Raw genomic sequence first — 221683 nt, 5'->3', positions numbered from 1 at the left:
CACACAAAGGCTCATACAGACATGCACACATAGACAAGCAGTTATGTGGGCAGATGTTACAGAGTGATGGATCTGCGGTGGGAGCAGGTCTCCTGGAGGTGTAACCATGGAGGTTTGCCGCTTTGCTCAAGTATGTTAGCTAACTCCCCTTAGCGAGTAGATCCCACCTGTTTATTGTGATATATCTGTCCATCCCTGTTTGTCTCTATCCTTCTTCCTGCATCTCCTTCTATCCCATTTTTCAAGCCCAGCCCAGTTTCAGCATCATGAGTCTTTAGTAACTTGTACTAAATATTGCTTAGTGCTCATGATGGAGTCATGTTGGGTCTTTGTAATATAGCATAGACTAAGTTCTTTTAACTGCTCTTTTGTAAAGTGTCTTGAGATAACATTTGTCATGAATTGGCGCTATACCAATAAAGATTGATTGATTGATTGATTGATTGATTGATTGATTGATACAAGACGATATCTGAATATAGTTTCACTCACTTACCTGCACTGTGCTATCAACATAATAATCCGGTTAACATGATGACAATCGAGTCATCTGTGGCTCTGCAGAAAAAAAATCACCAATTCATTTGAACAATCTTGATTTCGTTGTCAAAATTAGAGCTTCAACAATCAAGTTTTTTCTTCTGTTACTTTCTTTGTGTTTTCTAACAATTACTAGTTGCACTTTATCTCCCTATCCCTTTCCAAGCCCGGCACAGTCTAGGCCTGTGAAGGCTGTGTCGTCATGAGCCGGGGATCTGGCCGAAGATTTCTGCCTTTTAATAAGGCAGTTTTTTCTTACCACTGTAACTTTTGCTGCTTTGCTAAAGTGCTCATGATGGATAGGCCGGGTCTTTGTAACATAGCAATAAGTAAGGTCTTTTACCTGCTTTTTGTAAAGTGTCTCGAGATAACACTTGTTATGAGTTGACGCTATACAAATAAAAATTGATTGATTGATTGATTGATTGACTTGTGAAAGAAAAATTGAAAATCCTGAAAATTTTGCAAACTTTTAAAGCTTCTACTGAAAACGTATCAACTAAATGCTTCTGAAATGACATTTAAAAGCATCACACCACTTGATTACTTAAACCAGTCACGGTTAAGCCATAGACTGTAAATATTAATGGACGAGGCCTGAGTGACGTCAGCCATCTGTTCCCTCAGGGGGCTGCGGAGGCTCATGTGCTGGAAATGCTGTCTCAGTCTAACTTTTAGTCGACCTAACGACAGGATGAGAGCTGAAGCTGAGGCGGGTTTTAAGCCTCCTGACAAACCGTTACATCGCGCCCACCTGTCAATCATGCTAGTGACACGCCTAACTATGGAAAAATCAAAACCGAGCCGTTTAAAAAAAAATCACCCCCCGTACAGTGTGAGATCATGATGACAATAACTATTTAGTTTTTTTTGTACCAGGCTGTAAACATATTAATTTATGATGTAAAAACACTATTCTTTTGAATGTGGTGTGTATGTGACTTCCGGGGTTCCTGGAGCCAGCCTCAAGCGGACACTCAAGGTTTTTTGCACTTCTGCATTGGCTTAAAGACCTGAGGTTTCCGCTCTGGTTAAACAGAATAACAAGGCAGTAGAGACGCAAGATTTAAAGGCGTGAATCAATCAAATATTATTGCACAGAATGAAAGGTCAATGTTTAGCACTGCAGCAAAGAAACCCCAAATCCAGCTCACAAAATATCAGCTGACATTTTCTGTAACTTTAAACCGCTATATTCCCACACACAAAATTCAACCACCCGTTACCACGTGATGACAACACAGCAAACTCCATCCACTGATGAAGACCACGAGAAGAAGAAGAAAAGAATATCATTTTGTCCAACTTTGTCTTAACTTATAAATAAATAAAGTGCTTCCACACATGATGAAGTTCTGCTTCTCTGTTTAGGCTTGATTTATGGTTAGCAACACACTCAGTCTCTTTGAGGATTTATTGAGGTAAATATTATGACAGGGAAGGTTGATGCACAAGGTGAAAAAGTCCTTTTTTCATTTCATGGGGACTTTAACTTGGAGCAAATTGTTACATAAGCCGCAGTCACATTTCAGACTTCAGTTTGAGTTTATTTCATATTTACCAGCTTGTGTGCCGTGGCTGATAGCGCATTAATTAATTCAGAGAGTCACAGTGGATCAGTAAACACGCAGAGGATGAGGATTCCTGTGCTTTTCCCTGCCAGGTTTTCTCCTGCAGTGCTGCAGGAGAGGGAGTGAAAAGAGCAGCACAGGTGTCAAATCACCCGTCTTTCTTCGGCACACACCTTAATCCTCTCAAATCCCTTCATCACTCCACTCCTGACATCATTTACATGTTAAGGTTGCATATGTATGAATATATATGAATGGACAGGACTTACTACTCAATCCAGAAGGAGAAGAAAGGGATTGAATGGAGTTTAATTTGCATGAATGTTTTCACGCAGAGAGAGACAGTGTACTGTCGGCAGCAGAGCTGAAGGGGATTTCTTTGCCTCCAAATGAAACGCTCTTGTTTGCTCTCAAACAGATCATTCTCCTCTATGTTGTTATGGCCTAATATCAGAGGGGATGGGGTAGGGAGGTGCATCAGCAAAGATTGATGTGTGATTGTTGGGCTGATTTGGATCAGAATTACAGGTTTGCTGCAAGGTAATGAAGGTGGGTGGCTAATAATGCCCTGCTGATTCTCTGATAAGAAACCTCATTTAAACTCGAGGCAGCATGCTAAGTCTTCTTCGGATGCCCTCAGATGGAGAGAGGTCAGTTTGACATTTGTCTGAAAATGTCTGGAACACATAGATCCTCCCAAAGTGACGCTGTATTACTACTCATGAGAATCTTACACAAAGACCTGAAACATTTTAAAGGTCCCATATTATACTTTTTCTGGTTTCATATGCTCTTTAGTGTGTTTTCCAAGTGTCCTGTGCATGTTTAGGCACATCTATGTGCAAAAATTCAAAGTCCGCGGAAACGCGGCTTCTCCTACGTCCTCCTGTTAGCTGTGGCATTAGCCGCATGTAACGCTCGGTTCTAGCCCCCCTCGATAAAAATTTGTCAGTCCGACGTCATTGTCAGTGTGAGATCACTGATCTAAGCCCATTGGCTCATTGTGTCAAGCCCTGCAGCTCATGTTGCACGCCCGTTAACTTCTGTAGCATGCCCACGATATGCCGTAGCCTGCGGTAGCACAGTAGTGCTAACGTGCTAATGTTTATGCTCCCCTCGGACGAAGCCAGTGGCTGCATTCCCAATATGGTAAAAGAGGCGGGACATTTCCGAGAAGCGTGCTGAGCGACTGACCAATTACGACAGAGCGGATCAGCAGACCAATCAGAGCAGACTTGGCCCATGTGGGGTCTAACAGTGGGGGCTCAGCAGAGCGTAGCTGACGGACTCAGAGCGTAGAGGGAGCAAGGAGGAGCAGTACATGAAAACAGACACTTTTTTCGGACTTTAGCTATTGTGAACGTACAAAAGTAGGTACATAGATTAAATATACAAACCCCAATAAGGGAATAATATGGGCTCTTTGAAGCTGCTAAAAGATCATTCACAGCAGTGGTACTAAACTAGAGGTACAATATCCATCCATTATCTAAACCGCTTATCCTGTTCAGGGTTTTGCGAGGGGCTGATCCTAGCTGTCATTGGGAGAGAGGCGGGGTACACCCTGGGGCTGACATATAGAGACAGACAAGTAGACACACTAACATTCACACCTTGGGACAATTCAGAGTCACCAATTAAGCTAACGAGCATGTTTTTGGACGGTGAGAGTTAGCCAGAGTACGCAGAGGGAACCTGTGCGTGCATGGGTAGAGCATGCTAATTCCACAAAACAAAAGGTATCCACCCGGCCTATAAGACCTCCATCGGTCTAGAGGAATAATGTGGGACTTTGTGATCCAGTAGATGTCGCCCTTGAACACCAGCATTGACCTAAAAAAAAAACACTGCTGTTTGGCGACACCGCCGCTATCCTGAAGCCTCCGCTCTCCTCCAGAGGCACACCTCCAACCCCTCACCACTTGCATTTGCATGAAGGAGCTATCAATGAGAAAGCACCTTAATTAAGCACCATTAAGCGCAAGCGGTGGACAAAATTGTCCTCTGCTCCAGCTGCAATCACCTGTGTCCTGCATTGTTGTGTTAGCAGGCTAACGTTAGCACACTTTGGTTAACTCATAACTTCATATTGAACATAAATTGAGACGGAATGACCAAGATCTAAAGTGACTTATGTGACATCCAAATAAGCAGTGAGTAGGCTGTGTTATTCTTCTTTTCTCTAGTCCTTGACTAAAACAACTTTATACGTAAACACGGCTCCGACAACAATACAGTTGGCAGACTCAAGCTTCTCACTCATTGTAGGCAGTCATGACTCAGAGACATTTACAGAGCATATACTGGATCTCTGCTGTATTTATGTGTAAAAATGTCACACATTCTGCTTTTAAAGGCTTGTATAAAACAGAAATATTTTTTAAAGTTCTTTAAAGGTCTTGTCATGCGTTCCACAAATGTCCCTCCTTCAATCATGGCCTATAGGCTATGTTGATTTTTTTTTTCTATTTCTTCTATTATAATAGTTTTGTTGCAGAACCAAAAGTTGACACTAGTCATCTTGACCAAACATGCATTTGCAACACGTCTCTCAGTCCCAACATATCTAATCATTTAGCTCTGTCAGCAGCCATACCCTTCAAAATATGATCATCCACCAATCGGGTGTGAGCTTTTCATACACAGGCTCTGCTGCTGTCATTGAGCAATCTGTACATGTGCAGGGTTTGTTAGACTTACTGCTTCTTGCCAGACTCTATTCAATAAGTGTGAGTCAGGTGAGGCTCTTAATTGAAGGACTGCTTTGTAATGTAGGCTTGTAAATGGAGTTATCTTTACTGAAAAGCATTAAACAACAGGCCAGTAAAGAAGTATCTAACAATAGAATAAGCATGTGAGAATTAAAGTTCACCCTGACTGCGGCCTCGGAGCCACGCTCACTTCAACACAAAGCAGTTTTATTGTTGCATGCAGGAGTCGACACATTCAGTGACGCTTTTAACTTTTAATGATTTCACTATTCAAAAGCTGGTACACACACACACACGCACGCTCCATTCTTAATCAAATAAATAAACAAACAGATAAACAAATTAATAAGCTTGGAGGGCATGACTTTGGATGTGTTTGCGTTGTATGCATATCTGATAAAAGCTGTTGATTCACTGATGTATTATTCACATATGTAAACGAACACATTTACGAGTGGGGAAAGCGGTTTGTGTGAACTTTAAATGTGACCTTCATGGGGATAAAATCTCTGGAGTCAGAAAAAGAATACTTCAAGCATCAAAATGTTTCCCCCTTTTCACAAATTATGGGTATTTTTAAGTAATACAGATGTTACATTCCCTGAAACCCATTCTTTAAACTCATAGCTGGTATGATTTTAATAGTCGGTCCATGTAAATAAAAACAAAGTTCTCTGTGAGCCATTCATTATAGCACAATTCTAGCTGGGAGGGACACAATCTGGTCTCTCTAACACTTGACTGCCACACGCTGAGTGTGTTTTGATTTACTGATAAACCTCCTTTCAAAGCCGCATGAAACCTTCAGGTCTCCCAACCCCCCCCCCCCGAGACGTTTTAGCCTTTCAACAAGGCTTATCTCCCTTCAGCGTCTCCTTCATCCAGTTCACACTCAGCCCACCAGAGAGAGGATCTCAAAGGTATCAGGCACAATGAGCACTATGTTGATGGATGCGGTGAGGTTGCTGTGCTGTCCCTTAGTTTACTGTCATATTATTTTATGTAAAGGTGTTTTAGCTGTCAATGGGCATCAGGTTGTTCATTCCTCCTTCCATGTTAGAAAATGTTTTTCCCTGCTAATCACGGTTTAAGGATTCTGGTCCTTTTAAATGTCAGATTCCAGTGTCCTAAAATGCTGATGTGGACGAGGTCGACGCAGTAGACAGAAAATGAAGCTGTAATGATTGATAGAAAAATGCAAAGAGTTGGAATAATGTCAAAATAAACACAGCAGATGTCATCCTTTTCATTTATTTACAACAATTAAATGTCACACAATATAAGAACCTTCTCTAAGACAGCCAGATTCACTAACTCAGTGTGTGGAGACAAAATGTCCATACAGCAGAAGATATAAATACATTAAACGTGTAAATAAATGGCTTTAAACTCAGGTTAATCATCATTTTCCAGTGTTAGTATGCAGCTCCTCTCTTTTTAAGGCTCTGTAATTATGTGATGGTTATTCTCTTGCAGTTGATATTTTGTCATTTTAAATGCAAGGTAACGAAATCATCGACTGACTAAATGATGCTATGATCCAAGATTTGCATTATCAGTGCAGGTTCAATAGTGTAACTCAATAGTGTAAATTCATGTGTTCAAATTAAAATAAAAGCACATTGCAAGGCTCTTTTCTTTCTCCGTGGGTGTGTCTCCTGATTGCAGTGATTGATAGGAAGTTTTGTCAATATATAAACATAAAAAGATGAATGACTTATAAGCCCATTTTCACAGATTTGTTTACTGGGCAGTCTGTTTTAAATCACTTTAAAGCTAACTATACTGACACAGCTGAATAATAAGCTAAACAGCAGGCAGACTGTACTCTAGTCGAACTCTGACTGATATAATAAACTCTCGTTTGTGATGTCATTTTCCCTCCAGTCCCTTATTTTCTTCATGTCTGTACATTTAAATGTTGTACATGTTTGCTTTGTCCGCCTCTATAAAGCTGCACGCTGCTTAGTTATAACAGATCACCTCAGTGTCCCTCATGGAAGATCTCACATCCTTCTTTCACTCAACCAAAAAGATGCTCTAACTTTTAAACACTGACCGTATATTTATATGGACGTCTATCTCTGTCTCCTTCAGTTCTGCAAACTAGAGGCCAAAATACCTCCATGAGAGCACTGATAAATGTTTGATTGTGCTGGTGGAACCAAGACATGCTCAGAAGGGAGCTGGCTGGTGGAACTGGTGAATTGATGCTAAGTTAAGCTAAGTTTCTAAGCTAAGCTAAGTTTCTAAGTTTCTAAGCTAAGTTTCCTTGGGTTAGCCTTCAGCTAACCCAAGGAAACTTAACTTACCGATAAGTTCCATGGGGTCCGTACAGTCCACAGATGAATAGATTCTTGTGTTGGTTTGAAGCAGACAATAACTATTGCGTTACATTTTGGCTCACCTTTTCTTATTTACTCTCTTTAACTGGTTAAGAACACTGAAAGCAGTGGCATTTGTCAACCGAGCTGTCGATCATGACGTTACATCCGCTCTTTGTTGCATCAAATAAGTAATGTAAAAAAAAATGCTCCGAAAAACAAAACAACCACTTGGATTTAAATCAGCATAATAACTGTCAAAACTGAATCTGGGATTGACAGGAAAATATCAGACGTGTATTTTAACTTTCTAGTTCGACTCGCATCTCATGATGACATAGAGGAGGAGGGGTTTATGACCTATACTGCAGCCAATCACCAGGGGGAGCTCTAAATATTTTGGCTTCACTTCCTGGCGGCTGATGCTTCTTCCATCTTGATATACAGTTTATGCTTTAAACAAATACTTATTTACACGTTTGTATTTACAGAGAGGTTTATCAAGAAAACTCTCCATCCTTCAATTAGAGCTAAGGCGACAGGGGCCAGGAAGCTCTCAGGCCCCGGCCTGAAGTGGAGTGTCCAGGGCTCGGATGTGGACGCTGGGAAGAGTGAACCAGGCAAGAGGAAGCTCCCGTCCAGCGCTGTCGTCCTGAAACTTGATATTAAGGTAGAAATCTCCAGTGTAGAGGAAGAGCAGGGCCCCCACACAAACGGTGTTTTCTTTGGGCTTTACCTGGTGATGGCAAAGACAGACAACATTAAGAATTATTAACAGCAGCAGGAATACGTCTGAGGCTGACTGTGGCTTTAATAAAGAGGTTACAAGAAATGATTCCCTTTGTCAGTTAAGAACGATTCCCCATATCAAGACGTTTTGCACATTCAAGAATTTAAAGGTATCTCTTACATCCAAATTCCACCAGATGCGTGTTGGGTCCCTTACGGCAGAGGAGCTGATAGCTTTTCACTTTATTCAGTGTGTGTGCTTCCACTGGCTCCACCGCGCTGCGTCTCAGCTCCGGCAGTCCGGTGCCCTCCGTAACCGATACGCAGGGCTTCTATTTTTGCCGGAAGCCGGAGCACGACACATCAATTTACCACAGAAAAGATCGAGCGGGACGGGAAGTCAGACACCCAAACAACATTAAACATCCGGTTCATTTTCAGAATAAAACACTCCGTTTTGACGGTTCAGGACATTGACCGTCTATGTGTTTGTTTATGTGTTTAAAAGGGTTTTACACAGCTTAATACATCTGTCGTGAGTGAATCTTAAAATTACCGCAGGAATAACTTTGTCTCAACACTCCAGCTGCACAGAGAACGCAGCCTGTGGGTGTTGACGGACGAGGGTGCATGGAGCCGTAATGGACCGGAGAGGACACGCAATGCAACACACTTCTGGTGGAAGTTGAGTTATGCTTTCATATGATTTTAAGATAATTGACTCTTTGTTCTGGCATCAAACAAGTCATTATTATCGCCTCCAGCTTCTTTTAGCATGCACAAGAAAGAAAAGATAAAGTTAAATTATCCCGTCTTGGATACTTTTAGGTACTTTTAAAATTCAAAGATATCAGCCATGACCTATGAGGACGACTGCTTTCTTTTCTTTTTCAAACACATTTATTTTGGCCTCCTGGATCGCCAATTGTTTCTTTATTTCACATTATCTACATCTTTTTGGAGTTAAATTAACTGAACTGAAATACCAATACTCGACCTGAAAAAGCATAACTTGGAAGAATTGAAGAGATGGCATTTTACTGTTATATTTTCAAACACAACAAGTGACTAAAAAACATATTAATGAATGACAACTGAACAAAGCACACTTGATAAAATATATACTGTATGTTTTCGTAAGAGAAGTTGTAATTTAATACTATTCAATGTGTTTTTATATAATTATTGTTTACAATGCATGAAGTGCTTATGTTCTGCTTTTAAAAGCTCAACAGAGTGACTTAAAGTAAATCAAGTAAATATTATAAAGGTATAATATACAACCTTCTAAAGATTAATTTAGCATATATTAAATATTAACTGACTAAATAAAGTCAAACTCCCTCTATGTTTGTTGGTCTGAGCTCTGTGTTCACACTGACAGGACGGCACTTCCCTCAGCTAGTTTCTGTTTCACTCAGAGGCTCAAACATGTTTCATGCATGTTTTTCTTTCACATTAACCCCTTCCTGTCCGACCCTTTACGCCATCCTGTGGGCCAAGAGAGACGGCTCAGGGACGATGTTTATAGAGGCATATTAGCAGAGTCTAACCCAGCAGAACAAACAGACTTTCTTTGGTCTGAAATGCTTCAAGTGGATAAGACATGGATACATTTTGGGCTGCATGTCAGAGTGGAGATCGGTCCTACAAATGGCTGCACTTGGTTGGGACACTAAAGGAGGGGATGTAAGTAGAGGGGAGGTGGTGCGCTGAGGGAGTTTTGTTTTGTTCTGAAAGACTAGTGCTGACAACAGTCATCTACAGGACTGAAAGTTGCATATTAAACCTTTGACAATATTGCTTCCACCATTCCAGGTCTAAGACTTCTCATCTCTCTTCTTCCACTAGTTCTACTTGTGTTTTCATGCTGAGCCGATGTGGTTTAGTCACAGTTTACATTCAAAGAATTTTTGCACAAACTAAATGTTGAACAAACAGTTATTGAATTCTTTAGCTGAAAAATGTGGCATGCATGAAACTAGCATAAACTGCTTTTCAGTGTCACTCCCCTTTAACAACCTAAACCCTTCTGGTTGCATAATGTGACATGACCATCAGTTTATATCAAAACAGTGCTCCTGTCCTTACTAACCGTTTCTATGTAGAAAGTGTTGGAGCCGATGAACGTGACCGCATCCTCCAGATCGTAGTTCTGGACTCCATTCTGGAAGTCCTGATATGGCACCACAGTCAGAGCCAGGGGGCCTACTGGGTTCTTGCTCAGGTTGGTCAGTTGCACCTCAAGGCTCACAGCGTCTCCCACTTTACAGTCGGCAATGACATCACAGTCACATGGCTTCCCATTCACCAACACATCTGGAAAGAAAAAGAAAAAGGAAGTGAGAGGATTAGCAGGACTGCAGGGGATTGCTCTTCCCCCCCACATTTTGTATAAAATTGGAGCTCTTGTCAGAAACAAGAATTAAGACCTTTCAAACCAACATTTAAAACCTGTCCACGGTTACTCACATGATTCCTATCCAATCACCACTCCATTTGTATTCATCAAAACCAGACCCAGCTGTTAATGGCCTATCATACGGTTTCTCGTGGAGGATCAATAGTCATTGTTTGTCCCGAAATACATTTTATTGACATCAGCAGAGAGTGCTGGAGCTGTGGGTATTAAACTGAATTCCCTTCGGTTAATCTCATGCATGAATAATTTCTATCAAGAAAGGACGAATGAGATTGCTGTAACAATACCAGAGTGACTCACACACACATACATTCCTAGAAAACTGAAACCAACGGTGGACCATCAGGCAACATCAACCAAGTTATGAACAGCTCTTTTGTCCTTAAAATTAATAAATAAATTATACTTCCAGGACCTTTCCACATCTAGTTTTTTCAAGAAGGGACTGGCGTCTTTAAGTTGTGTCAGCCACACATGGCGGTGGGTCTATCTTGTAACCAGTTCTTTCAACTAATTACTGTTTATACTGGGCCATTAGCACTGCTGTGCCTTTAAACAGACATCTGTACCAACACTTCCTTATGCATCCTTATGCAGTTTGAAAATAATAATTTCATTACATATTTACAGTACATCCTATATTTATATTTACACGGTTGTATTTATAATGTTGATATTGTATCTAGTATTTATATTAGGGCCTGACCGATATGAGGTTTTTTGGGCCAATACCGATATTGGGGAGAAAAAATTTGATACGATATATCAGCCATATCTTTCTTATATCTATGTTCCATCTGTTGGGATAGAAAGATATAGCTTTACAAATGTACTGCGTTGATCCCTCAAAAGAAGTTATCAAACACTTGTAGACAAGATGGTCTCAACTGAGAGTAACTGTGCATGTACGTGCATCACCGCTTGACACTGGAGAGTGATAATGGAGAGGATAATAAATCTATTATAGGTGCATATCTACAATAACATTTTTGATACCGATAGTCACTTGATATGCTGTCAGTCAGGCTCTAATTTATATTCAAATTGTTGTATTCATACCCATGCCATTGTATTCATAAGTCATATTTATGCTGCTGTATTCAGTTTCATAATCATGCCAATTAAAACGTATATTCATGCTGTTCATTACTGTTCACATTTTTTGCTGCATTTCATTTTCCTCCATATCTTTACATTGGTTTGCACACAGCAACTTAAACGTCATAGACATATGCTGCACACATTCCTTTGTTCATTGGCTGCTTATTGTTTTGTTGCGTGCACTTAGTGTCTTAGAATCTCGTGCGAAATAATAATTGTAATTATAATTTGTAAAGCAAATTGCCCCTCGGGGATAATAAAGTTTACCTTGACCTTGATAATATTTCATTTAGCAGTGTACCTTGTTTGTGGATCAGTGAAATAGAAGTTTATTTATATGAATAAATTCAATGTTTTCAATATTTAAGCAACTCTTTCATGAAGAATGTGAAATTAATCTCATCAATTCAATTGAGAATAAAAAATGTAAATGATAAATAACACAAACACCCCACCCTTGAATAGCGTACATTCCTCTCCTCTCATGTTTGTACCGCCTCCTCTCATTTCACAGGAGTGAGTTCAATTCAATTTGGCTAATGCGTGGCTAGTCACTGCGGATGTGGCCCCTATTTGGCTAAGGTGCAGAGGGAGACACAATCATTTGTTTTGAACAACGAGCTAAGTGAACTGAGCTCCTGAACGCTCCTGGCACATTGAGAAGACACACTCCAAACACAGGGGTTTAAGGGGCCCTCATACAGATCACCAGAGTAATGAGTCCTATGAGAATAACTACGCAATACACACACACAAAGACACACACATACACAAACTAGCTGTCATACGCTTTCTAGTGTCACGCCTGCGGCTGTGATAAACACTGTGAGTCAGGGCGACTCAGCCTGTGTGACAGCCTGATGCACGAGCTGAGCTGCGTTTGGTGCCGCTGGTGTGCTGATCTGTTGCGTGCAGCAAGGGCTGGGGGTCGGGCAGAAGGGGTTGGAAGATAGACAGACAATTCAGCAGGAGGGAGGTGGGTGGTGGGTTGGGGGGAGGGGGGGAGAGTGGGTGTGGGCGGCTGTGCTGTCACAGTCAGTGGGAGCACCCTGGGGAGGCTGGAGCTACAGGAGGGTGACATTCAGCTCTACATCTGTATTAAAAGCATACTTCACTCAACACAGACGTCTAGCAGCACTCACAGGGGCTAAGAAGAGCTCATGAGTTTCGTTGCAAAAATAAGACTAGACGCCTCTATAGATTTGGAGTGATGCGTCAAGCCTGCTGTTCCTGGCCTTCTTTAAAGGTTCTTCATTAGTCAGTAAACACAATTCTCCTCAGATAAAACCCTGACAACATTACTCATCATACTACTTGTAATCTTATTAATCTCGCTCCTGTGTTAATGTGATAGAGTAAGTAGTATTGCAGGTTTTTCGTATTATTTGTTTGTTACCCGGAGTTCCTCGTGATTTATTCACAATAAACAGGCTGGACTGAGTATTCAACATTGGTGTGTTGAATATTTCTTCAAGTAAAGCACAAGAAAAAAACATCTTCTGCTATGTGTATCGAAACTAAGGTTGACGGTAAATTTGGGCACGATGCACGCTAAGGTTGTGAGTAAGATACTTTTTGATACCACCTGTCTATTGCAATGATACACTCTTTGTTATTTTAATGACCAATAGTGTGGAAAAGTACCAAAATACAGATCTTCAGTCATATTAACCTGACGCTGCAATGATAGAGCGGTGGTCCATACAAATTCAAAAGTCAGTGTAACTGGATTGTGAGTGTTCATTGAGCTTTTAAACTGGGTGAGTACTAGTTTTTAAGATAATTGATGACATTGATGTCTAAAACGCACAAATATATTGGCAAGAACAACGCCAATGTAAATATGCAATTAAGACATTGTGCAGGAGTTTGCTTGCATATTTTTGTTCAGTTACTGTGTCATTGTATTTTTTTATTTAACTGATGTAAATATGTTTGATTTGATTTTTAACTTCTATTTTTATTTTTAATAATTATATTCCCGTCCCCTGTTTTCTGGAGCTGCTGTAATGCACAAATTTCCCCCACGGGGGATCAATAAAGTTTATCTTTATCTTTATTAAAAACAAGATATGCCCAAATATTGTGACCATGAGTTCTATTGTAGTTGCAATGGTGTCGAAACAGGTATTGATATTGTTTTTTTTTTTTGTTTTTTTAATAAATTGGTGATTCTTAGCAAGATTAGTGTGCAGAAGTTTTTCTTTTCAAGTACTCATATCAAACATTGAATTTGTGGTACCATGACAACCATACTTCAGTGATATTTTGAACCAAAAGCTGCGGTCAGTGAAAGAGACAAAGGATGGTCTAAATTTCTCCAACACATTGGAAACATATCTGTGCAACTTTCAAAGTGTGCATGAGCTTGTTTGCACTTTTTGATATTAAAAACAAGAGATTATCCAATAAGTGGATAGAAATTTGAAATTTTCTTGACTTGGTATCCAAACAGGTATTGATATTCTTACATCTATACTGGTACATAATAAAATAAAAAAAAACTGGAATCAAACGCATACAGATTAGCAAACATGGCCACTAGATGAAAGAACTAAAACCTTCATATGGTTTGCAAGAGGAGGTTGAGGGGGCATTGGTTGGTGAAATCCTCTGGAAAACAACAGTGGTCTAGTTTTCCCAGGCATATTAAATACACGAATAAAGATATTCATTTCATGGGAAAAATAAATAACCAAAACATCACTAATATAAGTTAATGAATCATCGACATAAATACAACACAGATATTTCAGTACAGTTGAGCATGCTTATTTAAAAAGGGACAGTTTTATCATAAGCCAACAAACAGTCAGAGCCAGAACTGCGGGGACATAGTGACACCTTAGCGAGTAGTTATATTTAGTTTGTTCAAAGTGTTGTTGCTAGGAGATGTGCGAATTAAATGTAGCCGACATTGTCTCTAAAACTGGAAATAAATTATTTCACATTAAGAGTGAACAAAAGAAGATGGTTGGTCTGCAACGAGCTGATGAACTCCCCCACACACAAGCCTCAGTCACACACACGCCCACAGCCTGAACATTTGCTCCAGAGTTGTTCCACTCTGCCATCTTGAATTGTGTCTCAGCACAGAAACAATCAACTGATTTGGATTCTTTTTTTTTTAAATGTGCGCAAAAAAATAAAGCAGTGCATAGAAATTTTGGCCGACTCTAAAGAGGACAACTGAAACAGGCTTTAAAAATCCTAACACTTATTTAAAGACAAACATATCCTTAATGAAGCTTTCATTAAAAAAGAAACCAACTGTGAATGGAGAGAGGAAGTTTCTCTTGGGACTCTCAGTAAATATCTTTGCATCCTCCCAGGGGAACAGGAAAGGTCATGACAAAATGCTGCCTTTTAGAGTATCTGCTGTGTGCGTCCTGCTGTGCACAGCTGAGTGTTGTAGAGCTTCCACTGTACAAATGCTCTCTAGTTTACCTCCACAGTGCCTCGCTTAAGAGGGTTTTTTTGAGGAATGTATAGTGTCCCAAGAGGCTGAGTAAGCAGCAGAGGCTTGCATTTTTTTTTTTTTAAACCAACAACTCGTGAGATAACACAACACGAGAAACAGTGACATGAAGAACAAAATGTGGAAAAGACAAACATTTTACAGGCATAGAAATAGTTCATTTTTAAAGTAATGGATAACCTGAGAATCTGTTAAGAGAAGACTGATGAAAGCAAAGGAAAAATAACATTGCAGGTCTCTATACGAACACAAAAGTATAGGCTATAGACATACAATAAGCAAACACACCAACACCCACATCTTTGCACATACACACACAAACACCCTCACACGCACACACACATATTGATTAGCACTTTAAATAGAGCTGTTATTTGATGTTATGTATAGGGTTCATATTTCCGTGTACATATTAGACATTAACATGATTATAAGGCAAAGGTATAGTTGCCACTTACAATGTAGGCCACAGAATTTAGCCATGCAAATAATGATGATTTTCGTTTTATTCTTACACCATATGGCCATAATAATAATAATAGTAAGTAAGGATGCGCAGGGATCATAAAATACAGGTGTAATAGTGACTAACTGCAATCAAAATGTTACAATGCAACATCAACCATTACAGAGCTTTCATAGTAACGAAGTGCGGGGCCAGAGAAGGCCATCAGAGGGGCCTGTTGGTAGTTCTGAAGGACTTATTTGAAATGAACTTATCCGGTTTTCTATACAAGGTGATTAGTGTGGTAGAGTTGGTGTTGGTAAAGTAAGGTTTGTGCTTCAATCTCGGGTTAAAGTGTCCTTTTGGCAAGACACTGAACCCCAAATTGCTCCCTAGTGGCGATGTGATTAGTTAATACTGATATGCACTTTACATAGCATCCTCTGCCATCAGTGTGTGGATGTGTGTGTAAATGAGTGAAGGTGACATGTACAGTATATAGTACAGTCCATTATCCATTTAAAAAACTAGCTGCACATTTCTTGAACAGTGTTTCAAAACAGCTTTAAAAACAATGACAAACCAGGAGTTTTTTTTCCCTGTCTCATGGTGATATAAGCAAGATGGAGAGAGAGAGAGAGGGAGAGCTGCACAGGAGAATAAAAAATGAAGAGGTCAGTGAGCTGTATAAGAGCAGTGTGGCCCGTCTGATTAATTGTGCTATTATAAGAGGTTATAAAACAGAAGATAGGTAAATGTCAGCAGGGTGCAGGGCGAGGATTTCGGGGGGGGGGGGAATATTACTGTGACAAAGCACTGCTCCAACAGGTGCTACACAAGCAACAGGTGAGTGTGTGAGGGAGAGTGTGTTAGGAATTGACTTTAGAGTCCTTTGTTGTGTTGTGACAGGCTCATTAATAAACAAGGGAATGAAAGGAATTGATTTATTTTATTACTTTCTTTCCCATGCTTACGAGCAGTTAAAGCACTTACAACACGTTATGTAACACGTGCAGCTTGGTTTGGCTTTCAAGTTAGCACGCTCACTGCTCAGCACAGATGCTGCCGCTGGAGTCTGCAGAGGCAAAGAGCTGCGGCAGGCGTCGCCACAGCAACCGGGAGGGAAACAGAGAGAGAGAGAGAGAGAGAGAGAGAGAGAGAGTGGTGACACCTCCCTTCTGTATCAGTATGAAATCCACAGATCAAACTACGACTCAGAGATTAAACAAGCCTCCCCGCCCCTCGCCATATCGCTGTCAAACACAAAGATAAAGATGACGACCATCACTCGGAGGTTTGCCAGTGTTTACAAGATTACCCCGTGCATCACACCGGGGGCGTCGATCCAGCTCATTAAGATTCACTCACAAATATGGTGCAGCATGAGGGAAAAAGCAGACAAATCGCAGCTAAACAAACATGCACGATGTTCATCACACCTCATATAAAATGACTGTTCTGAAGAGTACAGAGACCATTAAACGAAAGGGGGGTCTGCGGCACCAACAGCAATAAGGTGTTATTGACTGAGTCCCAAGTATATGGTGCATATGTGTGTTTGTGTGGAAAAAGAGCTTTGGTTTAAAGACGAGAGGTCCAGGTTTTTGTTTTGTTTGTTGCTGCAAGATTTGGAAAGGAGTGTTGTTTTGTATAAATGGATGTGTTCCAAAAAAGACGGTTGCATAACTTATTTTAGCACATCAGAAGGTGAATAAAAAGTGTTAAACAATGAAAATAGAAACACTGGTTAATTTGGGAAGATATTCAAAGAAAACACAGCATGCTTTCATAATGCAGTAATTCTTAAACGTGTCTAATATGAGATATGTACAGAAAATAAAACAGAAGAATCAAACAAATAAATTAAAAAAATATATATTTAACATGTCACTTATGAGGACAATTCCCTCAGAAAAAAAATGAAGGAAATGTCTTTAAACAGAAAAGGGGAAAAAAAAGGCACTAAAGAAAAAATGTAAATCTCAGTCAGGAAGAAACACTCCTACGTTTGAAAATAGAATCGAAAAGTTACACCCAAAAAAATTAAAAGGTAGTAAGGAGCTGAACCAATACAAACAATTCTGTCTACTAATAAAAGGCAAATAATGCCAATTATTTTACCTGTAGAAGGAAGCACAGGTATTTGTCACCTGAAAGGCATTTCTGCCCTGCTGCAACCACCCGACTATCTCCTGATGCTGTAGCTGTCGGATAGCCTGGTCAGCTGCTAGTTTAGTTTTCCATTTGTGCCCTTTTCATACCTTGGCTTGTTGTACAACCGGATCGGTTGACACTCTCAGCTCAAACAAAAAGCCTCACCTTTTCTAGCTTCCAGCCAAATTTGTGCAACTTCAGTTGGAGTTGGAGTGTGTTCTTTCCAAACAAGCATCATCATTTGAGAGGAAGCGAGGTAGACCAAGCCAATCACAGGTGTTAATTATTCTGGCTTTCAGATCCATCCTCTGTACTGTTGATGCACAACTTCAGCGGCCACATCAGGCCATGGTAAAGGTACAAGTACAATTGTACAATTATGACGGTTCATTAAAGAACAGTGAGTCATGTGCGGTCTTGTAGCTGCGTATATTTAGAAAGACTTAATAATACATCTGCAGTAAATACCTTTAATTTGTGAGTTCTCTTTTGCACTAGGCTGACACAGCAGCTGAAACAAGCGAGCAAAAGAATATATACATCCAGAGAACAAACACTGGCTTAAAGTAGGAAAAGAGATCCATTCCAAGTGACTGGAGCAGAAAACATGGAGGCTTTCTTTCCTACCTCTGTCTTCTGTATGGTATAATGTGCATTATGTCAGATATAGACAATGCAATAAAAGATTATTGTTTCCACAAAATAAACAAGCCCTGATGAGGTTAGATATCTGTGTCTACAGTACTACTGTGGTAGTGAGTTTTTTATCCAGCATGAACATTAACAAAGAGTTATGCTCAGACTTGGTTGACCAGGTCAGCAGGGTTTAATAGCTCATCCCGGCCAGCAGCCGATAGCCAGGCAGGGTCACTGATGAATGCTCTGTGGAGCCTGAGGATGTGCTTTAAAAGGTTGAGGTGTGCTGCAGTAAGTCTAAAAATAACCTGCCAGCGTCTGATATCCCCCTGAGCCATCTGCCCCTTTTATAATTATCCCCATAACAACCGCTCACTTGATATCTGTTGTCTTTTCCTTCAACAAACGTATAAAGATTCCATCTGCTCTGAAGAAAAGAAGCCAGGGTAATGCTTCTGCTGCGCACTTCAAGTGGACATGTAACATTTACTCTTCTAACACTCAGAAGCCCAATTCATCCTGAACTGCTTCTTTCTACTTGATATTGGACTGATCTGTAGCAACATATGCAGACTAATAAATAGTAAATTACTGAAAGTGATATAAACCAAGCATAAATTTGCAGATTACACAGTACCCACTGCACCATCTTTTTAAGCGCCTGAGTAAGCGCTGCCCATCTGTGTCTCTCTCTTTGAAATCCAACACTGACTGTGTTTGATTTTTTCAGAAGGACATATTTCAGAAGCTTCACCCCAAACAAGCAGACCTGCCTGGTTGCTCTGATTTCAATCAGCAGCCTGTGGCAGAAAGATTGGAGGTTATGTTGCACCAAGCGGTTATAAATTTAGTAAACTAATATTGGCTTGTCTCCTCACAGGACACCTATTCGAGCTGACCTGCTTAAAGCCTGTACATACACATGACTGCTCTGTTAGCGTTATGTTATTTAAATAAAGGTTCACTGTCCTTTTTTCTTCCCATCGCTGGTTTTGCGTGTCCTTTCAGGAACAGCATTGTATTCTGCTGGCTCACTGTTTCAAACAAAAGGCCCAAGGCTATCTAAGCTTAGCATCCTTGTCTTTTACTTCAAGCATCACCGAACAACGATCTTTGAAAGCAGGCGCTTAAACAATAGGAAAATAGGATTAAGATGCTCACACATACTTAAGTGTTCAACAATGCAACTTACATGCCAGACGACGACAAGAGGGGGTGAGAGTGCACTCTGCGGTACTCTAAAAGGGAAACACGATAGATCTGAAGAGACTCTTAAAAGAGTGAGAAGAGGCAAAATAATGAATTAATACAAATACAGGCTGATGCTATGTCCAAATGGTAAATGGACTTGAACCGCAGGTCACACCTACACATTCACACACTGATGGCAGAGGCTGATATGTAGTGAGCCCATCAGAAGTAACTAATCCCATTCATACACATTCAAAGCTTAGGTTAAGTGTCTTGCCCTAGGACACATTGGACATGTTGCTGCAGGATCGAACCCTCGACCTTCTGGTTGAGAGACGATCGACTCTACCAACTGAGCCAAAGCCGCCCCAATCTTTCAAATGGAGGTGAAAGATTGCTCTCACTGTCTAACTCGATATAATTTTTACACTGTAAACATAATTATGAAGACCACTGTCAAGGCAGTCTAACAATATTAAGGGGTGATTCTGAGATGAGATACCTGCTTCAAATAGCAGAATCTTTTTCTCCGACTTCAAACTAATAAATGCCTAGTTTGGTTAAGTAGCTCTTCACGAGGGGAAGTCTACACCAAAGGACTGCCATGAAAATTAGAACAGATGTTACACATTACAATGAATGTCAGAATAGCTTCAGTTTACTTCTGTCACTTTCTGAAACCAAGACTGTGACAAGCAATGCCTCTCCACAAAGTGATTTATAAGGAGTATGAAGGTTAAAAACATGCATGTTTGAACTCTCTTAAGACTTTTACCACACCAGACCCAAGCTCTAATTTTTGACAGCTTTCATTATTTTTGTCCTTTTTATAGCCTCAGCATGTGTCTTTGTTCATTACACTTTTAACTCTGTAAATGTAGGTGAAGCTGTTGCAGCTGAAACACTGATTTACACGCTTCAAAAATGCAACACACTTCAGTCAATGTCTAATCATCCTTACAACACCTGTTGTGTAAAATAGAGTTGTGGCCTGAGGAAGATCTTGTGGATCGAAAGGTTGCCCTGGATAAATAAAATTGCCCACTGGGAGCTGAACAGTGTGCAGACCTTTTTTTCTGCAGTTTATTTCTTGTCCTGCACCTGTATGCATTTTGCCTGGATGCGCACACAATAGATTTCTCTTGTGTAAAATAAAGTTACAATTCATTTAAATTTCCTACAGTGGTAAGTTGGGTTTGATTTGATCTTCATATAGACAAAACCTTTTTCACATCCGCCTCCCTTGAGGAGTGTAGAAAGATAGAAACTGCATAGAGACAAAGAGTACCATATATTGAACATCGCTGACACTTAGCCAACTGGACATTACCACAAGCAATTTCTTTTCACAAAACTCAGAGTGTGTTGATCAGCATAAAATAAAACTGTAAGTCTGAAATTTACTGCACAGCAACTTTCCACAATAGAGCCAATCAATAGTGTGGGGGAGTATCAGTGTGGTGGCTGGGTGCCATTCTACTTTAGTGGTCCCATCCTGAGGTGGCAGTCTTGGCTTTGGGGCTTCCTGTTGTGCTTTTTTTTTTTTTTTAAAGCTATAGCTACATTCTGTGTATTCTGTTATACAAACCCAAATCCTACAAAGTTCAGATGTAAAATGTTTGAATATGTAATATTATGCAACAACATCATCAAACACAACACAGCTCCCTTTGGACCTTTCATAACTTATATATATATAATAGATATTTATTTTATGACTCTCTAACTGCTGTACTTAGACTGAAGCGTTAAATCAGTGGACTCCCCCTCCCATAGCAAAATATGCTTCGATTAATATCTGACTCAATCTAAAATTAGTTTGATACAGATTAAATTCAGTTTGGCAGGTGAAGTTTTTTAACTACTTGCTTGAGCAGAGGTCGAATAAAAATTTTTGGAAATGATTCTGCCCTCCAATTGGCCTTTTCCTCATGAGTTAACTCTATTTTTTTTTTTGCACCTGAAGTTCCAGTCTTTGAGCAGTAACCTATCAACAAGCAAACCTTGACTCTACTCTATAAAGTCTGCCTGAGCTAAGGTAACCTGGCAGCATGCGACTGTAATATCAGGTACTAATTTAATTGGATACTTGAAGGAGCCAAAATAGTTTTTGATCTTCGACTTGTGGAGAAAAGAGAAAACCCAGACCTGAGTCTGGGTTTGGTAAATACCTTCAGTCGAAGTTCTTAAGATAAAGTCACCTGTTGATTTGTGCAATACCAGGACTTTGAATTTCATTATGACATTGATCTAAACTGTCAATGTATTTGAAAAAAACACAATCCTTTAATACTTGTCTGTTTCCTGAGTTCTATCAAGATCAAGATTTTTTTAAGATTTATTTTTGTGCTTTTTCTGTCTTTGAAGGAGAGATAGGACAGTGGATAGAGTCGGAAGAAATGGAAGTAAATTAAACGAAAACACAATACTCATCTAGAAGACATCCAGAATGAATTGATAACAATATTATGCCAAAAATGGTGATTGTATTTACTCAAGAAAATCCTATTTCGTAGAAGATTTATGCCTCAATAACACTGAAGATCATTTCCTCTGAACTCAGATCTTTTTACTCATGTGTGGAATTGGAAAACTTTGTTTATCTGAAATATGTGTAGCATCCTGTCAGTACAAGAGCATGATGTCATAGTTTATATAGTCATTTGATTTTTGTTGTTGTAAAGAGATAGAGGGAAAAAGAAAACATAAAAGAGCAAATTCCCACAACATCAGCGTTAAGTGTAAATATAAACTCATCATTATGATAGAAATGTGTTAATCTGCACATGAGGGACTAAGAAATTCATGTCAACAACGTTTAATTTCACATGTTCCCGTGGTGTAAATATGCAGAAATCAATCTTCATTCAATATATGTAACATTTGATGATTTCAGAGTTAAACTGAAATCACGAGGGAATAACTTCAGAACTGTCAGAGCCCTTATTTAGTCAGTGAAATGGATGCACATACAGTTTTGAGCCTTATTATTGAGTTCTGCCGTCTTTAGATTCTTTCACTCAGTGTGTTGCATTCACCATATTCCTAACCCCATAGGTTAGCCTTTTAGCATGCTAACATTTGCTATAAAAAACTGTATTTTTTTAAGCTTGAAATGTTTGCATATTTCGTCTAAAATCATTGCATTCTGCAGTTTAAAATTTTATTGTAAGGGATTTATTTGTACGTTTTGCATTCTTCCTTTATCTCTCCATAACTCAAAAGTAAACCCCTTGACTTCACACATCAGCAAAATATGAGGCATGCTTATTTTTTTGCAATCCTTCCTCTCTGCCTCCCTCCCAAACATGCCTGTTACCATAACCTGTTACCTGTAAACAAACAACATTTAAACTGTCATGACCTAATTTTACTATTTTTCAGATTTAATCTATTTCCACTTGGCCTCATTTGAAGAAAAAAAACAACAACACTTGATTGATGCCTGCAGTTTGGAATTGATGAAATTAATTAAGGCTAATCAACAACCCAGCTCTTAGACTCTCCATCCTACAAATGCATAACTAAAATACACGAGAGGAGAAGACGTAGTAGCTCTGCATAGCACAGAGAAAGCTCACTTTATTAATAGATACAATAGAGACTCCTGACTTCGCTGACCTTACAATACATTCCAAATTTCTGCTGAACCTCAAAAAAAGGAGAATGTGAAAAAATCACAGTAGCTAGGAAGAAAGTTACAACTGCTTAAAAGTTGGTAAAAGACTTTGTGTAATTACATCATCCCATATTCCCATGTAGGCTTGAAGCATAGTCAGTGCAGAGCTAATCGAGTGAGTCGGAAGCTACTGGTGCGTGTCTGTGCTAAGTTAGACAGGAGATGGGTGTTTAAAAGGCCTGCGTACTGAGCATTTAAAGGCAAATCTCTGTTAATCACATATGGATGGAAAATAGTTAGGGATATCTTCCCCCAGCAGACGTCGATTGCCCGTGTGTTGGTGCAGGAAGAAACAGCTGCTGCAATAAATCTGATCTGAAAATCCAGTACGCTGATTTGAACACCACCAGAACAGCTCTTCTCACGGTCAGTTACCACATCAAGACGGACTTATATTCTCACAGCTCCGAGATAAGTTATTAACAACACATGATCATCCTTTTTTCAAAACGGAACATTTCCACTCTTGCTGGTTACCTTATTTGACCAATGTCAATAAAGAAATACTCTATCCTAGGTGATAATCACACGAATAAGGCCTCGTTATCTGTTTAAAAAAAATCAAGATGACTGTGTTTAGTTCCACAAACAAATGTGTAATTACAAAGTTGTGTGTTTATGGACTCTGGCCACTGTCACAGTCCATAAAGTCACTCATCCGTAAACAGTCAATAGAGGGGCTCCAGAATTGTCCACTGATAAAGCAAAGACTTAATTGGTTTGTGTGTTTGGATTTAGGAAGATGGCAATCACTTTTAATATAAATTAATGGAAAAAGAAAAATCCCCTTATCCAATAGTTATAATATATATATATATATATATATATATATATATATATAATATATATATATATACATATGGCCATCTTGTAAATATGAGGCCAGAAACATGCATTCGGTTAGCATTAAGACTAATGGGTTAAACAGCTCAGTCTTGCTTGGTCCAAATACAATATGCTCTGCTTAAATTAATTCTGTAACTACTGCAACTTGTATTCTCATGAATAAATAATTGTTTTAGAATTTAGTCATTATCTTTGTGGATACATTTTGCTCACTTTTGGAATTATGGGGCAAGCTATTCCCCTCTGTTGCCAGTTTTTAGCCTTAGCGATAAGCTAAGAAGCTATATCGATGATGTCGATCTGAAAAAAATGAACTTTCAAAACCTCTGCTAATCGACTTCATCACAACTGAGTAACTTTGGTTTTATCTGGTGTTGTAGAACTCTAAATCGAGCTTGGTTCCATGTCCCATCTCAAGACCACTTTTTGAAGGTCTCAGTCTCAGCATTTTTACTCGGTCTTGTCTCAGTCTCAGACTTGGTCTTGTCTCGGTCTCAGAGCAGTCTGGTCTCGGGTATGTCTTGGTCTCGATAACCATTTTTCTGATTTTAATAAACACACAAATGTTCCAATGTGGGAAGAAAACCATTGATCCAGAAAGGATAGGGGTTGTATTAATCTTAGATGCATTATTTAAAAAATAATATTCAAGAATGAGAAAAATCAGGGTTAACATTCAACGGTAAAATAAAGTAAGGGCTGTATCAAGTTTGTCATCGTACTCTGGCCAAGTAAACGAAAAACATGTAATTAAAAATCAAAATATTGCTTTCATATGTAACTTCTATATGAATGCGACATATATTCAAGTCCTGTAAGGCTAATTACAACCTCCCCTGGGATAACCAATCCTCTCATTATGGTCATCTGATATCTTCTCCTACTCCACAGAGGGATACATGTCTTCAAAGTGGACTTTATTTCCGCGCACTCATTTTCCAAAGCCCTTCCTAAGATCAAACTCTTCGACATACAGTACATCGTTTCAGAATACTATCTCTGATTTCCACTTAGTGTACATCATATTGGTTACATTTGGATAACCTTTGTTTTTGACAGCAACTTCTTGGATGCAGGGTATGGTATGATTGTAACTAATTGGGTGCTATCTGGCACATTGCTTAGAGTAGACTGCAAAGACTAATTTCATTGAATGAATATTACAATACAACAACAAACCTGACAAGCAGTCCACAGGGAGCCCTCAGACTATAATTGTCTTGAAGCTAATTAAAGTAAGAAAACATGTCACGTTGCGTTAATGACTAAAACTTACACTATTTTTTATTAATGACTAAAACTAAAGTATTTTTTATTTTATTCATGCATTAAATACTTAATAAAGAAGGCATGATACAACCTCAGCATGTTTAACTATGTACACAATTGAAAAAGTATTAATAAATCTCCATTCCTATTTTCTTTGACCAAAGATGGTACAAGTCAGAATTTTTTCAGATTGCAATCCCGTAACTGCACCATAACAAATCCCTCCCGTCAATAATTTTAAAATAGTTTATACAACAGGGTATTATTTGTATTGTGTCCCCAATCTGTGATTCAAATTGCATTACGGCATTGAGGAAACATGATGTAGACCAACAACGGCGCTCCACATACACATATGTACAGTCAGACATGAACACACACAGTACTTTTCTCCCCCACTGCCTCCACCTAGCCTGTGACACACCTGTCATGCCTGTTACTGCCTTCAATTGCATCACATAGGTGGGGATCACTTCGTCCCACCGTGACATTTATGTTAAAGGCAATATATCACAGGGGTGTGAATACTGTGCCGTGAACCGTCTGAATAGGGCCAGAAAGCGGTGGTGGGATGTAAAACTTAACAGGTTGGCAAATACTAACTAAGGCCTCAAATATACTTGCTTTTGAACCACATGTTTGTGTAGACAACCTGCTGCGTGGTGAACGCAAATGTTCACATTCTTGCCAATGTACAATGTGTGTTACTGTTGGATTCCTCTAGAGGGAGCACCACATTAATCAGACGGCGTAAAACACAGAAGTAGAGCAGATCTGTCGGTGGCTATATATAGATACACCATTTTTGTTTCCTCACTATTTTGGCATGCATGGTTGTTGCTATGCAACCACAATGACACATCATAGTGTGGGTAGTTGTGGACTTGATCTATTAACTTTACTTCAAAACTTTTTGCTATTGCTGTAGCAGCTCTCTGGTGTCTCCAATGTTGTCATGTCTGGGCTCATCATCATATAACTCTACGCTGCTCCTAGCGGTTAAATGCATACAGCATCTTGCGGATGCGTAAAGCGTTAATTTCTGAGGACGTGCACAATCAACGCTCCAAACCACTGCAGGCTTATGCCATGTGATCGCGTATGGGTAGTTAAAAGCAAGTATACTCAGGGCTTAAAGCGTTGCTAAATTATTTTTTGAATTGTAGAAGTTTAGGTACCTTACAAACAGACAGAGAGTATAGGTGACACTGTGTAAATTGCACAAATACATTGGCAAACTGAAACGTTGCCAAAGTAGTTGTGCAATTTAGAAAGGGTGCAGGGGTTTGCTTGCTATTTCTTTGGAGCTAAAAAAACAAATTCTCCAATATTAGTAGCATAGGACTTGTACTTTTGCTGGTTGGTATTGAAACAGTTTTTTATAGGTTTAGATCAAAGTGTAATATTCTGGTATTGTGTCAACCCTACAATGGGGTGTGGAAACAATTAAACAAAGACAAACAGAAAAAGGTCTGAGAAGTGATGATGAGAAGTGCGTTGAATAAAAAAGACAGCAATGGAGAACAAATCCTCAAGCCAACGGGGGTTGGTATGGAACTGCACTACACTGACATATTCCCTGTTTGCTCCTCCAAGAAAGGAAAACAACAAAAAAAAAAGGCTCCTGAACAATAACCTGCTGGTCAATTCCTCGCTCCACACTGATCCAACAAACATCAATAGACAGCGGAGCTCTTGTTTGAGGAGGACAGATTCAGAGTATGGGGGAGCAAAAAGGACCTTTTTTGGACTAATTTCAAGGAAAATGGTTACTCGTAAGTCATTAGCAAGACTCCCACGAGAGATTCACTGAAGTGATGTCTAAACATGGCTGCTGTCACATGCACACTTACTTCCTTTTCCCTGCCTCATTACTATGCACTGCCTCCCTGCCTGCTCTTCCTCTAATTATGCAGATGAATCCATTTTACCTTCCAACATTAAAACTCTAATATGTGTGGATACCTTCAGGCATGCCGGCAGAGCTCCTGTCTAAGCCGTAATCTCACAGCCAATTGAAGACAAGGAAGAAAAGACGGTGCTGTTGTTGTTTTTCTGACACCCTCATTGATCCATGTTTAATGAAGCAAAACCTCCACTGACATGATTAGCTTTCAGGAGATTGATCTTGGGAAAGAGACATTCCTTGTGACTATGGAAGGTGCTCTTTCCATACACTAACAGGGTAAACTTTGATACGATTGCACAAGCAAGAAAAAAAAGACACAAATCAAAATAAATGCTCTTCAATGAGTCCTCCTGCATCTGTAGGAAACATTTACCTTGAGATATTTGGAGTAGAGCCAGACAACAAAGCTCAAGCCACAGAGGATTAAAGTCATTTCAGATTTTACAGCGAAAAAAACTAGCTGTTAACTTTAAAAGACACACGGGTTGTCTGGCTAACAGCCGTCTTGAAGAAGGCAGGGGAAGCACCTCAGGTTTCCTATCCGCCTTCTCTCTGTGTTTCAAGCTTGCTATCATGTGGGAAGTTAAATGCTTTGAAAAACTGCTCCTGATGACGCACAAGCAGCTTTGACTAGAAGAGGATTTCCCTGGAATGAACCAAAGAGGTGCTGCTAAAGGGAATGTCGTTTTCTTATGTAAAAAGAAGACCACAACAAAGCCTTGCCTGTTCACCCACACACAATCTGCCACTGCATGATGTTCCTGCTGCTGCTTTTTTGTTTCTTCAGTAGATAATACAACACAGGCACACTGTGCGGTACAGTACTTTAATCACGTCCATGACAGATGAACCCTATGGCACTCATAAGGTCCAAAACAATGTATTTATACTTTGGCTAATTGTCTGTGAAGGGAAATGTACAGCGAATGAAATGTAACTAACAAACCAATAGTTGTGTTTGGAGGGGGAAAAAAAGAAGGGGTCGAATGAGGGGTTGAATTCAAAATATACCGTGTCCATGGAAAATAGTTTCTGATTGGCTGTCAAGAGTCGGTTGGAGTTATATCAGGACACGTCAAATAAAGATGAAAAACATTTTCACCACCAATTTAAATCAGTGAGCAACAGAGCCCGGCTAATAAAGAATTTTTGAGGCCATATGAAAATCAGAATTTGAGAGACTGTGAACAACATAACGGCTGACATTCACACATCAACATTACAACATTGCTGCGTTAAATACTTGATGCTGATTGGCCATAGCAATGGTTTGCCAGCCCAAAATAGCAAAAAGATTGTCAAGAAGAACAAACCGTTACTATGCAAGGGACGCAGCTCTAATCGAACAGACTCTGGAGGACCAACGGTAATCATTTCAATTCCTTGGAAAGAAGTCAAGTTAATTTGACGTCTGTTTTTTTAAACTACAGGCTATGATGGAGAAATCTACAAAACTGAAGATACCAAATGAACCCCCTTCATGATGTGTCACTAACCATTATCCCATTCCCAATTAAACAATGCAGTATAAATAAAACAAACTATACTACTAAATTATGTTTCTTCTTTTCTTGTTTTAGGACAGACAAAATTCTAAAAGACGTTTTCTCTGCCTTTCCGCCTTTTTAAGATACAACATCCAAAGAGAGACAGGAAATGCCCAGAGGAGAAAGCGGGGGGGGGGGGGGGGGCGATATGCAGCAAAGGGCTGAGGACCGATCCAAACCCACAGCCCCCACGACAGGGATAATTTCCTCCGCACATAGGGCACACGATACACTGTCAATTTCCAACCTGAAAACACTAAACTGCCCCCTTCTGAACAGCTTCATATCCTCCTCAAACATATCTGCAACAACACAGTTTTGCATTAATCATATAAGCTGATACAGTCATGTTGTGATAAAGATATGGAAACCTTCTCTTACAATGAGAAAAATGTTGTATCACTGATGTTACATGTTGACATTGAAACAAGCTCTGTCTAATAAAAAACTATGACTCCAGCTTCTCTTTCTACCTCAGGTAAGAGATCATGCCATGTCCATGATGTTACACTCCAACATGTCCTGACATAAAGTCAATGGACCAACCATTTCCTATAGTGTCCAATTACTGCTTATGAAGTCGTCCCAATGTGCATGGCTTTCACATCCATCAACAGTATGTCATCATTCAAAACTGAGGCTTGAGGGCGAGAGCAATTTTTGTACATGGCCAGACCAGCGAGTGTGATTTTGAAAATAATTTATAAGGCCTGTCAAAAGAAGTGCCAGTTAGTGAAGAACTGAGCTAATCACCAACATCCTCGCAGTAATAAAACTAGCTGGCTTGCTACCTTGGCAACCAAACTGAAACTGATTAACATTAACACTCAAGTTGGCCAATCACTTCCCACAGCAAGGTGTCATGTTTATTTTTTAAAGATTTACTTTTGGGTGTTTTTTTGTCTTTATTGTAGAGATAGGACAGTGGATAGATTCAGAAATCAGGGAGAGAGAGTGGGGAATGACATGCGGGAAAGGAGCCACAGGTCGGATTTGAACCTGGGCCGCCCGCTTGGAGGATTACAGCCTCCATGAATGGGGTGCGCGCACTAATTGAATTTATTCATATGAAGCTAAACACTTAATATAATATGTTTTTTTGTTAACGATCAGCACTTGAAAAAAAAAGTTAAAAACAAACAATGTAAAAAAAAAAGATTGGTTTAAATCACTAAAGGAGATATATGAGAGAGCTTTGCGAATGATGACATCATCTCAGTGAGAAAATCGAATGGCAGTATTGATTGCCTTGGATGTTAATAATAATAATAATAATTTATACTTTATTGATCCCGCGAGGGGAAATTCGTTTTTACACTCTGTCTAGTTAACATGCTACACAAACATAGGCCGAAATACACACACATGCACAAACAGGATCCTATGGACATGCACTAATAGAGAGGTCTCAGAGTGAGGGGGTGCTCCTGAGCTGGTGGGGGGGGGGGGGGGGGGGGGGGGGGTTAGGTGCCTTGCTCAAGGGCACCTCGGCAGTGCTCAGGAAGTGGACTGGCACCTCTCCAGCTACCAGACCAATTTCCAGACTTGGTCCGTGCCGGGACTTGAACCGGCGACCCTCCCAACCCAAGTCCCTACAGACTGAGCTACTGCCGCCAAGTTGTTTATATAATTAAAATTGGTGTCTATAAAAAAAAGTTACAGTCTTAGTTGTGGATGAATTTGACTTGGCTTGAGATGTTTGTTAGGGAAAATTCCTCAATGTTTGTGCGTGTTTGAGAGGATATCATCCTAGCAGCTCTGTAAACGGTAAATGGACTTGAGTCTTCTGACAACTTAAAGTGTTTTTACACCGCAGGTCACTCTTCCGATTTACACCAATTCACACACTGATGGCAGAGGCTGCTATCAGTGTGTCCATCAGAAGTAACTAATCCCATTCATACACATTCACACTCCGCCGACAAAGCAGTTGGAGCAGCTTGGATTTGTGTGTCTTGCCCAAGGACACATCGGACATGTGGCTGCAGGAGCTGGGGATCGAACCCCTGACCTTCCGGTTGAGAGACGACCGACTCAACCAACTGAGCCACAGCTACCCCTGTACCATTCAAATTCGAGTTAATTCTTTCTTCTTTCTTAACTGTCAGCTTCATACATGCACAATTTCAAGAAAGAAAAAAAAAACAACAACTTTCTTTTTGAATTATCAGTGTGCTTCTGAAGCACTCGTGTAATGAGCTGCCAGTACTGCACTTGGGGGCAAATCACCACAGACAGCAGAGCTACCTGCAAGGTTATTATTTCGTCTGCAGAATTAATGGCAGTCAATTTCTTAGAAAGTTACCTCAGTTGTCTGCAGGGGGAAGCAACGATTCAACCAGGATGGCCCAATCACACAAACTCATATCCACTGAGATTCTTAATCTTGTTTTGTTGAAAAAGACCAAACAAAACACTCATTAGTGGGAAATAAAATACTCATTAAAAGGGTCGGTGCTGTTTGTGTTAGAATAAATAATAAACTTGAGCAGGCTTGACAATGCTGGACTTTTCATATTTGCATTGAGGCAATAGATCATTATTTGTTTGTGTTGTCCGTCAGCCAAAACACCGAGAGGTAAATTAGAGGGCCAGATTTAACCAGAGCTTTAGTCTCTGTTTGGATCTTTTAGTAACGCTTCACTGCAGCCCTTGCAATGGCTGCATTGTTGGATTTTAACACAATTTAATTACCACCCTTCTCACCACACTGGAGATGAATCAGCTTTATTTGAGATGAAAGACTGCGACAGCTTGGAAACAAAGCTGATCAGCATCATATGTGACCAAAGCTGAGGAGAATGATGATCAAAAAACCTGTTGTATTCTTATCACAGTGAGATGTCAAACTGTGTATATGAGTTGTTTGCTCTGGATCAGACCATACAGCTAGGCCATTTAGAGTTTTTTTGGGGCTGGGGTTAAACTGCTGGAAACACTGGCAGGTATCATTATCCACATTGTCTTCATCGCAGCATGTAATGAAACCTCTCCAATGAGAGAAGTCAACTCAGTCCAGCAGAGGAGAGTATATTCAACAAGATTAATGGAGACATAATGTGAAATCTCTCTAACAGCTAGAAGGTCAATCAGAATGAGCGTATGCTAAGCAACCCAACTTGGTAGGCTTTAAATTAAATCACCCTGATCACACTTACATCCATCAATCACCCGACTAAATCAGGTACGCAGACCAACTCCCTCTATCAGTCCGGGCTCCATCTACCTTTCTTCTCATCCTCCTCCCCTGGATCACTCAGTCAGCCAGCCAGTAAAACACTTTGCATCCTCCCTACCTGTCAACAGGCCACACTCCATCTCCATTTCTCACTCTGTCACTTCCCAGCTCCATCAGCCCCACTCATTAAGCATCGTGAGCCTTGCTTGTCCTATCAATCTTCTGAAGAAAAAGTTAGCTCTTCTCACTTTTTTCTTATTCATTTTTATCCTTTCTCTATCCCTCTCTCTGTCACCCTCCATCTCGGTGTCCTCCAGCTCAATCGTTAACATTTCATTTTACTTCTCATTAGTCACACATTGCTACAGTTAGTGATCACTTTTTTACAAGCTATTACAAAAAGGAAGAGAGTAAAATTAGCACTGATTTGAGGAACAGATGACTTGATTAGGACGACCACCCAGCTGAGATAATCTGATTTGATATGCAATGAGCAGTGGGCTTCAGAGTCGCTGACTGAGATGTATTTTGTTTTTGCCCGGCACTGCCCTGATTTCCTGTTCCTGTTCATCCCAAACAACATGCTTGACTTCCTTTAGAACAGATTTTATTAAGGCAGTTGAATTACAAGAGTTCAATGTTAATCGACAATGAAAGCTAATAAAACAGACTGTGTAATATCACTGCTATATACATTAAGTGGTTAATATGATTTGGGAATTTAAAAAGGATTTAATAATGACTCAAAAAGAAAGATTGCTTGGGGCTATCAATTACCTCTCAAAGAGATAAGTGACGTAAAATAGCTCTGCAGGTCATCAAGCAAGTCATCATGAGACAGCCAGGAGTGTAATGAAAGTCTCTGGGTTAATAAGAGTTTCAGACTAAGCCGGGCAGCGTAGTTCAGTCTCATGCATTACAGGACACTTCTAGATTCAAGATATCGCAGCTTTCTACAACTTGAAAGTTTTCTTTTTTGGTAAAAAAAAAAAAAAAAAAAAAAAAAATGGATTCTGTTCTTTAAAAACAGGATGAAAAAATATTATAGCCTCGTTTCCATCAAGCGGTCCGGTTCAGTTCTGTTTGGTACGGTACCCATTAATTAGCGTTTCCACTGTCAAAAGTTGGGAATGGTACCAAAATAAGGGATTGGTACCGTCCTTTTTTGGTACCTTTCTGTTGGGGTGCCAAGGGTACCGATCCCTAAAGGGTCTTTTGTTTGCTGTGTCCCTGTTCTTCTTCTTGAACGTTTAACTTAATTAGTAGCGGGCTACACTGTGTTGGGCTGCTATGATGTCACACTATTACATAGCTGACGCGGCTATCTCCATCTGGATTACACTCCGCTTACCAAATAAGGGCACGGTTGGCTGTTGAAACGCAAGCAAGTTCAAGGTTTACTGTACCGAACTGTACTGAACCAAACCGGACTGCTTGGTGGAAACGGGGCTTATGGAAAGTCCTAATGTTTATTCTGAGATGTTCATTTTTTTTGTATGAATTTTTCATTTTGAGAGTTTTTATGCTATGATGAAAAGGTTAAAAACAAGATTTCATTTGAGGTTAAAATACAATAAATACGGTAAGGATAAAAACAGATTTAATTCATCTGATCGTGTATATCAACATTGTGTTTATGTACATGTAAAAGACAGCCTAAGACTGATTATGTTTTTTTATGCATGTTTTTGTTTCAAACTCTTCTGCTACTTCAATAAACCTGAGGACAAGCAGGCAACGTCTTCAGAGTCTTGAAGTCAGGAAAGAGTTTAGCTGTCTGTCAAGATATATCCAGCACATATATTGAGGACAGAACACAATATATGGTCAGCATTTTCAGTATTAAACATGTAGTGTTTAATGCAGACTGATATAGTAGTTTTCACTGTTAGTGGTAGGGTCTGCTGTTGCTGAACTACATTCAAATTAGCCACCTACACTAACTTTTAACAGGAAACAATGAGTCTTATTAGCATTAAAGTTTACAACCACATCAGAGCTGCATCAGGTTATTGCTAGAGTGGAGAACAAACAGAACATTTCATGCAGGTTAAACAAAAAAAAAACCCTCCCTGTTTCCTCAGATGTGGACAAATCGACCTTAACGGAAATCTTTAGGAGTATTCATCTATCAGTCATAATATATGACCGCTGACAGCTGAAGTGAATAACATTGATTATCTCGTTACAAAAGGCATCTATTGAATGTGTGGGATATGTTTAGCAGCAGGTGAACATTTTGCCCTTGAAGATGATGTGCTGGAATCAGGACAAATGGGCACGGGGAAAAGATGTGGAAGACCTTGACAAGGACCACGTTGTGAAGGCCGGACCTCTGGGCCAGAGCATCTCCAACTCTGCAGCTCTTGAGGGGTGTTCCCAGGTTTACAGTGGTCAGTACCTACGTATATCAAAAGTGGCCCAATGAAGGAAAACTGGTTAACCAGTTATTTTCCCTTTCTGCTGTATATCCACTAATCGTATCGACATCAAATAAATTATTATTATTATAAAAGGTTTCATTTTCCTGTTCATACTTTTTATCTTCAAAAGGCTACACAACAAAGAGGCAACATTGACATCTTCTGGCCGTATTTCTTTGAGGACTTAAAGAGAAGATATATCTCCAAAACCACAATTTGAAGTTTGGATGAAAAGAAATGTGCTATAATGAACAACCAAGAAAACTACAAAGCAGCATTTCTATTTTAACATAAATTCCACCTCTGACCAGGAAAATAGCCAATCATAGTTTAGGGACTTGGTATGTCACCTGGGGTGGCCAATCAGATTTCAAGGGGGCCCAGGTCACCCATTTGGTCACGTCCCTGCATAACCCACAGTTTGAGAAGCACTAGTTTAGCCAAAGCAAGGTCACCTGTGGGGTTACACCTTGAGCGGAATGGTGAAAAACTAACAAAGTGGAGCTGAATCTGCTCAAATTCCTTGTGCTGCCCTCAGCTGGATGATGAAAGAATGATGATGAATGAATAAATCCAGAGGTTAATCTCAACATTTATTAAATATAAGTGCTGAGTCTGACAACTCTCATGTCCTTGATCTCTGATGATGTGGAGAGGAGTTTGTTAAAACTTCAATAAAATCATACATCATAGTTTCTTTTTTTTTTTTAAATGTGTCTTTTTGGAGATTTTTCCTCTTATCACATTGTGAAAAGTCTGATCTAGACCTTGGCGGCTGTAGAAAGAACTCAACTTTAAAAGGTATGTGCACGACCAGGTGAGCTATTACCAGTCAGAAGATCAGAGACACTAATAACACTGATGCATAAAATGCTACAAAGAGGTTTCGAGGGCTACAAGGTCTGCTACATGCACACAAACAGAAGCTGCATGAATCTTATTTCATCAAGTACCACTCAACATCTGGCCATTTATTCGCCATCTGTACGCGGAGTAAACAGTTGTTAGAGCAAATGGGATCTTGTTATGGCTATTGCTGAACACCTGTAAATTGTAATGCAATCCAATGCAATAGACAGACGGTAAATGAGACATTTGTAAAGCCCATTATGGTCGTTATGGCTGAAGTGCATGTTTGCATTGCAGACATTGCAGCATCATAAATTTAAAAAATACGTCATTATTTTCCCAATGACCGAAAAACCCAGCACTACAGGTTTTTTGTCAAATTAAACGCAAATGAGTTGCACATCAAGAGACCGGGTCAGGGTGAGCAGCTGCTCTCAAAAAGAACTGACACACAAAAATCAAACCCAAAGAAGGCTTTCATCTTCTCTTTCTCGTTTCTTCTTCCTTCAAACTATTCAAAAGAAGTCACAGAGAGGCGTATGAATGATATCACCACAATGTACGACAAGGTTCACATGGAAATCATCAAAGTCCTCCTTCATTCATTGATTCCCCACACTGATAAGACAGCTGCTGAATAAATGCAAGGAGGTTTTTTTAATTGTAGTTGAAGACAAGGTACAGGAGATACGAGAGGGCTGAGATTTCTACCGTCCAATCACAACTCTTAAGACTTTAAAGTCTAAATGTCAATAAAGGTTATAGCAAAATCTTGTAAGTGAGTGTATATAAGATGCAATTATACATGAGGCTTGAGAGAGACCTCTGTGCCTCTCAGCCGAGGTCTAATTACAGAGAGCGGGTCTGCCTGTGTTTAAAATAATTAAGACGAAGAGAGGCTCTGTCACTGATGGGGACCAAGATCAGAGCATCAGGCACAACCTGTTGATGAAGTACCTCATCCAAAACACTTGAGCATCTAGTTTTAATAATGTGATGCAGACAATGGTGTCTTTAAAGATAACAGTGTTTATGAAGGTGTTCTAAGGACAAATGAGTCGACACAGTGTCGTCTATGATGCATCACTGATACTTGTTTACTGTATTTTAACTAATGTTTAATTTCCTATGATAAAAAACACGTCAAATCAACTCTGATGAAAATGATAGTATCATTCACAAAAAAATTAAGCAGAAAAAGAGTCAAACTTAAAATAATCCACTCAGACTCTAAATGAGCTGAAAGACGGATGAAGCACGACACATCAATATCATGGAAAAAGAAGTGGTGCGTAAAAAGATAAGTTATTGCTTCCATCCATTTTTTTGTCCCTCTTCGCTCATCCCTCCCTGCCTTGAATTATTAAATTTTTAATAGAAGCTGTGTAAGTGCCGGCTCTGAAATAGCTCATACTTCTAAAAACAGCCAATGAGGGCACCAAGTTACCAAAACCCTCTGAAAGATTCATGGATTTCTGTAAAACGAAGGCTGATGTATTTCAGGAGACTGAATGGAGACAGAGGGACATGGCTGTTTAAGCAGTCTAGACAGAGGTTTTTTTGTTTTTTTTTTCACTGAAGATAGTCAAAGACAAAACATACTTAAGAGGAGTTAAAGCTATAAAGAAGTTCCACCATTGAATTTGACTTGGATACCTGCTGGGTAACAGATGTAAATATTGGCATGCAGTAGGCTACAAAAACAGACTTTCTTACATTACACACCCCCTTAATCTAAAGCTGTACCTATAAGCTTGCTAACAACTTACTAAGTAAACACCAAGGACAAATAGGCAGATTGGTTTTACCTCAAGCATCGGCTCTCTCTGAACAGAAGAGAAATGAAAAGGCTAAAGTATTGTGCTGCTTAGGCAAAAAGTAGGATTCATTCCAAACACTCTGAGGTTTCCTATGCACTGTTTTCTCAGGTGTATATTAATATCTTAGTCTGCACAAAAGGGGAGAAGCTGATAGTTTATCACTTAAATTGAGACAAAAGTCTAAGGAGTATCTAATGCTATAAAGTGTCAAAAGTCAAAGTGACTTCAGGCAACAATGAGGATCTTATTTTTGCTCTCTTTGTTATCATCTATGATAATACAAGTGAATTATCTGAACGTGCTTTCGATTTGAACCGGTTTTTTTTTGTTTTTTTTAGGTTTCATTTTCTGAAGTCATCAATCTTTCCTTTTACTTGCAGCTAAGCAGAGGCAGTAAACAGTTGCGTGGTTACTCCTGCCAGCATAGCATCAAACCAAAGCATTGCAGACATGCATGACAGACAAGGACAGGAAGTAGACACGACTCTCTGTGACAGCATGTCAGCTCAGTGTACTGAGGGCTGACTGCAGTGTCACATGTGTCAATGTTGCCTTTAGGATTACTCAAGATGTTTTGCGTCTCTTTATGGCCCTCGGCTTGGCTCGGCACGTAATCTTGAGTTTGTGTTCAGCAGAAAACAAGGGTGATTCCAGAACTGAGGCAACTGGTCTTTTTTTTTTTTAACAATTATGATAGAAGCATATTACTGTGCTGAATGATCATATTCCTGTGTTACAAAGTGCAGCAGTATTAAAAATGCACACAAGCAGGACAAATATACCAATGGCTGTGCATTGTACTGTAGCTGTTTGGATAAATCTTAAAGTAAACTCTATGAAACATGGCTCAATTTGAATTCTTTAGGAAATAAAACATTTTGAATTTGCCTTTCGGGTTGCTGTCTGGAAACGGGATCTTTGCTTGCCTCCTTTGTGGGTGCACTTATTTTCTGTTCACTCATTCGTTTTCACTCAGTCTACAACACAAATGTAAAAGGTGCACCTCCCACCTAAAAACAAAGACTGCATTAAAAAAAAAAAAAAAAAAACACAAGAGTTAGGCCCCTAGCAATTTTTCCGGGCTGTGAGCTTGGGAGTTCTGGCATGAAGTGGGGTGCAAAGCATTTGTGCGCTGAGAAGAAAAGCACTGCATGTCCGTCCTATCTCTATAAAACCAGGCTGCTGTGTGACCAACACTTCTCTGTTGCTTTATACTGTCATTTTTACCCCAGCAGATATGGAGCAAAGAGGCTATGGGTACAAGATGTGATCCGTAGGGGGCAAAAATACGATACATCTGGAAAAGGAGAGCCTGTGGCGCCAAACCCCCTTCCTGAAGCACTCTGAGTGGCCGCACAAAAAAGGCAGAGGCCTGGGGAAAAAGAAGTTGGGAGCTGCGCATTTTCCTCTGAACGGCCACCTGCTGCTGCAAACGCTATCTCCTCATTGAAAACTATAGAAACAGGACGCTGGCGCTCAAAAAAAAAAATGCTAGGTGGAGCATGAAGGTATAAATTAAATTAAACTAGGGTTGTTCTTTCAGGCAACTTGACTTTGTCCATGATCAAACCCAACGATCAATTAAAGGTAATGGTCAAAATGATGACCCTATATAGACCTAGTCTTCAGATGCTACTGAACTATAGCAACAGCTGGAAAAACCATGGTCTGTAGGTTCTTGCCATACTACATAATAATGTACTATTATACAGGATGCAAACACTAGATCACACTTGAAAAAAGCATTGAGGCACTTGAGCTTTTTATAGAAAAATATTTATTTCAAAAATGCTTCCAGAGATATCTTCCTCAGTTTGTACAGAACTATTTTGGCATTTTAGCATGTTCTAACTGACTTCCTCTCTCTGCCAAGATTCTGCTTTCAGAGCCTTCGAGTTAAACTGCTAACCTGGAGGTCAAAAGCCCAACTTCACCATTTTACAGAGAGGCGACCAAAATAAATACTGGAGGATGATGCTGCTGCTTCTGCTGTTGCTAAGGGTAAATGGATCCTAAATAAACATCTCGGGGAAAACGAGGCAGCATATTCTTTGCTTCCAACTGAAGTGTATCGAAAAAATAAACAGTCTCACAGTATTTGCCAAAACCTGCTTTTACTGCAGGCATGTGAGTCGTTCAGTAAAGAGACAGTTCCAGGCGGAGACAAGATACACAGATGTACCTCAAGACTATTTGCAGCTGCATGAGTTGCTCTTTTATTCATTAATGAAGACAGGTATCAGGGAATTCTGCTCAACCAGGGAGAGACATGGAGACACAAGGGGAGACTGAGGGAGGAAACATACCCGGTATGATTAATGGGTGAGAAAAGAATGAGATTAAAAGTAGTCCACCACATAAATGAACAAATCAATGAAGTGAGAATAAAGAATGGGGCGTTTTTGCACCGACAAAGCAGACTTATTCCTCTGATTCTAAATCCAAATTGCTGCTTCTAAAAATAGCCACACTCGCCTGCGGTCATGGGCTGTGAACGCCATCATCATTAGCACCATTGTGGCGTGATTCTCGACAGAGCACACGTTGCATTGTGACTGTGGGAGATGATGGCATGTTGCTAACTTGTCCTGTTTTGTTCACAAGTCTCTGGCATCCCTCTGGTGGTATTTTAAGTTGTAATCACTCCTGCTTCATTCAGTGCTTAGAACTACCTAACAGCTATAAAGTAAAGGTACCCTGTTTTGCATCTGACATTTAGATGATGTATGAATGATTAACATTCGCATACTTCAGCACACTTCCATATGACTTAAAGGTGAAGTCAGTAGCATTGTTCGGTGAAGCTTGTAAACACAACATTCATACTCGGCCCCTCCTCGTGGGGTCATCGCCACACTCACTGCAGGACGTAGGTTGTACGTTTACTGCTTGTACCAGCACTGCAAGCTACAGCATGTTAGCACAAGCTAACCACCCGTGTTGGGCACCTGCCCTTCCAACAGAAAGCAGGCCAACTCTGCGTCTGCAGGTAGAAGCCAACACAAGGTCCACCCTCGTTTTGGAACTGAACAGTATCCACTCAAAAACTCACCTGTGCGGTGTCATTGGCTGAGCGGAAATACACCAGCTTCCCACCCAGAAACATCCCATGTCAACCAAACCAAAGAAATCTAGGCAGAGGACAGGGTCTCTGCAGACACAGTCACCAAAACACATTCATGGAGACCAATAAGTGATGATGGAATGGCATTGCTTTTGTCTATACTTCATTTTTTTAGACAAACGTTACTGACTCTTTCTTTAAGGCTCATGGACAGCCACTGTAGCTTGGGAAATAGTTAATAATACAATTTCTGGTTTCTCTTCAGTCCCCAGGCTGCTCTGCCCAAACTCTTTGATTCACAGACTTTCTTGGTGGGAAATTGGCTTGTTAGAATAGTTTAGGCATTTAGCCATGGCCATATAGCCATTGACAAAGGTGACATCACCAATGTGGGATTATCTCAAAAAGCAGTCTTTAAAAGCCACTAGTTTCAATCATGGTCCCATTTCATGTAAAATAGAACATAAATCTGGGTATGCATTAAATGGGGCTGCCCTTGTGACAAGTTCGTACCACTGCAACCTAACAAAAACCCAAAAGTGTTAGCATCCCCAGAATATACTCCATTAATAACTGAAGCGCCATGTTTAAGATATTACTTAAACTAGCTGTTAGTTTAACGTTTTTCGAAACACATGTTCATCCCCAGCTTCACTGCATGATATACTCACTTCCTGCTCCAAATAAAACTAACATGGCAAAGCAAAAATGACGTACTTGTTGCTTCAAAGCAGTAGTCCACAAACCAAATGCTGATGTCACAGCGGCTTGGTACAATATCTTATTTACTGTAAGGATGCACTTACACGTTTAGTGCAAGAGTTTCACACCCCCGCATGTATTTTAATGATGAATTATCCTCCTGTGTGTAAAAAGAATTGATGATTCCCAGGGCAGTGCTTGACTTCTAACATCTGTTTTAGCCTTTCAAATAGGGTACATACCATATCAAAACATGTTTGATAGCCTCTGTGTGAAATTAAATTAATATTTATTTTTATTACTTTTGGTGGTTGTAATTATAGAGCAAATGTAAGTAATGTGGGAAAGGTAATTATCTTTTCTATCCTAAATGATAATCCACCCTTACTGAACTCCCCAAATGGACTTTATGACTACAGTGGCTGGAGTCTTAACAAAAGCTACTTGAAGTTGTCTCACAAGACTAATTTGTTTACTCCTCAGCAAGGTCCTTAGGGCGAGGCTGCCTATGCCAGGATGCCACTTTCTTCTAGGGGCACACACTGTGCCAGATAACTTTATATTTTCTCAACCCTGAAGAACCCGAGACAAATCCAGCTCTGAAACTTTTCTGAGAACTGTGTCCTCTGTACTTACTCTTTTTATTTTTACCATAGAGGTCTTTCAACAAGGTGTTTCCAGCATACATCATTTCAAGACAGTTCCCTTGCCCATAAATAATATGCTGTTTGTACAAAACACGACCATGTTGGCAATGATAACTTTGAGAGATCTGGACCTAAAACCCATTTTTGTTTCTTGGATTTTAGCAAAGTAATTCAAGTTGCCTATTTTTTTCCTTTGGATTTTCTGCTTTTATTACTGTATGGTCCTCCAGTCTTTTATTGGGTTAAATATTTGGCTTATATTTTATTGTACTTCACTTCGATCACCTGTTGTTAGATGTGCCTTTTGGTAAATGGTAAATGGACTTGGAGCTTGCATAGCACTTTTCTAGTCAGGCGCGCTATGAGTATGAAGCGCGTTAGATGTAGCTGCAGCTACTTTTCCCTGCTCCTCTCTCTGCTGTCATGACTGTGAGCGTCGCCGGGCACGCTGAGCTACACCAACATACAGTACATTGCTGCACAAACGCGCACACACACCACGCGCACCTTTTTACTTTTAGTGCAGCAGCACAAAGTTGATCCGTGATCCGTATGGACCGGTCAAACGGTCAGTTCGACTTTACTCCGTTCCCTCTCACCGCTTCTGCTGCTAACTTAACAATAGCAACGCCATCTCACAGCCTGCTAAAATAATGTAGAGGGAAAAAACATATTTGATATAAATACAAACGTAATATTAAAATATAGACTACCATGGGAACTGCCGCCATGAGCTCTCTCATGCATCAAATTACTGTACGTCACTATCTGTAAATCTTAGTTCCCAAACGCATCTATTTCTGGGAGCTCCTGAGCTGAGGCCTTTCTTGAATATTTTTGAAATTTCCTTTTTTTATGATCAACTTGGCCGTAATCTACATTTGACAAATAACAGGGGGCGAAGTGTAAATCTGATTATTGGGAAACAAAACCATCCCCCTTCTTATTTGAGAGATTTCGCACCAGGAATCAGTCCAGGAACTCAAACGGCAGAGCCAAAACTACCGTAGATTACGTAGAATAATACATTGACTCATTGGAAAGGCACAAAAAGGACTCAACATTTTCTCAAATACCACTACAATATATAAATGAAAAATTAATGAATGCATGAAGAAAAACCCAGCAGGATCATAGATAAGCTTAGGAAAAGGAAATGGAGTAAAGACCATCTGCCTTATTTTGCTGTGAGAAGAAAACCAGCCAAGGTCTATTTTGTCAGTTTCAAACACTCCAGTCAATAAAAACCTGGAACATTGATAGTGTGCCACCTGACATTTGTGTGTTGATGCTTGAGATGCCCCACGTTCCCAGTGCTATTAGCCCAGGGTGATAGTTTATAGAGAGGATTTTAATTACACCGAAACAAGAGGGAAAGCAAAGACTAAGGTATCAATAGAACAGAAAGTCTGCACATAACAGAGTCTGCAAAGTCTCTTATGTTATTTGACCTTCAATATATGTATCAGTATGCAGTAATGTAATGTAGGAATACTGAAGTTGACAACTACCGACCTATTTCTATGATGTGCTGAGAAATTTCAAAGCTGCAGGTTAGGGCCAGGTTAGTGAAACAGCGATTCAAAAAGCCTCCTTATTCATGGTGTTGACTGTTTGGTTTAATGTCATGCTTTATGTTTTCTGTGGATTTGCAATAGTTTTTTTTTAACTTTCAACTTGTATTATGATCGATCTCTTCTTGTTTATTTAATACATTGTTGCTGTGACTCATAACTCAAGGATGGGTAATAAACAGTACTGCAGGTACACCATCCTCTCTTATGGACAAACATCTGCTGGGGACATTTTGAGATGACGTTGAGTTTGTAAAGGTAAATGGATTTGAGCTTGTATAGCGCTTTTCTAGTCTTCTGACTGCTCAAAGCGCTCTTACACCGCATGTAACACCTACCCATTCACACACTGATGGCATCATGGATCCAGTTCATACAGATGCGTACTCCACGGAAGAAGCAGCGGGAGCACTTTGGGGTTAAGTGTCTTGCCCAAGGACACATCAGACATGTTGCTGCAGGAGCTGGGAATCAAACCCCCAACCTTCCAGTTGACTCTACTAACTGAGCCACAGCCAGAGCCGGTAAACTGCAAATACAAGGGATCAGCTGGCTATGAGCACAATCAGCAATATTTGGTAATGGTGGCATAAGGTTGTCTAAATGTTCAATAATTTGATCATTTTAAATTCAATACCACACGTTTAAAAACAATCTGTTGTTTTATTAATCAATAGTATTAAAAAAGTAAAAAAGTAAATTTTCCTCATGTGAAAGGTGCATAGCAGAGGAATGAGTCCATTGGGAAATCATAGGGACACCCCTGCACACTGTCTTAATTGCACAAAATGACACAAATGTTGCCAATGTTTTTGTGTAAATGAGACAGTGTACAGGAGTTCACCTTCATTTTTTGGTAATAAAAAAAAAGAAATGATCCAATATTGGATTCCTAAAACCTCTATTTTTGTTGCCTTGGTATATTCATATCGTTTGATTTTTACTTGAATTGTATCCAAGGTCAAAATTTGGGTATTGTGAAGAGTAGTGATTTAGCAGCCCTTCGTTTTTTTTACAGAAACATTACAGGTTATAATCTTAACCAAAAATACCTTCCACAAATACATGCAAATGAATAATAACTAACTCACAAGTGCAGCACCCAAAATTCATTAGAAATTCAAAGCTAATATAATATAATATATATAATAATAATCAAATAATATATATGACTTTTGACATTCACACTAGAGCTTGTTACATGAGCGCAAACTGTCCATTATATGAATTGGCACATAAAGTTCAACTTCTATTGTGCGACTGTAGAAATGTCTGGGTGGAACGTCAACTGACACTGTACTTGTATGTTGTTTATGAAACACAACTAAAGCTCACAAATAATGTGCTCACGCCGTTATTGTCAGGCACAACCTGAGTGCTCACCCTGCAGATCAAGACATACGGCTAACAATGGTCAACAAAGTTTCCTTTGAAAACTCCCACTGATGGAAGTCAGTCAGAAGTCAGATCTATGTGTATATCAGTTGTCTCACATGCACGGCTACTCGAATACAAACAACTTCAAAATCGCTCTTGCTTTGTTCTCTCACATGAACACACACTCAACATCACCAACAAACACAAGGTAACTAGAAAGCTAAATAATTACACAATATGGAAGAGGGAAGATATATTAAACAGGCATGCCTGTGGTTGCTATGGTGCTTTCAGATGCTGTATGCCAATCATCAAATAAAAGCCACTGAGTTGGAGAATCGTCCGGAAACTCTGCTTTTACTGTTCCGAGACTTTGCAGACATATAACCAAAATTCCTAACATGTCCTGGTTGGGAGCAACTGATCAAGCTGTGTCCAGGCCTCGTTTCCACCTGTACATTGCACAGCAAACAACGCATGATCAAGTTGTAAATTGACCAAACTTCAAAATCAGTCATGCAACTCAGAAATGAGGTCAGACCCAACCTGAAGACTGACATGTGTAAGCGGCCATGACTATCAGAGTAAACGTTTTAAGGCAGGTGTGATGATGGCCAAGCAGTATGGCTCTGTTGTGCTTATACCACCACTTGTATCCAACACATTTCAATGCTTTGATTTTACCATACAGAGGTACAGAAATATCTTTTTTTTTTCAATAGGGCTGATGTGAATGATACCATGGATCCTGCTGGGACGATAAGATAACTGGGTGAGTATTGGTGGTGGTAACTCATTAGCACTCTGCCTCTTTGCTGTCAGATGGAGGATGTTTTGCACCTTCTGCTGCCTGTCAGCTCTGAACTCGTCAAAAAGCAAACTGTCATACTGATCCAGTGTTATGTGCTTAACTGTCATACGTTATTTCTGGCTCCTTTTTTAATCAACAAATAATGTTTGAGGAAACATTAACTTCATTCCAATTAGGGTAATGATGAAAAACTATAAAATGATGTTTGACTTTTTACCTTTTACAATTTACAGTTTCTTTTAATCTTTCCCTAAACAGCCCTGCATATATTAAAGTCTTAGCTTTCAAGTGATTAGCTTTTTTTTTTTTTTTTTTTTAGAGCTGACAGATGCAGTTTCTATCTGCACCTTAATGTAAGTGACGGCGTTGTCGCCATGGGAACACGATCACCAGATGAATCTAGTTACCTTGATTAAATGATGCAACAAACCTGCAGCTATGGGGAGGAGTATGATGGCATTAAGTGGAAAAGTTGATTACATTTTATAGTGATGTCAACAAGAATCAGAGTATCAGCTGTCTCTTGGAAAGAGCTTCTCTGGACTTTCCAATCACTTACTAAACTGGATTTGATGCTGACTGAATTCTGTAACAATGCATTGTTTTGTGTTTTGAGTAGATGTAAGTTTACTCTACCATTTTTTTTTCATTCATGCCTTTTTATTTAGAGATAGGACAGTGGATATATTCATAAATTGGAGAAAGAGAGAGAGTGGGAAATGTCATGTGGGGAAAAGTGCCATAGGTTGGACTCAAGCCCAGGCTGCCCGCTTTGAGGACTACAGCCTCCTTACATGGGGCGTGCACACTAACCACTAGACTACCGGCGCCTCGACATTGCTTGCTTTTTGTTGTTGCTGACATTGAAAAGTTATACAAATTTCCCAAATAAATATTGTAACAAAACTTTGCACTTTTTCTCCACACCCTTGCGTCAGTGTAGTCTTGTGATCAGCCACAATCAGTCACAACAGGGTTTAGTTGAGCCTTCCCAATGATTTGCTTACTACTCTTTAGCCAGTGTACTTTCTTGCTGTTGAATGCAAAAAATAATTAGTAAGCAACAGTTTGGGAAAAAGGATGAAAACTGCTGTTCTTGCAGCTGTGAGCAAATTCCCAAGAGCAGCATGTTCCTGCAGCACCCGTTACTGCTTGTTACATCACTGCAGTGTTTTCCAGGTGAAAAGGTCTCCCCCCCCCCTTTACCCTATGGTATAGCTAGGGACAATGGTTTGTTGATAACAAACAAACCAGTAGCAGAGAGTGACAGGTTCATGGTCTGAAAACATACAGGGGGTAGCTCTAGATGCTTTGACTACAGTAAGTCCAAATGTAAAAAATCCTGTCAGTCGTCTCAGAAGAACGTCCAGTTATTGACTCATATATATTAAAATCACTCTTAACACACCTCACACCACATGAGAATCTTAAAATACATCAGATAGTCGACTTTGGTCGGAAGGAGGGAATCTTGCCATCAAAATCGGCCAGATTATCTTGTAGTTTGTACCCCGCTTTAAGTGATCAGTCCAGAAATATGGACATTTTGTATGACTTAACACCTTACATATAGTATTCTTGTCAAAGGGAATCACTGTCCAATTTCAAAAGCTGTTTTTTTGGGGACAATTGTAAACACAATGAACACAAGTTGAACTAACCTCAGCTAAATTCAGACCACACACGCACTGTAAATAAAATGCCAACACACTACAGTGCATTAATCAAACTTTCTTTGATGTAGTTTCAGGTATTAGTATAGGAAATGCTTTTATTAAGAGATTATAGATGATTCAATGATGACCCTGTGTTTGTTGCTAGAAGGGCTTGTTCAGTTGTTTCTCTATTGCCACAGCAGCCAAGGCTCATAGATATCATCACTCATGGATATTGTATTTTTCCTAAGCTATGTCAGACTCCTGTACTGATCTATCTGCTTGCATTTCAGTGTTGCAGGACATCAAGTACATCAGTTAAAGAAGAGCACCAGCAGCTATTCTCTTATTGTCTAGCAGTTATGTCATCACCTTTCCCAGGGCGGACATGTAAATCAGCATCACCGTTTATGTGTGTCTCCACAGACGCATTAGTAAAGCTCTGGTACAGTAGAGCTGTCAGTTTTTGAGACGACAGAAGTTAAGATACTACCATGGGGCCAATGCTTTATCCCCAGTTCCACGCTTATGTGGGCCCATCATTACATTTAGCTCCCCATCTTCCAGAGGAATTACAACTAAGACTTAAAGCACACCTGAAAAATAACCCCTCTGTCTTGCTCACCTTCACTCCTTCTTTCCATGACTCTCCTTTAGCCCAAGATGAGTCAGTAAGCACAATCTCCCCCGACCCCCCCCCCAAAAAAAAAAATCTCATTAGGCCAAACCACAGCCGGCCTGTGCTGTTGCATTATTCATGTGTTTTGTCCCAAGCACTCTCCAAAAATGGGTGAATAATTCCAACAGATGTTTAAAAATGCACAGCAAGAGAAGCAGGCCCATCACATCCAAGCATACCTTTATGTAAACTAACAATACTGTTTCCAGGCTCCCAAGAACTTGCGGTAACTCGCCCATGAGGAGTGACACTGTATTGTGCATGTTAAACAATGCAATCTCTTTTTCTTGTATCTCAGTGGCACCTTTCTTGCTTTAAAGGAAAGGATGAATCCAGTAAGTCAGAAGTCCCAAAAATACACAATAAATAAAAACATGTAATATGTTATCTCAATGAATTGCAGTATTCACCATATGAGGTTAAATTAAAGGTTAAAAGTCACAGGTGACTCATCTCAGACTGTAGATATTTCAGTGGGGCTCATTAGCTTGCAAACATTAGCATTTTATTTATGCATGGGATTCTAATCCATCTCACACTTTATGTGTTGTTAACACTCCCTGCAGAGCCATTCATTCTCCATCAGGACAGCTTAAAAGATCTGCATAATTCTTCAACTTCACCTATCAAATGTCAAACTGTACAGACGTGAAGAACTTGTCCTTGTGTACAGATAAAGATGTTGGGTATGGGTGACAGGTGTCAGTCAAGTAGTTTGTTTTTTTGGCTTTAAAATATGGATTTACTGAAGGTCTCACAGCTTCTGGCTTTGTTTTGGTTGTCTGACCAGGATGATATCGTGTGTGCTTAATCATTAACCTGACTTTGACCTGGCTGAGTTTCCTGAGTCTTACCACCCTCTACTTCAGTGTTTCTCAAATGGGGGTACGTGTACCGGGTAAGGGAGTGCTTGGCTGAAAAAAATTCTGAAAGGGGGTACACAAGCCCAAAAAGTTTGAGAACCCCTGCTCTACTTATTAACCGTCAACCTACCAACCTATGAATCATGTTGAAAGGCAAAAAGTTCACACTATTTAATCAGAATTATTTTTAATCCTTTTTTTTTTTCCAACCCAAATATGATTTTCTATGAGCAGAGAAGGTAATTATGATTAAATTCAATTGTGGAACACTGGTTACGAACCTCAGCTTCTTCTTTTAAGGACCTGCCCACTTTCTATTCCCCCGAAAATGTCAGGACAGAACGGAAAAATTGCTGTATTTGGAAGGCTGCAATTTGCACGTCATGTTCCTGTAAATCTTTGGCAAGACAGATTATAACAATCAAGAAAACGCGCACATTCAAACCAAATGGGGCAGTTAAGAGTTGAGCAACAAAACAAAGAAAAACATCACTGCAGGGCTCCAATATTCCAGAAATGTATTTCCCCATGTGACAGTTTGTGAGACATCTTTAAGGCTTTATTCTGCCTTTACAAGGCAATGCTATCTAAGGGTTAGCTATGTTTCTACAGTTTCATTTTTAAATCTTTCAGCTCTCTAGATGAAGTTGGGTTCCAGACCGTTACATTTGGTCCCGTCCTTCTGATGGGTCCATGACTCATACCAATCAAGTTGTACTCACTGACATCTAGCACCTTTGGACAATATATCAATCAATAGGAGCTTTGTAGGTAGGATTAACATTAGAGACAATTTTCCTATTGAATGTTACAAAATTCAACTGTAATCTTTGTCAAAATTTGTTTTGCTCCTTACATTTACGACTGAACTTTCCTGGACGACTGAAAATCATATAAGCAAAATGGGTTAGACACTTGCTGCTCACATATTACAAAATAAATCACCAAGTAATAAAGTGAGAGAAAAATGTGAGCATGTCTGATCAGGCTAATCCAGACACCAGAGCTGCTGAGACACATTTGTTTGGTAAACATATTTTTCTTTCCTAAAGTGATCAGTCCAGAGTTGGTTTTAAAGCATATGTCCTTAACTGCCAACCAACCTGCCAAGGGACTACGGATGGAAATTAGCCTGAGGCTACAATGTGGCATATTTACATGTTTATGTCCATGAATGTGCACTGTCCCTATTTTAAATAAATAAATAAAATACAAACCAAACTAACAGCCGGGTTGCTTTAGCCAAACGGTGGTATGGGTGTAAGTTGTAGAAATAAATCCAATGATCTCAGAGCTAAAACCTCTGATACAAAACTAATTTATTGAAATTGCTAATATTTCAAATGTTTTTCAGAGATATGGTATTTCCTGTTTTCACTCTATAGTCGTGACACAGCAAGGGAACAAACAAGGAATTACATACCTCTTGCCACTGCTACATTTCATGCCAAGGGACTGTTGTGTGAGTAACTAAAGATGCAATATCATCTCATGACTCCTATTTTACCTTCACATGAGACATATGCTGCAGGCAAGCCCAGAGGAAGGCAGGAGATTCCACAGCTGTTGCTGTTAAAATATGCAAATTGGTAAAAATATGGTTGCGACTAAATATAGCCAGTCATTAAAGTTTTAGTGTTGCATTAAGTTGGAGTATAACGCAATAATGGCCCCACTGAGTCACAACCTCCGGATGATTTAACCAACCGGTGAGTGTGATGGCTGAGGATGCAAAGAAAGAGAGGAATGCATGAAGAAATATGCGTGCATCAATCTTAAAATGATGTCACAGCGAGGTGTTGTATGGCTTTGTCTAAGTTTTATGGCTTTTGGCAGAGCAGAGGCTTCTTATTAACTCCAGTCACTTGATTAGTATCAAGCATCGCAGGATGTTGTATATACGCCAGTGAGCACGCTGTATCTAACTCGCAGACAGCTTGGACAGATTAAATGTGCGTTCAGCTTAATTTCATTGCTGTAATTTGCATGCAGTATGGAATTACCCACACTATTTAATTCAATGTTTCAGTCACTTGACATAGTGGAGAATGGCGAGGCACGTCTCCACAGCCTCTCTATCAAAAGTACAATGGAGATATTGGAGTCACTGGAGAGGCAAGATAAGCATACAGAAAACTATTAAACTAAACTATTATAGAAAAAGATAAGTAAATAAGATACTTGGATAAAAAATGAAATAATTACATCTCTGTAAAGATGTATTAATTTATATCTTCTATAAGGTCATCATTTCTTTATCCTTACATTAACCCTTCATCAGTTTCTTTTGCTTCTCTTTAAAGGTTTATGCAATCTTCAGAGCACATTTTTAGATCAAAACAACGCCCTCTTCAGACACTCTTCCTTCATCCCTCAGCTCCCCTCTCCCCTCCTGTATCAACACTTCCCCCTCCCTTTCTGTCCCGTTACACAAGCAGGGTTCTGTAATGCAGCGACAGCAGCAGGAAAGTGCTCATAAATAAACTTAAGATCCTGAAATCAAAGTTGACTTGGTTGTTATATGTTTTTCTTATGAGGTCAAAGAAAGCCTTTTCATCGGTGTGGAAAGTCTGATGGTTCTCCTTCAGTTTTATTTTTTGCATCATTGTGCCACTAGAAACGGCATTCCTGAGTGGGCGGGGCTGTCTCTCTTCCCCTACTTGGTGGAAGGGCTAACAGTTAGAAAGAGAGGGGTTCATGTAAAAACAAAAAACAAAGACGTATGAGAAAGTTTGAGTCTTTGAGCGAATCATAAACAAGCTGAAGAAAGCGTCGCCCCGTCCATTGTGAACACAGAGCTGATAACAACAAATACAGAGGGAGTTTGACTTCCTTCTCTTTTTATTTCATTACACGAAAAATTATTTACATATATATGGTATATTTGATTTTTGTTTTTTTAATATTTATTTTGGGGCTTTTTATGCCTTTATTCTAGAGACAGGACATTGGGTAAAGTCAGAAATGAGCGAGAGAGAGAGATAGAGAGAGAGAAGAATGCCATGCGGGAAAGGAGCCACAGGTCAGATTTGAACCCAGGCAGCCCGCTCTCGAGGTCTAAATCTCACCGTTAGACAACCGGCTTAACGATTTGTTTTTTGTTTGATATTACGATTCAGAATGTCACATTATACCTTTAAAGGTGCTACAGTCAATTTTCTTTCAATCGTGAGACCTCCTGTCCAAGCATTTAATGACATTAGATCATAAAAAAAGTTTATACAATGAATAGTTCTTAAACCCGAGATTTTAAAATTAAACTGGAACAAATGTATGGTTAATCTGCAAACGTTATTTGTCTTTCCTTTTTCACATTTGTTCATTCATTCCAGTCCATTAAGTGGAAGAGCTCTCCCTCCCTGAGTGTGCAGTGAGAGTGGAGACAAACTCAGACTGGCAGATGGGTAGAGGGCATCCAGTAAACAGACACACAGGTCAGAATGACATTAAAACGTCTTTCACTGGCCGGCTTATTAAAAGAAGGGAGCAGTCACACACAAGTGCAGTCAACATTCAAACACACACGCTCTCACACACAACCCTGACGACTTTCTGAAATACGTTTGGTTCTTTTGGTATGATTGCATATTAGAAAACAGATACTTGTCTAATTGTCAGGTTGAGTGGTGGGAGTAAGTGAGCAGAGTCTGACACATGCATACATTACTGTCAGTGCTCTGGTGGGCTCAGCTGGCAGCGGTAAAGATGCCCAGGAAACTGTCAGCGGCGTGTTCAAACTGACCTCGGACCAGTGACACACAGCAGACCAGGACATCCCGCAGTCTGCCGAGCACGAATCAGCCAACTGCCTGTGACGTTGGGACATGGTCTGTCTCTAAGCACAGCTCAACATTCACATCACACACAATACCAGGGGAGGGAGATCTCTGCCAATATTACTTTAAAAATACTTCAATTCAATTCAAAAAACTTTATTTGTCCCCGGGGGGCAATTCAAACGATGATAACGGTCATAATACTGAAACACCCAACGTTGGAAGCTGTTCCTTAGGTCTTTAATGGTCTCCTATCTAGTAAGCCCTCTGTTTGATTTCATACAGGATATTTCAAATGTCCTAACACACACAAAAAATAAATATAAGTAAAGAAAAAAAAGACAAGTAAAGACTGGTTGGGGACTTCAGACCTGGTTGAATTAAATTCCTATGCAATGTGACCTTTTAGTGGATGCCAAAGTGACCAAAAATGGAGGAAGCAATCATAGCATATTGGATGGGTTAAACCATTTACTTTGGCTTAACCTTCTTCTGTCAGGTAATGAGAACTGCTCAACAAAAGCTCTGTTTTCAGGCACTTGTGAGATGAAAGTTGATATGAACTTTAACTATTTTTTTTAAAGAAAGTAGTTTAGCCTTAATAAAAGAAGAGGAAAAAATGGTACTTTACTGTATTTGCTATGAGCGATTATTGGTGAAAGAAGATGAGTATGTTTTGTTCTTAAACACTTCATCATCAAATCATACCGTGCGACACGATCAAGGGGAACCCGATTAAAACCTGAGAAAAACATTGGCAATGGACAGACTGTGTGACTGTAACGGCTACTAAAATAGCAGACATGGGTAGATGCTCTATGGAAGTAGTTAAATTTAACTAAGAAATATCAGAGAGAATTCTGTCTGTCAATGAGACGACAGGATATGCTTGTTTTTCTCATGGTGGTTCAATCAAACATTCCTGATGCCTCTATTGAAGTCAGGGACATTTCTTACACTGACGCCGCTTCAAGTTTATATTAGCGGAGGACGAAGCATAATGCAGCAGTTTCAATAGGTGCACAGATATTGTACCGGTCGCAGGCAAACAGTCTGTCGTCATGCACCAATCACAGGGAATAATCGTCACCCATCCCTTTCTACTTGCTTGAGGTGAAATATTTCTCATTAGTTCCTGCTGGGTTCTCACGTCAGCTCACACAGACTTTCTGCAAAAAAAAAAAACACTAAGGGGGTGGGAGGAGAAACTCTGGATGAAGTCAGGGTGAAAAATGCGGCTGTTAGCACTCACATGCAGCTCACCCTGAAAATATCAGGACTCTGTCAGGAGTTTTGTGCAATTGTGAAAGAACTAATTGTGGCTATTAAAACACTTACCTTCTTTGCCAAACCTGGGTGACATTACCTCCATCTCCTGTAGGGAATATGATGACTAAGGCTTCTCTAACCCGGTACATTTTATCCAAACTATCCCTTTAAGTTTACCAGACAAAAGTTCTCGTTTCGTTTTAGAGGCTGACATTTTGGGGGAATTACTTCCAGTCGAACTGTAAAGAAGCCACAGATTCTAATGAGCTGCAATCTGTAGAACTCACAAATTGAGTGTGTGTTTGTGTGTGTGTGTTTGTGTGCCTCCACCTGTTATGCGGCCGTGTCCTGCTCACACCAGACTGTCTGAATCACGCTCGGGCAAGAAGGCAGAACTAAGGCCCTTCTGCTTTCATTTATAATTCAGAGCAGCGCCACATACCATTTGTCTCCTGCAGAATTACAATTTCATATCTCCTGGGGAATTGCTTCTTTTTTTTTTTCCCGCAACAGAAAATATGCAGGCGCACACTCTTCAAGGTTTCAGGTGTTCTAGTGTAAGAGCTCTTTAGGGAATAAAGCAGTATCATGTTATGAAATGTAAGATACCGTATGAAAGCTGTGAGAAATATTTTCCTCACATACTGTAAGGCTTGTGAGTGTCGAAGACATCCATCATTGAAGAAATCAATAAATCTTCCGTGCTTCTGCTGCATCTAATCTTCTCTCTCTTTGTTCAATGCACACTGATTCCTCAAGGCAGTAAATGAGGTTTCTCTATATACACGACATACTGTTAGGAATGTACTTGGCTTAATACAGTGAACACATAAAAGGCCTTAAGGCAGTCAGGCCCTTGGCTGCAAGTCTTTCTCTCTCCTTCCTCTCCTACCTTTCCTGTCTCTCCTCAAAATTTCCAACCAAACAAAGTTAAAACGTGTCCAAAGCATGTTGAAAGAAAGCTCAAAAGAACTTTTATCCACAGTACAATACACAAATAATAAAAAGACTTGAAATAAACCCCTCGAGGACTGAGAAAAATCTTAAAACATCATAATTATCTACCGAAGAAAGGTTATCGTTACCTTGGGGGAAAAAATAGTAAAACTGAATTTTTCTTTATTAAACAAATACTCTTAATTTGAAAGACAGAGTGTCCTTGTTGCAATGTTGATGGCTTCTCATAACTCTCTCTCCTGAAGTCTGAAATACACTTTTCAGACACTGTAAAACCGCCTTGGCTGGTCCTTAATTAACGATAACAAAGCAGCGCGCTGGTTCAGGCTGAGGAGGTTTCTCCTTCCAATCAGTTGCCTTACAAAGTTCCACTATTGTGACCGTTTCGAGTTCAGACTGAGACTCGGCTCCTGGATTCAAACATTACCACAATGGACCCTGTTTCACTCGGAGAAAAAAGGACCCCCAAAGCTCCCCGCAGGATGTCTCTATTGTGCGTCTGCATTTCTGAAAAGAATGTCACAGCGCTTTCCCATCAAATCCAAGAGTGAAACATTTTCCTACAAAAGGAATGCAAAGTCTGAGGAACTACAAGGTGCTCTTGAAAATGAAAGACGTATAAACGCAACAAAGATGTTCCTCCGACAGGCGAAATAGAAGAGTTTATTGAACATATATTGAAGGGGTTATGTTGGTTGTAAAGTATTCACGACTACATAGACAACTTAAAAAAAGTTAAGGCTAATCATCTGTGTGATGGAGACAATGTACAAGAGTTTACTTGTATTTATTGTAAAAAAAAAAAATCTTCATTTGGGGTGCCTAGGACTCGCTGTGGTATCAAGACAGGTATTTATATCTTTTCGGTTTCCACTTGTAACTAGGGCTGTCAAATAATAAAACTTTTTCAATGGCTATTAAAAGCTGAAATTCATTGTTAATTGTGATTAATCACATTTTCAATCACATGTTTGAAATTCCACTATTTTGCATTCCAAAAACGATTTTATGCTTTTATTTTGTATCTTTTACTCTCTTAAGCTAAGGGAAATGTACTTCGTGTTTGGATGCAAACCCGCTTTAATTTTGGGTTAAAACATTAACAAAGGACAAAAAATGTGTTAGGAATGTAAAAACTAAACAGCTAAAGAAGACGGTAGTAACATGAAATACTCATGTATACTCATGGATATTACTTTTGACCTGTCCACTGAGATGTCCCAGAGGAAAGTGAAATGAGACATTTAAAGAGATGTCGTTCATTTTTCATCCCTGTGTCTACATGGAGATGCTGCTGCAGTGGCTAAGCTATGGTGCACCTCCAGGGACAAATAGCATGTGATCAATGTGATCCATTTTAGACCTTAATAGCATCGCAAATAACATGCTTACGCTGACAGCCCTACTTGTTATTATGGCCAGACTGGCATCTGATTTTTGGGGCCGATACCGTTATCAGTGAGCAAAACAATCTGATACCAATATATCGGCCAATAACTTTTTTGGTTCCTTCATATTTTTTAGATTCACTGATTTGAGGATGTTAAGTAATTGTTTCAAAGTACAGTGCCCGTTTCAAAGTACCATTGAGTGGCAGTTTTAAGCTGTCCTTTAGAGTCTGTTTGAGGATCTATTTTTTCTATTAGGTTAAACTGGCATAAAAACACTTGAATGGAGCAATGCACGACCAGCACAGGCATGTGGACATTAACCTGCAAGTATGACCGCAGCCTGCTGGTTCTAGAAGAGATATTAGCCACACTCCACAAAGCCACTTTGACATTGTTAACCTGCAGACGCTGTGATCCCGTGTTTAGTCGTGTTTAATAAATTGTGCTGATTTTGTCCGTTTTCTGAATGTATTTTTACTTTAGACCAGTCCGCTTGTCTGAAATAAATTTGCATTTAATCGACAGGGGAACTAGTCTCCAGAAACGTCTGTAGACTAACAGACTTAAATTCAAAATGTCCAGTATATACACCAATGAGAACCACATTAGAAGGTGAAAAACACAATAAAATAAACAGCTAAATAACAGAGAAGTAAGCACATCATTAATTCCTCAAAGTCTATGTAACAGAGAAGGAGTAAACAGGAAAGATTGATCGTTTACAGAAACAGTGCACAATAATGTCCAGTGAGCTGCAAGAACACCACCATGTGTGTGTTCATGTATGTGTACGTATGTGTGTGTCTAAAGTTGTTTCATCTGCTGCACAGAGCTTTGTGGCAGCCTGGCCTGGACTCATTGGTCAACCTGTCATCACTGGTTCTGACTCACCGCTTAACCTTTATGAGCATACGCCGCTATTTAGTACAACACCGACCCCCGTGGGGAGACAGAAACGGATAAATGGATGGGGCTGCAGCATGCAAATGGTATTTTATTAAAGGAAGCTGCCTATAACATCTTGACTGCATTGTATGAAACATCATATCTCTCCTATACTGTAACAATGCAAAGTTGCAGTTTTAATAAAAGAAATATACTATATACTAAATTTAAATACATACTCCTTAATTTAGATTTAATGATCACACACACCAGAGAGAAAAACGATTCCAGTCGTTTGTTCTCAAAACTATTACAGCAAGGCTTGTGATACTCTAATGTAGAAATTGGAGTAAGTGGTAGTCTCATTGGTCAAATGGATTCACAGAAGACGTATAGTGTACTTAATGCCAAGAATCCAAATAAATCTAAAATGTTAACGGACTCTGGATTATTAAAAAAATTCTCCCAATCCATGTCAGCTGTGGTCGCTCCAAAGAACATGACACAGCTGAGGCATATATTTAAGAACTCAGATTTTTAAGAACTTTAGGTGTGAGTTACTTTGTTACTTTTTATTTCTATATAAGGAAAACAACCAAATTGTCCTGAGAATTTAGCACTTATACTGGCAGGGTTGGTATAAACTTTGCCTGAAATAAAAATACAAAAAAACAGTAAAAATGTTAGTGTGAGTCAGCAGAACAACAGAAGCCCTTCCCTGCTGTCTCATACTCACAAGATTTAAAAGAAGAGCCACCTGTTACAAGTAGCTGTTGCTTCCTCTTGTGATCGCTGCATTCGAGAAAAACACTGTGGTATTATGTTTGCAGACAAAACCAGCAGTGAAAATAGACCAGCATGTAGGATCCTCGGTGCTAATTACTGTGCTAGCCGCACCATGATTGTCTTTAAATACCAGGTGGGCAGAACAATGGCACGTCCAGACAAAGGAGGAGAACAAAAGGCCAGCCCCTGTTTGATAAAAGGAGGACATAAAGTGACTCGCCACCGAGAACAAGTTATGTGTGTGTCTGTGTTTGTGTATTTAGATTATCCTAAAAAGGTCACTAACAAGAGTTGTGACATATTGTCTTGTGCTCAAACTTTGGACAACAATGCAAAAGTCACTGCATCTCTTTGTGAGGCATTCATTTCATGATGCTTTATGACCAAAATTCATGCTATTTGTATTATAACTAGTAGATCACAGATTATTGATCAAGATACTCCATCATATTGGCGTATCAAATCAAGCAGCATCCTGGTTTGGCAACTATCTGTCAACCAGAACGCAATGCGGGCAAATAGCAGGATCCACCTCTTCCTTTTCAGAGATCTCAAAGGGGGTGCCCCAAGGTTCGATTTTAGGACCTATATTTATTTTCCATTTATATCAATCTGTGGGAAAATGTGTTGAATGCCATGTATCATGTTTTGTGTGATGACATCATCATCTATTGTTGTTCCATATCTGTTTCACAAGCTTTTGAGTTTCTGTAGTCAGCATTCAATGTTGTCCAGTCTCGTCTGAAGGACCTAAAATTGGTTCTAAGCACTGAAGTTGTTGTTTTCTCATATATGTGAAGTACCAGCTAATGTCCCATTGATTTTAACTTCCCAAGGAAATCAAATCGAGCTTGTCAAAAGGTACAAGTAGTTGGGTTTTCTTATTGACTGTGAGCTGTCTTTTAAAGCACATATTGCCAAGTTGGTCTTTAAACTCAAGGTGAAGTTAGGATTTTATTATAGAAATAAATCCTGCTTTTCCCTCAGAGCAAGGAAACTTCTTGTGTCATCAACCTTTATTCCTTTGTAGGATTATGGAGATGTACTGCATATGGGTGCCTCGGCCAAATGTGTACAATCAATGGACACCGTGTATCACTGTGCGTTGAGATTTGTTACTGGTTGACCCTCTGACCTGTATACACAATCTGAAGGTGCCCAGGTATATACACTGATATACACTGAGTCTTATTTATAAAGCTCTTCTTGGTTTAGTTCCTTCTTATTAATGTTTGTACCTCCAAAGAACCAGATGCCTTGCTTTCCGTTGACATTTTTTTAACTGTCTGTTCCTCGTGTCCACACTGAGCTCTGGAAAAGAACGTTTAGTTTTGCTGTCCCTTCTGCACGCAACTTTCTCCAAAATGGCTTGAAACTGGCAGATGTCATTTCACTTGAAGCCTTATTAAAAGACAAAAAATGCAAGATCATTGGACAGTGCCTGTGTTTTTGAATTGTAATCTGTCATCATGACTGCACTCTATCTGCACAACGGTTTAAACATTGTAATTGTCATGCCCACATCCTTAGTATAAATACTGCATCACTGCAAAAACTTTTTTTTTTGTATCTATGAAGGGGGCAAATATTGACTCCACATTTCTGATTTGGACATGACACCTAACCCAAAATTTCTCCTGCTGCTTACTCCGTATCCATTTTTGTACATGGATGGATAATCTAAAAGAAGTTTCTGCACCAACATGTCAATATGAAGCACCATTCTTTTAAACTGGGCCTACATTATTGGGTTAGAATTTTTCCATGTGTGACCTCAGCAAACGGCATGTATGAGACCTGCCGATCGATTCATCCAGGCCTACAGACCAATTATTTCTCCAAGTTCAGCAGGAGGTTCAGGAGACTTCATTTTAATTACACCTAGCAGTCAGTGTTCTGTCATATTCATGCGATGGATAAGTAGCTGCTGTTTTGAGTTATGTGTTCCAAACCATTGAGACAAGAAGAGATGTTTTCTTGTGAAGTGGAAACAAAATCTTTGGTTTGCTTCAAGCTGTTGACAGAAATCTAAATTTAGAGTCGGGTTAGGTGCTATCGACAGATGGTGTCCTCGTCTTTGATTATCAGTTGGAGAATAATAATCACCTGGGTACTGTATTAGGAATAGCAGTTTCATGGTATGTAAGAACATGCCACTGGCACGAAAAAACAATAAACTGTTTAAAAAGCTGTGTGCGCCAACAGTGTTAAGTTACCAGCAGAAGAAATGAACCGGTGGCAAAAATGCTACTACACCCACCAATGCTCATTGATTACAAAGCAAACCAGTTTCAAAGTTCCATCAGTTTAAAGAAAATAGCTGAGGTGAAATAGGACTAGTATGTTAGTGTTGCATACACACATTGATGCACTGCCCCAAAGTGGCAAACAATTCAAAATAGGTTGGATGTTAGCTCAAACTTTCAGTGTACAAATTGTCCCTTGGTAATCTTCTGTCACAGAGAGGACACCATGTTTCCTGTGCTGCCCCTGACCAATGATTCTCCAAATCAACATAACTTCGAGGCAATATTTAACCAGCTGTCGCAATTTTACAAACTCACGTTTTGGTTTCTGAGTTCCAGGGCTGAAAGACAATAAAGTGAGTGACATTGTTTAGCCTGTACTCTATCACAGGTAAATACAAACTGTTACTATGAGCCTTTTAAAATATTACGTTTATAGGCACAACATTGAAGCAGGATGCTTGTTTACAACAATGCTGATGACAAAAGTGTTAAAATTTCTGACTATATCCTGAAAATAAACACCAATCACACTGAAAATTTTTGCTCATTTTTCCTCAACATTAACATTCTCCCTTCTATTTGAATAACACTCTGACACTCTGGCCTTTATTTCCCAAGTGTTTTGCTAAATGTGTATTACCACTAAATATGTTTAAAAGCAAAAGCTTGTGACAAACTAACAGTCTCCTACTACAATTTTATTAAATGCCTATAATTTGATCATCTTATAATATGTGGCAGTCGGAATATTCTGTCCTAGTTAGTAAATGTTAAATGGGTTCAGTTCAATTAGAATCAAAACGTTAAGTTGTTTAGATTTTGAGTGCATCAATTTGTGTGCTTCCTACTGGGACATTTAGACTTTATTAATATTCTATGCAACCCTGCGTTGCGCCCTTGCTGACAGCTATGAAAGCTGCAAATGACTGACAATTAGGGCCAATAGCTAATGACGGCAGTCAGCGTTATGAGGAGAGACAACATTCATGATAATCGTTCAGATTGATTAATTAGGACGTCTACCAGCTCCATTTCAATTGATCTCTTGTGCTGCAATGCCGTTCCATGGCGAGCATACTCTATCTGACCCCAGTCATAACAAGCACCATCATGAGAGGCCATGATGGCAGTTTTAAGCTCAAATTACATGCGTGGGTGTGCATGAGCAAAAAAAGAGAGATAGAGAGGGAAAAATGAAGAGAAAGGAAAACGAGCGAAAAAGATAATGTGAGAATGTGGCAGTGTATTCTCGTCAAGTGTTTCCTAAAATACATCTCCTGTGCTTTTTAGGCACACTAGGAAGCAGCAATGATGTCCTCGAATATGCTGTCACCCAGTCACACATTGTTTTTACAGTTAGGATTGTGCGCACACTGCTCCAGCTCCAATTCCAGGGCACAAGAGGAATGACAGGGTAACAGTATCCCCTCAGTGTTTTCTGTAGGCGTTTGGGCCAGAAACCTGTCACTTGTGGGACCAGGATCAGTCTATTGAATGCTGAATAAGTGTCAGTTACCCGCAGGTTTGTCACAAAGCTGTCAGGGCGCTGCTGTTCCTGTGAATCTCTTGCTGGCCAACATCTGATGGACCACAGTCACACGTGATGGATGAACTGATGCATTGCCTTAACAGGCTCATGGAAAAAGATGGATTGAATGTCAGAGAGAGTACAGACAGGCAGCGATGGGACTAAAGGAGCCCTCAGCAATGAGAGACAAAGCACATCTCAGTAATAATGCAAAGATTTCATGTGAGAATATCTGATCAGGAGCAAGCACAATATTCAATATGGATGTCAACTTCCTTATCGGACAATCTTCAGCAACTTTGATCCTTCTGATTTGTAACAGCAGCACTCTTGGTAAAAACAAAGACATTTTTGAGATTTCTGGATATTCTTACAGGGATTTGGTTGTATTATTTGAGTAACCTCTTTCCACCCAGCATTTAAAAACTAATCAGCTATGTGTCATGTATTCAACACGATGAATGGCCTCACGAGGGGACAGTCAGAACTTTTTCATTTTGGGACGCAAAAACAGATTTGATGGCATAAGAAGCAGTCTAAGAAAAGACCAGGAGCTGCTCTACTCATGTGGGAAAATATCTGATTATGAGTCTGTGGAACCAGTGCATCATTGAGGACGATCAATAGAGACAGATGAGTGTTATGGAGTGACTTCTCCCTCTGAGGGCCTGTGTCATCTCTCACCAGCGTCAAAAAGATTGGCTTGCTCTGTAGAAGCTCATGCAAGCTAATGCTTGTGGACTGGCTCCCGCAGAAAGTGGCAAATCCAAGGTTCAACATGACAACCCTCTCACCAAGGTTAGGCAAAGGTGTCCTTGTGTCCTGACTGCTGATAAAGATTAATGTATAACAATAAAAAATAATCCTACTTTTATTCAATGCCTTTCGTGCAATGACTGTGAAGCTGCTGTATTCAACAACAACTGGCTAAGTTGGGACTTAAATGTAATGTCACTGTTGCCTACTTAACAGTTTGCAAGGCAAGGCCAGTTTGTAATCAAAACAGTTCTATGAATGGCATTGTCATTGGGTCTACTGTTTCGGACCAGAGGGAAACACATCATTTTCTATTGGATGTGTTATTCTGAACATGGTCATGCAAAAGCATGGTCCCCCAAAAATTTAAACCTTTCCAGCTCTGGTGATTTGCTGATTTCTTGAGCTCTAGGACCATCTTGACCAATACTGGACATCATGTTCCATTAGATTGTTGATAGTTGTAATGGAACAACATGTACCATATAATACCAAGTAATAGTTACGCATTCATGCAGATAAATGACGACAGGGCCAATGAAAATCAAAATTTACAAAATAAAAAGGGCAAATGGAAAGGCTTACCAAGCATGTTTCGGTTTGAAAGAGTTTTCAAATATGTCAATGGCCAATGTTGACTTTCAAAACTGGAAAGCTTGTCACCAACTATATGAAGACATTTATTAAACGTCTATGTATAGACCAAATTTAGCCTGGAAATGTGTTTCTGTCACCAGATTAATCGCACATTCACAGGCGACTCATGTTTACAGCTGCTAAAATGATTGTATAAATTAGAGAGCGTATCACCAGGAGTATAACCAGTTTGAAACTACCCGGAGTCCGGAGTGCCGCATAGCCTAGCGGTAATGTTGTGCATCCCATGTACAGTAGCTATATTCCTCTTGCAGAGGCCGTGAGTTTGAATCCCTCATTGGCCTTTTGCTGCATGTCATCTCCCACTCTCTCCTCCAAACATCTCATGTCTCTCTTCAGTTGTCTTATATAATAAAGGCAAAAAGGCCCAAAAGATAACTTAAAACACTTTACACTATCAGCCACCAACATTTCTGTAAAACCCTAGTCCTCTGAAGTGTCAAATAACTTTGTCAGCACCCCCCCTGGGGTCGTTCTGGATAGGTAATCAGAGTTGTACAGTCTGAGTACCTTTTTCCGTCTGTGGAGGGTGTTTAAAAAAGCTCCCTTTACGATGTCACCGAACCATCTTGTTTAAATCACACAGCCCATGAAGCACCATTTACTGTAAATAGTTTTTGTATGAAAAATAAAATTACGTCTTTGCGTGGGCAACAAAGATTTTGGACAAATGTTACCACAATCAGCATTTCCATCACACTTCCAAAGCCAAATTGAACAAATTAACTGAATTATAAAAAAAACGTGTTTCTGAGATGTTGATGTTGTTAAAAGTGTATGAAGATGAAGTTGAATTAAAATGGGGAAAACAAACTTGGGGATGAAGTATAACCAGGCACAGGGTAAACAATGACTACATAATAAAGCAGTCAGAGAGAATGAGGACTGTTGTATTGTATCATATACTCTTGAGTAGTAATCTAATCCAGACGTTTACAAATCTAACTTCATCGTCATACTCGATGCAACTGGGATTTATGACCAAAAAAAAGTCATAAAAAGGCTTCCACTGTTCTGCCAGATCCCTGCCCTAGCTAAAAAACATCAAGAACGCATCCTCTTCTGATCTGTTTGTGTTTCCCTCTGTGGGGATTGATGGTGCAGATCCACATGTAATCACACGGCAGTGCTCACTTCTCTGTACTTGAGCAGCTGAAACAGCTGTCACAATATTCCCTCTTTGAGTAGCACTGGAGTTAGTGTGGCAAAGGCTCAAGACAGTCTTGCAATGAAACTAGAGGAGAGCCTTGCTTGCATTTAGAAATGTCAGGTAATCTGTCTTTCGGGGATGAAAAGGCAGCCGTTGGGGATACTCTTGTTTCCTCTAAAGAAATCAATGAAGGAGGTGGTTTTATTTGATAGAAAGCTGTGCAGCAGAGAAAGAGGCTGAACCTGAAAAATACATTAAGAAAATGGAGAAAACATTGTCGGTGCTTAAGTGAACAAGGTAACCGGATGGGTGCTTAAGTAACAGTAAAAAAAACACCAGGAAGAAAACAGCACACAGATCAAGATGATTAGAAGTGGAAGAATAAAATACACTTAGAGTCAGCACACAGAAGTACTTCATAATAAGTCAAGTGCATAGACTGTATAGAACATGGCCGTAGACATAGTGATGTCACCCATTGGTTTCTAAAGAGACACAATGCAGGGCTACAATGGCAGTTCCCATATTGGAAATACTAGTTTTACTGTACCATCATTCTAGAAACAGGCAAAGAGGTAGAGCTGAGGTGGGTCTTATGGCTCCTGACATACTGCTAAAATCAGTCCCCCTTTCAGTCAACTAAATAACAACCTTAATTATGCAAAAGTGAATAACTATAAGACTTAATAACATCTAAATATGTTCTAAAACAAACCTCCTTTGAACAGAATGTACTGTATTAAAAAAAATAGCCTGGCCTTTGCAGCCAGCCTCTACTGGGCAAACAAGGAACTGCTTTCACATTTTCTTCAATTTTCAACACTTGGGATTGCTGCCTGGTCAAATGCTGTCTTTGCGTATCAATTATAGATAGGCGTGAAAAAAAAAGTCCTTCCTAAATGAATTTCCATAATTTAATGTGAATTTTCCATAACTGCATTAATCCCTCTTTACTCAAGTTTCTCTCCTGTTTTTCATCCTCGCTTTATTCTAAATGAATAGGAGAGAGTGTGGTGAGCTATCAGCGGCAGGCCGGAGGAGTTTTGATCTATTTCCGCAGCTCTCCCAAACTGACGCACCACCAGTCCAGATTGTTCTGTAGCCATGATAAATGCCCCATAAACGGTCGCTCCCAAGCCTGTAAAATGTGCTAACTGTATGTGCACACGGGGCCAGAGAGGGTAAGCAAGACGAGATGTGCAATCATAGAGCGAGCCGCTATCCTCATTTGGTAAAAGAGCATTAACATAAGTCTGCTAAAAAGGCCTGCGTTTTGATAATCCTGCATGGTGCAATGTCAAGAAATCATGACTCACAGTCAAAATGGGTTAATTAGCTGGTTGGCAAACAATGGACAATTCCTTTCAGCTCATCTCAGAAGAAAACCGGAGAAGAAGAATGTTTCTAAGACTCCCTCCGCTACCTCATCATTATCCCACTTTTGAGTATTTTCGTCTCCGTCCACACACCCATCTTAGCCATCTTAGTCAGCGCAGTCTCAATTAATCACACACAGTGGCCCCAAATAGAGAGTGAGCTTCACAAAAGGGTGTGTGTGGTCCTCCCGACTCGCTCCAGCTTTCTACCGCCTTCAATAGGAGACCTTTAGGATGGCTGACTGACAGAGCCTGGGCGACAGAGCTGAAAAATAAGCAGATAAATCAGCCTCTGCCAACCCAGTGCTCCTCCTAGAGCCCATCAGTCAGTTAAATGGGCAACACCTGCCACAAATTTAAGCAAATATGCCCTCCAAGAGTTGGGTGTTGAGGTTGGGATTATGTGTATGTTTGTGTACTTCGGGGCAATGGAAATATACAAGCTATTAAGTCTGATGTTTTATAGATAACTTTCCCACTATCAGGGGAGCACTGAACCAAGGCCTACACAAATCATTCAAAAACACATATCCCATGAGGAGGGGGTTCCAGATCAAGTTTGAAATCTTTTTTTTAAGAGTAGATAATGAGTTATTTCTAGAAAATATCAAACAATAACCGTCCATGCAGGAAGCAAGTTTTGTTTCTGATTTGGATCAAACCTTCAGTATGTTTTGGAGGATCGGAAACCCTTTTATGACCAACTTGTAAACAATGTGATAACTGTACAGTATATTTAGTACAAGGATATCAAAGGATTTGTGATTTGACGATGCAGATCATTCTTCATCCATCCATTATCTATACCCCTTTTACCCCTTTTTTTCATGGGGGATTCGTGGAGCCGACACCCCCACATTGGTCATTGGGCAAGAGACGGACTACACCCTGGACTGTTCACCATGCAGTCAGTCACAGGGCTGACAAATATAGAGACAAGCAGCCAAACTCACATTCACACCCACTGTGCTGGCAATTTAGAGTCATCAATTAACCTAGCGAGCATGTCTTTGGACTGTGGGAGTACACAGAAGAAGAACCCACGCAGGCAAGCTCTACACAGAGAGGCTCTGGTCCAATGGGGAACCAGGAACCTCCTCGCTGTGAAGCAACGGCACTAACCACTCCACCACCGAGCAGCCTTCAATATCCTTTCAGAAATGTGTCTCTGGTCTTGGTCAGGCGAAAAATTGTTTTAGGTAAAGATGCCAAATATGTTTCTTTGTTCTGTGGTCAGAATTTCATGTTTTGTAGTTCCAAAACCAGCTAACATAAAACTCCTGCCACCTCCTGACCAGTTTCAGCGGGTACAAATGGGCTATCAGGGCTAAGCCCGCCCTTTCTTATTTAATACAGATGAGAAAAGTTTTCTTCAAATAACCTACAACTGTTTTACATTTTTTGTGGAATCTAGGTTAGAAAACTAACATATTTGTACCAAGAAATACAAGACATATCTTTTTTAACAACCCAAAATACATATCATCCTCTTCCTTTCACTTCCTGTAACTGAGTGACTGGTGTCATGGCATGCCCCCTTGATTTTCTGATGATTTGGGCTACAATCATTCAGCCCACAGGCCACTGACTTCTGACAAATGTCACAATTGTTGCATTTCATATTGTCGAGACACTAAGAAACTAACTTAGCATCTCTTGACATAAGACACAATTTATTTTACTTCACTTTCCTAAGTGAAATAAGTCGCTTCTTAAGTCAAAATTAACACCAAACCAAAGGATTGACGAGTATGCTCCTCAAACTGAGCTGATGTCACCCTACAGGTCCTATCACTGCTGTGCAGATAACTGCAGAAGCAAGCCGAGCTGATGTATGCTCACAGATGTGGCGTATCACCAGTTCAGGTGCAGCCAAAACGCCTCTCCTTCATATGTGCCATGCATGTATTCATCCCCATCCTCCCTCTCTCCCAGGGAAGCAGCTCTCATCATCATCACCAAAACAGGACTTCAGCGTTTGGCGGGTCGGAGCTGTTTGGCAGCACCATTTGTCAAACCTGCAGCACTCAGGGCAAACGGGCGCCTGACAAAAGCTTAAAGGCATATTATTCCATGAGACGTCCCCTGCGCTGTAAAGCCAGTGCCTGTGACTGCTCCAAATGCTCATCGGTGTGTGCGTTCACCACGAGGGGGTAAAAAAAATAAAAATAAAAATAAAAAAAAGTGACAGTGTGCCAGTTCAGAAGCTCTGTCTTATTAAATTATCTCTCTGCCTTTTACAGCAAGGCCCCCACCCTTCTCTTTCCATCTCTCTCTAAGGCTAAACATTTGTCTTTCCATTCATGGGTGAATTTGTATTCCATTGAGATGGGCTCCTGGTGGCAGGCTGATGGTAGGAGGGGGGGGGGGGAGGAGGGGAGGGAATGGGTGCAAAGTCCGCATTCAGGCTGGCTGTTTTCCATCTCACTGCTTGGTTACAGCACTCAACAGGCAGACAATGCTGGAAATCCAAGCCTGTCCACAGTTGCTTAAATACGGCTTCAACTTAATACAGTTCAGCACAACTGCTTGTTATTGGCTCTCACTAAACCCCCCCTTAATTCTAAGAAAATATTCATTCTCCAATTTGCCAGTGAGGCTGAAAATTTGACAAAATATCCCTGACTTTTACTAAATTAATAGATTTCAAGATGTTCTAAATTTGTTTTAATTCATTCTACTGCTGGTGTGTACTTAATTCTTGATGTTCCAAAATCCTTATTTGTCTTTTGTAATCACTGCCAAATGTACTTACAGTAAAATGTAATATTCCCATTTGAACTCAATTCCCCCCGAGGTGCTCATTTAAAAATGTTATCATGTTTAATCTCATCTTACAAATGTCAGGGCACTTCCTGGCCGACTCAGACCTCTCCTTTAGCACGGCATCATAACCTGCAATGATGGTGTCAACTCCTGAGAGCTCTGTGTCATTGGCCAGCGGACTGTTTATTTAGCAACACTCCATTAAGTAGACACATGGACTGCAATCACGAGGTGCAACCCTTTGGCTTTAATCAAATTGACAACTGAGGAGCTGTAATCAATGGAGGTATTTACATGATGCCAGGCTGCAGAGAAACCAATGATACCACCTGTCATGGCAGTGGGTTTAAAAAGCAATAAAAAAAGATAAAGTTTATTTGGAAACACAGATTCTAATCACACCACATTCAAAACAAGAGGAAAGTCGTAGAGTTAGGCTTCCTTTTTCAGGACTCTTGCTTGATGATGATTTTTAACTCTACTGTACCTCTAAGTGAATGTACTTCCAGAACCATCCTGCTAATATAAAGTTCAGATACTGTAATAGCCTTTTAAATGAATAAAAACAATTCTACTGCATAGACTTCCACTGGCGGAGTAAAAATTGGGTGACAATGAAAGGTGCAGTAATCAGATATATTAAATAATATATGTACTCGCATTTCAAACTTTCACAAGACTTAGTCACAATCGCTCAAGGTTTTTTCCAGTTTGATAAAAACTCACTGTAAACAGAATAACAGCACGCAAAGCGAGCAAGCATCAGTGACAAAATCAGCCTGATTCGATTGTTTTCTATTGGAGTGTGCAAACTGCCCGCAAGCGACACAGTTTTTACCCCGTCGCCCCGTTTCTATTTTCTTCTCTGTCGCTCGTGTAGACGGACGAGGAACGAGGAAAGAGGTCGCTCTACAAGGGACTGACACTGTTTTTTTCTTCACTAAACCGAGCTCTTTAGTTTGTTGTACAAATGGGAGATAACGGTGGATTAATAGTATCCACATCCCTGACTGAGAAGTTGTGCTTTGACTTGTGTCAACAGCACCGGAGACAAACTTTTTTTCAGCTCACCGAGTGTTGTTTATTGACGAGCCTCTGTGTCTAATTACAAAGCAGCACACTTCAGTTTGTCCGCCGTCAATTCCAAACCTCTAGAAGTCATATATAAATCCACAGAGCAAAGAATCATATATTTAACCGATGTAGTGTGGACAGCCAGCATGCGATCATGCGCGATGCGACGTGACATATAACGCTAGCATGCTGTTAGGACACGGTGAAACATACAGCAGCCACAGCTGGGGATATTCATTTTAATTTCTTTTTTTTTTTTTCTTCTTCTTTTTGAAGAATTGTAGCGTCTGTGAAATCAAACAAACACAGGCAGAAAAGTTATCTTCAAGCTTTCCACATATTCATGGTGAAATCACTAGAAGAGATATGCTCTCCAGACAGCGTAAAAAAAAAGAACAGTCCTCTGATCTGTGTTTGTGTTCAGGGTGAAATATATGTCCAGTGGTTCTTTTGTTGTTGATGTATTTTTTTGTTTTTCAACCAAGCTTACAACATTAACATAATCGTAATCCGCTTTAAATTCTAGCCCCCTCAATGCATTACAGCCCTCCTCTGAAGACCAAAATTGAAATTCAGCAGAAACAAAAAGGACGTTTCACTAATTACAAATGTACTTGCATTATTCATTTGTAATTATGTAGTGAATTTCATCCTATATGATTGTACATTATTGCAGCTCTGCTAATGTGACTGTGGGGTGGAGTTTCTGCCCAGAGGTAGAATCGTTTACTAATGACCTCCGTTTGCTCCCCGATTCAATAATTATAATGAGCTTGTAAACAAACACAAAACCATAGAACAGATCCTGGCACTGTCTGTGTTCTCCATTTACAGGAACCTTTGTGATCAAATATTTATAGAGCTCTGCAGAAGACAATCACGAAAAAGGCATCAAGTTTCTCATGCTGCACGATTGTTTGAGCTCAGGCAAACGGGGATGACTCCTTTCAGCTTTTGTGAATGTAGTCGTGCTCTTACACAAAGTATGAGGAGTTTCTAACTGGCTACCAAACAGTGGGATCCATTGTGTGACCAACAGAAGCAAACCAGTCTATCATGTTTTAAGTCTTTCCTGCCTGTCAGTACGTCGTTGAGTTAGTAACAAAGCTAATCACTGTAAAAAAAATGGAATTAAAAAAAGACCTTTTCCAGCAACGTTAGTGAGTGGTACATTTGCAAGTTGAGTGCTGGACAAAAAAACATCAATGGCAGAGAAAGACTAAGAAAAGAAAGAAACCTTAACAAAAAATAAGAAAATCAAAACAGACCACCATGCGCTGGCGCAAGTAATTTCCATCTCCAGCATCTGTGTGAGTGTGAGGCTACAGACACACAATGGTATTAAAAGCATCCAATTGGACTAACGATTTCAGAGGCGGGGGGAATGCTTGAACTATACTCGTAATGGAGCCTGTGATAGTCTCCGCGAGCCTGATAAAGGCATCCTAATGGGCTGAGGCAAATTATCTTGCTCATAATCAGCAAGGCTTGCAAGAAATGCTTTTGCAGAAATGAAGACACGCTGAAACAACCACTGCCATTGCACTGAGAGTACACGAGCAGTGCGGAATATCAGCCCAAAGATTGTGTATCGCGATGTCTTCTCAACAGCTTCACTTTCGCAGGAGCAAGTTGCATGTCAGATGCCAAAATATCTGAAGAACAGTGAATCCAGTGAGTTATTTGCCTTGATCCCCTCTTATTTCTGTCTCAATAGATTCTTGCAATTCCCTGCTCAATCTGCTGCCGTGTCATTTTGCAGATTGCTTTCTCTTTGCAAATGCAGGACAGCCCCAGCTGACTAATCAAAATGCTGGCAGGGCCCAAAAGAGAAACCCGGTATCTCAGAAAACAAACATCCGCAGAAAATCAAAAGTGATTTCAGAGGATGATCACAGATGGTGCGACCAAAGAGCGCTCCTACAAATTATGTGTGTCCCAGCTGATCGCACATTCCCCAAGCTGCTGTCTCCACTTCACCAAAATAGATTGTAGTCCATTATGAATGCAAATAAAAAACATGACTTGGGCCCCTTTAACTGACAGGTAAAGGAACTACATAGAAAACTGTGAATGGCAGCAAATTATAATGGTGGATGGCCCAAACTTTAGATCATCATTAAATCATTTTCTCTCTCGTTTAACTTACATAAAAATTCACAAAAACATGATGTCATGTTCCCAGCATGTATCAAATAAGCATTTCATAATAACAGCACTTTGAAACTGTTGTCATGTAGTTCATATACTTTCAGCCATGATTGAGATCAAGTGTGTGATCACAAATCGTGATAATCACACACACACACACACACACACACACACACACACACTAGGGACTCACCCCACTGCAAAGGAGCAAGCTGCAGGTGCTCCAGGACCAGCTGGTTGAGGACTCCCTCCACACTGGCCTCTCCACGGCGTTGAAGAGAAGGGTGGGTTCAGTTAAGAAAAACTGTATGGAGAGTCTTGGTGCATTTCAAGGATTCATCCAAGTCAAACAATCTTAAGTAATACGTATCAAAAACTTAAGGAGTATGATCAACATGCATCACATTGTACATTGTGATTTAAAAAAAAGAGGACAAATGCAGAGATGGTTAAACAAAAGATCTGGTAATGAAAAAATAAACATTTTGTATATAAAAAAAAAAAACATAAGCTCCTAGTTAAATATCATATTGACTTTAAGATTCTGCCCCTCACCTTTAAGGCCATCCATAACCTCGCTCCTCTGTACCTCTCTGAATTCCTGCATATCAACACACCCTGCAACACTCTCAGGTCTTCTTCTTCCATTCAACTCACTGCACCTGCCCACCTGGTCCACCACGAGGTCCAGAGCCTTCATCCACTCTGCCCTCCACCTCTGGAACTCCCTCCCACCACACATCCATAATATCAACTCTCTCTCCATTATTAAATCTCATCTCAAAACACACAATCTTAAATTGGCATATTCAGTCTGACCATTATCCACCCTGTCTCATGAAACGTCTTCACAATGATTTCATACATACTGTCTTTTTAATGCCATTTTTTAAAAATGTATTGTTACTTTGTTGTTCATTTTTTTATCTCTGCTTGGTAAGGAGGTCTCGAGTGTTTCGAAAGGCACCTTGAAATGAAATGTATTATTATTATTTAGATGTTAAGGTGACAAAAGTGAAGCCAGCATTCAACTGATCGCAGTCATGCTATCGATGTTTCAATGCAGCATCAAAACAAATATGGTTGTCAGAGAGCAATTACCCAGATAATATGTGATGATAATCACACCGCTGATCATTTACACAGCTGACATTTGGAATAATGAGTGAGACAAGCAGGGCCTAGAGCACTAAACCTGTGTCTATTAACCTTTGAGCGGGAGTACAGTGCTCATGCAGTCACACAGAGAGAGAGAGAGAGAGAGGCACACAAAACACACTGTGCCGAGAAGTGCTTCTACTGTGCCTGCTCGCCGGTCTCCAAACTCACAGTCTGACTCATAAAGAATGACGTGTCCCAACATGCACCTGCATCACATTTGTATGAACTGCGGAAAACAACGGCAGTGTTGTGGCTTTGTTCGACTGTAGCATGGACAAGTAGAGTTTCTATTTTAAGGCTACATTTGAGCTGTTTGGTCACACAAGCATCTAGAAGCTACAACAGGACTTCATCTAAATGTATCGATAGCCTGAGCGTCTGACTTTCAGATGCAATCCTCTCTCGTACAGGTCTGCTTTAAAACAACATGTTACATGATATGGGCATGTTTATTATAACGCTGAACCACACTGCACATAGAAGAGCCCCACTTTAACTTTTAATGTACTATGTAATTTCACCTTTAAATGCACAATGTGCAACATTTTACACATAAATACAGCAGAAATCAAGTATGTTCTTTGTAAATGTCTCTCTGAGTCATGACTGTCTACAATGAGTGAGAAGCGTGAGTCCTTCCAGCTGTTACTGTTGTCGGGCCGTGTTTACATCATGTTTACACGGACGGGACGGCCTTGCATAAAAACCCCTGATATACCCACTTTCTTACAGGTTTGATGACAAACTACCTAATAAATAGTCTCACTTTATAAACACTGGAACAAACATTACAACTGTGTTATGAGTTGGGTGTAAGTACAGCTATACTGTGACCAAAGGTCAAAATGTCACATGATTAAAAGACTCCTTCTATCGATCGATACATCAATTTTCCTGGCTCTTGTTCAGGTATGGGCCGCAGTGGGAGCAGCTAAATCACAGCAGCCTTGATTTACTGAGATGTGGAATGGACACATAAAAAATTGGTAGGTAAAAGTATTATGTGACCAGAATAGTGAAAATCTGATGTACATTATTACTAAATAAAATGTTGGATTGGATAAATGTATCTGTGATTGTGCCTTTGAGTGTTGCAGAGCTGAGCGCATACATTAATTTGAGACATGGCTACCCCCAATCGCTGCATGCCTGCTTTGATATGAAACATTTCTTGGTTATTGTTTAGAAATTATTGCTTCATATTCTGTTCTGGCTTGTGCACTAGATAAGCAACCTGTGTGTCACATAACAAGGAAAACATAAAAAGCAGCAGGCAGTCAATGAGACTACAGGACCTAAGGTTTAACTGAGCAAAGACACAAATACATTAAAATGACAGCTTAGCATGATGCCTGGAATTTGATCGCTACAATTTGAAAATAGGTCTGGTGTCCACTGAAATCAATCTTTACCTGAGAAACAAGTTGCCACTGAAAATATCCTGCACAAGTAATGTGGATATTCTGTGCTAGAAATTAGGAAGCTTCAGAAAGAGTTACAATAACATTCACACAATATCATTCTATATTATTATTTTGACATAAGTGCTATGAAAGGGTTGAACGTGGCAAAGACCACTTCAAATCTTCTCAACATGGCGCCGGTAGCCTAGTGGTTAGTGCCCGTGCCCCATGTACGGAGGCTGTAGTCCTCCAATTGGTAGGCCCAGGTTGAATCAGACCTGTGGCTCCTTTGCCGCAGCATTGTCTAATCTCTCTCTCTCTCTCCCCAATGTCTAACTCTATCCACTGTCCTATCTAAAAAATAAAGGCACAAAAAACCCCAACTATATACCTAAAAAATATATATTTATTCAACATCTGTACAGCTCAAGGAGTAGAAATGAAAAAAAGTATTACACTGAATCACAACCTTTAATTCAAGTCACAGTCTGAAAACTTTGTTTCCAGGCTGAACTTAAATTAAGTTTCTTCTACAGGAATAAATTGTCTTTCTCTCTTCAGACAAGAGACCCTTATACTCTGACAACTTTTTCACCTTCATTTGAAAACTGCAATCTCTTTATAAATGCATGCAAGCAAATGCTATAATGCGGAATGGATTGTTCATGTGTAGCTCTTAAACTACATGTCACATTCACCCATTCAGTCAAACATTCATACACTAACGGCAAAGGATGCAATGTAAGGTACCCATCGGTATTGAAGGTCACAATGTATTATCCTCCTTTTCAACCAGTTTAAAGAAGTCTCAGAGCTCCCCAAAACATATCTGTGAAGTTTCTTGCTAAAGGACCACTCTGATCCTGTATTTCCTATGTATGTCCCTCTATTTCTATTTCAGACTGTTTCTGCGTCTGTAGCTTTAAATGCAAATGAGCTGTGTTTGACCACGCCCCTCTGGAAGAGGCTGTGGCTACTTTCTCGCACCGCTGAGGGTGTGAAGCCCAAATGTTGTGATGGACGCTTACTGTTATGTTCCAGGTTTAAGTCTTGTTATTGTGCAAATCTGAACTGTTTTCAAAGCTTCCTGATTGATGAGTAAGTACACACATGATGGATACTGAAAATCTGGATACACAACAGGCCATATTATGAGCTAAAATACATATTTGATGACCCGTTAGCTACCACTAACGTTAACATATAGCCACCTCCTAGTTAACATTTATGTTTGAGAATCATAAATACCACATAGACAAAGATAAACTGTATACAGTTCGGTACAAACCGACGCTGCACGTCTTACATTTTTTAAGATATTTTGTAAGCTGGAACAGATCCAGTAAGTTTTACCTGTAAGTTTTCCTGTCTAGTTTATCATATTTCCTAGTACATATGCCTCAGACATACATCTCTAAATCTTTTACAGTGAGTTCAAAATGCTGCTGCAAGACTATTAACCAGAACCAGCAATTGGTCCCATATCTTCCCTGTTCTTGCATCCCTAAATTGGCTTTCTTTAAAGTCAGAATAAACCATAAGATCCAGTTACAAGACACTGCATGACCTCAATCCCAGTTATATTTCTGACCTCCTTGTTCTATATTCCTCTTCCCGTCATAAATTCTCCACCTTCTATCCATACAATGCTCAAATTGCGAAACAAAAGGTGTCTGCACCTTTGCTCTTCAGCCCCTATACCTCCTGGAATCATCTTTTAAAATCCATCAGAGCTGCTGAAGCTTTACACGGCTACAGGAGGATTAAATCTGTATACACAATGCTTTTTGTAACTTTTGATCCCTGTCTGTGTTTTTATTCATTTTGGTCACTACTTATTTATTTTGCTTTCAATCATGTTTCTATGTTTGTCACTGTGAACAAGGCACTTTGTAACTGATTATAAATGAATACAGCTTTACTTCCTGTCTACTTACTCACTGTATAGCACCAGAATGCTTTACATTTTATTTATTTATTTTGCAAACTCATTCACTTCAGTGTTACTTAAGCTGCTGCTAAGTTACCATCTCTCTCACAGACTGAAATGTTAGCTAGTCTGTTGATGCTGAATTAATATTTTTTGATGTGGCTTCTTACATTCTGTTATTTAGAGACATGCTTCTCACACACAAAGGCCTGAATCACTCACACACACACACAAACAGGACCTGTGCACATGCATTAGTGGAGAGATGTCAGAGTGGGGCTGCTACACAGGGAGCTCACCAGAGCAGTTGGGGTTTCAGTGCCTTGCTCAAGGGCACCTCAGCTGTACTCGTAAAGTGCCTCTACAGATACCAGACCAACTTCCATATTATGGTCTGCATCGGGACTTGAACCGGTTACCCTCCGTTTCCCAAGTCCCTGCGGACTGAGCTACTTCCGCCCCAAATATGTGACTCATCATGAGTTGCGTATGGATATTTCATCCAAACTACTTGTGTTTGAAGAATGGGCTTCGTGATGTGAATAAAATTATAGAATTTTAATAAAAGATGAAGACTGAAATGTCACTCTTTTCATTTTTGGCTATTAGAGAATGTGGCCACTCGCTTTCAAATAACCTCAGCTTTATGTGTAGGCCTGGATATTTTCTAAATGCATCCTTTTTTTCCCTGTACCCAGAAAAGTCACAGTGGCACAGGATGTGCAGGAGCATGTCCATTAGCTGTTGATGTTAAAAAAAAAAAAAAAAAGCTTGTGTAAACTCACAAATTCATCCCTACACATGTATTCTGAAGTTGATAAATGATGAAACAGGCACTATGCGACATGCTACTGTACCGGAATACATTTTCATGCATTGTCTTTTTCTTCCTTCTTCCCTGCCTACATGCTGCCAAGTTGCTTGCGGATAAAACAATACACATAATGATGGGAGTGTTTACGCCTTCGTAAGAGGAGAAATATAATGGAAACTTTAGGAGCTCTGAGATTGGATTCATTATTAACTGCTCACCAGAAATCTGACAGGCAGTTCTTGAATCCCTTAACCATCAAATGACAAGAAACGTGTTGATACATGGCATTGTATGCATAACACCTTAGTAGTTCTTTTCAAAACCATGTTATTAAACTGGTGAGTTTTACAGGGATTTTTGACAGCAGGAAACTGTCTAGTTTTGGCTTTTCTTGCCAATCAAATAGTCCGTGCTTTAAAGTTAGTAAAGTAGTGTGCCTTGATTTTGTTAATATGTGAGTCAAATGTTGGGGCACCAATTGTTTTCTCATTAAGAGAACATTACAACAGCCTCATGAAATACTTAAATATTATTTTGTAGAAATAAGCATTTTTGTTTTCTGAAATGGAAAATTAAGTTGCATATGCTTAAAGTTAAGTAGCCTTATCAACAAATCTAAAAAGACTTCCCATTCTGCCAGTAGTTTAATAAGCCTTACATCCATACATCCATGTGAATAAACTGGAAACACCAGCATAAATGTGCGACTATTAGGAGCACTTATTTTAGGAATCGGTTTATGGAACAATCTCAACAGAGAAACTAAAGAATCAAAATCAAACATGATATTTAAAAGAAAAATTAAAGCCAGTTTGTTGAATAAATATGTGGAAATATGTCAGTGAGATACTGTTGTTTTTTTTTTCTCTGTGATGCTGTAAAAAAAATGTATTGTGATATACTTTCCGCATAATGAATTGGTAAGGTGGACTCACAATGGGGCTGCCAGTGGCTGTGTTTGCATGCAGCCAATTTAATTTAATTTAAATTGTTTTTGAATTAAGTGTTCTGTTTTTTTTTTATTAATGTTTTGTGAAAGAGGGGCAGATATTATAAGATTAATCTTTTTTCTGCTCCTTTTCATTCGAAATTTGAGATTTTATGTTTCTTTTGTTTTTTTTGAATGAAATAAAATTTACAAATAAATAAACAAATAAAAATATTTTTACAATTTAGTGTATCGGACCATTTGGTTGATAACCTTTTTAAAATATTTGGAAGGTAAATTGTGTATAGGCAAACAATAGAAAGTTGGCTGCGTCCCTATAACATTAGACAAATAGACCAGAATGAAGTGCTGAGTAAGTCACCGACATGTGCCTTCATGACTGCAAGTGCAGCCACCGACATCACAAACATTTACACCAATTTCTTAACATCACCATGCATGCAAGAAAACGGTGGTAACAGGTCTCAGCTAGCAAGATTGCAAACTCGACATGGTGAAAACAGAGGGCATTAATAAGAGCTACAGTAAGAGCTACAAATGTCACACAGGAAGACAGTTTTACCTTTTTTTCTCTGAGAGACCCCAAAAACTTGCTGAGTCTTGTATATCAGTTCCACTTCAATTCCAGTTGTTACGATACACATAAAAAAAAAGTACATTAAGTTTTATGGCTGCTGTGGTTTTAAGAAACATTATCCTGGACACACAATCGTGTCTCCTTTAACAGCTCCAATGAACACACATACTAGCATAGACAGCACCTATGAAAAAAACCTACAGCTATACATTTTTTGATTCCTAACAAGCATTCTGCTGAGTGCTGAAGACAACGTCCATAAGGGAATAGATGATAAGACTCATCCGCCTGAGGGCAGCATGCTGGCAATGATGATGTCAAAGATTTACCTTGGATGGAACTCAACGCTTACCCACAAACTGGGACATATGGGAATATGTTGTATGATAATGCTCAGAGTACATGGCACAATTAAACACCCACACATACACACAGTAAGACATCACTTCACAGTGCCATAACCGCAAGTACTCTGCCATACGCGTTCCCATCTGTTAGTGCAAACGAACAAGCTCCCCAATGGCCAAAGGGTGTCCAGATGTTGGATCCAGATGTTCAGGATCATAGATTCTAGTAATGTCAACCAAAAACATTCAGTAGATGCAATACTGACTTAATCTGTTTGACCAAATGAATTGATTGGACATGATTTTAGCTAATTGATCATGCCAACATACATACTTACCTTCTCAATTAACTGTTGAGCTCACAATGATTAGCCCAGGCAGATCCCTCTAGCATAACTCTACCATATATGTAGTATTTGAAAGGATATGATGCTCCAACAGATGCCCAGCTTGCTATTGATCTGGCAGCCCTGGGCATGTTGGCGCTCCTCCTCCAGCTGTTTGGGGTTTGTGAAGCGTGCAGTCTCCTGGTCCGGCTGTGGCAAACTCTCAAAGTCAAACTTGTCCACCTGGATGGCCATCCTGCATCAAGAGATGGAGAACGCACTTTGAACAAGTTCTTGCTTGGATAGGTATGGATATTGGTTGATTTTAACTTTATTCACATCTCAGCTTAAAAGTGTCAACCCTATAAGTGAACAAGATATTTAACACCTCCTTATTTGGGCATAGACATGTTTGTACATTAACACTCAAAGTACACATAATATAGCCTTTCAAGCGACCCACGGATGCTTTACATAGTGGAGGGACCAAACAAAGAACAAAATCAAGACTTAGACAAGTAACAAAGGATGTGAGTCTGATGGGGAGGCAGAGCAATGGGAGTTTGTATGGCTGTGGAGAACAGATGGTGTTTGAGGAGCTGTTTGAATGTGTCCAAAGATGGGGCATTGTGGATGTCTGAAGGGAGGTTGTTCCAGAAGATGGGGGCTGTGACACTGTCTCCAAGACCTATATGCTCATCTTAAACTACAGAATATTTTTCAGGGAAAATCTTGTTTAAAATCTTTGCCTGATGGCAACAAATGTGGCCTCCATATTGTGGTTTGTCATGAAGTACATTATTTACTTACTCTGGACAAACACCCAGAGGTCCAAGCCTCACACTCTACACTGTGGGTCTGTAATTTATTAACACCGGCCAAGGTCTGCTTTATCTGAGGTTATGTCAAGTATCACATCCAGGATTCAAAGTTTTGGTTCAACAAACCAAAATGAGAGCACACATCCTGTAATTAAAATGAACCCGGAGACGACCTCTAATTAACCATACTGCATTCAGGCACCAAGTGAAAAAATACCAACTGGATACATTCTTTATCCTACTTAGACAATCTGTTTCAGAGCTGAAACTGGGGAGTTCAGTACAAAGACAGTGGATGAAGATGTCCTGAGGGGAAATAGGAGATAGGAGAAGAGGAATACTGCACGCGGCGAACAGCTGTCAAAGACCCATGCATGAATCAGTGTGTGATGCAACCAACAACCCAACAACTGCCCTGCCTCCAAAGGCGGAAAAAAACAGGATATACAAAAGCGGCATTCATTTGTTTTGTCCGCTGGTAAGCTAGCTGCATGATTAAAAAAACATAACTGACATATTATTACCAGATATGAAGCTACAGTATTTTTGCATTCAGGTTCAATCTTGTTTGTAGCCACTCTAGATTTTATATAAGAAGTAAAAGAGACGATGAGATATACACACATTGGTCGGCATATTTTTGCTCTCCCCAGCTTGGTCCAATCAAACCCAAAATTATCACATTTAGATTGATACCAATGACTATGTCCTGATGAAGATGCTGTTGTGGTGACTTTTCCAAGAACACGCAGCCATGTCATAAATTTCCATCTAAATGGGACCATGAATATCACAATTAACCAAGAATGGTGTTTTGGAGAATGTTTGCAATTAGCCAAAGAGTCCATAAACTGTTTCTAAAGGTAACAGACAGGTGAAACGTATAGGTGCTTTTTCTGGTAGACTTAGATACCATTCTGACTTCTTAGCCTCATGAGTGTGCTATCGCAGCATTATGCCAACTTCTTCTGCCAATTATTTTTATAGAGTGGAAACAGTACAATGTGAGAGACTAATGTGTTTTAGGTGATAACTCAAAAATAAGCAAAGTTGCTGTGCACAGTGAAGCAAGGACACCGAACAGAAGCAACGTTTTACTGTTGTAATGATGAGTAATAGTGTGTAACTGAGAAACAGACATAATAACACAAGTGTAACCCAGGGTCTTTTGTCCTTTAGAAATCATTCCTTATTTCTATAGTTTGGCCACAGTAGTTCTGTCTCAGTGAGAGCACTACTATGCACATGTTGATAATATTTACTCAATTGAACTAGAAGAGTTTATCTTAACTACAGTAACTAGATATGTTGTTTATTTGGGGCTGCAGTAGCTCAGTAGGAACTTGAGTTGGGAGCAACTTTAACATTTCTCCATAACTGCATGTCTATATGTCATCTCTGACCTATGTGTGTTTTACATGTTTCATAATAGCTCAGTAAAAACGTTATAATTGTCCTTCGTGAATTAATAAAGTATATCTTAAATATACTTCCTTTGTCCTTTAAAGAGTTGGTCCAAATTTCCTCAGTTTGGAAAAGCATATGTAGGGGCGGATGTGGCTCCGTGACAGTTGTCTCTCAACCAGAAAGGGTTCAATCCCCAGCTCCTGCAGCCACATGTGTAAGTGTCCTCGGGCAAGTCACTGAACCCCGGATTTCTCCCGATTGGCATAGCCAGTGGTGTGTGAAAGGGTGTGAATGGGTGAATGTTACATGTAGTGTAAAAACAGATTTGAGTCGCATAGAAGTGCTATTCAAGTCCATGTGCATTTACCATGTTGAAAAGACTTGGCAAACATTAAACCGACTTTATACAGGGCCAGTGGTGGCAAATATATATAAAAAATAATAATATCTGAATAATCTGAATTTGTGCTATAAAAAAAAAGATCCTGAGGACCTCTCTTTGGATGGTAAAGTAATTATTTTGGTTTCATGTTGGAAACCTCCACTTGTTCTGCATTGGCTTTACAGGCAATTTCTGACAATATAAAGAGGAGCTGGGCTTGCTCAAGATGATGGGGGGCTCAATATGGAGTTATATTTCAAAAAGTACAGACTAATCCTAAATGATATTGAAAATGTCATGAGATAACTTCTGTTATGATTTGGTACAACACAAATAAAAAACTGAATAGATATGTATTTCTTTTTCTCTGCACATGTTGATGAATTTGCTTCTATTATATACAACATTTGAACTTTCTGCCTAAAATAAATATAAATACAACTACTTCGACTTTGTGACGGGGAGAGGACTGCAGATAACCTAGACCTAAACTCCAGAGAAAGCAGTTAGAGGATTAGAGGTATAGTCTCACTCATTCTGTCAGTCCCTGTTTTAAAACATTGATATATCACACCATGACAGACATCTCGCTGACAGTTTCTCTGTAAAGAAAAACACAAAAAAACACAAAAAAAAAAAACACATGTTCAAAGGTCTCATATGCCGTGAAATTTTCATTCTGTATAAATAAACACAGTGGATCCATGTATTGATCAGCATGTTGATCTCTGGATTCAAGTTCAGAAGCCATGTCGGCGCCCTTTGGAGTTATTTTCTGATGCACTGAGAGGAAAAGAGGCAGACTGACGAAACTGGGTTCTGCTTTGTTATGTTTCCTGACCTGCTATCAACACTGAGCAATCAAACCAAGTATTAAAATATGAAGAGGGATTATCTGAGAACAATTTGGATCTAGCAGATCAGAAATGATCTTAAAATGATAGTTGACTGGGGAAGAAAGTCAAATTTAAATCCATGTTATTTTACTCTGAATTTCCCATTATCCAGCTCCTGACTATCTTAACAGGTGATCTGTTGCCTCATCTGTCTGCCACATTGACTTGAAATAATTAATGAAATTACACTGCAAGAAAATAATGTCTTGATGAGTCCAGAGACACACTTACATCAAAGCAAGGTGGAAAAGAAAAGGCAATGCAATTATCATTTCACAGCTATTACAACAAAGCAGAACACAAATTAAATAACAAATTAAGACTTCAAAACAAAGACACAAGGAAAGCTCCTGCGACACACTCAAAATCATCTGCCTTTGAAGCTTAGTGGCAGTAGGCATATGTCACTGACTGAAGTCCGGTCTTCAGATGGGCGCTGCTTTTCATTCAGTCATCTTCAAAAGCACACATTACACACTAAGTCTAAAAATACCAGGTCGTAACAATGTAAATGGACCCTAAATGGGAAGACATTGCCTCCCAAAGCCGGAGTCTGGTCTCCTTTAGACAGGTAATCACTAAGAACCAGATGGCCACATTAACACTGACAAGACAAATGGGAACCAATATGGACTGTTGGTCCATGGACTATGGTCTGTTTTCAAAGAATGAAAGCACATATTGCAATTACTACAGCAACTAAAATAATAGTATTTCTTAGAATCCATGTAAAATTAACATACATTTGAGTACATATAGAATTAAAAAATAACCCTTACATACAAAAATGTAATAGGTGTAATGAAAGCCTTTTGTGTGCTTACTCCTTGTGGATTTTCAGACTTTAAACAGACTTTCGATTTAGTCTGAAGAGGAAGTAGTGTATTTATTAACGAGAGGCTTAAAAATCATATATCAGTAAACATTGATACGAAGTGGCCAACTGTGACAGAGGTTATCTTTCCAATGGAATTTATAATGTGGTCACTGCACGGTACAGGCTACACAAAACTATTGGCTAGAGTATAACAGTTCACTGTGAGTGATTACGGGTGTTTAGGTGTTTGTATTCTGTTCAGATGTCATGGTTAGGCTATCTGTAAATCTCATTAGCCACATCTTTTCCTGGGAGCTCCTGAGCTCTCTTAGGTTCCTCTGGATCGTTGGTGGACGGTCTGCCTGAACCACCGCCCCTCCCCCTTGTTCCCTATCCCTCTTCCTGCATCTTATTCCATCTCCCATGTTCAAACCCGGCGCAGTTTCGGTAGATGGCTGTTTTGTCATGAGCCTGGATTTGCCCAAGATTTCTGCCTGTTGAAAGGACGTTTTTTCTTGCCACTGTAACTTTTGCTAAATGTTGCTAAAGTGCTACGCTCGTGATGGATTAAGCTAGGTCTTTTACCTGCTTTTTGTAACATAACAATGAGTATGGTCTTTTGTAATATTAAATAACAAAGAGTAAAGTCTTTTACCTGTAGTAAAGTGTCTTGAAATGACACTTGTTATGAATTGATGCTATACAAATAAAGATTGGTTGATTGATACAACAAATAAGTCTGAGTGGAAAAAAAGGCAGTCACCGATGGCACTCCCCAATCCAGGTGGCATAACTGTTTGCTAATTGCCATTAAACAACAAACGATCAAGAGAAAACAGATCCAACAAAACATAAGTAGAAGGAGAATGATGTAGCAAGGTGAGACAAAGGAGCTAGAAGACCTGCCTGCTTCTTTATATCAGTTGTGTGGGGAAACTTTGGGTTTGCAGTGTGCAATGTCAAACACGCTAATGAATACTATGATGCCATTTACTGAAGCTAGGCAAAAGAAAATAGGTGTCATACAACATATCCCAACTCATTTTAAGTATCTGGAATTGAAGGCAGAGAGTGCATATAGTAGCCTCAATTGCACTGTGACGTCTTTATACTGATACATTCCTGCGAGTAATCAAAAGAAAGTTCCGTTCCACAAATCTCATGACAGCATTATAGTGACAGTGTCTCGACTTTACAGTAACTATACAATTCATGAGCATGAAGAAAGTTTGATAGCTTTAACAATAGAGGAACTTCAATGAATACAATTTTAAAACAGCACAGGCTTTTTTAGAAAGAGAGCTCGACCTATTGCACCAGTAAAGCCTTGTCAATAAAGAAGATGCAATGTGAAGTAAATCGAGTCCATAGAACAGTCACGGTTAGTGTAGAAAAAAAAAAAAACATCAAACCCCCAAGCCTAAAAGACCTCTTTCGTTAAGGCAGGAGAGCTTTAACAGACCAGACCCCTCCACCACCGCCCCTGCCCCCATCTTCTTTTCTATTGATTTCATTGTGGACTCTTTCAAAGATTAGGTCATATCTTTAGACTAATCTGGTCTATTACAAGGCTTTTAATAACAAACTGTTTGCTGAGCTTGAGCCACCGTGGAACATCTCTAGCCCTGATTTCAAATACGTTGCTCCTCCCGGCCTCCCCTCAAGCCCCTCACTGATAACAGCCTGCATGACATTCATTTCAGTGGCTGAGAAAGGCCACACAGGTAGATGTGAGACTAGATGGATAGATGAACGGTTCTCACACAAATTTCCATCTGCGCAAAGGGATAAGCTTGGAATCAGTCAGCGCTCAGAAAACCCTAAAAGACTTTCATGGATGAAAACTAGATCTGCAGTAAAAAAAAAAAAAAAAGTAATTCTATTTGCGTCGATGCATAAAGAACAAAAAAAGAGAGGTTTATTTTCTTGCCAGTATTTGTCGGTGGACTTTTTCTGAGCATGTAGGCGTTTAGCCAGGTGTAGACACTCTCTATTTTGTTTTGCAGCCGGGATCCATTTTGGTATTTTGATGATTCACAATAAGCTTGACTCTGTGTTGTGAGAGTAGCAACAAAGCAGAGGTGTGCTTGCCCTGAGCAAGTTGAAAGCACAAAGCATCAGGCACGGTGTTATTCTGCACTATTTTCATGGCTCTGCTGAACAGATCCTACCTCTGTTCTATTGCCCGGTGAATAATGTGTTGAGAAAGTTTTATGGAAAACTGTTAAGTTTAAAGTTCAAACTCTGTGTTAACCTGCTGCTCTAGCTGAAATGACCGAGTATAAAAAAAGTACTGTGACATGATAAAGGGTATGACTCAATTTAAACATTCTGTCTCATGCCTCAAATCTAAAAATAGAAAAAAAAAAAATAATTCACTAACAGCTGTGGCTCAGCTAGTAGAGTCTGTCGTCTCTCAACCGGAAGGTCGTAGGTTTGATCTCCAGCTCCTTCAACCAAATGTCCGATGTGTCATTGGGCAAGACACTTAACCCCAAGTTGATCCCGCTGCTTTGGCAGTCGTGTACAGTATGAATGTGTATAAATGGGTTGGACACTCCTGATGGTCACTTTACATAGCAGCCTCTACCATCAGTGTGTGAATGTGTAGGTGTGACCTGCAGTGTAAAAGTGCTTTGAGTAGTCAGAAGACTAAAAAAGTGATATATAAACTCAAGTCCATGAGCTGTTCCAACAAGGACTACCAGTGTAATGAATACAAAATAAATGAACATAATTGATTTTCTTCCTGACAGAACCAGTATGAACGTGTCGGTAAAGGTTCAAAGTCACCCAATTCGATTCTGCCAACTTCTTCAATTCTCAGAACAGAAGCCTTTTGCAAAAAAATCTTCCAGGTCCAGTTGTCTTTTGGATTTAAGTTTGACTTACCAGTATGAACATATTGTGTTGTCAGTGAACAGTTTCTATATATATTATAGATATTACATAAACATTTACTCATAAGGTACAATCTTGGCATTGTTACGTTTCCAAAAATATAGTGCATATATATTTGCTTTCACAGATTAATAACACAACACAAGTATATTGAGAGAAAAGTTAAGTCAGGCTTCTCAAAGTAGGGGCTGGGAATTCTTTCTTGTAGCTGCCAGTTAAGTGGCTCGTTAATTTTAAAAACACCTTTATTATCTTCACACACAAGTTCTTCCCAAAAGATGACTCCTGTCTCGTGTATTCATCAGAAACAAATCTATACTGTAACTTGTGAAAATATAAAGTAATTTCAACTGTGGATGTCTACACTGTTTACAATGCCCAGTCAGCCAAAATGTTAGTCCTTTCATTCTGCATTTACCTCCTATGTTGGGGACATTGCTAGCATATCAGCACTACGGTGGCTTCTCAGAGAAACTAGTGGAATAAGAGAAAATGTTACTTTCTGATTTTTTTTTTTATGGTGGTCATTTTCTAAAGTATAACCAAAAAATGCTTTAGGGTTTATTTGATCTTTTTTTTCTAGTGAAATCTGTTGATTTTAAAAACATTTAGTGCATTATTTAAATTAACCCACAAAGTGTGACTTATTGTCTCATAAGGACAGAGTAGAAAGTACAGTTTACATTATATTGCTTGTCTTTGAACCAAGTGGCAAGCAAGTGTTGAAAAATTAACGAGTGCAAATAAATTGCAGTGCCTTGATTGTCCACTTGAGGGTGATTTCAAAACCAATGAATCCCAATTAGGTCCCATATTAAAAAGCCAATTTTTAAAGCAGAAATAAGTATGTTTACAGCCTGGTTTAAAATCTATTTTTGTTTCAAAGGCTCATTTCTTTATTGGTACACATTGTATGGGGATCACGTTTTTTTAAACTTATCCGTTTTGATTTTATTAAGCCTAAGACTTATTCTGACATTTGCATAATTAGGGGCATGGCTGAGTTTAATGACATGCTGTTGCTGTCTGCCAGAAGACTTAAATCCCGCCTCTACTCTACCGCTTTGCCTGTTTCTAGATGGACAGAATGTAGGCTGAGACACTTTCCAATATGTCAACCACCATCATGGGGCTTCATCTCGCCTCTTCAGAAACCATTTGGTGGAGTCACTGGGACTATGGCAATGATTAATGATTGGGACAGCAAAACAAACAACACTTGGAGACAGCGATGTCAACTGTAATGTTTATGATTTGATGGATTTTAACCAATGACCTTTACAACATTAGATAAAGCTGATCAAAAAAGAAAGGATATGGTTCAACATTTTTTGTAGCTCTTGTATTGTATTGGAACAGGTCAGTGTGATTTAGCAGTCATGGAAGTTATTGCATAAAAACAGCATGGACTCAAAGATAGCAACAATAAAACCAATAGACAGGTGTAATTTTCCATGGGCAGTAATGTTTTTTCAAAGTACAGCTGTTCTAATATTTTGTCACAAAATACTCATACCAGTAAATATCATCCTGTTCACCGGCTGGGACTTTTGACACCATCCTGCAGATAGCTGCTAATTATCACCATCCTGCAGATAGCTGTGGCAGTGAAGCCTTTATTAACGGCAGTAATAACACCAGCTTAGGACGAGCCGGTCACAGAGGAATGACCCCTTCCTAATTAAATGCTGTGCTGCCTCAGACCCAAAGTACATGAAAATCACATTAAAGCGTAAGGGATGGCTTTTATCTGACAACTGCAAAGCCATGAATCATTTCAAACACGAGGTCCATAAACTCCTACGTGTACACAAAATAACAATTCTGACACCTCAGTGCTGTGCACATGCTTGCTCCAACAAGTCTTGGGGGTGTTCTGCAATCGCAGCTATGCTGCAGTTGAGTGTTTAAGTATTTAAGGTATATTTAGCTTGTTTATCTTCAACATGTGCATGTTCTCGCTTGTGTGTAACTGTGTGCATGCTGTGAGCAATATGTACAATGCTCTAAACAGCAAAACAGAACAGCAAATGTTTCCAAAGAAACGTTTTATCAGAGCCTTTTTGCATCTTTTTTTTTCATGGCTAGTGATTGTGTTATGTCACAGGGGAGAAGCTGAGCACAGAGAATGTACTGTGTGTGTGTGTGTGTGTGTGTGAATGTTTTCACAGAGAGGGTTATTTTTACCTCACGTGCAAGAGCTTAAGGGCGTAGATCCATAGAGGCCCGTGCAGAGGCAGGCGAGAGCAACAGACTATTTTTAGACTGCGGCTGACTCTGTGTAACCCTTTGTATGCAGTGGCTGCAGAGGCAGAGGCGCTTTATCCATCCGCTTCTCGCTCTATTTGAGTAACCGGGATAAAAAAAAGGATCTTTACTGCCAATTACTGTTTACATATAGGTAATGAAGAATGCTTATACTCAGAAAATCCTATAATGTGCTGGCTGTCGTTCAAAATGAAGCTTTGCAGAATCTTTGCTAGCCGAGTGAGCTATTTTTATCTCTGCTGCTGAAATCCTGAGTCTCTTTTTGGGGGCATGTTGCCATTATTAGCTCAGTGAAGAGAGGTAGGGAATGTGAAAGATAGAAGGGAATGACATGCAACAAAAGTCCCAAGATAGATTTGATGCTGGGATGTTAAAGCTGGTAAATAATACCCGTGTAAGTGAATCGGATAATCCAATGACAGCACAGGGCTTCACATTACTGTAAGGTCGATAAAGTTACAGGCGACTGGAGAAGGAAATGGCTGAGGGACAGATAAATCTGCCATTTCTTTCCCTATGAATAAATAGAATTGGTCGTTATTCGGCAACATCCAGAATACCAACAATATTAAAAACATGATTGTGTCAAAGAGGACTGATGCAGGATGGGGCACAGTCTGCCAACACAGTAGAGTATAGAAGGACATGAGATTAGAGGAAGGTCTTGATGTTCTAGCACCATAACTAACGCATCCCAAGACAGCCTGCAGGGCTAAAACACCCCCTAGGGAACATATTATTTCAAGAAACTTTGAGGAGGGGGAAAAAGAAAAAAAAAAACTCCTGCAGATGCTGTGAAAAAAAAAAAAAAGAACCTCACTCCCAGGAAGAGGTCGTGCAGCAGCAGATGTACATCTCAGCAGTTGGCGCTCATCTTTGTTGATAACCATGTGACTAAGTCCTATCTCCAACAGATACTGTTTTTTTTTTTTTTCAAGAGATGATATTGTTTGTTCCTATTTCTGGGGCCTAAGGAAAAGGGTGTTTTGAAATGCAAAGAGTAGGAAAGTCAATGGTTATATTTCTACATGGCTTGGACTGCTGAGGACGGGATAACGGACTGCAGATGCATTATGTGCTCTGCTGCCATAAAAGTAGCAGGAGAAGGGGAAAGGTGGTCACCATGGAAACAAGCTTTGTTTGAAAAGCTCATGCAATGAGGCGTGTCGGCCCTTGTGTGCAACGATCTGGCAAAGGTAAAAGGAATGGCGAATGGAGAGGGGGCATGGCTCAAAATGAGAAAATGCTGCTGTGAGCACTTACTGAGCTGGCTCTGCAACGACAATTGTGGAAGCAACTAGTGAGGGCTTGGGGGTTGATGTTGTGATGAGATGAGATGTAAACCCCCCAGAGGCAGGTTTATATCTCCTGGGAGCCACATGTGGTGTGGATGCAGAAAGGGGATTGGAAACATTAAGGTCTTAAAGCAACCTTCAGCTGGCAAGGAAATAGATAGAGCAAAATAATAAGAGCATCCATAAGACTGAATATTATGTTTAGTATTATGGTAAATAATGAGCTTTAAACGCACAGTATGTACTGTAAATCTTGCTGCCGTGTTGCTCTCAATCAAAACAATGACAAAAGATGACATCAAGGCTGAGGGAATCATGTTAGTGATTCTCTCTGCTACTTCCCCCCCACCCCTGGTGAAAACTAATTCCAAATTGACCTTAGCTAAGATGAATGGGTGAAATCGACCTGAGGAAGAGAATACGTTTACCGTCAAGCTAATGTGTCTGAGTATAATTTACATGACGTTTTTATCACAGCAGCACATTCAGCAACAGTACGGCAGCTTTCAGTAGCAGCTCCCGCTTCTTAATGTAGCAGTCTTCAACTTAACATCCGTTGTTTCCACGGCAACGATAAACATGCCGAGTCTGTAGCAGCCACAGCGACACATCCCGTTACAACTACAAAATGACAAATTTATCTGGCCTTGGTAACTGTTGGAAATGTTTGAGGTAAGGGAAGTATTCAACAACCAAAGATTCAACAATGTAGGTTAAGCAGATTTTTATTAATTAGGATATTTTAGTAAAAGTACATATTGTATCTTTAACAGGTAAGAACGCTTATTTTATAAAATAAAAAAATACCCATACCTAGTTATCAGAATCAGAAATACTTTATTAATCCCAGAGGGAAATTTGGTCGTTGCAGTTGCTCTAAACACAATATAGTAGTATTACTTTTCCCCATAAAAAATTCTCAAAATTGTTCCATAAACACCTGATGTAAACAGATTTTCCTTTAAATTTCATATCAGCAGCAAAGAGGTGAATCTCATGAATAAAGGTCTGGACGGATAACACAGCATAGAAAAAAAGGAGGATCACTATGAAACTCGAAAACAAGAGTCCATTGAAGAAGCTGGAGATGAGCTGAGAGGGCTCATATCACAAGATGCAGATCGACGACGTCCACCCACTAGTTGTATTTATTCAGATGACAGCTAGAGACAAAAGCCTCGGGGCCTCAGCTCTTCAATTCTGATAATTAGATACTGTTCAAATGCTTTAATCAAACCCATCTGTACGACAGAATTACCCACTAAAGGACTTGACTGTCAAACCCACGTAATTACAACGCTAATGGAAATGACTCCAAACTGACATCTTGGACAATATTTCTTATTATCCATTTGTATTAAAAACTGACACTCTAATTTGTTCCATCTCATAATAATTTGCTCATTAGATCAAAGGTCCAATGGCAGAAAAGGTCGGGGCAGTCTGACAGTCCACAGGGGAGCTCCTTTTTCCTCTAACCAGGGAACATAAAGTGAGCGAGCAGAGTGCTGCTGATTTACATTCTGTGTGTGCAGAGCAGTGACCATTAGAGCCTGGTGATTTTCTCAGCTCAAGGTGGTTAAGAAAACAGCCTCAGAGTAATATTTGGGGGGTAAATAGGTCCTTTGGCAAAAATCTTCAGACTTCATGTTGCTGGTGCAGCATAATGAACTTTTGAGGTCATAAATCCATTGGAGATGTCTTCAATGTCTTCAATGTCTAAAGGCCTGTTATAAAACATCACTGTCAGGTGTTTTTACTAAGAATGTCAATCATGAATCAATGGTTCATTAATCACTCTTACATAATGTCTGGGTTAATACTAGATTCTGATTGGCTTGAAGACGTCTGATAATCCCTAACAACTGACAGAAAAATTCCTTTAGTTTGTTGTTGCCACATCATTTTTATGATCAGTTCTACTCAGTGTTTTGCATCGACATCATCATATTCTCGGGGTCACATTTGGATTGAAAATTGGTTTTAGATTTAAACCGATTCCCCATTCACCCCACCCTCCCTTTTTGTTACAAAGCAGCGCTAATTACAGGATCTACTCCGGTCTGTTGTCCCGCTTCATTGTGGACAACACCATGGGAGTGAAGGTCTTTGAAATTAAACAAACGTTGGTCCTTGTTATTTTTATTGTATGTTCAGAATTGGCAGAAATTCAGTAAAATGATGCTGTGTGTGTGTCAGTCAGCTGTTGTTGGCCGATGTGCCACTTATTTTAAAACCGGTTGGTGGCATATGATATGATCTCAGGCATTTCATCAGGTCAAGCTGCTTCCCACTCCGGTGACTGTAATCCAAGAGACAGGACGGGCTTACTGCTCCATAGACAGTACGTTAGTATGTCAGACACAGCTATACGTTACTGACGCTGGGAGCTAGCTAATGTTAGCAGCATGACTGACGAGACAGGACTGACACACCTCCTGCTGCGTCGGCATACCAAGGTGCCCTGAAGAAGATGCCAGCAGTAAAAGACTTTGTATAACATTTACGAAGAATGACATGATTTTTGGTCATTTGGAATCAATACAGAATATTGAAACTTCATAATTGTAATTCTGTCGTGACTGATTTTTCTTCCCATAACCCAATGGGATGGTAATGCTTTCTTCAAGTATTAAACAAACCCTCAATTCTTGAAGGTAAGGCTTGATAAGCTTACTTAGATTTAGATGAGTCTTAATGCATCCACATAGACCAAAGAAACCCAGATATTTAACACCTTTCTGCACATTACTTATGAATAGTTTTTAATTAAAATGAGCAGTAGTAAAAGAAAAAAAATACAATTCCAATAAAAAGTACTGGAATTGAACAAATGTACAATTTATATATTTCACAAGAGTAGACCTGTATTATTGTCAGTCTAAATTCCTTCACTGTGAATCATGTTTAATTAAACTAACCACAAAAAAAAGACATCATACAAATCCTCGACATGTCCCCTTCTCTCTGTTCTGCTCTGTTCAAAGCGAACATGAAAAGACAAAAAAGAAAAGCCTGGGCTTCACTGCGTGGTGTCACAGCATTTTTTGGGAACCTTGTCGGGCTCAAAGACTTCAAAGCGTCCATTCACAGACGGAGGTGCATTACTTCTTCTACTTTTTTATTGGCCATTACAGAACACCATCAAGGGGATAAAGACCTTGTAAAAGACTGTCTGTGAATGATATGAGAAGATGAAAGCAGCACTCTGTTACTCGCCATGTCCCCCCCCACCCCAGTGTGTATCCTTCAAGGAGAGGAAACACACTCAGCAAACTAAACTTATTGCTCAAACACATCAATTCTGAACTTTGCTTTTCAGGCGTGGCATTCAATAAATATTACCTGCCACAAGGTGTCTGTTCCAGAAGATGGAAACATCTACCTGTTGCTTCTTTCACGTTCTGCTCAAACGCACACAACTATAAAAACTATTAGCCGTTCAAAGAGCTATATGTCACACCATGCTTTAAAAGCCCTTTCTCTTTTCTCTGTTTCTAAAAAACAACTATACAGAAACAATTAGAAACCATTTGTTGTTGGAGGAATATGCTGATGATTGACAGATTTATCTTTGAGACAGTGGGATTCAAGCTTCGTCTCCACCAGTGGTGGATGAAACCTCAAGAAAACATCTTGCTCCTGACACCTCATTCATCATGGAACAGGAAAGAAATAGGAAATGACGGGGCCATCTGATGTCAAGAGAGGACGACTTGAAGAGACAAGCGCAATATGGTTCCAGCAGACGGAGATCTGTGAGAATGTGGCTCTGATCCTGTCTGTATGCAAAAATCCTACCTCGCTCTGAATAATCAGCGAGTGCGCTGGGTGCATGTCATAGGAAATTATCTGCATGTTGCCAAAACTGAGCCAAGCCTCGCTGAGAGGGGCTGCATCCTCTGTTCTCTGCCTACAGACGTATTGAAAAGAATCAATATGCTGGATCTATGTCATAATCTTCTGATAATGAATTTATGTCTGTCAGACTTCCAGTGGAAACTCTACAGGATGAAAGCACTCGCTGGTGGAGTAAAAGACAACGACTGTGTCTGCAGGGAATGTCAGTCAAAGGGGGGAAAAGACATAGTCTATATATATACATCTGCAGTTATTACCAGACGTGACATTTTGTGCCTCTGAGGCACATTCTGTCGTATTGTATCAGATTCTAGAGAAGTAGAATTCAATTGTAGAACTGGCCATTAATGCAACCTCTACGTATGTACAACCATATCAAATCGACTTTATCAGGAGACAAGGATGACAAAAGGGAAAGTGAATGATGGTGTATCGGAAAATTATATATAACACTGAATAGTGGGCCTCATTCACCAACCGTTCTTAAGGACAAATCTAACTTACAAACGTTTTAAGAAGATTCTGGGATTCATCAATGTTTTCTTATTTGGGTTTGTTCTTAGGTAAGAAGAGAATTTACAAACCCTCGAGAGCACTCTTACGCACGTTTGAGTGCTAACCAGCTCGAGCATCAAGCTTACATTTGATTGAATATTATAGGGTTTACATTTTTTTCACATTTTTTTCATAATTAATCAAATGTTTTATACATATTTGTATGATCATAAAAATCAGAGTGGTGTTTTAAAATAAATAACCTAGGGCCTTAACATGACACTTCAGTTCACATACATTAATTATGTTTATTGCATCCCATGCGTCTCTGTAACCACTACTTACACTGCTGAATTAAACAGTTTGTTTGGTGCTGAAGTCCCCGCAGTGGGACCTCCACTTCAGAACTGTTGAAGTTACTTCGACACTTTGAGTCTGGTGATCAGCTGGCGCCATCTTCAGCACTCCGTTTAAGCCCCAGAACCTTGTTTCCTTTGCTACCAGCATGTGTTTCTGTGTGTCTGCAGGACCCTGCCATCATGCCCTTTTATGGGCATCAGTGGGCGGTTACCTATGCTAATTGGGAACAACAGGCCGTGCTTTCAACTTACAAACACAAGGAGATTTAAGAACACGTTGGTGAATCTGATGAAGAGTCTTCTTAGAAATCTTCTTAAGAACAACCTTTAAAAAAATCGTATGAAAATTCTTAAGGAGATATTGGCGAATGAGGCCCAATGACATTCTTTCATTACTTCAAAACAAAACATACTGTAAAGCACATATCCATCTTAACGCCCCTTTCAAAATCTTGAGCTTAGCACTTTAGCCACCACCTTCTTTGTTTTTATTAACCATATGTTGTTATATTTGGGGGAAAAGAAAGGTGGATGAGCATCCCTCTGTATATATTATTCTGGCTGATATGTGACCATGGTTGCAGCTTTTCACAGGTTACCATGCTCTACTCATTGATAGTTCATTGTTGATTTCACCCTAAATGAGAATGAGACCATATCTTACAAAATGAACATCATGCTGCTCGAAAAACACTTTGAACTAGTGATTAAGACCATATAGTCTTAAATAGGAAAATGTTGACTAAAATTAAAATCAAGCAAGGCTTCAGGCTGGATTCCAGGATCAAGTCGTAGTGATGATAAACTGGTCAAATAATAAAACATTTTTCACTGATCTTAATCATTTAGACTATTGAGCAGTCCAATGTTACTAGTGACAAAGTCGTCAAGTTGACTTTAGTGTTGAAAAGATTTCCCTATAAAAAAGCTGTGAATATCAAAGATAAAATATTGAATTTAAAGCAACTAAGACAAACTTGATTTTGTGTGGATTGTGTGCCCCATGTGGACAAAATAAACATTATCAAGTCTCATTCAGAGCAATGGTTGGCTTGATTTGGTTTATCCTCAAATCTCCCTGTATCACTTTGATGCAATCTAGTTTTTATTTGTAAAAACCAAGCTGGTTTTCATGATCTTTAAAACTTAAAATATAAATGAATTCATTTGAACAACTGAGCCCCGACCCTATGGTGCTGCTTCAGAAGGCTCCAAAGAGCAAAGTTGAGAAAAAAAACGATGTTCTGCAGCATCAATCTGTACCGTATCAGAACATTTCTTTCACCATGGTTATTACACAAAACTTTTTTGACACATATTGACCAATTGTGTAACAGTTGACAAAAATCAACTACATATTTTTGAAAGACCACTCATCTAAAAGCCATTTTGTGAGAGATCAAAGCACCCCCCCCCCCCCCCCCCCCCAAAAGAAAAAAGAAAATTCACCCTATATGTCTTTAATGTGCATCATGTAGTTTCAAGGTGAAAAAGTTGAGCCAAAAAGTAGCTAATGTAGTCTGCCAAAGAATACCAGTCTAGGAAAAGCTAAATAAATCCTTCACATCTACCACTAAATGTATCACATGTTCATACTCATGCAACTTTTGATAGCACTTATATTCTGGGAAAGTTTAGCACAGTGCTAGAGTTGTACAGGCAGAGCAGTGGGTGGTAAATGGATAACCAGCATGGGAGCCGGAGATCAGAATCAAATGGAAAGTGAAGTCTTAAAACACTGCTGCACTTTTCTTTGGCCAACACACATGTATTCTCTGCTATGCCTTTTTGTACTTATTATGATTTAAGACCTGTGTGAAAAAGTTATAGATGTATAATTAAAACAGTGAAGCAGCACAACATAAAAATAGAAACGCAAAGAAGGAGGTGTGATATTCCTAAAAAGGAATCATTCAGAAGTATTTCTTATCAACGGATGTCCTTTCTATACAAAAAGAGGCTTTACTGACTTTAAAGAGGACATATTTTACCCCTTTTCCACCTTTTCAAACAGTCCCCTGTGGTCTAAATGAAACATCTGTGCTGTGCTTTGGTCAAAATATAACATGAATCAATCACCAGAGGAGGTTTGTGACCCTGTATAAATCAGCTCTCTCAGAACGCTCCGGTTTGGTGTGTGTGTCTCTTTAAATGCAATGACCCCCCCTGAGTTTTCCTGGTAGACATCACTCCGTCCCTAGCTAGAATAAAAATGGCGGACCTGCGCATATGTTTCGCTATACGCTGGAGGTGGAGTCCATGGGTGGAGATACCAGGGGAGGGGAGGGTATTTAGAATCCCACTGTGATGTCACAAGGAGAACAAACTTGAAACGGAGCATTTTTCTCCGTGTTGTAAGACTTATGCAGACCTCATACAAAGGACTGGATGGGTTTATTTTTCCTTTTTGGGGATCGGTAGACAATTAGGCAACATTAAATAAATAAATGTTCAAGAACACTGTAAAAGTGGATTTTTCATAATATGTCCCCTTTAAAAGACTACATGAAGTTATCTCACAGGAAGTGCAGTGTAAGTGGGAATCTGAAGCTGAAACTAATCTTGTTTTGAGGTTCTTTATGAGCAGCGAAACCAAACTTTAATCTAAAGTATGAAGTGATACTGTCACTCATTTAATGAAGCTCTAGCTCAAGATGCTTCTCCAAGCAGATAATCATCATGTCATTTTAACACTGAACACATTCAGCTCCAGATACTGCAGTCTACACTTCAGTTATAATGATTAAATGGATAAATTACCACACTTGAATTAAGGCAATAACCAAATAAAGTGAAGTGCGAGCTTGAATATTTATCTTTTACCCATCTCTAAGGACAATGGCAAATGCTATAACAAGGCAACAATGGCAAAAGTAAATAACACATGTCACTCTAATCCTGCTTCAGCTGCTTACTTTTGGCCCTTCCATAACCTCGGAGAAAACCCCCAGGGGTAGAACGATCTCTATCTTTTCTCTATCTTCACATGGATTGTCATTTTAAGCAAAAGATAATGTTTCAGCAACAACTTGGGCAGCGATTTGTACAAAGTATTGATTTAAACTATCAGGAACCATCAGGACTTTCTTGGTGTTTCACGTCTTTTTTAACATCACTTGAAGCCGTTGGGACATATTTTTCCCACCTGAATTAGAATACAAGCCTTCAACATGTTTGGCATTGCTTTCAAATGATTTCGAAGCGAAAAAAAAAGGATTTAACATTGGAATTCCAGAGTGAAGAAGTGTTTCCCCATAAGGGCCTGTGTCCACTTCGGATGATTTTTGCACTGGCAGCGCCCATTTGTAATATAAAACCAATGCAGTTTAGCGTTTTTAACACTGCGTCCAAATGCTCCAGAGTCAGTTACTTTTCATCTCTGTTGTCACAGTGCTCTCAGTTGAAAATAGTTCCACTTTTGGAACACTGCTGCGCTCATTAATGTAACTTTTCGCTCACCCACCAATCAAAATCAAGAAGGGGCGGGATTTCTGACATCAACTTTTTGAACAACCACGGTGGAGGAGAAACTAATCTGACTCGTATTTTCAAGTGAACAATTTTCATGTCTAGAGCTGCTGCTATTTCAAGGACAAGATTCCTTTACATTGTTTACCTGTTGTCATGGCCATGCTTCCTTACATAAAGGAAATTATTAATTAACATGGAGCTATTTAAACTGAGGGAAGCAGAAGTCAACTTGCAATCTGCAACAATGAGCGCCGCACCCCTAATTCCCCTGAAATGTTAGCCCTTTTCAGACAGCATTTCTGCAAAATTGGTGTAACTAAGCGCAGTCGTCATTACGTGTTTGTACATTCAAATTGATTCTGCGACGGCGTAATATTTTTGTTCCACTCTGTGAATTCACATTGCGTTCCAGCGTTGCAGAAGTACGGCACAGTGGGAACTCCACATACACACGCAGTCAGACATGCACAAAAACACAGCGCCGCGCTCCCCCGCTGGCTCAGCTGATACCGTCTCGCCTCTGTAACACCTCTGTTACTACCTCTGAAGGCGGTACAGAGAGGGGATCACTGCGTCCCCCCACATAACGCCTCTGCAACATTCAGATTGAACGAGAAACATCAGAGGAACGTAAATGTACCCTCCTTAAAAAAGGCAGTCTGAATAGGGCTAACAACATCAACCCCTGTAGGTCTATGAGTCACCAACAGAGCACCTCTGCTTGTGGCGAGGGATGCACCAAAGAGGTAGTGCTGACAGGAATCACAATTTGCTACTTTCCGGTGCAACACCAAGTAAAGCAAGAGAGAGAGGCTGAGGTCATCTAAAGAATCTGCAAGACAGTGTGATGATGAAGTGTGTAGGTTTTCCTCTGCGTCACCAAGGTATATAAAAATAATGTTGTATAATGCACCAAGAATAGAGGATTTCCCCAATTCTTCCTTAACAAAAAAAACCCTGAGAAAAGATTTGACTCTCACAGGTTGATATTGAAACACAGTCTACAAAATACAATTATTATAGGTGAATAAGCAGCTGAATGTGGAAAAGTAAAGAAAGCCTGAAGCTGAAAATTAAGCTGAAATAAAAGATGTTAGAAGCCATAACTGTCCAATATGCAACTTGTCAGAAGTAGCAAACATATCTTGCTCTGTGAGAGCATCCCATGTGTAGGATCTAAATAAATTTGGCTTTTAATCACTGATGAACTATAGTGCTTATATTTGGGAAATGCTTAGTGCTCGATACAAACCATGATCAGAATCTTTAAGTCTCAAATAGCATATTATGATCTCTACATTGGGCTATTTAGGTGTTCTTACATGACACAGCATCACACAGCATGCTTTGCCTGAGGTAAATCAGCAATCCAGTGTTGTAAAATGTGGTGCAAAAAAAACTGCAGTCCACGTCAGGCTAGTTGCAATAGCCTGTGAGTGTCATTAACACCCATGTTAAAATGCCCTTTTTTATAGTACAAATACAACTGTGTAGAGCCTGTTTAAAAAAACACGTTGACCTGAGAAGCTCGTTGTTGGTACACTGTACATACTGTATGTATCAGTGGATTCACACAGCTTCTATAATGTAACTGCACAATTAAAACTTTCATCACTGTTTTGCACATTTACCCATCTGCCCTCCACAAATGTCAAAAAGTCATAACCTCTAAGAATCTATGTTTTTCTTTATTGAGACTTAGAAGTAATGTAAAGTTAAATTCTGGATGTATTTATTCTTAATTGTATTTTTGATATTGTTAGGGCTTATTTACTTTGTATTTATTCTAGGACTGTTTAACTTTTCTTTGATAACCTGCTGCTGTAACACCACAATTTCCCAGTTTGGTTTCAATTAAGTAGATATATCCATCCATCCATCTACATGTGATGATCTTTGTTTAACTCATCCGTTTGGATGATTTTAAGGGGCATGGCACGGCTGATCTGACTGACATGTGACTAAATGCATTCCTCAGCTACATGTCTTTGACTGTTATTAGAATGACCAGACGTAAGGTTGAGGCAGCATTTCAAATATGGCATCCATCACCACTTGGCTTCAAAAGTCCGCTTCAGAGAACAAAAAGATCAGATCAAAATGAGACATTTTGTAATTATAGTAGCCAATAATATCACCTCTTAGTTCTAGTCCTTTCTTATAATATTTTGTATGTCTGTGTAGAGAAGTCAAACTTATAAAGGAATTCCAACTTTGTGTACCTCATGTTGTTAAGTATGCAACTATATGAACATGTTTAAGAGGGAGAGTGATGCTTGATCATTATCACCATTACGGTAGTTGTAACTTTTGAGAAATAATGCCGGTAAAAATAGATGAATATCTTGAGGATGTTTTTGAGTTATCTCTGTAGGGAGGTTATGATGAGACTATATCTAATTATTTTTAGACAGAGAAACCTTCAGCTCACCTCTGGCACTCGCTGGCATGGAGGACCAGGTCCTGGTTGTTCTTGGCACTGACGGTGAGTTCGTGCTCTGTTGGGTTGAAAATGTCGAGCAGCAGATGACACTGGCGGGTGCTATGGAAAGACACAGACACAAAACCACAGATTCTAAAATGATGTTTGTGATTGCACTGGCTCATCCGGGGCAGACAGCCCTCGAGTATCATCAGAGGCAAAGATTTCTTTAGACATTAAACACAAATACATAAAAGAAAGCTCTCACACACATTTATGTTCTATAGGGAGACTCTGGTGGCCATGGAGTATGCTTAATTAGTTGCAAGAGTTTATACATGAGGTGACAATGACTTTCTAAAAATAAACAACCAGACACACGTACACTGGAAATGTATGAGATCAAGAGAAGACAGGGTGTGAAGTGCTCATCAGTCCTTGTCATAACATCAAAGGTGGCGGCGCTTTCATCAGACCCGCAGGCCTAGCATGAGCAGGCCATCTCCACATCATCCCACGCCTGCTTTTCTCATGCAGATCATAAGAGGGCCAATTTGTGATTTAGATCAAGACAGGAGATGATGCTGGTTTTTCAAAGAGTTAATTTTAACCCCCCAAGTAGCTGATTTATTTTTCTTCTTCTTCTTCCTCCCAGTAATGACGGATGAAAGGGACGGGTATCTGGAAGACAGACTGTCCAATGCAGCCAGCCATATGACTAAACTCTGCATGAGGCAGTACTGTCATTTTACACATAGCATTGACCCTTTTATACAGTCTAGCTTAAAGAGTTTGGCCAAATGAGTTACCCTACTTCAAATGATTTCAGCTGAATCATAAATTTGCGCTTATTAGTAGGGCGATTGGGTCCTTTGTTTCTAGTTCAGCAAAACCAAAACCAAACATATTGGCCATATTGTTATCAAGTTGTATGTTTTCCCTGCACAGGTCACCATCATCAGAGTATTCCATTGACCATTTGGGAAGGCTAATATTACCCTGTTAACAGATTGTATTCAGCTAGTGAGCTAAAGTTAGCTGCAGGGTGGCTTGAAGCCAGAGAAGCTCTTTCAAACAGAATTGGATTGATTATTTACCATGAATCTGCCAAATGTTCTGTATCATGGGGTTTATTTGCTTTGAAGAGGAGACCACCTTGAATAACTTGGCTCTCATTTAAAGTCTTGTAAACAATGAAAACACTGAAGGAAACCTCAACCAATCAAATCAAGTTGGAAGCAGCTCAATCACAGCCAGATTCTTCTGTCGGAGATCACTAATTTGTCCGTGTTTCTACCTGTTGATATCAATTAGATGTGGTGGAACATGAACATTTCAATCAAATTTTTAATTTTGATGAACTTTTAAGTAAAGTTAGAAGCATGCTATGCTGCTCTTGCATGTATTGGTGTACAGTTACACAGTTAAAAAACATTAGTGTAGTCATTTGAGTCAAGACCAAGACCAAGGCAGGGCGAGATTGAGACAAGACCAAGACCATAAATATCAAGATTTAAACTTATCACGAGGATCAGTTGTTTTCTCCACTTATACTTTCTAGTTTCATATAGTATATTAAACCTGAGTGCTCATACTGTTAAAAAAACAATGAAAACAGAAGTAAACACGAAGTTGAAGGTATTTGACCCTATTGCCACACAAATGGTTGAACTTTTCTCTCTCTCTCTCGCTCTCTCGGGCTGGAAACATAACTGCCAGATTTCTAAAGCAGGAATATATAGCATGCTGAAAAGCAATTACAATAAGTGGAATCAAACAGCGAGAACAGATGTAAAATTGTGTCCTTTGTACAAATTAAATGCTGCCCATCAGCCCATCATCTTCCCTCCGGGTCACGCTAAGCCCCCCTCCCAGCCACCGTCTTGCCTCTTAAATCTCGGGGTTAATGGAGGCTTATGTTGAGCTCGCCCAAGTCCCTAATAAACTGCTTTGGCAATTAAAGGAGCACATTTTTTTAAAGCCTTCCCATGTTTCTTTAATTGTCTTGTTGTCTTTGTTGGCGGATTTGATTAACGGGCTGAATGGGGCGAGGTACTGATTTATAGGTCGTGCCGTTTAGCTGAGGTGATCAATCAGGCCACCTAGTTAAGAAACACCGGCTCATTGTTCATGCTCTAAGTACCCGAGATAAACTGAGGGAAAAGAGTCAGAGATAAGAGGCACAGACGATCTGGATTTGCACCTTTTGATAAGCATGAGCCGAAAATGACACTGAACAAATGGACAAGCTTTTTTTTTTTTTTTTAAGAACTGATGCTAAGACTGCTACAGAAGAAAAGCTGAAGATTATGTTGTTTTTTTTCAAATAGCGGGAACTGGATCACAACACTGAATCATTTTGATAAGTATTCTGCTGAGCTACTACGCAGGGCCCCAAGATCTAAGCTGAATAAATAATTCAAAAGTGCCAATGGGGTTTCAAACTACTTGTCTCTCTTTCAGCCTGTGAATTTTTAAATCCTATTTAAGAACCAAGTGAGGCAGCGAGGGAACAAAGTTATCCCTGTCTCTTCAAAATGAACACGTATCAAACCTGCTCTTCTTTGCTCACAGTGTGCATAACAAATCATCGATCAATGACATATCAATACTCTCGCTTTGTGTGCATTAAATAAAGCAAAAAACAACTTTTGCTACACATCCTGCATGTGCTTAAACATTTAGAACTATCCTGAAAGAGTTGGAGGCAGGGATTATTGTTGTGCTACCACCACCCTGTGTACCTGGGTGCATATTATGAAGTCAAACCTAATTTCAAGGAGTAAGTCCTGATCCCAGAAGACGACTTTTACTACGGATCATTTCAGGTGCAGCTGGAGGTGTGCCAAAAGGGAGGAAAAAAAGAGGCGAACTACTAAGTGGTCTATTTCTGAGAACACGACCACCCTAACAAATGCACCATGAGGTCAGCATTTTGCCATTATTGATCTGAAGAGGACCTTGTTGCAGGACAGTGAACGTCTCAACCTGGCGCCACACATTTATAAGCCAAGACCTCAGAAAGACATCAATACAAAACAGACAAACACCAGGGCGACAGCCTGATTATTTTAGTCCCCACATCAACCATACAGATAAATAGAGCTGCTGACGCCGGATGGGCATTAGTTGGACTCGATGCCCTGTCATTGTGAGGCAGTGGGTGGTAAAGATGGAGCACACTGTGGGAGGAGGCAGAAATGCTGATCAATGACGCTGGGCCCGCACCTCTGTCGATTCTGCAAATCTGCAATCAATAAGTGCTGATTTTGCTGCCTTACTCTGGCACACAAACATGATATATACCCTGCTAACAAATGTAGTGGCCTTAATTAGCCCGGTTGGATTTAGAGAACTGCCAATAATGGGCTATTTTTAGGGCTGTTTGTAGTTACAGAATCCTATAAGGGTATAGTAAAGGAACTGCATGGCGCCTATAACACATAGTAAAGGCCTGTGATATCTGGATTTTAACATTTCAAATCAAGTGGAAATTTGCATAAATCTCTCTTAGCTGTAGGCAAATACAGGGGCGAGTAATGAATACAAATCAAATGATAAAAAATGTGTAAATAGAAACAAGCATGGCATTTCAACAATACATGGCCATTAGCTAGATTTGGTTTTATTTGGTCCAGTACTGATACCGGTATCTGAAAATACCTTAAACAAATTCAAAATGGATCATTGTGTTCTGGTGAGTACATGTCGTGCAACATTTCTGTACCATTATTTATTTTCAGACTGGATAAAAACATTTTTAAAAAACCACATCATCTTCTTCTGCACTCCATAACATTAGCCTACACACAAAGCAGCCACCATGGAAGTATCACAACCAGCACCATTAACTATTGTCTAAGAGAAGCTAAGAAGAACTGGTTTATGTCATTTATTCTGTTAGAAAGCTTACAACATCAGTGCTGGAGGATGTCATGTTGGATGAAGTGTGTTAATTTAGTGCGCCTCCCTTGCATTAGCGAACACAACACATCATGGGCTACAAGCCTAGCTCTTTGCTAATGTTAGCTCAGCTTGTGTGCCGGTATTGCATTTCTCAAGTGTCCCACTGGTATTAGTACTTTGTATCAATAGAGCATTTCTAGATACTGTAATTCAATATGTCTTCTCTTGGAATAATGTATACGCTATACTTAGATGTGGCTTTCATGCTAGTTTTTTTTGTCACTGTGCGTATGGCATGAAAAGGCTTGTGCGTGAGTCTGTGACCGGCTCCAGATTTGGTTTTAATTGTGAGGACCGACTGCTCACTGGTCATGGATGAGAACGCTAAAAATCGTCAGATTCTGGTCACATGCTGATCTATTGACGCACCTTAACCTGTCTCTTTGCCGGTTAGTTGATTAATTATTTGATGGATTGATTGATTGATTGATTGATTGATTGATTGATTGATTGATTGATTGACTGACTATGATTTGAACACACTTGCATGCTTAAAAGAGCAATTGAAAAAACTGTAGACTTAAATCTTGACAAAGAAAAAAGAAAGAAAGATTGAAACATAACATTCACATCCAGTGACTCTGTTTTTCTATCTCCAGACAAACAATAGGATGTGATGTCAAGGAGGAAATCATTCTCAGGAAAGCTGTGATGCATGTAAGTTGAAGGCAGCAGAACAGAGGAGGGTTTCCTTCTTTTAAGGGCTGTAAGTTATTACTCACAACCCAAGAGATGCTAAACGAGGTGCACTTGAAGGATCCATTCATTTCCCCCTGCAGACCAATGCATATTTCAGGGGTAACACAATATTGAGCAAATGGGATTATAACATGTCCCTGTAAAGTATGGATCACTGAGTATTTCACACCTCCTGGCTCTCAGTCACTTTCTTTAACAGATCTGTCACCTTAGATATGACCAAAGGTGAGAAAGCAGAAAGAGAGACAGCAAGGTCTGCCATTAATATGGAAGGTGCCGGGGAATACAAATGTATAGAAATGTATAGTGAGGCGAAGAGAGCACCAGAGTAAGGTAGGGCGGGGAGGGGGCAAAGGAAGATGTAGAGTGAAGTAATGAAAGAAGTCCTGAGAGACAGAACAGAAGATAGGGACAGAAAGGGAAAAAAAAAATTGAAATTGGAAAAAAAAGGATAAAGAAACTGTCTCAGCAGTGAGCCAGAGAGGAGAGAGCATTTGAAGACTGTAGTCTATCTAGAAAGTCAGGAAGAGCAAAACAAAGGTAGAGAGAGAGGTAAATGAGATACAGAGGTTACGGTGAAATGCATTCTCAGAAGCCCTATGGCATAATATTTCCTTTCTAAGCTTTGAGTATTTCTTTAAGACTGTTTCAGAGAGCACTGACCAAGGTTCATCTTAACCTGTAGATTCCACAGGAACTGTGTGTGCCGAGCTCCTTCTCCCTAGTGGTGTGTGAGCTATACCCTGTTGGATCCTTTTCTGAAGCATGGAGCAGAGTGGAGCGCAGCCATGAGTAGCTGGAATTAGGAGTTCACAAGATCCCGAGGGAATAAAGAGTAACAACATGCAAACAACAGGTTACCTCACCTCTCTGAGGTTGATTTTTTTGTTTGTTCATTTGGCGCCTGTTTTGATGTGATGTTGATATAGGGATGGGCAGTCTGTACATGGTGTTTTATTTTGAAATTGACCAGATGCTCTATTTCTACCCGTGCCTGACTTCTTGTCCAGGTTGAGCCGCTCTGTTCCGTTTGATGCGTGCTGGCTGTGGGCTCAGTACAAAATAGACTTGTGTGTATTTCAAGCAGAGTGGGGCTTCTGGCACGCACCAGTAACGGACCACGGTGCATCCTGTGGAAACATGGTCACAGAGATGCCACATTCAGCTCCAAGTGCACTGCGCTGACGTACACAGCTGGATCCTGTGGAAACTGCCCGTAATACATTTTTATCTTCGGGGTTCCAGGGAATTATTCTCCCAAGGCTGGGAAATATGGCCGAAACAATCATCTCATTCTTGTTAGAGCTTTTAGATGACTCCAGATTTATTTTGGCAAAAAAGGCAAACATAAGCAAGAGCTGTACCATACCAATGTATTTTTCTTTAATTTCTTTAGGTGGTTCAAGTGACAATATGCAAGCCATCTCTTGGTCTTCTTGGCTCATGATCTGTATTGTAAACATCTAAAAGGCAGCCCTGATTTAATCTTTGCATTTTCAGCATTTGAAAAATCAAGACACTTGAGTGATTCAGTTTTAGATGAAGTGAAAAAAAAAAAGTCTGCACTCTAATGCAATTTTTGTCTTCAGGGAAGCCAGTGTTAACTACCCAGTGGGGTTAGATTAAATAGAATGAGCACACTGTTTCTGTGATTCAGGTGTTTCTGTTAGGAAATTGTAATAGCTTGTTAAATTGTTAGACATTCTACAAGCTGTACATGTCTATAAATATGAATCCTCCTTGTAGGTTCTTTAATTTACAGCAAGAGTTCACTTTCAACCCAGGGCAACCAGAAGTCGCTTCAGTGTTTCAAGACAGCTAATGATAACCTCCAATTATTTCAGTTCTGTGTTGACTTGAAAAAGACTCCACATGCTTATTGTAGTTATGAGGAAGCCAAAGGGCCAGCTGAGGAAGTTGTCTTTGGGTAGATAAATTAAATAGAATAGTTGGGAGAGCTGGAAACTGAAAAAAAAAAAAAAAGAGAGAAATAGAAGGAGAAAAAAAACTGAAGTGCAAGAAAAGGTGAAAGATAAAAGAAAAGTAGGTGACCTGGAGATCAAATTGGAGAGACAGGTAGAGAGAGAGTGAGCATATTAGTGATGCTAACAAACTACAAATCGTCTCGACAGTGCTGACTCTTGCACCTTTTTCTTTTCTCTGTTTTCCAATTGTACCAAATCTAATGTTTTATAGTTATAGGTAGCTGGTGGCCTTGGTTTCAGGAAAATGTTCATATTAGGATTTTCTGAAATGTCAATGGAGGACTTGAATTGGGAAAACTTCTGGAACCAGAGCTGCCGAAAAAGTGGGCAGTCACTGTTGAGCTCTATTTTTGTGGAAAGATGGACCACTTTTCCTGCCAGCTGCTGCTGAGAGCTGGTCCACAGCACACTAAGGGCAACACGCTGTGCTATTTTAGTTTTAAAAAGCCCTCATTCATGCCTTTCTTGAGTGCTTCAATGTCAACTTAGAATGCACAAATAGTACACATGTCTTATTGTACTGCAAATAATATTTTGTTCTTAATATGGCAGGGATGCCAGGACGGCAGAATGAAGTTGAATTACTGATTCTACGAGCGTCTGTCTTCTACACCAGGCGGCGTGTATGAAGGCCATCCTTCAGGTGGTTTAATCCCGACACAGCCATCTGAAGTTGGCAGGTATGTATTCCTTACACATGTCAATAGGAGGGTCGTTCACTATCAGGGCTCTATTAAACATATCTCAAATCGGCTGGCTACCTGAGTTTACTCTTACTAGTGTGGTAGTACTCTGATTCGTTCTTGGTCTCAAGAACACTTTTTGAAGGTTTCAGTCTCGTCTCGGAATCAAAAGTATTTTTACTCGATCTTGTCTCCATCTCGGACTGGGCTGACCCTGGATTTTAAATCAAGACGGGTCAAGATTAACACTGATAGGCGATTTTTCCACCTCATTACTTTGATTCGAAGGAAAGGCCCCTATCTAAAAGAACAAATACATTTTATTTTTATCCCTCGGTAACGGACACAACCTTCCCGGTGTTACGGTGAGTGACATGTCTGCTGCACACGAGGTGAGGATTTGTCAGATATGTTTGGTCTTTGTCTTGGTCTCACCTTGCCTTGGCCTCGATATCGACTTGGTCTCGACCCCTAAATGTCTCTTTCTTGTCTCGGCCTTGGAGCACTCTGGTCTTAGTCACGTCACAGCCTCAGAGCACTCCGTTCTCATCTTACAACCATAACAAGGCTGTCACTGAAAAACCTAACAAACGTTTGTGGTGTGAACAACTTTAATCTATTAAAACCTCCTCTTCCCATCTTTATCAATATCCTTGATCACAAACAGTTATAGGATCAATAATTCCTCCTGCAGCATATGTCAACCTGCAACATGATGAACCACACAGTGTGGTACAGTTAAGTAGCTGCTGTTTGTATAACTGTATTGGGTCAATACAATAGCGATGTAATTGTAGTAAAATGCATGATTTGAATCATAAACAGGGTTATGATGGGAAATATGATGTTATGAAAGCAGTAAAGGCTGAATAAAAAAGAGACCATCTGCACTGTGTGTTTTTAGCTTGTGACTCTACACCTCCGAAAGAATATGAGCTTCTCCCTAGAAGTCGCTTTTCAGTACATCACCACTCCATTAGGAAACTAGCAGGCTGTCATGGTTGAGAGAGCAGTGGTTTTAAAGGGGGGTGAGAGGAGGCTGTTAGATGAGTGGGACTGACAATGAAGCAGCAGGTAAAGAAAATGCCCCATTAAATGTATTTTTCTTTAGATTTACCGACAACAAAATGTATGGTACAACCATATTTGACTTACAGAATCATCTTGACGCATTACAAAATGTTTTGACATTTCAACATTGTTACTAGTGCACTGCATTCTCATATTGCTGTACTGCTGGTGTGGGGATTTTGGCTCTGGTTCAGGGTGTTCATTACATTTTAAGTAAATACAAATTTTAATATTTTCAACTTCCTCGGAGCTCGCTTTTCTAAAGTACCCTGTTCAAAGTGATTATCTATATTAGTTATGAATAGGGGTACTGCAAAATATAGCAGTAAAATAAAAGAAGGAAAAGTTAGAGAGAGGGACAGGAGAAATGCAAAGATGGTAAAATGGTAAAAGGATTTCAGCTTGTATAGTGCTTTTCTAGTCTTCTGACTACTCAAAGCGCTTTTACACTTCATGTCACACCTACACATTCACACACTGATGTCAGAGGCTGCTATGTATTGTGACCTTTAGAAGTAACTAATCACATTCATGCACCGCCGCCGAAGCAGTGGGAGCAATTCGGGGTTAAGTGTCTTGTCCACGGACACATCGGATGTGGCTGCAGGAGGTGGGAATCGAACCCCCGACCTTCCGGTTAACCTTCTAAACCGGAAAGGCGATTGAGCCACAGCAGCCCCAAAGAAGATCATAAGGAAAGACAACAGACATAGAAGTGGAGGGCAAAAATTAACAAAAAAAGATGATGAAGTTGAGAGAGTAAGAGAGTAAGAGAATAAGCATAACGAGAACAGAGACAGAGAACTAGAAAAAGGGAGAGGACGACTGAAATAAAATTTGGAGGGAGATAATGCGTCAAGGAAAAGAGAAAGTTAAGCAAGAGAGTAAGGGAGAAGAAAGTGGGACCATTGTTGTGCTATTGCACAGTTTAATTTGCTCATAGAATCGCTGGATAGAAAATCCACTGACACATACATAAAAGTTTTCCCACTCAACCACTAAATCAATGTTTGAGAGAGAGAGAGAGAGAGAGAGAGAGAGAGAGAGGGAAAATGTTTGACTGTTTTGCTTTGTTTTAGAGCAGATGTGTCTGTAGGATGAGGAATGGATGTTGCAGAGGTAAAGAGGAGAGGGATCATGCAATGACTTTATGTGTATTGTAGTCAGTAAAGGTTCATTGCATATTCATACGTATCCGCAAAGAGCCGAGATGGATGGCTTCAACTACAGATATTATTTAAGCTAATGATACACTTCAAGGGGCCATTTCACAGCCACGATCAGTCTCCATCCCTTTGATTTTTTTTCTTTTCCTGAGGAGTACTAGAGCTGAAAAGTGGAGTGAAGTATGGCACCGGGAATGTGTGTGTGTGTGTGTGTGTGTGTGGTATTGTAAGTGCGTGTGTAGTAACGTATGTGCATGAGAAAGAGAATGTGAAAGCATGAAAAAAATGACTGAATATCCATTTAACTACCTCTGCCACTATCTGACCTCCTGAGTCTTCTGGTTTAGATAGCAATAATGTCATAGCCAGAGTGTCACTGCAGTGGTGAAAGAGAGAGTGGGCATCTATTCCCCCACTCAAGAGAAAACTGTGCTGCAGTATATTGTATATGTGAGATGAAATGAGGCTTTAGAATCGAGGTTTATCACTCATGACTGGGACAAGAGGGGGCGTGAGGTAAACTTCTCAGTACTCTACTGATAGTTATCTGATCGCTGCTCGTTTAAATGAAACATTCTCTAGTTGCAGGACTTCATCATCATCATATGAACACATGCTTTGAAGAATGAATGCTGGAGGGGAGGGGGCGACAGAGACATGATGTCAATTCTCCCTGCATGTTCAGTAGAAGTTACAATTGAATGAAAATGTGAACGGCAGAACATTTTTCCTGTCCAAGATTAGAATTGATGTTAAGCTTTCATTTATTCTGTAAATCACTGCTGACTGTTCAACGTAGCACATTTCATATAATTATATTTTGGTCCTTCCTGTGTAGTATGCTGATTGCTGGCTGTATGTATTTTACTGCTGACTGCAAAACAAACTGCACTCTCACAGGCATAATAAAGACAACCTTGGATGGTAAATGGACTAGAGCTTGTATAGTTCAAAGGGCTTTACACTGCATGTCACACCTACACATTTACACCCATTCACACACTGATGGAAGCGGTTGAAGAGGTTTCTATGTAAAAAGTCCATCAGAAGTAACAAGTCCCATTCATACACATGCAACCAGGAATTAAGTGTCTTGCCCAAGGAGTCAAGGACACATCGGACACGTTGCTCCAGGAGCTTGGGATCGAACCCCCAACCTTCCACTACCCACTCTACCAACTGAGCCACAGCCACCCCCTATTCCACTTACCTGTGATTTGTACATGGCTTATTATTCTTCAATACTCTCCCTTGGTACTTATTGCTTATTTTATATGTTTATGTCTATGTCTATTTTATTTGTATATTATATATATTTCTATATGTCCTACTACTATATTGTGTTTAAGAGCCACTGTAACAACCAACTTTTCCCCTGGGATTAATAAAGTATTTCTGATTCTGATAATAAAAAGGGGTGCCTGATGAGCTGCCCCAAGTTTGTTTGAAAATGTCAAGTTGTTATCCCCTAAAAGATAAAGGTGAGTCTGTTACCTGGTCGCAGGGAGGGTGCTGACTCTGGTGAAGAAAACAGATGGCTCTATGTCCACATGGACTCCCAAAGACAGCTCCCTGTAGTAGCCCTCCACTTTTCCTGCTCCACCCGAGTACTTGAAGTTCAGGACTGCTTCCAAAGTCTGCAAAGAGATCAAGGGAATGATATACATTTAGATCAAGCTGGCTTTACTTTGCACAAAAATCGAAAGTCCCATCATCAGCTGCACAGATACATACGGTAAGTGTGATTAGCCATTCTGTCACCAAAACTGTGTTTTTTTTTCGGGCTGATGCATCAACAAAGCATTGTGGCAGTAAATAATTGCACAAAAGAACAACTATTGTGCTATTTAATGAAATGGAATTCAAATCATGAGAAAGCCTGAGAAGGAAAGTATGATTAGTCGCTGTGGGTGGGGCAACAGTTGGCGTGACTTGTTGGCCGTGTTCCACATGATGAGAGGAAAGTGGACACAAAAAATTACTCAGAGATATTCTTTGGAGGGGGGGTGGGGGTGGTGGGCAGGACAAGCAGCCAAGTGGGCGAAAGATGGGGAAATTAAAAGTGGCAGTTTATTGTGAAGGAGCACTAGCTGACTCAGGCAATGGGCTGAAACGGGTGGAGGGATCACCCAAGGTCTCGCTTTCCTTCCTATGCAGTCTATATCATCTCTCCACATATTGCTGATGGAGGCACTGGCTGTGCCTTTCAAGAACAAATTTCACTGTTTCCTTGATTATTTTCAGTCTTTATACCCTCTTGTGGGCGTGCAGAGCGCCAACTGAAATGATTTGGAGCCTGCTGGCTCGACGTCTGGCCTATTACTACCTAATGACAGAAGCACAGTGCACTGAATAAAGAGAGATGAAAACATTAGAGGGGATTATTATTATTTTAGACCAAGTACCCAAATTCAGAAATTTCACTCATCGAGAACAGCATGGGTTTCATTTCAATTCCTTGGTATAATTTCAAGTCAATCGTATTATTTTCCTCTCACTTAGAGTATTATTATGTCATTTATTCCAAGCCAAGCTAGTAGCAGGCACTATGAATGGCAATGTTGGTGAGTCCTCCACTTTGGTCCAGGCAAGTTGATTGTAGCTGTGGAAACCTGCACGTTTGTACACTTTAAGGTGAAGCATTTATTATTCTGTAGTTCAATTGTATAATGACAATAAAGGCTTTCTGTCTTCAAGACTGAAATACAATTACAATATATCAACAATGATCAGACAGAGTGCCATGGACAATGCTGATACAAAGAGGATTACTTAATAAATACAGAAACCCCTATTATTTCATGAAGTGCAAAGTGAAGGTCAAATCTTTCACATTTCCAATGAGATATCTCAACATTTACTAGATGTGTAGGAAAAAAAAATATTGTACACACATTCAAGGTAACTGGAGGATGAATCCAGAAAACTCGGTAATCGATAGTCCACCATGGGGTTCACATTTGTGGTTTTGACTGAAATGTCTTCACAAAATGGATTTTCCTTGAAATGTTGCACAGACGTTTATGTCTGCCCAGGACATGGGGATCTCCTTGGTTTTCATGTTGCTAAGACATGAAAAAAATGACCTAAAAATGAGGTACATCTAAGGCATTTTGCTCCATGCATCACAAAAGGATTGCACGCCTTTCGCGTTTAATCAACCTTTGCGTAGTGGTCAGAGAAACACCTTTTAGTTACAAAACACAAGCAAAGAGTTGAATGCACCCTCAACTGCACTGCAGAGCAAACACTCGCTGGTGCTGTTTGTTCAGATTTAAACAAACCATTATTTATTACACTGCGCAGAAACTGGACGCAGTATTTTTTATGCATATCAGCCTCATTGCATTACAAATGTCTAATGTAAAAATGATGGTGCTTATAGCCACACAGAGTGGAAAACAATTATGTCTGCTGAGAGTTGGTGGTGAATGTGCAACATTATTTATAAGACGAGTCACACCCAACTTGCCAGTGATCAGGACAGTGTTTCCCTCTCTGTGACTTATAAATAAATAATCTGTAAGTATGGTCTGTAAATATTACTTTGACATCACTATTATAAATATAAACCAAGAATGAAATCAGCTCGGGTCTCTCAGCGACATTTACATGTGTGGTGAAGGTTTTGAGCTGGTACGCATTAGGAGGATGCAAGTGTTGTATTTTTCTTGGAGTTGCCCTGGCTTGCTCCTTTCAGGGAGGAAGCTTTGTTTAAACATGGAAATGTCATGCAATGACATTGATTTGGATATTGGTCTCATTTTAATCGATTCAGAGAAATCATTCCTTGAGCACACGGGTAGGGCCTTTTCCATTAAAAGTTTTGTTTTTGTAATAATGTTTTCTTGACTTATTATTTTCCTCCTGCATGTTGACAGATGAGGCAAATGTAGTTTCACCTTTTAATAATCACGAATAAATCCATTGAAAAACCAAAAACAAACAATGACTGTACCACACTAACACTATCGTCTGTGTTACTACAGTCTGGTATTGCAACAGAATAAGATTCCAGTAGTTGTGTGTAAGGTAGCTGTGTAATCCTGGTGCTGCCTGTGTGGTACTAATGGCCTCAACATGATCCTCTTGAGGAACAGTGATTGTTTCAGTGACCCTAGCAAAAAGCAGCGGTGCACCCACGATTCCCTTTTCAAACTGGGCCTGACCCTGAGTTCCTCATCTGTTCAATCCTCCCCCTCCTTCTGCTCTCAGCCCCTTGAGGACCCTATTTCAATCACACTGTGGTTAAAAATAGATCCTGCTGTAATGAGCTGACTGTGTTAGGAGTAAGCCAGGCGCAAGCCACTGCCTGAGCGCACACGGGTCTTATTTTCACATTAATACAAACAACGTGATAAGTGAGAATGACCAGATTGAGGTAACAATTTAATTTGAGTGCCAAACATAACTGATGAGTACACTGCATGAGCTGTTGTGCTCAAGTTAATGTCCGGTAGCTTTTAACCAACAAGCAAACATGATAAAGAAAGACAAGAGAAAATGGAGAGACATAGCACCACCATTTTGACCGATGATGAATAACTTGTAATATTTGATGAAATAACTTTCTGACTCAAATAGGCAGATATGCTTCTCTGCCATGTTGCTGCAACTCTACTGTACAGTTACAAACTGGGAAAGATGGAATCGTGCACAGTCATAGTTAGCCAACTGATTCACTGTCACCGTACACAGAAACACTTCATTCACATTCATTAACATTTGACATTACATGCAGATTTTACCAGCAGATAATAAGGTTGTCTCAGCAAAGATTAGTTATGAAGTGAACTGGAAAATAAGGCTTTTTAACGCTTATATATTGACCTTTACATTTGTAAGTTAATAATGGGGTATTTCTTCTGTTCAAAGTTGCATGTTCGTCTTCCTTTGAGTTGAGTTTTCCAACTATTTGCAGACTTGCTTCTTTTTTAACAAAAAATAAATTAAAAGATAACAATCAGATCAAAAGATTAAATTGTATACGCAAAGTTGAAAAGTTTCCTCTCGTAGTTGTTTTTTTTTTTTTTTGGTGCATAAAAACCCATTCATTGATTGATTGGGTTAAATACGATAATTTATATAATTTATGCAGATCCAAATCACAAATCTGTCTCAGAGTCTTTACAATCCATAAAAAAATTAAATATTTTTAGTCCACATTCATTTAACAAACAGGTGAACATTGGACTTTGGAACCAGAGGCACTGTAGCGTTCCCTTTCCACTGAGTAAACTATCACTTGGTGGTGCGTCTTCTATGCAGGACACATGGGAATGGACAATCCTTTAATACTGCCTGACCTCCATCTATTACGGGTCAAAGGCTTAAACGAAAAGTGGTCTTAAAGGATGATTTTCCTGCTAATAGTGTCCTTGAGAAAACTAGCTGTTTTCACATGAAGTCATTAAACCAAAAAGGTGAAATGCACGTTTTCTGAAGCCATGATGCGTTACCCTTTAAAACTATTGATGGATTATTGATTGATTATTCGTCAATCATTTGGTGTTGTGTTGTTGTGCTAGTTACCATCTTTCTTATTCATTTTTACTGAGCATGTAACCCAAAGTAAATCCTTCACGATTGTCCTGCATAATTTCCTAAACTGCCACTGGCTGCGTGTTGTTTTATCCTTAGAAATACTTCTGTAATCTACTTTAGCTGCTGAGCATTAGAGGCATGAGATGGATGATGGACTGGCTTTTACCTTAAATGCCATCACCCCACTTTTGTGTCATAACAAAGAAGCTCTAACAGACTATCTATCATATCCATCTTTATCCAAAGCAGCATTTTCTGGAGAATAGAGGTGAATTCAAAAAACACAATATTCCTTGTCTTGCACTTGAAGCTTGAACAAAAAAGAGAAAGAGGGATGCTGAAGGCTTTTTGAATGTCTTGGCCCTGAGATAAAGATCCTGACAAGTCTTTCTGAAGAGATTATAGCATGGCCACTTGTGTCCTGACAGGAATACTAAGATAAAACATCCCAGTGAAAGGTTAGCTGTTCAGAGGCTAGAGACTCAAAGTTGCTTAGTTTTGTGTCTGCCCTTTCTTGGCACGGGAAATATGACTACCTAAGGTGTTTCTTTTTAAGAATACACTTAATAGGAAATTCACTTAAAGGCTATCATATTAGAAATAAAATGACAGGATCAATAGCCATTTAATCAAAGTACAATCAATTCAAAAGCAGCTGCTAAACAGCTTAGCATAGCACAATTACCTTAAGGATCCAAGAAATGTCTACTTAACGGAGACAGGCATGTGCTTTTTGGATGATTTTTAGAAACTTGTCATTTGTGAACCGTCAGGGCTTTTAAATCAGGGTCTTCATGTGTCACTATTTTTTACTCTGTAGCATTATACCATCAGATTTGATGATGGTTGTATCAACCTCCCCACCAGGGTCAGCCACAGAAATCCCAACTAGTGTCAGTCAGTTGATGTTTAGGGCTTTAAAATGATTTCCTTAGATCTTAGAGGCCTTTCGTATATTCAAAGTATTGGAGACAATAATCAATGGAGCAGGAGACAACTGGTGCTCATTTACCTCATAAACAACACACATTAATCCATTTTACCCCAAATAATAAAGACCCAACCCATGGCAAGTCCAAAACAAGAGAGACCCAAAACCAGAGACAGGTCTGGTACATAAACTGAACAGAAAACCTGGGTAATTATGATTGCAACGGAGTATGCTGTTCTACTGGAAAAAGTACTTATCATGCAATATACAACATTATGTTGATACCCCACTTACTGTATTTGAAGTGCATTACAGTGTAAAATGCTTTACTGTATGCAAAGTGTCCATAAGTACCAACCAGTCCCACTCAAAACATTCACAATGTGAAGGCTATGCCACTCCAAACAATTAGGGGTTCAGAGTCTTGCCCAAGGACACTGACATGTGGACTGCAGGATCAAAATACCAACCTTCTGATTGCGAGACAATTCTACCAGTGAGACAATTCCCTTGTCGATGTGAGCTGCTGCAATGTACACTGCACTGAACAGTGCCAACTCTCTCATCTGCTTGTCCACAACTTGCATGAAGGCCCAGACAGAAGAGGTGCCTCCAGTTTTGACCTCTATCTTTTCATTTTTTCTTTTAGCTTATTTCTCACATCAATGAGCAAGTTATCCATCTTTGCTTGCTCTGCTGCTTCCAACTTGCTGGTGCTGCTGCTCATTGGTTTTCGTTTAACCTTACTTTCAGTCTTGTAAAGCGATCCTAATTTAACCTAATCATTATCATAATCATTAACTGATCACTGCTGAACTCTGATCCACTCGAGTTCTACATAGTGATAAACATAAACCAGATGCAAACGTTTCTTTTTTAAACCTCAAAAGAGTTTACGTTGACAAATAGTCAAATTAAAAAATAAAATTGGTTTAACAAGCGGTTAGATTTTGCTCCCCATGCACAGAGGCTTTAGTCCTCCAACTCTGCTCCGACCCTCAGCCCCTTTCTGCATGTCATTCCCCACTCTCTCCTGCGATATTCCTGCTCTCCTGTCTTTTTAAATAAAGGCATAAAAAGCCCCAAATGAAATTAAACATAAAGTTTATCGAATGATCCCTTTTTTAAAGGACAGGTTGCACTTCCACAATCTTTTCCAAATATTGCACTTCCTGTTTGACAATATAGAGGGAGGAATGCCACCATGTGATCTCCACGGTCGAAGCAAAAGCCAGTAAAAGGTACTGGTGTGAAACATCATCATCTTCAGGCAGAGGGCCAAATTGGAAATTGTACAAAGCCCTTCTTTATGGGAGACACACTTGCAAGATAAATTCTGCACTGTTTCAGAAGTACTTAGTTTCCAAACTGAATATTGAAAAAGAAGAAAAAAGGGAAAGACATGGTGAATAACTAGTTCTTCTAGATCACAGAGGATTTTCCATGATTGTGGGACAGGGTGTTTAATGGTGGTTAGGCAGACAGGTCAGAGTGCACTTTGACAATGAAACTATTTGCAGAAAACCTGAGAAATGACTTGAGGGCATTAAGATATGATAGGTCCATTTGGAGTGCTGCTTGGACTATTTTTCAAATGTTCACCAAGCTGTCAATCACTGAGCCAATCATTTGAGCTGCCCAAGGCTCAAAGTAAGAAAGGAATGGTGAGACGCTAAACGCCATCCCGAAGTCCATTTCATATCAAGTTCAGGAAATGAATGAATTAAAACTCAGACACGAAGAAGAACTAAGTTGTCTGTGTCGTACATAAGTGGGTGATACAGTAGTACAGCATTGTCGCTATGCCCCTGTAGGCTTGGACTGGCAATCTGTCAATCCTGGAAAATTCAAGTTGGGCGACCTAAAGGGGAAGAATTGTGCGGGGGAAAAACAACCTGCAGACCTTGGCCCACTTGATATTGGAGGTTACCCATCCTGGACAGATGAGCAGCAGAATACGTATTCTGAATAAGTCCAGGGTCAAGGCCGCATGTAAATTACTGAGAATAATAGAGAACATATAATCTCAGACAGGTTCTGTAATGGCGTCTAAAGGGTCTAAAATTGATTCCATATGCTCAAACAAAAGAGATCATTATTGCTTCCATTAAAACGAAGCTTGTGGATATATAAGATCAAACTCTTATTGAGTCCATTATTTCTGCATTATAGCTTCTAAGAGGCACTTAAACTACATCTATGGCATTGCAACTCCTTGACTTTATCATGTTTCTACTGTGCTTGTTGGCGATAGATGATTCATGAGAGAAGAGGGCAGCTGATAAGAGCCAATATGTTCTCTATTGGTCCCACGGTGTAATGACTTAGCAATAATCGCTGGATGACGAGGAGCGAGGGCGCCATGAGCTTGTCTGTGTTGATATGACAGCTGATGGGGGTTAGAGGATCTTAAACTGCTCAGGCTGCATACAGCCCATAGAGTGAAGTAAATCAGTGTGAAAAGCATTGTGCAGTAACCACCCCCAAACCATAGGCACACCTTGAAGAGCCCCAAGCAGGTCCACTTAATGAAAGTCGTGACATTTCTGCACACAACGTTTATAATGTCACACTCTGCAACCCCTCACAGTTAGGATTTACCTCTGATGTGGCATTTAGAACTGGATACATTTGAAGTAGTGGGTGAGTGGCTTTTACAACTCAAAGGAACATGCAACAAAGAGGTTATTGGATGTCATTGCTCCAAATGTTAAGAGCAATTGAGGATGGAATAAAAAAAACTGCAAGATAATGTGAAGAGCTCATCTACGTCAAACATGTATCATGATCTCTACTGTAAGCTGTACAGTAAAGAAGACAACATGTGAGCAGCAGAATTCATCTTTCCAAAAAACAAAACTATGCTTTTCAGCCGATAAAAAGCTCTATTCCAAACACAAAAACATAAGAATGAAAATAAAATATCTGCAGGTCATACATTAACCTCTGCACCACGCAGGTGCACTGTGCTGACCTCAGGTATCTGTTGGGAACAGGAAAAAGTTCATGTTTTTTTGAGTGTTTGTCCAGACCAGACCTCACTTCTTCCTGTTAAAACAGACCACTCTATAGTTCTTATAAAAACTGCCTTAAGAAACAACTTCATTTTTTTACTATATTTTACTTCTTATATAGACATGTAAATTAAGTGATTTTATAAATAGATATGACTTGTTTTTTTATTCTCTGGTAACAAAAGGATGAAATATCCCTTATACATATGTATGTTATTTGTCTAGTTCATAAGTTTCTTGCCTGTTTTCTGCTCACCTCTCGAATAGACTCCTGCTTTCAAACATAATGGACCTCAAAATCTTCACTTGCTGCTGCTATGTCTGTACTTCCTTCTTCTTCAGCTACTGACATCAAACAAGAGAAGCCAAAAGCAGATAGTGCCCTCTGCAAGTAAAACACAGTATAGCACAATATTTTTTCTTTCGTTAAATCAATTTGTATAAAGTTTAAATAGTATTGTGAGGTATTGTTACATCCCTAGTCGTAGTCGGGAGTGTGCCATTACGAGCGCAAACCCAGCACCATGATGTTCTAGCACGAAAAGACGCGGAACTTTTACACCAGGAAAGAGTTATTCTTCACCACCCCAAAATAGCAGCCAGAGCAAGAAGACGAAGGAACTGCACCCAGCAGCCTGTAAAAGGCCGAATAAAATACCATCTGATTAACAGCTCCAGCCAGGATACTGCCAAGTAGTCCTTTAGGTGCCTGTAAGCAAAACCTGGCTGGGAATCCACCAATTGGCTGCAGAAATCCTCCGACTCAAATGATGCTTGGGTTACCTTAGACTAGAAATGCAATCTGGTTTCCAAAGCAATGGATTACATCCAACTATCAACAGCAGCCCATTTCTCTGTTTGCTTGGGTTGAAGTTTACAGCCAGAATCTATCATATGCACCAAACCGTGACAAATGCTAATAGTGTTTGGTCGATGAGGCGGGTGAAGACACATAAAGTAGAAACCCAGGTGTGTCTGCTTCATGTGTTTCAGTGCTTCCTGTGAATTTTCCCAATAAAAGAACCGTTTCATCCAGAGTAATTTGATTTATTTTCTGAGTGTTGACTAATTCACTTACATTTGGTTCAATTTGATTATACGTTGTGAGTCATGAAGGGGAAGGATAGTGGATGAACAGCAGCACTAAATTTTGTCAGGGGAGAGCGTGTGTCCCAGTTGATGACTGGCTGGAGTGCAACAACACAGACACACACCTGGTTTTCTCTGTCGCTGTGTGATCAGAGGTAAACAGAGGACCCACGGGTGCCTATGACATGAAACGGCTGCTCTTTTATGTAACCTCGTGGTCCTGTGCAGGTGTCACACCATTTACCAGCTGGAGCGACCACAGGCAGAGGCCTCACATCACCCCTGGCCCTCGCTGCTGTTCTTAGATAGCATATCAACAGCCAGTGAACCGTGCAGACGTGAAGTCAGCTTCAAAGATGGGACAAGCTGAAAGCTAGATGATCCAAAGCCTGAAAAAAAAAAAAAGTGATAAATTGTACTGTGATGCATGAGCAGGCATGTAGTTCTACACTTGGACACACACACACATCAACAACAATGACCTGTCAAAAAAAAAAAAAAAAGCAGGTGTGCTGGACTGTGAAGCATGCTGGTTTATAAACATCCTGTTCAGGGTGACTGTGATGCAGCTGAAGGTGATCTGATCAATGAGGTTTTAGTCATCCAGCACTGCAGCATATGGAGCCACACTTGGTCTGGCTCTCTGCATTTCACACATGAATTCAAGTCCAGCAAGCATGATGAAACGCTGGATTCTCTAATTATACCTGCTGTGTTTGCATACAGCAGTTCCAAGCGAACATAAAAAGACAACAAACAGAACTTCACCAAAACCTTCTTGGGATTGGACTAAATGTAACACTGAGGCTAATCTAATCACTGTGGATCTTAATGCTGCTGGCTACCAACTTTATTTTTTCCTGCTCGAGTTAAACAACAAGAATGCAGAAGTGAGTTATAGTCGATGAGCAGGAAGGAAAAACTTCTTTCACAAGAACACAAAGCTTAACAACAACAAGCTTCTACTAAAGTAGCTGTCAGAGAGCCCGGTGATGCAGATAACCGAGACCCAGGTGCAGCTCACGTTAGCTCAGCAGAAAAAGGAGGAGACACTCCATCCACACAGCCGGCTTGGTTTAAAACACCGCCTGCTCCAGGATCTGTAAGCTGGACCCGTGGACTGACAGGGATGTTGTCGGCAACGTGCTTCACATCAAGTGTTGAGTCTGTTGCATTTACAGATCTTATCCCATTCATACACAATCATACCCCGCCGACGAAGCAGCGGGAGCTACTTGGGGTTAAGAGTCTTGCGCAAGGACACATCGGGCATGTTGCTGAAGGAGCTGGGGATCGAACCCCCCCACCTTCCGGTTAAGAGACGACCGACTCCACCAACTGAACCACAGCCGCCCTTTTAAGGACATAACTACTATCTGTAATTTACCCAACACTGCCAGTCACAGCACTTGGTAATCTATCAAACAACCAAGAATGAAACAAGAGCTCCAGCCACAATACTTAGACCCTCATTAATATCAGCCTCATCAGAGAAGAATAACTTACCTTCTTGAATAATTCAGTCTCGAGTTAAATGTTAGTATTATGTGATAAAATATTTACAACCACTGCATTTTAAATAGTTTTAAGAAATTATTTAAAAGCCAAATAATCTTTGAACAAGGGACAGCCCTCTTCAGTGATCTCACTAAATATTACAAAAAGGCAAACAACTGTTGCTGCCCCCACTGGCTTGTCTCGCCGCAGCTCATAAAAGCAACCCCTAGAAGCCCAGACAGACTGCTGTATATTTTACGGGAACAAAGATGAGGAAGGCACGTTTAAAACTATATTATCCCTCGGGTCATGTTCCAGAAGGGACGGATCACTTGGTCATCAGTGGGAGACAGAAGGCCTGCAGTGACACATCACACTGTTAGCATTTCCAGACCAGCTTCATGTCATTGATTACGTTGAAGACATGCTGCGGTGATTTGTCTGTTCTCTCTTGACCTCCGACAAATGCTGTGCTTTTTTTCTAGAAATAAGTCATTCTCACAATGCAGTGTCATAAGTGTTGAGACAAAGCTTTTCGAAACAGAATGAAGTGCGTAATTATAGTTATGGCTAATCGTGCAAATCTCTGTTGCAGAGCGATGGCGAGGAGATACAGACGCAGCATTCCAGTGTGACAGCAGACGAGACCAGTATTTGCATGTGATTGACAATCCTTGGAATCAGCTCATCATCACCCTTTTTTTTTTTTTCTAATCCCTCTTTCCTCCCTGTACGTATCATGACCAAGGCACTAAGGATGTTGCTTACTCTGTTGTAAACATGAAGACATTATGCACTAATGTACAGAAAACAATGCAAAGCGGGCATCATCCAGATGTTGTTTGCAGCTGCAGCTTTAAACTACAATCAGTGAGGATCGTGTGTTGCAGACAGGTAAAATAAGCACTCAGAGATTTAACTGCTTGTCGTGATATAATATGTTGGCAAACAGCTGGCGGGTACTTTGATGATGGGAAGCTTCGGTTTTCTGTGTGTTTATAATGATGATTATGGCTTTTGATTGCTCTCAATCATTGCTCGTTCCCCCCATCTCTTCTCTTCACAACGTGCTCGACGCAGAGCCCGGACTCTCAGAGCTAGAAAACTTTCAGAGACTTCTGAAAAATCTAAAAATAGACGCGTACAGATTGACAGACAGTGATACGCCACACCAAGCTCACCCTCCAGAGGGGATGGATGGGATAAATAGACCATCTGACATCGATGTATTATTGTGCGGAATGCATTTACAATCTCAGATGAGGTTAGTGAAGCTCATTCCTTTAGGTGGCGAAAAAAGACTCATCATGTATCATGTGATATTTCAGACCTTAGGATATTAATTAATGAGTGTTCAGAAATTCATCAATTCAATTACATTTTATTTTAATAAAGATTCATCGTCCCTGTGAAATGTTAACAGTGTAGTGAAGATTTTCTTTTGGACTAGATCTGGACACTTTGGAGAGAGTGGCTGAGAGGAGGATTAGGGACAAACTCTCTTAGGGAGAACTCCTCTCACCCGCTCCATGACGAACTACAGCAGATGGGCAGCTCTGTCAGCCAGCGCCTCGTTCCTCCCAGGTGCAAAACGGAGCACTTCAGGCGCTCCTTCGTGCCCACCGCCATCAAACTGTACGACAGCGGTTGGACCTAAAATCTGTCCTGACACAAACAACCCCCCCACCATGCCAGAATACATTATCAAAATTGATATTATATTATTTACCAATGCAGTGATATATAGATTTTTATTATATTATTCTATATCATATCAGATTATATTATATTGCACTATTGATATGATATAACTGCACTCTTCTTTACTGTCATACCATGCTGCTTTTTCACTGCTGTTTACATGATTTGCTGCTGTTAATCATACCAGGTCACATTAAATTTACCACTTGTCACTTTATCTTGCCATTACTGCACATAATGTCTTTATTTTCCTGTATAGTTCACGTCACCATTTCTATTCTACTTGTATGTACCTCCTATTTCATTTGTATTTATCTTATCTGTTCTGTTTAGATTTTTATTTTCTATGACCTTCTTCTATTTGTCTTTGTGATGCTGCAAAGCCCACATGTTCCCTCTGGGGATCAATAAAGTATGATCTGATCTTATCTTAAGATTACTCATACTAAGTGGTTACACCATGAACTACTCTCATTACCTAGACTGTAAAGATGTGACTGGGATGGCACGGAGACAGCAGGCATGCAGAAAGGAGGCAGACACTTTCAATCAGAGAACTGAGTTATGATGTAATTGAGCATAGGAGGATATGAATAATCGAGTTACTCCAGCAATTATCACTGCACTAATGTGCATGTAAGCATTCTTGGGAAAGACGATCAATTTAGACAGGAAAAAGTCTTATTAGCTTGAAGGAGAATTAAGCTTAACAAGGGGGTGGGGGGTTGGGGGGGAACACTTAGTATAATGTATCAGCAGTTAATCTAAAATGATCATCTTTCACAAAACCAAAACTCATTCAATATGACAAACATAATGATGGTGTTGAAGAAGGCAAACGAGGGAGAAAAGGAGGACAGTTTAATCCTGAGCCTAGGGAGAAAAAAAAAAATCCTTTGGTAGTTCAGCTGTAGTTTCACACTTGAGCAGACAGCTGTGGCAGTTATAAATATCTGTATCACGAGCTGGGATCTGTATCTGTGAAGAGAGCTGAGCTGCCATCAGCGGGGCTCGGCTTCTAAAAATAGCAGGCAGGCTGGCTGGCTGGCAGGCAGCCGGCCGACTCTGCCTCTGTCTCCGCTGGATTTGATTAGCCTGGAAGAAGCTATGGCCTCTCTGCCGCTGTGTGTGTGTGTGTGTGTGTGTGTGTGTGTGTGTGTGTGTGTGTGTGTGTGTGTGTGTGTGTGTGTGTGTGTGTGTGTGTGTGTGTGTGTGTGTGTGTGTGTGTGTGTGTGTGTGTGTGTGTGTGTGGTCAGCATTTGTTGTCGGGAGGCCATATTTCTGGTTCACTGCACACAACCATGGACACACTCTTCATTGTAAAGAAAATGCTTACATTGACTTTTGTAGTATGGTTCAGTTTTCCTTCCCGTCTGAATGTTTGAGGTTAACTTAACTTTATTGGCATACAGTTTACAGTTGTTATTATTATTTACTGACAATGTAAAAACAAATGGAGGGGAATATAGGCACACTTTAGCTAAGCCCCCGCACTTACAGCAGAGTCTCCCTGTAGGCTCAGTGATTGAAACGAACGACAGCTCTGCGCCTTTCAATGTCTCATTCCAACTAAAAAACTCCTGGACAGCTCATTTGAAAAATCAGAAGTAATATCCAGCATGTGAGAAGTGTGATATCATACATTGCACTTTTTTACCGTCTTCTTTAGCTGTTTTCATTTACTTTCCGATCTGTAACCATAGACTGTAAACATTACAGTCTTACAATCATTACTTACTGTAACAAGTTCCTTCTTCTCTGAGGTTAAGTTGATTCTGCAACCTTTAGTCTACCACAAGACTTTCCTTTCAAAATAAAAGCAGGTTTATATCCAAACGGGAAGTAAATTACCCTTAGCTTAATACAGTAAAAAATACAAAATAAAAGCATGACTAAAACTTAATATTGAACTGATAATTAAATATGATGGTTTAAAATATATGATTATTTGTGATTTGCTATTGAATTCCAGTGTTTAATCCCAATTAAAAGATTTAATGGTTCGACAGGCCTCCGTATTGTACATGATATCAGCCTAGTCTTTCATCTTTTCAAACAGAAGTTATTGTGGAACCCATAATATATATTTTGTTCTGTACCATCATTTTGGAGTAGTTTAAGTTAGTTCATAAATTATGGTAACCTCACTGACTGCAAACTTGCAGATACTTGATGCCACATTTCATCGTGCGTTCCATATTTACCTCAGAACGTGGATCTCCGAGCTCGGTCCCACCGGAGTGATCCGCGTTGCAGTTGCAAGACGATTAAGCAACACGGTCAGGTACCTTTATTTTGCTAGCTAATAGCTGACAATAACAACAGACTATGTGATAGTTTGCATGGGACAATAACATGACAACATGTATACAGTCTATACTTTCGGTATGATTATTAAACTAAAAGAGGACTAAAAGCTAATGAACACAATAGTTACAGCTTTAACTTTACTGTTAATGTACGTAGCAGCCATGTTGGATTTTAAATTGGACTACTGAAGTTGCTCTGAGTTTCCATGTTGGAATTCTGACTTGAGGGGGGCATTCCTGATGACGTATCAGACCAGGAACTCAGATTTTCTGACTTCCGAGATCGAATGCACCATAAGGCTGTTTCAGAGGAATGTCAGAATCACAACAACTCTAAGCAATGTGCAAGGCACAGAAGAAGAAAATTGCCAGAATTACACTATCAGGATATCTGCAAAAACAGAAAGCCTCCAGAGGCTGAGGGACTCAATCAAATCAAGTTTATCCACACAGTGGGCGTGGTTTTCAACACCTTGTAGTGCACTCATTATCAGGCTCCATGTCAGTCACTTTCAAGCTGTTTCTCTTTCACCCAGGAGTCTACCTTGTCCCCCCCTGAAAAGCCAACAACACGGTTGACGTATTACTTAAGTCAAAACCTTCATCTCTCCCATATCCAATCAAGTAGTACTTCTGTCGGAACCTAACAAGACTGGGTCATTTCAAAACAAGACTTCTCTAAAGTTACCATGGATTCGAGAATGATTGACATTTAATATCCCTGACTTTAAGAACCACTGTCAGAGTAATGCAATGTCCAAATGACCACTTGAAAAGAGAATCTTTTATTTCATAATTGGCTGTGTTCAAAGGTGCAAGTCATGAGGACAATGGAGCGCTCTATCCCTGATGACAGGAGGAAGCAGTAACAGCATACTCTGACAGTTTGCTGTCCAGCCTCAGGGAATTGCATACATGTACAATCTAGAAGTGCTACCTATATTTTCCTATAACGTGGTATTTTCAGCAGGAGAGACAAACTGCACTGGATGCATTTCAGGAAAAGATTTGGCGTTTTGAAAATGCTCTGAGTGGCCTACATATTGTAGTATCAACTAACTTCACTTGAAATGCGGTCAATGAAATTCATGTCCAGTGGAATTAGGTTAACAGGAAGGCTAGGAGAATGAGCAGGACAGCACACTTGCCAGCATTACAGTGACTTTTGGGTAATCATCACAAGGATGGGATTGCTGTATCCCTACTCTTTCTCTCAGCCTGTCACACGAGTCACCTCTCACATAAATCAATGAGTCTGGGGTCCAAATCCCCATAAAACTCACTGCATCTGCTGCAGTTTCAGTCACTAGATGGACACTTAAACGGTGACAATCAAAGTGGAACTTTGTTGATGTTACAAAGACATGGTACTCTTTATTGACAAGAGCATCACAACAGAGCTTGAAGAGGTGATGGCCCCTGGTTGACAGAGGCAGGTCTATTATGACATTAAGCTGAGAGAAAAAGCAGACGGAGCGACACAAAATGTGACGGAGTCGAAGTTCTGGAAGCCCCCTCGCACATCATATGAATGAGTCATTGAAAACGTGTAATTAACTGACAAAACCAACAAAACCGCCTTCACCTGAGGTGGCACCCTGACAGCACACAGTTTTCAAGCCTGCAGGCATTCGCAATTCAGTAGGAGGGCTGAAAAACGAGTGCTAAGATTGAACGTGGAAAGGTCAGTGAGACAAACATGTTGACTCCTCCTGCGCTGATTACAGATCAGACATGATTGATCACACTTACTCATAGTCTGCAAGAACACATCCCGAGGCACGCCTGGGCCACAACAGAGATTCAGCACTCCCAGATCACATAAGAAAACTTGTGTGCAACCAAGCAATGGCAATTTGATTTTGGTGGTCAAAATATTGGCCAAATTCAAACTTAATTGGCTCACATTAGATTTAAATATCCAGGAAACACCCGGCTTTAACTGCCAGCATATTTGGCTAGAAGGTTTTCAATTTCCTGAGCATCTGTGCATCCGTCCATCCCAGCCAAAAACAGTTATTAACAGCTAATATAAATTCTACCTCCTTCTACCATGCACATACTGTACACTGACCAATCAAGATTCACAACACACTAACAATATGCCCATTCAAAAAGTGCGGTAACATATGCAGAGACAAAGCTTAAAAAAGACAGCGACGAGAGAGTCTTCAAACTTCACATCAACATATCGTGTTTTAAACTGAATCAGGACGACCGCTTTCTGAGAAAACTGTGAAAGGACGAATGCAGTTTTTAAAGGTTTTATATATTGTGAAAATCCTTTTCTTTGTTGGCTTACTGTGAAGTAGGAATCAGAGTTGTGTCAACCAAATGGAAATAAAAAAAAGGTCCACAGTCCCTGGGAGTGTAAGGAGACGCCAAAGCCCCAGTGCCTTAAACCTGACAGTTTTGTGATGGCAAGTAGAGGACAACCATGCTGATCAAACCAGCCCTTGCATTTTTTTTGATAACTTGCTAACCTGTCGCTCCTCTCCAGCTCCAACCTCATCAAATATGGGAACTTCTGCTCCAAAAGAAAATGCTGTGAGACGACGAAGGAGAGGGAAAAGGGCCGGCGCGCTCGTACGTCTCCGCCAGCGCGGACTACGCTCAGCTCTACCAGGCATCTTTCTCTCCAACGTGCGCTCACCGTGCAACAAACTGGACGAACTTCAGCTACTGATGGGAAGAAACAGAGACTTTTATACATCCTGTGTTTTGTGTTTCACGGAGACGTGGCTGTGTGGACTGAAACCGGACTCTGCGCTGCGGCTGGCAGGATTCCAACTCTTCAGAGCGGATCGAGACACACAACTTTCCGGAAAAAAAAAAAAGGGGTGGAGGAATCTGTTTCTACGTCAATAGTAGCTGGTGTACGGATGTAAACGTGATCCAAAGGCATTGTTAATTGTTTAGCACCAATACACCAAGTCAAATTCCTTGTGTGTGTAAATGTCCTTGGCAATAAAACCCGATTCTGATTCTGATTCTGATCTAGTTCCTGTCGGCCCCTCAGACACCAGCATGCATCAAGAGCTCAGGACGTTTGAGCCAAAGTGCTGAAAACAATTCAGTTCATGTAGATGAGTCATGGAGCTGAATATCCAGAATACATTCACTATAGTTTAAAAGCAAATCTGTAAACAGGTTTTCTGTGGTGGATAGAGAAAGTAATAATCCTAGCAGGGTTTTCCCACTAGCTCCGTTGTAAGCAGGTCATGTTACTTTGGCAAGCAGCAGGACAGAGGGTTCTGCTGATGGGAGAGAGGGGGGGCCAACAAGTGAAGGACAGGGAATCACCTTCTAGCCAAGTAAAAGTCAGACAACAAAGGCATTGTTGTCCTGAATCTTTTTTTCATTCATTGTAAACCTTTTTATTCCCCCCAGCGAGTTCGCTTCATTCATTCTGGCCGGTGTTTACATTTCACCGCAAGCCAACGTGCAGGAGGCACAGCGCGCTCTCGCCGACCAGATACTGCGTGTGGAGCGGATCAACCCGGACTCCTTAATTATTGTCCTCGGTGACTTTTGCTGCGGATCAAAGTGAAGTTACTGTTTTACTGCAGTGGAGTCAAGGTGTTACGCCTTTGTTGTAATATCTGTCATCAAGCACTTCTGACACACACAGTAGCTTGACTCAAGTGTAGCAAAGAAATAGTGTTGGTTGTGTTATTTTAACCATGCAACCAAGTGAAATACAGTAACAAATGGAAGCTACTGCCTTTTGCCTTGGCATGACCCCGTTATTATTATTGTACAGGCAATGCAAAGGCAGAGTTCCTTAACTTCCAAATAAGGGTCAAAGGTCATGTTTGAGCTAAAGATTTTTTTTGAACATTAATAACCTCAATAAAAAGTAAAAGAATTGCCACATTTCCAATATTCTGCCTGCAACTCATTTGGCTGGACAACAAAAATACTTTAAAGTCATTTTTCTCAGTTCTACACTCTGGAGAGTTAAGGTCTTTTGCCTTTGTAGGGCACTACACAGCTCCTACATTGCAACTTTTGTACATTTTGTGTTTTTTATTTTTTACTTTTTATATTTTATATTTTACATTTTTAAATTCTATTTTATATATTGTAATAGCTTCTTATACTGTATTATTTAAGTTCTTGCTAGTTCTGTAGTTTAGCACCAATACACCAAGTCAAATTCCTTGTATGTACTTGGCAATAAAACCCGATTCTGATTCTGATTCTGATCTAGTTCCTGTCGGCCCCTCAGACACCAGCATGCGTCAAGAGCTCAGGACGTTTGAGCCAAAGTGCTGAAAACAATTCAGTTCATGTAGATGAGTCATGGAGCTGAATATCCAGAATACATTCACTATAGTTTAAAAGCAAATCTGTAAACAGGTTTTCTGTGGTGGATAGAGAAAGTAATAATCCTAGCAGGGTTTTCCCACTAGCTCCGTTGCAAACAGGTCATGTTACTTCGGCAAACAGCAGGACAGAGGGTTCTGCTGATGGGAGAGAGGGGGGGCCAACAAGTGAAGGACAGGGAATCACCTTCTAGCCAAGTAAAAGTCAGACAACTTCTCAAAGATGTATGACCATCTTTCCTTCATCCATCTCATCCACAGTGACTGACAGTGCATCTGCCCGGAGAGTCGTGTCTGATTTCAAGCTCTAAAGCCTTTCCTACTGAGACGGACAAATCCTAGAAACAAACATAGAAGAGGCAGGAGGTACTGCTGAAAGCTCCTGCCTTTCTGATCATTTCTGTTCTGTCTTAGAAAGCATTAACAGGGCGTTTCTGTTGAAACAAGCGCATCAAAGAGCAGAGCACATCTGCAGCCAAGGCGAGACACCAGCCGTTTCAATTCAATCTTGCTCTTTTGCACACCTGACACAAAGTGAGTTATTCCTATTTCGCAGGTGTTGTTCCTGTTTTCCACCTGATGCAGCGACACGGATTGGTACAATGCAAATTAGCTAGTGCACAGATTAGTGCCCTATAGGTGTGTTGGTCTTAAAATGAAGTGTGGCGCATACTGTAGGTGGTGCGTTCCTACCTTGAGGGCGCAGAAAGCGGCAGCACCATTAAAGCAACTGAGACATGGTCTGAAGTCTGTGAAGCAGTATGGTTCTATTATTTAGAAGGTGCATTAGATCAGCATATAAATTAGTTTCATATGGGATTTCATTCTGCCCCTCACAGTCACAAGAAAGCACTGTATATGTTTGTATTTGCTTATGCGTTTCAATCGAGCACAGAGGGTCATCTCGTGTTATCTTTCTTTTCCTTTCAGCATGAGGACGGTCTGGTGATGTCAGAATACAAAAAAAAATGCTCACTGCTACCTTTTACAGCAGATGCCTGCAAATCTCAGGGAGAATTCTGCTCTGCGCTGCACATAACCAAAAACTTCACCTGATACCAACACCAAGCTCTCCGTCGTGTGCTTTCGCTATTTTGTGCAGATCTGTCTAATATACGCAAAAACACATGCAGAATCATACACATCGACACTGTCATGCAACTGTGTTGGTGCCACCTATGGTAAATGGTAAATGGACTTGAGCTTGTATAACGCTTTTCTAGTCTTCTGACTACTCAAAGCACTTTTACATTGCATGTCACACTTACTCATCACACACTGATGGTAGAGGTTTCTATTTAAAGTGACCATCACAAGTAACTAATCCCATTCATACACATGCATACGCCGCAGACGAAGCAGGGGGAGCAAATCAGGATTAGGTGTCTTGCCCAAGGACACCATCGGACATGTGGCTGCAGGAGCTGGGGATCGAACCCCCAACCTTCCTGTCGAGAGACAACAGAACTGAGCCACAGCTGCCCCTACAATTGAGGCTACAGTTATCAATTCAGTGACTGTCCAGGGTCCATTACGCACACATTAGATATTATAGCAAAGGAGAGAGCAGAGAAAATAAGTAAATAAATGTTTACAGCCTCCCACACAGAGAACTTTAGATCACCTGACGGCATATCGAGTTTAATAAATAATGTAGTTGTGCTTTTGGGCCTCGTGCAGAAATGATCACCACTTCAATCTTAATTTGAAAATGTTGCGGAAATGCTTCTGCAAATATAACTGAACCGCCATCAGTATATTTCATCTTCACTTTCCTAGTATCCTAGTATTTGCATTGTGCGCTTAATTTAGCCCCCAGATTGTGATCCACGTTACTAGCAATAAGTAGTCACATATTCCCCACATCACTTTGCCCCACAAGCTTTTGGCAGAGTAGAATATACTGTCAAAACAAGGCCTTCAGTGACCCTGCACACGTCTACCAAAAGCTATAGATTTGAGGTAAAAATGCAAAACCCTTTGAAAACTGAAGCACACAATGTAAACACTGCGCTTATTATGAAAAGAGAGTATGATAGAGGGAGTTAAGAGTCCAAACCCGAGCTCTTCATTATATATTCAAAGAAAGGTGCAGTGAGACTGCAGCAGGGGGAGAAAGCATATTCATCAAACTAAACACAGACTAAAAGAAAACAACTACTTGCGTCTTGATCCAGAACTGAAAAAAAATGTAGCTTGTTTTTTTTTATGCACTTTGCAAAGGCTTTTGTTATTTACCTTAATGTGGCTGTACTCTGCTTTGCCCGACTCACTGTTGACAGACTTGTTCTCAGCCCTGGGTTTCAGGACTTGGCGCAGTGGACTGGAGATTGGCAGGCCTGTCACACTGATCCCATCTGAAAAGACAACACGGCAAAAAATAAATGAATGAGCTGAGACCCAATGCTATCAATAAACTGCAGCTACAAGACTAAAACAGCCTCACACTATAAGATACTAACAATCTGTGATGTATGACATTGTTTTACATGAGCTGTTTGGTGATGAATTGTTTTAATTACTTTTTTTAATAAACTTACTTTCACTCATCCATCTCTTGTTTTGTAAATGATTCCCTACATTTCCCAGGAGCACCATGTTTCTCACCATTACTTTATGATTCCCAGAAAACACACGCAGACTTGTTACTTCTTAGTGTATGCACATTAATTGAACTATAGTGTAGCAGAAGGATGCCGTTGATTAGAAGTGATAGCTGAGCAAGTTTAATAGCTTTAAAGCTAATTAGAGCCTGACAGATAAATCAGCAGGCCATAATGTCGGCCGATATCAGCATATCAAGTGACTATCGGTATCGGCTACTATTTTTTATTTTATTTAAAGATTTATTTTTGGGGCTTTTTGTGCCTTTAATGGATAGATAGGGCAGTGGATAGAGTCGGAAATCAGGGAGAGAGAGTGGGGAATGACATGCAGGAAAGAAGCCAAAGGTGGGATGTGAACCCAGGCCGCCCGCTTGAGACGACAGCCTCCATACATGGGGCGCGAGCACTAACCACTGCGCCACCAGCGTCCCAGGTATCGGCTGCTATTATCGCAGATATGTGCAAATAGTACTAGATTAATTCACCAGTCAAAAAGCATTTCATTTGGTTTCATTGTATTACACTAGCAGTTCTCTTTCACCAGCAGAGGGCGCTATATGGATTACAACAAGCATTATCACTCTCCAGAGTGTCAAACAGTGATGCAGGTATATGCACAGTTATTTTCCAGTTGTGTGACCATCTTGTCTTCCTTATATATCTTTTCCACAAGTGTTTGATTACTGCCTTTGAGGGATTAAAACAACAAATGTCAATATCTTTCTTTATATTCATCTCTACAGATCGAAGATAGATATAAGAAAAATATCGGCCGATAAATCGGTATCTGATTTTTTTTCTCTCCCTAATATGGATATTGGTATCGGACCCAAAAATCCCACAACAGTTGGGCACTAAAGCTAATAGCAATTTAAAGTATGTTCCTAAAGCAAGGCCGTATGCTTAATTGTCCATTATGGGGGTTATCAGTTTTGTAAATAACTTCTCGATTACTGCAACACCAAACCACTAAACCACCTCCGGTCTGAGTTAGGTTCCATTTGATATTCCTTTCATTCAGTCAAAGTAAACTATGAAAACATTCATCTAACCACTGCAGAAAAGTCGTCCTCCTTTATCTTTACATGTGATCCCAAATAAGTTATTGGTTGTTCCCTTGTCCCCAGTTTTCATATGTAGCCATTAAGTGCACATTAAGGAACCTTTCAACAGCTGCTTTAACAAAGTCAGCCAGCTTATAAGTAGCAAGCTAAAGCTGATCAAATCTGCTAGCTATGGGCTTCATTTTCATCCACATAAATGGGAAGCCATATTTTATTAACCTTCAGCGACAGAGAAACCATTCTGTCAGGAGTTTCTGCAAATTTAGGGGGATAAATCTGCCACATTATGTTCTCTGCAAGGAGGAAAACCTGGTAGGCATTGCAATAGTAACAGGGGGCTTTAAAGAAGAGGTAATTCCAAGAAAAATGATGCTGAACGAGCTGAAATTATAGCCCTGCAATTTATCCTACACTCAGTGATCTATAATAGGCTGTTTGTGGTTTTCTTTCATCCTGACGATGCATTGCAATGTAGGGTATTGATTATGTTTGTGGGACAGTTTCTGATACAGAAACTCAGATATATATTCATCTTATATGAATTTGTATTAATGTCAGTTTTGAATACAGTGTTGTAATTATTAGGGCTCGACCGTTATGGGATTTTTTTGGGGACGATACCGATATCGATATTGGGGTGGGACCTGCATCACCGCTTGACACTCTATAGGGTGATACCGCTTTTTGTAATCCATATAGCGCCCTCTGCTGGTGAAAAAGAACGGCTAGTGTAATACAATGAAACTCAAAGAAATTGTGATTACAATTAGCCAATACAGATAGTCACTGGATATGCTGATATCGACCAAAATTATCGGCTGGCCGATCAATCGGTCGGGCTCTAGTAATTATATCAGTGCACTTTGTCTAACTATACTGTGGTCTTTTTGGCTTGTTGAAAAGCAAATAACATTTTGTTTATTATTAATTCCCCCTAAAAAAAGAACATCTGAGATCACACAGAGCTACTTTATGCATGTATCTGTAATCAAAGGCTGCTAATAAGTATGTGAAGAATACATATAAAAGTTTTCTTTTATATTCACGACCTTGTGAGAAGCAGTGTGGACACAGGAGCAGCTGCACTATCAGCATCTGTGTAAGCCACAACCACAGGGGTTGCTGCTTTCAACCCACACAGACGATACTCAAAAATGACGCCCAGAGCCCACCCTCTGACGTCAAAGGGATCATATCGCTATCTGACGTCAGCCGAATGCAAAGCCCTGCAATTTTTTTTCCCCCTAAGAGAGGGGAAATTACAAGCCTCTGCAGCGGCTCGGCAATTGGGTTCACATCAGACAGAGAGACATATTGGCACACAGACGATCACACTGTGTAACAACCACATGCAAGATTGGGAAAATCGAACGACAGTGGGAGAGGAATTTATTTTTGAAAAAGAAAAGGTGTGCCAGCAAAGTAGTACGTTTAGAATTAATTGCAGTGATTAAATTATGCTCTCTAAATGTGGATAATGTTGATTTTACCATGACATCAGGTAAACAAGGAGGAATAATTGAGGTGGTATTAAAAGCAAAGAGCAGAAACAACAAATGAATACAAAATAAATGATGAAATGAAGTCAAGCGTCCAGTCCAGGGTGTACCCTGTCTCTCGCCCAATGACAGCTGGGATCGGCTCAAGCCCCCCCGCGACCCCGAACGGGACAAGCGGTTTAAGATAATGGATGGATGGATGGATGGAGTAAAGCTAAGGCTCTATAGCCTTTCCCTTCACTTCTGTTTAAATTCCTAAAATTCTAGAATTATGCAAACCAAGAACAAAGCATAAACTTGAAGATGTTTTCAGACAATTCGTTTCAGAGTAGTTTCTGAGAGGAGTGCTAACTGGGTACCCTCCAATGATTAAAAAAACAAACTAAAATGTTTTTTAGTGGCTTAGCCCAGCTCTGACACTATAGCAACCTCTTTAAATCAACAATAACAAGATGGAGGAAGCTGTGGTTGGAGCTGTGAGTATGTTCTTAGACTAACATTCATTATGAAAATACAAATGAGTGGAATGATTCAAGACTCCACTCTTGATCTGTTTTAAACGCTGTGATTATGACCTTGAAGGTTGTCCAATATAATTTAAAATTTTAAAAATGTATAAAGAAATACGATCAGTCCATTTGAATGCACAGAGGCCTTGGGCTGAATGGGTTTTACTTTCTAAATAATTTTCTAACTGCTACACATTTTACACAGTAGACTGTGATGATTAACCACTTAATATCCAAAGTCTTTGAGACTTTGGAAATGCTCACTTGATGTTGAGTTACAAAAGGTTTTGCTGCAATTTAAAATTCAGCAATTAGCGTGCACATGCAACATTAGCTAAGATGTCTCTTTTGGTTTTCAAAGCAATGAGAGCACTGCTTAATGGCGGCTCTTTATCGTTACCTTGAGCAGTTTCCTGAAAGAAACATAACCGTCCCTGCTCAGTGCCATGGAAAATAGCTAATAGATGGGCCACACTTCACTCCCACGGCAAAAAATTGACAACTGCAGCCAACCCTGAACACAAAACACCATCAAGGAGTTTTTAACAATGCTTATGTTGTTGTAAAAAGCTGCGTGACAATTATTTTGATATCTTTGAAGAATCCATCAATGTCCGGATGCACGATCCACTTTTTTTCAGTTTTGATCCGATCCAAAAACATATGTACAGATATCGATCCTGATTCCAATATTTATTTTGCTATTAATTAATAGTGTTATCGTTGTTGTTGGTATGAAGTGTAAGCCAACGTAAAGCTGTAGTAAACAGTAAATTGTATTTCTTATATAGAGATAAATGTAAAACTGTTTTCAAATGAAATATTTTAAACTGAAGTGCAAGAATCTTACTTTTTAAAATCAGAATCACCATCTCGTCTGAACGTCGTCATGGAGACGATTTGTGGACACTTCTTGTAGTTCAGTCTGAATTTCTTCAAAGCAAGACTGTGTGAGCTGAGAATGTTTAAAACACCCAACGATCTTTCTTGATCTGTGATTTGGATCCGCGCTGTAAGCCCGATATCACAGATGTAAATGATGTCAATATCGGACCTGATACCGATGTTTGGTCGGATCTGTCCCATCTCTAGAAACAACCACTGCCTTTTACAACATTTGTTTAGTTTAAAAAAATGAAACAACATTTGATTGAAACTCCTTAAAATTCTGAGGTGCTTATATTTATGCAAACTAGACTCTTACTCCACAGCCATGAGAGCTATTGATGATTCGAAAAATCTCATGGCTTTTATCATATTCTGCTCAGTACTCTTAATATTCACCTCAGATCCACTCCAGGGAAACTTTTTCACGTCGATTGAGAGGCCAGACTCAACGAATGTAATGTGAGTTTCACCGTTTAAAACAAAGCTTCCTCCCTGAATGGAGCAAGAAAGGACAACTCGAAAAGAAACAGCACTGGCGTCTGTGTCATGGGAAACTCCAGCGCGCACGTGGATGAAGTAATGAGCTGCGGAAAGCTTGGCTGGTGATGTTAATAATATTAATGTTAAAATGATGTTAACAGTCTTTATTTACAGATCATTTATTTTTAAGTCGTACGTACGTGGAAACGTCATGATCACAAGGAACGTTTGTGCATGACATGTCTTATAAATACCGCGGCACAGTTATCACCCAAAGTCTCAACAGACGGTGATCTTTCCATGCTAACAGCACGTGGCTGGTGGCGCTGCTGTGTGTGAATTAGATGCTTTTAGCAATGAGGCGGATTTGCATAGAAAGGGGCCAATTTCACTCAAAATGAATGCATAATGGCTCATTTAAATATGCACAGACAGCAATGGCACACAGAGACACAGTTTGCTCTTCAACAGGGTTGCATTTAACCCTTTGTGTGTGTATTGTAAATTACACATTGCCTTTTTAGACATCTGCATACAGGTTTAGCGGGTGCAAAAGCTGTGCGATCCATTTTTTTTCGGATCAGTCTCTCAGTTTAGAGGTGCCGTAATTGCCTGACAACTGCTCTCGCAATCATGCTGTCAAACAGGTCGGAAATGCATCTGGTCAGGGACTAGGGCTGCCAGAGTGGTCAAGAACAAAACTACAGAAAATGCTAAAGACTTTTGTAAGTGGCATCCTTCGTTATGGATACACTGTATGTCCCTGGAGATACAAATGAGTCGTCGTGTCCCGTGGAATAGAGACTGTGTGAGTAATGGGTGGTGTGATTGACGATGGCAGTGCTCACAATCATCCCCTCCTTTGCCTCCTCCTTCCAATCAGTTTCCGTCTAGTTTTCTGTCTAACGGCTTCTGGGAGAGCCAGATGAATTCAGCGTCTGAATTTGTGTCCAGCTTGTTGCCTCAGTTAAGAGAACAGAGAACAGCGATCAGCGAACGTTAGGAGCATCATATCTGGAATAACTTCATCATAATTAGCTCAGAACTCGTATTTTTAACGGCACTGTTGATGTCTTGTGCGTCAATTCAGCACAAATCTACAAGCCTTTAACCTGGAAGATAAATTTATCTAATAAATATGGAAATAAGGTTTGTATACAGGGTAAACACTAAAAACGCCATTCAATATCCGGCTAAAGGAAGAGATCGTGTTGATGGAAATTACAGATCAAACACCAAAGCCTGCTTGACCTGAGCCTCCAGGAGCCTTATCAACTAAATATGGACAATCTAATTTAATGTACTCTACCTTTGTGTTATATCTGGACATCATTACACCATTAATCCAGTTCAAACAACGACAAAAAAAAATTAAATGACAGTGCAAACATGCAGTGTAAAACCATACTGTTATCCCACGCTGACACGAGGCACTAAAACTGTACAGTGTGACCATCGCCATGCCTCTGCCAGTTTTACAGAGAGGGGGAGTGGAAACATGAAAAACAGAGATCTGAAAAAAATGCAAAGATCTCTGAACAAATCATTACCTTCATTACAGAAAGACATTCCAGTTGGTTTGGACGCTCCATTTAAGTCAGAGGGAAATCATCTATGAATAACTGCTATGTTTAAACAGCAGTAAAACATCTCCGACATGCAGAGACTAACAGTGGGCGACTGTGATATGAGGCAGCTCTACAACAGCTGTTTAAACAAATGTACTTTTTTACTTTGACTTTAATTTGAATAGATATTTTAGAGCTTCTTGTCTAAGACCATTTCCAGCACCTATAGTGTGTGATAAGCCATCACTGATATTCTGTTTGTGACTTTTCTTGCCAATAAGATCACTTAAACAGCGCGTCCATTTCTGTGGTGTTTTCTTTGATTTTCTGTACATTAGGTTTATGTTTCGGTGGGTTTCCCTCTTATCTCGGTCTGCTCAGCCCTTGAAGCAATTACTGCTAACAAAACAACTCAGATGTCCCTCTACAGATTTACGATAAAGTGGTACAAACCTGAACAGGAAGACTGTTTCGTTCACTGATAAAGACAATCTCTGTTGTGATACCTCACGCTAACAAATGCAAGTGTGAACAGATGAACTCCAGACGGGGTTTCGTGCAACTTTGTTAACACTTATTCTCTTACACTATATGTGTTTATTTGATTTTGATTTTTTAGCTGTTAGCTGCAAACCTGGGTTGCTATTACTTTAGGTTAGGGAATGCATCCGAAGAAAAATACAAATTACTTCTGTTCTTAAGTTACTGCGGTAACAGGTAGCCGGCAAAAACAAGTTTCAAAACATTATTTTGACAAATGGGAGACTTTCACGGGTTTAACAATGAAGTGTGACTGATATGTTGGTCAGCCATATGAGCAGCCGATAATGGACTTTTACAGACATAACTTTACTGTATAGAGGGTCATAAATAAGCCTACATTAACCCAGAACTTCCATCAGATACTTGTGCATTGTGTGTCTTCTCTGGTCCGTCACGGCTCCGTGCACCCTCGTCCATCCACACCCACAGTGCACCGATTTTTCTTTTCAGTGCTAAATTGATGCGCCGGGCTCCAAGAATAGAAGCCTTGTGTATCTGCTACGGAGGGCTCCGTTGAATAAAGTGAAAACCAGAAATCAGATCCGCTGCTGGATCGGAGCGGAGATGGACCGAACACACATCTGGTGGAAGTTGGCCGTTAGCTATGTACAGCACTACCAACTCAACAAACACATGTTGTGATTAAATGGCAATTAAAGGGTTGAAATAAACAAGCATCAAACAACTTTTTTATGGAGTAAGGCTTGACTATTTGTGATAAAATTAGAGTCTGTCAGGGGTATGTTAACACTGATAGGAAGATTCAATAGAGCTAAATGCTTTTCCTCCCTCTTTAATTCAGATCTTGATGTGAAGGGCTGCTCCATAAAACTTGATCATTTGATATGGTTGAAAAGACCATGAGTCAATTTGCCTTTGCCAGTCAAATATCAGAGATTTGTTTGTGAGATGCATCATTATACACAGAGCAATGCAGGAGCAATAGCATGACAGGCTGCATATAATTAAATTCCTTTAAATAACCGATTCAATCATTTCCAGAGACATCCTCCTTCCCACAACCATCTGACCAGGATAGTTAAAAGTACAAACACCAGTTTAAAATTAAAGCCAGGTTTATCCAATACAACATACAGGAAAAGGCCACAAGCTTTGATACCGCTTACATTGATCTGTTTTTTAGTTTGGATGGAGACAAGTTACCTACAGTGGTCCCACCCCATGAAAAAGATAATAACTGAATAAAATAGTTTTACCTTAAAATCAGTGTTTCTCTGACACTCTTTGGTGGCACTTCAGGGAGTGTGAGCTGAGCTGTAACTAAGTCAGTAAATGAAATCTTGCATCATGATATGGATCCGAAAAAAACAAAAGGGTGATGAGACACTAAAGACTAAAAAGTTGAGAGCCTTACATAGTTGAATGTCTGGCCAGCATGTAGCATTAATGAAACACACTGATGGGGCGCAGGAGGGCTGGCAGTTAGGTCGCGACGCATTTTGGAGGCTATAGTCGTACACGAGGGAGGCCCGTGTTCCAGTCGTGTCAGTCCCACTCCCTCCTGATTTCCTACACTATCCAAATAAAGTTAAAAGCCCAAAAATGAATCTTAAAAAAAATTAATCAAATGAAACACACTAATAAATGCTTGTCTTTTAGGTATAATATGGTTATTATATAGGTAAGTAAATAACCAAATCAGATTCAACTGAACACGTCATGACTCAGGGAGAGCCTAACTAAAGGGTTTCTTATGGGTTAGGGTTATGCGTCCCACTACTTTAAAGACAAACACTAACTTAATGTTGTGGGAAGCACTATCATTAGGTAGAATACCATTGAACATGATAAAGTCTGTTGTATATCGAGGCCCATTAATCCAGATTGATGATATCACAGCCATTTAAAATATGGTGTAGGCTCTGTGACATCACCATTGGTTTCTGAAGAGGCGTAATGAAGCCCAACGATGGCGGTCGCCATATTCAAAATGTTATCTCAACATAACTTTTGATAAATCTGGAAGCAGTCCAAGCCTCCTGGCTAAAAGTAAAAATGCACCCAGTAATCAGTCAACCCAGCCAACCACATGGTTATGCATATCTATAAATAACTCTTGAATGACTATTAAAAAAAATCACCGCCCGTACAGTGTGTAACCATAAAGAAATCAGCTATCAATACCAATTTAGATTTTTTTGAACCAGGTTGTAAACATATTTATTTCTGCTGTGAAAATGGTCATATGGGACATAATGGGGATTCCTTGGCTTTTGCGGCCAGCCTCAAGTTCACACTCAAGGGAATGCAGTTTTTTTGAACACCAGAGGATGCCGCTTGACCCAAAGTCAAGTTCATTTGTCGTGGTATGAATCAGACTATAAATAAGGGACACACTCTTCCAGGGACAAATCAATGAGACTCTGTTTTGAATGTCCCCCCTTCACTGTTCTCTGTGGCCTTGTCTGTTTTGCCTCTTCTGCCTGAGCTGAAACACAAAGGACATTGAGTACAGCACCTCCAGGCATCACCACAGTTGATGCTGATGGATTGACCTTCTCCACAGTGTGCTTGTAAGTGCAGCCTGTACAATAAATAGCACATAATTACAGAAAAATTCCACTAATAATCCATTAATGTCAACAATATGTCAGGAGTGAATCAGGTACAGACTAATTTCCACCTTCAGTACAGCTTGACAGACAGTAAAAGCTAAACTTCATTCATGCGAAGGCTGCCAGACATCTGAGATTATAGTTAGATTTAATATGGAGAAGTGCTGATGTTAACACAATGTACCAGCAGCACACATCTGAAAGAATCTGACACACACTCCTCGGACTGTGAGCTATCATCTATCCGCAGGCTATGGAGCTAGAAGAAAAAATAAGGTGTGAAATAGACACAGAGGGACAGAATAGAGTGTGCATGTGAACCTTTTCACCTCCGCAAAGTGGAGAAATTAATTTCCACGCATTCACATTCATATTTATCCACATCTTCACAACCAATTTCAGATTTTCCATGTAAGAGTGTGAGCTACTGATATTCTATTTTCATTCAGTACTGATTATGTTGACCTACCCAGGGCAACCAAGGACAAAGAATATTTAGAACGCCAACAGATTCAATTAAAAAAGTTAGAAACAATGGGAACAAATCATCCAAACCCAGAGTAAAACTATTTACTTAAAGTTATATTTGTTGTTATAAATGATGTAATCAAATAGGATGGCAGCAACAAGTGGCCATTCCACTTCAGTATGTAATGCTGTTGTATGATGGCTTAGCATACAAATAGACAAAGAGGAATCCTGTAGCCTGGCTTTGTCCATCGTTTAACAAAATTGCCAATTGCTGGTTTTGCAAGACCAACAGCCATCTCTTATCGTTAACTTCCAAAACTGGACCAAGGTGTGACTATTGTGCATATATACATCCTTTAAGCTGGCAGCCCAGACAGAAAGATGGCTAATTCAAGGTCTGTGTAATTGATGTAGACAGCAGAACCTGACTGGGGGGAAAGAGGAAGAAGATAGCCACTGACAAACAGTGACCATAGATGACTGTGAGATAGAAGGACAACAAGGTCTGAGAGGTCATTACGCTGTGCCACATCACAGTGAGGGTAAAGGACCGTAACCTTTTTCATTTTTTAAAGAAATGTAGCTGCTTAATGCACATGCTATAATACAAACCTGACAACGTTGCTTCTGTGGTAAACATCTCACCTACATCTCTTTTACTTCTAAACACAAGAATACTGTCTTTACAAATCACACCCTTGGGCAGCGATACACCAGTATTGTGTGTTTCAGGGTTTGTTTTAGCACATTATCCAGCCTCCTTTAAGGTTTCAATGCGTGAACAGTGAACCACTCGTCCATTAAAAGCAAGATTGGTGGTTTCTAATCTCCAGGTATCAAACTGTCTTTGAGCAACACCAAAAGCCTTTCATTGTAGCTCAGAGCAGTTGGCACTTTTGTGTTCATGAATCTTTGAGCGATAGGTTGTAAACCACCTTGGATGAAAGTGTCCATTTCCCCGTGACATTGTGGCGCTGTGGAGAAATTCACCAATTGTAAGTCAGTGGCAAAAAAAAGGAACTAAAATTTAAAGGAAGAAAGTGCGATATTTTACACATTAACACAGCAGAAATCAAGTAAATCCTCTGTAAATGTCTCTCTGAGTCATGACCGTCTACAATGAGTGAGAAGCGTGAGCCCCTACAGCTGTACTGTGTTTACATCATGTTGACATGGACAGGACGGCCTTGTGTATGAAGCTGTTTTAGCCAAGGACAAGAGAAAAGAAGAATAACATACTCCCTGCTTATTTGGATGTCATGTTTTTTACCTACTGCAATTGCACTTTATAACGACTCTCCTTTAAGTAAGGACAGAAGACATTTAGCCTGAGTTGCATATATCATATATCAAACTGTATTGTGGGCTCATCTTTTTTTGTATGGGTGGGATATGTATGTATATATGTGTTGTGTTGTGTGTTTGTATGTATGCTGGCTGCTGGAACACCTACATTTCCCTGCTGGGATGAATAAAGTATATCTTATCTTATCTTAGTGTCTTTATATAGCGGTCATTCCGTGTCAATTAATGTTCAATATGAAGCTATGAGTGAACCAAAGTGCGCTAACATCAGCCTGCTAACACAACAATGCAGGACACAGGCAACCGCAGCTCGAGCAAAGGACGGTATGTCCGCCGCTTGCGCTTAAAAGTGTTTAATTATGGTGCGTTCTAATTGATAACTCCATTGTGTGATCGCGAGTGGAGAGGGGTTGGAGGTGTGCCGCTGGTGGAGAGCGGAGGCTTCAGTACAGCAGGGGTTTGGCCAAACAGCAGTTTGTTTTGGTTTAATGCTGGTGCTCAAGGGTGACATCTACTGGATCAAAGAAAATGCACATTCTTCCTTCAACATTTTCATTTCTCCACTTAACTGTGACAGAAGCAATGACTTGTCATAAAAATATATTGTCTGCATTGATAAAAGGTAATGATTAATGTTTTTTTTAGGGTATTGAATGCTGTGAAGAAACTGTCAAAGCAAACAATGACGTGCGTCATTCTTCAGCATTTGTTTGTGGGTTTAAGATTTGTGCTTTTTGCATTATGCTTTGCTTTGTATTAAGACAACTCATTAGTGTCATTTTAGGGAATACAACAGAGCAGCATTATTGAAGGCAGACCTGTGTCAATCACTACTCCATGGTGAAATCGGTTTAATTAAATTTAAGAATTTGTTTTATTTAACTATCTTCGATTAATAATTTGTTTGAACCCATACTGAAAATACATCCCTGAAGTGTCTTTTTTCTGTTTACTATTGAGGTCTCAAATATGTGAACTCTCTAAACTGTTGCATTTACTCGTGAAATTGTAAAAGAAAAAAACATTTCTGATTGTATTGTTCAAACAAATGAGCAAACGTTTCTATATTTTTCAGCTGCAAGATTCACCTGTCTTAAACTTTGGCGGAGCCTGTTGAACAGTTGACATACCTTCCAAAAAAATAAATCCAAGTTTCAAAAGTCGCAGTTCCTCAAAAGGTCAAATATAATTATTATGCAAAATGATGTGTTTGGCCGCTCAAGTGATCAGTACTGCTAGCTTTCTCAGAGGGTTCACATCAGACATTGAACCTTACAATCAGCTGTGTTTGTACAGTGTAAAACTTGTTCAGTGCTTTTCAAATGTTGATTTATTCCTGTCCCCCTTACCCTGGAGGCGTATCTGTTGTTTGAGCGTCCCTACAAAGAAGACGGCTGGCTTCAGTGATGAAAATAATAGTTATTGTAAGAAACCAGGTTTGCCTTTTGCCACTTGTACTCCAACTCGAGATGTGTGAGAGAATGGCGAGTTTATTTATACAACCATTTAGAGCTTTTTGATGTCTGATAAAAAAAGTCAATACTGCGGAGCGGCTGTGGCTCAGTAGGTAGAGTCGGTCATCTCTCAACTGGAAGGTTGGGGGTTCGATCCTCAGCTCCTGCAGCCACATGTCCGATGTGTCCTTGGGTAAGACACTTAACCCTGAATTGCTCCCTCTGCTTCGTCAGCGGCATTTGAATGTATATAAATGGATTAGTTACTTCTGATGGACACTTTACAGAGCAACGTCTAAGGTAAGTGTGTGAATGGATGTGAATGTGTAGGTGAATTTTGAATAGTCAGAAGACTAGAAAAGCGCTATACAAGTCCATTTACCATTTACTAATAATGAATTATTTGAAAGCATCAGGTAGGACTAGATTAGTCAAGAATTCAGTTTAATTAGCAGCATTGGCAGAACTTTGTAATCTTCCAGCACACAGAGCTGCATTCTGAAAAAGCAACGCAATTCTCTTTATACAAAAACCTCACCCCGATACTCACACGTTACTTAAATGATATCATTCATGAATTTCAGTGTGAGATAGAATCAAATGTGTTTTGCATAAACCTTGTCCCTAAATGTCACCATAATAACTCAATTCTAAGCCGCTGTTTAGACAAACCGGGCCTTATCTCCTTAATTCAGGGACCCAATTATTGCTCAGCTAATTAAAACATTGAAAAAGTATCGCTTTAATGACCTCATGAGGAGAGTGTCACTGGGGATGAGATAAACATGCAGCGTTGTATGTGTTTACTTTCTCAGCCATCTGAATCCACATGCATATACACACAAAAACATAGAAAGAGTATTCTCTGTGGTGCAGTAGAAGGTACATATTGATCACTCATTAATATTTATCAGCACATAGAGGCTGAGCAGAAGAGGTTCAACTGTCTGAAATAGGAGGCAGAGAGGTCGGGAGCGAGACAGAAAAGAAAGGGGGCTGAGTATTAGCAGTGAAAAAGACCGGGGAAGAAACACAATGAATAAGCTTGGAGGTAAAGGAGAAGGTCAGACTGTTTTTAAAAAAAATAAAAAAACAGGAATAGGAATTAGAAGGAAGGAAACCTGACAGCCGAAATGAGGAAGCCAGAAGCTAGGTGAGAAATGGAGGTGTAGAGACCTTGAGACCTCTATCCTATTAGTGTTGAATCTTGAATAAGGAAGCCAGAATGCCAGTGAGGAAGAGAGCTCCATGTACAGCAGGGCATTAACACTCATGTCTGCACCCAATATGGACATAACTAGCCCTCGGTTAGGAGCTGTTGTGACAGTTTCACGACAATTTATCTCAAGAGAAATGAAGGACAAACATTTGCTTCTATATGAATGATGCATTAAAGTACACTGAAGTGGGTTTGTATGAGGGATTTGTCAATTTTGTCGATTTGTCTATTATTACGTTGGTTTGTTTGTTTTTTTCGTCTTGGAAAAAAAAGTACTTGTTCGAAATGAAGACTTCAATCAATTAATGGTAAGTGTATTAGCCACTGGAGATCACAGTCAGCTCCGACCCTTTATAGAGAATATATCTATAGCTACACAGACATGCAGATGGTACCAATTGTACCACATTATATTGGCAAATTTTTCAGAAAAATTAAAAACTATTGACGAAAAATGTGCTAAGGGCCTTTCAGATAGGACGCTGTGGGCGCTGCATGCCGCTGTCAAGCCCATTCATTCATTTTTTAACTCCTAAAGGTTCACACTTTCTGATTTGTTTCCACTCACCATCATTGAGATCCTGCAGCAGGCTCTCCTGACCAGAGAAGTCCAGCTTGACTTTGATGTTGATGGTCAGCGTCACAGCATGACCAGGCTTCAGAGGCAGGTGAGACAAAGCCTCGTCAAGGTCCCAGCTCAGAAACTCTCCAAACACTTTCTCTGCACACAGAAAGAGAGACATGGCAATTAAAAACAAATAGTAAGACAGAAAATAAATATGCTTTTTTATTCAGCTAGATGACACCGGCTGTGGAGGAAAAACAAAGGGACAAGACTAATGTTTGTGTTAGCATATACTTTGGACAAAGGATAGAAATGTCATTGTTGTGCTTGACTGAGTCCAAAGGTAAATTGTACACGAGAGCATTTAAAATTCACTTTAAGGTGCTGGAAACTGCATTCATAGTCTGTGCAATATGCCATGGAAAAACAGGAGACAGACATCTCATTGTAAGTGCTGCAGGAAACCAGTTCTATTATCATGAATTTCTTTCACCAATAAGCTTCCAGGGCAACAAAGCTGCTGATTGGCTCCCTATCTACGAGTCCTTTCACTGCTCGTCACTTGACCTGACTGTCTAATTTATGCCTCCAACCCCTTTTACCTGAGACGAATGACTCAGCTGCATCCACTTCAGCCCGGAGCATGAAATGAATGAAACATCACCTGAATAAAGCATGTGTTCCGTCTATGCAGGTGAGCCGTTTTTGCTCTTAGGGATCGCATGAACAGCGAGCAGGCTGATTTTCACAGCGGCGGAGCAGAAAGGGGAAAATGCAAGCTCACTGTTAGAACAACAGTTTACACGTCCCTGCTTGATTCATACCCAAAGCCTTCAAAATCCTCTAAGAGGCTGTGAATGTAGGGCGCATAAAATAAAGATTTTGTAAATAACGCTCCGCTTTAAATATTCATCAACTCAGAGCTCCTTGCAGTGAATTAAATTTGAAGAAAAAAAAAAGAAGAGGGGGATTGAGGCAATGGGGAAATGGTGTAAAAAGAAAAGGTGGAGAAAAAGCAACGTGAATATGCAACGGCAGGCCCTGGGATTGAATAGGTAGACAGCCAAGATTGAGAATTACATTTTTATCATCACACTATTACATATTATGGTATGATAAATGAGTGTCAAGAATTATTTCATGCCTTGTTTAAAATATTCACAAGAGACATTTCTCATCTTGAAAATACAATATAGAGAGCACATCAGCACTACTTCAGAGCACATGTGAAACAAACTGTTTCAATCGTTGTCCAGAACACTCCTCTGCTTTCGGAGATTCCTCCTCTATCTGTAACTCCCCGGTTTTTCTTACTTTTTCTTCTTTCTTTATCTACCTGATAGAAAAAATGAAGTGAACAGGTACTGCAATGGAGCTGTTAGGTTTGAATAACAGGAAACAGTCCTGATAAATTAGGACCAATCATAGGAATTAAACAAGGTTTTGTTAAACTGGTAATTGCCACATTTTAACAAATAAATACTCATTAAAGATTTAGGAGCCATCAATCATCCAATTTCTCTACAAGTCAAAAAGTAATTAGGGAACAAAGAGCTCTGACTTTTAACCAATGAGGGAATCAATGTAGTGTCAACAGTAGGTATGGATTAGCATGAATACCAAACGTAAATATCTGACCTCTACACTTCAATGCCCTCAGAAGGGAAAATAATCAATCAACCAATCCAAAGCAGGCCATGGCATGAGGAGAACAACAAGTATGGGAAGTGATAGAAGAGTCAAAATGTAGGGGTTTTGCAGTATATATGAAAAAAACAATATGGCTGATTCCTGGTTCTTAATGGCCAAAGCTATGGTTTCATCGAGCAGTAACATCCAGAGTTAACAAATGAAGCCAATGCAAAAGTCCAAAAATCTGTTTATAGCTCGGTACAAACAGATTTTACAAACAGTTTTAGTCTCTACAGCTCAATCAATCAATCAATCTTTATTTGTATAGCACCAATTCACAACAAATGTTATTTTAAGACACCATTTGTTATAATAGAATAGAATTACTTTATTGATCCCAAACTGGGAAATTGTGGCGTTACAGCAGCAGGTTAACCAACACACAATATGAGTAAAAAACACAATGTTAGCAAATCTAAACATAATATAATATTAAATACGAAGTAAATAAGTACTAAAAATATACTAAAACTAAGAATGTGAATATATACAACCAGGATTTAACTAAGCATTACTAGTCTTAAATAGGAAGATTAAATATGGAAGATTAAATGTAAATGTGCAAAAAACAGAGTCGTAAATGGACAGCATTGACAATACACAATATACAGTATAACCTACAAAGACCCAACATTAATCCATCATGAGCACTAAGTAGCATTTGGCAAAGTTACAGTGGCAAACAAAAACAATTCTTTAGAGGCAGAACCCTCAAGCAAAACCAGACTCATGATGAACATCCATCTGTATAGCGGGAGATGCAGGAAGAAGGATAAGTACAGACAGATCATCAAGGACTACGACAATGAAAACGATAGATAAGATACATAGCTGCAATATCAGTTATAATGGTAAAAGTATGTGTAGTACTTTCAGTAACAACTAAGAATAATAACAGACTGATCGGTCTAATATTAGCGTTAGCAATGATGATCAAACAGGGAGGAATGATTGTGTTAATTATAGAGATAATTATAGAGCCATTTTCAACACACTGTACAAAGGTGATCTTTCTTGTCACTCATCCATTTTGATTACATTAAGGCAGGGAGTTGTACATTTATCTGCATAGTTGGGGACGTGCCTTGGCTGAATAACAAGCAGGCCCGTTGCTGCTGTTTGCCAGGAGGTCAAAGGCTCCTCCTCCAGCTCTACAGCCTTTAACTAGATTGTTTAAAAGTTAGATGCTGATTCTTATGGCGCCCACCATCATTTGGCTTCAAAACGCCCAATGGATGGCGCAACTGAGACTCCATCCATGTCTGTTTTTTGTTTTTTATGGAATTGTTAAAAGAGAGATATTAAGACCCATACGATTAATCTATATTATCTGATGATATCAGTCAACTGATTCTTGTCTTACTCTGAGTTGCAAATATTCCTTTACAGAGTTGCTGATCCCCTTATGGGCCTGAAATGAGGGCTGTTGTTATATTATTAAAAAAATGCATTCACTTTTCAGGGAAATAAGAGCCCTACATTGCAACAAAATCCATTCATTTAGGGAGTTCAATTCAGCTCAGGATTTAAGTGGTAAATGAATGAATGTGCTGCAATGATTCAGAGATCATTCCCGAGTTAGTTCTGTCTGCAAGAAAATGTGGCAAAAGTTACATTTGTTTTGTAATTCATTGCCTGTCAGAAAACTACTGAGGGGGTTTCAAGCAACAGAGCAAGGGCCTTGGCTTACAGTAGCACGGGGAAATAGGGATGTTTGTTGAACTGTAACCTTAATATTGCTTCTTCCAACACTCACAGAATTGGGATAAACTTAATGCCCACATAGAGTCACCTCTTTGTTATATTTGTTGGCTGCAGAGTTGCTTTTTCTGTTTGCTTGTTCTCCTTTTTTTTAAATATTATGTTTTGGCCCGAGCTGCATGGTGGTGCAGTGGTTACTGCGCTCACCCTCATCAAGAATACCCCTGTTTGGAAAGACAAGGAGCCTTTTTGTGTGGAGTTTGCATGTTCTCCCCATGCATGTGTTAGCTCTCTAGAGGTATTCAGTAGGTTAACTGGTGCCTCTAAATTTCAAGTGAACGAGAGTGTAAATGCTTGTTTGCCTTTATTTGTCATCCCTGTGATTGACTACCGGTCCAGGGTGTGCCCTGCCTCTTGCCCAATGACAGCTGGGATTGGCCCCAGCCACTCTGACTCTGAATAGAATAAACAGTATAGATAATGCATGGACGGATGGATGTTTTGGTCTTTGTCTTTACTTACTGATAGGAGACAGAACTCATGGGAAAGAAAGTGAGAATGACGTGCATGATGGCAGAGAGGTGTAGCAAGCATTCATATTTTTATTATGGGATACCAGCTCCACTGAATAAGCCAAACGGGTACTCAGTTTAGTAACTTTCTATGTTGACAGGCCATCAGAAATTGTTCATGTTAAACTGTGAATTTTTTTGTAGTTGTTGAAGCTTATTTATTTGGCTTTTGCTTTTATTAGCAGGTCACCGTAGGTTACACCTACCCATTCACACACCGATGGCAGAGGTTGCTATGTAAAGTAACCAGCAGAAGTAACTCATCCCAAATTATATATATGTGCCGTCGATGAAGCAGCCGGAGCAAAACAGGGTTAAGTGTTTTGCCCATGGACACATCGGACATGTTGCTAAAGGAGCTGGGGATCTAACCCCAAACCTTCCAGTTGAGAGACAACCGACTCTACCAACTGAGCCACAGCCGCCCAGATGGAGATGGGGTGCACCAAATGCTCAAAGTTAGTTGCAGAATCTCTGCAAAGTTGGTTGCAGAGATTAAGTTAAACCAATGCCCAATTAAATGTTTTAAATATTGCATCAATGGTTAAAGATTCCTCTTTCCCTCACACAATACAAAATATGCATAGATGCAGTTCTATAAAAAATACAGTTGAATGATTTTTGCCTGACCCTCCTCACACATTATCTGACTCCGTTATAATTGGATGCAGCAAAGACAAAGATATAATCTTGTTTTTTTTTTTCATGCATCCACAAAACAGATGTCGTAATAGGAGTTGATAAGCTTTTGAAACTTATTTGAGTTTGTGCTCATCATCATGAGAAGGAGAGTTTTATGATGGCCAAAATTTATACCCTTATCATGAAACTAATTGTTAGTTTCAAAAATAGATAAACAGACGTCAGGTGAGAAATTAGTCAATAGGACACAAAATCACTGCAGCAATATCAATCCATTCTTATCCTTGTGTTATAGATTGCATGGTGGAAAGTGTTTGTCCTTATGAAAGAGTTGATAGGATTATATATAATAAGTGTTGCGGAGGAAAGCTGAGGTGAGAATAGATGTTTCTATCCACAGAAAGACACTAAGAGTATACCAAAAGGTCTGATAAGAGACAACTCAGTTACTATTATTTATTTTGCAATACAAAAAATTATTGTGTTAAGACTGTGTATTTGTTAACTATAAAGTTTCATCAATAAATATTTAGTTTCGAAAAACCCAAGCTCCTTTCTCACACGTCAAGACGGCTGTGGGTGTGCTGTGGAGGAAAGAGTAATGTGTTTGTTTTTGCCACAGATGTCTTCCTGTTGTGACTCTTTATCTTTTATTCATTGAGATCCCACAGAAAAGGTGGCCAGCTTTCAAAAAAGGCCCTCTCAGCTGTGGCCTGCCTGTCTCTAGTCAATAGCAGGGCATAATGAAGGATGCTCAGGCTCACGTGCTTAGGAGACAGGGGACATGATGACTAGTAATGGTAAGACGTGTCAACATGGTGCTGCAGGGCGACAAAACAGCTACTGTCAGTGCTGCTTAGTGGACAAAGCTTTGCATCACGTGTTACAGTACACTCATGACAGAGGTACCCTCAGTATGAATGTTATTATGTTGCTTTTTTTTTTAATTGATTACATTGTTAAAGTTGGTTTCTTAGAGATTCTTAATTTACAGATTCATCGAAAAATGGCAGAAAAGGGTTGTGTAGCCCAGAAGGCTGTTCTTCCTCTGAGGCTTATCTTTCACTGGAGTTTCATTTTCTCACACCTGAACAACAAGCGTGTCGAGGACTTTGTCTGTCTCTGACACCTGAAACCTTTTACAAAAGACTCCATTAGGAAACAGGAGTCCTTTTTCAGGATGACATTCTGCAACAGCGCTGTAACAAAGCTCCACCGTCTTTAAGTCTGTCTACACTCATTATTCCGCAAACGGCGTAATATTGGTGTTCCAGTCTGTGAATTCACAGTGTGGGTAGGCAGAAGCACAGCGCATTGAGAAACAGCGGGAGCTCCACATACACAACTCTGCTCTCTCCCCCACCGGCTCCAACAATCTTGCCCCTTCAACTTCAACTTTCAACTTTATTTTCCCCGAGGTGAAATTGGTTTCACAGCCAGGTGAAAACAATATGAAAAAAAAAACATATAGAAACACAGGCACATAGACTCAGACAATAGAAACAACAAACACCATGAATTACATTAAATACATAAATACAAGAGTTCATCAGGTAACAACAGGAAACTGAGAATGTAACGCATCTGTAACACCTCTGTTACTGCCTCTAATGGAGGTACAGAGGTGGGATCACTTTCTTCCCCCATTACGCCTCAGTGACACCCATACTGTACTGAAGGTGAGGTACAGGCAGTCTGAATGGAGCTATTGTGTCCGGGAAAAACATGTTTCATGCCACTGTTACAAACACGGTGAAAGTGAAATCTCTTGAAATCCTGGGAGTTCATTCAAAAAAAATTGCACTAATGTCCACTTGGAACTCAAGGATAAGCTGATATCAAATTTTGAGGTCACTTTTGTAGTTTTTTTAAACCTGCCAGACAAAATTAAGCCATTTGTAGTCACTTAGTGTTTTTTTATTATGGCTGAGGAAAAAGCTTGAATCACATATTCTGGAGGTCTTACTCTGGCAGTCTGAATCGAGCTAGGGAGAATCTTAAAGAGCTTGTTATTCAATATGATGAAGACTGTGAAACCTTTTGCACTACAGAGAAGAAAAATATAAGCTATAATATGTCTGAGATGCAGAAAAATAAAGTACACTTCCAGGATTTCTAATTATCAGCCTCAAGAACAAACTGGAAACAATACTTTGCACATATTGCAATATTAGTTAAATCAAAAGGAACTTCCAATGGAGTCACACAGGTCAGCATAAAACACACTGCTGTAAAAACTGCTTCGATGCTGAATAAACAAAATACCTTCACTTTTTCTAAACATAAAAGCTTTACAGCTCTATATTCCACCTGAAGCCAAGAAACCCAGATAAAAACGGCTCTACCAAAAAAGGCTTTTCACATCAATAACATTTACTTAAAGGCTTTAATATAACTTTAAACAAGAAAGTAAGAGTCAGTGCAAGATAACAAGAGCTTCTCCTTCCACTTCCTCCACCCTAATTCAAATCCCCTCCAAACAAACACACACAACACATTGTCATCATGACCTTGAGCTAGTACATTATAGACTGTTTACCAGACATTTATCAAACTTGACAAAACAAACTCTTTTTCCATCAAGAGGCATTATTTTTGAAGAGGTACTGTAGTGGGCACTATAAATATTGTATTAGCTGTATAGCTGTTAGCGTGATGAAACATGTCAATGAATACTGGTGTTGGGGCGCTGGTTGGTGCACGCGCCCCATGTATGGAGGCTGTGGTCTTCCGGGCGGGCGGCTCCTTTCCCGCATGTCATTCCCCACTCTCTCTCTCTGATTTCCAACTCTATCCACTGTCCTATCTCGCCATTAAAGGCACAAAAAATATACCCTAAGATAAGACATAAAAATGTGTCGATTAAACACTGTTAATCTTGCTGCTTTAGCTTAGCAGCTAAATATCCAACCAGCCTGCTAACTGACAATAGCAGTGCACGTCTCCCCTGTGAATGTTTGTTTGGTGGCTGTACATGGAGTGAACTTTCCAGACAAGACGTGTTCATGTCTGCAGGGATAATAAAAGCCTTTTAAAGAAAGGTAATGTGTTTGTTGTTCACAGTCTTTCACTCTTTTGTTGTGTAGCATCCTCTTTTCTTTTCTGCTGCGCCTCTGCTATAGCAGCGAGATTCCTGCTCTAACAAGAATGTCTTTGTTTGGCTGCACCCAATAGCGGACAAGAAACTAGGGGCAACCCTCTTGAACCCTTCAAAAAACTTTAAATATGTATTTCTCCCTATGCTCTCCTTTTATACTCAAAGGACAAAGCGAGACAGATAATTGACAGTGCCAACAGGAATACTATAGCAGACAGAAGTCATGCATCCTAATTTCATCTAGTATTTCAAACCTCCCAAATAAGTAGTGGTGCTCACAAATCTGTTGTTATCAGGATATGAACATGGCAGATCCAAAAAACTGATCAAAAGTGGTCTGAAAATTGAGCCGTGTGGATTATTTCCTCACCTTACCTTTCAAGGCCACTGCAGCCGTAAACAAAAGATGTCTACACAATATAAACTACAAAAGCCTTCAAAAATGAGAGGATTTTCTGAACACAACAAAGATACTTGGCAGTTAATGCCTGGTTTATCCCAGTCTGCTTTAAATATAAAAAATATATATAGGCTGGAAAGTTGCCAATAAATCTGCAGCAACCACATAAAAGTGGAGAAAAACTTTGGATAAAGTCCAAAAAACAGTCATACTCGATTCTGAGTTGAGAAGTTTGACATAATGGCTGTTTGTGAGCTCTTAAAGTGTACACCAAAAGATCTTCAAGCAATGTATGGCATGTTCATTTCTACCTTAAAAATTATTTAATGAGATCTCAACTCCAATTATTCATAGGAAACATCATTCTTTACGCCCAAAAAAACGGGTAAGGTCGACGGGTAAGTCATCAATAGTCTTTGAGGTACAAGCACATCGCTGATATTCATATTCTCGATTCAATTTTAACAGCTTTAACATCTAACACTATCATAGATATACTTTAGGAACACAGAGAAACCCAGAACGACAACGGTGGTACACTCCAGACGGGAACTGATCTGACATTAAAATGGCCTTCAAAGGTCGCCCAGATCAGATGTGGTATACTTAATTGCTTTCAGGGTTTTTTTTTCCTTCTCTGGACTATAATGAAACCTGGAGCAAAAGCGCATCAAAGGAAATGGCAGTGTGTCTAAAAGGAGGCAATATTGACTGTGGTCCACACTGTGAAGTGGATATCTTCAGTGTCTGAAAAGTGAAGGTAATGCAGGATTGCACTAACCTGCATACCATCGCAAAACCAAATGAAGCGTGACTGAATTGGTTGTAAACATACTCTATAATTACACGCAGCCGACTGAACAGAAGCAGATAAGAGAACGACTGTACTTCTCAGTAAACATTTTTCCTAAGCGCTTTATGGTCTCTATTGTTAACTTTAAATCTGCTTAAATACAGTATGGTGTTCATTTTTTTTAAATCATGGTCCAATAGACCATATTATCACGGTGACCATGTTGCCATGACGTCACGTTCAGGGTGGGAAGCCCAAATGTTTTATCGTGGCTTAGTGTTAAGCTCTACGTTTAAGTCATGTGCCAAGCAACCGTTTTCATGTTGAAGCTTCCTGATTGATGATGGAGAACACAGACAATGGATGGTGAAAATCCAGTGCCACAACGTGCCATATTTAGCTAAAAAAAAAAACACATTCCCTTCTTAGTTAATATTCACGTTTGACAATCACGATTAAGATATGAAAGGCATTTATTAACTCTAGATACGAGTAGAATTATTTGAGCCTGAGGTAAAACATGCTGGATTTTTTTTCCAGTTAAAACGTAACATTATAAATGTAAGATCGCCACCATCTGTCTGTACCATACTGTAAACGATGTATTTTTGGCACACAAAAGAACACATGAAGTGAATAATAAAGAAAGAGTCAGCAGCTTTTTCCTAAAAAAAATCAAATAGAGAACTATGCAAAAGTTATTCCCGCTCAAACATCACTTATGGACCTCCATAAATGTGTGGTGGTGATTTGTCTATAGAAACCCTGTCCTCTGCCTGGATTTTCATGTTTTGTGTTGTTTTGGTTGACTCTGGATGTTTCTGGGCAGGGAGCTGGTGTATTACCCCCAGCCAATGACAGCAAGCGGGAGAGTTTATGTGTGGTTTTTGGAGTAAACTAAATGATAATGTAGGCTGTGTGGCGACCTCACAAGTCACTGCCACAGCCTTGTTTGGTGTTCTGTTTGAAAGACAATTCAAGGAATCGACTGGTAGTTTTTCCTGTTATATTTTTGTTGCTGTCTGATTTTCATTGCTTAAAGGCAGGTTTGGTTATTTTTGAAAAGTAGCATGATTTTGAAAGTAGCATTCCCTCAGTGCTCCGTCTACACCCACCCCTTCCACCCTGTGCTCCCTCAAAAGCCACGCCCCTCACTTGCACAAGCGCCATTGGTACAGAAGTGGACCTCAGCTCGGAGACAGGTAGGCCTGATTGGTTCATCAGATTGGTATCTCGTGGCAGACATTGGTCAAAGTTTTTACAGGCTTACAACTGCTACAGATGACGGATTTCCTTTGTTCCTTTTTCAGAGCACATGAATTATTAATGTCTGTCAGGACCTAAAGACAATTTCAACCAAAATCTTAAAAAGTGTATCTGGAGAAAATTACCAACCCTGCCTTTAATGTTTGCATACCCTTCATACATTTTCTACTTTAACATCTTGTCTAAGTATGTTCGACCTTGCCTCCCAAATAACAACTTGTTTATCAGTCAATATGCCAAAAACCTTAACGACTCGATGGGAGACATCAGGGTGGAAATATCACTCGTTCTGGACATTATATGTTGTGGTCAGTGTCAAGATGAAATAACATATTGCTTAGGGAGCAGTATGTGCTTGAATAAAGCTTAAACATCAGAGTGTACAAAACAAACACACATTAAGCATTGTTGTCATGCCCTTGGGGTAGTACATTTTCGACTGTTTACCAGCTGTTTATCAAACTAATTTAAATAATATTACAAAAGAACTCATTGAACAAGTTGTGACAACTTGGGACCTTGATAATTATTGTTTTACAGGTTTATTTCTTCCAGCAGAGATAAGGCAGGAAAGATAATGGAGCAGGGGGGACAAAAAGTACAATAACATAAAAACAAAGACAAACAATACAACCAGTGAAGCTGTGATCTAAAATATGTTGATGCAAAGTAAGATGATCTATTGTTTTGACTTTAAGAAGCTGAGTTCTAGTATCTGCTCTTATTTGCACATGTGTTAAATAGTAACAATAAAGCTACATGCACACTTTAACAAACTGTATTTGACATGCCTCTGTATCAGAGGCATAGGCAAGTTTATGTAATCTAAAATAAACACAACTATACTGACTGCAAAAGTAGAGATAGCCAGGATTCTGATAACAAGATGATCACTGCTTCTAGATACTGCTGCTAAGTTTCCATGAGGAAATCCTTGTGTGATGCTTCAAAGTTTAGTCTTCATATTACTCTGGTCCAGGGAGTTCAAAGCTTTAGTTTTCAAGAGAGCTTTAATCATTTGATATCAAAAGAATGTATTATTGTTAGGGATGGTACGATTCAGACTAGTCTACTAGTCTAAAAGGTAAGAAAACTCTAAGGCTCAAACTTGAGCACGACTTATTTATTGGGCAGCTGTGGCTCAGTTGGTAGAGTCGTCAACCAGAAGGTTGAGGATTCGATCCCCAGCAGGGCAACATGTCCAATGTGTCCTTGGGCAAGACACTTGACCTCGAATTGCTCCTGTGCTTCGATGGCGGTGTATGAATGGGATTAATTACTTCTGATGGATGATACTAAAGTGTGTGAGTAGGTGTGACATGCAGTGTAAAAGCACTTTGAGTAGTCAGAAGACTAGAAAACCATTACCATTTACCATCCATTATTTGACATGGATCAAAAACTGGATCACAGCCTTGGCAGGTAAACAATGTCAAATTAATTTGTTGAGTTTAGCTAGCATCGCCAGCCTTCGTTCCCCCTTGCATGTTAACGTCCACATGCCTGTTCTGGTTATGCATGGCTACTGTTTAGTGCATATATGCCAGTTTGACCTGACATAGCCTACATACAACTATCAACTGCATTACAAGATGCCATCCGTCCACTGTGCTGGTTTACATCCAGGTAGTAGAGCATTATGGCAGAATGGAAGTAGCTATTAACCAGAGCTACAGCCCCGGCTAGCGGCAGGTGGCATCGCAGGGCTGAATTAATTTTTATTTTTATAGTCACGTTTAACAACTGTTCTTGAGTCACAAATGGGAAAAATAAAATAGAAAGAAAGAAAGAAAAAGCAAAATAGAAGAAGAAAAAAGAAAAGGGGAATATTATAATAATACTTGCAGGCAGGCTTGGGAACATATAACCTCTGAATAATTTATGTTTAGAGTTTTTCCTTGTATTTTTTTTTCTGTTTCTGTTCATCAAAACATTCAATAAAATCAGTCATGTTATTGTTGTGTCGACTAACGAGGGTGTTAACATTAAATCGTTCAGTTGACTATCACGCATATCCGCAATTAATATACATGTGATAATGAAGATTGTAAATGTGAAATATTTATGTAATTTCATTGCACTACTTTTTCTCTTTAAAGATTTTATGTCACCTACTTAAAAAAGAAAGAGAAAATGAATGAATATAAACTATGTCGACCATCTCTGTACTTCCTAATCTTTGTCTCTTACCATGGAGACTACATATAGTCATGTTATGTGCTAGAGGGGCTATATAGGAATATAAAGATTATATCTTTTTGTTTTTTCTGCTTATAGAACAAGTGCTCCTGGTCACTCTGTTGCCCTGCAGAGAATCCATGCTCTGAAAACAGAATGACAGGAGAAGAACAAGAAAACAAGGAGAATCAGAGCAATATAAGAAACTGAGGAAAGAGATCTTATTCCCTGAGACTTCACAAAAATACAGATTTGAAGAAGAGGAGCGGACAGCTTGGAAGGACTTAAAATAGATAAGGCAGAAAACAAAGAGAAGAAACTTGAAAACCTGATGATTCAGAAGAAGAAGTTTCGACAAAATGCCAGAAGAAAAGCTTTGCTGGTGGTTTCTCTTTTGACAAGTTTTTGTCTGCTACCACTGAACATTAAAATATAATTAATTTTTTAGGAATCTGACTGTTAAAACCTTTGGCCTTCAATATATAAGCCCTTCAGCTTTAAGAAAATATTATTCAAATGAAAATGTCTTCTTTTAGCTGTGAGTGTCGATTACATTTTACCTGAATTTTAAAACGGAGTTGGTTGCAATTCTCCAATATTTACATGTTTTTTCACTGTTTGAATGTTGCTAAGTAACTGAAAAGAGTATTCACTGCATTTATTGTTTTTGAAATCAAATAGTTTTCCCACTAAAAGCAATTTGGTGCACGAGAGACAACCCCCCCTTTCATTGTGTAGAGCATTCTGGCATGAAGCGGTGCGCACAAGGCTGGAGGTGCCACTTTTTAACAGCTTTTCTCCCTCGTGTCATGAACATCTTTCTTAAAAGCTTGGATAAACGATTTAGTAAATAAGCCTCGTGGGGTACTGGTTTGATTGAAATTACTTCTGAATTCAATCAATCAATCTCAAGTTGAATAGCGCCAATTCAAAACAAATGAAATCTCAAAAGATGTTACAAAAGAGCAGGTGAAAGACCTTACTTGTTGTTATATTATCTCCAAAGACCCAACATCTGTCAATCATGAGCACTAAGTAACATTTCACAAAGTTACACTGGCAAGGAAAAACCTCCTTTTAAGAGGCAGAAACCTTGGGGGGAAAAAAACTGACTCATGATGAACAGCCATGTTGGGCTTGGAAAGTTGGATGGAGGAAGATGAAGGAAGAGGTCAACAATTGACCAGCGAGGCTGGAAGGAAGAAACCAAGCCACGGTAAGCCTGTGAGACTGATCTTAAGGCAAACAGACATTTGCCACACACATTTGTGGATTGCCACACAGGTTTGTGGATCTTGCACGGAAGAATTGTAGCAAATGAAGAATAACACAGCGACCTACCTCAGTTGTAACTGGTCATTTATGGGATTTCAGCTCTTAGCAAAAAAACATTTATACTTCTGCATTTTGAAACTGGTTTCCATATTTGAAGATCTGGGTATGCATCTGTGGATCTATTCACATATTAACAATTAGTTGTGCACCAATAATATCGCCACATAATGGCATCTTGTCTATGTGTTAATCGTTTGCCTGGAAACTGAGGCAGTACTGTAGATCAGAAAAGAAGGTGGTTGGTCCAGGAGCCTCAATCAACTCTGGTCGCCCTATGAACAATTGTTTTTATAAAGCTACCTGTACAAGATCTTTTTTAAACTGATAGTAAAGAAATGGTCTGGTTCTATTCTGCAGAGAGAAATGGTTGAAGTTCCTTTATGCTATTGTAACTCAGCCCTGGAGAAGGACTATCAAAATAAAATAATTTGAAAGGCTAATCTATATTAGCAGCATAAATCATTTAAAAGAACCAGAACAGCAGGTCCATCTCAAAGACAACTTCTGAGGTAGAGACTTCAAAGCCAGCAGGAAGCAGGAGACTCTAAGAGGTGAAGAGTTAGTTACTGAATGGAAGTTTCCAGACCACAGACTGTTTTATTACTAGCTACCACTGACAGGCAAATTCGTATCCAGCTAGAAGTGAGGGCTCTCTTGGGCTTCTACAGAGAAATTCTAAGACAACACATAACTGTGTTCTTTTATATTATCTCTACATCTGTATATATATAACACTCCAGGGTATAGTAAGGGTTGTGATAATCAAAAGGAGTGAATAAAGAATGACTGGTTTCAAGGGCCCACATTAACAGCGTATGTGATACCAAGTGTCTAAGCGTAATATTTCCTCATTCTATGCTTCTCCAGAAACCTCCTGGGTCCGCTCTTTTCAGGTGAAGGGGATTGGTGGTTAGGATGTTCAGAGTGACTAGTTCTGTTTTTAATGAAATGGAAACGTAAATTAAGACTAGTGCACCAGTCTAAAGGTAAGAAAACACTTACAAAACAGTACGGTTATAAATTGTCCAAGAGTGTATTGCGTGTAGCCTATTTAATTGTTGTTTGAAACAGTTCATCAGATTCTCAAATAATTAAATTGAAGGCTATTTAAAAGGCCTCTGCTACTTGGATGTGCATTACCCCCGGCTAAACGATGTCAAATTGGTTTGCTGAGTGTGGCTACAATTAGAAGTACTGGCAACACCAGCCTTCCAGCCTCCTTGCAGGTTAACGCCCACATGCCTCTGCTGAATGTAGTTACACATTGCGCTGGTTGAGTGGTGCCAGTTTACCAGAATTGCCCTTTGTGACTGCCATCTGCCGATTGTGTAGGGTTACATCCGGGCAGTAAAGCAGGGAGCTCAGGCCCATTAACCAAAGCGAAGCCTCAACATTACAGCTTAGTCAAAACATTTTACTGACATTTTGCACCATCCCTAATTGGTTGAACCAATTTCCACATCCCTGCAGGAGACACCATGAAAGTTTGCATAAGTGTAATAAAAGAGCACTACATTTTTCTCACCTCAATGTTGGGCCATTATATCAATCTGGTCTCTTTTTAATCTATCTGTGCACAATATAGAGAGTTTCTGACATACTTATGAAAAGAACTGTGATAAAAGCTAGAACAATGTACGACTGTGTACGGCAAGAGAGACAGAAGCTGAATGGTGAGAGAAGATCTTTGAGAGTTAACCCTTTGACTGGGAATGTGTTAGTGTAGCCTGTCCTCAATTAAACATGGAACCCTTGGGCCATTTTGGAAATGTCAGATCAATTCCAATAACCGGCTTCCAGCATCTTCTCCTTCACTCGTCGTTCTGAGAGTAAGCTCCTGCTGAGAGTACATGTATAAGACTTGGTTACAAAAAGCAAATTTTCCTTGGTTTATTCTGAATTTGCAGTAATGCATTACCAGTGGTTAAACCACAGGATATACAGGAATTTTTTCTCAGTTTGGTCCCTTCTGGTTGTAATGTGTGCCGTGCTGTACGGAACCAAACTGAACCGATTGGTGGAAACAGGGCTAATGCAAGTAGTCATAAATGTTGAAGGACCAAAGTAAGGGTGAGGTGGTACACAGACCAAGCCCTACAATAATATGTCATGACATTATATGTATTGTAGTTCTCTGAAAGAGAGGTTAAAAAAGTATTTTCATTTATTTTTTTTGTGTTATCTCTTAGCTGAACTACTGATCCCAGGTAGCACTGTGGAGGAATAACAGGAGGGCTAAAGTTCTAAAATTTTGCTGACTACTTTTATAATGTGGCTGCTTTCTTCTCACAGTTAGACAAAGACAAAAAAAAACAAAGGGACACACAGAGACTGACAGTCAGAGTGAGGAGTGCTGCTGAGATCTGAAGACCTGTGCAGGTGTTGAACAAAGAGATGGAATACAGACGGAAAAGCCACAGGGGCATGAAAGATGTAGAGCCAGAGACAATGGGTAGTGACCTCTGTGGTACAGCCGACAGAGAGACTGCAAAAGGCTGGAAGAGAAACTCAGTGGATGGTGAAGTGCATCACGAGCTGTCCTGAATAAAACAGCATTGATAAATAACACATGTCAGCACACCGATCTCTATGCATTATTGTTTGAATCTGCATGTTTGAGCTACATGACTTGTTTCACACCTACACCTTGTTAATCCATCAAATTCTCATATTTTCTTCTTTACTATAATGTACTGATCATGGTTGCCACAATACCAGAATTTTAAACTTCAATACAATAAGTAAAAATGATAGGGTATCATTACCTGTTTTGATACCATGGATATAAATTAAAGTCTTAGGCTACTAATATTGGGTAATGTATTGTTATTTTAATTACCAAAAACTGTAAGCAAACTCCTGCAAACTGTCAAATACAATGGCTTATTTGTGCAATTTAGACAACCACACTTCCTCTGCTCTCTCTCTGTTTGAAAGACAAACAAAGTAACTTTTATGTCTTTATGGGATGTCAAATTGACTTGGAAACCACCCTTCTTTCTCTCTTGTTAGTGGCAGTGGGCTCAGTGGGGGACTAAGTAGTCAACTTCATGACTTGGGTCAAAGTATAGATACTCCTGCTTAGATATGACTCCAGTACAAGTGAAAGTTGCTCAGTCAAATTATGACTTGAGTTAAAGTACTGGAATACTTGCTTTTAAAAAATACTGAAGTATTCAAACCACTCTTTGAAAAAATCTAAAAATGTTGTATTTTCACAATGCATGAGTGCAGCAAAGAATACATGGGTGTACATTCTGCTACGTTATAGAAAACATGATTTACATTGCATGCTACAGATGTCATGATTTGCAGCTCTAAAATACTATAATAGGAAAATAATAGAAATAACCAAAAATACCTGACGACCAGGGAAATGTCAGTCAGTGAGAAAACATTCAGATTTGAAACATGGGCTTAAGATATGGTCAAGGGTGCTCCGGTCGAAAATCTGCATTCTTCTCTACCGTAGCCATCATCACCACCACTAAAAAAAACACTTGATGTCAGTGGAGTTTCGTCCAGGTATGGCAACAACACTTAGACAAACCACTTGCAGAACTACATGAGCACTCAGTTTATTGTCTGGATCTGATTTTAGAAAAATTTAATTAAATTCATCAGCTGACTTCAGAGCAAAAGTAGCGAGTAACAAGAACATTTATAAAACTGTAGCTGAATAAAAAGTACAATATTTGTCTTTCAAAGGTTTTGGAGAAAAATTGGTAAGTTTCCCCCCCAAAAAATACTCAAGAACAGATACTCAAGCAAATCTACTTTGTTACTTTCGACCACTGGTTAAAATATGACTGATGATCTATAGGTTTTTTTGCACTTTGGTACACGGATCATTAAAAGATCTGAGATTGTATTGTTTAAACAACCTGATACTGATACAACTTCCTGTTTATTAAGCCGTTAACATCTTGGATCAGAGCCAATCAAACCAGACTACAAATATTGGTTCCCAGTTATGTGTCTCAGCCAACCAGTTGAGTTGCATCATTTGTCAGTGTTACTTTAAGAATGATACTGTAGGGGTGCTGGTGGCGCAGTGGTTCATCAGATGCACGTGCCCTATGTACGCAAGCGGACTGCCTGGGTTCAAATCCCCACTGTGGCTCCTCTCCCGCATGTTATTCCCCACACTCTCTCTCCCTGGTTTTTGACTCTATCCACTGTCCTATCTCTACATTAAAGGCACAAAAAGCCCCAAAAATAAATCTAAAAAAAGAAAAGAATGTTACTGTAAGCCTGTAGCCCTGATGTGGGAAATATTTGTGTATTGAAAATATTTGAAAGAATGCATAATCATAAGAAAAAGGCCGTCACAGTCAAACATTAAAAAAATACAAGAATATAATATCTAAGAACCTCATTCTCTGTCCTGACCCGGGCAGAGTTGGCAGGACCCTGACCCAGAGCAAAGGGGTCTTGCTCACTTGACATGACCCGGCTTATTAAAAGGTTATTTACTACAAAAATCCATAGTTTCGCTGATTAACCTGTCGTTGCCTACAGCTTTATTTTTCGTAAGCTTAAGCCATGTTGATCGAGGTTTTTTTTACCTTTGGTGGTGACAATCTTAGAGGTGAGCTCTAGAGTCTCGATGTCCTCAGATCCAATGTTCTCCAGGGTGATGGTCAGCTGCTGGGTCTCTCCGTTGAACAGCTGGACGGACACAGTGCTGGACAGCTCCTCTTTGACCATCGGCTGGGCTGTGTGGGCCGACCTGTTCAAGTTTATGGAGGAGAAAGAACGATTTAGTCATTTAAAGTCAATAGAAAAGTACATTTATCAAAAAAGAATAACTTGATAGATCCCAGGCCTGTGTGTTGATATGTTAAAAATAGCACCGTAATTGTGAAAGTTTAAGGAACAATTCTTCAGGCATTAATCAACTACAGATGTTTGAAAACTGGCAGAGTTTTAAATGCACTCCCTCATGCTTTGCAGGCAGTTGATTAATGCTTTATGAATCTCATTAGTTGTCATATGTTGAGAGCTTCCCCCCCCCCCATGGCAGAGAGTCCTGTTGAGAGTTTAGCACCAATTTCAATGACTTTGGGGTGTTTGCCATCAAATCTCAATTGGATTTTATTTAAAGTGCTTAAAATGTGAAAGCTGAGGTCCATTTAAAATATGGATGACAAAAATCATCGCTGAAATAATGGCCAGGTCAATCAAAACTTTCAAAGTGGAGCCTACATCAACGCTGTACGTATGTATGAACTGTCAGCATATTGTGCAAAGGGCTGAGAAAGATCCTCTCTCTGCATGTACTGACTATAGGATGAAATGTCTTAATGTCATTTGACAATTGAGGAATTATAGAACATTAAAAGTAGAACTTATGGACTAGTTGATTTTGAGAGTCTTTTACTGGACTTAGGCACATAAAACAAACATTCTCCCTTGCCATTTAAACCATGTGTCGTTTTGGATTTCTGGTCACATCTCAGTCAGTTTCATCAAAGCAAACAGGAATATTTCATCACCTGTCAAAAGCAAACCGTCACAGCGGACACATTAAGTATAAGAGAGCCTCTGGTATCTGTTTTTACAAAGTATTGCAAACACTGGAGCTAAATATATGAAATATACAAGATTCAGAAAGAGTGTGGGTGTTGGAAACAACTTCATCATACCTCATTGCACATGCACATGTTGAGTATCATGATTTTACAATGCCACAAACGTTCAGCCTGAAGCTAGAATTACATTGACAGGCTTGTTTATTCTGAGACTTTGAGAGCAGGTCAACAGAAAAATATCTTGTTTTTGAAACTCATGTGAAGGTTTAAGCAGAGCAATGATGGGAAATGTTTTAATATAAACGAAGTGATAATCAAAAAGGTTTTTTGCTCTAATGCCAGCAGCTCAGTTTTAAACAGATATTGCATCTCCGGTTTTTATAAAATGTGGTTGAAAGACGACTGTGGATCTTCATTCTGAGCCTTGAGGAAGGCTAAAAATAATGAAGCAAATATTAAACACAGGAGGATAAGGTTTAAGAGCTGCAGCTTGGTGCTGGAGGCAATAAGACATCTGAGGAGTCAATGAGGCACCACATCGACCAAAGTCAAAGCTGAAGGTCTACCTGTAGACCGGGTGGAGCACCCTAGAGGTGACATTTATCATTTATATTCTACTTGCTTCATGCGTCTGCCATGGTACTCGTCCAACACGGGAGAATAAAAGCATTTCTGCAACTCAAAAGCTGCTGAAGTGCTGTACTTACAGACGTGACCTTAATAGTAGATTTTGCAGCAGCTCTCCTGTCAGAATGATTTACAACACTTCAACAAGGGCATTACCTGATATTATTTTAGTAGTAATTTAAGCTATGAATTCTCTTCTTGTTTCCCATTTTTACTTCAAAAACATGGATCATACCAAACAGGAAGGACTTGACAAAACATAAACGTTATACACTCAGGTTACTTCAGTGTTTCCCCTAGGTTTAAAGCATTGGCGACACAGCGACACGGCGACACGGCGACACAAACACTTGAAGGAAGTGTCCTTTTCTATCAGAAAGGTATCCTTAAATGACTTCTTTCATTGTTGGGGGGGCGGGCCAATTAGAACACACCATAATTAAGCAGTGCAAGTTGCTTGAGCTGCAATTGCCTGCATTGTTGTGTTAGCAGGCTCCGGACTCACACTTAAGAAATCAAGTCTATCCTATACTGTAAATCTCTCTCTGAGTCATGACTGACTACAATGAGTGAGAAGCATGAGTCCCTACAGCTGTATTGTTGTCTAAACCATGTCTATATCATGTTGACATGGACTGGATGGCCTTGTGTATAAAGCTGTTTTAGTGAAGACTAGAGAAAAGAAGAATAAAATAGTCTATTTACTGCTGATTTGGATGTCAAGTAAGTGCATTAAGATCACAGTCAGTCTGTGTAATTTATGTACAATATGTAGCTTTCAGTTAACCAAAGCATGCTAACATCAGCCTGCTAACACAACAATGCAGGCCACAGGCAGTGCAGCTCGAGCAAAGGACAATATGTCCGCTGCTTAATGGTGTTTAACCATGCTGCGTTCTAATTGATAACTCCTACATGCTATCGCGAGTGGAGAGGGGAATTGGAGGTGTGTCGCTGTAGGACAGCAGAGGCTTCAGAATAGCGGAGGTGTCCCCAAACAGCAGTTTGTTTTGGTTTCATGCTGGTGCTCAAGGGCGACATCTACTGGATCAGAGAGTCACACATTCTTCTTTTAAATATTAATTTGATAGGATTTGTGTGCGACACATCAGTGAAATTCTGCTCAGTGACATTTACTTTGTCACTTGTTAGGAAATTGAGTATCAACACTCCAAGCAGAGTGAAGTCTGTGTGTATAGAAGTGGCACATTTTTGAATGTTTTGACTTTGTATTCCAGCACAAAGGATGTGAAATTCAACAATGACTGTGAGGTTAAAGTGCTCACTTTTTGCTTTAAGGGGGTTTGAGGGTGCCCATATCAGTCATGGGTAAGTGAAGCACCCGATGTCCCTTTATACATTTATGGCCAAACTGTTGCTTGTGCTTGTATTGTCTGTAGTCAGTCGTGTGACCTCATTTTGTCTGGGACAAAACTGAATAAAGAACAGAAATCAGCCAAAAGATCACAATGTAGCTGGTTGTTGAAACACTGTGAGCATCCCGAAACAACACACATCATTAGCTCTGTCTATTTGAATGTTGTCTATTTTAATAAGGTGAACTCATAGCATTGATGTAAACTCATAACCACGAATAAAAACAAGAATAGGAATAGAGGTATTTTCTGACCGTGGCAGTGATGTGCTGAGCTGGAGACGAGGCAGGGAAGGAATGACCTCCACCAAACAGCCGCTTGTCTTCACACCAGACAGGCCCTCCAGCAGGCAGTCGCTGGTTACACCAAACACTGCAGTGTGGTAACCTGTGTTCAAAGTGAGATTGCAACAAATGTTCAGCCTTTGAGGAGCATGTTTTGTAGAACAATAGTTGATCTTAGGTAATATCAAGGGTTTTTTTTTATTTCTTATAAAAACAGTGAATGCAGCAGAAATGTAACAATTTCATTACAACATCTGAGTAGGGGTGTGCAGTACTGTTGAAGATACAATCTTAATTGTTATTTTAACAATGTGCATTGTATGTCGCTCATTTTGCGAGGGAGTCCACACACATTCACGTCAGACTGACGTCGCAAGATCTTATTGCTAGACGTGGCTCATCCTCACTCGCATGGAGGTGGTTTGGCTTCAAAAAAGACGGATGATTCCCAAATAACGCCAATCTGCAGACTATGTCAGAAAGCACCTGCCATTAAAGACAGCTCGACAACTAACTTGTTTCACCGTCTACAAATGAACCACCGCACAGGATGGGAAGCATATGAAAAGCTCCAGGAGTGAGCGGTCGTCCACGACAAAACCAGCTGTGGAACTGGAAAAAACAAAAAACACATTCAGCAAACTTTGGCATTCAGTAAGAGTGCCTTATGACTAGAAGGGCAACAGATGGCAAGAAATAATCCTGTCACCAATCACACTGCAAAGGATGTGTTGCCAATTCAAGCAATCGAGAGAGATGGTTTCATACAACTTTTGACTACTTTGGATCCAAGATTCACCCAGCCAAGCCTAGTTTAAAATGCTCTCGTAATAGTTTTTGTTGGACTGTACAATATTTGGACTGTACAATATTTTACAAGGTAAATCTCGTAGATCACTTTGAAATGGTTCACTCATACCTGCACCGTTTGATCTGAAGACTTGCTCTGGTGAATTCAGATAACTAACAAGACTTGTTTTTCTTAAATATCAGAATCAGAAATACTTAATTAATCCCAGGGGGAAATTGCGGTAAGTTGTTATTATAATCATAAACAACATCTAATATACTATTAACAAGAGAGAGCTAGTACAACACAAGACTTTTACAAACCTATGTTTTGAGTGTTTTTTGACACTTTTTTGAGGGATGCGAAAATATCGTCAATTATGGCAAACTCCCAAAAATATGGAGATATGACTTTTTGTCAATATTTCACACCCCTACCTCCGAGAAATGCAATCATTCATTAAATTAGAACACCAGATGTGATGCTGAGTCATAACTCCTTTGATCAGTTCACCATCATACCTAATTATCAACTATCATAGTAGCATGAAATGGCTTTAATAAAAGGACCAAAAACACTTTGGCATCACATTAGGTAGAGGACACAGATAGATTTCTGTTTGATGTAGTAAAACTATCAATGGGAAGTTAGCTACATCACTTTACTTTTCAGCAACCAAGTAACAGACCAGCTGATCCTGAGTGTGCTGACTGCTGACAGACGACAGCATCTGTAAGCTAAACCAATCAGATTTTACCAATAAACACTGATAGTAAGGTTACATTATGTTTCTAAGTTATTAACATTTAAGTGCTAGTTAAACTATTTGTTCACTGCCAGTCAGGTGTGAACATATTTATTAAGGGCTAGGAGAAGAGCTCATTACTCATTTTTCATATCTCAGGGCATATTCAGCAAACCAGCTATGTTTCTACATACAAATCAACAACACTATGTTAGCCACTTCATTGAAGGCAATAAGTAACACAAACTCAGCCAATATGATGTCATTTTTGGTTTAGAAGTTAAACCTAATGTTACAAGTTAACTACATCTTGCTGATCAGAATGTTTTGAATCCCTTCAGCATGCATGATAGAGTTTTTTTTTCAATCAAGAATTATCCATGTTTTGATCAGGCTGTGTAACCCAGCTAGTGGAGAAGAGATTGGTACTCCAGCAGTTCAGTTTTTGAATGGAACAGCTCTCCAGCTGCACTCACCGTTGACAGTGATGTTGCCAGCTGTACGCGGGACACCAACCAGAGTCACAGGGTACAGGCCGGACTCTGCAGGCAGGGAGAGAGCAGCAGGCAGCGATTCAAACTCCACTCCAGAGGTCAGTAAACCCTAAAAAACAGAAAAAGACAAAATGGCACATTGTAGTAAGTAAGTATATCAAAGTAAAAGAGATGAATCAACTTTTGCATATAAAAGTTGTTTAAGTCAAGGACTAGAAAAAAGAAGACGAATATAAGCCTGCTGCTAATTTGAATTAGAGCTAACTAAAGTGTGCTAACATTAGCCTGCTAACACAACAATGCAAGTCAGAGGCAATTACAGCTCAAGCTAATGACAATTTTGCCTTCCGCTTGCACTAAGTCCTTCGTGGGAACCTGAGTGGAGGAGGGTTGGAGGTGTGTCGCTGTAGGAGAGCGCGGAGGCTTCAGTATGGTGGAGTTGTCGCCAAACAGAAGTTTGTTTTGATTTCATGCTGGTGCTCTAGGGGGACATCTACTGGATCAAAAAAGTTGCACATTCTACCTTTAATCATAATGTCTTATACAGATATATTTTTGTTGTTGTTTTTTTATTATCGTAAAGGTAATTGTTTGAAAACCGCTTAATACTGACTGACACTCTAAAACAGCCACTCTTTTGAAATAGTGCATAGTTAGTCACCACACTAACATGGCATAAATCTGCTTTTCTCTGAGAAAAAGCAAAGTGACGTGCAGCTGTCTGATTCTCTGGTAACACTTCAGTGTGAAGTGTCCCTCCAACTGTTTAATGTGATTCATCATCTTAATCCGCCCATGAGGTCCCGAAGTTTAAATCTCTGCCAGCACGAGGCGGCCATTTCCATTGGAGAAAAATGCTCTCCGTGGGAAATGGCCACTTGAGCCATGTGTGCCAAAGACGTGATTCAAAGCCAATCCTACTGATCACAACACAAAGGGAAGCGGGATCAGAACAGTTCTAAAATATTGAGTCCAGATTCCTGCTGGGGTGATGTGGAGAGCAGAAAATCTAAAGCCAGCCTCTTTTGGGCAATGGAAAATGTTCACCTGAGTGTCAGAACAGAAATAATGACAGTTTTAGTGAACTTTAACCATCTTGGATTTATCTAATTATTAAAAAAATGTTTGTTTTAGCTCTCACATAACTGGCCTTGTTATTGCAGTGATTGCTATTATTTTTATTGGTTATGATAACATACTAATCCTAAGGAACGTAAGTGTTAGGATCTGGGAAGAAAGCTAACATCCAAAAGATCATTTCTTCACCTCTTTGACTTCTTCTTGGCCACATAACAGCGTTCCCAGATCTCAGAGTTTTAATTGGTGAATACAGTATTGTTATCGCTGATAGCTACAACAGTGAGTGCTACTAAAATACTGGAAATAAAATCCCAATTGTGATAAAAAATAAAGGATAATTATCAGTGAGAAGAATGACATATCCCTTCTAAAAATACGTAAGAAGCCCCAAAAGCAAAGGCAGTGATTAGGATTTCTTGGGGGGCTTTTCATGTTTTTACTGTAGAGATAGGACATTGGATAGAGCCAGAAATCATGGACAGAGAGCGTGGGGAATGATATGCAGGAAAGGAGCCAAAGGTCGGATTTGAACCTGGGCCACTCGCTTCGAGGACTACAGTCCCTGTACAAGGTGCGTGCGCCCTAACCCCTCGGCCACCAGCGCCCCAGTGTTTTATATCTCACTTGGATTCTATTTAACTACTGTTCAGAACAATATCAAAAGGGCACAGGCAATATACCAGGATCACAAACAGCAGTGAGTGAATAATCCAATTGGGCTAGTTTTAACTCCACTACCCCTAACCCTGGGAGTCTAAACTCAAACTCAGACCCACCAGTTGTTACTCTATTATCAAGCAGCAAAATCTGATGTTGAGAAAAATAAGCCAATAATGAAGTCCAAAAGAGAAAAATCTGTACAGGAGGGACATTTATTAAAACTCATCTGTTCTGATATTTAACCGAAGATTTATTGATAAATATTGCATAATTAGCAGCATGTTGAGTTGACTGAAAGGAGGATGCACTGTAGCTGTTTGCCAGGAGGATTATGTCCCAACTCAGCTCTTCTGTCATTCTTTGGCTGTGTTGTTTAGATTGATCCAAAGTTAGTTGGAATTAGCCTTTCCAATATGACAACCGCCATCGTTGGGCTTCAAAATGCTTCTTCAGAAACAAGTTGGTGACATCACTGGGACTACATCCATGTTTTATAGAGTCTATGGTCATAATCTGACAAGCCTATAATGCCAATTCCAATATTTTGGGGGGCTTCTGCTGTAGCCTATATCCTGCCCTACAAGCCATTCGGGACTTGAGAATGGAGTCTGAGCTGAGAAACAGTATCTATAACTGGATTGTAATCTGCACTCATCTGAAGATAAGCATCAATAGAAATCTACCCAAAGCCTAACTGTGGACTAACGTAGTTTTCACATTTGCACTCCTGAAAATATCTTGATCATTTCAGGATATTCTCCTGACCTGGCTGTTCACATACGTTATGCTCCTCACAGCGGGAGACTATCCCTGTCATACAGGAGGGGGGTCTCCTGAGGTAAGAAACGTTTGCAAATGTAGCGGACGAAGCAACAGAATCCTCTACATGATGCTCTATTGAGAATATGTGCCTTTATATCAATGCTACATGTAGTTCGGAGGAATCAAAATACTAGGGGTCTGGCAGGAGGAACTCCATTTGAAGTCCAAACGGCTGTTTTGCGTTCACACATACAGTTCCTCCAGCAAATATCAGTAGATTTTCAGGAGTTTTCTGCAAGTGTGGAAGCCCTATAATACACAATGGGTTCTGAGATTGCATTTTGACAGATGCAGTAGGCCTCTTTTGCTCCCCACATGGACAGTTGTCCTGCAAAAACCTCTTCAAACATGATGAGTCAACAAACAGACATTCATTTATTGCAATTTGTTATACAAAATAGGACATGCCATTCACGTACCGCCTTATCAATTCCGGGCTCCAAGTTCATTTTTTAATAAGGTCTATAAACTTTCTTTAAAAAGATGATCTCATTTGACACTAGCTTCCTCTCTAGAGCAAGAACAGTGTGGTCTCTTCCCTTAAGGACAGCTCTTGTTAAAGGCTGCCTGTGACATCACTTTCAGGTTGTCAATGGTAATGATAAAGAATGTTTCATTATGATTAATTGATGAGGAGGTTATAAAACATTTAAAACAGACACGTACACAGAAGCCTTATTTGTAGACAGACTGAATGTGGCTCTGATGTTCTCTTTGAAACTGCACTCATGTTCCCTCAGATTGACTGTATTTACATTCCTTGAACACACCGCCTGGTTGCACGAGGCAGACTGAGGTGACGTAATGACTGCATCAATCCCTAACAGCAGACGCTACCTCACTGGAGGGAAGGCTGCCGGAGAGCTGAACCTCCGCGCAACCACGGCTGTGATTTCAGTCTCCTTCCTTTCACTTCAGGACATTACTATACTCCTTTATTTGAAAGCAGAAGTATCGGTGTTAACCTATTGGAAATGGTTAATTTGCATTCTGCCTTGAAAAGGTTAATTAGCCTGTCACACTAACAACAACGATTAGTGCATATACAAAGTTAATTGTATTGTAGGGGAACATGTGCATTGACTTCATTGCAGAAAACCTGAAAAAAGCATGACGCTTTACTTTGATTATACTTAAACAGTATGATAATGAGGATTGATTGGGATTAATTAAAACTGCCAATTTGATGCCAAACATGGAGGCTTAGAGTAGAAAGACAAACATAATGAAAAACACAGATTCAAAAGACAGATTTTTCTCAAAACATTAAAATGTCTAACCTTTTGGGATTAACAAGCAGGTACCTATCTTTTATTATCTCACTTACTTATTTACTGCAGTGATTTCAAAAATACAAAATCCTTTTTTGTATAAGCATGGCAAAGACAAATGTTTTTTTTCAGTCCACTAGATTGTTCAGTTTGACTCTAGTGAGGTCAGCAGAAGTTCAGTGTCAGTGGTAAAGTTGATTTAAAAAAAAAAAAAGGTAAGTAAGGCACTGTGTCCACCTAGGATTTTCTTCTGAGCACCACTGTCTTTTTTCAATAGTTTTTAACGAGCAGAGAGCGTTCGCCGCAGTCTTTTTTTTTACAAGCACTATGCCGTTTTCATGCGGCCGCTTCGAGCGCTCAAGTTGAAAATCTTTCAACTTTTCACCGTCGCTCTTTTCCAAATGTTTGATATTCCTCGTAGTTTCGCCGCCTAAGGATCGTTTCATGTTCCAAAATCGTCTTGGCTCCGTGTCTGATCGGGAAATAAACTTAAAACGGCAAGTGGACACGGGGCCTAAGTAAGTAAAGTGTATTTGTATAGCACCTTTGACTGATATACATCCCAAAGTGCTTATCATTAAAACGAGTACACAATAAAACAAAATAAAATAGCAGAGAACAATAAAAAGCACAGGGGAGACGGTTAGAAATCATAACAATAAAACAAATAAGTACAGTGATGCATTAAAAGCAAATGCCACTGAGAAATAAAAGCAAAATAAATAAGACAATTGATGCAGTAACTACAGTGGTGCAAAAATACAAAGAAGTTCTCCAAATAAGATAAGAGATAAGACAAGATAATCCTTTATTTATCCCACAATGGGGAAATTCACAGACAAATGCTTGTCTGAAACATTTTCAGCTGCTTCATGAAAGTGTTAGGAGTCTAAGGACAGCAGAGACAAGAGGAGGGCATTCCATAGATTCAGAGCAACAGCTTGGAAAGCACGTTCACCCCGTGTTTTAAAACAGCAATGGGGAACGGCCAATAAACGTTGGAGAGAAGACCTGAGAGGCTTATAGGGAGTGTATGGGAGGTGGAGAAAGATAAGATAGTTAAGTATATGATAATGCTATTTCAATGTAATAACTTCAATAACTCAAGGGGCTTCATAAATGTTTCTACAAGTTGCTTGTTTTAAAATAATGCATGTTATAGTGAATTAGTTTGGGCATTTGCACTGAGCTTAGTCTGCCTGTGTAGACTATAATACAATCCCACTGTAGGGAAAATAACGGAAATATTTCATGTTGACTCCTCTGAAAATGAATCGGTGAGGGTGGGAGTAAAAAAGTAATGCGTCAATAGAAAATCAATGAAGCCCACGGCTGGGTATTTGTTCTCAAGTTGTGTGATGACTGAGAAGGAGGACCTGTCCTGCCAAACTGCAGGGTCACCTTGGTGATGGAAGATGAAAAAGTGACCTTAAGTGTGTGTGTGTGTGTGTGTGTGTGTGTGTGTGTGTGTGTGTGTGTGTTTTCTGGTGTGTTTCAGGAAGTCATGTAAAGTGAATGGATGGTTGCTCCGGTCTAGCAGAAGTCACTTTGTCTGAGTAACAGAGGAGCTCTGGGCAGCGTGCGTCACCCTCTCGGCCTCTACCTGTGTGACTTTACTGCACCACCTGAGGTTCCCAGCTGCCATTGAGCTGTGAAATGCTTCAGCTTCCATCTGTGACCTGATCAATTCACCCGTGAGGGGGGCAAGTAAATAACAGCATTATCACTAGTTGACCTTGCAGATTTCATGGTTCCCCCTCAGAGAAACTCTGCAAACAGGCAGCTTATTGGGATCCAACTCCCTGAGCTTCAGATGATGAATCAAGTGCATTTCTTTTCTTGATGTTATCTTTTTTTTTTTACTTTTCTTGAAAGAAAAAAAGAACAGACCAGAAAACAGTACACAGGGTTTTTGCTGACCAAGAAAACTGATTTATATAAATAAAAGATCAAGGAAATGAAAGCTTGGTTGCTGCATTTTAATTTAGCAAAAGCACTTATTTATATCTGTAGTTTCTATAAATCTGTAATTCATTATCTGTAATACCCATGATGTAAGCGTATCCATAAGAGTGAGTAAAAACTTGACATGGGTAGCAAAAAAAAAAAATCAGAGCATGAAATCAGCTATTTCTGTTTGGGTAAGAATTAAACCTAATTATAGGGCTTTCACACTTGCAGAAAACTCCTGAAAAACGACTTATATTTGCTTAACAGCTTAATTTTTTCGTTCAGACTTCATCCGGATTTTTTCTGCAGCAAGTCTGAGGGAGCCGATGTGAGAACGCAGCAGGATATTCTCCGGAGAATTCACCTCGAGCCAATAGGAGGGGGAGTGATGTTTGTAAACTGTGACTGCTGCACGGCGGAGTTCTCCGCTCTTTTGTTGATGTTGTCATTCTGCTGAACTACACGTAGCATTGATATGAAGACAAATATTCTCATTAAAGCATCGCATAGCGGACTCTGTTGCTTTGTCAGCTGCTTCCGTGACTCTGTTTTTAAGTCACTTCTTAACTTTTTTAATTCTGACATGCTGAGTAACATTTGGTCAGAAAAAAATAAGTAGAGAATCTTTGATCCAACTGTTTTTTTTTTTATGATAAACTGAAAGCAGAGTTGAATTAATACTAAATTTAGAATAAGGTCATTACACCCCTTAAACGGCAGTGTCCAAGGTGACTTTTTTGAAAGCCCAAAAGATGGCCAAAGGTCCAAACCCCAAGAATATTCAGTAAAAAAATACATTTAACAACACAAACAAATTTGTGAGGCTGGAAATAGCAAATGCTGAAGTTTCGCTTGGTTAATCCCTCAAATTATTAATTTACTGTAGTATCAAATTTAAAACAGAAAAGTTCTAATTATTTTACAAAAATTATTTTCATGATATTACTTCGGTCCATTTCACCAACACTTTGTGATCTAGTGATTTTAATATTTATTAGAGATAACATTTCCTCCCTGGTGTTTTAAAACACACAAATACTCTCAGAGAAAAACTGTCTGGTGATTACTCATCCATTTTAAACACTTCCCAGATGTTTCAAACTGGAGGTTGTCTGCATTTCCTGTGTCTGTCGCAGCGTGTGCTGTTATCAGACGATGCAGGGCAGCTAAATCAACCAGCAGGAGCTGTCCAAGTCTATTTGGCATCAGCTCGGAGACAGCCACCACAATTAAGAGGCCGCTGTCTCCGTTCACAGTCTGCCACCAAACTTTCACGGCAATTTGTCTTTGACTCTCCCAAACAATTAAAGGCAACATCACTTTTGACAGGTAGTACATTTCATGAGGTGCTGTGTTTGCAGCTGCTATCTGGCAGCTGATAGGAGGCCTCTCCCTGCTGGTCTTTTATTGAGCCCGATGATTACTTTGCATCTCAAGGTTGCTGCGCATCACTGTATTCATATACAGACACAGCAGTGAGCAGGTGGAAGAGCAGTTTTTATCTGGTAAGTTTTTGCTCCCTTGGTTAAGAAGTTAAAAAGCACATAGTAAAAAAGGATCTGTCAGAATTGTGACTTATGCAACAGTTAAGAACCTTTAACAAGAAATCTTCTAAAGCTTAGAAGCTGCAGTAACCAAGCATCTGTTGAACATCATAATCAAATTGGATTCCCTGGTGTCTTTTTCCAAACTTTATTAGGCATAGGATAGAGGCACAAATGGACTTAAGCTTACCTCAATATGAACCTACCGGGTGTGATAAGTTGGTGTGTGAAACCATAAAAGTAATGGCACTACAGGGGGTGTGGCGCTCCCTTGTAATGTTTTTACTGTCAGGAGTTAGAAGGGTTTGTTCTCACCATCTCATCTAAGCACTACTGTATTAAAGTGTCAAAAATCTTTCAAGGTACCTTAATGAGGCTATCAAAGAAGAGAGGAAGGCCATTTTTGCTGTTCTTATGTGGGTGTACGGGGACAGCTTATGTTACTACTGGGGGAAAGCATTTCAGCAGGTTGTTATTTTTTACAAAGCTGGCGGTGGGATATGTAGATTAATCAAAAATGTAAACCATATAGCATGTTAGCAGAGTACATTCTCTGTTTTTAGTAGAATGAATTTCACTGACCATGTTCTCAACACGAAGTTCATAAGGCATGGGGTTGTAGACCATGAGCTGCACTTCACAAACATCTCCTTGAACCCACTGGAAGTCTAGGAAATGCAAAAAGAGAAACATGAATACATTAGAACAAGATGCCAGCTGTATTAAAACCAATTTTGAATTAATGAGCTGATGGAAATCCTCCATTAGGCTGCGCTGCCATTAAACATCTAAAAGGCAACTGCCAGTAATGGATAACATACATTTAAAAGAAATATGTGTAATAACGTCACCAACTGGCTTTCAGTTATGCTTCGTTTAAACTGCAACCAGCTTCTTCAGATCAGTAGCTTGACATTAAGGAAATACACCCATGCGGTTTCATTTCAGACATGAGTAAGATATGAAGATCTTATTCTACTTATATCAGTTTATCTTGTCGAATCCTGTTATATAATGACACTAAAGGCTTCCAATTAAATCTAATCCTTTACTATGAATCTACACCAGTGGCTAGTTAGCTTAGCTTAGCTTAGACTAAAGACAAAAACACAGCAGTAAAGGTTCACTGACACATCCAACATTCCCAAAGTTTTAAGATAAGATAAGATATACTTTATTCATCCCAGCGGGGAAATTTAGGTGTTCCAGCAGCCAGCATACATACAAACACACAACACAACACATATATACATACATATCCCACCCATACAAAAAAACATGAGCCCACAATACAGTTTGATATATGTAAAAGCATTAAATACATGTCCCCTTAAGGAAGAATGGCTATTGTAAATGGACTTGGTAAATGGTAAATGTTTAATGGACTTGAGTTTGTATAGTTATTTTCTAGTCTTCTGACTGCTCAAAGCGCTTTTACTCCGCATGTCACACCTACACATTGACACACTGATGGCAGAGGCTGCTATGTACAAGTGACCATCAGACTCAACCAATCCACATTCATACAACGCCGACGAAGCAGCGGGAGCAGCTTATGGTTGAGTGTCTTGCCCAAAGACACATCGGACGTGTTGCTGCAGGAGCTGGAGATTGAACCCCGGACTTTCGGTTTTAGAGACGACCGACTCTTCCAACTGAGCCACAGCCGCCCCTAAGACCCGCTATGATGGGCACATTGGTTCAAGTAGCTTTAAAATAATATGTTAAGAGTTTGCATATGTGCAACATGCAGTTTCCATAGTATTATCTATAGACATGCTGCAGCTTCAACTCTAAAGCCTGTGGACGCTCTATCACTCTGCCCTCACATTTATAACTGGTTATAGATTTGGCGCTCATCATCGTTTCCTGAATGAGACAGTCGGTTGGCCTTCTCTTGAAGATAGGCGCAACAAACATTGAAAACTTCCACCTTATATGAGAGACCTGTTGCCGTGGAATTCGGGTACCTACAGTACATGACCCGTTCTACTGAGAGGCGTGTTCTCGAAGTCCCTCGAGCTCGAAATGATCTCCCTAAAACTGCATTCTCTCTAGATGCCGCAAATTCATGGAACGTTCTCCAGCAAACTCTATAGATTGGAGTTCTTCCCTATGTTGCAGAGTTTATGATTTTGATTTCTTGCCACTGTGTTTCAAATTGTAAGTTTTTGAATTGACCTCAATTGTTTTTGTAATTGAGTGTTTGTTGTTGTTGTTTTGTGCTTGTTTTTAATATGCTTGTAATCCCAATGGCAGTTGAAATGAGGGAAACCTCAATGTCCTTTTCGAGAATAAATAAACGGTGTGAATTGAATTGAATTGAATACACTTTAGACAAATAAGTTTAATATATTGCAAAAAAAAAACACATTGTCTGTGAATTGTGAGCAGTGCAACAGGTGTCTGCTTTTGTTAGTCCATAAAATGAAATGTGAGCTGTTGTGACGAGCCAACAGCACAGATAACTACATCACATTATGTTAGGACTTAATTAAAGCAACTCCAGAGATACAAGAGAAGGTAGGTAAGCATTGAATAATGGGTGCTGTTCTGCAGATTTATAACAATTCTAATAATAAGGGCGGAATATGCAGAGGAGAGCTGCAGTCTTGATTTCCGGAGAGAATAACTTGTGGTTCAGCAACAGCTTAGTTTTACTCGAGAAAAGAAATATTGCAGCTCTGCACTGCAATATCCATCATTCCTGAGATAGTTGTTGAAGGGTTTGTTTGAATGTGAAGCTGCTGTAGTCCCACTGTAGTTTTACCCATCTCCATTGTAACATTTTCCAGTCCATTTTCCAGTCCATTGTGGCAAATAGACTTGCAAAATAGGACCTGACAACCTGAGCTCAGACCCCTGGTCGGAAAAGGGATTTGTTTTAAGGCAAACCTCAGCCATGTACCTTGGGAAATTAAGTCAGTCAAAAGAAAGATATATATGATGTGGAATCTGGTAGAAAAGGTAGAAAAAAACTAGAAAGGTAGAAAGACAAAGTGGATTGCTGTCTGCTTGTTTGCATTGCCTCAGTACAGACGCCTCAAGTGGCCATTGAGATTCTGAATAGATCTCCAAAGGCTTCAGCTCTTTGAGACCTCATTGTTCAAAGCAATAATGAATGTTTTGAGTGAATGCATGGCTGCACAGTTTGTTAAACATTGCCTGTGTTTGCTTCCTTAAAGGGCATTTATTTTGTCTTGCATGTGCATTGAAAACCATCTTTTTATTGACCTAAGACAGAACCAAAGAGGTTTGGTGGTGTTATTGCATCCTACAGAAAAATCTATCTGCATCATTAATCTTTCATACTGCATAATACATTTCCCACAATGGCTGAGCACCGGAGCAAAAATCATCCATGGGAAATGAAGCGACCCCCGAGCCGGAGGGAATGCATTCAAACATAGCTAAAGCAGAGCTCTGGAGCTTGCTTGAAATTACTCAAAACTAACGACTCAGAAGAGATACATTTCTTTCGGACATTTGGTTAAAAACTGAAGATGCAAGAATTAAAACAACCAATATAAAAAGATTGCACAAAAACAAGGTCCATTATTCCTTTCCATTTGACAGAAAAATGTTGGGAAGGTTAAAGAACACATTGGTTGTGAAGATCAATGGCGATGTTTGAAATAGAAGTTAGATAACGACAACACCTCAACTTAAAATGTTGTCATGATGTGATTTGTCGTAATGATGTTATATTGAAAGTTGAGCAAACTTTTCCACCGCAGCAGAAACAATACTTAACACATTTTGTCCTAATGAATATGGTGTCTCCTCAACTTGGAAGGTCCAGGAGAAGACCATTGTTGTTTTCACACATACACAAAACTCCTAAAAATGTCCAGAAATTCATTTTTTTCTGCCATAGCCCCCTAGTTGGGGCTAGCCAATGTTTGAACGCAGCAAGAAAAATTCAGGAAAAAAAGTGAGAAAAGGTAATAACTTTTACTGTGTATCATCCGACCCGTTAGCAACCATTGTGCATGTAGTGAAGCTGCTTCATACTCTTTTTTTTGCTTGCAAGTATGTTCTTTACTGTACCACTCATTTATTGATACTATGGATATTTCAAGTTACATGTAGCATTGATACAAAGACAAAAACCGTCATTATAGCTGGTTTGGGCAATATATTTTATATAATAGTTTTTCTTTGTTGAATTATCCCCCTATTTTGCCTCCTTGTGTTACACATTGCAGAGAAGGACTAAAAGGGGCATAAACATGCCGCCTTGAACAATATATCTAAAGGTCTATAGTTTCAGTACAGATGTATTCCCAACGCCAATTTCCTCTTGAGGGTTATGAATCATATATTTTCTTATCTGCTAAACTAACAATATTATTTCTGAATAATTCTGCAGAGAGCGGGCAAACGCAAGAACCACCCAAACAAAAACAAAAAAGAAATCTTTAAAAAGGAGGTGCAGGAACAGATGCAATACACAGCTTGTCAAGACTTAGCAGGAATAAAGTGCATCACGGTGAACCAGAGGTTTGGGTCAGGTTTGTATTTTTCCATGTGCCCAGAGTCTGACCCATTTGACCCCTCTCTATCCCCTCACTACTGTCTCCTGTCAAAATGAAAGCATCCCCACCAAGAGGAAGACAGTGATTTATCTTTTTCCTTCAGTCTAGCTTTCATCATGTGTAGCACAGTTTATTGGACTGAGGTAAGGTGACTTCAATCAAACCACGTTGGTTCTCGAGACTCTGTATGTCAAGAATCACACTTCATAATTTCCAGAAAAAGTGCTGGAGCTGAGGTGGGCCTTAGGCCTCCTGACAAACAGCTACAAAGCACCCAGCTGTCAGTCAGCTCAGCCCCACACCCTTATCATGAATAACTTTTTGGGTGGGGCTGGTGGGGCCAGCCTCTAGTTGAACTGCAGTCTTTTGCACTTCTGCGTTGGCTTCATTTTTTAAAACAGGAAGTTGCTTGTTGAGTAAAATTCCCCTTCCTGTATGTCTCTATTCCACTGTAGTAAATAAACAACCAACACTGAAGCAAATGGAAAGCTCTGGACACTGTTATAGATCCTCAAAGTATCACAGCAATTATTGTGAAATGCCCAATCCCTTGTTATTGGACCTTTTGTTTATGGCTGAATAGTGACCTGTTCCACAGAATATGACTTAAAGTTGTTGGAAATGAAGCTTTGAATGGGGTAAAAAAAAGAATCTTAACTGCAAAACCCCTGGTTAAATAAACATCTAATTTTGCTGTTTAGAACATCTAAAAAGATTTGGGGGGCATGGATCTCTTTTGGATTGACATTTTCCTTGTTGTAACTTGAATCTTATTGACTCCAGGTAGAACAACAGCGCATGTGACGATCAGTGTCGTGTAGCCTTTTTTTTTTTTATTTGACTTTGTCAATTTAGAGAAGGAAGCAGAAGCCCTGCCATCTTAAAATTGGTCACACACAGATGAAATATACTTTGCTATCCAAATGATGATTGGCAGTAAGCAAACACTGTTGGCTGAGAATCTCCTTTTTCTTCTTAAAGCTGAGCTTATGCAATGCTAAATAACTTAAGTTGGAGGTGATGGTCTACTCAAGTTTTTTTCAGTTACTGTGCCACATGTCAAAGCCCCAAAACATCCCCAAGAATATCCCTATATAGTGTTTATTTCAGTAAAGCATATGATGGACCACATGCAAGTCCAAACATATCTTTATCAGGTTGGAAATGTTCAAAGATGTATTTGGACATTAGTGAAAGCAGAAATAATGTGTTTTGTATGGGAGAACATGCTTTTGTGGTCTAGGCGCATGCATGTTCAGAGGGAAACCTTGCTTGAAAGACTTGATTTCTACTGTTACTGCGTATTGGGAGTTGCCTTGAAGGAGTGAAGAGAAAATCTCTTGGAATTAATCTCCAAAGCTTCATAACATTAGACTGTAGCAGAGGAATATCTAACTTCCAACATGTAAATCCAGATCAAAGAAAAGAGCAGCTCGAGGGTCCAGACATTTATTAAAAATCTCTCAGGGTTCCCGCCGTCTCCGTTTCTTATGTGAATGGTTTTGTACACTGTAATTGGCTATATATATATATTTAACATTTAATTACCTAATATTCAAAATGTATTTGATTTGAATTTAGCATTTGAACTCTAGTAATCCAGAATATTCAGGCTTTTGATACACAGCTTCCAAAGGTCTGACTTGTTGTTTCAGTAGCTTTTCTACAGGAAAACATCAAGGGAACACTTGACAACAATGCTTGATCAATGTGAGGCTATGATGACAGTAAACTGTCTTTTAAAAGCAGGTATTCATATCATGACTGGGTGCCAAGTAAAAGTCAGAAGCCTGGCCAATAATAAAGACTGTAAAAAAGGGTACATTTATTAAAAATTGCATATTTTCTTCAATACAAGTACAGATTAATACAGCCTCTGATTGATGTTCTTTTGAGATTTTCTTTTACTACTCACACACATTCAACCACAGAAATGGTAACTTAACAAACGGTGTATCCCAGTGGTTCAAAGTGCCAGGGATGGATCTTGATGAGATTTGAAAGTGATGTCAGATAAAGTGGGCTTTGCATAATGTCCCCGACTCAGCATTGGCAACATGTTGATTCGATTGGTGTCTGCAAGTGCTGCACCGACACAATCCCAAACTGACTTGCACTGCAACTCCAGATCAGAGTAAAGCTAAACCTGACTTTGATTGATGGCTCAGCACCTGGGACAGCATAAAACACTTAAATGGATTCTCTGGAGACACAATGCAAACAATAGGGTTTTTTTTTTCAGTTCCCAGTCAGTAACACACCAGGTCCCTCAAGTATATCCTTGGGCCCGTTGCTGCTGCCTAAATATCAAGTGGATAAATACATCAGGTCCAAGTTCAGGTGACTTTACATGTATTCCGTAAGTGGATTTGATGAATCTCAGGCTGTAAATGGCATTTATGAGGTGGAGATGTCAATTCGAAAATTGGAATGGAATTTTAAAAAGAGGTCATTTCAAAAAGTTATCTTGGCTTGCTTGACTGTGGACAAGTAAATGATAGAAACTAGAAAGTCAATGAATCCCTAGACCAACAAAACATTTGATGAAACAAAAAAAGGAGATATTGACCTAATTTTGCATGAGTTCAATTACGGCATGTGTAATATTTAAAGAATAAAACGTGAAAGGTTCATTGGTAATTGGATCGTATTAATGACATACAATTTGTCATATTTTATTTACATTAAAAATGTGGCTTATCTCCATGCCAATGTATTATCCAATCTATGACTGACCTAACAAAGGCAGCTCCTTTGACATTTTTATCCCTTGATCTATGTTATAAGCAGCCAATGTGGCCACTGGGGCGGCTATGGCTCAGTGGTAGAGTTGGTTGTTCTCAACTGGAAGGTTGGGGGTTTGATCCCCAGTAGCCACAAGACACTTAACCCCAAAATGCTCCTGTTGCTTCGTCGCGGCCTATAAATGTTTATGAATGGGATAAGCTAATACTGATGGGATTGTAAACCCATTCCCAAACTGATGGGTGTGAATGTGTAGGTGTGACCTGCGGTGTAAAAGCGCTTTAAGTAGTCAGAAGACTATAAAAGCATTACACAAGTTCCATTTACCATTTACAGGCCTCTAGCTTGAAGCAGAGTGGATGAGAACCCTAAATGCTTTCCAACAGTTCCACAACCACTTTACATTTCTTAAGTCCCCAGCTTCAATATGTAGACTCAAGAGTCTATCTTCTGTTTCTAATTATCTTTTGTCAAACGAATCAGAGCCAGATGACACCTGATGTAGATTCAGAGAACTGTATATTCAGACTGAAAGACAGCTTTTAATCCTCAAGTCATTTCACATTCAAGTGCTAGAGTGTGAGTGTCCAAACCCAAATGCTAAATGTTAATGTGAGCATGTGCAGCAGGTTGTGATAAGCAAATTATGCATACATGGGCGCAACAGAAACGGTGATGGGCTTACCAATCTTCTTACAGCGCTCCTCTCCTCTGTTGTGCATAATGATCGGAGAGTAGATGAAGGGGCTGGCGGTGGACATATTCTGTCCCAGCAGGCCTTTCACTTTGTGAGGACGCAGACTGACAGGCAGATTGAGGAGCTTCACCGATCTAGTTTTGGCATCACAGAAAAAAGAACAACAGTGACATTAGTAAGGCTCATTTCCCACATGTTTTTAAGGCACATTTAACACCAAATATGATCATTTCACACTGTGATAAAAGTCTTGAACAATCAAAGGGCTGAAGGCAGAATAAGAATTCAAAAGAAAGTTTGAACATCTTAATTGGCCTTGCCTGGTTACTGTTGATTTGCCTCCAGCTCTGCAGCAATTCATTTTCCTACAGTAGCTTACTCACTGCAATGTGAAAGCCTGTATTTACCTAATTATTTTTACATTCAAAAAGCTCTGAAAACTCAGAGGATATCTGCTGGAACAATTCCAAGGAAACTTTATTCACAAATGACGAAAAAAAAATTCACTGTGGAAATATTGTAATGCCTGTGAATTAATGTGAACAAACGGATAGCTGTCATCTCCTGGGTCTTGTTTTTTCCTTGCCTTGAGGCAGATCTGTCTTGCTTTGAGAAGGACTTTGCTGAAAGATAAATTATTTAAGTAATATGAATGCAAGACGCTGGTACCTCACTTTTCCAACAATGTTTTTTATGTTTTGTCAAATGACATTTTTCACCCATTTACTTCACAGAGCATCACACTTGAAACTGTTAATGCCACTCAATATCGTCTATGTATCCATTTTTGTTTCCTTGTCATTAGCTGTGCTTTCACTCTGGAAACTTTACTATGTGTTTGGGAATCCTTTGAAGGAAATCAGCAATTCCACTGCAGGAAACAGGGTCTAAATAAGGGTCATGTTTTATTGACCCCAAACAGTACAACAGGTACAACAGGTAGTCATTTCATACTGTGAGGGAATTTCTGAGGAGGAGTCTTTCAACAGCACTAAAAAAAAAATCTGATTCATTCTGATCATTGGCATCATGGTTGCTCCACAGTCATACACAAAAGCCAGTGCTTATCCAGCTAGTATTCAAGGGTCTTCCAAAAAATAGCACAGATGACAAATGTCTGAGGGCACCTTTTGTTTCCTTACAAGAAGTTCCTAGAACCAAAAGCTCTGGCTACTTCGACTGGAAGGAAGTAATACTACCTACCTGCCAATCAGAGTCCTGGCTCCAGATGAGGATGTCATGTTATTGACCCCAAACAGTCATTAGAGGCGCTCTAATTTGTATTCAGTAATTTACTGCTTACATAATTTGGGGTTAAAAATCAACAGTCACAAAAAGTTTGGAAATGCATCAGATGCAATGCTTCATCTTGCAGTTGCAAATCAGGCTGTTATGGCTGCAAGGCAGTCCACCAATCCACTATCTATACTGCTTATATTGTTCAGGGTCACAGGGGGACTGGAGGTGATCCCAACGATTATTGGGCGACAGAAGGGGTATACTCTAGACAGGTTGCAAGTCAATCACAGGTCTCAGACAAAGATAAAGACAACTATTCAAACTCACACTCACACCTACTGGCAATTCAGAGTCACATTGACAGCGCTAACCAACGCACCACCCTGCAGCGCTGCAACATCCTCTTTTCCTGGTAAATGCAAGCGATCAGAGCTACAATTGTCTAATTTTGCCAATGTCAGGCTCAGAATTTTTTTTTTTTTTCCCCAAAAGCCTCTGAGCGGACTGAGAAAAAAGAAGCACTGATCGTTTTTTTGCCTTTATTTATACATGACTGTGGATAGAGTAGAAAATCGGGGGATAGAGCTTTGGGAATGATATGTGGGAAAGAAGCCGCAGGTTGGACTTGAACCCAGGCCACCCGCTTGGAGGACTTTGGCTTCTGTACATGCCGCTATGTCTTCAGCGCCCCTGACCTACTTTTAAAGTTGAAATTTTTGTTTCACTATAGAGACACTACATCTCTTTCAACAAAGCCACCAGACGTCATTGTCAGAAACTTGAAATAACAATCTGAGCCTGTCAGATGGCAAAAAAAACTTGACTCTCTTTGATTCGGGTCATGTGATTGCAGTGATTATGTTGCAGCTATTACAGGTGAACCCAACCCTACCAATTAGTCATATAGACAACACAATGTGCATGTAAATTACGTTTAAAATAACTGAATTGCCCTTTAGCTCCTGTTAATTAGCTGTGTTTTTCCGCCATTTGTTATGACCCTTTTACATCATATTCTTTGTGGTTTTTTTTAAGTATTTTTACACAATGTAACCAGACCAAATTTGTAATTTGGATGAATTTTGCGCAAACTGCGCAAAATTGAGCCAACACAGAACAAGTTGCAAGAAAGCCACAATCATAGAAAAGTCTGACTTACCGGACGATGGGAAGCTTTGTAAAAGGCACAGGAGGGAGCTTGAGTCCATCAGGAAGGGTGATGACCTCCATTCCACCTGGACACTTGGAGGTGTAGTTCTCCAGACTCTGGGTGACTTCTTTCTTCTCTAAACGTGTAGGAGCATAATAGTAGCAGAAATTAGAACATTGGAGAGTAGATAGAGTACATTACATACAGGTACAGAAACAAGTACCTGAAGATAAGGTAGCAACAATTAAGATACTATTACGTTCCCTTTCTCTACAACCTGACAATCCACACTCCATTGTAGACGTTTCATCTTTTTTATGAGATATAAATTAGCTCAACATTAATGACCTGTGAGATTTCTCTCTCTGCAATAACAGCCTCAGCCTTCAAGTACAATTGCAAGTTTTATTGTACCATCAATACCTTTTGGGGGAACATTGCTGCTCAGCCAGCCATACAATTTTCTTTGGCTCTGCAAGTTTTGAGGGTGTACATCAAACAGAAACGGACATTTACTTGCAGAGAAAGCCTTCAGGTTTATATCTCGCTACAGGGCTACCTTTTTGAAATCTTATGATGTCAACGTATTAATGGGATTTCTTTTTCTTTATTTGTTAATTTAAAAATGACATAAAGATGTATTCACTTTCATAAACCAGAGAGGGAGGTGCTCAGTTGTCATTATTGTCATACAGTAGGGACTGTAGGTTGGGAGTTCGATCCCCAGCTACTGCAGCAACATGTCCAATGTGTCCTTGGGCAAGACACATATATGCATATGTATGAATGGAATAAGTTACTTCTGATGGTCACTTTACACAGCAGCCTCTACCATCAGTGTGTGAATGTGTAGGTGTGACATGCGGTGTAAAAGCACTTTGAGTAGTTAGAGACTAGAAAAGCGCTATACAAGCTCAAGTCCATTTACCATTATTTTTCTTGAACAAACAAAGGCAAGATAATCCTTTCAACATTAGTAAGGTCAGAAATGTAGCTTCTACATATAGTAACCTTGTGCACAAGTTGTTGGGAACAATTAAATGCATATTCATTTTGATGGCACTACTTAATGGACTAAAACTAAAGCACCCTTTTAGGCCCCGTGTCCACCTAACTTTTTTTTTTCTGAGCACCAGCATCTTTTTTCCCCGAGCGCTATGACTTTTTTGTGCGGCCGCTCCCATAGTTCAAGAAAATCTTTCAACTTTTCAGAAAGGCGCTGTTGATGTCCCTGGCGCTCATTTCCAAATGTATGATATTCCCTGTAGTTTTGTTGCCTACAGATCATGTCTTGAACCCACATCCTCTTTGCTCCTTGTCTGATCTCAAATTTAAATCGGGCAGTAAAAAGTAACGGTGCAGTGACGGTCATACAGCAGCCGTTGTCAACAGACTGTTGTCATAGATACAGGACGGACGTGCAGCACTTTTCTTCTCAGCGCCCAAACGCTTCATGCAAGCGCTCTGAAGCGCACAGCCAGAGCTTTTCTGCCCGGAAAAAAAAAACACTAGGTGGACACGGGGCTTTAGCCAACTTTTCCAGTTCCTGCTCATCACTTCTTGTACTTGTTACATGCATCATTTCTTACACATAAATTTCCAGGTTCACTTGAAGCAACGAAACAAGAATAAGGAGATAAAAAGGATTACAAACATAAACTTTACAAGGCCTCTAACCTCTGCATTGGGTCATTTTTCATAGTATTCTGCTCACTGCAGAACTTTAGTTTGCTATACTTTGGGACTTGCTGATACCAGCTTAAACCAAGACGTAACCTCTGGTGTTGAAAAATGAAGCCAATGCAGGAGTGTGAAAAAAAAAACCTGCAGTTCCTCCAGTAGCTGTCTGAAGTAGCTGTTTTTTTCAGGAGACTTCAGGCCCGCCTCAGCTCCACCTCTTCGTCTGTTACTAGATTGAGCCAAAGTAAGGTAGAGTCAGCTCTTCTAAGATGGTGACTGCCATCTTTAGGCTTCAAAACACCTCAACAGAATCCAATGAGTGGCATCACTGACACTACACTGAATGTTTTATTCAGTGTATGGCTAAAACACGGTAAGGTGTGACTTAGAGATCAAGCAGCACTTCATTTTTTTCCACCTCAAGCACTGCTCCAAGCGCAAGAAAAAAACATTCTTAGAAAACTGACTACATACATACATTGTGTACAAAGGAAGGCACAAACCTTCAGACTTGTTGCAAACAGTAAACAAAAAGAAAACGAAGCAGCACAGTTAGAGTGCCAGAAAGGAGTGGAAAGAAGAAATAAAGAAGATAATTAAGTGAGATTGAGATGGATGGACTGTGGCAGGGAGGAAAGATCCAGAGGAAGAAGCCTGGTAGAAAGTACCCCAAGATGAATGGATGATAGCTGAGGTGTCCTGCTGGCTCAAAGCTTTCCAGATTGATGACATGTTTGTCATTTTTTCCCCCCCCGTTAGCCATTTCTGAGTTTTCACAGCAGCCGAACTCTTCAGGGGCCACTCCAGCACTGAGAGCTAAACTGTGGTTGTGCAATGAAACAGTCATTTCTGTGTAAATGTTGATTCTGTTCCCATAGATTGCTTTGTGAGAGATGAAGCAATAATGAGCAGGTAGTTCTATTATGATTAATAAAGCATGGATCATTTAAATTGAAACCTCAGATCAGATTTGTATTATTTATTTTAAATAGCATCAAATTTCAGAAAACACCAGAAAAAAACAGCATTATATTCATTTGTAAATAACTGATATGAATGGCACTTTACCGGGTTATTGATGGATTAATTTTGGGGGAAAAGAATTTCATCAGATTGTTCTTATCATGACGTAAACAACATCAATGCAAGCGCACAATTGAGGAAGATTCACAACAGCTAGACAAATATTTGGATGGTCTTTTTGAATGGCCCGACTGATATGGAATTTTTGCCGATACCGATAATAGGGAAGGAAAAAATCAGATACCGGTAAATTTGGCAATCTCTCTTTGGTATCTTTCTTAGATCTATTTCGATCCTTAGAGATAGATATAGATACTCACACATACATTACATTGATCCCTCAAATACAGTTATCAAACACTTGAGGAAAAGATATATAGTGAGGACAAGATGGTCACTCAACTGGAAAGTAACTGCACATGTACATGCATCACCGCTCGACACTCTGGAGAGTGATCACGCTTGTTGTAATCCATATAGCACCCCCTGCTGGTGAAAGAGAACTGCAATCATAATACAGTGAAACTCAAATGAAATGCTGTTTGACTGGAGAATAAATCTAGTAGGCGCAAATCTGAGATACCGACAGTCACTGGATATGTTAATATCAGCCAAAATTATGGGCTGGCCGCTTAATCGGTCAGGCTCTATTTTTTTGGTCTTCAGGCAGTCCTTTTTTAGTTACTTGTGTTACTTCAAATTCCCTTTGTAGAAAACATTTAAATCTTTCAACATCTGGGCATTAGCTTAAGTGTTTTGTCAGATGCCAATTGTGATTTTCACAATAGGCAGAACATTTGTCAAGCTGTTCTTTGTCAGGACTCGTTCATTGGCGTCATCTTGATATGTCAGTGAGTCAGTGAGTAGAAGACAACTTTGCCAGTGTAGCAAACTTTAAACGGAAATATTTCCAAGCGTTTGACTTCCAAAAAGAGTGCACAGATACCAGGTGCTAAACACCTACAGGAGAAAAACATTCAATAAGTATTCAAAAATACACATTCCTCCAGGGCGGTTAGATAATAAATGCAAGGGGTTAAACTAGGAGGACAACTATTTTTGATTTGCATCTATCCTGCTTTTTTTTAAAGAAGTCCTTACCCGGGCAATACAGCAAAGCACATCGGTTAGAGCAGCACATGAAACAAGACGCATGGATCAGCAAAGAAAGATTTATTTTTTTACTGAACAAAGAGAGGGGAGGAAATACGGATGTCTTTATACAGTTCCCAAACACAAGGATGTTCTATTCAAGTGTCAACCATCAAGAGGAACAGCAGTTGAAGGCAGGATGAAAGGCAGCATGGGTAAAGGTTTGCTCTGATCGTCTGCTCTAAAAACTGAGCTAACATCACATTGTTTTAAAACAGGAACTTTAACGAGACATTCAATATTTGCACCTGTTCAACCTGCCTTCTTCCAACAACTTTGTTTGAAGTCCTTTTTTTTCCCCCAGACATCAGCTGTATTTATGCTGCACTTGACTGAACATTTGTTTCTGAATAAAAAAAGTTATTTTATTGCCAGTGCCAAACAAATCAGTCTGACAGTAACGAGTGGGCTTAAATACTCTGACAGCTTCTGAATCGCTTTGCCACTTTAAATCTCCCAATTTGTCCGGATAGATCTAATATAATTTGTAAAGCAGCAGGTGTCATTTGGAGACTGTTTGCAGGTTTAAGCTGCCTGAAAAGTAATATAATATGAGATGTGTGTGCGTGAAGGACAATCTGTGAAGAGTAAAAATTGTATGAAATCATTTTTGGATGATGCACCAAAACAATCTTTCAAGTGTGTAGTGTGCAAAATGTTCTGTTTACCTCCATCCCTAACGTATTTCACTCTCACTGCTGCTACCATAAAACGAGGCATTATAGCTCAAGTTTGACTGTTCAAGAGAACAATTCCCTCTCAGGATTCAGTCGGGTTCACAGTTTTAAAGCTCTGAGTGTGTGTGAGTTCCACTTGTTCTTTCAATTTGGTCGTGGCTTATTTCCATCTGTTCACACCCCTGCCAACTTGTGGACTCCATTATATATGGAGTCACTACCTCGTTGTTTTCACTATAGGGCCAGACTGATATGGGATTTTTTTGGTCCAATACTGATGTCGATATTGGGGAGAGAAAATAATCTGATACCGATAGAATTTTATCAGCTGGCCAATTAATCGGTCTGACTCTCGTGTTAACCAAACACTGGCTGCACTTACATGGATTGTTTTTTCATCCTCACTGAATTCATTACAATTTAAGATTCCAGGTCAATTTGTTTGCATCAAATGTGAACACATTAAACTGGAACAGCAGTGTGACGCGAGGAGGACTGAAGAAACATAAAAACTAAACCGTCAGTTTTTCTCGTTTCCATGAATAATCTACAATACAAGAGGTCAAAAAGCTCCAGCGAAAATAGTAATAACAAGATCACTTGGAATACCTTTACTAGACCAACACATTTTGGCTTTTAACCCTCCATATGCTATCCATTTTTAGGCTGCGTAAACAATCTTGAATGAAAATGACAGCTACAGTATGACAAAGGAGACACCAGACTACGAGTCTTGGAGCGTCAAGAGGAACTTTTAGCAGGTCAATAATGTGCGACTGTTGAAACGTTTTTCTTTAACGCATGCAATGAAAGTAGCAGGACCACAGGCCGAAACGCGTCAGTCTAATAAAGTAAACAAAGATCTTCGTACTACAAGTGTTGCTGGAGCTTTTTGACTTCTTCAAGCCTTTCACTATCCATGCACCTTGGTATAGTCAGTGGGTACAGTTGTGCCAGAAGACCCTCACCTACAGTACAAGCCTGCTGAATCACCATCAGTGTTCAGAGATCTGACCACAGTGCATGCAGAGTCTGAGTGTCCACTGCATGTCAAACGTACCGGCAACAAAAAATGCTGCTGCCATTACAGATACAACGCCATGGCAACCGAGTCGACACCACAATCACTTAACATTCACTTGTTAAGTAAAGAAGATTGTTTAATGATCATCTTCTTTACATTGTGAAGTGAAATTAAAGAGATGCTTACTTTGTTTATTAGCATCTCTGCTGTCTATATGTTTTCTTCTTCTCTTATTTAATGGTTGTTAGCAAACAGCTTTCAGGTGCACTACCGCTACCATCTGGTGGCAGTACCTTATTACAACCAGGTGCTGGTAAAAATAATGGAAAAAATATATTTGTCAAGATGAGATCAAAGTTGCTTAAACATTTTGACTTTTCATAAGTTAATGAATATTCAAAACAGTCAAAAATCAATCCGTCATAGTCTCTCAACTCCAAGACCAGTCACTTCTTAAACAGCAGTTATAAAGTAAATAATGAACAGGGAAATGAAGAGTAGGCTCTGGTAAACATATTCATTATTTGGATAAAGTTCTTTCTATACCAGAAGCTAAAAGATATTGACAGTTGCCCCCAGATACCTAATCATAATAACATAGGTGATAGGTGGAGATCAGGTGTTTTTTAAGGGAAATCTCAAAATAACTCTCAAAATAATCACAAATTCATTATTTTTGCATTATTTTGCTGCCATAAGTGGCTAGGTTTGTGAAGTAACCCTTCAAGAAGCTGAGGGACTTGGAGTGCACTTCAACACAAAAGCAAATGGTCAGTAGGCCATCTTGTTTAAATTGATGCGACAAAGAGGAGGCTACACATGAAGCCGAAAGATAAATCAGGCTTTATGCTCGGCCATTTTCTGTGAGGAAGAAAATACAAAACAAAAAGCTTATATCAGACTAACTACTGAAGTTGTACTTAAATGGTAAATCAGGTGACAAATAACAGAAATTTGCAACACGTTCATGGTCTCCATTTTGTCCTGAAATGACACCAATGTCTTCCCCCGATTCTCTTCATGAAGTTGTCGTACAGAAAGAGACCCCTCCCTGTGATTCTAAGTTCACTATGCCTGCAGACATATCATTTTTAGACACTATACTGGAAGAGCCTCGAACGTCTTTGCTGACAAAGCAGACAACGGGAGCATTTTCAAAGGGGGATTTATAAATCTATATTGTGAAGTTCTGAACTACTGACAGAAGAACACGGATACATCAACAGTTTTATGAATAATTTAGACTTTTATAGCTGGTATTTCAAGCTAAGTGCCAGTGGCAAAAAAAAAAATCTTGAAGTGGAAATTAAATCATGAATACAATAAAACTAGACATAAAATAAGGACATAAAATTCACTGTTTAAAAGTAAGACATCATATAGCCAAGTTAAGTGATTTATAAAAACTGTTCCACGCTCTCTTACTACATGTTGACTGATTCCTGACCCAGGGACATTATTTGCCAACAAAGAGACATTTGTACATGATATTCTATTAATGCGGACATTTTCAGATCCCATAACGCTATGGATCACAGTAGCACAGGCTCTGCAGTGTTTTTACACCCAATATCCACAGTACAGTGTTAAAGAACCCCCTTAAAAAAGTATTTAGAAATACTTGTTACCTTGTTAAGCATTCTTTGATTTATCAGGTTAGTTCCCTATGAGTTAGACTTGTTTTTGTTTATTATGTTTGGCACTGATTCACCCTGAAGTTTATTCTCATTATTTCTCATTTCACTCATATGAAAACTATTTCATGTATGTGAATAAATGATAGTTGGGTATAATGTTGAAAAATGTCTCTGTGGCTGCTTGGGACTTGTTGGATTTGGGCTTTTTTTTCCCCCTTAGACGGGGCTTTATAACACTTGAACACTACGGGGCTATGTTCAAGGAGGGAGAGGAAGAGACTTTTGGAGTCCATGAAACGATTCCTGATTCCTGGTTCATCATGTCTCTATCATGTAATCAATTTTAGGAAAACAAAAAGACTTCAGGCTTGACTTGTAGCACAGTGAAATATTTAATAAAATGTGCTGCTGACCTTGTTGTCTACGACAGCTGTTGTTTTGCAGCAAAATCCAGCATGCTGTAATCAGATACTGGGTTCTGTAATGATATTATCCCAGGATTTCTTTGGGCATCGTGCCTTACTTTGATATCAGTTTGTTGAACTAGTAAAAGGGGGTTGGTCAATGAAGCTAAATGAACTTGCACCATCCTTGCAGTACGTAGGCCACAGCATGTTTCTAAATGCAGCCACATTTCATCAGAAAGCTACGTCAACAACTATTTGGTGAGGCTCAGTAGTCGACACATCTTCAGTTATCAGTCATCAGTAATGCATTCTTAATTTGTCATAAATCCATATTAAAGTATAACAAGACAATCATTCCCAATAAACAACAGTAGAATAATCATTGTCTGGCTAATCCTCACTGTGGTGAGTCAAAAAAATGGAGTTGTCTTTGTTGCACACATTTTTTATACATCACTACTGATGTTGGTGTAAACAGGATAATAATTTTAAAGCTTATTCAACTAGTAAACAGCTTCAAAAAACGATCACGCCTTTTGCATCTTTGGCATAAAGGCGTTAATTAAGCATGTGAACAACTCTAATTGAATGAATCTAATTAAACAAACTTTTGACAAACAGGAACTTTATAGGATAGGTTTTTGTTTTTTTTGGGTTTGTTTTGGTTTTCAAATTAATTGGAGCTGCTGAAGAACATTTGGTCCTCGTAATAATAGCCTTGAACATTAAAACTGCCACATAGCCACAGGTGGCACAGGCCATCTAAATCTCAAGCTGGTACACACAAAGCATGATCATGAAAAAAAGTACGAGTTTGTAGCATATTTCTTACAATGTTATTTGTATTGGGGGAAAAAAACCTATTGACAGAGACTTCTTGAGCAGTCCACTCCACCTCTCAATCTATATAAAGATAACAAATCGAAAGCATGGTGCATCCTCTGAGTCAGTGTTGGTGTTGTGCTAGATAAGGCTGGTATTTTTACAGCAGACGACTGTAAGAAGGAGTTTTTCCATAGACATTATATAAGAAGTAGACAAATCTGCATTCTTTCTAATGGGCTAAAGGGGCAACGCAACTGCCTGGAAGAAAAATAACCATTGTTTGAGACGAGATGAGGATGAGTTCACTTCATTAACTACTTCACCAATATGAAACATTTCATCTGATGAGAACTTGATCTCAGTCATTTAGTTCAAGACTTCTCTTTTTTACTACAGCATTGGTTTTTTTTTCAAATTGTGCTCCAATTTAGAGTAAAATCTACGGTAAAGTAGAAGATGCTTTGGGGTGTGGCTTATTCTACAATTCTACAATTCACTTAGCGACGTACATCAGAGAGTAAGTACAACACAAGCAAAGATCTAGAAAAGAGGGAACAATGTCAGTAAGAGCAAACGATCAGCTTTGAGTCCGATTGGACACACAGGTGCTGACAGGCATTGTACAGAGGCAAAGCACAACATTGACGGCAGTTCTTGAGAGCTCTAATCAGTATAGAAACCATCTTATAAGTCATCGTTATCAAACAAAAACAATCGTGACAACCATCATCATCATCAATGATATCGAAACCATCATCATTAAGTTAGTAGGTATTCATGAAAGAGCTGGGTCTTTAGCTTTTTCTTAAAGGTGCAGAGGGACTCTGCAGATCGAATGGAGTTTGGAAGTTCATTCCACCACCGGGGGGCGACAGAGGAGAAGAGTCTAGTCAGAGACTTAGGACCCTGTTGTGAAGGTTGGATCAGTCGCCTTTCATTGGCAGAGCGTAGTGGGCGGGAGGGAGCTTATTGTAAACAATGAGTCATGACAGTGGCAACCTGTGAGCCCAAAAGCACACACAGTAATGCGTATTCAATCTCCAAATACGGTTACTTAAGGATCCAAAATATCAAAATGTTGACAGCCAGAAGCAGACAGACACTTGTAATATGATGAAAATACCAATCCCTACCATTGTTCTTTATGTAAATGGTCTTGATCGTGTATAGCGCTTTTCTAGTCTCCTGACTACTCAAAGCACTTTTAAACCACATGTCACACCTACACATTCACACACTGATGGCAGAGGTTGATATGTAAAGATCAGAAGTATCTAGCCCCATTCATACACATACCGACGACAAAGCAGCGGGAGCAACTTGGGGTTAAGTGTCTTGCCAAGGACACATCTTACATGTTTCAATTGAAACCCTAATATAAAGCAGTTGACACAACTTATTCAGAAATCACCCAAGAAAAGGTGAGTAGACCGTTGCAGTCGCCACAACTCCATGTTTGCGTTGTTTTCATGCAAACACTTTGCTAAAATCTCAAGAATCTCTCTTCCACCACCTTACTTCTTCACACTTTCTGATGTTATTGCAATAAACAAAATCAGAAGCCTGCTACCAATGTAATGCATAGTGTGCAAATCTTCTCAATAATGCTTTAATAAGCTCTTAAAATAGGAAAAGTAAAGAATACTGTATGGTTGACCAAATGATCAATTCGGTCCTTGCACACAGGTCTTTTAAAATCAGTATTTCTGGCTATGGTAATGTATTAAAAGCATAACATTGTATTCCATTACCCTTAAAAAACTAGGATTTGGTCTTCATTTTGCAGAAGGTGTGAGTTAATACTACAATATTATAAATATGTGGAAATCGTCAGCACTTGGCGTTACCATTGTGAGTCTGTATTCCCCGTACATCTATATCAAATTAAAGGTAGGAGAAGGGAAGTGAGAAGTTTTTGCCAAATGATGCAACAATTTCACTGGTCAATGCAACTTCACGCTGAACATTCTCAGAATCTAAGTGAGATCTGATTTGAGTTGAATTTTTCAGCTCCAGGGATCGCTAATGGCTGGTTTGGGATAGGGTTAACATGTTTTTTTTTTTTCGCCTGCCAGAAAAATGAGGGGAAACATGAAATGGGGCTGATGATATCTCCAGTTCCTTCACACCATATAAAACCCTTCATGTTTCACAAATGTTGAGAGCTACAGATTTAAGAAGCAGCACGAAGAGCAGTCATCTGAGATACACAAAAATTAAATGAATCATGCTGCTAATGTGTTTGGTAACATTTATTTGATGCGACTAAATACAAAGGTCCTTGTGATAAATTACTTTTAAGAGGATAAGGTTTGTCAAGGCCCACAGATTAATTCATTTTATAACTCTTGAGTTGATTACGTTTATATTAAATTGTATACCATTCTTTGACTCCATTTAGTTTGAAACAGCCCTACATGATATGTGCCTGAAGATTTTTTTTATCATGTTTTCAGGCTGCATTTATCATTTATATTTCTGTCTAATCTAGGGCTGGGAATCTTCGGGTGTCTCACGATTCGATTTCCATTTTAATTCTTGGGGTCACGATTCCACTCAGATTCTGGAGTCATGGATCCATTCGAGTCAAAGTCTATTTTTGAATGAGTACATACTTCAGGATCTACTCCAGGATCTGTCAGTCAGGATCTGACTGAATTTCTTGTTGCTCCATTTGGCATTCTACTGAGGTAAAGAGCTAGCCTTAGCACTTAGCTGGGATGGATTGATTAGCCAAAAAAAATGTGGAAGTTATGAATCAATTTAAAATCTCAGAAAATAAGAATCTCGATTTCTTTTCCCCACTTCTAGTCTCATCTTTATTTCTCATGTTGTAAGCTATTGCGAGTAAATACTAGCCACAATTTTTCTATCATTCAGGACATCATGAAAGAAGGAGATTCTCTAACAGAGGTTGAAATCGGAGCGCAGTCCATAAATGCCACATGGTTCTAATTGGTTGGAATTTCGTTGTGTTGCATTTTTTCCAATGTTTTGTTCCAAACTAGCACGCCATGAGGAGGTATTTGCTAGTTTTGACAAACATGTATTGGATTGAAATATGAGGTGGTGCAATTAACATTTACCCAAATCAAAAGACTATTGCAAGTAACAGTTTAACGAGAGGCTATGGATAACTTACTATACGGCGCTCTTCTAATCATCCTTTTCTATGTTTAGCACCCTGTCAATTAAAATTCCAGTTTGAGTAGCTCCAACAAAACACTATTAAAAAGAAGAAAAATGTAATTCACTTTAATGTTTAACAGGGTCATTCAAATCCTCATGAGTAAACAGTTTCTTGTCTGTCAAATTTGATGAAATCTGTCACTGTTTAACTGTTTTTCCCCCAGAAATGAATTAGATATAATAAGCTTTTTACAGCACAATGTGTGTTCAAAGATTACTCTTTTACCGTCTTTTTAGTCGTTATAGTAACATGATTGTTGTTGGGAAAAGGTCAACAAGGCCTACAGATGGTGACTATGAAAGGGGGAAATATATCAATATTAAGAGTTAATGTCCAGGAGGCTTCAATGAAGACAGATTCATTGTTTTGTCATTATTTTTTGCATTTCTCTCCTCATCTGAATTTTTTAGGCAATGCTAGACATGTTTATTTGTTGACCATAAAAAGCAACTAAAGCTGCTTTTCACAGTTAAAAAAAACTGAGCATTAAAAACATAATCAATTAAAACGTAAGTAATAATGAAAAATTAAGTAAAAGAAGAAATTAATTGTGGTGAAAAGGAGAATTTTTGTTTGGTCAGAGTCGGGGGTTGGTCACACACACATCATGGGGAATATTATTCCAGGTTCATGATACATGACAACAAAATTCTGTGTGTTTTGTTCCAACTCTGGGAATGGCCAGAATGCCAGCCTCAGATGTCCTCAGGGACCTCCTTGGTTCACATGTCACAAGCATGTCAGAGATGTATTTCTGAGTCACAGATAGACCTATACACAGTGAAACAGTGAAATGTAGAAACGAATGCTCTGGCTTACAGGTAGCCAATGTCAGCATTTTAGAACTGGAGTAATGAGATCATGATTTTTAGTTTTCATAAGGACTCTTGCAGCTGCATTCTTGAATATGCTGAAGTTGCAAAGCAGCTTGTTTTGAAAGCCCTTTGAACAGACCACTTCAGCAACCTAACCTGCTGGAAATAAAGACACGCATAAGCTGTTCTAGGTCTTGCTTCAACATTATTCGGTTAGGTTGGAGAAAAGTTTGCTGCATACAGTCAGTCATTCATTCATTCGCTTGATACAATCACAAAGTTTAATTTTAAATGTATAAGAAAGACAAATTACAATTACCAAAAATGGTCTCCTCCATTTACATCATTAGACGCTTTCCTTGCTTATTTACTAGTAAATTATAAGTTGGCCTGAAATCACAGGACTTACCAAAATCAGCTGGGAGAGAATACCCGATAGGTTGATATATATGTGAGTGAGTGGTGCTAATAACTTAAATTGTTTCTTCATCTTTCTAACCTGTATCTATATTTAAACAATATCAGGGACTTTGTAATAGATAGGACTTTCCATATGGGACCTTTAAATCCTGAAAATGAATTTCAATTATAATTTCATTACTACAAGATGTGTTATCAGTCATGAGTCACAACAGCTGACAGTTTCCTTTATAATGTCTATGACTTTCCAAACAACAAGAGCAAATAAGCTGCAAGGTTAAAATGATTCCACTAGAAACAGGCTACAAATTCAGAGTCAATCTAAATAACATACAAAACATACTACAAATTCAAATCAACAACCTGTCAGGAGTTAAACTGTCCTCAGTGTCTATGACTCTTTTTCTATTTTTTTCCTCAGTAATGTTGTGGTTAGCGCCTATTTTTGAACTTGATTAAAAATGTTTAGAGCCTGACTGTTGTGATGTTGGTCCGGCAATACTTTGTATAAAACAGTACTACCTCATGGTATATATGTCTGTCCACTACTTTAAAGTCTAAACTGCTCCAAAAGTGAATCATCTGCTCAAAGAGCATAGGCCAACCAATGACTTTATGTTTCAGCCTACGATAAAAAGATCATCGCCCCTGACCCTAACCACGCTCAGTCAGAACACAGAATATGAACTATTACCATCAAACCGGAGATACAGGGTCTCACGTTTTATAAGGTCAGACTGAAACACTCTTTTGTTCACCAGTTAATACTCAAATTGAATGCGAAGCAGATTCCCAGATCTAAGCACGACTAAAGCCTCTGAATATTTGTTTGGTGTTTGAGTGTTGTGTCAAACCTTTGTATCTTGTCTTAGTTTTTTTGTTGCAAATGGAGCCAAGACAAATCTCAGACCATATCTGACAATAAAGTTCTAACAAATCAAATCAAAATAACGCAGCTGAAAACACACAATCCAATCAAATGCCTAGTTCACCTGTATGGACTGAAGACAGTGTATCACAAACTTTAAAGACCTTCCATGTCAATCTCTTTTCTTTGCTTGACAATACACACACAAACCCTTAGACACATCAGTGGCAAGTGGGAACTTATTCCACTAGACTAGAGCAACCTACAATAACCTTTCTGACATTTTTTAATATCACACTGCAGATGGAAGGAGAGTCAATGAAAGGACACCCAAACTGCAGCAGGCAGCGCCCCAAGCCCAAAAAGTTACACTAAGTACATTTGAGGTAGGTATCTATTGAAGCAAAGAAACACAGCTGAAGAGCTCTGCTTACAAGGTCAGTGTTTAAAGTGAGTGTACGTACTTTTGTGAGAAAACACTCAGCGGTTGCAGCAGTAATTACCGGTACATCATTCGGCCGCACTTTTTCTAGCCCTTGATGTATGTTAAGCTGTAGTAGAGTGTAATATTATTCAAGCAAGCCAGGTTCTAAGAATGCTTGAATGAGCAGCTTCCTTAACACAGCAGTAGTCCCTTTGCTAAAATTTAATATTTCACACTCTAAGCTTACTTCATCTTGTTCATACCTCATCTCGCCCTCCCCCTCCACCCCTCAATTCTCATGCTCTGTAGCCGACCGAGGATTACACCGGCCTCTATTGTGTGGCCAGCGGACCGTCTGGCTCACACTGCTTCAGTGGAAAAACCATATCTCCTGGCTGCACAGGATTTCTGGTCAGTGGACAATGTTGCTCACATGCCAAGAAAATACTGGCTTTGTTGTGCACGGTATACTATTAAGTATAAGGTATAATGCTGCAATCACCAAAGTACAGGGTGGCTCTTTCTCACATTTTCTGAAAGCTAGTCATGAAGCTGGGAGCACCTCACGAGGTTTGAGTTCTACAATGAAAAAGCAAGTGTAATACCGCTACTTTTCAACACTCGTCATCTGTGAGTTTAAAAAAGGGCTGACCTTGATCAGACAGGAAGTCCAGCATGGTCTGCAGCAGGAAGGACAGGTGACGGACGGACAGGCCAGGGTTGCCCATGCGACGGGAGGCGTACACCAGTTCATGCAGGAGGCGCATCTGAACCGCAGCCCAGCCTCTGTGGGTACCTGAGAGAGAGGTGACAAAAGAGAAACTCACATTGACAAAGCTAAAAAAGGCTCATCGCTGACATCTAATGTTAGACAGCTGTCATTTAAGATCAGCACAGATACATCGTTTCACAGTTAAACACCTTTGTCATTTAAATCAGAGTCATCATTTTTATTTGTAGGAAAGAAAAAAAATTACTGAGTGACGTGCTTCTCACATCCATTGGTCCGAAATACACACACGCACAAAAAAGGATCCTATGGACATGCATTAATGGAGAGATGTCAGAGTGAAGGGCTGCAAATGAAAGAGCGCCCGAGCTGTTGGATGTTTGGCGCCTTGCTCAAGGGCACCTGAGCAGCACTCGGGAATTGACCTGGCACCTTTCCAGCAACCAGACCAACTTCCATACGTTGGTCTGCACCAGGCTTTGAATCAGCGACCCTTTGGTTCCCAACCCAAGTCCCTACAGACTGAGGTTCTGCCGCCCTATTGCTGATTACTTGACAGAATTAGCACATTTTTAAAAGTTTGGCTGTAATCAAACTGTTTTCTTTTGTTTCTGAATAATGCTGGAATGTTATTTAAGGTCATATCTACAAGTACACCTGAATAATAACTACTCACATATGTATTCAGAGACAAACGTGCTTTCGAAGGTGCAACAACAGTGTGACAAACCTTTCTAAGTCTGCATCTGTCATGCTCCACTCACAACAGGCCACACATAATTAAATCCATCTCAAGACTTTTGATTTGATCCCGTCTCTTAAAACTGAAGTATCCCCACTGCGGACTATCAGATGAGCCCCAGCACGATGCTAACTTAGCCACATGATTTTCTCTGCAGATCTCCACAAGACATCTTCATAGCATTCTAGCCTGACACCAACTGTTACATAAGACCCTCAGCCCCCCTACCAGATCCCATACTCCGCTCCCAGCTGTCGACTCACTAAGTGGGAAAGAAAAACCACAGGAAAGATGTGCAGGGGAGGCCTGAGGGGCAAGAGGGAGGGAAAGAGGATATTTGGTAAACACTTTGATGCTTCCTCAATTAAAATTGCCTATGATGCTTTTCAGTAATCAGCACAGCATTTCTTTTTTTTTTTTTATCCTGACTTCATCTGTCATCCGAGCAAACTGTAAATGCAATTCCTTCATAAACAATTTTTCTGTGGTTAAACTGCACCCACTTTGCAGGCTAAAAATAGCTGAAATCCACCTGACTGCTAAAACCAAGCGCTTATCTGGATCCAAAAAAAACAGTAATCCAAAAAAACACTTTGGATTTTCTCACAATGCCGCTCTCACTCAACCCAAAAGTGACTTAATTTGCGGTATTTTCAGACTTGAATTGAAGGTGTCTGGAAATCCATTTAACACACCACCAAGATAACAAGCGTGGTGTCGCGGCCGAGAAGCTGCACTGTCATGCAAAACCTGACTGTAAAAGGCATTTTTAACTCCGGGACAACTCTGATGAAAGTAGTGAAATTTTCTCCTGTGCAGACAATATCACCATTACTCTCCCTCATAAACATGCAAGTTATTACAAGGTAAAGAGCTCCAAATGTCTTGGATGGCAGGACAACGGTAGAGGAAAGGACAGTCACACTACTTCAGGCTGAATAAAAAGGAGTACTGAGTGAATAGTGGCCTTATTGGAATTCATTATTGATCCTCATTTTCTCCCACTTGAACTTGCCTCTCCAGTGTATTGCTTTATTAACTCCCACCTGATCCCTTCTGACAAAAGACTTGGAATCGTCATTTCCTGCTTTCTCACACTTTGGGCACTCAGAGTGGATACCCCAGCGGCACACCTCCAACCCCTCTCCACTCGCATTCGCATGAAGGAGTAATGAGTTAGAACACATCATAATTAAGCAACATTAGCACAAGCAGCGGACATACTGTCCTTTGCTGGAGCTGCAATTGTCTGTGGCCTGCATTGTTGTTAGCAGGCTAATGTTAGCACACATTGCTTAACTCATAGCTTTATATTCCACATACATTTACACAGAATGACCGAGATCTAAAGACACTTACGTGACATCCAAACTGAGTAGACTATTTTCTTCTTCTTTTCTCTAGTGCTTGACTAAAACAGCTTTATACAAAAGGCCGTCCCTTCCATGTAATCATGATGTAAACACATCTCTAATAACAGTACAGTTGGTGGACAGAAATTAAGTGTCCTCTTAAGTGTTGAGATGTGTGTTTAAAATGCACCAAGACAAGTCAAATATTATTTGTTGTTTTTAGGTTTTAGATTTAAAAAATGTTGTAAAAGTTATAAAGATAAATGGCAAAATGTTTAACCTTTAAAAACAGAAAATAATTTTTCATTAAGTAATATTTGTGTGTGTTTGTTATGGCAAATTAAATTACAGTGGTACATTTAGTCCATTGAAATCACGGCGCAGTGCATCAATAATTAAGTGCAATAAGAGTGAATTATATTACAAAACCAGTTAAAACAACCTTTTACAGCAGAGGTGAAACAATCTGCAGCATGTTTCTATTCACAGTTTAAAAAGGAAACTAGGCTAGAGATCAACAGCACATCTGACACAAATCCTCTCACAGCGTGGCTTTAACAACGCTCATAAGAGAAAATACGGACGTCCCTGAGCTTTTCTGTTCATCGCGAGTCTGTCTTTTTTTTGTTGCCCATGCGTGCCATTGAGTGGCTGCAATGAACAAGGGTGAAGAGTCTGAAGAACCAATAGGTTTATCATGAGGACCTAAGCAAAGAGTGTACAAAAGGTCTCAGCTGTGCCTCTTTGTGAGCAAAGTGGTGGCTTGAATGTAAAATATCCTGAAGAAGCACTCTTGAGCTTGAGGTGGAATGAAGTGACCCTTTTCATTTCATTTATCTATTTAATGTGTTTACACATCTCCCACTCAACTATTCAGGATTGTGAAAGCTTTCTATTTGAAAAAGATTAATTCTGTGAGATTTACTCCTTTTCACAAGCAGAAGGTCAGCACTTCTTTACTTGAGACCCGTATACATAAGTGAATAAACCACATATGAAATGAGGTGAGCAATCCCTCTGTTTGTTTTGACTCCGCTCCGGGTAGAAGCATTTTGTTTTCCGGCAGTCTGTCCATCTGTCTGTTGCATTTTAGGAACAGTACTTCAAGAACCTCTTTTCTAGTCTTCTGACTACTCAAAGCGCTTTTACACCGCAGGTCACACCTACACATTCACACACTGATGGCAGAGTTTGCTGTGTAAAGTGACCATCACAAGTAACTAATCCCATTCATACACATTCATACGCTGCCAAAAAAGGAGCGGGAGCAATTTGGGGTAAAGTGTCTTGCCCAAGGACACATCGGACATGTTGCTGCAGGAGCTGGGGATCGGACCCCCAACCTCCCGATTGAGAGAAGACCGATTCTACCACTGAGCCACAGCCGCCCCACAGCTGACACACCTACCTACCTCATAAAAAACAAATGGAACAAACCACCATTTGGAATCAAGAAGGGAACAATTACAATTTACAGTCCAAAGGTCAGTGCAATCTTAAAAAAAAAAAAAAAACATCTCACAATTCACACAAATGTTTGAGGTATTGACATTTTCTTCAAGTCATCTTCTCTGTGAAAGCATACTGTCCTGGAAAAACACTTTTCTAGTCATTTGTCATCCTATTCTCATGATAATAAATACATCAGAAACACCTTGAGGAGAATAAGGTTGATAAAGAATTTGAACTTTTTTATAGCACATGTTTTAAAAAGATACCATCTCTGTTATCTTGCAAATTGATTTTTTTTTTTTTTGAAGTATTAAAGCTTAAAAAAAATGACCCAAGCTACCCTGAGTGAAAGAGACAGAGAGCACTGTCTCAATTGAACAAATATGTTTGCAATGTTTCAATAAAATAACTTTGTTAATTAAAAACAGAAATCCACAATATTGGGTGCCTTGGACCATTATTTTTGTCACCTTGGTATCAAAACAGATATTGATATCATTTTGTTATTTCTAGTCTCGCCTCTAAATTGGGCAAAAATGTCCATTTAAGCTCTAGGGTGAACTAACTGGCAACTGTTGGTTGCAGACAAGATACACAGTCGACCACTAGACGAGACAAATATTCTGAAGATGAAAAGTTCTGAATTGTAAGTCTAAAAGAAGAGGTTAGTGACTTGTGATTTGTAGTTGTTTACCTCAATTACTTCAAAGTGTCTGTGTTTACCTTTGCTGAAGTCCTTGGGGTCCAGTGACAGGCTGTATCCAGGTAATGTCTCCAGCAGCAGCTTGTAGCATGCCCTCCAGCCAGGCTCCGGGATGGTTGGAGCCACACACTGCATGGCTGCGACGCGCTTGAAAAATGCAGACTTGCGATGGAAGCCAATCAGTTCATAGAGCTCAGACAGGATGCTGTAGCGTTGGATCTTCTCCTCCTCTGATAGCTGCAGTATTAGATACATTACATAATGACTTCTGCTTCCTCCCAAAAAAAGATCTTTGAGTTCACTGTGACATATTGAACTTCACTGTGCAGCATTATAGATCTGCAAAGATTATTTTTCCATTCTTATGCTCAAGAGAAATACTTCTCTGTCCTCCCCACATATTATGCAAAATGCACTTCACAGTGGTTTTCCAAAACTAATATGTGTCCCTAGCCTGTCTACAAACCCCCCAGTTATGAGATATGTCTTTCCTCTCTGTGTTTTGCCTGCTCCACTTTTCAGAAAATGTGTCCTAAAACAGGCCGTCCGGGGATTTTCCCTTTGTGACATCACAAAGGGCAGTAACCCCTCCCCAAGGTGGTTGACACTTCCACAGCAAAGTGTTTATTTTGCCCTCTGAGTCCGCAATCTCCCCCTAAACAATAGGGCATGGTGCAAGAAAGCCCAAGCGACCCAAGCCCTTCCAGAGAGGGGGCCTGGTCAGACACAGCTCATTTACATTTAAAGGTACAGACACAGAAACAGCCTGTTCTGAGCAGGGCTGAAATAGAGGGGTTTATAAGCATGATCAAAAACAGGATTTAAGAGTGGATTTATAACAAGAAACTTCACAGACATGTTCTGGAGAGCTCTGAGACTTATTTAAACTTGTTGAAAATACATCTAATATATATCTGAGGTTTTTTATTCAAAAACCTAATATATGTTCATTATTTAGTGACATAAAATGTGTGGATATCGATCTTGGTCTTAAAATCACTTTACATAATTGAGATAAGGAAACTCCAGAGCACAAAGACAACAGACTTTGTGCAGCAGTGATGGAAATCTTCTGTCGAGCGGTAAAACTTTTGACCCAAATCATATTTACATGTTTATGGATTCTGAATATTTCAGTAAAGAAAGGGATTCAATTTCAGTCCATGAATTTTTAAAGAGGTAGTTTGAAACTGTTGTATGAAAAAGACTTATCAAACACAATTACTATTCTAAGAATCTTAATATTTTATATACAGTGCCTTGTGTTTTGGTTTTTTCATCCCCTTAGACTATTCTACATTTTGAAGTGTAACAAATATAGTTCATTAGGCAGTGCAACAAATGTGCAAAATCCTCCACACAAACAAAATCAAATCTGAAAGCAAGGATGAGGGAGGAGGTGAAAAGCAACTTTCTAATTGAACATGTAAATAAACTGCCATTGAACCTTCATTCATTCATATACAATTATTTCAATGATATAAAGGTTAAAAATCTGAGCAAATAATTCACAGGGCAAACCTGTATTTAATTTTCTTGGTTGCATAGCTTACTACATGATACATGAGACAAGAAGAAAATGGTAAAGATGTGTTTTGATGCTTTTTCTCTAATCTTTATCCTGATTCAACCTCACACCAGACTGCTGGTGGTCTTATTAATCATCCTGTGGAGCATGAACAGCTTCCATTACTCGTTCAGATAGCGTACCTGCCCCAGGTTGATGTAAACAGCATTCTGCAGGAACTCGGAGGCCTCCCTTGCCCTTTTCTGAATGGCCAGCACCCTCACCGCTTTCACACAGGCCTCCAGCTCGATCACGCCGGCGTTCTTATACTGCGAGAGACAAGAGGAAGAGCGGCGTTAATGAAAAATGAGGGTCCCCTTGACTTCTACAAATTACCTCTCATGTTAGGGAATGTTTTTTCCATAAACATACGACCATCCTCACTTCAGACATTTGATGAAAGACAAGTGAGATGACTTGAAATTCCTTTAATTTTTAAGGGATTCCCAGCAAGTTCTGCATCTGTGCTACCACTTAGAACCCGAGCTTCTGCTGCTGAGGCTCCGTGCCGCTGCGAGTGTATGCATTTTTTATCTCGCTATCTCTCAACTTCCCTCCACTTCCAGCCTCATTGTCTCCTTATTAAAATTCAATTAATATCTGAACAGCTATGTGTTGAGATGTAATTTAATTCTGAATGAACTAGTTACAGGTAAAAGGGCTGAGGGAGGTCAACGCAAAGAGGCAATTATAATAATGAAGATAAAGTACAGGGCTGCTCCTGAATAGTTCCGTAGCATAATGAGCCCATTCATGCTTTCCCTAAGCATCAGGGATACCTTCAGACTGTCCTTTGTGACGTTGTACGAGTACAGTGGTCAAAGGAGAGAACACATATAGAATATCATGAAGGGATACATTAAACATTAAACATTGTTTTGTCTGTCCGCCTTATTACTGAATAATAAGGTTCTTTTTCCAGACATTACACATGCTTTCATAGCTTTTCACAGTCTTCTGCTAGTGTAACCTTAAGAAATAAAAAGCTGCTGTCAGCATTTACTGGTCTTGAAGGACTCAAAAACACAGTCTTCACTGCTTTCAAATTCTAGTAAAACAAATCCAATACTGCCCCCTAGTGTGGAAGTAGCAACATGTCTGCCTATAAGTGCTGTTTTTGAACTAGTTATAGTGTAATCATAGATCAGAAGAGTGGAGGGATACGGAACAACCTTTAATTACACAATTTAAGGTTTCTGTAAATCAGTTTTGACTGGTGGAAATGTGAGTTCTTTATGCACAAATATATTAAAATGTTAATTCAGAGTTTTTGTGATCACTTTCACAGATCTAGGTGGTCACATCAACTTTAGAGAGCTGCTGACGTCCCTGACTGTTTCTGTGGTATCAGCCTTTTTATTCCAACTGAGATTCAGGTTGTTTTCTCGTCTGTGTAAATGACTTCAGAACCCACACAAAATAAAAAACTTTTTTTCAGCATATTCTTTCTAAATTCCGTATTCCTGATGTTTCCCCTGTTATAAAGGGGGAGGGGGGGAGAAAATAGAGTTTAGCAGTTCAAAGAAAAATGTAAGCATTTGTTTTTTTTAAATCTATTTTTGGTGAGAAAAATTATCAACTAATTTGATTCCTTTAGAAAAAAAATGTTTTGACACAGATTGAAACATCAAGTATTTTAAAAAGAAACACTGGAGAGAAAGAAATTTCGAGCCCATTGTATTTGTTTGGTTTCTTTGGACAATGGATGACCAGATTTTTTGCTCGTCTTCTTTTCAGAGCTTCATTGAATTTCATTAACTCAGAAAAATAATCATCCATCAAACATTTAATTTGGTTATTATTAAACATTTACTGATTAGTTGAATCATGCACCAGCATGAAACCAAAACAAACTGCTGTTTGGAGACACCTCCACTATTCTGAAGCCTCCTAGTTATTAATTAGAACGCACCATAATAAGGCACCATTAAGCACAAATGTGTCCTTTGCCGTCCCTTCCATGTAATCATGAGGATTTACTTGATTTCTGCTGTATTTATGTGTAACATGTCACACATTCTCAATTTAAACCAGGGTCAACAAATTGTAATGTTTATACAAACTATTTATTGTGTATTATTTAAGTGTTTTCTATCACCAACATGGTTACATTCTTGATAAACGGATGCGGTGTTTGGTCCGTACCTTTCCGTAGTAGGAGATGGCCTCTTTGTACTTCTCGATAATGTCCTCAGGACTCAGGCAGTTCTTTGCTCGTCCAATCTCAGTGCTGGTGTCTGCACTGATGCCGTTGGCAGTGAGGGCACCTGCACTCAAAAGAGGATAGTGTCATTAGTTTAGCCAAAACAACAGGACAATCTTTCAGCAGGCTGTTCCATCACAAAAGGAAAGGAAACAACACGAAGAAGGGGGAAACTGAAATCCACCACTTACTCTCTAAAGACAGCGCCCTGGCTACCACATGCATGTTTATGTCAGTATAACTAAAAGGGACACACAAGCTTGAGAGAAATGTTTTTAATCTAGTTTGAATGATTATGATCATCCCTAAAACTTGCTACCCTGACCTTAACACAAGAATTCTGCCAATGAAAGTTCAAAGGACTATGTTTGTTTTTAAGATGTGGTCAGAATTATGTGTTTTTTTGCAACATTTCAGAAGTTACATTTGCACCTGTCATATTGCAAAGGCATTTGCAAGTTGCATTTCTCGACCAAATCTGATTAGAATACAAATAACAATCGAGAGTGCATCGCCTAGCAATGGGTCTGTGTCCATAGCAACAACTGTGGGTCTGTCTGTATGACAAACGTGTGAATATGAGAAGCTGCACTGCACTACTTTTAAGGCTAATGTGCACATTGAGCATGAGCAAGAGAATCACTTCAGGCAATAAGAATGATGTGCTTTTGTATTTTGTGCATCATTATTTAAATACATTATGTCAATTCATGTTTTTGAAAGGTTGAGAGGTAAATCAAATGCAGGAAATCAAAATAAGGTGGACTGCCACCTGCTTGTGCATCAGAAGACGTTTATGTCCTTGTAATCAAAAAGCTAGATATTCTACGAGCATCACTGAGATGTTTTTGATGGGATTAAGTGATTTTTGTGTGATTATCTGGGGTAAAGATGCAGCTGGTGTAATAATTTTGCTGAAAAAAATGTCAAAAGAATATACAGGCATCTAAAAGCCGCCAAAAGTGTGGCTGTGGGACAGAGCAGGTACATTAGAAACAAAAACAAAAAGGTGATGGTGAACCAACACAGGAGAAGATTACCTGCCACAGGAGAGGGAAAAAAAACATCAATCAATTTCCAAACGATAAAATAAACCATAGGAATCAGGGTGCTGATAATGTGAGACGGGGAAAAAAAAAAACATCAAACACAAGGGCAAACGTGGCCACAAGCAAACAAGCAGACTGGTGAGCTATGTTGGTTAGGCATACCATACCTGGATCAATGAGAACCTCCTGAGCCCCTACAGACAGAGAGAAAGAATGCAGATTCACTCCATGGCGCAAGGTGCAATGTTAGCAGTGTTAGTCTTAACAGTCTGCATAATGCCAGCTGCTCCATTCCTGTAAAATCTCCTACATTGAAGAGCCACGATATACTCTTAGCAGGCACTTTACGTCGACAAAATACATAACCGTATCCTGTCGAGTTTTAGATCTTGTTTTTTTTTTTTAGCGAGTCACCTTTTTAAGTCTTAACACATGCACAAGGAGGACGCATGCTCATACATGCTTACAGGTGACACAATGAGAAAGGCGGCAGTTACAATCCAAAACACGCATTATGTTCAAAAAAGTCAGAGAAGAAAAGACTAGTAGAAACAAAAATTCTAAGTAAAAAAAAATGCGTGGTTCAAATCTTTTATTAAGGTTTCAATAAACAGCTAGCACAGGGCAGTTGGATTCTGCACATTAAGCTGTTTCTTTAAAGCAGAAAGCGACAGAACGGACGCATTGTGGCTATTAACTGGCGTAAACAACAGCCAATAGAGTTAAAGTGGAATTATTCAAACAAAGTCACATGACAACCAATAAGTGCTCACAGCGTTGTCCTGTATGTACAGTAAGGGGGAAGGGCTTAAATACAAATACAGAAAACCCCCCCAGGAGTGAAAAGTAAATCAACATTTGTTCATGTTTTCTGGAGAATGGCAAACACTAAAATATTCTTAAGTAAGCAAAAATACAAATAGCCTTTTTTTAGTAATGTTTGTGCCAGATAACGGCATATATTTCAAAATGACAGCATGCCATTTGATATGAAAAAACAACTGAAAAAACATGTTTTGACTTGATTGGGAAAAATCAGCTTCATAATGTTCTAGGAGGAAGACGTGTTTTATTTTACCAGAAGGATAAACACGATGCTCTCTGGGTAATGTTACCCACTTTACTTTGTTGACGAGGAAGCTTCACAGAACATTTACTAGTTTAACCATTGTGTTTAAAATATGTTAAAATATGTTAAAACATTATGTTTTAGACTCCTTTAAAAATGTGCATCTATGTCCTATGCAATTGTCAGTTTTTATGTCTGTTTTCACAGTGTTGTTGTGTCATGTGTTTTATTTCTAAGAAGCCTAACGCACATTTCTTGTAATTAAAACTCCTGATAAAAAAAAAAACTATTTTTTTTCAAATACTGCAATACCATAAATACAACATTTCCTCATGAATCTGCACTTCTATTTGTCTAGATTGACTTGATTTTCTGTATCTATATTCAAAGCTACAATCACTTTCTTACAGTGTCATTCATACATACATGCTCCGCCTTTATTCACGTTTCTGTAAATACTGTACAAATCATCGCTGCATAATTCACCCACTTTTTTTACACTAGTTGATGTTAATTTTGTGAAAATCAGTGTAACATCATGGCTTACCTTTTTTGGTTTTATCTTGATTTTTTATATTTGTTTACATTGTTATGTCCATTCTTCTAAAGTTATGGTTAGGTTTAATCATATGCTATGTTATTTCAGCCAACTGAAAATGATAAAGTGAATGTATAAGCATCACTTCTAAAAACGATTATGTTGCAAACCTTATTTAGTCCTCAGATATCATCCAGGAATACTCAAAGCAGCACGTTATCAGTGTTCTTATGAAGGAGAGGATAATGCTTTGCTGATTGGCATGTCAAAATCAATTTCACATTCAGTGTAGTTACACACAAGGCAGTGTTAATATAACACCATGTTAATAGCATGCTAATGACAAAGAAGACAGATTAAATTATGTTAAATTGTAATCAAATTCATCAGAGTCATCAGTGTAAATCAGAGGAGCTTCATCAGCTTAGGAAGCTAACATCTTGTTCTCGCCACACAAAGGAAGCTGCTTAGCTGAGCGAAGCGTAGCGATGTTTGGGTCGGCAGTCAGAGATGACACTCTCGCTCAGTCGTATTCACAGACAACAGCCCATTCAGATCGTCGTGGTTCATCAGTGTGGTTACAGAGTCGTGTGCTCACCTGGTCTGTGGCGTTTCCCTGCGTCCGCTGGCTGGGAGACGCTCGGCTTTCGCCCCAGGGTCTTCCCCGCTGTGCCTCCAGGGTAGTGGAATATGACAGAAGCTGAACACAAACCCTCCAATGCAGCTAGAGAGCAAAAATAACAAAAAGACAAAAAAAAAAACATTCAATCAGTGCATGCTCTTCTTTTCCTTCACTTACAAAAGTTTGAAGATCCCTATGTTTACACTATGGATGGTAAACCAAACTATCAGACTCAAGACCAGGAAAGTCTCGGTCTGATTGAAAAATAAAAATATCTGATTCAAAGGCCTAGAGGTCGAATCAGGGGATTACAATGACATTTTAAACAAATAACAATTAAACATTTTGGACATTTTGATCAATATGTCTTCTGTGAGGGCAAAAGAGCAGCAATAAAAGGGAACTACCTTTAGCCACAAAACGCTGAGGAAAGCAGTTTGAAAAATCTGTCTGTAACTGGCAGCATCAGAGGCCCCTTCTCTACCAGACATCATGTGGGACACCGATTTCAACATGGAACAGTGTTTTTTTTTTTTTCGGCTCTAATAGAAACCTACTTAGTGACGAAAGAAATCCTAACCCAACTACAAGGTGAGCTCCTCAGCTCAGCTTGCAGTCCTCCCATGACCTGCTGAGTCTGCCAAAGAGCTTTTTTTATCCTGTTAAAATCTTTTTTTCAGCGATTTGATCGGATCCAATTACCTTAAACAGATTTCTTCATTATCATGACACTTCACAATGATACTGTGATAATGTCAAAATTCATCAATTAAGAAAATATATAGGTAAACAGAAGTGTAGGATTAATTTAAGATAGAGGACAACTTCTTTTCTGCAAATCTCCACACTTACCACCCAGCCAGAGGAAGTCATTGACTCCTCTGAGCAGCTCCACAGCCATGTGGTAGTGGACCAGGGCATCCTGCAGCATGTTCGCCTGGAGACACAAGTCCCCAACATGCTTCCTCATCCGCCCCTGGCAACGTTTTTTATAATGTCTGAGAAAGCAGCAGGAGAAAGCACGGCATGGTGAATTGGTGGCTCAACAATCATTGGCGATTAAATTTATTGTTGCTGATCCAAATTAACCTTTCATTTTCTTTCTTTTTTAAAAAAAAAAAGACATCTGCATTTATTCTGTTCTTTGTTTTTCTTTTTTTTTTTATTAAGTCAGCAGGATGCCAGGAAAGGAGACTCGTATGAATCTTATCAGACAGCTACAAAGGGGCGATAAGGGATGGGAAAGCACAAGCAAAGGAGAGCAACAAAACAAGGACATCATATGAGCTACCCTACAGTTTGATCCTATAATCTTATGCAATTACACAGGGACTAAGAAGGGAAGCTTCAACAGGAAACAGGGAAAATAAAGCTGTAATGAAAGAATTAAAAAAATGTATTTTGCACGACATTTGTGCAGTCTGAAAGATTAGGAAAGACAACAGTGATGATCAGCATCATTTTGCAAGTTATGTAGAAACAGATATGAAAGTACTTTAGGAATATCCATATCATTCAAATGACAGGTGAAAATGGATGATTCAGATAAGTACGCTACTTCTGAACAGCAAAAAAAACTGTCCCCTTTTAGAGGATTCATGGAAATTAACCACGTCAATCCCTTTGGATCATTGAACATAGATGCCATTATAAAACATGTGCTTCTTGTATCCGTAGCTGCAATGCTAAGCAAAGCTGGAAGGTAATGCACGCTCTCATGAATAAGGATATGAGATCCATGTAGCCAGCATGAGGCGAAAGCTTTTTCAGCCCCCCCCAAAACAATCCAAATGTTCTCATGAAGCTGCAGGGACAAGCCTCAGTAGCATGGCTAGGGAAAACTTTGTAAAATTGTCCAAACCATAAGCTCCTTACATCTGTTTTAACTTGTTCACTTTGATTCACAGGTGTTTTTAACATATATAGGCTGAGCATTTTCCAAGGCATATTAGTAAGGTTATTTAAAGTTGGAAGGTGCTTACTGGTTCCAATCTTCCCAAAGCATACCAAACTGAAGGGACTGGAAACATGCTTCAGACAAGTAATGAAAAACTGCCCATAACATATTTTTGAAAAAGGGGAAGTTTAGAGTGCTACATGTCATTATCATTTCAAGTCATTTGAGCTGAAGACAGCAATAATTGGTACACTTCTATTTTGTTCCAACATACTGTAAGGGCAATACAATTTCTCCTTTAACCTTTCCAACATTTGCACGACATGGTAGTGTGATTTAATAATGCATTCAAACTGATTTGGAAAAGATTCAAGGAGACTGCTTCAGCCATCAGGACAAAATGATGTCCATTAAGAGTGATTGGTGATCGTTCTAACCGCTGACATGCTCAAACTGTTTCTTCAAGTGTCTGAAAACTTCACAGGAAATATCACTACAGATCTACTTATCTATTACTGAGAGAGATGTTTTCTTTGAAACAAAACGCAGCCATTACATCACTAACTTTAAAGTCACCACAGACTCCTTGAACAGAAACAGTCTTCTTACTTTCAGACCAGTGATGTCAAGTCATCTAGGCTCTTTAAGTAAGAGCATTGTAGCTCAGCAGAGGTTGATAAACTTCAAAATATGTTTCTGCTGAGTGCCGAAAAGCACACAACTCACCCTGTAATTGTAAAGAATTAAGTTTCACATTCTAAACGGCCGGTAACATTTCAATTTTATTTTAACTCGAGCTGTGACGGCATTCTGTTTAAACATCCTAGAAAAGTGGTTTGACATGTTCAGGCTTCTCATCATAAGGAATACAAATATGAAACTATTACCTTGTTGTGTTTTTGTGTTTGGACTTGGAGAGCCTGGTAAACCAGAGTCAAATACTGTACTTAGCCAAAAAGCTGATTTAGATTTTTCCAGATTTTTGATTAATGTATCTGGGTTGTGTGAAGCTTAACTTAAAACCAGATTAAATAATGGTCAGCAAAATACAACCAGATAGCCAGTTACAAACATGAATACATAGAAGATACAGAAACAAGTGGCCGCTTTGAGGAAAGAAATAACAATGAGGTCTATCCATGAATTATTCTAAATAGTCATGAGAAGATAAAAACATGTGTAAGTTTCTGTAATTACCCTTTAAATCAAGCATATAAATTATTCAGGAATGTAAGTAGCTAAAACAGATGAAGTTGTCGCCTAGCCTCTGTAAACTAGGTCTGTACGATATGAGAAAAATACTAAATGTGCAATAACAGTGTTCTATACTGTATGGTGAAAATGATAGTGAATAAATATTAAAGATTGCATATAAGCTATGACTCACAGTTAAATTGTGTACCCCGTGTTTTTCCAATACCTTTTTGTAACAGGTTTCTGCTGAATCCGCCCTCCCCACTTATTACTACAAACCACGTCTCATCTGCACTACTACTAAGTTGTGTTCTCTTTTTTTTATTAGAAAAGCTACTGGGTTATTTCTGCTACGTTTTTCAATCCAGCTTTTTTAAACCAATTCAAAACTGAAACTTGTAGAGGAGTGACGAGTTTGACTTGGAGTCATAAGCAAATGCACAATAGCACAGGGGTCTGTGGGGTTTCTGTCAGGTCAGAGCTACAGCTGATGGGATCGGTAAGGGTTCACTACACTTATCAACTAACATCTCACCTTTTCACACCCAACAATAAACTCACAGGACAGTATGAAAGAAAAAAAGAAGAAAGACAAATAAACCAAGGTGACAAACAGAAATGAAAGCAGCAAAAATCAAAAGACAGATTTTTTTTTTTTGGGGGGGGAGAGATATGTGAGCAGGTGAGGCTGAGATGTAATAAGCATCTTCACACAGAAATAAACACACTTGAACATTCACATTCATAAACTGCATTAAACATTCAAGTGCCTTAAACTAGCCTCTAAAGTAAGTAGTTTTAAAGTGTGCAGCAAACAGAACAACTCACCTACTATCTGTGTCCAAACCCACAAAATCTTTCTTCTCAAAGGGCACACAGAGCAGAGGGATCTTGTCACCTGACTTGTCTGTTGCTCTGTCTAGCCGCTTGGACTCCAGGACAATAAATATGGACTCCACAAAGTCCTCCACTCTCTTCTCAACATCAGTGCAGTCTTCAAAGTTGGGATAGAATGCCACATCAGTGCGCTGCTGCTCTGAAATCTCTCCATTCAGCCCAAACACCAGCAACCGGGAATCGTACAGCGTGGAGCTGTACACCTCCTTCTGGCCATGAAAGCGCTCTGAGGTTTGGGGCCATTCCTTGGCCGAGGCGCAAGTGGTGATGGAGATGAGGCCCACCACCTTGCGGTGCGTCTGGAAGTCCCCCCACTCGTTGTTTTCAGGCAGGTAGTGGTGGCGGTAGCGGATGTACAAGAGGCGCTGCGAGTCTCTGATGCTCACCTGGCTCACGCTGGAAATGCGTTTGTAAATCTTGAAGAACTGGTCCTCGGGCACAATGCCGACAGGCTGGACAACCACCAGTACTGTCTGGTGGTCCTCAGCACATTGCATGTAATCTGGGACGCTCATCTTCACATGTGGCTTCATGAAACAGAGAAGCAAAAACATTAATTAGAGATTATCCTACTCCCACATTTTACTTGATCAAAGCTGCATTATGCTGTTATGGCAAATAAACACACTTTACTGTACTGTCTACATTTCATCTATATAAATATAAATATAGTAGTTTCATTGATGGCTGTGTAAGTGTAAGAAAAAAAAATGGCACAAATGTAGGTGGTATTTCTTTTTTCTACATTTAGGGCCCAGATCCTTTTTGCAATTCAACAATTAAGAATCCAGAGATACTGCTACAGATTTGAAAAAGGTGTCGTCACACTTAAAAGAACCATTTTTGAGCACATGTTGAGGCTCCGTTGGCAAACAAACAATGACCAGGAGTGGTGAAGTAAACTAAATTAAAGTAGTGATTGAACATCATTTGGCAGAAGTTCAACTGCATGCATTTGCATTACGATTAAATAAGATTAAGGTACTTTTCTTACTCTTCAAAAGTAGATAAACAATTAAACTACAAACAATTTATGTACGGAACATTATTATTATTTTAAATATTTTTTACGATAGCGCTTTGATCCACTTTTATTAGGTAGCTGAAGTTAACCATATCAGATTATCTCTAATTATCTATTATAATGTGTATCTCGTTCAGCTGGGTCATTAAAGATACTTACATATACATAGATACTTGTGCATATTGCCTACCTAGGTTATATTTCATTAAATTGCCCATGAATAAACACAAGATGTTGTGTAGTCCAACAAAACTTTTGGTGTCTGAATGAATGAATGGATACTTCTTTAAACATCTGGTGAGTGCAGGATGAAAAATCTGTCACTACACATTAACTGGAAGATGAAAAACAAGAGAAACAACATTTCAAACTTAAATGAATCCAATATGCAAAGCAACACCTGATATTGTGTTTGCTGACATAAACACTCACTGTGGCCCCCTGTTATTGTTCTTCGTTGGTAAAATATGACTATTTCAATTAGTAGATAAATTAGAGACCTTTAATTTCGTCAAGTTTAAGGCCTAACAAGAGAAATAGTGTACGTTAAGTTAAAGTGTCACATCAGGACACTTTCCTAAGCTAGCTGAGTTAGCACATCTATGAACTGGCTGCTCTTGACACTCACACAGAAACAACGCTACCTTAAATAAAAGAGTCATGAATGACTATTTCAGCTCAATAATCATTAGTTGTCCGTCATAATTGCGGTTTTAAATTAAAATGGTTAATAGCTTACGTTTTCTTAGCAGTATCCTGTCAAATTTTACTACAGCTTCCTTCTTTGGACCACTGTTTTGCAAGGGCTCAAATAACTTCCGGTCTACATTTTCAAAATAAAACCAATAACTTACTATACTTGTAGTATTATATTTTGAGAAATATTCTGAGATAAATTAGACAAATTTAAACTGTTGTGGTAAGTTCCACTGTTACAAAATACAACAGTTTCCCAGAGCCTACTCAACTCTTTTTGACCCAAATGTCAATATGATAACCGATCATAACCAAACGATTAGAAATATTGAGTAATTTTAGATCTGGTCAGTTATTTCAAAGCACATACGCACACACGCAAGAGAATCACACAGCAGGCAAAAAAATCCTCTTACGACTTTGACAAGAGACAAATAAGTAGAATGGAAGACCAACTTGTTTAATGGTAAGGGCGCAAGTATTTTTATTTTGAAATCAGATGTTTTTTGTTTCTACGTCACGTCCTACTTCTTCTTCATATGTATTGGCTCTGGTTAAAACGCTGCATCAGCTCCGCCTACGGACAAATAAAGTACTGCAAGTAGGAAACCCCTAAATATGATCGAATAACACTCTACATCAAAAGTATGATTTACAAGTTACTAATGTGTTATGCCTAAAATAACATGTACAATTAAAATAGTATATAAACTATCAAATGCTTATTCTGTTATTTCTATTATATTTTATTTTTATATGTTTTAAGTTTAAATCTATATATCCTACTGCTTTACTGTGTTTAAGAGCAACTGTAACAACCAAATTTTCCCCTGGGATTTATTAAGTATGTCTGATTCTGAATATATGACATTTCTTCAGCTATTTTTGTAAAATGTTGCTTTACATTTAAGGGAGACAAATAAAATATGTAGTATTTTATTATATACCGTACATATTGATAGTAAAATCTTTCTAATATAGTTAATGGAAAAAAAATGATCTTCAGGAGAATTTGTCTCAATGCCAAGACAGTGCAGAGTGTAAAAAAAAATCATACAGCACATGTGACTGTATGGCAAGAATATTCCACTTAAATGAAAAATTGCCTTTTGTGTTAGCAAATATGGTCACAACATCCTGTAAGAATCCTTGTTGAAATAAGGACTATGAAAAGAAAATTACACATCTTGAAAAATGTAATGTCCGCTAAAGGGATTAAAATGATATATTCTTCTTCTTAATGAGCTAAATAATTTTAGGATATTGAGGTTCTTTTTTGGCAAACTTATTGTTCTAGTCAAGAATCCCAACAGATGAATAAAATAAATCCAAGACAGGTCGATTCAACTCCATTTTTATTTTTTTCACCCATAAATCACTTTTCACAATCTTCTTGGAAGACAACAGCTTTTTTTTTTTTTATTTCCTATTTCTTCTTTTTTGGCCAAGGGGGATTGGTCCAAAAGCAAAGCAGGCGCTCAGAGAGAGACATGGAATTTGTAAAACATGGTTGATAGTGAATATACATCAATAACAGGCAAACATCTACAACCATCGACTTACAAACAGTGCACAATTGTGTGTCAGAGATGTCATCCCAAACCGTAACAACACAAGTTTGAAAGTAGGGGAGGGGTGACGGATGTTATCAGTAAGAGTGGAATACCATGTTATTCTTGATTATTTAAAAAACAAAAAGATATATTACCAAGAACATGAATAGTATATTCAACTGATATCTACCAACTGATTGAATGCATATCATATCATTAAAGCACAAAGAAATGCAGCCTTCATTTTTCCCGTTTGGTCAGTGGTTCCTAAGACTGATTCAGGTCAATTCTAACACACCAGCTTTGACCTTTATGTCTGTGTTAAGACTGAGGCAGAGTTATACTGCATCTTCATAATCATGACAAGCACAGAAACTGTGACACAAAATGAACAAAGGAAGGAAAAGGTACACGCCTGAAAGCTATAAGATTCT

General features: G+C 39.5%; 1 protein-coding gene across 2 annotated transcripts; it reads right to left on the bottom strand.

Moving 5' to 3' along the window:
* Window positions 1-7304: 7304 nt before the first annotated feature.
* trappc9 (trafficking protein particle complex subunit 9) lies at window positions 7305-218500 on the bottom strand. 2 transcript variants are annotated; one of them, XM_061059316.1, is made up of 22 exons: window positions 217908-218500; window positions 214841-214986; window positions 213965-214090; window positions 211927-211953; window positions 210653-210774; window positions 208651-208776; window positions 206961-207177; window positions 202614-202757; window positions 187829-187955; window positions 185419-185564; window positions 178033-178118; window positions 170106-170232; window positions 168065-168197; window positions 164842-165005; window positions 146601-146753; window positions 132089-132207; window positions 110932-111074; window positions 99877-99987; window positions 78576-78728; window positions 71159-71250; window positions 9971-10194; window positions 7305-7882 (listed from the first exon to the last, which is right to left on the bottom strand). In XM_061059316.1, exons 1-22 carry the CDS (start codon window positions 218489-218491, stop codon window positions 7703-7705), a joined length of 3450 nt encoding a protein of 1149 aa, XP_060915299.1. In that variant the 5' UTR covers window positions 218492-218500; the 3' UTR covers window positions 7305-7702. The 2 variants fall into 2 exon arrangements, with proteins under 2 accessions (XP_060915299.1, XP_060915300.1); XM_061059317.1 differs by lacking the exon at window positions 211927-211953.
* Window positions 218501-221683: the final 3183 nt, after the last annotated feature.

Source organism: Labrus mixtus, chromosome 16, assembly GCF_963584025.1.
Source record: "Labrus mixtus chromosome 16, fLabMix1.1, whole genome shotgun sequence".
In the NCBI taxonomy this organism is placed as follows: domain Eukaryota; kingdom Metazoa; phylum Chordata; class Actinopteri; order Labriformes; family Labridae; genus Labrus; species Labrus mixtus.
The sequence above is the reverse complement of the archived record's forward strand: the minus strand, read 5'-3'. Positions and strand labels throughout refer to the sequence as shown.

Excerpts from the sequence above, each read along its gene's own strand:
- trappc9 (XM_061059316.1), bottom strand. The coding sequence starts at position 218,491 with ATGAGCGTCCCAGATTACATGCAATGTGCTGAGGACCACCAGACAGTA. Across the intron at positions 214,987-217,907 it reads GGTTTGGACACAGATAGTAG|ACATTATAAAAAACGTTGCC; the intron begins GTGAGTTGTTCT and ends CTGCTTTCTCAG. Across the intron at positions 214,091-214,840 it reads TGACTTCCTCTGGCTGGGTG|CTGCATTGGAGGGTTTGTGT; the intron begins GTAAGTGTGGAG and ends TTTGCTCTCTAG.